This window comes from Glycine soja, chromosome 11, assembly GCF_004193775.1.
Source record: "Glycine soja cultivar W05 chromosome 11, ASM419377v2, whole genome shotgun sequence".
Lineage (NCBI taxonomy): Eukaryota > Viridiplantae > Streptophyta > Magnoliopsida > Fabales > Fabaceae > Glycine > Glycine soja.
This window is the reverse complement of record NC_041012.1, coordinates 1,281,733-1,510,516: the sequence shown is the minus strand read 5'-3', so window position 1 is coordinate 1,510,516 and position 228,784 is coordinate 1,281,733. Positions and strand designations below refer to the sequence as shown.

The following is a 228,784-nucleotide window of genomic DNA, read 5'->3' as shown; positions in this document are numbered from 1 at the left end:
CCAGTGAATTTATCAAACTAAATAACTAAAATTATAATTTAATCCTAAGAAAAAAATATCAAGAGTTGTCACTTTCAAAAATGATTTACCTAATAATCATCCTTGAATGCAAATAAAATTATCATTCGCATCTAATAGTGGTGAAATTAAAATTGTTTTACGATAATAATTAATTTTCAATAAAACATACTCTTCGAGTGGTATTAACTCTCCTTCATTTGCTATCTCAACACCATAATTTAATTCTTCATATAATCTTTCATTTGCATTAATTTTAGTAGAATAATTTTTCATTCTTAAATATAAGATTTTTAAAAATGATTATTGTTCTAGGCATCCAACGCCCAGATGAATCCAAAATATCTCAATCCATGTCATCCTTATAAGCAAACAGATCCAACAATTTACCCTTGATAAAAAAAAAATCTTATATCTGCCTGAAGCCATGAACTATGTCTACAATGCACAATATCAAACACCTAAAAAATATCATAACGACTAGTGAAAATCATGGAAATCAAATAATTACCAGGGTTATGTGGTTACGTGTAAAGAATCAACCAAGCATATATAAGAAAAACTAATCCATCTAAGGTATGCAACACCATCAAGCACATACCTTAGTTGATATGAAATTATTCTAACTTAATTAAAATTTTCAAATTTATGTCCTGAGTATACAATTATATTAAATATTTAAAAAAAAAATTTGTTATTCACAATAATTATATCCAACTCAAACAAGATTATTTTCAATATATCTATGATCTAGACAAGAAATCCAAGATGCATACATCATTATTCAATTTTACTTACATCTTAATTCTTACCCTCACTAACCTGAATATCAATCTTTTGAAGTGTCCCTTTTTTGTAAGAATTCAAGAAACACAACAAAGTGCATGATCTCTACCCTATTGACTAGTGAAGTACATTAATGTTATTGAAAATAATATTCGTAAAATATTATTGAAAATAGAACATAATATTATTGAAAATAATATTCAAAAAATCATATAGCCTTTAAGTATTTTTATATAGTTTTAATAAAAAAATTATCAACAAATGTTTGTTAGTTTTATTAAAAATGTCAACCGAGGGATTCGAATCCGTGATGTCTCTCTCTCATCATTTTCCAATCATTGGGTCAAGCTTAGATTTCCAAGATAAAATTATCTCTAAATATTTCATTTTTCCCTCCCACTACCCTAAACCATTACTATTTATTTTGTAGAACTTCAACCAATCCCACCACTCTCGATGGGGTTTTGTCTGAATAATTTCAAAGAACAAATGAAAACCATGAGACTTCCATAAAAAATAAGAATAAAAAACCTTGGATATGTCCGTCTGGTTATAGTCAAAATATATATTGTGACTAGATAACTGTATTTACAGCCTATGCAGAAATGTGCAAGTGGAGCCATGCAGAAATGTTATCTACTGGAAGAACGATTATGAGCATTTGCATTTCTATTGTTTGCAATAAGCACATCCAGTTGGGTCGTGGCGGGTTGCAAAGAGGAAATACCAGTCCGTCGGACGGGTTGTGGACCTGGTGGCTTTGAATTTTGACCTTGTGTTGGCGTAATTATTCGCTGTGCAATAGACTCATCGTAAAGCTGACTTAAATCTAGACTTCCACGCATTCGTCCAGTGGGAGTCCAATTCTGTTCTGATTGCGGACTGAATAATTCTTCAGGCCTAGAAACTGACTGTGCTGTATTTCCTCTTTGCTCTCCTGTTAACCCCTGGAAAGGTGTGCCTGCTACAGTACTTAGATTTTGAACCGAAACAGATTGCGTCCATCTGGCAGGTTGGTTAGGAACCATACCCCTATGAGTAGTAGCTCCAGCTGTCGGAACATTCCTAGCATGGGAACTACCTTGTCTGGCAGCCAGTGCACCACCCCTGGCTGCTACCTGAAAATTCCCAGATTGTGGAACACTTTGCTGGATGTGGGACCACTGGGTATTAGATGATGTTGATGGGGGTGGCCAGCGATTCAAAGCTTGCTGCAGATGCGAATTTCTAAATTCAGAAAACACATTTGCTCTGTATTGATTCTGCGGTTGAGTTGGCACTGACGTATTTATAAGAGGTACCCGATTCTGATTTCAATGAAAAGTAAAGGGTAAGTACAATACACACAAAGTAACCCATAAAAGTAAGGCTCTTCTAATGATTTTCAACTTCACAGTGAAAGAAATAAATTACAGGCATCAATGACTATTACATTATAAGAAATGAAGATTAACAAACCAATATAATGTATACTAGGACATACTCAAATCTCCAAAGGTTCCCCCTGACCATCTATATAATTTCTTTGAAAACATAAATCAATATCATAGTTTCGTTCTTTCATGAAACCAATTTTCTTACTACCAATTGACCTTTTTCTAAGATAAATTTTAACAGACTTTTCTTGATTTCTCAATGGTATATATATGATTTCAAGATTGGGTACACTTGTTTTAAGATGAAGAACATCTTAATCTTATCACTTATAAGTCTAGAATCTCAAGGTTGCAAATTAATTTTTTTTTTGTAAGGAGTTTTGATAAAAGAGCTTGCAGTTGATCCATGAGAGAATCTGTCTGATTACATAACGGAGTTAACGACATGAGCATGTTAATATAGATATGTGGTCACACAAAAACTGATATGATATGGAATGATCATATTCGAGGAAATATTGGTGTGACACCTATCAAGGAAAAGATGATAGAAATTCAAAAATTTGTTAAGGTGATTTGGATATTACAAAGTATGTCACTGATAGCACCGGTGATCAAATGATTTTTAACCTAGGAAAAGGGGTAAAGGGAGATCAAGAAAAACATTGGAAAAAATTATTAAAATAAATCTCATAATAAATAATATCCCTGAGAATTTGGTTTTTAACCGAATCCAATGGTATCATGTAATTCATGTGATTGACCTTTACCTAATGGGATGATTATTGTTATTTTGGAAACAATTTTTTACACAATGTAAGTTCAGCACATCTCTTTTATGTTAAGGTACCACAAGATATCAACACTGAAAGTTAAGGAACAACATAACATAGAACAGCAGGTTGTCACTACGGTACAGAGTAATAATATAGTACTAACAAACCAAACCTGGGTTGCAGTGTGATGCTGAAATGCAGGTGAATTTACACCTGAGACCTGAGGCGGATTCACTGGAGTTCGAGAAAAATGTTGTTGTCTTTCCGTATCACTTAGTATGGCATTCAAAGTATCTACAGAGGCAGGGTTGGACAAAGAAATATGAGGAGCAGCAGAGGAATTGCTAGGTAGCAAGGAACTATTCAAATTAGTTATTGAATTTTCCTGTGGTCCCAATGCCTGAGATTGAACTGGGAGGGCCTGAACAGCTACCGGAGTCCTATGAATATGTCTTGGCGCTGAGGATGACCTACCATACTCGTTAACTGAATTCATATGATTCATCTGCATCTGCAAGTTGCTTGGTCCCGAAAATTGATTATGCATGGCAGAATTAACAACAGGGTTATTGTCACGACCTGCAGATTCCTGACTAAATGCAGGAGAAACAGTATCGGGCAGAACAGGTAGCTCGGAGTTACCAACTGTTGGGGTATCAGAACTACTACGGCCAATATAAACTCCAGTCCAAAAGTCATCCGTTTGAGCGGCAACATTTTGATTAACACCAGTAGAGTTCATACCCAAGGAAGTTAAATTTGGGGAGACAAAATGACTATGAATAGATGCCGGGGGAGGTTTTCTTTCTACAATATCACAAGAGCCCACTGTATCCAAACCATCATCATCTTTAGTGAGGTCAACAGTACTAGGAGGGCAAGTAGATTCTTGTGGTTGAGTTTGTTCTTTTTCACAATTGGGTGCCTTCTTCTGCATCTTATCCACATCATGATCCTTTTCCAAGACTGCCTTCCATGATCCATTAGCAAAGACAATCACTTCCGTAATGTTCTCACCAACATTTTTCAGGATCTTTATTTAAAAAGAAAAATATAATAAGAGATTTTTATTTTTCACTTCCTTTCCTGTTCAACCTTTCATTAATCCCTAGGGTCAATTTGGTGTAACCTTAAAATTCAGAAGTGTGTGGTGGTTGTATGAAATTAATACAAAAAACTATAAACCAAATTTTTCACTCCCAATCTTAAGGTAATACCAATAACCAAACTGACTCTAGGTGTGAGATGATAAATAACAATACTCAATTGAAGGATTGAAGTAAATCAACTTGCCTCAACCATGTTTCGGTCAAGACGAATATCAGCATAACAGACATTCTGAATGCATCTAGGGCAGCGCCAGGATGGCCTTTTTGAATTTATATTAATGAAGTTGTCAAAGTCAAAACACTACAGTAACGAGAGAAGACAAATGTCAGGCAGAAGGGATGAAACAGATGAGGATTATATAAACATACACATACAACCACACCACAGACAGACTTATAGCAATTAAACACGTCATAAAATTTTCACTTTATCATGAGAAGGTATGATTCTAGATACATTTAAGCAAATTTTACTATTTTAGTACTTTTATCCATACTAAATACCAGAGAGAGAAAGGCATAAGTTGCAGCGACAATTTGCTGCACATTAAGTGATGCTAATGCAGGAATAGTCACCTGGAAATGTTTGCATGAATGCCCTTTAACAGGAGTCTTGATACGTGTAAAGCTGTTTTGCACAGATAAAACACAAGACCATCAACTTTTATCAAAAACAACATTAAGAAAACAGAAGGACAATTATAAAAAAATTGAAAATCCAATGTACTTTATAGATAATTGAACAAATTATCTTAAGCATAATTTCTGCAGAGAAAGCATTCCAGTAAAAAGGAAATAAGCCGCAAAATAAGTGTAACTGAAGAGTGATAGAGAAACCATACTTGCAAAACAAAGAAAACTTCAAAAGATGATAGCTAATGGCTTAATGCTAAAAATCAATGTTAAAATTTTAAATTACAAGAATTGTATGAAACGGTAGTTAACAACTTATATGTACAATTAGATTGTCGCTCACAGAAGGCATATGTGAAAGTACACAAACTAACAATTATCAAGCAATGAAGATTCATATCAGGAAGAACCAATTATCAAGCATCCAACAATATAGTAGACTAGTGGTGGCCAAAAATAAGGTCAGAATTAGAAAGTAATACATTAAAATAAAATATGAGGTAAAAAATATTAAGGTTTTGGGACAAGAAAATATAAATATAATATTCATTATAATGGTTATTTGATAGCAAACATCATTAGGAAAATAGAAATCAGGATAAAAAATTCACAATAAAATATTTTTAATATTTTAGATTTATTAATTAATTTCATAGATATTCTATTAAGTACTTTGTACATGACAGCCACATAATCATTGTTCATTCATATCTAACTGTAGCCCAATAGAGAAAGGTACCGGAAGTGAAAATAAGGCATAAGTTCCATTAAAGGTACCAGAAATGAATAAACTATATAATTAATAATTTAATATTAGAAATCAGCTAATTAAAGAGGACTTGTTACCTCTGACTTTCTACAATGAACACATAAAGTAGTTCTAACTACAATTCCAACACAAACATAGCCAAAGGAAACTCAATTTAACCAAACTCATTATTAGACCATCAACATATTAATTGTGAAAAGACACAAAGGATAACAGCAAAAATGACTAATTCACTCATTCTTCAAATTCAAGGTCAGCCAAGGGCAAAAATTTCTAATGGACTAGATCCAGAGACAGTGAGAGACTAAAATGGATCTCTAATAACAAATACCATCTATGATTACTACTATGCAACCAACAAAGCAAAGGAATCAAAAGAAAGATAAAGTTATCACTGATCAATGTCATGAACAGAGAAAATCACAACACACCTTATTGGACAATTAAGTGAAATCCGTGAAGCCCCCTCAATAATATCTGAATCTATATAAAGGCAAAAAGATAATGAATTATCAACAGTGGATTAATATAAAAAACAAAAAGACGTAGGGTTTTTTTTAGGGTACAGTTCATCCTAAATATCCAAATTATACCTAAATCAACAGATGTAACAGCAGGCTGAAGATAATCTTGAAGAACTGGATCCTCAAGCAAAGGTGTAACACTCATATAGGCAACAAGTACAACATAACGACCTTCACAATGATAATGGTTATAATACAGTAAGATGCATATATTGAAAGCTACTAGGATGACAGGGAAGAACAGTAGTTTTAAATACTTACCATTGAACTGACCCACAGCTTGAAGAAGATTTGTCCCAAATTTAAGCATACCAGTCACATTAGTTGGCACCTGTGCTCCAGGATCCTGATTAACAAAATGACAGATAGAAGTTGATGCCACACCCAAGAAAAAAGTCCAAACCAAATGTTTAAGAATGTATGAGCAAATATACAACAGACCATTTGAACATTAGTCCTATTGAGTACTCCTTTTCCATTGAGGAGAAAACTACAACATATACAATAAAAGTCAGTCAGCATCAATGCAGAACCTGCCCACACATTTAATAAAGCAACCATACTTCACTTGCTGAGGACTTATGAGGCATGCGGGTGTCTCAATGTTATCTGTTTGTGCCACCAATAAAAACTGCAGTTGAAGTATGCAATATGACTTAGAACAAAAACCAAAAAGAGAAAAAAAAAATCCATTATATACTACTATTGATGCGCCAAAGAAAATAGATAGTGATTGGAGGTACAAAAGAACCTAAAATATGCTAAACCTTAGATCAAATAATGAAGCAAGCAACATCTTCAAATATTATTTACAACACTACCCCCCAAGCTAGTGAATGGATGTCAATCATTCTCATATTGCAAGTAAGCTGCTAAAATCACCTAGTAGGCAGGCCCTAAGTTAAAACTAGGAGAAAGTGTCACACAACGGTTTGCAAAAGGGAGAGTTGTGCAAATATACCAAACCCATTGCAAATAATTTCTTCGAATAAGGCAGTACGTTTGGTGAAGAATAGGAAGATCATTAGGGTTCAAAGGTGCTATTGAAGCGGGATGGTCTTGGCCTACCATATGAAGGCTCATAGGTACAGACAAAGGTGCCAATGGTGGCTGATGCTCTGGGGCCTGAGCAGAAGCAAAAAATGGGCATAACGAAGGTGCCAATTGTTTCAATGAAAGCAGCAAATAGAGGGCACAATGAAGGTGCCAAATGATGCAATAAAGACCGTGAATAGAGGACACAATGAAGGTGTCAAATGCTGCAAGAAAGATAGTGAACAGAAGGTACAATATAAGTGTCAAATGCTGCAATTAAGGCAGCGAATAGAGGGCACAACAAAGGCGCCAAATGCAGAAATAAAGGCAACTAAGAGGGCTGCAATGAAGGTGACTAGGGTTTTTTCGCAGAAGCAGAGTCCCTAGATTAGGAACTTTGCTACCAAGTTTAAAACAGAAGATAATAAGCTTTGATACCATCTTGAAATATGACGGGAGAAGAAAATGAGTTTATAAAATATTATTTGATGATTCCCCAAAGATACAAGCTCTAACATGAATATATATGATAATCCTAACAAATAAAAATCAAGTCACACAAACCATGTTTAACAAAACAAGTCAATTCTTACAATTTTGTCTTTAAGAACTTCACTCTTGGTAATATGAAAATCAACCGCAGAAGCTCCATATCCAGGCTGCATTGCAGGTAAAATAATATTAAATATGTTCTCAGCAAGAAATAAGAACCAAATCGACAAATCACAAGGAACCACCTGGGCTTCAATCGATGCAAGTATAGGACCCAATTTAAATTTAGGATAGAATCTGAAAGAAAATCCACATGTAGGCAAATTATTACTATTACAGGTAAAATAAAGTGATAAATTCAAATGCACTATTTCTTATAGGTCCTTTCGTTTTTCCAAGTTGTGATTCTTGTCTATGGTGATAGTTGCAACTACCATGATATAAAAAACACACAAAGCAAAAGAGTGTTGTCTATATTAGAAAAAGAAAAGAAAAGATGTAGTTGAAGTTGAAGATATGTAGAAGAAGTTCATAGGACCCTACTTCTGCATTATTGTTGATATTACAGTACTGCAAGATCTAGGTCTGACATTTATAGTCCCCAAACTGCTGTAGACCTTTCCGATCTACACTAGGAAAAGACGATGGTAAGAAAACAAGACAATTAGAAGCCACCATATAGCAAAGAAGAAAATCTAACATATAAGCAAACCTCATCAGCAATACTAACAAGTTCTTCAGATTCTTTGGTTTGGAACCATCCAATTTCACAAGCATTCTACAATAATGAAAATTGTCAGTAGGAAATCCAAAACTGTATAAATGTCATGGTGCATAACATCTGGATGTTTATAGAGAAACATATTATAGGTACGCACAAAAGAGCTATAAATCCAATGTCACATTTTGCTCATAGTGATATAGATGAGTCGTGATATAAGAACCAAAAATCTTCAAGAACTAAAAAAGCATTCAGATTCAGATATCTGCATAAACTTCACGATTTGATAGTTTCAACACAATCATTATTCTTGCCAAAATAAAAGAGCATAATGTAGTGTGTTACAATTCCTGAAAAAATTTACCAAGTAATAGCTAATGAATGTTTGAAAGTTAATGATAGCGATGAGCAACAACATGGAAAAATGAACTTACCTTTATAGATATCAGCAATACCATCATAGCTGCTTGCGAACATTCATCATTTTTTAGTTGACATATCTACATGGGAAGGGGGGAAAAGTAAAAGCCTCAAACATACATGCACATCATAATTAAAAAAATAAATAAATAAAAATACGATGAAACTTGTTCCACACAGAATGCAATGGGAATCACCTGTTTCACGAGTAGTGGCAGATCATGAGCCTTGGGTGGAGTTTCGCCATTGGCAAGTGCATAATCAATGCCTCTGTAAAATGTAAAAAGTAAACCTAGTAAGTAAAAAGCGCAGCACATTAAATATATAAGATGGTGGGAGAAGATTAATTAGAAAGTACGAACCGAGAGAGCGAGAGGCAGAGGTTGTAAAATTCGTGAGGCTCGCCTCGGTTGCCAGGTTGAGCAATCCAAGCCAAACGGTCAGCAACTTTGTTGATTCTGAACATGTTCACCACTGACGGCGACGTATCCGACGGAAGTGTCAACGCCGGCGAACTGTTGTTCATTTGCACTCTCACTCGAACAAGACTTCCGTCCGTCGTCGTTTTCTTCGCCAACACAAGTGAGGGTTTCAATTTTGCCTCGTTATAAACCTTAGTAAATGCTCAACACTGTTTAGTTTAGTGGTAGGAACTTGGAAGGACGGGTCAATTCGGATCGGGTTTCGGGTACGAAAACAAAAATCACAGATATGTGCCTCTTCTCTTCTACTACAAAATCCATTCGGGTTCTGTAAGTTGAACCCGTACCCGATTTGATTAGTCTCGGATTGCCTACGTCAGAAATACCTTTGATCCGCGAAATCAGTCAAGTAAATCTATTTTTGTCTTGGGTTGGAGTTAGATTGGTTAACATGTGTCAAATTGACGAAATAGGCCAAACTAATTTTACAAACTTTTTTCGAAATGGGATTTATTTTGAAAGTAATTATGAAGCTAAACATGACATTTCGTCAATGGAATTGGCAAAAAAGGACATGGCATTTCGTTGGTGAAATAGGCATTCATCACGTCCACACCACAGTAGCGTTGGTTTCGTTGGTGGTATTAGAGGTTAGGTTGTAGGTGAGAGTTTCATTGTTGACCTGACGCACATGGAGTGGCCAAACAAAAAAATATATATACTAAAATTAAAAAAGATTTTACAAAAAAAAGGAAAAAATATATACTAAAATTAAAAAGAATTTTATAAAGAAAAGAAAAATATATACTAAAATTAAAATATTAACATAATAAATGAGAATTAATTTTCCTGAATATAAATGAAAAGAAAAAATATCAACTCTCATTTTTATTATGTAATTATTTAAAATTAATTTAATTATTATGTAATTAAAAAGAAAAAAAATTAATGGATTATCCCTCATTTATTATGTAATTATTTAAAAAGAAAGAAGAGAAAATAAATGGAAAGAAAAAATATGTAATTATTTAAAATTAATTTGGTTAATGTTTTTTAAGAAAAAATATATTATTTAAGAAAAAAATATGAAGTTCCATTAATCAAATTAATTTTAAATAATTACATAATAAAAATGAGAGTTGTTTATCAAAAGCTAGGTTCTTAGTATAGGCTGCTTTGTATATATTATTATTGTTGCAAAGGTTAATTTTCACAAACTTGTTTCAAATGTTGTAATTTAAATATAGGTGTACAAAACACCATCATTCTTTGCTCACTGTACAGCATCTGAGGCAACAATAGCAAGCAAGTTCTATATTTATATCTCTGTTTTTGCGCGTGCTTATGTAGGACGACTTTATGCCATAGCATGCCGCGTCTGTTATTATTTTTCTTAGGCGTGAACTTCTACTCTGCTTAGTGCGGGAGTGACTTGCAGTAGTGTGGTGCCCCATGTGTGGGTAATTTGGTCCTTACGTATTGATTAGAGATTAAAGATTGGAGATGTGACCTAAACTTTTAGTAGAAAGCACAATGAAATTCATTCTAGATGAAAAGTGTAAATTAGTATAAGCGAGTTAAATTCGAAAGATATGATTTGAGAAATTGAACGTGGCTTAAACTATAAACCTTCATCCTTTATTTAATTATAATCTTTCATGACCACGATTATCAAAACTTGAAAATATATTACTTCATCTGATCAAAATTTTAACAATACACACGAAGTAGAAAGATTATATATATATATACGTAATGAAAAAGTGTCAAGTAAACATTTGATCGAGGAGTAAGACGAGTGCCATGGCAAAGGCAGGATCAAAGCCAGGGTGCACAATCAACTGAAAAATCTCTATCCCAAAAGAGACACTTTTGGCGTTAGCTTCCTTCCTCTTGATTTCAGCCACGACCCTTCCGCACTCATCCAACACCTTACACGTTCGATGTGCGTAGGAACCCTCTATGGTAAACGCCGCACACCGTTTATCTGAATGTGAAGAAGCTCCACGGTACACGTAGGCCTGAACGTTGGTGTTGCCATGTAAAATATTCACATGCTTCCTTACACAACAAATTGGAGTCTTTGATGACTTAGACAAGTTACTACTCCTCCTCCTAGTCCTCGTACGCATGTTATTAATATTGTTCCCCACTTCCCCTTCATACACAAACCAGCTATCTAACAATCCAAGCCTCTGCACATCGTCAACCATAAACTATATATTACTTCTCGTTATGTAGATAGGTGTGTATATATATATTTTTATATAAACAAATTAAAAAGAAAGAAGAAAAAGTAATGGAGTGATAAAAGATAACATAAAGAATATATAATGAAGAGATAGATATACCCTGCGGCGGCACATGGTGAGGATAGATTTTCCTGAGGCATCCATGAGAGTGACTTCGTTGGGTCGACCAATATAATTGTCGACACGATACACCAAATTTCCATAAGAATCAATCACCGTGAATCCATTGCAACTCATTAGCAAGGATTTTCTCCAAACTGTTAGGGATGTGTACAACTTTTCTGCTGCCTTCTTTTTCTCCTCATCATCATGCTCACGCTCTTGTTCCTCGTGCACCGCTCTTGACAGCGATTTGAGCCTTGGAAACACTCTCATCTCTCTTTCTCTCGGTCTGATCTTAATGGAATCCACACTCTCTTATTTTCTAGTTTCTACCTTGCTAGCTAGATTCTCTGTCTTAAGTTTAAACGGGGCCAAGGGACATATTTATATACTATATTATTTACACTGACAACGTACGTCTTGAAAATAGAGATAATAAAAGAATGCTTTAGTTGGTTTCCAATTCTGCTGCTACCAACATGGGTGACAATATGACATGTTGACATACCAACCCTTAATAGCACACACACTCTTTCTTGGATGAGCACGTATTATTGTATAGGGCCAGGACGTTGATGTGTCATTTAAAGGCACATTATTATTATTACTTTCTTTTTTCTTTTTTGGGGTTTTATCCCAACATTTTATTCAATAATAGTATAAACTTAACAGATTTCATTTAATATTAACGTGGTTTGATATATATTTAAAATTATGTAAAGTTCAAACATGTTTACATAGTGCCTAGACTGGAATCCTCTTGAGTTGGAAATTAGCTGCATGTTCATGCAGTTTGTTTATTTGGTAGTGTTAATTTGTTTAGATTATTGCTTCGTAAACTCCTTTTTAACATGTGAGATTTCTTGAAGAATTTTAAAAGCAATCTTCTACGTATCTACTAGCTAGTATCTTTTTTTAGTTTTGCAAGAAAAGGCGAATTGAAAAGATATTTCGAGAGATCCAAGAAGAAAAGTATTGACATTGAAATTCTTCAAGTAACAGAAACAGATGTTGGGGAAAGGCGACGCGTGGCTAATTTGCATTAAAGGTCGATCTAGAAGGATTCCAAAACTCTACTACTATACATTTTTTATTCAAGCAGATCTGGGCTGCTTATTTTCCTATAGTTACGTCTATACACAGACTACTACATGCAGATTAATTCTTGAGAAAGAACAGGAAGCCAACAAGTGAGCGACATTCCAGAGGGAGGACACACTAGTGACTACTAATGGGTAGAGAGAGTCATCAAAAGAAAATTTGATATTGGTAAAGGAAAATATTAACAGATATTTTTGGGATATTATTGTTTAAAAAAATAGAAATGGCCTACCAGCCAGTGGTGTGGCCTTTCAATTGGTCAAGCAGCTGAAACTTGCATCTGGTCTGTGGTCATATGGTGCGTGCTGCCATTAAAAGCATAGGAGACTAATTGGTTTGACCAAAAACAGTGAGGGGACCTCATTGATATAAATTATGTTTAATTATACCTAATTTTTTTCTGTTTCTTTTGTGTATCTTGATTTTACAAAGTTAATTGAGCTTTTTTATTTTTTCTAAAAATAAACAAAATTTGTTTCATTGGTAATTTTCTCTTACCAATTAAAACCATCAAAAACTCATTTTTCCTTTAATTTTTTACAACTCACCTACTAAATATCAAAGTTAATCTAAAATAAAACTAAAAAAAGTGGGATACCAATCTTTTTATTGATTTAATTAATACACCGATCTTCTTCTTTTTTTTAATTCAAGTGGATGAAAATAAGGCTAGATTGTATCTTCCAGTGGGAACCACATAAAAAGATCCAATAAGATAATTTCCTTGAAATTGGATGCCAGTCCCATGCATGGGAAGCTGAGGGTGGTGGCCAACATGAGCATGCATGCTAGCTAAGAAGTAAGAATGATAGCTAGTATTATATTTCTTTTTATCATTAATAATACTAATTAATAGTGCTTTATTTGAAGATTAAGCTTGGTAAGATTAGATATGGAGAGGAGGTGATGTGATGTAGATAGGAAATCTAATGTCCTGTACCACACATCATCATCTGCAGTCACTTGTGTGGACTTGTCCTCAGATTTCAAACATGGTTTTTCTCTCTTTTTGTGGTAGCCAGAGCTTTCCAACCGACCCTTGCCGCATTTGGTTACGCTTTTATGCCTATTGCCTAGTCTCACGCACAAGTCTTTTTCCCAGCCCCGTCATCTCCCCAAAAGGATTAGATATAGTTTCAGATATGTGTTAATTATTAATTACCAATTGTATCAGTAGACATGCATGGGTTCTTAAAATAATCCCCAGAAATTGCTAATTTAATTTACATATTATACAAGATAAATGTTAATAATACGCTCTTTTTATTTATTAAAGTTCATTAAAAATTATAAAAATATAAATAAAATTAATTAAATATAAAGTAAAGCTGATTATTAATAAATTTCAAGTAATATAGAAAGTGTACTGGCAACATTTTTCTATTGTACATTTGTACAAATATGACAATAATCTTGTTTGTTTGCTATGCTGGCAAAAGAGTGTATTTTTCCTTGATTGTTTTTGTGGTCGTTTGGCTTTTAAACTCTGCACTTTAATTTGCTATCCTCCCATAATTAAGGATCCACGGATACCACAAACTGAAACGGTGGTCACCAGTAGGCCAGGTTGGTCAGATGGGAGGTTGAATTCAAGAAAAAGATATTCAACATGGCCCGAAGAAGGTCAAAAAACTCCTAATCTAGTTATTAACTGGAGATTGGTAGGGATATTTGGTGCTCATTTGATAAATACGCATGATTATTATTTTTTAATTACTATATTACACCTTTTAATGTAACACTTATAAATAATATTAATTCAGTACACATAAATTTCAATAATTTGAATTAATTTTATTACTCGATTTTAAATTATTCTATTTAGGGACTGACATGAGCACTATATACCACCATGCAGGAGGACACGTGACCCTATTACTACATGCAAAAGATAGTAATTTTAGTGGGTCCTGCTTAGATAATAGATATCCATCGCTGCCAATAGTTTGTAAACGTCGACCACGTGCCTGAGGACCAACTAGATTTTGGAATTCTGTGATGATAATAACCCTTGTTGATAAGTCCATCATTTTTTTCTTTCATTTTATTTGTCATTTAAAATAATAAATATATTTTAAAAATATTAATAAACTATATCGGTTTTTAGAATAAAATAATTTTATTTCACTGAAATATTTTTTCAAGGTATCCAATTACACTATTTCATTTTTATTGACAAAGCAATTGGCGGTGTTTCCTAGAAAGAATCTCTTAATTTTTGTTGTTGCGTCCATCATCCAAGAACTCCTCCAAAATGTTTGCATTAACATGAATCTATACTTGAGTTCAAAAAATTTTGTTGATTATTTTTAAGTGTTACACCTACATTGGTGATATTTAATTTTTAAATATTATTAAATTTAGCTCTCAAATAACACAATTTTATATATGAATATAATATTTGTGTGGATTATGGGGTTAAAATGTGGCTAGACACTTCAATTTTATAAGGATAGTTAATTTTGGTGATAGTGAATTAGCGATCAAGAAACTGAAGAAGATTTGCTAAAAATAAATGTTTCATTGAATTGAAAATTTTAAATCTTTAAACAAACAGTAAAAAAAAGTTTAAAAATTAAAAATCAAAGGGAAATAAAATGAAAAGTAACTTATATTGGATACAGATTCACAGCATTCCTCTTCCTTTTTATACTGAAAAAAGTGGCCCACACAACATTCCTGTTCCTTTTTCATAATGGGCTTCAGTCATTCCAGAGTAACAGCCCAAAACAATTGAGGGCACATGAACCCCCTACGACTAACCACATACCTTTAGATTTCGGACCCAATTAAATCTTTAGGCTGAAAAAATAGAAAAATGTTATTTAACTCTCCGATTCTACTAGCATACCTCCTTTTGTGCTTTTCTTTTTCCTTCTGAAATTGTCTTTTCCCGGAAACTACGTTCCCAGAACTATTTGGGTAACCACATTCCAGAATTTTTGGAAGTATACGTCCTACAGGAAATAATTTTCTGGAAGCTAATTTTGTGAAATGCAACGATGGTGGTGCATGATTGATGGAGTGTGACGGTGTTGGATGGATATCATTAATGACGTTGGCAATAAACAACACATGTAGGCTAGATCTTAGCTGCTTTTGTTGGTGTAGTTTGGTGGTGGATGTTCATGCAAGCAAATTGCCATGGCTGACTTGATTTGCGGTGATGATGGTCCTAAAATGCACATTGTAAAAGATGGGAGCGAAATCAAGATAAAATAATCATGTGGTTTCTTGTATCAATTTTTTGTTGTTTCATTTGTTTATGTTCATCTTTTACCATCTGGGAGGGTCTCAGTTCTGGTGATCTCATATGCTGATCTGCTTATGCCCACGTCACATAAAGGAAGCTCACAAACGAGTCTTTGCAGCCTAAGCGCATGGTATAATTTTCGACATTCTCTTATGTGGTCTCAAGGCTGTTTCCTCGGCACCGTATGGAGACCGTCAAACTATGTCCATGAGACTCTTATCATGATATTGCTATTTCTATGCATATCCTTGTGGATTATGTATATTACTTTCTGGGAGGAAAAACGTCAAAAAAGGCTGAAGGGAGGTACAGTTAACAAATTTGAGATGTATACATAATAATATCCCAAAAAAAAAACACCACCACTACATTAGACAGCCTCTGCGTCTAGCTTTTACTTTCTGCACCTCCCATTTAGCTTCTTGCAACCTCCAAATTTTGAATATCTCTAAAATATCCTTTTCAGGTTATAACTTTCCTCCTCCTCCCTATTTCTCCTAAAGGACTTCACACCTCCTTGACCTATTCTCTGCAACTTCACACTAAAGGTGTCTTGTCTCCATCTACTCCACGCCGAAGAAGTCATTGCAGTAAAAGTCATCTCCAGTTGGGTTTTATTCCTTATCGTGACAAACATTGGTGTTTTTTTACATATTGGCTGCTTTCATTCATCTCCACAGCTTTGAAGTTGGGTCAAGGTTGGGAGTTTTCAATTTTTCCAAAGTTTTTTTTTGGACTACGCATTCTGGAAGTATAATAGTGCCAAAATGTTCCGAAATGGGTATTCCAGATCTCTATTATAACTAAAATGGAATGAGTGTCCCGTAATTATAATCAGTCTATGGAATAGCCTCTCCGAAAAACAAGGAAATACCATCCAGAAAATGTTATATACCTTCAAATTGGTCATTCCATAATGTAAATAGCAATTCTGGAAGGTATTTTCACATTTTGTGGAACTAATTATAAGTCTATGAAGGCCAATTTTGTCCACTCATATTAACTAGGGGTGCAGGAAGCAAAACGGGTTGTACAGAAAGCAAAAGGAAGAAAAGAAAAAAATAATATTTTTTAAACAATTAAATGTGATGTATAAGGAGTATGAATGTAATATTTTTTAAGGAGTATAAGATGTTAGTGCAGGCATAGAAAAAATAGAAGAAAAAAATTATGTAATTTCCCAAAACCTTTGTATGATACTCAAAGGAATTTTATCCGAAAACTAACCTTACAGTAATGTTATTTGGAGATATCACGTAAAAAAAAAATTAATGTAGGTTGGTTTTGATACAGACTTGCGTTTACAAAGTATGCACACTAAAAAAAAAAAACTAACCAGGATTTTATGCTCCAATTATCCAAATCAGACAAAATTCAACAATGATCAACATAAAATATAAGTATCTCACTGATATGGTTTTGTTACGTATGAAACGTTTGATTTTTGAATAATACCCAAATCCAATCACACCCGGTGTAGTCTATGGCTCTATGCAAAGATGCAGTAACCAATTTTCAAAAAACAATATGAAATAACTAAATGCCCAGTGCTCGTTCGGCCACGAGTCCCACGACAACTTTTGAATGAATAATGAATTTTTCTTTAAACTCCATTACGTCAAAGAAATTTCTATTATTTGATTCTCTTATTTTCAATGAATGGACTTTAATTATTTAAAATTTTCATGATGATCCCTTCTTCATTCATGTGCACCCATTTCTTTTGAGCCAAAAAATTACTTATGATTTGTTATAAAGCTCTTCTTCCAACACTTTAGTGCAATTATATACACAAAATTTGAATTAGACAAGATTGATTGAGTTAGAACAAGTCAAAATCAATTGTTCCACATGCTTGACATTAAATTTAAGTATGTTTAAAAGTTCAAATATGATTAATAAAGTTATATATTATAAATAGTGAATTAGATGTACTAAATTACACAGTTAATCTTTTTATCTTATTCATTTTTTATCCAGTTTGATTCCTTATTTTTCAAAAATTCTATGCTACCTATAAGCAATTCTTATTGAGGATAGGAGTTGGTGAACAATTGACTTGAAACTTGGAAGTTTGTGGAAGTCTGGGCTTTATACGTAATTGTCTTCTAGAAGAAGCCCACTTATTCACGAATCCCACCTTCTCTGATTTTCTTTTATTAAGCAAGTGGCGTGAAGTTAAGACATGATAGTTTTTTTTTTCTCCTCGTAGTGGCTAGAGAATTAATGAATTAAAAGTATTTTTTAGAAGTAATGAATTAAAAGTTAAGAAATAGCGTAAGACATATGATTAATTGTTAATTTAGAAATATGAATAAACTACAAAAGTATGCAATAAATGTTATCCCATTTTAGATTCATCATACAAAAGAAGCTTCTAGAACTAATTATAAGTCTATGCTCTTGTTTTGTTTTGTGGACAGGCTACTCCTATTAGTTGAAATCAATTTCAAACGAAGTTTCCCCTGGTCGGCAGCACAAACATATTCTTGAATTGAAATTCTAAGAAAGCTTGATGGAAGCGAGAGAAGAAAAAAAAGTAACTGCATATTGAAAAAAACATGCCATGAACATGACCTTTCCAAGTTTTATTTTTTAAATTAACAAGATAATCAATGCATTTATTGCATATTGACATCTGATAATCCTTCAACAGTGGTTAATTTCAAAATTGTCTTTTCAATATCAGTGAAGAATCAAGATTGGACACTAACAAACAATACACATACGTATACTACAAGGTGATTGCCTCTATTCAGCTATTCTCCCCTGCTTCGGGTGTGAAAAGGTTTTCTGTTTTGTTTTAATTCTTCGGTTAGCCATTTGTATGTAAAATTTAGAAAATGCCAAAACATGCAGAGTACATTGACAATTCGAAGATTTCGACATACAATTTATCTCCACTGATTAAAAGAATAAAGAAAGAGTGCTACCCTGTTTCTGTTTTTTACTTACATTATGTTCTTTGTTCTCCCATTCGTTATTTGACTTATTTCATCGTATAATTTACTCATATGTAAGTTGACAACTCGTGGTCTATGCGTGTTTCTACAAAGCAACTCGTGGTCTACGTCTACCAATGTTACTTTAGTGTATACAGTTAACTGTTTAATCAGTTAACATGGTAGAAGGTAAATTAGATATTGAATCATTGTATAAAAATATATTTATAAACTGATTATCTTATAAAGAAGTCAAGATATTGATGCAATATTGGTCCCCCCGGGCCTCCCCACTTTCTGTTTACTGAAGTTGATGTTATTATTGCTTTACTATGGTTACATCATATTCAAAGAAAAATCAAATTTAGGTCTATGATTTGAATGCAACATGTTAGATAGGTGATCTCATCCCATTCCATCACAAACAGTTAACAAGGGTTAAGCAAAATGCCGGATTCACAAATGCACCTTCGACACATACCCCACTATAAATTCGCATCGCACCAAACCCCATGCTGACACAGATTGTTGGCCGTGTGGTTTACTCGTTTGTTTTCTATCATTGATATATACACAGGAAAATACGTGAATAGAAATTCAGAAGTTTGGTGAACTTCCTGAAGTCATTATGCTCATTCTCCCAATCAATTGCGCATGGGATCTTCTCACATAAATAAAAATTACCCCCCCAGTGTGATTCATTCTGGTAATGAAAAACTCGTGTATGGCGTCAAACAACTGTAAATGGGGTGGATTTTTTTCTCTCCATATTTTGTTCTAATTTATAGTGAAGTGGTTGGTGAATGATATTTTTCAAACGACTTCATTTTTCTTATACTCTTTTCCTTCTTCTCCTTGCTCCGTGTTGATTTTCTGCCAAAGAGAAATTAAAGAGAAGTCTTATGTTACAAGTTATATACTTAATTTACTTGGACATATTTTCGAAGGTTTCATATTTAATTTCAAAGTCAAAAGGAAACATATCAACAGTAATCACTCGGTTCTTTTGTTTATTAATTTATTTTAGAGTTTAATTTTATGCTTTGTATGACTAATCAGAAATTATAATAAAATATTTTACGGTAACAACTAATCAAAAATTCATTATTCATTAATATAATTTTTTAAAGTAATTATTATAAAAATTAAAAAACTTATCGTGTATAATAATTAGATAATAATATAAAAATCTTTAGTATAATACATTCCCTATCTACTCTTTAATTATTTTAAACTAAACTGACCATATTAATTCAATTTGACCGCATGCTTAGCCATATGTAAGTGGCTTCAATTATCATATATGGCACATTTTTCTTATAGCAGTTGTTAGATATTTGCCACAAATATATTGGCATTATAAGGGATACACATCCACTTCTTTTTTCCGTCACGTGTGTGGTTTCGGTGGCTGTGAAGCGGAAGAATCATAATATCTATTAACTAGTATCAATATATTATATAATTTCAATTATAATGTTCCAAACATTTAATATTCTGTCAAAAACATTAAAGATATCAAATTATTAATAACTAAAAAATATTTCATGAAAATGAATGTGATGCATATGTTTTATTTAAAATTTGCCCCTACGCATATCTCTTTGTTCCGCCTTGAATCTTGATAAATGATTTCGTTCATTTCATTCTAATCGAGTTTGCTGTCATATATTTAACATATTTCTTTATATTATAAATTTAAATATTCACCTTTTAGAGTAATATTAATAATATTCTTCTTCTAACTTTAGTTATGTGTCCTAATTTTCGTTTTAGAATAGACTTTTTCTGAGTGCTGTAAAAAAAAAGACGTTTTCTTAGTTTTTATTTATTACAGATCAGTATTTATTAATCAGTTCATTAATAAAAAATAGTTAATTTCTTTAATTATATTTTTCAATTAATTATTATTAGGCATAACGAGGCCTTTATAAACTATAAATAAAACATATATCTTTTTAGTAACTAATCAAAATTTAAATTTTTAAAGAATTTTAAGCCAAATTTTGTTATACTTTAATTTATTTGTTTATCATTAATATACTACTTTTATTAATTATTATTTTTTTATCCGTGAAAATTAAACATGATATCAAGAATATATAACACTTACACACTCTATTTAAATAATTGAAATAAACCTCTTAGTATTAATTAATTAGTGATTTAAATAATAGTTTAATTACACTTCTCCGAAAAAAAATATAGTTAATTTATACTGCAATTTAAATAAATGGATTGCACATGCATCCATTTCCCATCACTTTTAAAAGTCATTCTTTTCGCATGTCTAAAATATTGACAAATTGTTATTCTTAGGACAAGCTGTCCAATCCATCGTCTCCGTTTTTATTTTTTCTGCTTTACCCTCACATTACGCTAAAGCAACGAACAAGAATGGGAATCATACTATGCGCGGCTCTTACCCAGCCACGTATTCAGTTGCTTGCAAATTAGTTACCGACCCCCACAGTTACGAAAAGTAACTACTGCTATATATTCTACTTTGACTGAAGCCAAGACGGGTATAACACCAGTTGAAGTTTTTCTTTGTGATTTGATAGAGTATACGATCGAGTTGAAGTTTTCTATTTTAATATCCTGTTTCATTTGATTTGATAAGGTAACTAACTACCCACCTCTATAGGTACGTCAGTCAATTATGACGAGATCATGGGTTAAATAACAAACAACTTTATTTGTTATTAGAGTGACTCTAACGTGCTTGTCGTCGTCCAAGTGGAATTTCTTGGTTAGGACTACCCTTTCCAACTATAAACATCCAGTTTTGAAACCACCAAACAAGAGGAGAGATTTTTTTAAATCAGCAAAAGTATATTATTAAAAGAGAAGGGTACCAGAGGTACCAAATAAAAAAAAAAAAAAGAGGGTTATATTATATTTGTATCAACGTAGGATATAAGTATTAGATAACCACTCCATGGCATAGTCATTGGGCCTTAACCATTGCCCCCCATTCTCGTTACCCCAACCCCTACATCAAATTACCCCTGCCTTAATTTATCACACGGCCAATTTATCACTACCCATCCACCAACTACAATTAATTCTCCCCTCACAATGATGGCAGTATTGAATAGCCATGCGCACAAACACGTATTAACACTTGACTCACCCACCAACAGACATACATATGATCAAAACGATAAGAAAGCATGTATGTATATTTGGATTTGTTATATAAGATTTAAGAATATATCTAATTTACCTTCAAAAAAGAATATATCTACTTTTTATTTTAATAGCTCTTACAAGTGATTGTATATCTTTATATTTATTTTTAGAGTAAATTATAATAAACACTTATGTAATTTACTTTTATTACATTGAACATTCCTATTTTTTAATCCTATAAAAAACATCTTAATCGTTGGTTTTTTGTTTCATTGGTCACCCTTTGTTTTCTTTTTAAAAAAAAGTCATCCTTTGATGTTTTAAATGTTAGAAACGTTTAGTTTGAGCTTCTCACATGAGAAATACATAGTTTTTAATGAATTTTATTTGCCTAAAATATTCTTATCCATTCATTTTAACTTAGCATTTGTTCCACATCAAAGTGGTTGTCCATACGTATATGTGCATAAAATAATTTATTAAATTTTAACAAGATCAATCAAGATTTAAAGTTCAATTGATTAAACAAATAAAATTGCATGTAATTGAATATTAAAATGGATATCAACAAAATTTTGCATGTCACTATTTAAACATCATTTTCCTTTTGTCTTTATTTTTTCTTTCATAAATGAATGTCTTTTTTTCTTCTTTTATTAACGAAAGTTTCATAAAATTAATAAATGAGGTTAAAAATAATGTAAAAAAATGATGAATGTAATAAAAGCAAATCACATATAAGTGATCATTGTAATGAACTCTTGTTTTTATTATCAAATTGAAACATCAATGCATATATATATATATATATATATATATATATATATATATATATATATATATATATATATAAATATCTTTATCGCAATAAGCTAAATTATTTATAAATGTAAAAGATAAATTTCGGATCAAAATATTCTCAAATAATATGCTTCACCAAGTCTATAAGAAGTTGTGGATGAATTTGTTTTCCATAATGATATACTTAATCTTCTTTGTATGTAAGTTGCAAATTCGGGATAATTCCTAATAGATACTTGAACTTTTGAGAAGTTATTATTGCCACCTGATCATAATCAAAATTAGTATTATATGTGTATAATTTATATTCAACAATTATGTTACGTAACATTATGCATGTATATATCATATGTTTGGTTGTATTCGTATGCTAAGCACGTGCTAGATTATATAGAATCGTAAATTAAGAGCGGAGCACTTTAAATGCAAGTTCTACATTTTCCCTTATTGATTCTTGACGTTGAGCATATGCTTTATTTGTTTTCCTTGTAGTATTGGAACAATATTGACAAACATAACCCAGTGGGGGATAAATGTCATTGGATTGGTTTAATACATTAATATCACTATTTAAATTTGCATTGCCAAAAAGACATGCCAAATTTTTGTCTTGTTAAGTTACTATTTCGAGCATAATCATGGGTTTAACATGATCACATTGAGAAATTTGCCTTTTCATACAATTGAATAACATTTTAATTCTCAGTGCATACAACCAATAATATAACCAAACATACCATTAACAATTTAACATCATGCGTTATTCTTCATTGTTGTTCATATTTTGTGTTTCTAAGAGTTGCCACTTTGTAGTTGTCTTAATTGTTAGAATCCATTAAATGTTTACCATATTTTTTTTAAGAAGAGAAGATTATGAAAGTAACGAGAATATTTAATAGATTTGCAATCAAAGTCATTCTTAAGAATATTTAGCTTAACTTAGCTGCATTTTCCCCCATCTAGTACACCCTTTGTATGATTTTGAATCTTTGATCCCTTAATTTGTTTTAAGGTATTCAATCCCTTAATTTTTTTTATTACAAATAAGTCCCTTTGTCATTTTTTCCTTCACTTAAAAATCTCAAATTTTCATTTTTAAAATATTCCCAAATTAAATAGATCAAATCATTTTAAATATTCATTCACCTAAAACACCATACTTTTATCGATTTTCATTCAAATTAAAAAAAAAATTATTTTTCTTCAAACCTTAATTTTACACCATACTAAATCTTTTGAAGTTTATCAAATTTATACTAATACTTTAAATTTTAAAATCATTTCATATCTTAAATTTATCATATATCTCCCACTATTTAAGAAAAAGAATATTTTTAGAGTCTTAAGTTGACTACAAAACTATTTTTTAATTTGAGAAATAGATTATTTAATTTATTCAAGAAGCCTTAAAAATAAAGTCACACACAGAACCAAACTTATTATTATTAATTGCCAAACAAATGAATAAAGATATCCTAATAAATAAAGGTCAAGTGAACCCCTTTCTTCTTATCCATTGCGCCCCAAAATATTCAAAGATATAACTAAAGTTTAAAACGTATCGACATACCACCACTAAAATTAAAATAAGGCTAGAATTGAAGGCACAATTAGCACCTGTATTGAAAAAATATTAAACGGTTTGTGTTATGTTTTAACCCATTTTCTGAATCTGAATTTATAGGAGGATAAAAGAAAAAATGTTTTTTACTGCAAAAAAAGAAAAAAAGAAAGAAAAATGTTATGTCTGCTAAATTTGAAATTTATTCGTTCGTGTGTCATGAAATGCTTTAATCGGTCTTTAAAAGCTAAAATTAAAATAACTTTGTTTTCCAGAAAACACAATATCTTTTATGGGAGATAAGATAATTCTATTCAAATTAAATATAATTATTAAAAATATAAACAATTGAATAGTCTTTTTAAACATTAAATTAAAAAGCAACTACATATCCACAATTCAATTTAAATTGAACAGGTCTGTTAACCTGATAATCCAGACTGTCAGTGATAAATAACTATTTACTTAAAACTTAAAAGGAAAACCCAGAAAAACAAAACAATTGATCGCGACAACCGTGAGTGGAGTTTACTCGGCCATCCATGCCGTCGATTTCGGAGACTCTTGAATCGTAGGGGCGGTAGGGCCCACTAGCATTTAAGTATTAATCTTCGCCACACACACACACACACTCTCTCTCCCTCTCAGTTTCTTGACACTCCCGTGCCCCAGCTGCACGCAAAATAAACAAGAAAGAGAGACACCATCGTCTTTTGTTGATCTCAGACTCAGTCTTCATTTCCTCTGTCACTATTCACACCTACAAATTTTGATTTTTCTACCATATAAAACCACACACCCAATTATTGAATAATCCATGTAGCATTGTGAAGTCCTAACTTGTATAACAAACAGCGCCTGACTTCATTTGATTTATGCTGCAAAAGCAATGTGATTGTCCTTTTCTTTGGTCAAATACTTTTGTTTGGTTTCTCTTAAGAGCTCTGTACACCTTGTTGTCTTTTCCTTTATAGATTGATTCTCGCTCTTAGTGCGTTCTACTGCTGCGTCTCACCTTTGCAAATTACAATAATATCACCCGGTCCTAAACTCTACTCTCTTAACTCTTCTCCCCAACCAAACTCGTCCGAATAACTTCCCGCGCACGTTAGCAAAGCGCACCTTATCGCATTATATAACAAACTCATACCACCTTAGATTAAAATATCTGTATATAATATAATTATTATAAAATTAAAACCTATAACTATAACTATACTATACATTCATCTGATTTTTGTTTAATCATGAACGGTGCTCCCAAGCACGAACGCCGCTGGGCGTCCGACACCGTGCCGGAGATGGCATTCGTCAGCGCCGGGACTTCGCCGGGAACTGAGTACAACTCCGTCACCGACGAGTACGTTGAGGTCACTCTCGATGTTCAAGACGATCACACCATCGTTCTCCGCGGCGTTGAGCCGGTGACTGTCGTTAACGTCGACGACGGCGTCGCCACAAGCGGAAACGAAACTCCGGCGTCCTCTGCGTGGTCGCCGTCCATCAGGAGGAGCTCTCCCAACCGGTGGCGGCAGTTCTCGCAGGAGCTGAAGGCCGAGGCGGTTGCGAAGGCGAGGCAGTTCTCGCAGGAGCTCAAGGCGGAGCTGCGGTGGTTCTCGTGGAGCCAAGGCGGATCTGAAGCGGCGTTGGTAGCTCGAGATCTCAGGAAGCAGCGCGCTCAGCTTGAACGCAACCGTTCGGATACGAAGAAAGCGCTCCGTGGACTGAAATTTATTAGCAGTAAATCCAATGGCGTTGACGCCTGGAACGAAGTGCAAAGCAATTTCTATAGTCTAGCCAAGGACGGTTATCTGTATCGCACTGATTTTGCGCAATGCATAGGTACGATTCCTTTTCAAATATCAGTTCACATTCGTGCGTTTTGCATGTGCATTTAATCGGTTTGATTTGTCGTCGTCATTTTTACTCCTTGTTTGAAGAGTTTTGTATGTTTTATTTTTATTTTTTTTAAGGGATGAAGGACTCTAAGGAGTTCGCTCTGGAACTATTCGACGCGCTGAGTCGTAGACGGAGACTGAAGTTTGAAAAGATCAGCAGAGACGAGCTTAACGAATTCTGGTCGCAAATTACCGATCAAAGCTTTGATTCGCGGCTTCAGATATTCTTCGACATGTAAGAGTTGATTGATTAAATATTATTTTAAAGTACAATCCAATTAGTTAAAAAAAATCTCTCACGTCATTTTTTCTTATCTCTAATAAACACTTGTACTTTTCCAGGGCAGAGGATAAACACCACTTTTCCTAAATTTTCGTAATTTGCTTTTGTAATAAGGATTTCACAGATTTAGGAGAAAAGTTAGGAGTTAAAAAAAAAAGATTGTATTAATCTAAATTTAAAATAAAATAAGATAATGAATTATTTTAATTGTTATATATGTATATTACATATTTGTAACCAATAAATATCTCAATCTATCTTTGTTTTTTTTTCTGTGTCTAATTTAAATCATAATCACATTCATAGGGTGGACAAGAATGAAGATGGTAGGATCATCGAAGAAGAAGTAAAAGAGGTACATCATCCGTGAAATTTGAATAGTAAATCATAAGTAACAACTTTATTTTAGAGGAAGGATGATCAGCAACTTAGAGAGAGACTTGGCATAGCTAAAAAAATTGCTTAAAGTTAGAATTAATTAATTCATCTCTTCCCATACACACTTAGTTAACACAAGTAATTGCAAGCATATCTTTAATTCAATTAATTGTATATGTTTTACATGTATCGCGTTTGCTTTTATTTTTAAATTTTTCATTTTATATATCATCTATCTCATCCTTCTTTTCTCCTTTTCTTTTGTTAATTTCCTCAAGAAAAAACACGTGCAATTTGTACTTTTATTATAATTTTAATTAATTATTTTATTTTGTAGTTTGTGCTTGCATAGATGCTATTCTGATTCAAATGACACGTGAGTTATGTCTGTTCTGTAGCCAATGCAAATGCCTAGTGTAGTGTCCACTGTCAAGTTGAGTTTTAATAATTGACCGTAACAATATCCAGGATTAGGTGAACCCTGGTTATTTACGATGAAGGTTATATTTCTCAAACAAATAAAACGTAAATATAATATAAAATTTTCAATGTATAGATATATTTTTAATAAATTAATTACTATTATTATTATTATTCAATATTCCCACTACTACGTTTCTTATTGTTCTAAAGCAATAAAGCATATTTGTTAGTTGATGTTGATTGCTATCAATTGAAAGTCAAGTTATATTATTCATATAATACTTTTTTAAAATTCTTTTTATCACGTCATTTATCATATCACACTTTTTCTTGAATTCTTATTTTTAATAGTTGTAAAAGAAATTTTAATAGTTTATTATACAAAAATAATTTCACTTTTAAGGCCAATGACCAAGCCCAAAATCACACTCTCATTTTCCTTATTAAACCAAATTCTTGGAATTTATGATGTAGACGCTTTCAGTGCGGTTGGTGAGGGCATATTCGTCATTTAGGTTAAACATTTTTTTAGGTGGTCCAAATGTGCATTATGTCTTAGGAAATGCCATCTGTCTAACCATCAAATAATTGTTTCATCCTCATAGTTCCGTGTTTGTTTTGCAAATTACATCGCTTTACGTGAATTTGTTTAATTAATCACCGGTTTATTGGCGCCAGCACATAACACTTACTAGTACTAGTATTTAGCTAAATATTTTAAAATTTTAATATATTGAAAAAATAAAAGTAAGTTAACGTCAATTAAAAATATTGAGAATATAAAATTTATAAATTAGATAACTCTGAAAAATTATTAGATAATTTAAGATTATCACGTTATTCATGATCTTGAACCACCTGATAATTTCTCATAACTCTTATCTTATCAAATTCACATTTTAAGTTAGTATTATTAAATCTGTCATATCTCTTATTATCAAATCACTCATAAATATTTAATTTTACAAACTTCATATTTGAGATGACTAATCTTTGATATAAAGGAGTGTATTAAGAAAGACATAAATCTTACATCAAGTAAAAATAATGTCAAAGATAAAATATACAAGTGATTATCAATTTTATGAGCTAATTTTTAGAGTTAAATTAGATCCAAATTCATAATAACTTAAATTAATATTCTCAAATTTAAATATTAAAAATATAATTACTTTAAATTTAGATTTAAGAAAAATTGTCACTCTTAATTATTTGATATTTTGACCTGAATTCAGTCCAAGACGGATGGATAATAATAATAATAATAATAATAATAATAATAATAATAATAATAATAATAATAATAATAATAATAATAATAATAATAATAATAATAATAATAATAATAATAATAATAATCTTTGCAAAGAAAAATAATACCTTAAGTCCTAAGCATGTGAATTTATAAATTTGTGAAAATTTTATAATTAAATTAAATTATATCACTCTTTAAAATTAAAATTTGTATTAAACAATTAACATATCTCATTTGATTTTCAGATCATTATGCTAAGCGCTTCAGCAAATAAGTTATCCAGATTGAAAGAGCAGGCCGAGGAATACGCAGCTCTGATCATGGAAGAGTTAGACCCTGAAAGACTTGGCTACATTGAGGTGGGAATTCTCTACAAACGATAAACATGTGAATTTAATTATCAAGCATGCATGCATATATTTTAATTTTCTAACACATTTGAGTACGTCACAATAGAAAATCTTTGTAAGTGGTAGACATTAATGTTAATCTAGTCCATGGTTAATTTGGTTTCCATTGTTAATTTTGTTGGGGTTGTTTTTAGTATGTGTTTAAGAATAAATGATAAACAAAATAAAAATATAAAATTTTAAATAAAAATATTTATTATATAAAAAATATTATTTTTTCTTTTAAGCATATTTTAATAAAAATACTTGATACGTTTAATACTAAATTTTTTTTTATGCCATTTGTTCATGAGAAAACGACCACTTAATTTGTTAATTATGTTTATATATATATATATACTGGTTAATTAAGTCAATGCATAACCAGCTCTGCTCCTTTATATAGTCCAAAGTTGGGCGAAATTGGTTAGCAAATTACACGCTAGTTAATTAATAGGTGTACCCTAGAGGCCTAGACTAATATACTTGGTTTTGTCAATGAATGTTATAAATTACACGTCAGTTAGGGCATATATATATATATTTTACGGAACGTAATGTGATTAAGTTGTTACTTCAAATCAATTACTCAAATTAGATTAAAATAAAATATTAAAATTAAAATATTTTAAATTTTATTTAACCATAAAATGTTTTATAATTTTACTAAATATAAAAATTAAATATATTAAATATTTAATTTATGTTATTCTAAAATATCTTAAACATATCATTATTATGACCAACACCACTATCATGACTGATACCATCATAATTATTATGGACGATCACCACTGTAATCAATTGTCACTATCATCATGATTATTATCACGATACTTTCACTACTATTATTATCGTGATTATCATCATGACCATCGTTGTTACCAACAACATGATCTCTGTCGTGGTTGTCGTTACTATCACTGTCGCCACCATGACCATTACCATCGATAGAAATTATGTTAATGGTAGCGATAACGATCATGCTGGCGATTACAATGGTGATGGTTGTTGTGATGACAATCATGATATTGGTGATAAAAACATTCATCACCGTGGTGATAGTCATGACAATAATAAATTTAAAATATTTTTTGATGAAATAAATTAAATCTTTAATATATTTAATTTTTCATTTAATAAATCTTTTAGATATTTTACAATTAAATAAAACTTTAATTTAAATTTAAAATATTTTAATTTTAATATTTCATTTTAATTTAACTATCGAGATTGATCATTCTCACATAACATGCTCTCAGAGACCATATTAATTTATTTAACCTATATAAACTTTTAGAAGATATGAATGATTGATAATAGGTGTTGGGCTCTATTGCTAATAAATAGTATTTATTAGAGTAAATACTTTTTTTTATAATGTTTTCATATTGTTGTCTACCAAATATTTTTATAAATGTGTAATTTAGTGATAAATTAAATCTGTAAAGAAGAAAAAATAAAATACCACATCATATTACACAATACTATTGAGAGTTAAAAAGGCAATATGAAGAATTTATGATAAATTCTTTTAATGAGAAAAAAACTTTAGATAACTAAAGAAGTGATAGAAATATCTTTGAAAGATTAATACGATGATTAAATTTTTTGAAAAAATATTATGATAACTAGTATAACTTTGAAAGACTAAACTGATAATTGTTTTCTTCTTATTTCAAAAGTTGAAATGTTTTTTTAAGAAGAAAGTTGAAATATGTTTTTTTAAAATACAAGAAGTTGAAATATGTTAAAAATTGAATTTTACAGGGTTCATTTAAAATTCTTTTTTTTTTCACACTAAAAGCTGTAAAAAAGAATATGGAACCTTTCTAACATACTTTCATTACTTTTATTTATGGCGCTTTCAATATAGAGTGCTTTAAAATAATTTAATAGATTATTATTTATATTTTCCACTTCTTAATTATAGGCTAGACGAAGTAAAGCTAACAATTAATGTGTGGTGATGAAGATAATTTAACTTAACTGATTAAACAAAATATGTGAATTATTAAAATAAAAAATACATAAGAATATTTCCTTTTTAATAATAATTTATTTTTAGTTTTGTTTTCCTAGTTAAAGCTTTAAGACGCAAATTAACATTAATCTTATAATACAGGTGAGATATACAAAATATAATTAAAAATATTTATGAATATTAGTAATTGGTAAAAGATTAATCATTGGAAATGAAAAAAAAGGGAAAAGCATATTCAATAGGATTTTTTTTTACACAAATCCTTTCTGTGTATAGTGAGTGTGTTTTTAAGAATATTTTTTCAACATCAGCACTTTGAAGAATTATTGTGGAGGGGTGTTTCTTCATGATTGAGTTCCCAAGACGGTCTCCCCTTCTAAGGTCCATCGTACTGTTGACTGTTGAGTGGAGTAGCTTTATTCAACTCGTACTGCGCATGCTGCATTTTGTTGTTCTGTATCTAGGAAATAATCGTCACGTTAATAATGAATAAGGTTGACATGCAGGAAATATCTTTTACATATACGATTCAACCTCTTATAGTTTTGCAACACTTATATGGTCGTTGTGTTGCCGCAGCTATGGCAATTGGAGACGCTTCTGTTACAAAAGGACACGTATCTCAACTACAGCCAAGCACTAAGCTACACCAGTCAAGCTTTGAGCCAGAACCTACAAGGACTAAGGGCGAGAAGTCCGATACGTAGGATGAGCCGCAGAATGCTGTACTACTTGCAAGAAAATTGGCGGAGACTTTGGGTTTTAGCATTGTGGATTTCCGCTATGATTGGACTGTTTACCTGGAAGTTCATCGAGTACAAGAGAAAAAATGCTTATCATATCATGGGTAACTGTCTACTAGCGGCCAAAGGTGCTGCTGAGACTCTGAAGTTCAACATGGCACTTATACTCTTGCCCGTCTGCAGAAATACCATAACTTGGCTCAGGTCCACCAAGTTGGCTTACGTTGCACCTTTCGATGATAATATCAACTTTCATAAGGTACGCCCCCAACAATACCACCACCAGAAAACACGTTGAATATAAAAGTTAGTGGACGCTGTCAAGTGTCAATAACTATCATTCCAAAGTGCTGTTTGCTCTACAGGATAATATAGTGTAAGATCACTTCTAATATGATACTGTTTTCTTAGACTTTTATGGTTATTAGTAATGTATTCTTATCTGATCATTAGGAATTTATTAACGATAAGGGTATTGATCAAATAATAAAAAGTAAAAAATATTAGACGAAAATAAAAGATTTAAGATATTACAAAATTTAATTATCAAATATTATGTATCAAATACTTGATACCAAAATCAAATTTCAAAACATTATGTATCAAGTATCAACATATATATATTTTGATGATACTGTTGCACAAGATTTATAGTTAAAACCAACTCCTATAAACAAGGAACTGCACTCAAAAGACAGAGTTACGATGACAACGATGAGGTTTGAACATAAGAATTCATGCAAACGGTCTAAAGTTAAAATAATTTGTTAAAGCAATCACATCATATCCTTTAATATATTCATAGCCATGTTAGCATATCCTCGGATTTACATGAAATTCAACGACACTAACAAAAGTAAAACAAAAAACACGCAATAAATTTGTGGTTCCTAGTGAAGGATATAATGTTTAGTTATGGATGCTTGCAGACAATTGCGGCGGCAGTAATGATCGGTGTTATACTTCATGCCGGGAATCACCTTGCTTGTGATTTTCCTAGACTTGTAAGTTCGTCTGAAAAAGATTATAAGACGTATTTGGATGGCGTATTTGGTGATCATAGACCCAGTTACGGAGACCTCGTTAAAGGGGTTGAAGGTGTGACAGGAATTCTGATGGTGATTTTGATGGCAATAGCATTTACTCTTGCAACAAAATGGTTCAGGAGAAATCTCATTAAGCTGCCTAAACCGTTTAATAGGCTCACTGGTTTCAATGCGTTCTGGTATTCTCACCATTTGTTTGTGATTGTCTATGTCCTGCTCATTATTCATGGTGTAAGTCTTTACCTCGAGCGCAGATGGCACCGGCAAACGGTATGCAATTTGTAGTATCAGATTCCAATTATTTAGGAGCATTATCAGAGGTTTTTCTTTCCTTGTCGGTTATTGGTTACTTGACACATTGATCTCTGTTTTCAGACATGGATGTATCTTGCAGTTCCAATTTTACTTTATGCGGGAGAAAGAACGCTAAGATTCTTCCGTTCTGGTTTCTATACAGTCCGTCTTATAAAGGTGAGCAGGGCTGCAGGGGAATAAAAAATAGCGTCAGATGCGTCTAAAAGATTAATCAAATTAGTTACAAATTTAGCATTTTACTTGTTTGCTTACATTTGCTCTTGGCTAATCGTGTATAGCCCAATTGAACAATGCTAAAAAAATAAAAATTGTAGGGAGCAGAACTATCACTGCTTTCAATAAGCTAAACGATGCAACTCGAACTTACGGATTTTTTTTCTCTGTGAAAACATTTAGGTTGCCATTTATCCTGGAAATGTTCTGACATTGCAAATATCGAAGCCCTCTCAATTTCGTTACAAGAGCGGACAATACATGTTTGTGCAATGTCCTGCTGTTTCTCCATTTGAGTGGTAAGTTGCAACTTTTGTTTTTCTACATTACTTTTCTCCATTTGAGTGAATTTCTCTTGCTTCATGTAAATTCAAACCACAAAATGGAGAAAATAAATTTAGTACTATACTGGTTTAACCCCTCTTAGTCTCAGATGTCGAAAAAAGAAAGGAATTGAAATGATATCACCTTTTACATGTTACGATTTCTGCTGTCTATCAATACAATGTATGTATGACAGGCATCCGTTTTCGATTACCTCTGCCCCTGATGATGACTACCTGAGTGTTCACATACGGCAACTGGGAGATTGGACACAGGAGCTCAAAAGGGTATTCTCTGCGGCCTGTGAACCTCCCGTAGCTGGGAAGAGCGGGCTTCTCAGGGCTGATGAAACCACCAAGAAGTGGTACGTAATGGGCCTGCCGTATTGGTTTATCTTGTAATTGTAACTTTGCCCTCAGAAAAAATTATTTATGCTCATATTCCTGTCATCTTGGTATCAATAATTGACACAGTTTACCAAAGCTAAGGATAGATGGACCTTACGGTGCGCCAGCACAAGACTACAGAAACTATGATGTCCTGTTACTTGTCGGTCTCGGGATAGGAGCAACACCTTTTATCAGCATTCTGAAAGATCTTCTCAACAATATTATCAAAATGGAGGAGCTGGCGGTAAGTTTTAGCCCAACAAGTAACAATATTTATAGACACTTTTTCATATAAAAATGTAAACACTATGGTGTTTAATATAAGCCTTGTCAAACTGACCATTCTTCGAAGGTCTTTATTTACGACGAAAATAATAATCATGGTTGCTTTCTATCCAGGATTCAGTCTCTGATTCAAGTAGAGGTTCAGACCTTAGCACTGGGAGTGCAGATTCAATATCTTCTAATAAGATTTCTCCTAAACGGAAGAAGACACTGAAGACTACAAACGCTTATTTTTACTGGGTAACAAGAGAACAAGGTTCTTTCGATTGGTTTAAAGGGGTCATGAATGAAGTTGCTGAACTTGATCAAAGGGTATTAACTGCCATAGAATATTTATCCCGTTAAAAGACTTTTCTCTTGAAGAATTCTTGGTATTCCTTTCCATTGCATCCAGATGAGTAAGTCATATTTACATCAGCTAATATTCAATGTCTAATTATGGACTTCAGGGTGTTATTGAGATGCACAACTACTTAACTAGCGTATATGAGGAAGGCGATGCCAGATCCGCCCTTATTACAATGGTACAAGCCCTCAACCATGCAAAAAATGGAGTTGATATTGTTTCTGGGACTAGGGTAAGCCTTTGATTTTTGCCCTTTACTTTACCCTTTATGCGTTTTAGTTTTGGAAAAATAGAAGTATCCTAAAGAGTTTGCTTTTCAGTCTTGAGTAAGTTGATTTTAAACCTTGATTTGCTTCTCTGAATTTACTATCAGGTGAGAACTCATTTTGCCAGGCCTAACTGGAAGAAGGTTTTCTCAAGAATATGCTCTAAGCACTGCAATGGACGAATAGGTCAGTCAATCCCATCAAGCATACGTTTGTAGACATTGCTTTGATCTTGTACTAACATCTTCGATTCGCATCAGGGGTTTTCTATTGTGGCGCACCGGTTTTGGCCAAAGAATTAAGCAAGCTCTGCTTCGAGTTCAACGAAAAAGGTCAAACAAAATTTGAGTTCCACAAGGAGCATTTCTAAGGGAATTTGGAGGGAGCTTCATATCTGTATCTAGAATCAACACAATTAATTTTAGCAACTAGTCGTAGTCAATTATAAGATATGGTTCAATAAGCTAAAACCTTAAGTATAGAATATGAGGCATTGTACATCCCGGCCGGCCGGCAAGATGGCTGGGCATTGATCATACATGTGGCTGCAGCTCAAAGGAGATATTGCCCTTACAAGGCTCCAGCAACTTCAGATACATTCTGCCGAACCGCATAGATTATTGGCCGATACATCCCATAGAAAATATACAACAGTTTTGAAAGTGATAAAAAGGAATTAGTTAGTGTTCTGCCTCAGGAGCAATGCATTGGTTTGTGGATAATTTATTTTTTTAAAAATTATCGTTTTCTAATATTTATTTTAAAAAATATACTTGAAAATGATTTTTTTTTTTTAAGTAAATGTCAACAAACATATACCAAATTTTCGTTTTCTTCGAGTGGATTCCATTATCTTTGTGGAATATTGTGGGTGAAACTATTGTTTCGACCCTGCTGCTTCTGCTTGGATTTCTTCTCCGGGAGAGGAGATCTAATGTCTAAACACTGTACATGAGATGAGACTCTTAATCGTATGTTGACTATGTTCTTTTTCTTTATGCTTTCTTTATTGTCAGTGTGATTATGTTACACAATACATTTTAAGTTATTTTTTAGTTTTTTTATTAGATCAATTATTTTATTGTTCTATAAATAAGTTTTTTTTTAGTAATTTTTTAGTATTTTTTTAAAGTATTAATTTTTAACTTCAAACTTTTTATATTTTTTTATTCTTAATACATTTTTCAAAATTTTTATTTATCTTTTCTAAATAAATTATAATTTTATTATTTTTCCGTATTTTACACTTTTCAGTTTTTTCAATAACTAGTTTTATATCAATAATTTAACAAGTTAACTTCTAGCTTTCAATAATCAATTTTTAACTAATTTTACCTAAGAAAGCCTATGTTTATCCAATAAGGGAAATTGGTGGAAAACAGGAATTACAAATGAGCCGATGTTAAGTAGTTCCCCATCTGGTTATTATCAAAGTATTTGTGCTTATCAAAATAATGTTCATCCAATTGGATGTTGCTTGCAACAAAAAATTAACGTGAATTGGGCTTCATTCATACTGGCTTTCCCGAGCCTGTTTACAACATTCCAACTTCCAACCAGCCTTTAGTATTTATATTGGGCACTGCTTCTCCGAAGTAATTTATTTTAACATTCATAAATTAAAATTTATTGATGAATTTTATTAAATTATAATTATTATATATTTTAAATTAAATAAACGACAAATATTCTTATTTTTGAATTTTTTTTCTACTTTATAAAAGTAACTATAAAAAAAAGTGGCATATGGAATGCCCCATGATAAATAGTCAGAGGCAGACATTAGATAGCATAACATCATATACTCGTCACACGAGAACGTAAGTTTAATTTTTGTTGCTGATGTTATAATTTTGTATTTTGTAAGTATTTTTATAAGTATTATTTTATTCTTGACATTTGTCATGGTATTAATAAGTTTTTGAAATTCAATTCACCTAAAAATTTAATTTAAAAAAACACTTTGAACTCTGAGGTGGCGAATTTCTTTTGAATCCATCTCGTAAAAAAATGGTTCATAAAGGACAGTATTTGCCGGCATTGTCTTCTGGACTATTTATTATTTGAAGGGATTGTCTTCTGGAATTCCGGCAATTGCTGCTTTTGGTCTTTCAAAATAAAAATGCTAACAGTTTTATCATTCAAAAGGAAATATGTTCAAGCGTCTTTTAATATGAAATTTAGAAGACGATTTTACGTTATTATAAAACTAACAATTTTTATCCTTAAAAAAAACTAAATTTTAATTTATTTATAGTTAAAATCACTCAAACTTTAAACTCGTTTTTTTTTTTACTCCGCTTGGATGATTGAAGCCACATTATTTAGTCTTGGTTTTTTTTCTAGAAGCAATGAGACTAACCATTAAAGTATAGAAATTATCAAGATAGGTTTTGTCTTTTCTAACAAAATCTTATATATAATATATAATTGTGTTGGTGAGATGATTAATTAAATGTAAATATACAATTTTAAAAAAATATTGTTACATTAATTACTTGTTATAAATGTTTTAAAATTTACAATTTGCTTTTTGTTTTAAAATTTTCCTACGATAATTTTTTTCTTACAATAATTTTCTCTTATAATAATTGCTTTCCTTTTTAAATTTTTCATGGATTGTTTTAGAATTGTTTTAAATTACTTGAGTATGATTGCTTGATGCGAAAATTCACCCTATCATCCATTTATTATCAATATTTCACATGTATACATAACTATGTTCAGGAGGATTAATTTAATATAATTCAACAATTTAAGTAAAAAAACTAATAAAATAATATTAATTATTATATTATATCTCCCTTAAAAAAGTATTATATTATATCAACACTCCTTAACTATTACTCAATTACTCAACATGAATTTATTACAAAGCATTTTATTTTTAAATAATCATAATTACATTAATTAATTAATATATATTGATCATAACGCGTGCATCAACTGATATCAGATAGTTTTAACACAACTAATAATTTTGTGTTATTGCGTTTAATATTTCAAGAAATAACTTTGTGGTCAAATAATAATCTTATTGAGTTAAGTATGGATGTTTATAATAAAAAAAGAATACAGTCTAGACTAAAAAAAATATATTGGTCATAGTTATTTAATTAATTTAAAATAGAATATATTAAATATAGTTGTCTTAATTTATATAATTATAAAATTAAAAAGCATGCAAAAAAAAGTTTAATAGTTCGAATGAAATTTCTTACTCTAAACACGAATGATGTAGTCTCCTTCACATATTTATTTTGACGTTATTCTTCTTTTTTATTTTGTGTTTTCTCGTTAGTTTCTTCAACTGTCTAATTACAATTCTAAAATAATGTTTTAGGCCCTTAACAAAGCACTGGTGCCTTAGAAATTGATACATTCTAACTTAACACAAATTAAGCATATCTTACATTTTTTTTTTTTTTTGCTGATAATACCTTACGTTTTAATGTCACGGAGCATTTTAAAAAGACTTTCAAAGTAAAAAAATAAAAAATAAAAACTAATGCAAGGGTTTCCAACGGTTGTTCCACCAAACAAAAAAAAAAGATTTAATATAATATAATTGATGATAATGAAGTAATGTAGATTGATTGATATGTATAAGAAGTGAAGGGAGGTTGCATAATAACTGAAAACGAAGGGGCTATTCTATTCCCTAAGATGGCCAAGTCCATAGAGCAAGAAGGAAGAAGCGGCAAGTGTTTCGTATATTTTCTGGGCGCCTTTGTCATCTTATGCGCACTTGTATTGGTTTTTGCCTCCATATTGCGCCTCAAGAATCCATATCTCAAATTAAGATCAGCTACTTTCAACCAAATCCGTTACAGCGCTTCACCATCACCTTCCTTCAACGCCACCCTCATCATCTTTCTTGCCCTCAACAACCCAACTTTCGGTGCCTTCACTTACGAGAATAACAGCCTCAGTGTGCTCTATGCGGGTCTAAAGATCGCTCATAGCCAAATCAACGGTGGCAGGGTGAGTTTCAGACAAACCAAAGAAATTCATGTTACTGTGAAATTCATGTCCGCTATTGACATTACTTCGGGGTCGTTGAATCTCACCACTAATGTCTTTTTTAGTGGCAAAGTTCATCTGTTTAAGATTATTAACATCAGAAAGACCATTGAAATGCCTTGCTCTATGAACCTCAACTTTACCTCTCACGCAACTCAGGCTATTCAATGCCAATAGCTAATTATTTTTTTTTTCTTTCGTTTAATTTGTACTGCTTGTTAGATTCTTGGTGATCTTTTCCTTTTTGTTTCCATTACATTACATTACTGCCGTACTACGTGCATAAATTTTGGTACATGGTTATAGTTCTCCGAATATTCAGTTGCGAATTCATAACGTCAAATTTAATTTTGCCCACGATGATACGTTTTTTATGGGGGCCCATATTGGCTAACATAAGTCATAAGAGACGCGGTTCCGTTCGTTCCCAATCATTTTCTTGTATTTTTTTTTATATTTTGTTATAAAGAATTTAATTTCAACAATGGACGTTCTTTGGAATTTGGAGTATTTAGAATAGATTTTAGGACTTAGTTTTACTATATACGCATTTAAAGATGTGTCTAATTAAGTTTATAAGTGTAATTTTTATGATGTTTTTTTAAGATTTTAATTTTTTTTTAACAAATTCTACGAAAAATTTGATTAAAATAATTTTATATGATTAAGTTTATGCTTTGGTGTTTATCAAAAAAAAATTTATGCTTTGATTTTCTTTACTTTTATAAATTATAAATTAAAACTGAAACTTTGATAAAGAACATTTGTGTTCCTTAATATAGTGCTTGAAAGTGGATAGTGATCGATTTAGAAGATGAACACGGTCAAGCTTAACAAGTAGATAATGTATTTATTCAGATTTCAGACTATCTAGTAAGTATATATCATTATTGGGCGGTTATAGCGTTACTCGATCAACAATTATTTTTAAGAAAAAACAATTATATTTCCTTAAATTCATTTCTAAAATAATCTAATATCTTATAAATTATAGAAATTTTTATCGTTTGAAATAGAAACTTTTCGGTGATAGAAATTTCTCAACTACTTTTTTCAGAAAAAGTTAGCAATTACAACAAAATTATTTAATACATTTATGAGTGGGGCAAAATTATAAACAACTTTTGAGGCAAAAGTAACCTTCATAAAACCTTGTAAATTGTAATAGAAAAAGCTAAAAATAGTAGGGCATGCAATAGATAGAGCTCCAGTCCCTTCCGTTTGAATGGCAAGAAAGCCAACGCATGTATTGGAAGCAGCAAAGATGGATCTTACGCTTTCTGTGTCACCACGCACATATATAAAAAGCTTGCCACAAGACTCTTTGGCTAGGTGGATTAACTCGTAGAATTTAGTGGCGAATCCATATACTGGAAAGTGGAAAATGAAAAGAAAAAAGAGTTATATAATGTGAAAGTTTTAATTTATTTATAACTTCTGTGAGAAGGCTTTCAGGAAATTAAGAAAAAAAAACTTCTGTGAGAAGTAATTGAAAGCGTGTTCCGTAAACAAAAAAAGGTTTAATTATTCAATACGTACATCCAAATTCGTTGCCTCGAGTGCTTTTTATTTTTTGAGAATTGCGAGTGCTAATAAGAGAAAAGAGAGAGAAGCATCGCAGTAAATAATATCTCACTGAACTTTTTGCTTAAATAAATATTATCTCACTGAAGAATTATTATACGTACGTAGGTTTCGTAAGTAAGAATTTGCCTAAAATTTGCCTTCAACTAGCTAGTAATTGTAACCTTAAAAAAAATTGCTTAAAATTAGTTCACCATATAACTCCCAGAAGTATCTCAGAGCCATAAAAAAAATTTGGACTTTGATTTGGAAATTTCTAAATCATGTTTTGAACACGAGATATATTCTATTCTATACAACTTTCATACAAAAATATGATTTAAAAGTTATAATGAGAATCTAAACACGTTTGGTTCAGATTCTGATAGTTATTTCACCAAAAAAAATAGTTTAGACCACAAAATACATTTTTTGAAAAAAAATAAGTATGCCGAAACCTCACAACACACTTTTCGAAACATTTTTTAAATAAAAAAAGATAATAGTAGCAGCTATCTTTGGGACACTCATTAATTAAAAAGTAAAAAGAAAAAAGAAAAAAGAATGGGATGTAAAACTATGAGCTCGAGTTCAGTCTAACACATACTTTCTAGTTTCTAGCTAACAACTTTTCTTCTCAGCTCGTTTATGAAATTAAGTACTGTATATATGGATACTCGATCTGAAATGAATAATATTAGAAGCAGAATGAAAATAAAAGGAGTAAGAGTAAATAATAAAATATCATGATGAGTCTGTGAAAAGAAATTAAGAGATAAAAAAATATAAAGTAATGTGAAAAAGAAAAGAAAAATCCATATATATGAGTAACCCGGCATATGTATTCTCCCCCAAAACAAAAGGACTTAATCTCAGCTTTGTCCTACAAGCCAAAGCAGAAGTTCTCTGGCAAAAATTAAAGTTTCAGTTTCTGAAATTAAGAAGAAAAGAGAAGAAATCATGGCAAAGTCCTTGTCAAGTCCGTCTCCAAACAAATATAACATGACAACAGAGGAAGTGATCACCATGTTCCCATCACGCAAAGAAGAAAAACAAAGCAGCAGCAAGTGTTTGGTGTATGCTTTGGTTGTCCTTGTAGCCATATTGTTCATTTGGCTTGTTTTTGCATCTATCGTGTTGCGCGTGGTTGATCCCCAGATTCAGTTGAAATCAGCTAGATTGATGCACAACACTAAAAATCATAGTTTTTCATCAACTTCTTCCTTGAACGTGACTATGATTGCTCGTGTGTCCCTCACGAATCCAAACTTGTTCGGTCGCTTCTATTACGGGAACAGTAGAGTGAGTGTGCTATATGGGGCTTCTATAGTTGGTGCTTGGGAATTGGAAGGTGCGAGATTGGAGGGTAGAGAAACCAAAGAAATCGATTTCATGGTTCACATGAGGTTCAGCACTAAGCTATTGGTAATAATGAGAAATCTAACCAATGACACTGCCCACTCTGACTCTGCAGGCATGCTTAAACTCAGAAGCTACGCAAAATTAAGTGGTACAGTGCACGTGCTGAACATGGTAAATAAAAAAAAGACCTTAGGAATGGCTTGTATTATGAATCTCAACCTGACCTCATATTCCACACAACATTTCCAATGCTAATACCAACTAGCAAGGTTGTTAATGTTCTTCGTTTTATACTGTATTAATGTCAAATCATTAGAAAGTAAATGTTTCATAATGATCACACTATTCAGGGCTTTAATGAAGAAATCATATTTATCAATAGTAGTAAAATATTTTACATTGACAAATGGCAATTCATTACATTTCAATTTTATAGTCTATGTAGCTGCTCTTGGAAAAAATAAAATAAATAAATTAGAAGAAAATATAAATTTTTAAACTAAACAACAATAACAAAATAACTTTAAAATGTAAATCAATAAAATACTGAGCGCACAAATGCTATATTTAGAGGGAAAACGCCCTCAACACCTCCACCACACTGGTAGAAAAATCTAATTACACTTTTCTCTCAAAATACGACAATTTGTTGGTTCAAATCGTGTTAAAAAAAATAAAAGTAAATTGTTTTTATATTTGTGTCAAAGAGGAGAAAAGAGGTATATAATAACAATAATTTGACTGGTAAAAAACAACTTAAAGATATCAAAATTAAAGTAACAACTCACATATATCGAAGCAAATTTAACAAATCTCATTGACCTATTAGAGTAAAATTTTAAAAAATATAGAAAATTTAATTTTACCTTTAACATATCCTACAACAAATAATTTATTTTATAAAAACAAAATTAATATAAATAATATATTTTTATAAATTTTAAATTATAAAACAAATATTTACTAACTGCTGCTGCCGCGGAAAGAAAGGATGCGAGATAAAAGAAAATTGAATTGAAAGGAAAGTTAAAAAAAAAACGATTTTTTGTTTCTAAAATAAACATTTCTCTCTCTTTTGTTTATGTTTTCTTTTTACTTCTCTTTTCTTTGTTCCAATCCACATATGCCAAAGAAAATAACTAATCATCAGCCTTTTGAGTGGCATCTGATATTGCTGTTAACTGGTGTTTCATAGTTCATTCAAGCAGCAGATTTTTATCTTGTGTGACTTACACTTTTGCCAACTTAATTGCACATATACTACACATATTAATTGTCATAACTTATAAGTAACAATTTCATATTATGGTTGAAAATAATAATAAAATAATTATGTTTTGACCCACACTTATTTTCATATGGTTCATTAACTATTAACTTTGCTTTTTAACTTTTTCGTTATTATATATAACGTTATTATGTTAATAACTATCTTTAAATTATCAAAACTATTATTGCATGTATACCACTAGAATTATTATACGATTTTTCTGTAAATTTTTTCACATGCATTTCATACAATTTTTTTCTACGGACTACTAATTATATGAACATTTTCTTATAGATATAAAACTCACAGGACATTCTCTTAAAAAAAATCACAGGATATTTTCCCACCAAATTGTATTTTTTCTCCTGAAGGATTTTCATGGACATTTCTACATTATTCACATGAATTCACAGGTAGATTTACTAATGGATTAAAGTTCCTACAAAATTTTAGTTCCTGAAAAGGCTTACTTTCAAAATAGCGGTCTTAAATATATTTTTTTGCATCAATTATTTTACAATTAATTTAACAAAAATATAAGACACACTTACCCAAATACTGAAAAGCATGGATTATTGCTTAGTCCACGAGAAAGTTTGTGGGTTCTATTCAATAAACGAGCGTGAAACGATTCAACGCACAAGAATAAGTTAATAAGCTAACTAAATCTTTTAACATAAAGCAAGTTAAAAGCAGAATAAAAAGATGAGTCGTTATGCAAATGTTAAAAGTTATTTTTCAGCCAAGCACGTATAAAAGAAGGCTTCTCTTTTATTTTATTTTTAATTGCTTCAGTTTTTTAATTTTATTTTTCTAGCAAAATGAAAAAAATATCTATTTGATATATAAATACAAAGATATATAGCCTCAGCATAAATAGGAGGGGGACTATCAAACAGAGTTCAATACAAGGAAGTGTGTGAATCAATTTTTGTAAAATTGATTTTCAAGTAAAATAATTATGTTTGGATGCTTTTATTTTGAAAGTAAGTTTGCTATCGAATTTAGTATAAATTTTTCAACTTAATACAAAAGCTACATTTAATCACTTCTAATCAAATTAAAATTTTGAGACAAAATCATCTTTTACATAACAATACCAAATATTTATATTTCTAAATCATAGTGGTATGCAAGTCACAAGTAGATCAATCTAGTTAGACTTAATGGGGAGTGTCGGAGAAGTATAAAAGTCCTACATCGGGCATATAGTTCCCCTATCTTCTTCCAGCTTTGCGATGATATTCAGGAGAGCTTTCGAAACTCTTTTTTTCTTCTTTTCTTATTGTAGATGTAATAAAAAAAAAATCATTGTGTATTTTTGTTCAGTCCCAAGTTTTAATACATAACGAAAACATGTCTCTATTATTTTGTTGTGTTTCAAAACACATTGAAAACATATTTTTATTGTGATTGTGTACCCAAGTTTGATATTAATTATTAGAGTTGACATTATTGTGTGCACACTATTGACATTCTGATTCATATTTATAATAAAATTATATCTCACGATCAAGGTCATTTAAGATTTTGGTCATATGACACATGGGATTCACTATATAGTATAATAGAAACACATTTCATTTGTATATAAATTCACAATACAAAACAGAAGCGTATTTTTTATTTTATGCCGTCACACTTCCGTAACAAAGTAGAAATACATTTTTGTTGTGACAAATATGCAATTAGAAATATATGTTTCTGTTAAGATTTTTTTTTTTTTGTAACAAAGGTGAAAAGGTTCAAATGTAAACTTAACAAAAAGAGGGTAAGTATAACAAAGCCCATACCAAGTACGGAATGGAACGAATTGTCTAAGAAATTACCTGTTTGAATATTATATATAATTTTCATTTTTTTCCCCTTCATTAGTTATTTTCCAATATTCTTAGTTTCACTTTTATGCACTTATATTTATATATATTTGACAAAAAAACTATTTTTTCAAATTTCTTTTAACCTTTTTTGATATATAATGGACTATGATTTTGTTAGCTAATGTTAAGAGTTTTTATCATAAATTGAGATAAATAGTCTGCATAGTAGTTGTTTATAGCAATCTCCAACGTTGTTATGACTTGATTTTGTCATAAAATGGGAAGATGAGTTACTGAAAAATCTTATAATTATATACATTTACAGGAAAAAGGCTGAAAAATTCATTTATTTTCAATAATAAATAAATTTAATATTAGAATAAAATGTCAATTTCATCTCTAAAATGTTACTCTCTCTCTCTTAAATGGTTCTTAAAGTAAGAAAATTATATAAATAATTCCCAGATATAAAAAAATATAACAAGTAGTCCTTCAAGTATAAAAAAATTCTATCAATTGGGTCCTGACATTAGTAAAATAAACCAATTAAGTGACTAAACCGATAATGTAATAATCAGGGGGATTCCCTATATATTTATTTATTTATTTATTATTTTAGGGACCAGATAAGAGAGAAGATAATGCTTGAGTAGTTGAGGCCTTGAGGGATTAATATGATGGTTTATTCTTTATTATTATGTAAGAATGAAGAGTACTTGTATTTGAATGAAAATTCTTTTGATATTAAAATATTAAAATATATACAATCGTTATGATTATAAAATATTAATATTATATTTTAATTTGGCTCCTAATAAAAAAAATGCTGATTATGCTCTCCTCTGTCATTGTAGGTAAAGGGAGACTTCGGAAAAAAAAAAATATAGCTGAAAACATTTTAAACGTTTCGAAGTTCAATAATTCGTCTATAAATATGATTCAAAAATCACCACAAGATATTGAAGAGTCATTTGATTTATGATATCATCTAGTGAAATAAGACTTAATTGTAATTGTCATAAATATTTTTTTTCTAAGAAAAAATTTATTATAAAAAATAGCTTAATTTAATTGATGCAGAATTAATCGACTTTATTCTTTGGCTATCCATATTTCATGAAGAATTAACTGGAGGATGATGAATCCCATCCTCCATACAGTGCATGTAATGTGGAACACGTTCTTGCTCATAATAGGGAAACATTTTGTAGCAGGTTTGAAGCGTAAGCACACAAGATCCAGGAAAATACAAGATGTGTTAAATCAGGAAAAGTTATCAATCCTAGAAGCGGGAGACATAAGCTATTTAACTGTCAAAGCGAAATTATACTTAGATTTGTCCTCATCTTCTCATTCGCCTCATTTTGAGCTTACGAAGTAACGACTCATATTATTAAGTTGTCTACTTCTAAAACGAAATGACGACAAAGTTTAGTATCATGACATATGCAAGCGGTGGGGAAGATTTTAAGGAACATGATGATCAACGTGCGTGGGCCCATTGGGCTGATGATGGTGGATAGATGGGGGTTCCTATCCAACTTTTAGGAGGACGTGGCAAGAACCCTTAGTAGTTAGTAGGGGTATCTTTGAGTTTGGGGTCCAAATGTGACACAAAGAGACAAATTGAATATACGACGCTATATCCCGACACACACGAATCGGTGCACCAAAATTAATAAACAGACAGTTTCGACACATTGTGATTGCAGAGCCAAAGACCCAAACCAGTATGCACATTGCACAGCACAGATTAGAACATGGCTCCTTCTCAATTCTCCCATGTAAAATTCCATTTCCACTCTCCTCACCTCACCACACACCACACCACACCATCTTTTTCTCTCTTTTTCCTCTCTCCCCCCAAAAGAAAATCCAACTTTCACTGCTCATGTCCATCTCTTTCCCACTTCTCTGACCGACCGCATTTTCCCTTCTCTCGAGTAACTATGATGCTTCATATTATTAAAAGTTTCAAACTTCATGAAATCAACAGCAATAATTATTTGTTGTGAGCCAATCTTTCTACCCACCCCTTGACCGCTAGATCAGGTTTAAAATACCCAATTATGTCTACCCGAAAACATTAGATTCGTGAACCAGCTTTTAAAATATCGATTATTTAGATCTCAAAAAATAAAAAATAAAAATAATGAATGAAGTCAATGGTACTAAGTACCAACCAAAGCAAAGCAATTTGTACACAAGGATGCTATCTGATCTTAGCCTGGCTAGTGGCTAGTGGCTAGTAGCTACATCACAATAGAAATAGACACATAGAGACACGTCCAAGAGAAACATATAGGGAAAAGCTCTGATTCTTCTTTCGCTTTATCGGAAAGAGCTTTACAGTTTACACTACCAAGGAAGAAAAAAAAGAGTCACTAAGCTAATGGATGACGAGCTTCATTCATTCATCTGAGTTCAGAACAAATGATGGTGGCCCAAGACTCAAGTTTTACTATTTTTATCTTGTTCTTTTTCAGTTCCTTGTAGTCTAATCTAAGTAAGAATAACATACATTTATCCTTTTTGCACACTGACACCGGCGGAAGGAAGCAATATTTTCTATGCTGAAAGGCGCTTGTCTTTGGCTTCATTGATGGCTCACAGAACGCGGCAGCTGAGAAGACTCGCACTCTGTTTCAACAAGTACACACACAACACTAGTTATTATTAATTAACTATAAGCATTAAATGACGAAAAAATAAAATACAAAATATATTACCAGGTCTGGATGCATTGAAGGATCTCTTGCAGTGTAAGATGGCTCCTTGAATCCCATCCTGTTGCTGCAACAGCGAATCATCGCGTCGTTTCGAAGACACAAACGCCGCCGGAGGAGCCGCCGCCACCGCCGCCGAAGATGCTGAACGGCTTTTCCCCAAATGCTTGCACACAACGCTAAGCCCTGCAGGTAGTTTCTGACTTTGAGTACTAGTCTTCATCACGTTGGTTTCGCCGCCACCAACACTAACACCTTCTGGTGCGGCGGAGTTTAAGCTGAGTTTGTCGCCGTAGCGGCGGGAGACTCTAATGTAGAGAGGCTTGACCATTTTCAAATACTTTTGCATTACTTCCTTGGAGAAACGTTTTTCTTCGGAAGGTTGGTCCTCGGAGGATTGTTTTTTGTTACCTTTGGAGCTGAAGAGAGAGACGATGGGGACCTCTTCGACTTTGAATTTGACGGTGAAGTGCTTCTTGCCTTTGTGGGCCTCTGGAATCGCGGCGGGTGTGGAATCGGAACCGTCGTTGGGATTGGGCTTCTTGAGGCCCAACATGAAGACGCGGAACTTGGTGGCGGATTTTAAGAGGGAGGCGGTGAACTGAGGCTTGGAGTTAGGTTCGGAATTAGGGTCGACGTGCACCAGCTTTCCCTTGAAGAAGATATCCTCTGAAGGAGACAGCAGGGAAAGGTTGGGATCACTACGATCGTTGCTCGAAGGGGACAGAGTGAACTTAAACTCTCTCTCGCCGTCGGATTCTTCTAAGCTAATATCTTCTTCTTCTTGGGTGTGGTTGGCGTTTGGATTTTCATTTGCGTCTTCGTCGGGCACGGTGAACTCTAAGTCGAAGAAGGGGCCGTCGTCGTCGTTCTTGTCGTTGTCATCGTCGCTTTCGGTTGCATTTTCGTTTTCGACGCCGGTGAGGATGGTGGTGGTTGCGGCGTCTGAAGAGGGAGTGTCGGAGGAAGGTGGGTGTCCGAGAGCACCGCCGCCGCCTCTCCAGTATTTGAGCAAGGTGAAAGCTTCCATGGTTGGGAGAGCCAGTATACACAATTGGGCAGAGAGAGAGAGAGAGTGACTTTGCCTTTTAGACAGAGAGAAAGAAGAAAGAGGTTTGGATGGTGGGAGCTTAATGGAGTTTGCAATAGTAATGGGGAGTGGCAGAGGAAACAGGAAGAAAGAGAGGAAGAGAGAGAGAGGGAAGTGGTTTCCTTTGCTTTTATTTATTTATTAAATTTTGTCAGATTCCTTAGTTGCAGGGTAGTCATGTGACCTCAGACAGATAAATACGGAGGGAGGAGAGAGTAAATTTTGTAGGAAAAATAGTGTACTGTACTCTGAACGAATTCTGTACGCGGGGGTGGGGGTGGGGGTATTATTGTATACTAATCATTATTTAATTTTGGAGTATTACTCATGACCAATCTTATATATTGATTAAGGAATTAAAACTTAAAAAAACATCTATTCAAAAAACATGAAAAAAAAATTACAAAAGGAATTCAATCTTTTTCATAAAAATTAAATATGATATTACAAGATTTATAATATCTACCTATGTTATTCAACTAATTGAATTAGAATCTTTAATATAAAAAATCCAATTTTAATATTCCAATATATATATATATATATATATATATATATATATATATATATATAATCAATAACCGAAGGCCTAAAAGTATGATTAGCATTTGCCTTAATTTTGTAGTGTACTACTAGTAGTAAGTACCTTGCCTCCCGTGTCGGTATCATGAAATCAAACTGGGCGTGTTTTGCGGTATTTCATTATTTATTACTTGTCTGGTGGTCCAAATAGAATATAAGTTTAATTACTACAGTACTTTGATTTTTAAATTTTAAAATGTTTTGATTAGTTATTTTAATTATTAAAATTATATCAATTATTTTTTTCTTCCATAAGTTTAATGTTAATGGCGTTAAATTGAGTACGCATGTGTTTTGTAAGACAGTTTTGTCCTTCAAAATAACATACATGAAAAAAGACTTAATTAATCTAATTTTAATACTTAAATAACCTAAATGAAACCTTTTAAAATGTAAGGACCAAATTGACATATTTTAATTAATTTATGAATCAAATTGATAATTAAACTTATAGTATAATAATTTTTATTATAATTGTCCTTTTAAGTTATTTTATATAGATGAAGAAAAATAAATAAATATATAAAATATAAAAAAATTTACAAAATTAATTTTATTATTTTATTTTTTATTTTTTCTTCTTAACCACGGCTATGATGGGACAGAATAAATAGTATAAAAAAATTTAAAAGGAAAGTAAGATTAAAATTAAATTAATATTAGCTATTTATATATAATTGCACAATTAAAATTAATCTTGTATATACTTTCATTCTATGCTGACCCATGTACACGCCGCTCCATGAGGTCCGGACTCGACTCAGATTGTACTGTACGATGCTCTGCCTTTTTTCCTTAACACTGCCTTTTTGTGTGTTTTTTCCTGTTATTTTTGTTTATCATTTTTATCCAAAATGTCAAACACTACTTAATTTCTGCATTCCGGAAAAATGAAAATATTGATTTTCTGTTAAAAAAATTATAATAATAATAAAATATAAACATCCATAACTTAACAAGTTATAAACAATTAAAATAGTCATAAGATAACGATTAAATTTTAAGGTAAAACCATTGCATATAAAAAAATAAGTTTTCTTAACTAAGCTATTTTAGTGATTTCATCTATGCTTAATAAAAAGTAATATTTGAAAATCTCTTGAATATAATAAAATTTATATTTATACAGCCTTAAGAATATTACTAAAAATCTAAACTAATGTTTCAAAAGAACATGAGAATAATTCAAATTGAGATCTCTCCGACGGCTTGACTTGAAGTCCCTTCTGAATATTGTTTATGGTAATAATTTACGAAAGATGCTACGTAGCCGTTGAACCAAGAAAGTGAACTTTAAAATTTGCCGAAAGGTGGGCCACTCGTATTATTAAAAACAAATGGATAAGTGGATAACTTACGTGCCCATTTCACTCATGGGTGCGGGTGGCCTGGCCCAAGCCCTATTAGAGTATTTTAACCCAGCTAGACCACTAAAAAAAAAAAGTTAACTTCTCAATGAGTCCTAGTTATAGAAATTTTCTCTTTTAATCTCTATACTTAGACATCTCCTTAGCTTTTTTTTCTTCTAGTCTCTATATTTAAACATCTCTTTTTATTCCATACACATCATTTTTATCTCTTGTAGTGCTCGCTGCAAGAACTAAAATGATATATGTAGTGACTAAAAATGATTAACAATTATATGTATAGAAAATAAAAGATGTTCTTTTTAAGTATAAAGACTGAAAGAGATTATTTTATAATTATAGGATAACTAAGTAATTAAATCTTAAAAAATATTACCTTTAGAAAAACCTTAAAAAAATAAACAGCAAGAATATATAGTATTGAAGTTTATGTTGGAAAGGACCTTGTTTTTCTTCTTTATTTTTTGTCGTTTTACATAAGGCATAATTTCACACGTACGTAGCCGTGTATATTGGTAGCTGGAGATAGTCTTTATGTAAAATTGCATTTGATTTCACGTGTGACACAATAGAGTCCCAACTCATTACTTTTCTCAGTTTCCTGCATACAGGGAAGAATGTTATAATCGATGCTATAGGATTCCAAGATTTTGGAGTCGGATACAGCGAAAATGAAATTGACTTTGCCTTTTCATGTTTGAGTCGATACGAAGGAGTCTAAGTCTAGGAAATATAAGTGCACAGGGTTAACTGAAAAGAAAAATATCGAGGTTGTTTTCTTGAAAAGAAAAATAGTTATTTTATAGACAGTTATATAGAATTTTTTAATCATAAATTTATTTGCGGCTACTGTATATTTTAAATTAATGTAGTTCTCATTTAATAGGGTTGCTCATTTTTTTGCAAATATCAAGTATTTTATGTTTTTTTTACTTGACATATTCCTTTTACAGTCACGCATCATAAATAAAATTAGTTGTTAACCTAGTAAATTAAGAATATTTATGATTTCTAACCTAAGAAAAAAACACATTTTCTTTCTTATTTTTTTATGAATATTCAATCAAGTATAAATTTACAAGAAAAACAGAATTTTGTGTAATATTTTACATTGATTATGCATATTGTTATATTTAAGGTGATAAGATGACTAAAAACATGTAAAGTACAAAGTCTCTTAGCTTAGCAGCATGTTAAAAGTAACCTTAAAGTAAAAATAAATAAATTAAAAATTACCTTAACTGGACAGGTTATTTTCAAAGCCTCAGTTTAGTGAAAAAAGTACTCCATGAAACCAATGCTTTTCCATAGATGATAACTTATTAAAACTATCGATAAAAAAAAAAAAACGAAAAAAGTAGCTGCCATAGCAGCATCATAATTAATTCATGCTTTGACATTTGATTCTTGTTTCAACGCAAACCAGTGTAATCTAACCCGTCGGTTTAGTTTTGAGCAAAACAAGGAAGAGTCCAAACATGCATATGATGCCCCACAAGAAGAAAAGGATTGATTGGATGCTTTTGGTTTTGGGGAACCAAAGCCATCTAATCTTGAAAGCACTACTTAATGTTAATGATGTGATGGGGTCAGCCAAGGTGGTTTCATGTGAATTTCGGTTTGATTCACTACCAACTACCGTTTGATCTATGGACCATCTACTCTATATTTTCATTTTAGTCTTACCATTTTCTTTATCTTATTTGGCATGCTAATGATATTAATTTGAAGGGAAAAAGGATCCCAAAAGGAGTATAAGGAAAATCAAATCTAAGAAAAGGTTCAATGCAACTTGAGCCTAGCTGAAATAGTTACCAATTATTAATTAGTTATTGCATGGGGATCTGTTTAAAGTCTCGGGATTGCATTAATCTTTTTCTATTGAGTTGAATTTGTAACCAAAGAAATTATGAATGTTAGGAAGATGTTGATGTTAAAATTGCTCATGAAGAATATAGGGCATTGCTGCGTTGATTATTCACACTCGTACGCATTCACACTTGGGTTATTCCATGAATTATTAATTTGTTGGGAGATATTCAATACATTGATATTTCAAAAGGAAAAACTCTCGTGTTATTTAGGGAAGAGTCCTTGAAGAATATATAAATTAACATTTGACTTAAATATATTTCTAATGCATGTCAAATGAGCAAGATTTTATATATATTAGTCTTTATAAAAAAAACTTCTTTTATTTTTATTTTGTAAAAGTTAAAACTATTATTTTTGTCCCAACTATATATTATGTGATAAGTGACCATCCTAATTGATACTTAGGAGTAAGTATAATACCCTGCCAACATGTGATTTTTTTAAAGAAAAAATCTACATTTATAAAATAAATGTTTTTTTTCTCAACATGAATTTGAATTCTAAATCATTAAATGAATACAAATTGTTAATATTTGTGTCAACAGTTACCGTAAAATAAATGTTTTGTTTACTTTAAAATAAGTGTTAGGAGCTAAAAATAATAATTTCATATTTTGATAGAATGAAAATCAAAGTAAAATGTTATATGGGGATTTGCTCATATTAGAGAGACAAAGAACAATGATATGAAAATTTAAAGAGATGGAAAACAAAGAAAGGGATTAAAATTAAAATTTGCCCATTTTAATTATAGAAACAAAAGAAAATCTAGTTTGTTGGCAATTGTTGATTTTAGATCAAAATCTAGAGATGAAAAACAATGAAAAAACTTGAGGGAGATTTTAAGGTCCCAATTGTTGTTTGTTGGCAGATTAATTGACATGCGTACGTCGAAGATCTTGCTGATAAACATAAAAATTCTGCAACTTAATGCACGATCTCTGGACGGGACCAGCACACATGCAACATGCTCAAATGGAGACATATATATATATATATATATCACAATTCACATCCCATCTGATTAGTTGAGAGTTAATTAGTTGTATAGAAGGGTTGAACTTGTTAGCTTTTCCGTGTTGCAGTTTGGTAGTTAAGTTGGTGGACTCAATTACACATGACTTTGTTTATAAATACTACCTCACTATATAAATAAATAAGCTGGAACAACCATGCAAGTGATTCACGTAGTTGGTGTGGCTGATTAGTTTGAGTTTAAATTCAAAGTCTAATTCAATTCATCAGTAGACTATATTTTTTTAGTTTTGATTTTATCAATAGACGTTCAATAAATTAATACTAATTAATGTCTAAAACACACAATAAATAGAACAACAATGAATCAAAGTATTAAATATTCATTCCATTGACGAATATATACATAGCCAATAAACTCTTAGGAATATATTAAATACAAAATTTAATTGTAAAATCTATCCTCTTATTTTACCTATTATATTCAATCAATTCTCTTATTTTTTAAATCATTATTTGAGTTTTATATATTTCAAAATACACTATCTTATAACTATGATGTTTGAAGTAAGAATTTAAAAGTATATATATTTTAATTTATGGGAAAATAGAATTTAATCTTATATATTATATTTTAAAAGATAATATATAAGATTATAAAAATATAATAAATTAAAAAAAATTGAATTTTAAATTATTTTTACATAAAATCTATATTAATAATATATTTACCTCAAATATTCTCAAATAAATAATTGAGTATTGTGATAAAAAAATATGTTTCTTACTTAAAAATCATAATTATAAATAAAAAATACTCATAGGAAAATATATTGCATAACCCACTTCGCATTCCGAGGGCTTTCATGCTCAACTCATAAGAAAATGATGACGGTAATCACAATCTTTGGCAACTTTTTGGTCCACTAAGTTTCTTTTCGTATATAATGTTTTTTGACTCATCATTTTTTTCTCCCATTCCTCAATCTTTCGCTATTGCCTTTTGTTTTCCATCATGGATATGTACACCAATTAATTAACATGATATATATATATATATATATATATATATATATATATATATATATATATATATATATATATATCCAAAAAATATTTTTATTATGAAAAATAGGAAATTATAAATATAAATTGTTAAATATTATATTTAAATAATTAGAATTAAAAAAATATACATAAATTTTTTAATTAATCATATAATTATCAATTATTAATTAATTTTAATCACATAGCCATATAATCTAAATTTATGGATTTTATTTTTTATATTCGACCTATACTGTATTTACAGGGTCAATTAAATTAAGGTTCAGACTTCAGATGGAAGAGATTAGGGTTCAAACCTCTAAACTTATATTTAATTAGTTTTCTTAAATTTTAAGTGGTTGTAATTTTTTTTAAAAAATTCTGTATACAAAACTTAAACACGTACATATCATCAACGGAGTTAATGAAAAAGATCAATCCTTAGCATGCGTATAAAAGCTAAAATGAACAATTTTTTTCCTACATGGAACTAAAACTTAAAATTGCGGCAAATATAGCAACAAAACGAATAATTAAACCTTTTCTGAATTTGTGATAAACAGGTGCCCTATTATGTGTTTTCTCTGTTATGAGATGTAGCCGTAACTTTTTGACATTCTATGTAGGTAATGAACTGTTTGATTAACAAAATTCACAATCATATATATATACACAGGATGGATTAAATTTCATTAATGTAACTTTCATAATTATTATAATATTTTATAATTTTTAATTGAATTATATTTTTTTAAAATTTATCGGTTGAATTGAATTTTTTTTCCTACATAAATTATATATATAAAATTTTATATTAATTTAAATTCATTTCATATCTTATTCATATAAATTAGAATTAACGTAATATAAATATTTTAAAATATATTAAAAATAAATTATTTAATTTTTTTTTGTTGTTCAATTTTGACAAAATTTGATATACATGATCTTGATAATATGTAAATATAATTTAATGGTTAGATTAATAAAAATTATATTTTATATTAAATTATAAAAATAATATAATAATTATTAAAATTCTACCACTGTAATTTGATTATATATATCAAACAACTTTTGTTTTGTTTCACGCTATGCCGGTGCTTTATTGAAAGTAAGAAGATCAGGTGAACTTATTTGAGAAGGCAACTGTGTGCAATGTTTGATGTAAGGTTCTGAGAGGACCTCTGAAAGAAATAACGAAAGACTGAAATGTTTGAATTCTGGTTATTAGTGCTGATAAATATTCGATATCAGTCCGATGCCATCAACGTTGTAACCCATAAACATTGCAACGTATTTTTTAAATTAATGAATTAATTATATAATTAATCCCTTAATTACATTTTAACATTTAATTTAATTTCTTAATTATTTAAAAATTAAATTTGATTCCTTAATTGTTTAAAATAAAAAAATTATAACCTTAAAATATTATATTTTTTATATTGATTACTCGATCGACCATCGATGTAAAAATTTTAATTTAGATAAAAGTTAAATCATTTGACAACATTCTTATATTGGTTACCAAATAATTGATTTAAAAAATATAATATTTTATATAAGTTATATTAACGATGGATGAAAAAACATTAATTTTTATCAAATAACTAATAGATCGGACAAAAATAGTATAATTGTTTCTATTTAAATAATTGAATAATCAAATTAAACCTTTTAATAATTAATAATTAAGAGACTAAATTTAATCTTAAAATATAATTAAGTAACTCATTATATAATTAAATCTTAATTAATTTATAAAATCTTAAAGTTCAGACGGACGTCTTCCCCAGTTATATATGTACTATGATAATTTATTGTCAGCATGTTTGGTTTGGCCTTACCTCACTTAAAATAGACGTTCAATTCCTATATCAGAATAAAAGAAATTCTATATAATTTTTAGTTTCATCCACGTCTTTTCTATTTAAGTTTCCAGTACTTTACTTTCCAAGTTCTTTAATTAAGTTGCACTTCTTTTGCTAGCATTGCACATTTTCTCATTTTAACTGATTTCCTTTTATTTATTGCAATTCAATTTATAATCCTTCTTATATTTTAAGGTTTCTTTAAATTTCAATGCATTTGATCTTTGTTGCCGTTATCTTTTGAAATGTCAAGTTTTTTCACTTACATTTTGAATTCTTTATATTTTGTAATTTGTTTTAACTTTGCAATTTCTTCACACTCTTTCTATTTGTGCTTTCATTGAGATGATTAGATTGATAAATTTACAATTAGATTCCTTTAAAGAACAAATCAAATAGATGTCTTGTTTACAAGTATTTATACTTGTTCAAGATTATAGTCACCATAATAATTAAATTCATCATCGATTGTCTGATGACTAAATCAAAATTAGCTATTCATTTATTCGTAAATCAAGATTTTTTTTTTACAAACATAGATCAAGATCTTAATATCTATGAATGAAAATCTTAATATTTTTCATAGATAAGTCATCAACTGAACTCTTAATAACTTTTTATCCTAATTTACAAATCCCCAAATACTCTTATAAAATATTTTATTGAGACTTTGAAAAGAAATTCAAATCGAATTAATAGAAAATCTCGAGATGAAATTTACTATCAACACGCTATAATATTGAATCACTGACCTGTTTTTTTTTTTGTTTTTTTTTTATCTATTGTACATAAAACTAAAAGCAACTTCAACCATGGTCATGATAATAATACCACTTAACATTGCCTTTTTTCTTTCATTGACCTACAACAAGCTGTGAAAGCACCATTCTATGGGTCTAACATAAGCTGCATAATTAGCTACAACAACAATATTCACAGCCTCACGGGCAAAATACCAAACGTGACTAATACATTTAATCGAGTATTAAATATGAAGCAACTAGATACTACTGGAAATCATACACAAATTTTATATCACTGGCAAACTCCTGATTGCCCCATGGATGTCTCGTATAGAAAAAGAGCAACTAGAAGGATGCAGCTACAAATTCTTTCTTCCCTCGGTAATTTTCATAGGAAATAAGATAACTGTTCTTGCTTCCTTGAACCTCCTTCCCCATACAATTCATTCCACTGCTTTAACTCACTCATTCCAGCCCCCTCAGCTGCGTAGCTTGCAGCAACCTGTGTTCCAAGAAGATGGTCAAATCAAATGAAGCAATCTTATCATCATGTCACTAGATTACTTCAAATAAGCAACAAAACCAGGCACATGCGACCAAACTCAAGGTATATAATGGTAAATCCAAATGTTGATTTAAAAAAACAAGAGAATCCTAGTGGTAATAGAGCAGTCTTACCTGACTCTTAGCCTCTTTGAAGTCCTGCATGTTCAAAGGTCTAAGGGTAATAACTCTTTCTTGTTGAACTTTCTCTTCTGTATCCGGAGCTTCTTGGACATCGTTATTCTGTCCTCCAGCATCCTTCTGCTTTTTCTCCTGCCCCAAACAAATGGAGAAATCGCCATGATAATCATAATCATATATGATTACATTAGATCTTTAAAAAGATTGCAAAGTTACCAGAGTCTTTAGTCTCTCTTGCTGAATTAACTCTCTAACAGGCCTGTAAGCAGCAGTTGTGCACAAGTTCTGCATTTAGCAATTAGCAACAGTGAAAAAATGTGTTAGGCACCTGCGCATCAGAAGCTGTAAAAGCATTTATAGTTTGTGACACGATAATTAGAAAATTGTATATACCTTGAGATCACTTCCGCTATATCCTTCGGTCATGGTTGCGACTTCCTTAAAATCAAGTTTCTCATCCACCTTCTCTTTTGCCAAAAGAGTCCTCAAAATCTTTTCCCTGTTCTCGACAGATGGCATCCCTACCATAATTCTGTAAACAAAAGACGAGCATTGTAGAAATAAGCACAAATGATCAAATATTATTACTGAATTTCAGGGCATTCAGATTGTAACAAACATATCAGCGTCTCCCTCCCTCGATTTAAATTTACATCAAAGAGGAAACATAAACATAGATGAAGAAAGTAGAAATATTGTGGCAACCTCCTTTCAAATCTCCTAATTATTGCTTCATCGAGGTCAAATGGCCTATTGGTTGCAGCAAGAACAAGGATGCGCTCCCCGGAGTTTGTCATAAGTCCATCCCAATGAGTCATAAACTCATTCTTTATCTTGCGCATGGCTTCATGCTCTCCAACTCTGGTCCGCTGTCCCAGCATACTATCAACCTCATCAACAAATATAATAGTTGGGGAGACCTTGGCGGCCAGCGTGAATAAAGCGCGAACATTCTTCTCATCTTCACCAAACCATTTAGAGGTGATGGTAGACATGGATACATTAATGAAACTCGCGCCAGCTTCTCTCGCAATGGCCTTTGCCAGCATTGTCTTCCCGGTGCCAGGAGGCCCAAACAGCAATATTCCTTTACAAGGCTTTAGAAGGCCTCCGCGGAAAAGGTCTGGCCTTCGAAGAGGAAGCATAACTAGTTCTTGTAGCGACTCTTTGGTCTCATCTAAGGCACCAACATCCGAGAATTTTACACCAATCTCGTTTGCTGGTATTACCTCAGGCCTTATTCGCTTCTCAAACTCATTGTCCGGGGGAACTTCCTGTGTCTGAATAGAAAATGTTTGAAATTATACATGTAATTTACAGAAACAATAAAAAAGGGAGAGTCAACGCTTCAAAATAGAAAAAAGGTTGAGATGATGTCCACTTGCAAGCATGATTTCAATACTATTTTAAAAAATGAAGGAGGAGGCTTACAACTTTGGATACAGGAAGTGCATTTTCACCATCAGTTTTTCCCACTGAAGTTGATGTATCTGATTCAGCCTTTATACCGGGAGCAGGATTTTCTGCCTTTTTTTCTGGTTCCCCAACAGCTCCTTCTTCGCTCTGCTTTATGCAAGATGATACAAAAATAGAGAAAAAGAATATACATAATGTTATTAGTACCTGGTAGGTATTATTCACAACTTAATGCACATTCATGTCATGCAGAACAAACCTCAGACGTGACTGCTTGGGCTTCTAATTTTAATGTATCATTTACACTGAATTTCCCCTCCTGGAATATACCCAATGCACGGGACAAACTGTTTCACAAACAATAAGTACAATAAATTTACATAGTACTTGTAATTAAAGTTCCCAGTCTCACCTATTGCATGGAATAACCAATTTGCCATTTCTGTATTCAGGATCTTTGCTATTCATTAAATGATAAGAAATTGCTGACACGACAATCTCTTCTATATAGTTACTGAGAACCATTGTATCTGCCACGCAGATGGAGTCCAGGTCATCACAATCAAGATCATTGGCTGCAAGGACTTCCATGATATGGTTCCTGTTATCCTGAATCTGTATCATCTTCATGTCCTCTTCAAATTGAGACTTCCAGCTGACAAGACAAGATTCATCTTCTGGAGGGCTGATTTCTATGTTGTAGGGGAAGAGGGAAGCAAGTCTCTCATCCACTTCTCTGTAGTCACTACCATAATCTAGAACTCGTGAACCAAGAATCAAAATTGGTCCATGTAGTTTATTCAGCATTGTCTGGAATAAATTATATATCCTTTGTGATCTATACAACAAATTGTCAACATCCCGCAAGTATAGAACAATGGGATAGGTTTTTGACACATAAACTAGAACCTGCCAAAGTGAAAATTTCACTTTTGAAATCATTCTTCATGCAAAGCCTTGACAAGTTAATGTTAAAGCTAAAATCTGTATATATATAATAAAAAAAAAGAGTTATTCTATTCTTACAACATTTTTCTACAATATTTTCTTGCAATTCATTTTGTCTATCTCTCCCTCTCCCTCCATCACATTACTAATCTTATTCCACACTTTCTCTCGGTTCCTTCTTATCTTTCTCCTAATTGTAGAAAAATTTGTAGAAAACATGAGTAGGAATATAATTTATAAATAAAAAATAAAATTACCTTGTAAAGAGTTTGTATGAGAAGCTTCTCATCAAAAGGCCAGCTGGTTATGTGCTTCTGAGGAGCTGGAGGTAGATTGAAGGATATACGGAATCAGAAGAGAACATGACCAAATTAGAATGGCAACGGTGTGATTCAGAACTAATATGAATATGACTTAACTTTACATTGTGCCAGGGCTCAGTTTAAATGAAATTTTTAATAAGCACTTACAGGGAAAAAATAAAATAAAATGAATAAAAAAGGTAAAATGCATCAAACTTCTGTTTTAAGTTAAAATCAATTTATCTACTTTAACATTTTTAGAAGTCCACCCATTAAAATTTTCCATAAATCGAAGTGTATAAGCCAATTTTAACTTATTATAGTAGTTTAATTTATTTTACCTTCCTAATTCATCTTATTTTCTTTTCCTATAAATATTTGTTGAAAAGTTTATCCAAACTGACACTAGTTTTCACTCTAAACAAATAATTTATGTACTAAGCCAATCCTATAAGACATTAGAAAGCATCACTTTGACGTATGTGTTTGAAGTTAATCCAGGAAAACATGATGACATTGTATCCTTTTTTTCTCAAATTCATGCTTCTAGCATTCATAGCATGCCTAAATCAGGTTCTCTGTGCAAAACTAAATCTCCCGCAGACGGTAACAAGTCATCACGGAAAAAAATCAAAAGTTCTAAGTTCTAACTAATCTTTTTAAACGTTTCTTGAATCAACCTGAATTTGTAGGATTGCTTTGTAAAGCAAGGCTACTGATATTTGCAGAAGCAGACGCATTCCTACGCATCTTGGTAGGATTATTAGATCCTTCAGTCTTCCTGCAAAAGAAAAGGTAAAAATTCAGTTATAGGATAAATAAACTAGAAGAGAAATTATATGTCTTCCCATAGTCAATAGATAAACATCAATTCTTCTTACATTGACAGTAGCTCAACGCCACTGCGTTGCCTGGGGAAATTCCCTGCAAGTAAAAGCTTCTGGTTAGAGATATGGTTTTTTGAGTTTTTAACAAATACGCATCAGATGGAAACGCTAATGTCCAAAATTAACCAGTAGCTATTAAAACTTGACAACACGTGAAACCCTGCCTAACTCATCCAAACCCTGAATTCTGAAGCATGCTTTCATCAAGTAGAAACAAGAAAGTATCAGCATTTACTTTTCTCCTGATAAAATGTAAAAAAACTTATTCTTGAAACCAGAACAAGGCTGAAAAATTACGTATCAAAGATTAATAAAGCATTTGGCTATTATGTCGTGTGTGTTTGGAACCTCCACTCTCTCTCTCTAAATCTACTAGAAGCAACAAGAAGTTAGATATGTGTGTCCAAACACACCCGAAGTAAGTTCTCCACCCTAGATCAGAAAATGTTCATCAAGTTGTACCTTTAGGCTCTCCCCTCTGTTGAAAGATAGAAAATGAACCAAATAGCTCAGATAGCCGCTCCAAAGTTGTCTCGGAGATAGACCTTTTGAAAGACTGCAATCAGAAACAAAGGAAAAAGAGTTAAACACCTGTGTTAAGTAAAAAAAGCATGACATCTTCATCTATAATGCTTAGAAGTAAACAAGCAATAAAAGATAAACTAGGAAGAGCTTACAGATTCTTTGTTGGCAAAACCATATTTACTCTGAATCTGCAAAGATGACAAAGACAAACCAACCATTATGGACATAATTTAGTTGAGAAAGTATTAAATGACAGCAAAACTTTTCATAGTCACCTTCAGTGAAAAGTCAGTTAAATCTAACAGAAGTAACTTTGCCTCAAAGTAGTGAGCTAAAGCCTTGGCAAGCACTTGTTGGTAAAGTTCTGTAAGACATGAAGGAGAGAAAACATTAACTGATAGTAGAAAGTAGAAACATTAAGCTCGTCAAATAGCATATTCCAAGTAACCAACCTGCTGGCCCTGAAAGCAGAATAGTCCGGCTTGCAGGAGCAAGATTCCGCGTATGCCTAGAAACCTCCGCATGCTTCAAATGGACATAGCCAGCACTTGTTAGCAAGACCCGTGTCTGCTCTCTGTCATCACGTGTAGAAATGGAATCGTTATATACTTATATCAGAACAGAGATTCCAAATTTAATTAATTAAAATAAGTTGTAGCATTAGATATTTCGTCAAATGAGAAAGGCAATATACTTTTTAACGCCTCTATTATTATTCACTCAAATTTATTAGAAATTATTAAATCTCACGACTCTCACTTCTTATTTACCGAGTTTCTATTAATTTTATAGTTTTGAATCATTTTTAACTAATACTTCCTCTAGTTCTTATCAGAAGACATCTTGGACACCAATCACACAAACCAATAAAAATAATTAATTTAGTTGATTTTATTAAAAAATTTAAAAAATGTTATTAATTTACCAATTATGTTCTTATTAGTAATTACGATGCATCATTAATAATAAAAAAACACATAAATACTTAAAATATTTAATAGGAATTCTAAAATGTCTTATAAAAAACACAATTTTTTTTTCTAAAACTATATAATATAATAAGAACAAGAAGAAATAACAGTGTATATGATACATTTTCTTAACATGCAAGATTAATCCTGAAAATCATCTTACCCTGCCTCTGCACCTGTAATTTTTTGACTGGCGGAATACATCTAACAAAATACTCCCAGTTATAAAGACAAATAGAAAATAAAAAAAAGAATTAACACGAAAATCTTATAAGAAAGACAATAGCCATACAAACTAAAACATGATTTTCCAGAAATTGAAAATTTTGCTATAACATAGTTACTCTAGAACCAGGATAATAGAAATTATACAATTCGTATAAATACAAGAGTTAATATAGTATACAATTCGAGCGTGTAGGAAAAAATATGAATTGACGCATTAAATATGAATACGAGGAAGCATAATAGAAAAGAAGGAAAAAGGTTTGTTATAAGATTGAGAAAATACCTGAGATAATAAGGGAATTGATCAAAAGTGACCTTGCTTTCTCTGCCATCGACAACTAGTCGTAGCATTTCGCGCTCCATGTTCTCCGGAGTAACGCCGTTTGAAGATGAATTTTCATTAGCACCCCATTTCGTAACGCCTTTTCCAGCCAAACCAATTCCCACTCCTACTCCCACCCCAACACTCAACGCCGATAACAATACGTTTTTCTGTTCCATCACTACAAATTATTATTGTATCTTCTATTTCTATTGATTAACACGAGTTCCTCTGTTATATTTTTTCAGAATGCAACCGCAAAACTTAATCTGTGAATCCCCGACATGGGGAAAATAAACGTACTAGGAATGAAGAAAAAAAGGGAAAGTTGTTTTGTTTTTTAAGGAAGCGTGTGTGTGAATGGTGTTTGAGAGCGAAATGAACGGATCAGGAAAGAGAGGGAAATTTTATTTAACGGCGGAAGGCACAGTTCCCGCTATTTGTGGAGCGGCCCTTCCTCTTCCAAAGAGGAAAAAACACTGCTGACTCATATCTCTATTCTGTAACGTGTCATTGTTTTAACAGTTTATTTGTCGGTCTAACAGTTTTCTTTTTCTGCCCTTTCTCTTCTTCAGTTTTAAAATACCGATATTCTACAATATATTTTCTCTTCTGATATTTCTACAATAATGCAATTAAAAATAAAGTACTTATATAATGCATCACAAGTCGTAGTTATTCTGTAGAAAAGAAAGTTGTAGTTATTGGAGTTGTGTTTTTGTACTAGTTGTACTAATGTGTTTTTTATTTGATTTTAATGCTGGAAGAAGATCTGCAATTGGCAAGTGAGGGGACAATGCATCAACCATCATGTAATTCAACAAGTAGTAGCTTGCTACTTGCTAGGTTCTTTCTCGCATTTAGTACTGCTGGCACACTTTCCTATTTGTATAGGAGTTGATTGATTAAATATGAATGGCACAAACTCATACAATTTACCACTGAAAGTCAGAAACGGAGTCTGCTTTGATTGGTACATGCAGATCCACCATGTTTGGGCTCTGTATGGCACGGGATGCAAGTATGGAATGCAGTGGATGAAGGACTTTGACGCATTCACGTATTCAGTTAATTGCATGAAGATATATAACTCATTTTATTTTGCCTTTATTCTCCTTAAAGTATATATTCAAAAATTGAACCATCCGTTCTTTATCCTATGTGTCATACATGAATACGTCAGTGCGTGAATGCATGAAATCCAATTACAAATCCGCAGCTGTATGGAATGCACACTTTTCTATTTGGTGCTATTTTTTTAATTTAAATAAATATAAAATATACATTTAAAAATTATTTTAAATGATATAAAATGCATAAATTCAAATCAAATAAATCAAGTAAAAATATAAATAATTTATATTCAAGAAGTAAAATAATAGCTTTTAAAAGTTAACCAATATAAGTAATATATATATATATATATATATATATATATATATGAGATATCTTATTAGAGAAAATATCTTTTATAATAGTGAGAAGATTAAACTTAGATCTTATAATCATATATAAAGGGTGGTTGACATTTAATGTTAAAAATTCACATAATTCTTTAAGTGCTCACGTGATATTAAATATTGATCGTTCATGTTTAATTATACTATCTAAATTTAATTTTCTCACTCTTATATAAAATGCATTCCTCTCATATGATATGTCACACATATAAAACAATACTTAATTTGAGAATTAAAAGTTAACATGAAAAGATTGAAATCAAACAATATTCTTTTTTAAAAAATTGAAAAATATAAAAATAAATATTAAATAATAGAGTAAGTTACACAAGCAACTTATGAGATTTCATAAAATTATAAAAATTCCTCTTAGTTTTTCTATCCCTATACACTTATTAATTGTTTAAAAATGTTACATCAACATTCCTCCTAAGTTACATTGATCTCCCTTAATTGTTTGAAAAAGTAGGCTAAAATATCATTTTTGCCCCTCTATTTTTTCAAATATTCAATTTTAGTCATTTATTTTTATTTAAGACATTTTTTCATTCACTATTTAAAAATATACGATTTTAGTTTCCATGTTTTTAATTGAGATATTTTTTTCCTCATTTTTAAAAAATTTACGATTTTAACCCCTTATCAATTTTAGACTTGTTGACTATGTATTTTTTAATTCTTTTTTATATAAATTAAGCTTGTTAAAAATTAAATAATTAGTCATGTGCATAATAAACAAAGAATTGTTCGTCAACATTTATGCATGAGAGGTCATAAGAACTTAAATTGCTGATTATTAAAAAATGAGAAACAAAATGTCTCAATTAAAAAAATAAGAGACTAAAATCGATAACTTTTTAAAAGAGGAAATGAAATGTCTCAATTAACAAATGGAAAGACTAAAAATGCATATTTGAAAAAATAGGAGGACGCAAATTACATTTTAACCAAAAAAATATTACATATAAAAGAGATTTTTGTAAATGTAATCAAATAGACACCTTTGCCAAATTTCATGGATGATTAATGTAATTTATTCTAAATAATAAGAAAGTCACTTTAAAAAAAAACAGAACATAATAAAAAAAATTCATATGTAAGAATAAAAAACTTAGGTTTATAATATATGAAGGGATTGATCACATATATATGTTATATATCTTTATCAATATTTTATTCTAGATTCAATTAAATATATAATTTAATGTGTTACATATCAATTCATCATCAGCTCAACGTATTAATTTTCTTTTATAACTAAGAAGATTCTTATTGGAATTTACATGCTATCCATTTTAAGAAATTCAAGTATAGAGAAGGAAAAAGGGAGAGAAAAAGAAAGAAAAAAAATATTTAATACTATAACTTTATTACAAGAGAGAATAAGGAAAGTAACTTATACCTTCCTTTTTCTTATCTAGCTTGTAACTGTAAGGAGAATACAGGCAGATAAAATAATTTATTATTATATTTTATTTTACCAATATAATTATTAAAGACAATTTAGTTAATGTAGCCCCTAAATTTGGAGTCATTATTTCTTTCTTCTAAATTTTCCTAATACTAAAAGAGAAGCACGAAGTAAAGAAAAATAATTTGTTACACATATAACATCAACTCTTAATTATTTTTTCATGACTAGATTACTTTATCTTCTAAAGTGAGTTCCTTACCAAAATCAGATTCTATTCTAATCTTCGGTATTATGTTTGTTCTGAGTAATATTAATATACTTCGATGGTATATGCAAGAGCTGCAACATAAATATCACATGAAAGGAATCAGAACATCTATTATATGAAAGGGAAACAAATCATTTACTAAAGAACCATGTTAAAATTGAATTCCCTATGTTAAAAAATTACAAACTCGAGAATAAACTGTCCCACGAGACCAACGTACTAGCAGGCCAAGAAGCAGAAATACTTTGTTATAGAACAGCTCTCAAAAACAACAGGTGAGAAAAGAGTGTTGAATTGAATGCACAACGTAGTCCGAGTCACAAAATCGTGTAGAGCCTGAGCCTCCTCCTGTCTGTCTACGAACCCAGTAAGACTGGCAATTTATGATCAACTTGATTATTTGCGACGTCTGTTGTTTACTAAATCTGGATTGCCTTTCCTCATCATGGCTACAAACTCGTCATAGTTAATTCTTCCATCCTGCAACAAATTTGGGAATGGATGGTTAAAATAACAATTAAACAGAGAGAATATACAAACATCTAAAATGTCATTCTAGGATAAGCACCAACGAGAACAAGGATATGGAAGAAAGCAGCGTACATTGTCTGCATCAACTTCGGCAATGATTTCCTTTATTGTTTTCTCATCACCCATATTATATTTTTTAAGGGCAGACTCCAACTCTTCCACTGTGATGTACCTATGAAAACAGAAGCAAGTGCATGAAGTCAACATAAGATTCAAGGAAAGGAAATTAACATGATTTGATGTTCATTGAACGAGAGAGACACAAAACTATAGTAAGACCCATCTTTAATTTCGTATGACTCGTTCATTCTAATTTTGTGTCTTTCTCCCTCCCTTAGCATGACCCGTCAAGTTAGTAAATAATGAGATGTTTTTTTACTTCAAAAAAGAGATTACCCGCTTCTATCCTTGTCAAAATATTCAAAAGCTTTATATAGGTGGTCCTCTCTTTCCATTCTATTCATGTGCATGGTAGCTGTTATAAATTCAATGTAATCAATGGTCCCATTTCCGTCCACATCAGCCTGAGAACCAAATAATAATGTAAAATCAAGAGAAATGTTAAACTTATTATTAAACAGCTCAAAAGATATAATCCAACTATTTTCCCAGCATTGTTATACGAATAATATGATCATTAAAATTTCACAGGACAATAAGGGTATTCTGTAAATGCACAGCATATTCAAGGACTAACGGTCACCTTAATCACAATTCACAAGCACAAATCTAGGTTTGGATATATAAAATCATCAAGATAAGAGGTGAAATTGCAGGGAATGAATTCATCCATATATCAGGGGTGTCATCAAGCGACAGCATAAGAGCAGAGAAGAGTTAACATTAGTGTTCCAACTTTTTTTTAAAAAAAAGTTACCAAATGAAGAAAGTTAACTGCAGGGGATTAGGTAATACAAAAGTACCAAAAATGCTAAGGTATAATCAGACAAAATTCTTACCGCTTCCATCAATTGCCTTACTTCAGACTCAGAAACCTTAGTACCCAGTTTTGGCAGACCAGCTTTCAACTCTTCAAAAGTGATTGTTCCACTGTTATCTGTGTCCATGGATTTAAACATTTCCTTCAAACCAATGATTTCTTCTTCAGAAAGGTTTTCAGCAATAACCTGTAAGAAAATAAAAGAACTTTCATATATAATCCTTTGATCTAATTCAGTTATGAATTCCTCTCCCTATTTATTTTCTAATTTGGTATTTTGATTGACATATACCATTTTCAATCCTTGAGGCTTTTGACATAATGGTAACTTTATATATTATACTAAAAGCTTGATTATTAAAATATTGATCAATACAACAAAAATGATGATAAAATATTATTTACCTTCAGAGCAACTTTCTTTAGCTTGTTCATTGCCCTAAATTGTTTCATTCTGGATAAAACAGCAACATCTAGAGGTTTATCAGATGCTCCATCTTCTCTCATCCAAGGATGATCTGGAGTATATATATATAACATTTTATTATGGATAAAACAACAACATCTAGTGGTTTCTTTTTTTCTCACTTCTTATCATCATTCTTAAAAATAAATTAATATCTTCAATATTATAATACTCACTAGAACTTAAAATCTTCTTGAGATTAATATAATTTTTTTTTCAATTCATACTCATCCAAAGTTTTCAATTTGTAGCATTCAAATTGACTTTGAACAGAACTAAATTGATCTAATATGCATACAAAATAATCAATATGAAAATAATCTTTAGTTAAATGTGCAATCTTATGCCTAACATATTCACTAAAATGTCTTTTTTTATAGATTATACATTTATGCATGAATTTAAGCTCTATACAAATTTTAATAGTCTTTTTTGGGTGAGATGAGAAGGTTGAGTCCAAACTAGATGCAAAATCATTTTTCTTAACTTTTTTTAAAAAAATTAATAAAATTGCTCTTAAATGGTTTACATATCTTAAAAATGTGTGATCTTACTAATGAAATAATATATCACATTAAAAAAATTATCACCGAATTATAAAAATATGAAAAATATTTAAGTGAAAGCCTAAGGCAACTGCCTCAACCGCCTCACAGTTGCCACAGCCCTGCTGAGGAGAGTGAGCCTTGTCACAATGGTAAAGTTGTTGCCTAGTGATCAGATCACATCACTATGAAAGATCCTCGTGGACTGGGTCACCCTCTTTTAAAATAAAAACAACCTCTCTCCTAGTTGGGGTGGGGGTTAAGGCTGCATTTGTCCGTATACCACTATGAAAGATCCTCGTGGGCTGGGTCACCCTCTTTTAATGGGATACAGGTTCGCAATCACTCTCAAAAACAAAAAGTTACCACAAAACAAAATCATGCATACTACTTGTAACAGGGTTGTGATGAGAGATAAAAGAGCACATTATACATGAGGCAGAGAAGAAAATAGTTACAGGAAATAGTTACACATCTCCCGTGACTTCTATGATGAAGAAAAAATGGCAGACATACATATGTCCTAACCTACCATTTCTTCTCCTTTTTAGAGGGGATTAAGTGCATGGAGATATTTTAAGATGTGAAAATAAACATCCATTCTCCTCTTTATCCTATCAATGAGACATGGTACTACATTCAATCATTCATATCCTTAACAATATCATTGATCAATCAAATGAGTAGTGACTAGTGACAGCTTTCAAAATAAATATTCTATCTCTTATCTGTTTTCTCAGCCTCACTGTTACTTTGTTATCCATCCCACAGATTAGAACTCTCCAGATACAGTTAATGTTATTAGATATACTATTTCTTATCACTTTTGACACAAAAAATTACAACTACAAGAAGAGTTAAACTTACTAAGAACTTCAACTGCTGAGAGTCTTTGTTTGGGGTCAGCTCGTAACATCTTCTTAACCAGATCTTTGGCACTACTCGATATGGAAGGCCAAGGATCTGATGCGAAATCAATATGGCCACGAAGAATAGCATCAAATATACCCTGTTCCTTTTCTTCATACAAAAGACAAAAACACAGTAAGAGAAGGATAGGAAAGGCATACTATTTGTGTCATAAAGGTAAGGCAGCAAATAAAGGACAAGAAAAAGGAAATTTCCATACTAAAACACATAAGAACTAAATCAAAGCTAAAAAATCTGAACCAAAAAACAAATGTACAACCATTTAACATCCTAAATCTCACGCAGATATACAATAACAGCAAAACTCAGGGTCAAATTGTGATGCAGGATAATCTCAATTACAAAATTAAAATCCTAAACAAAACAGTAAAACCTAATAAATTAAACATGAAATATGAAATTGGTAACAAGAAGAGGAAGTTTACCTGACCAGAAGGGAGGGACACCAGAGAGCAAAATGAACAATATAACGCCAGCACTCCAAATATCAGCTCCGGGTCCATAGCTTCTGCGCAGCACCTCAGGAGCAACATAGTACGCACTCCCGACAAGATCCTTAAACACATCGCCTGTTCTGAAAATGGTTCGTTGAGAACCGAGACAGCACACAGCAGACAGTAACAAGGCGAATTTAACGAAACGGAACTAACCGGGCTTGAAGAAGACAGAGAGACCGAAGTCCGTGGCCTTAAGCGGCGAGTTCTCGTCCTTGCTGAGGAACAGGAAGTTCTCCGGCTTGAGATCTCTGTGCATCACTCCCATGGTGTGGCAATCGTGGACCACCGTCACGATCTGGCGGCAGAGATCTGCGGCGGCGCGCTCGGAGTAGTGGCCCTTGGCGATGATGCGGTCGAAGAGCTCGCCGCCGCCGCAGAGCTCCATGATGAGGTTGACGGAGTGGCGGTCCTCGTAAGCGCCCTTGAGCTCCACGATGTTGCGGTGGCCGGTGAGGTGGTGCATGATCTGCACCTCTCGCCGGACGTCCTCCAAGTCATCGCGGTGGACGAGCTTGCGCGTGGCGATGGATTTGCACGCGAATTGCTGTTTCGTGTGTTTGTGGGTCACTTGGTAGGTCACGCCGAATTGGCCGCGGCCCAGCTCGCGGCCGAAGGTGTAGGTGGAGCGGGCGTCCTCCATGGGCCGGCCCAGAACCCGGCCTACGGAGGGCTTCGAATTGGGAGGAAGGACAGTGATGCCGTTGGAGGGTTGGGGGTGATGATGGTGGTGATCGGAATGTGGCTGGGTTTGGGAAGAGGGTTCGCTGTTACAGTTCCCCATGGAAACGGTGTGTTGATGCTTCTGCAACTGCTGCTTCTTGCTGTTTACTCAATCAGGACTGAAACGTGAAACCATATGGACTTTGATGACTCAGTTGAACGTTCGTTTTTGGTACAACCCATTTTTACGCATTGATGGATAAGGTGTCGTGCAAGATTAATTAATTAACTAACAGTTTAACACTAACCTATGCTCAATATATATAGAATAAAATTAAATAATCGCAAATTCACATATATGGAAGATGTGTTCTGATTTCACAGGGTTAATCACTCGGAAGATTTAGATCAATATATTATGAGTAATTATGCAAATGAATTTAATATTATATTTAATTTAAAATCTTAAAATTTAAATTTATAGATTTTTTTCTATTATTTTATTTTTTTTATTTCTGACAAACGTGAATTTTACTTTTAAAATAGACCAACTTAATGCATTTGGGTCCTTCATCCTGGTTCTTTTGCCACGGTCATTGAGCTTAATTTGAAGAAGCTTCTTGATGCTTGTTTTCATGTTCCAGTTCCACTGCATGTTGGCTACTTGGCAGTGACACGTTCATCCGTTGAAGATGCTCATTCTTCTCAATATGCACATTTTACTGTTTTCTCTTGTGAAAGTTTTTCTGTATTTTAATATTTTGTTTAACAAACAAGGAAAGTAGCAAATTAAACTTATTCTTACTGTTTCTTGTATATTTCTTTGAAATTAACAAATGAAATAAAAAGATGATGTTATTTACATAGTTATTTATTAAAATAGGAAATAGAAAAAACCCCTTCAATGTTTTTCATAAGATTCAATTAACTTTTTTTCATCATCATATTTTGTTTAATAAACGGTAACTAATCTTTATAAAAAAAAAACATAAACGATAAGATTCAGTCAACTACCACCAGCATTACAAAACAGTTAATAACATTAAAATTGTATTAAAATTGTTATTTTTTATAAAAAAAAATAGCAAGCATGCTTTAATTCCTTTTTCAAATATTTTTATTAGTTTTAATTTCTATAATCTCTCTCGTCATTAATATATTTATATTTTAATTTTTCTTGACTATTCATGTGAATAATCAAATTAAAATTTTTAAAATGCTTTTTATACAAGATAAAATTAAACAACAAAAAGATATAATGATAACCTAACCATTAGCTACTTCACTTTAATAAAATAAAAATGCATGTCCTACAAAGATATAATTTATAATTTTTTATACTCTTGTCTAGCATGCAAAAGTTTACTTCTGGGACAAAGGATGATTCATTGAAATCGATATGAGATTGCAATCACATTGTATGGTCAGAACTATGTTATATATTTAAAAGAGATTGAGCTCGTTGCTTGTCTCATATTATTATATCTTACCATTGACACAAAATGTAAGAGTGGTGCAAAAAAATAGCATAACTACAAAACTTTCTAAAACCAAACATAGTTGCCAGAGTCGTGCGTGGCTGCCCCAAGGGCGAATGGAGCGATAGCCTTATGCCTCAAATTTATGTTGTTGATTTTTTAGTTTTTACGTATAATAAGTTTATTATTATTTTTTTTAATTTATTTGATGATAAATTTTACTATATTATATGTACTTATTTTATTAGTGAAATTATACAATTTAAAAATATGTATAAGCATAAATATTGTTATAATTGTCAAAATAAAATTTTCAAAATTATTTTTATATTCAATTTGATATAACAATATTGTAAGATGTTGATTAAATGAATGGCCATAAGATGAGATATTAAAATTACTTTATTATTAAATCTTAATTAAAAATAATAAAATATAATTTTTATCCTCCTATTTTTTAAACAAGTGATTTTAATCTTCTATTTTTTAATTAAGATATTTCATTCTTCACTTTTAAAAAATTCATAATTTTCATTTTCATTTTTTATTTTAAAATTTTTATCTCTCAATTTTTTTAAAAAAAATCAACGATAATCCATGTGACTAATTTCAAAAATTGACTACGTATTTTTTTAAATTATTTTTATATAAATTAAACTTATTAAAAATTAAATAATTAAAAATATCTTCTGTTACATGACTAAAAATTTAAATATAAGAACTAAAAACATGATTTTTTTTTAAATAAAAAGATAAAATATCTCAATTAAGACATAAAAGGACTAAAATCACAAACTTAAAAAAAAATAAAATAAAATAAAATATACTCATAAATTATATTATAATAGACTCAACATAAAATTTGCCTAAAACCAAAGAATAGGTAGACGCAGCCCTGATAATTGCTGATGAAGACCAGAAGAAAACTCCTTTGATTCCTAGCTTACTCCCAACTTCCAATGCCCATCCCATACTCACATCAGCAACTATGCATATGATTTTGTTTGTCATCACCATTCAAATGAATATCTTCTATGAGCTTCTCAAGCATGGCAGAGAAGGCCATAACATAGTAAGAGAAGGCTTCCCTATATCACTTTTTGTTAGAAAAATAAAATAAAATAAATGAGTGAGAAGAAAATGCAAAACCTTAAATAACAAAACAACAACAAGAGTATGACAGAATATGGATCAATAATATAATATAACATACAATAAGTATAAAGGAAAAATAATTTTAAGGGAGAAATTTTAAATAATCTGGATCAAAATATACAAACGTTATCCTTAGAGAGAAAATATTCACACTGTACTAGTAGGATGATTGCGCTATCCTCCTAAGATATAACAATTCGTTGGTTTCGATAGTGTGCAACAAAAAGATTTTCAACCTTCTGAACACGTTCTTGCTCTCAAACAATAATTTTTTCATAAGAAAAAGAAAAGAAGAAATTAAAGAAAAGTGAAAATTGTTTTTCTATTGTGTTTTTTTGGCTAAAAGAGAGTGATATTTATATACATAACCCAAGTGTAGTATCTTAAAAAAAAAACTGCAGCTTAGAGGTTACTCCCAACTTATAATGTGTAGTGTGTAGAAGAAACAAAATCTCAATAAACCAAATATAATTAGAACTAACCATTGAGCCTAAAAAAAATCTTGTTACATTAAAAAATCATAATAAAATAAAACAAATATTTTATTTTATAACAAAAATTTAATATAAATAATATATTTTATAAATTTTAAATTATAAAACAAATATTTAGTAACACTTTTATCGTCCTCAGCCATTAGGCACTGAGACCAACTCGATGGTGTGATTCATGAAGGCTTTCTTGCTCGACCACTGAACTCATCACCCGTTTGTCGGTGAAGTTTTTCACAAAAAATTTATTTGGGGAGAAATGGAACTGAAATAATGAAATTTTAATTTAAAAATTGCATTGCAACATTTACTTAAAAAAGCCATTAAAAAAATGGTGTTGTTAATCTATTTAACCTAAATCTATTAAGCCTTTACTTATATCCAGCCTCAAGACAGAAACTCTAATTCTTTGCACTTCCAGATTATTAATGCCTTCTCTCTTGCACTTTGCTTCGTTGGCCTCATGCCTTCATTTCAATCTATGCATGTGTTGGATTCATTGGTCTTCTTGTTCGCAACCATTCTTTTGCTCTTATTTAGTAGGAAAGAAATAGAAGAGAGAAGATAAAATTAATTTATGTGGTTTGATGGTATGAAAGAAGAAAATTGAAGTATTTTAATGGAACCTATTACGTTACTTCTCACTTATTTTTTTTATTTCTTTTTTATCTTTTTTCTATTCATGGTTTATCTAATTAACGCCTTTAATTTTTATTTTATTTCTCACTTTTTTCATATTTTCTTATTATTTTATCTAATATTTTTGTTTTTAATATACAAAACCTTACATTTGCAGTAGATATGGCAAGAAAATCTGTATCCGTGGGTACCCGTCTGAATTCGTTCCGACTTTGACGGGTAATATCCAAGTTGACCGGATATGGATTCGAGTTCGGATTTTCCCCGATAACCAAAAGTTGGGTACAAGTATGAAATTATTAGATTCATCCCGACCCCAAACCCGTCTTGCCACTTAAAATCTTTAGAATTTTTGCATAGTTTAATCAAAAGGTATAGAATTTTTATTACTAGTTAATTTTATTTTAGAATTTTTACATAATTTAATATTATTTTCTTAACTATTTTTGTAGACACGCGCTATAATAAATTTATTGATATATAAGTAGTTAAAAATAAATGTTTAACGATCAATTTATTTTTTCTAAAATTAAATTTTTAATATTTTTTTTTAAAAATATTTTTCTAATTTGAATCGTGTATGTAACTGGTCAGAGATACTCGATACTCGACGGGTATGAAATAATAACCTTAAACTTGTCGGGTATCATGTACGGATATGAGAATAAGTTGAGAAATCGAGATAAGGGATTAGGAAAATAATACCCGTACCTACCTCGTCCCATTGGGTCTAATTTGCAGTCCCATGAGGTAGTACATTGTTAGCTTTGTTGTCCTTACCCTAATCCTCCTCATAAAAAATTACTTAATAAATAAAGAAAAAGAAAAAGTAATATAAAAAATGACCAAACCCTTAAAGACAAAATTCTCATTTAGCAGGAATATCTTATTCATCAAAACCTGTAACCAAACATGCTCTCTCTCCACATAGACCCTATAAAAAAACACAAACCTAGTCACATTGCCATCCTCTCTTCTCATCCTCTAAAGGCTGCACCCTCTTTTATCCCTCAAAAACCAAAACCCTAATGGCAGAGCGCGGAGGTGGCGACCGTGGCAGCGACCGTGGCGGTTTCGGACGCGGCTTTGGTGGGCGAGGGCGCGGAGGTGACAGGGGCCGAGGCCGGCGCCGAGGTCCCCGCCGCGAGGAAGAGGAGAAATGGGTCCCAGTGACCAAACTGGGCCGCCTGGTGAAGGAGGGAAGAATCCGAAGCCTTGAACAGATCTACCTCCACTCGCTCCCGATCAAGGAGCACCAGATCATCGACACGCTCGTGGGTCCCACCCTCAAGGACGAGGTGATGAAGATCACGCCGGTCCAGAAGCAGACCCGGGCCGGGCAGAGGACCCGGTTCAAGGCCTTCGTCGTCGTCGGAGACAACAACGGCCACGTCGGGCTGGGCGTGAAGTGCAGCAAGGAAGTGGCGACAGCTATTCGTGGCGCGATTATTCTGGCGAAGCTGTCTGTTATCCCCGTGAGGAGGGGGTACTGGGGGAACAAGATCGGGAAGCCCCACACCGTCCCGTGCAAGGTTACGGGGAAGTGCGGCTCCGTTACCGTTAGGATGGTTCCCGCGCCGAGAGGTTCGGGGATCGTGGCGGCTAGGGTTCCCAAGAAGGTGCTGCAGTTCGCGGGGATTGATGATGTTTTCACCTCCTCCAGAGGATCCACCAAGACCCTCGGCAACTTCGTTAAGGTTTGTGTATTTTTTTACCAATTTGTTACTTTTCATATTTTAGATTGCCGACGACATTGTAAAAATTTAGGGCAAATTAGGGTCGTGCTTCAAATGTGACAATTAATTTTTTCTTATTTATGTGGATTTTAATTTTTATTTATTTTAAATTCATTCGAGGTTTTTTGCGATTATTGTCTGCAATGCGTGAGTGTTGAAATTGGGGAAAAAATTGTCACAGTTGCAATTGCGGAGTTCAATTTGAAACCTTTGTGTTTTATATTTTTATGTGAATTTTTATTTATCGTATTTGAGTGTTTCTGATGGGCTTTGTTTTGATTTTGTGTTTTGGATTATCTTTGTTTAATGGAATAATTCGTTTTCTTTTTGTTTGAATGTTTCGTTATTGATTGTTGATGAGGATGTTTTAGACTACGGAATTCATGTATAGTTCTACTGTTCTACCTTTTGCCTGTGTTTCTAACTTAGAAGACAGTCTACTCTTCAAGAGAGGTAGTTCCATTGTATGGCTTTTTGTGTATGAATGTGTTTGAATAAACTACCAATTTTGTCTCTGAAGTATTACTGTTTCTTCTAAGTAGTTTCTAAAGCAATAAAACTATTTGAGTAATTTTCTAAGTATTGATTATTGAATAATCTTCACCCAGTACCTATGTTAATGTATTTTAGTAAAGTTTGGAGCCCCATTTGAAAGATCTTTTAATATTCGAGGCACTATTTAGTATTGATTTTAATGTATTTGAGGCACTATTTCTCAATGTAAGTTAGTCTATGGTGTCTTTGCTGCAATTGAAGGCATTCAAAATGCATCATGGATCACTTGTGTGATTTGTTACTCGTGTGTCTATGTGCATGATCCTTTGTTAGAGAGGCCAGTGTGTATCTATGTGCATGATCCTTTGGTATAGAGGCTAATGTCCATGAAAGAATTGCTCTAATATTGTTTTAGTACCCATAATGATGTTGCTTTGTATTTTTGACAGGCTACTTTTGATTGCTTGATGAAAACCTATGGATTCCTGACACCAGAATTCTGGAAGGAGACTCGCTTCTCCAAATCTCCATTCCAAGAGTACACAGATCTACTGGCAAAACCAACAGGAAAGACTCTAATCTTGGAGGAGGAAAGGGTGGATGCTTGATTTGCTAGTTTTGCTTTATGGATGTTTTAGGAACTTCATTACTTTACATACTTTGTTGGTTCTGTGCTTTACTTTTGGTTTTGATAGACGGTATGTCTCTGTATGCATTTTGATTGTTTCCAAGTTTTAATTGACTGCAGTTGAGTACCATAGATTTCTACCTGTTTAATTTGGTTGTGTCATCCAAATGACAGAACTGCATTACCCCGGCTAGCTTCTCAGTGGAAATATAAAAGTGATTTTTTTTATAAATGAAAATAAAAATGAGGAACGGCTTGAAAACAATGCTTCTGCGTTACTTATACGACGAATAAGGAGATTGTAGTAGTTATTATCTTTCTATCTTGCCAATTGAGTTGCATCTAAAATTTTCTGCTCAAGATTATCTACTCACATAGGAAGTCTCCAAGTTTTTAATTATAGTCTCTAAGAATTATTTTAGCATTTATTTATTTAAAATGTTAACAACTCATTATAACTAATTACAATCACCATTAATTGATAATGAATTGAATTCATTTTAGACTAAATTAATCCGGTTGATCTCTATAATAATGTTAAATTTAAAATTGTAATATTTTTTACAGATTTTTTTTTGTAATATGTTTTATTTGTTAAAAATAATTATATTTTTCATCATAAATCCTTGTCCTTAATATTATAATGTTATATTATATTTAAAATTTTAATATTTTTACAGATTTTATTTTATGATATTTAAACTTGATTAAACACACGGTCAAATTTTATTAAAAACGTTAACAACTCATTATAACTAATTGCAATCACCATTGAATTGAATTCATTTTAGACCAAATTAAATCGCTTGATCTCATAAATCCTTAATATTATAATGTTATATTATATTTTTTTTAAAATTTTATTTTATGATATTTAAACTTGATTAAACACACGGTCAAATTTTATTATAAACGTTAACAACTCATTATAACAAATTGCAATCACCATTGATCCAATAAGGCAAAAGAACACAAATATATATTAAAAAAAACTGCTTGATCCAATAAGAACAATAATTTAAAATTGATATTTTTATTTATAACACTCAGCAGTTAAACAATAAAATTGATTGAAAAAGATATCCAAGTCTCAATAAAATAAGAAAACCAAGACGAAAACCAGTGACTCAATTCTTGGTTCATGTTCCACATTTTAATTTTGAGTATCAGAGGCAGGGCTGTTATTTTAGAGATCAGAAACAGAAGTTTACTTTTGAACAATAACAACATTATTAATTATTCCTTAAAAATTTGAAATGTAATATCTCCCCCTAACAAGCCAATTCAATTGGGGATGGACACTCACTCTCTCAGATGCTGCCACAAGGGAAAGTTACAGGGGCAGTTTTGTAAAATTTCCCCCAAAGTGACAACTCAAAGATTTGATCCGCATTACAAGTAAAACTCACAGGGTCTAGAGTCTAATGCACTAGAAAAATAAATTGGTTAAATTCTTCCCTTTTTTGCACTTCTGAATCTCTAAAATAGAGGTTATTAGTAAAATTAAGTTTCTTATGTATAGATAAACGCACTTATTGTATTTATTTTAGCATTTTGATATAATTTTTCTTGTATTAAGAAGACTTTTGATTTTGTGTAGCTGTGGGATATGTCCCATTTATTGGTGTATCATTTTGAGTTTAATATAATTTACATTTTTTCAAGAAAAAAAAAAAACAGGATTCTTATAACAGATTCAAACCAAAATATAAAATGACTCCTCCAGCATACCATATGATGAGGAAAACAAAAAAATATGCACAAACAGAACAAATAAAATAGAAACAGAGAATTTGAATTAACACAAAATATAGTTTGTCTTTGTGGAAATTATATGGAAAGTGAAAGCCAGGTATCTTCCATAGGTTACCTTGAAATTCAGAATCCTTCACTCAACATAAAATAACCTACCTACAAAGCGTAGAGCAGAGACCGAGAAAAAAATATATCTCAGTTAACGGCTCCAAGTTCATTCAGCAAATGCAAATCAAATAAATAAGATTGAGATGGAAAAGGCACACAAATGATTGACTCGAAAAACATAACAGCATAGTGTCGTAGATGAACAAGATCAACGGCGAATTAAAGAGGAATTAAGATTTAATACCTCGCTGTAATTAATAGTAATTCCTCAATTTGAAGTGATTTAATTATGTTGTTTCCGCAGAGCTTGGGGAACGATTCTAGCTAGGGTTTTGACTTTCGACACATTGGGATTATGAATTTTTTATGGAAAAAAGGGTAGAGAGGAGGGCGACACAAGACATTGATGATCGAACGACAAAGCCATCATCATTTCAGGTAATGGCCGTGTAGTTTTTTTAGCCTTGAAAATTAAGCTAAGTTTTTTTATTCCTTTTTAAGTTATCAACTTTGGTTGACACGAGTAACAGAGCAACTTCTATTTTTTAACAAAGTATTTATTGTTCAGGATCGAAGTCATTTTCTCAGCCCCTCAAAGCTATTAATTTATATAGGTTCACTTCAAATTCTTAGTTTATAATAGTTTATATAGGTTCACAATTTTTTTTTTCACCGTGTCATCTCAAACATACTCTCAGTTATACTACAAATCGCTTCACCCGTACTAACAATATGTGTGTAGTATCTACTTTTAAGCTTAAATCTTTCTCATAATTTTTTTTTATTATTATTAAAAGACACTGGTTTTATTTTAAATTTTCATAAATGGTATTTATTACAAACTTCTATTTAAAAATTTCACTTGTTATATTAAATAAAATGGTTAAATATTGTTATAAAAATCTTGATTTATAGTATTAAATTATTATTGTAAAGATAATCCAAATTTAACAAATTATTCCATTAATTTAATATTTTATTCAACTTCACAGTTAAACAATTTTTATCAAGAAAATGGGTAAGCTAACATTTTGATCCTTAAATTTGGCGGAAATTAGTCACTATTGTAATTATTTATTTTAAGTGTACTATCGTAACTAATTTAATGAAACAAAAGAAAAACATCTTTGAATTTATAATTTGCTGTTATTCATGTTGCTCGATCCATTAAGTGGTCTTCTTTGTTTATTTGATGAAGCATCCTAAGTGATTTTTGTATCTGTGCAGAAACTATTTTAAAGATTTTAAATCCAAATGTGAAAAGTTCTAGCTAGATGCTAAAGTTTATTCCTTGAATTTGATATCAAACTTATATTAATATCCGAAATAGACAAAATTAAAAAATAGTTCCTAAATCTATATTTCCTCCTTCTTATTAGTTTACATATTAACTCATAGTTATTTTCTTTAATAGAGGGTCTTAGTTGACACCCCAATTATGTTCGTAATACACACCTCCGCGTTAGATAAATGACTTACATTGATAAATTATTATTCAAATAATATTCCGTTAACTAAACTAATTTTAATTTTTTCCAAAATTAAATGCTTTTTAAACTAATAAAAATGATAACTTTGATTACTAATAAAAAAGAAACTTTCTTAAAATATATAATACTTTTTACATTTCATGTTCATTTACAAATACTGGTATACTACACGGAATAATTATCAACAATTAAGTCATTTTTCACATAATTTATAATTTATGTATTTAAAATGTTCGTTTAAAATGAAATAACAAAATTTCAATGACTAGCATGACATAATTTATGAGGCTTGCATTAAAAGGTAATAAACTATTCCTAAAACAGATGCTGTATTATACATTTTTTTCCCCTTCTGGGGCCGCCATTAATAATGGGAGTGCAGAATCATACAACTCTAGAGGTCATTACGTTCTTGAGCCCTTTGCACCGAGATTATATTGCATTTCCTTTAACCCTATTGCACAATTTCAAATAAGGTTATTGCCGCAAAGACGAGAAAGAGAACACCTCCGATGTAGGCAATAACCTTCAAAAGGAATGAAAAACGGTGTTTTTAGTTTATGGCTGCATGAAGGTAATATTCCAAAACAGAAACACAAATGTAGGTCCGAGCTTCAATTGTAGTGCACTATCTACAGAATATAAAATGTGTGATTATAAGAGCATCCGCATTTTCGTACGCTTAAAATAAGGTGCTCTTTAGTCTTAAATCTTAATACAAACCAGCATGGAGACTTCAGTTGGCTATATATATTATCCGGGTGAAAGAACATATTCATTCCCAATAAGGCCCACTAGATGAACGTCTAACATTGCACTGTTCGTAGCGATCATATATATTTTATGCAGGAATAGTGGAATTCCATTGCAGAAAATTATGTACAGAAGAGCTCCATGAGCCAGATTCTATAAGTAGCAATGATTTAAGAAAAGCATGTTAAAGATCATAACTCAATTTCAGCTATTTTCCCTAGTATTACGCCCTTTTGGTTAAATTGGTTAGTTATCTGCTTGAGATGATAGCAAATGTCTAGAGAGTTTCATATTTATAAAATCTGGTTGGGTTACTCAACAGGGAGAACCATGAGATTGGAACCAACAAAATACAGCATATCAAGCAAGAAGTTACCTTCTCTGACAAATACGTCCCAAGTAAAGAACCCCCAAGTACAGCTAGCTGCAGCATATATGTAAAAGATACATTGAGAATATAAGAGCCCAAAGATATTGCAAATTGAATGTGTGAAAGGACAGTCGGTCCAGAAAATATGAATCACATGAATTAAACTCTACCAAAATTGTCAAGGTCTTCTTCAGATAGCCTCATTTTCACTATTTATTTATTTTGAGCTTGTTGTGGGTATTAAATATAGCTTCTCACGTATCAGGAAACAACAAAAATATAGCTTGAGACCTGCTTTAGCTATTTTTATATTATCGAGTAAGATATTTTAGAATAAATTATCAAAAGCCATCACGAAAGTGTTTGTTTAAACTTCAAAGAGCACTTAGAAAATGGGTACAACCGTACAAGTAATCAGCAACTCATTTTGCACTGGGCCTGTATTTACGGCCAGTTTATTAATATATTTCCTTTTTTCTTTGTTGCCCTTCAGTTGCAGATTTTGGCAAATCCAATTTTCGTATACTGTTCCAGAAGCTTAAATTAAATATTATCATGCATGTCAATGTTAAACAAAGCATTTACTGTTACTTTGAAAGAGCAGATCCCCACATTTAGAAGTTCTATCAATTTATTACTGAAAAAAGAGTTACCAAAGTTGCAACACCATGACCGGCCAGTGCTCCAGCTATGACTCCAAGGGGAGAAGAAGCTGCTGCTAGGGCTGAAAAGTAGGGGAAAAATAATTCAGGATCTTTGAAGATGAGTTCAGTGCATGACAAGAAGCAAGATAACATGTCTTGGTATTTGAAAAAAAAATGAAAATTCAACAAGAAAATTATATAAACTGGAATTGTACTGATCCAAATCAATTGACACTCAACTCTTTACAGGACAAGCAGATAAGTTATCTTCAAGATTTGTCAATATCAATATTTATTTATTTATACATTGGTTTGTTTAATAGGGATTTCAGAGCAAGATTTCTGTCAATATCATAAAAGAATGATACTAATGAGAAGAAAGGTGTTATAATTATAAGTGGTCCATATATAACAGTTAGTTTTTGTGAACCAAAATTTCTAACTTTAGAACTCACCAATTGTGGAGAAAAATGACTTATCGCCCCATTCAGCAACAAAAACCAAGAGAAAAGTACTGGCAACTGTGCTGGCAGCTGATAGTATCCCAGCCCCATTTCCAGAAAAATCGGAAACTGCTAGCTCTGCCTGGTTAAGAACGGAAACATTAAATTGTAGGAACCATATAAAATATTGTGAACCAGTTCAAAGTGAAGAATAAAAAAACTGAGCTTAAACCAATATTCATGTAGGCACATTGTGCTGCAGTAAATGATGATTAGATACCAAATATTATCTCCTTCTGCTCTTCATCGGATTTTTGGCTATCACTGGATGAGGCATCCAGCAGGGTAGAGACCCCAAAGTACACCTGAAGTCAATTCAGTACAACTTAAGAGAGGGTAAATCTAAAACAGAAAATGTAAATAATGTGTGCCATAGCAAACACTATTAGTCTGTAAGCATTTTACTACACATGAAGGTGATATTTACCAATAGGCCAACAGCAGCAATATCATCAATAGGTAAATCAGTTTCTCAAAACCTGTGCAAAGCAACCTATTAGATGAAGTTTTTGAAAAGTCTTTCATAGTCAGATTAATGACTTCACGTTACATGGTTTTAGACCCGAACCCAAAGGAAGGCACAGAAGTAACGACATTTATAGAAAACAAGGAAGAACGTCAACAAACTAAAGATATGTATGCGTCACAAGCAAATAATTTTTTGCAAATGATTAAATATGTGTTAAGAAGAAATTTGACGTTGTATTATGATAAAACTGTTTCATAGTTGGTCAAAGGTTCGTAAAGGTTGAAAAACAACATTTCGAGTTATTTTCAAACCATATCCTAGACAATGTTAATCATATTATTTAATTGTAAACATGTGAAGAATGATTGGAAGTTTGGAATTATTTTCACTCTCCCAGTATGGCCAAATCATATTTATAAGCACACAGTTCATAAATGAATCAAGGAAATAAGAAAAAACCTGAATGGCAAGATTTCATCAACATAATGAAAAGTTCGTCCAAGGACAACAGATATCAGAGTCATTGCCCTGCCAATAACAAATAAACTCTAATATTAACGATTTAAAGAGAAGTGTATAACTGAAGATACATGCATCTTATAAATAAAAAAAAATTAGCATTTATAAAAGTGGCACTCCGTAAACGTTGATATGGTTCTTTTACTTCTAGACACAACATAAGCCAGAAGAATTCTGTACAAATGCACCACTTTGCCTTTCCAGAAGGTACATAAAAAAAACCATTAAAGTCTATTAATATTGTCCACAAGCCAACTCCCTGCAGGATTTTACCATTCTAGGTTGTGAATATTTTCACCATAGTTGTTTGAATAGACTTATATGCATGGCGAGTAATCATAAACAAATTTAATTAGAATACATTGAATGGGTAAAGGTATTTTTATATTGTCATTTAATCAAATATGATAAATTTATTGACTTTAACAATAACTATTTAAAAATTCATATCTAAGATTATTTCTTATTGACCGTGTCAGTGAATAAAAATTAAATTTGTCACAAAAAAACGCCATCAAGTCAAAAAATAAAGTGCAAGGACATTTAAATCACCGTGAAACAATAAAAAATACGCAAGTGCGCCAAATGTTCCAATAAAAACAACACCAGCTGAATTCCTAGCTGCTAGTAGCGCCTGCATAAAACATCAAACACCCAAATCAATAGGATCGTGTTATTTGCTTAGTGATAATGCGATTAATGTGCACTTACTGCAATGAAAAAGGTCTTGTCTCCCAGTTCAGAGAAAAATATTAGCAGAAACGCCTGTGACGGAGCATAAAAGAAGCAAAAGTATATTGTTTTTGAGTAGCGCAGTAATTTATATCCAAGTGATTCTAGATAAAATGGTAGAGTACACTCTAAATCACATAAGTAATAATAAATGTTTAAGTAATGGTAAAGAAAAGCTGCATTCTCCATTGTCAATTGCAATACATCAAATTACGGTTCATTTGTCCGCTTTTTATTTTTTAACGCATTGTAATTAAAAAAGGTGACAGGGAGATTTTCCTAACTGAAGCAAAACCTGTGCTTAAGTCACCAATATCCCCAAATATAGTGGAAATGTCAGAAGAAGAAGCAAGTGCTGGATAAGAATCTTGAAGTGTGAGGAAGCCGAAGAGCAGCATAAAGTTGAGAAGTTTGGTGGATAAATTAGTAATAGCAGGAGCAGAAGAAGAAACAAGAGGAGGAGGAGGAGGAGGAGGCAAGGAGAATTTCCAATTGGAGATGTGAGCAAGTGATCCAGGCGAATTGTTGGAATTCCTGTAAGCTTGCGTTGGAAATTTGGTTTCATTTCGGGAGGTGGCGAAAGTTGAGGTGCGGAGAGTGGAAGGAGGAAGAGGAAGAAGAAGAAGAGTGGAGTGAATGTGAGTGTAAGTGAGAGTGCATTTCTAATTTCTATGGCACTTCCTTCCTCTGCTCCTGCCTTGGATAAGCCCCGTGCCATGAAAAAGCATCCGTGCTCAGAGTGGCCACTCCCCTTGCCATGAAAAAGTCACCAGTCCCACCAATAACCGAAATGTCTCTGGTATTGTTCATCAAAGGATCAGCACCAGCAAAGTTTATGGTACCCTTGTGCATGGTGGAATTGAACACCAAGGAAAAACCAAGCCAAGCAGTTTGAAAACGTCTTTCTTGTCGTACATGTAAAATCCCTGAGCGCGTCCAACTTGGGGCGAGTCACCAAAATGGTTCTGCCCAGCCAAGATTGTTCTATTGGCCCATGTGGGTGCACCCACAATGGCCGCAGTTGCATTCTCTGAGTTGTGACCATTGTATATAATGTCGTGAAAGTAAAAAACTTACTTCTGGCATGGCTCACGAACCTTTTTTCTCCAACTGGTGGTTGGAGTAGTGGAAGATCCGAACGAGAAGAGGAACAATAGGAAAATAGATGAAAATGAGTCTCGTTGTTGAAATTAATAGTTTGTAACTAGTGTCAATGCAAGATATTGGACTTTGAAGTTGAGATTGATAGGGAGCAAATTAAATAGACGCATAAAGCAATGGGTGATGAGGAGCAAGTGGCAAATAATTAAAGACTTTCCAGCTCAACATATATACGTGAAGTTTGTGCAAGTCTGTTTGTGTTGAAGCAATAAAGAACTTGTTTTGGTTAGCTTAACGTCTACGACTAGCAAGATGGTGCATGTTTGAAAATTGAAATTCCGTTCATTACCTTCCAAACGTCCGTTTAAATCAAAAGATAACTAGGAGTGCCTTTTGCCAACGTCCGTTCAAGCTTGATTCAACGGAATTCCAAGCATGCTCATGATTGGCGAGGCACCAGAGAAATTAGGGACCCTCTCCTATAATATTAGGTCTTGATTAGATTACGTGTGGATTCAAAGAAAATAACTCTAAATTTTAAATATAAATAAAGGAAGATAAATGTTATAGCTAGTCAATTAAGGTGGTCATCAAGATTTTTTTTAGCTGGTCAAGGTTGTTTTTGTAAAACCAGAACTGTGTGGTTGGTGCAGAATTCATCTTCTAAATTCCATGCTACACTTAGAGTAGGTGTCTCAAATACGGATAAAAAAAGTAGGGGTCTCAAATTTAATGCATTGACACTATGAGTCAAATAACATGAATCAGGTAGATTGAGTTGTAAGAATTCAAGCTGAATTTATTTTATGGTGGCTAAGCTCAATTTAACCAAATAGGTTATATTAGGGTAACTTATTTTGCTTGGTGTTTATTTTTGTTTAAATAATAAGTCTAATATTACATGTGTTGTTAATTTCTATTATATGTGTTTTAATTTCTATTTTAAGATTAATTGTTTATATATATATATAGAGAGAGAGAGATTTTAATTTCCAGCATTTGTTTTATTGTTATGATTGATGCACTCTCTTTTATTTATATTATTATGTATTATCTTTTGTTATTTTATAGTACAAATGACAACTATTATATTTTATATTATTATAGAAACACTAAAATAATATAAAATACAAGATATTACTTCCATAATTTTCTGTTTTAATTTATAGAGATTAAAAAAAATTATTGACATGTTATATATATATATATATATATAATAATTTGATTTTAATGTTTATAATTATTTATTTTTTAAATATAAGTGGTTCATGAACCAACTTGTTTAAGCTGCAGCTCACCAAGGACAGAGATATCAAAAATTTATGCCACTATTAGTCCAACTCAACTCAAAAATGTTTTGACTCATGAATCTCTAATAAGTCGTGCTTTATAAACCAAACTAATATTTTAAGAAAATAATTTTATTTTCTTTTAAAAAATTATATTTTTAATTCGATTTTTTCAATCTCAAAATAATTTAGTCTAAATACTTATAATATGTTTTTATTTTGTATTATATTATATTATAGTTATTTTTTAAGATTAAAATAATAAATTCTGCATTGTACCATTAAAGTTTAATCTTACGTGTTTAAAAACTACACTATATTTAATTAATTTTAATGTAAAATCCAAATTGGAAATATAGAAAAAATTATTCACAGCAAAACAAAACTAAACAATTAAGAAGAATTAAATAACTAGAAATGGGGGAAACTATGTACTACAGAACTACAACTCCCACTTGCTAATGTACTAATGTAGCAATCATCAAATTTTAATTCGCAAATAGATTTTAAGCCACTACAACATTGTTAATGTTCCGCTCACTGAATTCATCCCCATTCACCAACTAGAAGTCGGATTAAAATCACGTTATTAGTTTTATTGTCACATCAGCTAATCGTTTGGTAATTCAACAGGTTTGAAATCATAACCAATAAATGATAAGAAAATTGGGTAAATGATGACAAGCTTTTCTATCTGTAGACAAACATGATTTTGTGCCGTGTAAGCTATTGTTTTTATATGAGTATGAATGATTTATGTAATAAAAGAATTTATGTTTGATTTTATCATGTGTAAAATTTTATTGGATGAATAATAGTTATACATCATAAACAAGATTGGTTTCTAATACACAGAATTAAAGAACATTCGTGAACTCTTGATGTAAAACCAAAAAATATTAATTTTGGTTCAATAGAAAATGAGACATAAAGTAAAAATTATAAGAGATTTCTTCTACTACAAAGAAAAAATTGATATGTGAAATCTTTTATTTAACACGTGTATTTTTTTATTTTAAAAAATTAATAACAAACATTAATATATCTAAAAATCAAACTTTAATTATTTAATTATTTTATCCTTGCATCGACCTGCATCATCCGAATCGATTTCATTCAATTTCTTCAAATCTCATATCATCCGATCAGTTACCTCCCTCCTTCTTTAATTTGGCTTACCAAAATAAAACCTCCCTCTTTCTAAGTCTGGCAGAGAATTACCCTACTCCCTAGTTCCAACAAATACCATTCAACCCAACCTTTACTCCACTATAATAATTTGAAAAATAAAAATGAAATTTGGTATGAATTTCAAAAATGAAAAGGGATGAAGTTACACCCATATAACTAATGTGCAATTTTTGTAATCAATGTAACTAATGTGGGAAGTTGAAATAGAATAGTGAAGTGGTATGTAATAACAATTAAAGGGTAAAAGATTCTAAAGAAAAGTGGAAAATACACTGGGATATACCTTTATTACTATTATAGATTTTACAACTACAAAATAGAATTGGAATTGATGCTAGAATCCTAATTTTACACCATAAATCTTTGCACAACTCCTCAGTCCTATAATAAAAATTCCAATTCTAAGGAAAATAAAATTTTGAACTATTAAGTACTACTGTAAAGCAAAGCTGCATGGAGTTCAGAAAAGCCCAAACAAGTTGGTGCGATCCTAGAGAACCGTTAAGCAGATTCTGAATCCCGATCAGGTACGTGTTCCTCCATTTCTGAGTCCGAGATAGTAAAATTTATTGGCGCCCCATTTTCAAATTGTTGCATCACCAAAACGGATGCAGTTGTGGGGTAATCTTGTGATGCCAACAAACCACCAACAGGTCCAAGTTCAGGGCATTCACTTCTTTTCATAGCACTGGCAACTTCACTGGCTGGCCTTGAACCCACAAGAAACAGATTGCAGCTTTTCAACTCACGGATAATAGCAACTGTTTCTGCACCATCTTTTACTACTTTCTCTTCATAGATGATGGAGTCATCATTGGCTATTTTCGTCTTAATTTCATCGAGGAATTCCTCATCCTGTGAGATTAATTTGGTGCTAGTGGAGTCACCCACATCAACTCTTACAATCTCTCCATTCATTGGTTCCCCTACAAAGCGAATAACCAGCAATCTGATGCCAGGGTGCTCAGCCATACGAGCTCCATAAGCAAGGGCTTCATGATCATCACCACCACCAAAGAAAAGCACTGTAACACGATAAGAAACATTACTTGCGGAGACATGGGATGTACCACCAAGCCCACGATCAACAAAAATTCCAACTGAGCATGGTGCATGCTCAAGTACCCTTTTGTTAACCCATCGAAAATCATTTCTGGTGATATTTAGTGAACCATCCAATCTTTGATGCTTATGAAATGGAAGAATAATGACTGCGGCTCCCTTCCTCTCAGCGGTTGCACAAATGTCTTCATGTATGTTGTTCATAGATGAGATTGCAATCATTGGCCGAATAGACACTTGGCTTAGTTGCCTGTAAGCCTCAAATGCCACAATAACATGGTTAGAATCTGCATGATGGCCTTTGTTCCAGAATGGCAACCCATTTCTTCTTGCCTTGTGTACCATTAACATTGATGAGGACCTCTCAGAGAATTCTTTAAGGTGCATTGCATACACACAAAGTGCATCACGCTTCTGTATTCCTCTTGAAGCCTCAATCAAATTTATCATCGATGGAATATTTCTTGCACCATGGAAGCAGGCAAGAATCCTCAGTTGGCTATTTGCATTTTTCCTTCCAATTGTTCTATATTTGTAATTTGTTATTTTTCCCTTTCTTGCAGGCTTATACACAGCAGTCACGAGAGGAGTGGTGATGAAGGTAGTAAAGACAGCCATAAGAACCATAATGGCAAAGGTCTGATCATTCAAAACCTGCAAAATGCATGATATATTAAATATCCATCATGACAATAGATAAGGAAAACGCACCTTGTTAAACAGATTATAGGGAATAGTGAGAGCAAGAATATTGAAATACCTTTCTATCTTTACCGATGTTGAGGACTATTAATTCAACCAAGCCCTTGCAATTCATCAAGAACCCCAACACCAAAGCCTCATTAAAAGGAACTTTACAGAAAAGTGAAACAACAAGAGTCCCAAGAATCTTCCCAAACGAAGCTGTAAATATAACAAAAGCCAGAAGACCCCATGATTGCGCCCCCTTGATGGTGGCTACATTAGTCTTCAATCCACTTGACACAAAATAAAGAGGAAGAAATAGACCAGACACTAGATCCTCTACTTTCTCCACTAGAGCACTGGCAAACGGTCCATCATTTGGAACCAAAATTCCGACAACAAAAGCACCAAACATGGCATGGATTCCTATAGCATCTGTGACAAACCCAGCAGCCAGAACAGCAGCTAATGTAGCACATATGTATACCTCTTCAACTGGTTCACCTTCATGGCATCGTTGGCTCATCCATTTGAAAATTGGAGGGACAATAAGGATTGCGCAAATGACAAAACCACACCCAGCTAAGAAGACCCACAATGACACGAGTGGAGATCGATCATGACCTGACAAGGCAACAGCAAGAGCAAGCAGAATCCAGGCAGCTATATCATTAATTGCTGCAGCTGACATAGCTGTTTTGCCAACATTTGTGGTTAGAAGTTTCAACTCGGCCAAAATACGGGCTAATACGGGAAATGCAGTTATGGACAGAGCAACACCCATAAATACAAGGAATGCGGCATTATCTGAACCTTTGGCAATTGTTTGTTTTAGAACAAATGACGTACCAATTCCTATTACAAAGGGTAGGCTTATTCCAGCCATAGCAATAGCGAGGACTCGATTTCCAGATTGACGCAGAGATTTAAGATCTAACTCCAGGCCTGCTAAGAATAGAAAGAATATAAGGCCAATGTTTGCTAAAGTGTCTAATACTGGAAGACTCCTGGGTGGGAAAACTTTCTGCATATAGCTTTTGTTCCGTCCAAGCACTGATGGCCCGAGAATTATTCCTCCCTGTCAATAGCAGTCTTACACATTTTAAAACCATTGTACATATTTTGGCATGTGTGTTTCTCTAACATCTCTACCCCGACTTATGAATTGTTTTAAATCACATTGCATTATACACGATAACTTTCACATTATATATATAACTCATTTAGACTAGTGAAACACAGTGAAATCTGGAGACTATGAAATTATATAGAAATTGGATACGAAAAACTCTTGTCATATGCCAATTGCCTCGTGAACTAGTAGCAATTCAACTTGATTACGAAGCAAATGATGAATGATTTATTCCCAGTGAGTCATATTGCTCTCTCTTTGCCCTATTTGCTAGGGACTCTCTTGTAAGTTGTAACTATTAAACAGAGAAAAAGAATTGGATCTTACTAATTCAAATAACTAATTTTATTTTTTTCTTGAAAAAAAAAGTTTATTAGGGGAAGGCACACCCCCCATACAAGGTCAGAGAAGACCCCCAATCTTAGCGAGGATTTATAGTAGAATTTAAATATCACTTGCAAACAGGAGAAATCTGAGAATTGAATCCAAATCACAAGTGTGTGAAGAAAACTCGATCAGATGTGTCAATCCTGTTTGCTATTTATTTATATTATGAGCCAGAAAATATAAGCTAAGTTAATTAGATTGATTAAAAATCAAAGAAAAGAAATGAACTTACAATGATCTCTGCAATAACTCTAGGTTGCCTGAAAGGTTTAAGAAGATATGCCAGTCCCCTTGAGACTACAAGAACAAGGCATATCTGCAAAATAGCCAGGGGAAGCGCGAAATCAAGTGGATTGTCACCCTGAAACGCACCGTTTGATGTGGCTTTCATTGGCTGCGGGCAAGCATTTCCAGATGTAGCATTGGAAGCCATTTCAACAGTCCAAAATCCACAACTAACAGCAGATCCAACTAAATTTCTGCAGAAACATTTATCTTAAATTCTTAATCATATGTTATGTAACTCTGATATAGAAAACAGAAAACTAATAAAATCAAATGAAAACCGTAAGTACTCATTGAAAACACACTCCAAATCAGGGTAACAAATCTTTTGAAAGACGGCACCTCTCCCACACAGTCAAAACAAGTCACTCACGCAACGCACAAACATGTCCAGCAAGACGAACGTATTGGAAAATGCATCTCTCTTTTTCTCAACAATTTGTTATGAGTCTTATAACCCCAAACCTTTGAGTGCCTTTGACTAATAATAATAATAATAATAATATAAATTTGTCTTGTGTAAACAATAATAATAAGTATTAAGTATATTGATTAGAGAGTGGCTGAATTTAACAAGAGCAGGTTAAAAAGGAGGCAGGCATTACCAGTCATTTAGTTTGCATGTTGTGCTCATAATCGGCAGGAATATTTGAAAGCAAAGGTAATGATTACCAAAGAAAGAGAGGAAGCAAATAAAAGAAGAGCACCTGTTTAACGTCAATGGTTGGTGAAGGAAGAAGAAGAATCGGATTCACTTAGTGGTTCTGAGATTTGATTCCTAGAAAAAAAGGAGACACATAAGAAGACAGAAAGGGGAAGGGAAAAGAAACTCAGAAAATCGGAAAGCAAAATGGAGAACTTACTTACCTGTGACTACGAAACAGAGGGCACCGAGTTGACCACCAAATAGAACGCCGTATTTTATTCACATACGCGCTTTTTTGTTTCTGGTGTTGTATGAAATTGACCTTCTTTAAAAACTTGAAAATCTTCGTTCACGGGCCCAATCCTTATCTTTCAATCAATTTTTCTGCATTAATTGTTGTTTTATATAAGGTTCAATCTCTCCGTCAAAAAAATTGTTTCTTGCATGATTTATTTTTATATAAAAATATCCCTAATTAAATAGTCAAAAGTTATATTGACACATATTTGTGAGAGAGAAAAAATATTAACAACAATAAATTTTTAAAAATATATATATATATAAATTGAGGATAAATCTATTACTTTTTTTATTGGAACACAAATTTATTATTATTAATTAAATTAATTATTCTTCTCATTTCTTGTTAATTAGGTAATTGGACTTTATAGATAAAGACATATGGAGTAATCTTTTTATACTTTTACTAACATTAGAACTTACTTATAGCAATATATTAAAATTTAACAAAAAAATATACTTCATTATTAATTTTGTCCACTTATTTATAGATAAATATCTATTTTAGTTTTTGAAAGTGTGTAAGACTCACATATTGATATTTTAAATAAAAATGAATTAAAAAATGAATATATAAAAGTACAATAAATTAACACATCTTTTAATGTATATGTTTATTTGACTCATTTTCATGTCATGTCTCATTGATGTAAAATTTTTTACGTGATTCTCATGTTTCTAAAAATAATTAACTTTTTAATTTAGTTTCCAAGCTTAACACTTTATTATTATTTTAATTTTTAAAACTTAATCACTTATTGGTATTTTAATTAAAAACTTAATCATATATTATTATTTTAATTCTAAAAAATACTTTCCAATTTTCAATTAAATCTGATTTTACTTATAAATATTAACATAGACATTACGTTTATATTTAAATTTTAATATAGAAATAAATAAATATTATTTTCAATTAACTTCTTATTACATGTTTCCATAGATATACCAGGTAAACATCTCCTTAAAATATTACCACCATAACAAAATGTTAATAATAATAATAAACTATCCCCATTTAATATACACATTAGACTAATTTACCTATCAACTGCTCTCTTAATCCCTCGTTAGTCATTAATATCGTTCAACCTCGACATCGTGTTAGTTTCCTTCCTTAAAACTTATAACAAAATCATGAAAAAAGATTTTCAACCTAAGATTGAAAGACCAATGAAATTATAAAAATAGAGAAAAAGAAAGTTGAAAAAAGAGATTAAAGAAGTAATTATCATACTTGATCCAATCATAATAAAATTAAATAAGAATGCTTTTCAAAAAATTGTGTATTCACATTGGACAAAATACTTTAAAAAATTAAAATAAAAGACTCATAAAAATACATCTATACTGAAAAACTAATCCCTTAAGTTAAATGTGCATGATCGCATATGTATCAACGCAATAAACTAACGTTAGAAATCACAAAATATTAGATAAAAATAAAAAATGAATAAAAAAAAATAATAATATTATGGTCTACAATTCCAGTTTCATGTGAGGAAAGATGGATAAAAAATGAGAGTTGTGCGAGATGAAGGGTAAGAGTTGTTATGGATGATAAATTATATATAATTTTTTTATGAAAGAAAGAAAAAATAATTAAATTAAAAGTGAGATAAAATAAAAAATAAACACTGTCATATTTCATGTGACAAAAGATGATAAACAAACAATATTATAAATGGAGTCTTATAAAAAATTAAATATCATTTTAAATTTAATTATTATAAATAGTAAAGTAACAATAAGTTAATTAATGAAATATCTAGTTAGTTGTAAACGGTTGTATACTTATACCTCTGTACAATTAAATTTATCACCGACATAAATTTATAATTTAATATCTGACTTTCTATTTTATACATATGTGATTCTCCTCTCCAAAATAGATTTCACTTTTCTCCTCACCAAGATAGATTTCAACCATATAGGAGTAATGTCCATTGCAACTCCGTGTTGGCTATTTTGATGAACTAAATTATCTAAACATCATTTTTCTTTACTTTTCTTTAACAAACTTTTTTAAAATTTAAATCTTTAAAATTTATATAATATGTATATTTTCTTAACAAGATTTAAAGTCATTTACCTATCTATCTATTTTTCAATAAGAATGCTCCCTCCATTTCTATATACTCAAATTACTTAATTCATCAACATTAAAAAAATTGATTATTTAGTTTATACCAATAAATGTATCTTAAATTTATAATTTATTTTTAGAATTATCTTTATCATTATTTTTTCTCTCTTTTCTAATTATTTATCAATACATTGTTTCTCTTCTTTCAATAAAGAATATTTTTAGTATAAAATAATTAATATAAAAAACATTATTAGTTAAGTTTTATAAAAATAAATAAATATATTTTAAATCCAGGCCTTATAAATAGAAACAGATAAAATAATATTTTTGAGATAAATATTGGTTCTTCTATCGTTTTTTTTTCCGATACTTTCTTCCATCGTTTCTCAATGACATTTAAAGTTGATTACATATGAATGTATTTTTTCCCCAAGAAAGTTTGATGTTTTTGGCATACTTATTAAAATTAGCTACTACTACCATTCACAGCAACATGACATCTCACTGGATATACAAAGTTGTCTATGATATAAGTATATTTTTTCAATAATGTCAGTTAAATATATTTTTATAATGTATAATTTTCACTGTTATTCATTTATAAAATAATGATAGGAGAAGGTACACGAAGATACCTATCCCCACACAAGATTAAATCAGTATCCTACATGCATAATCCCACCGAGAATGGTTAGTTATATTTATGTAAGTATTACACATAAATAAATTCATCCTATACGTTAATTTCATTGTAGGCTTGAATAGTTACTTTCAGTAAGATGTATTGTTCCCTCCACACGCGCGTATATATATCTTCAAAATTAAAAGTTTAAAAGCACAATTTTAATCGTATCACCTAACAGTAGTTGTTCTCATTTCTTCTTATACACTTTATAAATAAAATCTCATAAAAAATTATTCAAGTAATTTTATGAATAAGAAGTTCGGTCAGGTCATTAATGTCTTATAACTTTTAGCTTTTGTTGTTGAGGGTCAAACGTAATGGGTGTATCATTCAACTGGAACTTCAATGGTATTATAAGGAAACACAAACCACGTTCTCATAATTTAAGAGAGGATTTAGATTAATAATAAAATTATTATAAAAAAACTTGATTCAAAATTTTAAAAAAGATGAGTATAACGTAAACACGAGGTTTATTTTTATTTCTTACAAAATAAACAAGAGGGTAATTAATCTCAAGAAAATAAGATCGATGAGATTACAATATAGTTATTTGTGAATGAATCAAGCAGTAGTACTAGTAGCAGAGCGCACCGAACAAATTTGGACGCCAGACACAGTGTTAGACGCACCCACGTGTATTAACAATAACAAAAAGGGGAAAGAAAATAATAAATGAAAAGATAACAGGTAAGTCGATGAGAGAGAGAGAGAGCCATAAATAAAGGTGGTAGAGAGAGATGAAAAGCGAGGAAGGTGAAGCGGAAAAGGAGGAAAAATTGGGAGAAAAGTTAAGGCGAGGGGTATTGGTAGGGAAAAGTAGGGGCCCCTTTACTCCAGTGCCCTCTTGGTCTTGGGCTCACAACTACCATAGCAGCAGCGTTCTTTCTCTTTCTGCTAGAAAGCTCGCCGCGGCTCTCTGGGAATTCAACCACTCTTTCCCACTCTTTCAAATGCATCATCATCGTTCTGCTAACAACGCTGCCGCTTGCGGCGGAGTCGGCGCTGATCCCAGACTTCGCCGCCACCACCATTACATCCTTCATAAACACAGGGCTCCGGACATCTCCAACTTTTTGGCTGATGCTTCTCCCAGTTCCCCCGATCAGGTACTCCTTCTTTTGTCTTGGCGATGGATGATCCTTGAAGGATGTTGGGGATTAATGTTTACTACTACTTCTACTAGGTTAATTAATAATATTAGTTTTTTTTCTTCTTTCTTTACCGTATCTTTGTTGACTTGTCGTTTATTATATTAATGACAAATGCAGTTTCAGCATCTGTGATTTATACTTTATATTTGTAAAATTTCCTTCCTTGTCTGTTTTTTAAAGGACACACTGAATCTAAATTTTGATGTACCTGATTCTTTGACCCATTTTATGCTGATGCTGCTTAATTATGAACTGACATTTTCCCCATTACTTTTGTGTAATCTGAAGTTCATTTAAACTGATATTTCTCTGCTCTTTCATCAGCCTGCTAGCGCCAGCAGTTTGAGGAGGCATGTTGCAGCACCCCTGATGCAGCATCATCGGGCAATTGAGAGAAACAATCATGCACTGCAACCTTTATCTCCTGCAAGTTATGGTAGTTCCATGGAGGTGAGTATCAACCTTGCCCCAGACCTTTCTTTTTCTTTTCTACTGGCTAACACCTTTAAAACTTAACTATAATGAGGCACATGATAGTATCCTTCCAAGTAAACATGTTTCTTTTGCGGGATTTACCAATTTGGCATCTTGTATAATGTGGATACATCGTAGTCACAATTTCAATGTACAAGATCGGCTAGGCTTTAGAAGTTATCTGAATAATAATCTATCAGTGTATCATGGGAGAAATATAAATTATTATGAGTAACCAATTTCCCTCGTACTGGGAAATTCAGTCAGTAACTAATTTTATCTAATATAATGAAATACCATGCCAGGAGCAGCTTTGTTGTAGTTTAGCTGGCTGCCAAAATAATTTTTCAGAATGATATCTATAAATGGAGCATATGTAATAAATCGTAAGTTTGTCTAGAGAATGAAACAAAATCCTAGTTTGAGTCACTGTGTTTGTAGGTATACTTTCAGAATAAATTACCACTGAAGTGTAGGTCTTTCTAAACATTGGTTCAAGAACTACCTTCTTGTGCCAGAGTGTTTTCTAAAACATTTACTGCAAATACTAGGTTGATCATTCATCATCTGTTGCGTACAAAGGATAGTTAATATTTATCCAATACTTTATTGAATGCTGTGCTTGTCCTTTCTTGGATTGCAGATGACACCCTATAATCCTGGAGCCACTCCTACTAGTTCCTTGGAATTTAAGGGAAGGATTGGGGAGCCACATTATAGTCTCAAAACATCTACAGAACTTCTAAAAGTGCTAAACAGAATATGGAGCTTGGAAGAACAACATGCTTCTAACATTTCATTGATAAAAGCATTAAAATCAGAGCTAGATCATGCACGTATTCGGATCAAAGAGTTGCTTCGAGACCGACAAGCAGGTCGACATGAGATTGATGACCTGATGAAGCAAATTGCAGAGGATAAATTGGTTCGGAAGAGGAAGGAGCAGGATCAACTCCATGCTGCCATTCAATCTGTGAGGGATGAACTTGAGGATGAGAGGAAATTAAGAAAACGATCAGAGAGCATACACAGGAAACTAGCTCGGGATCTTTCTGAGGTGAAGTCCTCTCTGACTAGTGCCATAAAGGAATTGAATCAAGAGAGAACAAGAAGAAAACTATTGGAGGACCTATGTGATGAATTTGCTAGGGGAATAAATGAATACGAACAAGAGGTGCATACTGTCAAACACAAGTCTGATAAGGAATGGGTTCAAGGGGCTGATCATGATTTGATCCTCCACATATCTGAATTGTGGCTGGATGAACGTATGCAAATGCAGCTGGAAGCAGTTCATAATGGTTTTATGGATAAATCCATAGTCGATAAACTAAGTCTTGAAATAGAGACTTTCCTTAAAGCTAAACAAAATAGTAGGAGTACAGAAAATATTGCAGTAAGGAATTGCCGTAATTCCTTGGAATCTGTACCACTGAATGATGCCGTCAGTGCACCACAAGAGGTTGGTGATGACGATGATTCTGTGGGCAGTGATTCAAATTGTTTTGAGTTGAACAAGCCAAGCAACAAGGGATCTAAGGTACATGAAGAAGAGCCTGTCGGCAAAATTTTTGAGGAGACATCAAAAACCAACCAACCAAAGAAAAAACCAATACCACGAGAAGGGTTAAAACATCGTAGCCCATGTAGCCTGCAAGTGGAGTTTGAAGAACAGATTGCTTGGGCCATGTCATCTGATTCGCATAAGAAGTCCCAGTCAATTGATGCAGATCAGGGGAAGACCACAGATACTAGGCCAGTTGAAGGAATTGTATCTGAAAAGTCTGAACACTTTGAGATTTACGAAAATGATGATTCTGAGAGAAAAAATATCCCCACTGAATTGCACAGCTCCAGTAAAAATCACATTATTGATAATCTCTTAAGAGGTCAACTTTTGGCATCGGAAGGTGGCAATATGCATGCTGAAAATAATTATGGTGAGGCTTCTTGCAGCAATGCTGGATGGAGGAATCAGGCAAGCCCTGTGAAGCAGTGGATGGCAAAACTTGCATCCCAAGACCTTGACATATCAGAGGCTTCCAAAGTGCCTTCAGGATCAAAGGAGAGTAATAATACTTTGAAAGCAAAGCTTCTTGAAGCTAGGTCCAAGGGGCAGAGATCGCGTTTAAAAGCCTTGAAAGGTTCCTTTTAGAGGTGGTTTAGCTTAAACATAACATGTTGGAAAATTCAGGCTAAAGGTAAATAATAAGTTGTGGGGAATTTACATCCTGTTGATGGTGGTCATTACTCTTCCCCCTCGTCTCTTCCTTTCACGTGCAACTTTTGTTCATAATTTTCACTTTGTATCTGTAACAAATTTCTCCTTTGGGTTTTATTCTCTCTCTATATATACTACTGTAGATGTCACGCATGTAGCTAAAAGAATCGGATCGAGTCTTGAGAAGTGAAAAAACAAGTATACAATTTTGGATAGTTTTTTGTTTCTCATTATTATGACATGCTTGCTCCAAAATTTCATACTGTGATGCGTTATTAAGACAAACCATGATTTGATTCATGGATATTATTAATCTATAATTATATATGTTTATTTGGCCTCGCATCACCATTTTTGTTTTTGTAAGTTACAAGATTAGTTTACGTGAATAGTATGAATAACTTACAAAAGAGTTTCTCAAAAAAAAAAAAAAAAACTTACAAAAGCAGTGATAATAGTATAATATGAATGAGGATTTCAATAAGTTTGTGGTTCATTTATTAACTGCTAATTTTTGTTGGGTTGGGTTCAAAATAATCGACTAGCTATCCATTCTTGACTATGGAGCATTTTTTTTTAAATGTGCTCCTAGTTATGTTCAATTTAGATACACTAAAATAATTCTTTTAGACATTTAAACTTTTTTTTGTCTAAATCATGTATATTTTTCATTGGAAATAATCTTGTTTAAATGTACTCATGATTATGATTCAAATTCAAAGCCTTTGATTGAGTTAGAACATGTGGGTTGATCCATGTATTTAGTGGAAAACATTTAAACTTGAAGAGAAATATTATGGAAATATATTTTAAAAGCGATTTTGCATTTATTAATTAACAAAGAATAAGGTAAAAATTAAAATAGAAGCTAATGACAAAGCCTGTTGAGGTTAAGGCAACTATCAAAGAGGTCCTGTGACCTGTGATAACCGGAGAAAAAAAATAATACGGGCCAAATTGGTCGGGCCCAATGGTAGAATCCAATTGAAGAGGCGTGACGTGACTCGGGACCACACGTGTGTCTGAGAAGAAGATCGAAAAGCAGACGGTGTCCCTAATGGCAACGTCCTTCAGGTGGATATTACAACTACACAAGGATGTTCCAAAAGCCGCACGCTTCTACTCCCAAGGCTTGGACTTCAGCATCAATGTCTGCAGCCTTCGTTGGGCCGAACTCCAATCCGGTTCTCTCAAGCTTGCCCTCATGCATTCTCCCAAGTACCCTTCCTTTTTCTCACGCCCTCCATCTGTTCGATATTTTGTTCATTCCAAATTAAGCCTTAATTAACAATGACTAATAACAAGATTACTTTCTTATTCAGTTGTTTTTTTTTTATTCTTTCTTTATGATTTTAATAGAAATGTTTGGCGTGCAATATTGGTCCATGGAGTGGTCAGCTGCTGATTCACTTTCAAATTTCAATTTCACAGTGAGCAGCAAGCCACACAGAAAGGGTACTCATCGCTTCTGTCATTTACTGTGACTGATATGAACAGTACATTAACTAAATTAATGGCGTTAGGAGCTGAACTAGATGGACCCATCAAATATGAGGTCCATGGAAAGGTATTGCAATTCATTCATAGCTTTGAATTTGATATTGCTGAGGACTTATAAGTTATAAGGTCTGATGTGATTTTCTTGTGATCAGGTTGCAGCTATGCGGTGTATTGATGGACATGTCTTAGGCCTCTATGAACCCGTGTAAAGATACATGACATAGGAGATTCAGTATCAACAAAACCCTCTTTAGTCATGGTGGATTCCCTGCAATAATTGATCATGTTCTCGTCAAGACCTGAGAATAAGGCAAAATGATTAGAAGATTGAAAAAAGCTATTCAATTTCAGATATCTCCAAATTATCTGTCTTGTAGATGGGGGTTTTTGGTGCCATCCATATCTGCTAGAAGTGACAGGAATTCACCTTTTGGTTTTATTTTATTTTTCTCTTTAAGGATGACAGCTTCTCCTTCCTCCATGTTGATATTTTTTTATTGAATTTTCGTCTCCCTGTTGAAACATTGTAACTTGACGCTTTTAATTGTAGACTTTGCCCATGCAATTACTCAACGATTGAAATATTTAAGGATTAATGTATTTCTCATGTGCTAATACTTGATTTGGCGTCTGATACAATCTCTGCCATCCGTAGAAAAGATTCATATGTAAATAGTAATTTTTTCATGTGATACATGAAGATGCGGTGTGGTCTTACCCAAGCTGCTGCAAAACATGATGTGTTGTATCACTTGTCACGTTTTCGATTCCAGTTTTGAAAAAGGGGATAGTATCACACATTTTCATAGCTCCCGTTGATGGAAATGAGGAAAAGAAAGAAACAACAGTGGAACATTTTCTCATTAACGGGAGGGATTCAGATCCTCTGCATAGATTTGAACGTTGCTGTAATGTTCTAGAAAAATGCTAAATTTAAAATTATTGAACAAAACAACGTGAATATAACAACTCAAATGTGATTGGTTACTTAATTTTCACTCCAACCAACCCATGTATGGTTATTACTTATTGGTTCTATGATTGGTCAAATCATTAATTTTTGCTTTCCTGTTTTTTCATAAGAAATAGCATTTACTGAATTCTCTATTAACTTTTATCTCCATCATTATTTATCCTTAGCAATTCCACTATTCTTATGGTGTGTTTGGTATGGTGGAAATAGAAGAGAAGAGGAAAGAAATGAATTGTTTAACATGTGAAAATGAAGAGAAAGTTTTTAAAAATTTAGTGGGGCTCATCAAATGTTTTTCTTTTCACGTTATAATTGATTATGACATGTCTCGGCTCTCTTTTTATCTTGTATATGATTTCTTATATAATAATAATAATAATAATAATAATAATAATAATAATAATAATAATAATAAAATTTATTTTTAAAATCAAATAATCTCAAAAAGTTAATTTTCACTTTATTTTTTTGCTGTATTTTTTTCAACCAAATAATATCTATTTCCAATCTATTTCTTACCTATTTATCTTCTTTTCTTTTTTCACCTATTCATTTCCACAATGTTGAGAAAAAGGAAAAGGAGAGAGGAAAAGAAACTAAGAAAGTGTCCGGCATCAATATTATTATTATTATAGATATGTAAAGAATAAATTAAACGAGTGATTTCTTTTCAAAAAAACTTTTTTAAAGTAGATAATAAGAGGAGTTATTATTGTGTGAATATTATAACCCATTTGAAAATTCGGGTTTCACTTGTTGGCTATGTGTAGGTGTAGCTTCACGAACATCCCTGATGTCACACAAGATACAATTTCATCTTACGTGGGAATACAAAATATTAGGAGAGAATAAAGCAAATTTTAGAAAAGTTAGCATTCTTGTACTTAAGATCAACATTTAGCTCGAAAGGTTTTAAGATCAACATTAATTTCTCACAACGTGATACATGATGTACCCTTGTTTAGTAAAGGGGAAATATCATGGAGAAGATTGAAATAAGTGAGAAAAAAATAAGGGAAAAATTATAGAGAAAAATGGAGACAAGAAAAAAATCAAATCTTCTGTAACTTTTATCTAGATCCCATCTTCACTATTAATTAGGAAAAATTATATTTTCTTCCCATCCTCTCTCTCCACTAAACAGTCCATTGGTGATCTGTGGGGTTGAGGTTTGATCACATTTCATACCCTCGTTTAAACTTGCATGGTCCACGAAGGTTTGTTCTCTTTTCTTATTGCTTCCTCTTTATCAAATAAAAACTTGACCAAGAAGGACCGAGCAACCAGATATATCTAACATTTTTAATTGAATCCGAATTGAACAAAATGTTATTTTTCTTTCGAAAAATAAACAAACTAGTAGTTGCATACGGATCATGCCTTAATGGAAGCATCTTGAATATTGATTTGAGAGATAACCAATGCCATTCACTAAAGTTTAGAAATTAAATACCAAATAAGGAGACCATATGTATGATTTCCATGTTCTCCACTAATAAAGAAAAGAGCATAATGATAACGTTATTATTGTCACATCAATTCAAATAAAACTCCCTTGCAGCATTATGATATACGAACATCCAATTTCAGTCACTTCCTCAGTTCTCTGGCTCCTAGAAGGAAAAACAACTAGAGCCACCTATTGTATTGACTAGTTCCTAACATATTGTTTCCGTAGTATTGGATGAGTGCACTCTACACACAGATTCGCAAGTGGACTATGATGATTTATTTATTTCCATATCTTCAGATGATACTGGACGAGACTTTTGTGATAATAACGGACAGATCCACTTCACTAACTCTTGATACTTTTCCAGATGGGTTGGAAACATCTAGGCCCCGGAGAATAAAGGAAATCAAACTTTACCTAAATTAAGTACATTTGCACGCAAAACGCAATGCAAAATTCCATTGTCAAATCTTGAACACTATAGCGTGTGTCTATTAAACGTGGCAACGGTTCACTCACTATAGGTGATTAGCGCGATGAAATGCGGGTATTTTGTTTTTCTTAAATCGCTTATAGTCTGAAATAATAACTAATTGACAATTAATGATAAACAACTTTAGTTAAATCTTGTACGTGTTTAGAGAAATGATCAATATAATCATCAAGTGATGTTAGATTCTGTACAAGGGGAAAGACTACTATTGCCTTGTTCCAGATTTAGACAACCGCATGTAGGGTCGAACCCCCCACTCATTGCACTTAGACACAATGTCTGAATTATTATAATTTTTTATTATTTGTCTTCCACTCTTATTAATAAAAAAACAAAAAAAGAAAACCTTCACTTCTGTTTTCTAAAACTACATGTATCATTACATTAATGTAAAATTTAGTTATTAAATTAATCTTCTTCAAAAATTTAGACTTTAGTATTATATTAATCTTTCAAAAAATCTTATTACCCAATTATTCTTCCAAAGATTTAACCAAGTTACTGAGTTACTCTTTCAAAAATCTAAAATATCATCATATACGTCTTTATTAAAAATAAAAAGATTTTAATAGACTAATTTGGTAACAAATTAAATTTCTGAGAAATTATTTTGCTGACAAAAATCCTTTAGAAAATTAAAGTGATAAAAAGATTTTTTAAAAGACTAATACGGAGATATACGGTGATTAATTTAAAAAAAAAAATTAAGGTAGCATTTTCATAGTTTGAGGTTTTTGTTTGATAAAAAAGTGAAGCTGCGTGCTGCCTGATGTTTTTGTTTGAGCTTGATTTCATACTAATTATCTTTTCCATACTGAATATCATTTGATGTAGTAACAAAGAAAAATACCATTTGAAGTTTTCATACGAAAAAAATTTATTAAAATTTATTAATTTTAAAAACAATAAATCTATCTAATTATGTTATCATTCTACTCTATTGATAATCTATTATTTTTTAATAAAAAAATCAAAACATAATGACGAAATGAAAGATAAGAAAAATGATGAAAAAAACTCAAGTAGCAATAAAAGAAAATTTTAAGAGATTAAATTTATCGAAAAAATTATTACAGAACAAATCTGGTTTATTATCTATAGGTTATATTATATTTGGGGAATGTAATTGATACTTAATATGTTGGTTAAAATTTAATTTAAAAATATTTAATAAATTAATTGTTTAATCAGCTGATAAATGTAGAAAGATATAAAAACATGCATGCTCATATATTTTTTGTATATCTAATATATATTTTATGTAAATATAGTTTTAATGATTTTAATTGGTTTTGAATTCTTATTGTTTATATTTGTACATTAAATATTTTATTAAAAAATATAAATAAATATTATAATATTGAAGAATTGAATAAATGAGGAATTTATTAATAGATTGAAAGCAATAATAAAACAATAGTAATAAATTATACACATTTAATATAAATATCTCAAAGTACAAATTTCTAATTATATGAGATAAACATATTTATCAAAGGCATTTATAATGCGTAAATTAAAATTACAATTAAATATTAATACATTGATAAGTAAAAGTTATTTCCGTTATTCAATATCTAGCGCGCTATCTCCTGTTCCACTGTTGTGTTCCCTGTCTCCCAACGAAAAAATGAAGTGCGATTGAAATCTTTCTTTGACATTCTTTCAGAACAGTGCAGTTGATTTGTGTCGGAGTTATGGGATCCCGGCTATCAAACTTTTCCCGTATGATTTTCAAGAATATATAGGGACAATTCCAAGAACTAGCTCCTTGCAGCCTCATATATATCATATGCATTCCGCTCTTAATTACTTGAGCTTCATGTATATCAAAGGCAAACATCTTCATGTATTGGAAATCAATCTTCACATCAAATAAAGAAACATATGTAAGATCATTGAAAAAATTTAAAGAAACGAAAAATAAAACAGCAGTAGCACATATGTTTCATGGCTGGCAATTATACATCGGAAATGCAATTATTATTGCACCTGCAAGTGTGGAACTACACATGTACACAATCAAGGGTTATATATATGACAGATTTAATCTTAATCATCCGCTTCATAAGAAAAAAAAATTCTGATTAATTCAGAATTTATATATATATATATATATATATATATATATATATATATCATTGCACCACTGTGAACTTCTTCTTCAATGGGGCGAGACTCATTACGGTATGCTCAGCCTGTTGTTACTACTTGGTGACACAATAATCCTTAACCTAACTCTACTTGGAAGAGTAGAAAACCATGAAAACAAGGTATATACTAATATACGTGTGAACCTTTTTTAAGGAATTTAATCTAATGTAATTTATTTGTTTTCATTTTTTTCTTCTAAATTTTTTAACTGTAAAATTATTTACCAAAGTTTGAGGATACAATAATTTTAACATTTAACTCCCTCAATAAAATCCAAAGAATAAAAATAAAAAACAAGTAAATTATATTTCAGATATTATCGGTTATCCCCTGACATTTTTTCTACAAGTAACAATTTGATATTACTAAATCAATTGAAAATTTTATTTGTAATAAATGTAAAAGAGTAAAAATATAAAGACAGAAAACGTAAATTGAATTAAATTTAAACCTAAAGTACAGTACTTCTGGTTAATATGCCCTTTCCGTATCAACTTTTGTGCAAACTCCAAAGTTTAGCAATTACTACCTATTCACCTGAGTGAATAAATGATTAAAAACAAGTATATATAGATAAATGAATATGCAACACCCACCACCAGATGTCCAAATCTAATATCATGTAAATCAGAAGCTAGAAAAATATAGGAGAGACAGAAACGAGCGAGAAAAGGGAGCTCCCTTCAGTCCAAGTACAGAAAACATAAGATTCAATTTGTCTCCCGTATCATTCACTCATTTACTGAGTATTATTCATTAATTCACTCAGCATGTGTATGAATGAGTCGGCAGCTAATTAAATCCTATTATCACCTATGAGTGGGCTGAAGAGAGCTCTCTTACCTGATCAACCATCCCAAATGGTTATCATGACTATCATATACATGTGTCCATTAGATCAGCCAATGATATTTGTAATCTGTTTGATGTTCTCGTTGGAAACAGACAGAGCCATGTCCAAGACAGTGAGCAAGACCATCACATGATGAGATGAGAACCTTAATCTTATTGTCGTGTAAGCTTCTCACAGAGGCACTGAGGGAACCAAAGGCTTTTTATAAGCTGATCACATCAACAGGAACCAGTAGAACCACTGCTGTTAAAGTGCGTCTATTATCATTCGGCTTTATAATTTTTTGATAAAATCTAAAATAAATAAATTATGAGTGTAATTTCAAGGGATGATGCGTAAACATTTTTATACTTTTTATACTGTAAACTAATTAGAAATTATAAATAGATATAACTTTTAATAGTTATTACAAAAATTAGTAAATTTATCGTATATATATATAGTAAATTGTGATCCAAAAATAATGTAAAATATATACATTATTTTTTATTAAATGATAAACTTAACACAAAATATGAATTACTGAGACAACTTTCTTCTTCTCTTTTTTATGAAAAGAAAGTTATTCATATTCTCCTTGTCAGATCATTAGCCCTACCAATTAGTTTTCTGCATCCTGAGTACAGTCGCGACTTGAATATATATAAAACAAAAAAAAACAAAAAAAAGAAGGGAAGTGCTCAGCGAAAAAGGAAAAGAATAGAATACATGACCTGTGAACCGGATGCCATGCTTCTAATTTTATAAACAAGTAAAATTGGATTTAGCTTGCGCTTGATTGTATTAATTAGATCGTGATAAAACATGTCACGCTGTGTGCTTTACAAGCTAGTAGAGGCGGTATTATTTTCTTAATTTTCAGAAAAGAATTATATCGCCTAATTAATGTGTGTCCATGCTACCTTTACGTATTCATTTTTTTCATGCATGCCCAACTTTTTTCATTACGCAGATTAATTTTGCATATACATTCTTCCGTATGTACTCGGGATATATATATATATATATATATTAAAGTTTGTTAGTTAAAAAATGAATGACAAGACAGATGAAACGCTGGAGATTCCAATGAAAAACCTAATCTTTCTAGGGTTTACCCTGTGAATTAAAGACAATACTTTAGCTGGGTATAAACCTAGTTTGACAAGACCAATTATAGCCTTTCTATGTCTGCCATGTAGCTATATATATGAAAACCGAAAAGTTAAGGGGAATATTCAATTCTTGTAGGAGAATATATTTTAGAATAATTTTAAAGTTTTTTATAACATCATTTTGTAAATTCTCCCATTTATTAAATAAAAATAATGAAATGTATTTTATTTTTCTAAAATATTAAATATATTTATTATTTATTTCATATTTACAATATAATTTTTTTATATATAATAGGAATATATAATATTACTCGATATTTTAAGAATGAATTTGGCAGACAAAAAATCTCATATGCTCCATACCCATATTTAAAGTAAAATTGGATGAAAAGAAAAATAATAATTAGATTAAGAAAAAAATGAGTTTTATAAAAAGTTTTTTCTCCCTCAATATTATGTGTAGAAAATAGATGAAATAAGAGGCAAAGAAAACAAAGCATTATTAACAAAGAGATATGAGTAATAGGTGAATTCTTAAATTTCTGATTAATGGGTAATGAGGAGATACAAGGTTATATACAAGGTGTTTTAACCAGCTTAATAGTAACTAACTTTCTATGCCAGTTATTCTAACTCATTGACAGCTATTCTAACTAACTTTCATCCTGTTATACAATTGTAATAACTAACTTCCTATATCAGCTATTCTAACTAACTTTCATCCCTTTATACAATTGTAATACCCCCCCCCCTCTCAAGTTGGAAAGTAAATGTTAATGAGTCCCAACTTGCAAATAAAGGAAGAGAAAGTTAGAAGTACTAAAGGCTTTGTGAAGACATCTGCAACTTGGTGTTGAGATTTCACATGAACAAGCTTGAGGATGTTGGATTGCACTAACTCACGAATGAAGTGATAATCAATATCAATGTGTTTTGATCGTTCATGGTGAGATGGATTGGATGCTAGATCTATGGCAGATTTGCTATCACAGAAAAGCATGACAGAAGGAATAGTAATCTCAAAGTGCAGTAAAAGTCTTCTTAGCCAAATGACTTCACTGGATACTGAGGAGAGTGCCCGATATTCTGCCTCAGCAGAAGACTTAGACACAATGGGTTGTTTTTTTTATTCCCATGATATTAGAGTATCTCCTAGAAACACACAGGAACCAGATGTTGATCTGCATGTGTCCAATCATCCTCCTCAATTAGCATCTGCATAGGCAGACAAATTGAAGTAATTATTCGGCTGAAAATGAAGACCCTGACCTAGAGTACCTTTGATGTATTGGAGGAGATGATGCACAACATCTAGATGAGGTGTCCTTGGATTCTGAATGTACTGACTCAGTTTGTTAACAACAAATGTAATATCTGGCCTTGAAATAGTTAGATACATTAGGCGACCAAGTAAACGCCTGTACATTGAGGGATCAGTTAGTAACTCACCATTGAGCATGTTGAGCTTTAAATTTGGATCCATTGGAAGAGAAGATGGTTTGCAGCCAAGGAAGCCAGTATCTTCTAATAGGGAAAAAGCATATTTTTGTTGTGTCAGTACAATGCCCTTGCTGGAATTTGCAATTTCTAGTCCCAAAAAGTACTTTAAGGGACCATGGATCTTTAGTTTGAACAGAGCTTGAAGTTTGGCCTGAATAGAATGAACACATGCAACACTTAGGCCAACAAGTAGAATATCGTCTACATATACTAACAAGATAACCAAGGAAGCACCTTTGTCAATGGTAAAGAGATAATAGTCATTCTTTAACTGAGAGAAACCATTACCAATTAATGTTGTTGAGAATTTACAAAACCATTGTCTAAAAGCTTGTCTAAGGCCATAAAGGGATTTTTTGAGTCTGCAAACAAGAGTTTTGTCAACGGAATTGTACCCTTTTGGAAGTTCCATATATACTTCCTCAAATAGATCGCCATTAAGGAAAGCATTATCCAAATCAAGTTGTAAGATGGACCAATTTTTAGTAGCTACAACAGCCAAAAGAACTCTAATTGATGTAAGTTTAGCAACTGGAGAGAAAGTATCAGAAAAATTGATGCTAGCCTATTATGTGTAGCCCTTAGCTACCAATCTGGCTTTGTGGTGATCCACAGTGCCATTAGGTTTGAATTTCACCTTATACACCCATCTACAGCCAATGCATTGTTTTTCAGCTGGAAGGGGAACCAAGGTCCATGTGTTATTAGATTCTAAAGCTTTGATCTCAACTGTCATGGCTTGGCGCCATTCTGGAAAAGGGACAACTTGATGATAAAATTGTGGCTCATAAGTAATGGAAACTTGAGCAATAAAATCCTTATAAAGAGGGTTGAGATGAACTAGAGAGCAATGGTCTAGGATAGGATGAGATCTTTGTCTAGGTTGTTGTCAGTATTAGAAGAAGAAGGCTTATTCTTCTTGTAATTTGGGGGAAAACCATGTAACTTGAAGCACTTATCCTGAGTATGGCTAAGACGACCACAATGTGCACAGAGGGGTCGATTCTTGGAATTAGCATTAAACTTGTGATCAGACTGATATTTGGAGTCCTTGACAACAAAGGTATGAGATTGTGAAGCATCATTTGTGGAGTTGAAAGCAAAAACAAAAGCACCAATTTCTCTTTGTTTTTCTTCTTGAACCACTAAAGAAAAAATGCGATTAATAGAAGGGAAAAGGTCTATAGAAAGAATCTGACCTCGAATTGAACCGTAGGATTCATTGAGGCCCATCAAGAAATGCATGACATACTCCATCTGTGCATAGTTGTGCCAAGGACAGATGTCGTTGCAGGTGCTTGAATGTGCAGGCTTTAATTCAGAAATCGATTCCCAAATTGATCGCAACTTGGAATAATAGGACGAGATGGACATAGAACCTTGTTGCAAGGTTGCTAGTTCATGTTTCAACTAGAAAATCAAGGGACCATTTCCCTATTTAAATCTTTCTTTAAGATCATTCCAAATGGCTTGAGCAGTGGAACAATGAAGAATGCTTATCTGTATCTTTTTTGTAAGAGAATTGAGAAGCCAAGATGCAACGATGCTATCATTTCGTTGCCATAAAGCATGACTGGACTGCTCCAATGGAGGTTCAAGAATGGAACCATCCACAAAACCAAACTTATTCTTGCCAAGAAGTGTCATCTTGACAGCTTTCTTCCAAGAATTATAATTCTCGCCAGATAAAGGATGAGTCACAAGACTCAATCCAGGACTATCACTGGGTTGTATGAGAAAATGATTGGAATCATCCATGGCACCCATGGGGGAACTTCAAAGAATTGAAGAAAATGAGAAGAAAAGTTATTCTAACTCTGATCCCTTTCTAGCTCTGATAAACCTTTTTTGCTTTCTTTGATCCCTTTCTAGCTCTGATACCATATTAACAAGAGATATGAGTAATAGGTGAATTCTCAAATTCTGATTAATAGGTAATGGGGAGATACAAGGTTATATACAAAGTGTTTTAACCAACTTAACAATAACTAACTTTCTATGCCAGCTATTCTAACTAATTGTCATCTATTCTAACTAACTTTCATCCCTTTATACAACTGTAATAACTAACTTTCATCCCTTTATACAACTATAATAAACGTTAAATAAAAAGCAGAACAGTTATTTTCAATCATCTATTGGGGTGTGCGAATCGAATTGATTTTGTTCTATTTGCATATACTACTAATATTTTTACTTGATTTCAGTTAACTGTGATTGAGTTTTTTGAGTTTTGAATGTATTCTTGTATAGATTTTATGATTTTTAATTTTTAAATGTTATTATAATCATTTTTAATTAATTTAATAATCTAAAAAATATTTTTTTATTAAAAAAATTGATTGATTTAAACCTAAAATATGGTTTAAATTTGAAATTAAAATAAGTACTTTGATTATAATTTAAAATTTAATATATTTTTACTTTAAAATATATTTATTTTTCTATATTTTAAGACAAAGACAGAAAAACCCGCGAGAGCATCATGCTTCAAAACCTCGATTCGAAACTGACTCAAGACTCAAAAAAATAACAGCATATAAGATCGAGTAAGCAATGTCCCGAATAAGACACTAGCATGCATGCATATGAAACTGTAATTAAAATTATAGTGCTGTTTTAAAATTTCTCACAACACTTTTTATAACAAATATATAAAAAGAAATATACATGATAAAATAAGAGATTTAATTAAATAAAATTAAAAAGTAAACTATAAAAATTATAAAAAAAAATTGTATGAATTTTTAGTGAAAATAACATTAATAACAAGCAATGCGCTGATTCTCAAAAAAAAAAAAGAGAGAGAGAGAGAAAGAAAGAAGCAATTAGCTGTCTGAGATGTGATGATCACCCTCAAATAGAAATAAAACCAGTGAAGGTTTATCTTGTGCGCATATTATCATGTAATGCTGCCTAATAAAATATGGATGAATTTGGCGATCACTTCTGTCAAAGGGAATACCGGCCAGCTGTCTTGCACTTCCATAAATTAATAAGACATTTTAATTTATACAAAAAGTTTGCACATATTCTTATAATTAAGAGAAAAATAAAATAAAAGATAATATATATATATAATAGGAAAAAATAAGTTATAAAAAATCATTCCATCTATCTCGTTTTATTTATCAGTTTTAAAATATTTTTCTGTTTCAAACTATTTATCATTTTAAATCATTAAGAAAATGTTAATTATTTTTTATAATAATACTATAAGACATAAATTAATTTAACCTTATACCTTTATAATTTTTTATTTCAAAACACAGGGTTATTTAATTTAGTCATTACACTCTCCTTCTCTCCAAATCTTCCAATATTGAAGAGCATGAACAATTGAATGAGGAAAGATGGCTCTCCTTCATTCATTATTGTTCTCCTTCACTTGCCTTCCTTACCTCCTAAAATTTAAGAAAGATTTAGAAAACTGCAGATATATACTCCGTCTAGGACACTATAATTTTAATGAATAATGAAAAGTCAAAGACCATTAAAGTTCTTAAATTCTGTGACTGCGTCGTGTGTGTGTATATATATATATATATATATAAAATGTATATGCATGTATAAATTAAATAGGGACATGATATTATATTTTTAATTAAGAATAGTGGAATAATATCTTATAGTTAAGGAATATGAAAGGGAATATATGACATCATATATAGGAGAAAGAGTCGGCAACTTGGACCATTGTTAATGTCGGAGATGATCGTATAAATTAAATTAAAGCAGAGAACCCAGCAGATAACTGAACATGAGGTGGGTAAAAAAATTCGTGCGTTATTATGTTAACAACTTTGGTATCTCCATTCCCTCGGGACAGAACAAAGAACAAATTTGAGACATGGAACTATGGAAGTCTTTGTCAAGGGGAAGACGAAATTCCTAATAAACCCGGGTTTTTTACATGAATAAATCATTGTTCAATATATATATTCCTTTTGGCGCGTCTCTCTTTTATATATATATATATATATATATATATATATATATATATAATTGAAGGGACTCCTTTAAAGTATATATATATATATATATATATATATATATATATATATGATGTAATAATAATAAAAAAATTACTTTTTTATACAAAATTTACACAGTTAATTTCCCTTGTTCAGTTATAGCATTGTTCAGGTTATAACATGAAGACTTTATATATAATTTCATTATATTCAAACGAATGCGTAGATAACCTGTGCTTACAAACCACATGTATATTTAATTAAGGGAAGACAATTTGTTGAAATCAAATAATCATCCATATAACATTTTTTTCTTTAAATATTTAATGTAACTGCATTTCTAAAACTCAATTTTTTTAAATATTTGAAGCAGCTGCATAATCCACTAATCATGTCTATACTCTACAGTCATTAGTCATAACGATGGGCCTTCGATAGAAGTTGACATGCAGTAATCGGTTTTCGCTCTGTACTTCCATGGACCCCAACGTATGTGAATTTGTGTGCACATATATACAGTTTTAATTATTATTTTTTTCCTTTTCCCTGTTATTGTCTGTGTCAGTTTGGAAACAGCTTGGTTGAAACTTTCCGATTCTAATTCTTCATATCCATGCATGCATGGAGTATTGTTGAGCCTAATAAGCATCTTCTTTATATAAAGGTTGTTTTCAGCTTTATTTTCGCTAAAATTATTATCGTATCAAATCTTGTATTCGATATATCCTGTAGCTAGACGCCTTTAGTACTGCTAGTTAAAATCATTCTCTTAATTTTTTTCATCGCTTCATCATAATACATAATATCTATATATATACCCAACTCAAGCTGATTCCTCCATTATTAATTTTTGTTATTTGTTTACTAGTTTAGTCATCATTAGATTTACATGTAAAGGGCCTCTTGATAGGCAAGAGAGCCTTGTACCTATTGGGAGGAATGAACACAAAAATGGAGAGCATTTAAATTAGTATTCCTATCTATGAAACACGGACACTCCAGTCCCTTATCGTGTTCGGTGTCCGACACGCGTCCGTGTCAATGTTTGACACCGACACGACACCAATATTATGTTCTATATTTTGAATATTACAGGTGTTCGATGTTCATGTGTTCATGTCGTGTCTGGTGTTAGTGTCGGTGCTTCATATATTCCTACTAAACCTGAGTTGCACGAGAGTGGCACGAAATCTGGAGCCAACAAGGCTTGGTTTCAGTTTCAGAGTGTGTGGGAATTTTGCAAGGAAGACACTGGTAGAGAAATATTTGCACTCAAAGCTGGTCTAGCTGTTCTTCTTGTGTCTTTGCTTATATTATTTGAAGCCCCATACCAAATCTTTGGGCCCAATATTGTATGGGCCATTCTCACTGCTCTCCTTGTATTCGAGGACACGTACTGTTGGTATGTTGCTATTATCGTGCCATTGCGAATTACTAATTTGTTGCTATACATCTAAGTATAATATGCATTATATATATATCAATGTGTACAATACACGTATTTTGTATATTGGATTTTGATGGTTACATGGTTGTGAATTTTAAAGGAGCAACATTTAATCGAGGGTTTAATCGAGCACTTGGAACCTTGGCGGCGGGAATCTTGGCCATTGTTGTTGCTGAGACAGCACTTTCAGTGTGAATCACAATTAATCATATACAAAATAAATATACACGGTGTGAATTTACACTGTCTAAACCTGTACAGTGTAATTTTATACAATGTAGAAGTCAATTCTAATAAAATTCTAATTCCTACTAAACTTAGCACATAAAATAATATACATATAATTGAAATTTTAAATTAATTACTTTAATTAAATTCTCATGAAAATTAATTTTCAATGTCAATTATATTTCTTGAGATTAAAGATAAATTACAATTAATCATACACAAAGTAAATCTACACATTTACATGGTTTAAACTTGTACAATGTAAGAATCAATTCTAATAAAATTTTAATTCCTACTAGATTTAGCACATAAAATAATATACATATAATTGAAATTTTAAATTAATTACTTTAATTAAATTCTCATGGAAATTAATTTTTAATGTCGATTATATTTTTACATATCACACAACATAGAACTTTCTATAATGAGTTATAATATAAAAAATAAAAAGGAGTGTGTATTTTTTAAATTTTAAAATCAAATTCACAAATCATTTTCTTTGGTTTTGAAAATGAATATAAAATATTAAAATATTTTAAAAATCATTCTAGCTTTATTTTTGTCAAACACATTTCTTGAAAATTGTATTTAAAAATAAAAAATAAAAAACTTGCAATCACCTCAAATTACCTCAAATGAGCTCAAAACTATTCATTTATAATTTGTAACAAATTTTACCCACGAGTATTTGTATGTATTAGTTTCTTTTTTATTTTTACATATCTATATATTTCTTTTGCCCCTGTTTAGTAGGAAAGAAGTAGAAGAGAGAAGATAAAATTAATTTATGTTGTCTAGTATAAAAGTGAAAATATTTTAATGGAATCTACTATAATAATTTTCATTTATTTTTATTCATTTCTCTATTTATCACTTTATATTTTCTCTATTCATATAGTTTTCTTAAAAATGCACTCTCAATAAATATTTTCTATGCAATATAATTTTTTATATAACTTTTAGTTTATGCAAATTAGTTCAAATATCCCCTAACATTCTCACATGCATCATATGAGTACAATTTCTAGTACTTTATATAAAATTAAAGATATTTAAGTAATTTTAAATTATGTGAACTCACTTACATGAATACCTTAGGCCCCTTGTAAGCTTTTTTTTTTTAAAAAAAAAAAACAACAACGAACTTTTAGATTTTAAATTTTGGTTTTGGTTTTTTTCTAATTTTTAGTTTTAAACTTCAAAATTTTTAAAAACAACAGCCAGCGTTTAGATTTTAAAATTTGGTTTTGCTTTTTTTTTTTAAAAAATAGTTTCAAAATAAACTTATTTTGAAAATTTATTGTCCAATTAAAATGGAATCATGGGTGTTATTATGTGGTGTGATGATGACGAAGACAATGACAACAATTGCGGTGACAATGTCATCAGTGGTGATGGTAGTGTCTGTGATGACTATAATGGTGTTGCCAATGCGAGTGCTGAAGGTGGTGGTGACAACAACAATGACAGTGATGATAACAGCAACAATGACGGTGGTGATTGCTATAGTGGTGGGAATAGAAAGATCATTGTAAAATATAATGAAAGCAAATTTTTTTAACGTTGAAAATCAAGTTAAAAATCATTAATCCTTTTATCTTGGTTTTCAAATGAGAAAGTGTTTTAAAATTGAGTTAAAAATCATTTCAACTCCCTTTTTTGCCAAATGTGTTTTGGTTTAAAAATAAAAAATAAAAAACTCACCATCGCTCCAAACGAGCCCTTAATCATTAAGGCCCAGTTTGGGGGTGATTTTTAACTAAGTTTCAAAATTTTTAAAAAAGAGCCAAATTTTAGTTTTTAAATTTAGTTTTTTTTTCTTCCAAATTTCTAGTTTCAAAATAAACTCACTATAAAAGTTTCTTATCCTACTAAAATTAGTCTTAGAACGCTTTTGATATTGTGGTGGTGACGATAATGACAATGATGGTTATAATAGTGCTGATGTTAGTGGTGATAGTGACAACGACAACCATGACCATAACATTGGTGATAGTGGTAATAACGATGATGTGAATAAGTGGTAGTAATAATAAGAGTAATGATGATGACGACAACAAAAGGTTCATTGTCAAATGTATGAAGTGTGTATTTTTTAATACTAAAAATTAAATACACAAATCCTTTTTTATTGGTTTTGAAAATGAATAATTATAATGGTCACAACAGAAAAGACTATTGTTAAATGAGTGAGAGTACCTGTTTTCTCAAAACTAAAAATTAAATTCATAATTTTTTTCTTGGTTTTAAAAAACAAATGTAAATATATTTTAAAATGAGTTAAAAATCATTTTAACTTTATTTTTGTTAAACATTTTTTATTTTAAAAATTGCTTTTGAAAACAAAAATTTCCAACCACCCTAAATGAGTCCTAAACTACTCATTTCTAATTTGTAACAAATTTTACTCACAGATATTTGAATGTACTGGTTTCTTTTGTATTATAAAATTTCTTTTGCTCTTGTTTAGTAGGAAAGAAGTAAAAGAGAAGATAAAATTAATTTATGTTGTGTGGTATGAAAAAAGAAAGTTGAAATATTTTAATGGAACCTATTATATTACTTCTCATTTATTTATTTATTTTTATCTTTTCTCTATTTATTCTCTATCTAATTAACGCCTTTAATTTTTATTTTATTTCTCACTTTTTTTTCATATTTTCTTATTATTATTATCCAGCATTTTTGTTTTTAATATACCAAACCCTTACCTTTGCAGTAGTTTGTCCCCAGCAGGAATATCTTATCCCATCAAAACATATACCCAAACACACCCTCTCTCTCTCCACATAAACCCTACAAAAACACATACAAACCTAATCCACGTATCTTCTAAACGCCGCACTCTCTTTTCTTCCTCAGAAACACATCCTAATGGCAGAGCGCGGAGGTGGCGATCGTGGCGGCGACCGTGGCGGTTTCGGACGTGGATTCGGCGGGCGAGGACGCGGAGGTGACAGGGGCCGAGGCCGGCGCCGAGGCCCCCGCCGCGAGGAAGAGGAGAAGTGGGTCCCAGTGACCAAACTGGGCCGCCTGGTGAAGGAGGGAAGAATCCGAAGCCTTGAACAGATCTACCTCCACTCGCTCCCGATCAAGGAGCACCAGATCATCGACACGCTCGTGGGTCCCACCCTCAAGGACGAGGTGATGAAGATCACGCCGGTCCAGAAGCAGACCCGGGCCGGGCAGAGGACCCGGTTCAAGGCCTTCGTCGTCGTCGGAGACAACAACGGCCACGTCGGGCTGGGCGTGAAGTGCAGCAAGGAAGTGGCGACAGCTATTCGTGGCGCGATTATTCTGGCGAAGCTGTCTGTTATCCCCGTGAGGAGGGGGTACTGGGGGAACAAGATCGGGAAGCCCCACACCGTCCCGTGCAAGGTCACGGGGAAGTGCGGCTCCGTTACCGTTAGGATGGTTCCCGCGCCGAGAGGTTCGGGGATCGTGGCGGCTAGGGTTCCCAAGAAGGTGCTGCAGTTCGCGGGGATTGATGATGTTTTCACCTCCTCCAGAGGATCCACCAAGACCCTCGGCAACTTCGTTAAGGTTTGTGTTTTTTTTTACCAATTTGTTACTTTTCATATTTTAGATTGCCGACGACATTGTAAAAATTTAGGGCAAATTAGGCTCGTGCTTCAAATGTGAATTAATTTTTTCTTATTTATGTGGATTTTAATTTTTATTTATTTTAAATTCATTCGAGGTTTTTTGCGATTATTGTCTGCAATGCGTGAGTGTTGAAATTGGGGAAAAAATTGTCACAGTTGCAATTGCGGAGTTCAATTTGAAACCTTTGTGTTTTATATTTTTTATTTGAATTTTTATTTATCGTATTTGAGTGTTTCTGATGGGCTTTGTTTTGATTTTGTGTTTTGGATTATCTTTGTTTAATGGAATAATTCGTTTTCTTTTTGTTTGAATGTTTCGTTATTGATTGTTGATGAGGATGTTTTAGACTACGGAATTCATGTATAGTTCTACTGTTCTACCTTTTGCCTGTGTTTCTAACTTAGAAGACAGTCTACTCTTCAAGGGGGGTAGTTCCATTGTATGGCTCTTTGTGTATGAATGTGTTTGAATAAACTACCAATTTTGTCTCTGAAGTATTACTGTTTCTTCTAAGTAGTTTCTAAAGCAATAAAACTATTTGAGTAATTTTCTAAGTATTGATTATTGAATAATCTTCACTCAGTACCTATGTTAATGTATTTTAGTAAAGTTTGGAGCCCAATTTGAAAGATCTTTTAATATTCGAGGCACTATTTAGTATTGATTTTAATGTATTTGAGGCACTATTTCTCAATGTAAGTTAGTCTATGGTGTCTTTGCTGCAATTGAAGGCATTCAAAATGCGTCATGGATCACTTGTGTGATTTGTTACTTGTGTGTCTATGTGCATGATCCTTTGTTAGAGAGGCTAGTGTGTATCTATGTGCATGATCCTTAGGTATAGAGGCTACTCTAATATTGTTTTAGTACCCATAATGATGTTGCTTTGTATTTTTGACAGGCTACTTTTGATTGCTTGATGAAAACCTATGGATTCCTGACACCAGAATTCTGGAAGGAGACTCGCTTCTCCAAATCTCCATTCCAAGAGTACACAGATCTACTGGCAAAACCAACAGGAAAGACTCTAATCTTGGAGGAGGAAAGGGTGGATGCTTGATTTGCTAGTTTTGCTTTATGGATGTTTTAGGAACTTTATTACTTTACATACTTTGTTGGTTCTGTGCTTTACTTTTGGTTTTGATAGACGGTATGTCTCTGTATGCATTTTGATTGTTTCCAAGTTTTAATTGACTGCAGTTGAGTACCATAGATTTCTACCTGTTTAATTTGGTTGTTGCATCCAAATAACAGAACTGCATTGCCCCGTCTAGCTTCTCAGTTGAAATATAAAAGTGATTTTTTTTATAAATAAAAATAAAAATGAGGAACGGCTTGAAAACAATGCTTCTGCGATGCTTATACGACGGATAATGAGATTGTAGTTGTTATTATTGAAATTAAAACAACAAAGTTTAGCTGGGCAATATCTTGTGATTTTGTAATGAAGAGGATCGAATTCGGTGGATGATTTTCTCGCATTTTCTAATGAAATTAGGGGAGAGATGAAGTAAACATTAGATACGGTTGTCGCTGAGCCTATCATCATTGGCCTTAGTATTTTCATGATAGGTAATTATAATTACATGTTCTCCAATTTTGTCAATATACATAAATATAAGACCGAGGTGGGTTAATTATGAATGTGATAGTGTGACATCGTTCAGTATTTACACCAGTTCGAGTAAGCAATGTCATGACAGTCAATGTCTACACCAGTTCGGAACTATTCTACAATCAAATTATTAGTATGTATAATTACACCAAATCCTATTCTTTCATCTCCTTAATGCAGTTAGAGACAGAAAAATATAGGACATTAGTCATCAAAAGCTAGAAAGTAGAGAGCACCAATCCTACAAAGGAGTCATTGTCTAATAGTAAGTTCAGCCCTTAGATGAAGTAATCCCTTGATGAAAAAATGGCTATCGTCTGCTATGAATGCAGTCCATGGAATACCAAACAGGTTCCTATACCCTACAGCCTTGCCCGCCGTGAAAGTATAATCTCCCTTGCACCTGCTTATATACTCCTCAGTCGATTTTGATCTAGCAGCAAATTCATAGTCAACATGAAGAGATACTGATCCCTTGAATTGCACTGCTAAGAAAAGCCCAAAGCAATGAGATGCATTTTGCTGGTCCATATTGCAGCGAGCTGACAAGAAAAACCATTGCTCCCCTAGGGGGAATGCTTGAGAGTAAATTCGAGCATTAGGAAAAAATTGTGCACATTCTTCTTTCTTTAGGTCCAGGTATACCACACACCGTGGACGGGGCAATGCAAATTCAACCACCTTCACATGGCGGAGCTTGTAAGCTCGCTCCACCAATCGAGAGTAGGTGGTGCCAGCATCTTGTGCAGCAAGAGACCGTTGTCGATATGGTGTCTCTGCCTTGTAGAAGAGAGCTTCAAGAACAACATTTGATGCAAAGTCAGGATGGAAGTCATTGCATGTTAAGACCTTCTTAAGCTTTCGGGAGCTCATGTATGGAAAACGGATGAGTCGACCAAGGCGTGCTTCAAGGACATCTTTCCGGTCCTCAATTTTTGGATAATGTATCCTAGCCCACTTGAGCACAAACTCAAAGACAACATCCTCTGAAGGCATCTGGAGGTCATCACTAGATAGCACTGCTTCAATGCCAGCCAAGGGTAAATTCAGCAGTTCATCTGCAAACCTAGATTATTCAATGAAGAAGAACTTCTTATAAGTCCATGAGTTTGCAAAGCAAAATAAAGTAGGAGCCAAGAAAAAAAGAGAGGAAACTAAGAATGGAAATAAGAACAAAAATTGCAATAACTAATGGTTGAAGAAAAAACAAATCACCCAGATAAAAGGAAACATTTAGAAGTAAGAAACTTACTTTGTTATGTCTCTGTAGTGTGTGGCAAGAAACAACTTTGCTGTGTCTACCAGTGGTTGAATTGCATCTAATGTCAAAATGTTTGAAGGAAGATCCAAATAAAGTAAGGCAGACTCACAGGTCATAGGCATTAACCCCAACATCCTACTGCAATACCTTATGCATGACATAACCTCAAATTTATCTGCAGCCATCAGCACGTCCAATACAGCAGCAGATGTCGTTCTTGATAAAGTATTACTATACATAAAATTAAGTAGGTCCATAACGGCAGCCTCTTCTGCTCCAATGATAATTTAAAAAGGAGAAATGCGTTAGCTGACATTTGTACATTAAAAAACTAACGTAAGCATTATAAAGTCTACAAACTAAAGGAGAGGGTGGGCAAAGAGAAGGACAAAAACCTTCAGCTCATACAATCAATTCTTGGAGAAGGGAAAAAAAAAACCACAATATTATTCTCATTGAAATATTACATATCCTGCAATTACCAGAATCATGGATTTGAAGAGTCACATTTTGTTGCTTAGACTCTCGCGTCACATTTGAAAACAACTACAAGAAGCATAAAACAAGGAGTCATCTAATGTAGGAGTACTTGGAAACAACCTCAATAATTAAAAAGCAAATTAACAACAAAGGAATTTGAGTTGAAAAGGAACACAGGGCATAGTACAGCACCATACCTTGTAAAAGAAGGGGCTTTTTTCTGCAAGAATTGGAGAACTTATCTGTATGGTCCTAACTCTAAGAACTTTTGACCAACTCATGCCCAATGATGAATCATTGCCATGAGAAACTTCATCACCTACAAAAGTAATACTGTAATCATAAGAACCATATCACAAACTGTGACAGTTAAATTAATACATAAATATTTAACATTTTTACTGCACAGAAGATGCAGTTTACAGATGGACATATTCATTTTCAACCAGCAACGTGTAAGATTCTTGTGTCATGATTACCACTGAAAGCATCCATAAATTATCAGATCATAATCAATGAAGGTAATCAGAAAGTGTTTCCAAATCACACAATGGACTCATCAGTTGAACTTGTTTTGATGTGTTAGATTTGATTTGCTTGTACTAATAGTCACACAATGACCACAGCACAAACTCACGAGTAAGTTCCAATCATTACGACAGTAAGGCCAAATCTCTTTAGCCACATATCCTTGTCACTAAATTTATCATTCCTATATTGCCTGGACAAAATCCATTCAATATTAGTTTCTACTATCACAAAACTGAATGATCAATTTCCTCCTAAAATTAAAAAATCTAGACATGGTAGTTAAAATCGGGATTCAAATTGTAAATTCCCACAATTTTATGATTTTATCCCTTTCAACAATTCAAATTATAGCTAAAATCGAACATGAGGTAAAATCCTTCTAAAATCGCAATTTAAATCCCAAAATTGCAAAAATCATAAGAATTTATGATTTCTCTGGCTATTCATTTTGGCATTTGACCAAATTCATTTTTTGCTGGCCCACTTTTTGGTTTTCCTTCTCAACTCAACCTTGACACTGTGGGAAGCATTATCTTCTTTGATTTGTCAGGTGAACCCTAATTGCTTTTCTTCTTCCTCTGTTCAACTTCACAGTGCTTCCATTATTCTCCAAGCATTCTTCTTCCTCCGTCTGAGGCTCCAACTCCAAGCCATTCCATTCTTCCTCTGTTCGAACCTTTGTTTGCTATACAGGTTTGCGTTTTTTCACTTTTCGGCTTTTGCTGTTGCTTGTTCAAACCAACAAAGACACATCCAGTCATCTAGATTGTAGGATTAGAGTATTACTATTTGCATTTGGTGTTTAAGTCATATACCATGTAATTGTCAGGTTTTTTACTACTTTATAGGTTATGACTTATGATACATGACATTTTATGGAATACGGATTGAGAATATGTGATAGAGATCCAACATGCCATCCCAAAGACACTTTGTGACATGACATTGGTGGTCCAATGACTAGGTCCAAGACTAAGAGGGTGAAGCAAACTTTGCAAGGACTAATGATGGAGATCAAGTCAGCTCAAGCTGGATTGGAGGCTACACAGAATGGGTCACTTTTGGGATGGTGTGCTGGATCTCTATCAAATATACAATTTGCATTTTTTACCTCTCTTCTGAATTTAAGGTAAAATGCAGATTTTAACTACCTTGGTCACTCAAGATTCATATACATAGCAGACAAATACGTGCAAATATTTATATATTTAATTATATTCAGTATTTAAGACACAAGAAGAAACCAACTACACCAAGTGGGGTCATGAAGCATTAGCCTGAGATTTGATAATAATAATAACAATCCAAGCTATTGAAAAAAAAGGAATAGATCCACATGTTATGAGTTATCACAAAACCTGAAAGTGATGCCTCAGTGATTGCCACAACTTCCTCTGCATCTGGTAAATTACAATTTAATTTTTCCTCAGGTTGCAAGAGGACATCATTGGCTGAAAAACAAAAGCATTTGAATTTGTCAGGGACAAGAATACTGCACTTATCAAACCAAATTAATAAGTTGTAACTTGTAACCTAGTAAAGACTTTGCTTCCCAATTCCCAAGAATCACACCCGAATTTGAATATTCAATAAACCAATTGGAGAGCGTCTAGGGTTGGGATACCACAAAGACAACAGAATATAGTAATACATGTGGTAAATTTGAGTATATTATTAGACCTAGCAAATTTAATTTAAGAAGCAGAATTGAAGTGTTTGTGTGTGTGTGTGAAAGACTCAAAGTTACCTTTCATAAGAGAGAGTCTGCGTCTCTTACGATTTGGAGCGAGGGTAGAGAGAGAATGGGATTGGGCGCGGATGAAATGAGGGTCGGGTATAACCTCAATGTTGAGAATTCGGTCTGAGAAATTGATGTTGTTGAATGCGAACGAGAAGTTACACTTCGTACCAACATCATCTGTGTCGGCCTCTGTCATTTTAAATCCTTTGAGTATTTTGATTTGTTATTTGTTGTTTGTAATAATAAGCATCTCGTAATATAGCAAGGACAGACACGGCCCAGAGGGGGTTTCGAACACTTGTATGAGAAATAGGAGTAACCAACAAGCCAGACGCACAGTTTTGTTTTATTTTATTTTATTATTTATTGCGGAAAACACAGTTTACTTACACGTGTCATATGTCATATAACAATGATAGACGAACACGCATTTTAAGTGCGTTTTTCTAATAAATGCGTGTTTTGTTTTCACTGAGTTACAATTGATTATAAGTTAATCCAACTTAAGATAGCTTAAGTCATGAATCAAAAAATTTATATTAAACTTTACTTAAAGATCAATTCTAATCAAAATCATTTAAAATTACATTACAACCAAAATCAATTAATTTTACTGTCGTTCATGGAAACACTTTAGTATTGGAGCTAGCCAAAATATCATTTCCACCGGCCTTATGGGTCCAATCTACAACAGAAAATAACACCAACAGAAATGCTTTTTATTACAAATTTCGCCTAAATTGCACGAATGACGTGACAACGAGTCCCCTTTTAATGTTGTGTTTCAATTGTAATTTTGCGTTTCTGTTTCAACTTTCGATTGCAACAGAGGACCCGTTAAATAAACTTCTTCAAGATCTGCAATTCCCTTCCTCGCTCGATTCCTTTCAATTCATAGATTGGAAAGGAGTAAAATGCGATGGTTATCAGGTCTTGACAGCTAATAGAGTCATTATTGTGGCATTTCACCGAACGTCTCATGGACGGTTAATAAGGGTCTGTGTTTGTGTAAATTGGGGGAGTGCGGTTAGCCAATGCCCAATTATTTCAGATCGAATAAACAACCATAGTCTCAATTATATGTGTTGTTGAGGAACAAGTCTAACCTACATGCAGTAACGAGTTATCAATTTGGGAGAAAGCAATAGCGGCAGAGATGATAAAATTGATGAGCTGCTGTCGCAACGTAGTAAGGAGAACCAGAGAATACAAGCGCGTGGGAGTTCTAATTTTGTTGTCACTTTTTTTTAAAATTAAATTAAAATAAATAAAAAATACAAACCCATGCGTGGAAAATAATGGTTAACCTCTTGTGCATTTCGTGCCAAAAAATTTCGTAAGAAATAGCCGTGCCGATTTTTTTATTATGAATATTAATTGGGTAAAATATATTTGAGTTACAATAAAATTTAAAAAGTATCAATTTCCTCCTCATAAAAATTTTCATACTAATTTGGTTTCCTCTAAAACTAAAATATAATTTTTGTTAGTTCTTAATTGTAATCTCATTAGGGAATAATACAACGTGATTAATAAACTTAACACTTATAATTTGATTATAATTAAATTAAATAATTCTGTAAAAATTAAACCCCAATTAAACAATTTATAACGATTAAAAATTTAAAAAAGTTGTAATTTTGTACAGGTAATTAAGCAATTCTGAGGTTTTTTAAATATGCTTTTGATGGTAAAAAGAAAAAAATAATTAAGTCTTTGTCAATTTAGAAAATCATCTAACAGATTATCAACAAAAATATTTTTTTATTTTATTAATATGAAAAAAATTATGAGTACAAAATTAATATTTTTAAATTTTAAGAGAATTCAAACATATTTTACTCATATTAATTATTAAAAATTATTAATTATAATGTTAATTAAGCTTATTGTTTAAATTAGAATAGTATATTTTAAAAATGAAATATTATAAATTATTTTAAGAAAGACTAAACTACTTGTACAGTCTATCAAACATTTGTTTTATTTTTATATCAATTTTTTTTTTCAAAGAGTTATAACAATATATTTCTTCTTCTTGGATAAGTACTTATGAAAAAAAATTATTTAAATGCTTTTGTAAAAGTTCAACAAGACAAAACGCAATCTAAATGTACATGGGGTGAGGCTTGGTTTAGTTTCCAATTTTTGTAAAATAGAATCAATTTGTTTACATGAAGTTTGATTTTTTTTATCTTGATTATAAAATAGAAAATTAGGAATTAATACACTAAATTGGATTCATATATTTTTACAATAGAAAACAGGACTGGAGAGTGGAGGGAGTGTATTTCATTTTATTGAAGAAAAAATGAAAAGACAAAAACTTAAAAGAAAATATTAATTTTCTTTCTTTACAATTTTTTTTTTAATAGAACACTAGTGCAGTGCTTGTTGGGTTTGGTGTTGGACGCATATAGAAGAACCCAGTTGAAAACAAGAAAGCAGTTTCTTAATCAAATGAGGTTGCAATTGACATTGAATTCCTTTACATGTAACCAAAAGTGATTATTAATCTCAGCTTTCAGATTCCTCCATTGAAATGAAAACGGTTCTAACGTCATTTTCACAGTCCAAACTGAAAACATCAAGCCCCAACCAAACACTCATCTTCGTTTCATAAACATCGATATACTCTTTTTTTTTCTCCCCAGATCTGACACTTAGATGATCATTTCTTCGACAAGAAGAAATGCGTAGCCGGGGATCACAGAACCGGCTATCTGGTGACTCGTTTGGATCACGAGTTTCTGCTCTCATGCTCGCCATGATTGCTACCATGGCTACCGTTTATGTTGCTGGCAGGTTAGTTAATTAGTTAGTTATTCATCATCTGTCTTTATAACCTCAATTTTGGATTGCGTTTCGAGTTTTTCATGTATTGTGTGATGCGCAGGCTATGGCAGGATGCGGAAAGTAGGGCATATTTTATTGAAGAGCTTGAAAAAAGAACTGGTCAGGTATGCTGTTAGTTTTCTTCATCAAAGTTAGTATGGTAATGTTCTACATTGCATAAATCATGCAGTGGAATGTATTATGTTCTGTTATTGTGAAGTGTGAACTGTACCTCTCCTTGTTTGTGTGTGAGTGCGATTGCTGGTGTGTTTATTTTTAAAATTTTAGCTGTCCTCTTAGGATATCAATGAGGCAGTATAGTTCATCCGATTTCAGGGTCAATCTGCTGTTTCTGTTGATGATACACTGAAAGTTACAGCCTGCAGGTAACTTTCTTATGGTTGTTGTCATTTTGGTTGCTGAATTAGAATTTGGCTGTGAATATTTTTTTACCTTAGGCTGTTGTTCGCTTATTTTCAGGGAACAACAGAAGAAGTTGTCTGTCCTTGAGATGGAACTAGCTGCAGCTAGACAGGAAGGTTTTGTTCCAAAGCGTTTGCCAGGAAATCATGGGAAGCATCCTACAAAGAAGGAACTTTTAGTTGTAGGAGTCATGACAACCTTTGGTCGGAAAAAGAACCAAGAGGCAATCCGCAAGGCGTGGATGCCAACAGGTACCTTTTTCGTTGTTTTGGTTTACTTTAGCAAGATTACTGCATATTGGCAGTCTCAGCTTTATTCAGTAGAACACCTGCTGCTATCTGCAAAAGCATTTCAGGGTAGAATTAAATTTTGTTGTTTAGTTTCTTCTTTCTGTGATCATTAGCTGCTACTGAATAATCATGATTATCAGGTGTTCCATTATTGTTTTTGGTGTTTCTTCAGTTTTATCATTTCTAATATTGTATCTGAATGAAATATTGCCAATAATTGGGCTTAGGATGCATTCCTTGTGAATTCAGAACTCAAGTTTTGACAATTAGGTGTTGATCACTTCTCAATTTCAAGCAATCCTCTATTCCCTAACAGCCTCTTTTTTTTTTTTACCTATTTATGTGGTTTAATAGTTTATTTTGGTTTATAAATGTCAACGTGATTACTTATATGTTCAAGCAGTCACATTAATAATTTGTTTTTTGAAATTCTCTACTATAAATATAGCTTCTCTTTTTTTAGTCTTCTAACTTTTTTTCATCTAGTCTGCAGAAACCTTGTCAGAACTCATTGATACCCTATTTGTAGGTACACCTATGAGAAAACTGGTTGATAAGAAAGGCATCATTGTGCGATTTGTTATCGGAAGAAGGTACAATTTTGGTAGTTCAAATTCAATTTTACCACATGATTGGCTTTTTACATTTTGATGCAGTGCAAACCGTGGAGACAGTTTGGACAAAGAAATTGAAACAGAAAGCAGTCTCACCAATGATTTCATCATTCTTGTATGTTGACTTTTATAATGATAATTTCATGCAGGCTATTTGATGTGAAGTACAGATATTATAACTTTCCACATGTGACTATATGGTCTCTGATTGAATGTGTAGAGCTGACACATGCATTTTAGATATACTCTGCTTTGTAAAAAATGCCTTGGTAGTTGGTTTATAACTATGGCTTCAAACTTCTTTTTTTAAACTCAGAACTTTGGAGTGCAGTTAATAAAGGTTTTGGTCAACATATAAACTTTGGTCATACCCCTTGTTTGTAGATTATTGAGCTTGATGTGTTGATAAGACTCTTGGTTGATATTTAGATGTTTAGCATGAAGTTATATAACATATAATTTAATGCATGCAACTAGCAAATATGATGATGTCATTTAGCTTTATTTACTTTGCAGGATAATCAAGTGGAGGCACCTGAAGAAAAAGCAAATAAGATAAAATCTTTCTTCATTTATGCAGTGAGCAACTGGGACGCTGAATTTTATGCCAAGGTCAATGATGATGTCTATGTTAATCTTGGTATGTGGCCCTTAATTCTGTCTGGCACAATAAAATATAATGCATCATTGCATCTCTATCTCTAGTGTATATATATACACATAAGGTTTTCAGCAAGCAAAAGGCTGTTTTTAAGAATTAGAAAAATCATGCATAAAATTCCATAGTTTGCACTGTAGCTCCAGAGGGACTGGAGAGCATACCATTCATGAAAAATAAACAAGGGAAACTATTGGTACCGATAATTTGTTGATGAGCTGAAACCCACCCCCAAAGTTAGATAAATTTCTTGAATTCCTAGAAAATTGTGAAGATTCAGAATTGATGGCTTTTATTAAATCAAATTGGATTTAGCATTATTAGCTGTTGTAGCCTTGTAAGTTCTTTGCTGTGTCATTGATTGTGTGAAATAATTTCTTCTATAGATGCTCTTGGAGGAGTGCTAACTTCTCATTTGGACAAGCCCCGTGTTTATATTGGTTGTATGAAATCAGGCCAAGTTTTCTCTGAGCCGTGAGTATTTTCAAAATGCTTCAATGGGAAATAATAATAGTTTATTATGGTATTAGAATTTCTTCCCTTTTCTTACTCTGAATCTTATTTTATAGGACACATAAATGGCATGAGCCGGACTGGTGGAAATTTGGCGATGGAAAATCGTGAGTAATACAGTCTTAACTGTTCTTTTTATTTATTTTCTTTTATGATGAGTTATTGATAATAAAGCTAAACTTGTTCTTTCTAGGATATCACCATGTTTGGAAGAAATTGCCAGTTGTTTTTTACTTATCACCAGTCTGTATGAGGCTATAACTTTTATTTATTTGTTTCTGAAAAATTTACCCAATCTACTGATACCTTATTAAAAGATGTTTCATTCCCATGATTAGAATTCCTTGGTGAGATTATGCAGCAGTAAAATTTTGATCAATAATGATAAATAAACTGGATTTTTATTTATAAAAATTAAGCATTGACAATTTCCACTGAGAATGATGCATCCATGACTATCAAACAACACTTGATTGTCAAATGCCTCAGATGAATGATACTTTTTTAATGGTTTTCCTCGACAGGATTGTGTATTTAAAATAAAAAAATAAAATAAAATAAAATAATTAGAAAATCTTTTTTGAAAAAATGAAAACCATAAAAAACTGTTCTTTAAAGATTGAAAAAAAAAATGCACATAAAAGTGTTCTTTAAAAACTTATCCAAGGACACCTATAAAAATACTTTGTCTAAATCATGGTATTAGATCCAGAAATTGTTTTTCTCCCTCCATCTTCTTGGACTTTCTTTATTGACATTCATGTTCATGCTTGTTTGATTCAGATACTTTCGACATGCTTCAGGTGAGGTCTATGTCATTTCAAAAGCATTGGTTCAGTTTATTTCAATAAACAGGTATACCTTTCCTTTTTGTGTGTATGTATGGTTGTAATAATTTCCTTAGAATGTGGTATCAATATGAAATGCTTACTTTTCAGATTTATTCTTCGTACATATGCACACGATGATGTAAGCATTGGATCATGGTTTATTGGGCTTGATGTGGAACACCTTGATGAAACAAAGTTTTGCTGCTCCTCCCGGTGGTCCCCAGGTTAATTTCTTTCTACCCTATTCTCTCTCACATATACTAGACAATTGTGTTCACTGTTCAACCCAGACTACCATGTAATCAGATTCACTAACAAAGTTGACATACTGGATGAACAATAACATGTTAAAATTATAAAGGGACTGAAATGGGACGAAAAACTTTGAAGGAACCAATTCCAGATTTCACATATTTTAGAGGGATCAAAAGCATACTTTACCCTTAAACAAATCACATTGGATGTGTACTTAAGTTTACTATTACGAAGTAGTACTAATCTTGATTCTAGGTTATCTTAGGTAACAGGGCTTTTAGGCTGGAAATGGGTAAGTATTAAAAAACTAATGTATCCTTGTTTTTTTTTTAGCAAAAGAGATTTATCATGTACTCGCACACCAAAGGTGATGTATTTTCACTTTTATATATTGTTTTCTTCCAATCTTTCAGGGGCAATTTGCGCAGCAGTATGACGACTTTCCACTAACAATTAAAGTGACAGAAGGATCTATAGCATACAGAAACCCGTTACTTCCTCCATCATCATTTTTATCTCAGGTGATTTTCCGTTATGATAATTTCAACCAGCAGTTGATTCTGCCACTTGAATGCAGGGAGCTGTTGGTTAGGAGCTATGCCTCCTTGACAATAGATACTTACATGCTCCTCAGAATGTTCAAAGGTGTTGAGAAATTTGCATCATGGTTGTCTGATTTTGAGAAACTGTTCCTTCCCCATTTAAACCATCATTTTTACCACATGGAATAAATCAAAGAGAATTTTGTAGCAACTTAATTATAGGCAATATTTTTTAAGTTAGACTTGAGAACGGCCATGTTGAATCCACACTTGATTTTAGGTTGTCATTCCTGGATTAGACAAATCTAAGCTGTATATAGCCTGTTGCATTCATGCCACTTGCGCAGTTCATTTTTCTCTCTCTTAATACATGAAAAATTTAAGCCACTGTCACTTTTTGTACAACTATTTTTATAACTAAAAGAAATAAAATGGATAATATGATAGAAAGGGAGATAAAATGTGTTGTAAAATGCGCATTAGAATAACATTTAACTCTTTTTCATGGCTTGACTTCGGTGTTTTAAAATTAACTTTAGGATGACTTAAAAAGTTCTTTTTTTAGTCCAAGGTTTATTACAAAGACTATTTTGTGTTAGAATACTTTTTTGCTGTTGGCTTTAAAAGACTACTTTATAATAGTCTTTTAAATAGGTTAACAAGTCCATTTCTAAATAGTCTAATTAAATCTTTAATTATATTATCTCAAAATAAAAATGATATAGTAAAAATTATCATATTGTATGAATACTTTTATTTAAATAAGTTGATCTGTTTAACTAACAAATTTCATATAATTGATAAATAATTGACTTTTTTAAGCATGTTAATCAAGGTCTTATTCTTGATTATATACTAGTATAAGAAAGGTTTTGTGAGAAATTACTCATTTCGATTATCTATTCGCTTAAAAAAAAGAATTAGTCCATTGTTGTCAAAGGGAGACAAAAAATTGAACAAACTGCTAGGTTTAAAAGATTTTTTAAATAACTTCAAAACTTGATAGTTAAGTAAGCTTTTAAAAACATCAATAATAAATAAATCGAATTAGATTATTAGAAGTATTTTCATCCCTATTTATACTCAGTTGCTTTGGCACGAGAGGTGAAAAGAAAAGGGTTATTTTCCTCGTAAATTCTCAAGTGGAAGTTGGACATCTTCCCCCGTACATCAATTGGGAACTTTTCTGGTTAACGGCAGTTGTTGGAACTTGAAGCAACTTCCGGGAAGTTCCTCAAAAAATTATTTTAGAGGACACTTTCATTTGCGAATCTGACCGGGTGTTTTTCTTACGTTTCTGTCTAAGAAATACGAAACATTGAAGTTACGATGTTCTAGCTCTAACTGAAACCAACCTCGCTTAATTTTATTATATAGTCTGATCTTCAATTTTGCTTCTAATTGTTCGTTCGAAGTAGGGGGAATTATTAATTGGTTGTAAAGAATGATAATATATTTAATGCTTTAAAATTTATTATCAAGTATCAGTATACAATTTAAAAAAACATTTTATTTCAAAACATACTATATCTTTGTTATAAAAGAAAAAAAAAACACTATATTTTAATTAGATGAATAAGCAACTTTAATCATACGATATTTTCCCTAAAATGGCCGGCGCTGTTGGACTATCCTTCACGCGTGAGACAAGTTTTCGGTTTATGATTTGTTAACTAATCGTATTCGTTAGTTCCTTTTAGATCCAACAAAGCCAATGGTCTAGTCAGTAGCCACTATCTCATGTTTTGCCCTTTTTGCTGTATGACTGAGTGCGGACTATATATTCTCCTTTATAGCACTAGCTATGCATGTTGACCTAGACTTGAGGTCTTATTTACATGTTTCACAATTCACACAATCCATTAACTTTACTCGAACTAACCATTAAAAAAGAAGAATTCATGTTTGAGATATAACTAAATTAAGTTATATTAAATTTGTGTTTGAAATGTGAAAACTCACGTCCAAGACGTAGAATCAAACATGCAATTAGGTGCATGTCTAATCTCTTGGGGGTTTGAAAGGACATATTCTGATTTGTCACGTAACTGGGTCGTTAATTCTGGTACTGCAGAGTCCATGCCAGGCGTTGAAGCTTGAAACCCTTCAACGCGTCTATATAGACCATATAGATCCCTTGCTTGTTGCTTTTCTGACTTTTAAACCAATAACCTTATGGCCTATAAAATGTTTATTAGCCTAATTTGAAACTAGTCATACCCATAACATTATTTCGTTTGAAGATTATGTTTATGACCCCTTCAGCATATCACTTTTTTCATTTAACTAACCCATTTCATTATTCTTCAAGATCCGCCCTTTATTATTGAGTACTAGTTTGTAAAAACATACTTATTTTAAAATTAATGCTACATTATATATCCTAATAGCTAATTTTCTAAAAAATAATTCTAAAATGTTATTATCAAATACAAATTATTTTTAGATAAATAACACTTTATTTTAACATTACTTAACTCTCTTGAAATTTGGATTAAAAGTAAATATATGAGATGAGGTAAGGTTAGTTCAATCCAATTTTTTTATCAGCAAATATAAAATTTTATTAGATTGGTACCAGTGGTACCATGCCCATGTACAGGATATATATGGCAGTTACAAAGATCCCCATAAAAGAGGAGAATCCCACCAAAGGCAAAGACCCACTCGGGGAACAGCATCATCTACAAATTTAAAATCAAATCCCAACTAGAACAGTCAGTGTTCCATGTGTAAAAAAATAATCAAATCCCAGTGAAACCCGTATCCCATTAGTATTCCAGTGTAGAGACAATAATACAGAACAAAACCTTTAATTCTTTTTTCCCATAGCCTTCATGCAAATCTACATCCGTATACTCAATATTCGATCCAATTCACTAGTATATAATTAAATGTATAGCTAATTATATATATTTCAAGATAAATAACACTAATGTAAATATAATAGTACCATTTTATACAAAATATAACTTATTTAAAATACATCAAATTTAATTTCTAAAAGACATGCCCGTCAAGATAGGATGATCCGTGATAGATAACTGAAAATTGATTACTCTTTTTATCTGTTGTTTTGGATAGGAAATTGCTCCAATTAGATTTAGTCGCACAACATCTGTTCTCTTGATAAACCCTATTCTTTCTGGGTCAGCGCTCAAGGTAGTTGCTTGTTAGTTGGGCTTTTGTTTTCAAGCTTCACGAAAATACTCGTCTGTCACAGGAGTCATGGCAACCCCATGACTGCTCAACCTTTTCCCTCACGTCAAACTTGCTTTCACTAACCTCTTTCAATTCATTTCTTATTTCCATAGCTTACAGACAAGTCACACACTGAGACGACACCGTTTCTTGAATTAAAGATGAAGACAACTTCTGGAGGAGGAGGAGGAGTAGGAGCAGCAGAAAGTGATAACAGAACTGCCACCGTGGGAATTGAATTTACCAAAGACAAGAATGGAATATCCCTACTCGTTCTTCGAAACCACCGTGGAGCTTCAGCAACTGTTAGTTTGCACGGAGGCCAGGTTCTTTCCTGGAAAACAGAACTTGGTGAGGAGTTACTCTTCATAAGTAACAAGGTAATCATCATTCATTCATAATATCAATATCCTCACAACCTTTTTAATCATTGAATGAAGACATTTTAATATTACAATAAATATTTCAAGAAGATATGACATTGAGTCACTTCTTTCTTAATCTTGAATCAATTTTATGAATTTTTTGTTAATGATATTTCTCTCTTTTCAATTATTAGTCAATCTTTTAGTCCTCCCAAAGCAGTGCGTGGAGGAATTCCAATTTGTTTTCCACAGGTATAACTTTTTTTAAAAATTAATTAATATTGCATATAACTGAATTACATAAAATAGAGCAAAATCCTCCACTGCTTCCGGGGGATTTCAATGGAAAAGTTTATATTAACTTGCTGCTCAAACCATCAAAAGATGATATAAAAATATAGCCACATAGGTATGACTTATTTACCATTTGATCATCCTCTTTACCTTACTAAACATAATATTTTGCATTTGAATTTAGAGGTCTTGGATCAATTGGAAAGATTTATTGAAAACTCTTCTGTTTTAGTCCCAATGGCTGCATAAGAATCAAAAGACTAGTGGATTTTGTCAAAGACTGACCTACAATAGCAAAAATCAACATTTTGCATTTGAATTTAGAGGTCTTACATAAAGTTGCAGAATATATGTTTGGAGTTTCAAATTCTGAATGAGAATATTTTATGCACCATTTTAACTTCTTATTTTATGCACCATTTTAACTTCTTATTTTATTCAGCTTTGAGTTTCGCCTAAGGGTCTCTTTGGCAACAGATGGCAATCTAACTTGACATCTCGCATCAGGAATGTCAATGGCAAGAATTTCAGTTTTTCCATGGCCTATCATACATATTTCTCCATTTCAGATATAATATATAAATATATTGTATGTAGGTTTGGTCTATTTACTAAAGGACTACTGTGAAAGAAAAAGAATCAATGAATATGTAATGAATTGCAGCCATCAATAAGAGACAACCTTTTACTTACTCTTGATAGTGAAGTGAGGGTAGAAGGGTTGGAAACTCTTGACTACCTGGACAACCTGTACCAGAGAGAACGCTTCACAGAACAAGGAGATTCTCTGACATTTGAATCAGAGGTGAGACAACTCATTCAAGACAATTCCTATTCATGGTCGTGTAAATAACAAGATCACCAAGATGTTTGTCTTATAAATGTACTAAACACTAAAATAGTTGCCTAATGTTTTAATATTGTAATAATTAATTGGTTAGAGAAATAAATAATTGAAAATTAATTAAAAGTAGGACTATGAATTGCGACAAATGCACATGTACACACATATGCACGCATTTGCACATATTATAACAACTTATTATAAAACATGAATTAATAATTTTGAAAAAATTTAGAAAATTAATAATGAATTACTTTAATTTTCTTTAAAAAAAATTTCTTTACAATTACTTAGGCACAACCTTATTCCTAATTTTATCAAATTAAGGTTACTCTGATGTGACTTAAGATTTAATATGTTTTTTTCATCTTTAGGTAGACCGGGTCTATTTTGATTCTAGCAATATTGTAATTGTTCTAGACCATGAAAAGAAGAGAACATTTGTGATACGAAAGGAAGGACTTCCGGATGTTGGTAAGTTTATTTGTAAACAATACTTACAACTCAAAATCAAATACTGTTCTTAGATTGTTTCTCTCTTACACAAACTAAAAATTCATTTCTGATTTGACATTGCATAGTTGTTTGGAATCCTTGGGAAAGAAAATCCAAGTCCATATTAGATTTAGGGGATGAAGAGTACAAACAGATGCTATGTGTTGATGGTGCAGCAGTTGAAAAACCAAATCACCTTGTGGCCAGGTGAAGAATGGACAGACCGCTTGAGCTCTCAGTTCTTCCATCTTCTTAATTTGCAATGAATTTTATATGATGACTGAAAACAAATCCTAACAAAAATAAAACCACTAGGCATTGTTTTTTTAGCAAGTGATACTTTTTTTGTAAATCTTGTAACCTAGTATAAGTCATAAGCAAGTCTATAAATAAAAGGGGTACTCATATCAAAATTGATGAGTGTAGACTAAACACATGATATATAGTTGAAGTAGAGATGTGTATGTTCAAAATAAAACTCATTTCCAATTTTTCACATGTAAGTGATGTACATGAAATTGTTGTAGTTAACTTTTGAAAAGTTTATGGTTATGGAAATTTTTTATTAGTATATTTTATGATTGTTTATGAAAGTTAGTGGGTACATAAAATAATTTTTTTTACAAAAAAAGTGAATTAGTATATTTAGAATTTTTCTAAAACAATTCAAGACAAAGTTTAAGATATATAACAAGGGCATGTATTATTTACCTTACATACTAACATAAGAGTTATATAATATGAATTGTGTCACACACTTAATGATCATTTTATAGAAATAATATATGTAAACTCATTCTTTATTTCTTTCAAAAAAAAAAATTGTTGTAGATGGTGTTTTTTAGATTAAAACACGACAGTACATGTTTATAAGCAATTTTTTTTGCACATTTTCATGAAAAATAATTATATAAAAACTTATGTTTGTAATTTTTCATAAAAAAAAGTTTAAAGAAAAAATCTCTATTTGTTTGGTTCAGCAGCTTAAAAAGTCATAAAAATCTGAAAAGTGTTGTTAATAAATTAAGAAAAATATTTTTATTTGATTATTTTAAAATGGATTTTGAAAAAATATTTTAAATTAATAATTTTAATTATATAATGCAATTTAGCACAGTTCATAATTTTTTTAAATAATAATTAAAATTAAAATATAAATTGTTATATATATAATAAAAAGTAAAAAAAAAATTATAAATTTATATCTTTTTTTCAAAACTTTTATTATAAGTAATATCTTATCTCTCTTTCATTTTTTTAATGGACTTTTCTATTTCAGAATTCAAGTGACAATCAAACTTTCAAACACCCAATTAATAATTTACCTTACATATTGACATAAGAGTTATATAATATGAAATGTGTCTTACACTTTTTTTAACAACTTTCAAGACAAATCTTAAGATAGAGAGATATATAATATCATGAAAATGATATACACTACTTATAATAATATTCTGACAATATAACAGATGATTTGTGTTATGCAAATCAAGATGATGTCCTTCAAATAAAGTCTAACTATAAGGTAGACATGTCATACAAATAATATATACCTAGCTAATCATAAATTTATATACTTCATAATCTCAATCTCCATAATTTTGTAAGCAAAAAAAATATATATATATATATATATATATATATTTCATAATCCTAAATCTTTATGTATATACCAGAGATTGTTCGGGAGATGAAGATGATGTAAGATGATAATCCACTAAGGTATTTATTATCACAAAGACATAAATACTTTATTGTTATATTCTCTATAGTTTCATCCGATTACATGCACAGAAGGAATTTATTTGTAGGGAGTTCCAAGCACCAACTTTGTCAACAAAGTTATTTTTGCCTTCCTAAAATCCATCATAATATGAAAATCAAGAGACATAGCAGTTCAAATGATTTTATCAAACATAGGCATGATGTTGTTTATTGTTAATCCCTAGAAGACACTTTTGTCTTTGTTACTCTCCACAAGAATGGAGGAGTAATTTCTCATTGACACAGTATGGTTATGAGAATTCAATGGTGAGGCGGGCATGACTCCAAAATTTTATCATGTTATACATATAATATATGTAAATTTTTCTTGCGTGCAATCTTTTCTTGTTGGTTTTTCTTGCAAATTGTTTTTATGATTTTTTTTACTTTCTTCCAAATTTTATTTGAAAAATTTACTATGATTTGGGGAAAAAATATGATTATTTTTTTAATTGGTTGAAAAAATCCATAGAAATTTTAATGGTTTTTTTTTGCACATTTTCATGAAAAATAATTATATAAAAACTTGTTTTTAAATTTTTCATAAAAATAACTTAAAGAAAAATTCTCTGTTTTTTTTGTTCCACAGCTTAAAAGTCATAAAAATCTGAAAATGTTGTTAATAAAGTAAGGAAAATATTTTAATTTAATTTTAATTATATATATATATATATATATATATATATATATATTGAGAAAATCAATTAGATACCACCTCAATTCTTATGTTTAATTTTATTTTTGTTACATATATATCATTTTTAATTTGATTATTTTACAATATTTTTAAAATAATAATTTTAATTATATAACCAAATTTAGTATAATGCATAATATTTTTAAAAAATAGTAACTAAAATTAAAATGAAAATATAAATTTCTATATATATAATAAAAATAATACTTTTTTCTAAATTTATATCTTTTTCCAAAACTTTCGTGGTCAGTTATATCTTCTCTCAGTTAGAGACAATATTAATTGAAATGATTATATTTATCAATCATAATTTCAAACACCAAATCATAAAGTGCTAAGAAAGTTCAATTGATCTTAAAAAAGAAAGAATCTCAAGCTAGATAATGCAACAAAATTAATACTTTCAAGGAAAAGAATGTTTTGTAAAAGACATTTTCAGACAATTTAAATATTTTTGTTTGTCTATATTAATATAAATCATCTTTAATCCATACACATTTTAATATTATGTTTTTTTTTCTTATTTTCTTTTAATATATTTTGTGTTTTAACGAATTGAATTCAATATGATTTTATTTATCAATTATTTTTGGATTTGTACATTAGTTATACGAAGTTTTATAAGTTTCTTTTTTTAGTTAATATTTTACTAGATTTTAAAATAATTAATTGATCAAAGATGTTTTTAAGCAAATTTTTAAATAGGCCTAAGTCAGAGAGTCTTTGGTTTAGATATTCAATTCATACCTAATAAAGTTTGGTTCGACTCGACTCATTTTCATCTCAGACAAAAGTGATGACGATAAATTAAAGGAATCCAATTTTTTTTTTGAAGTAATTAAAGGAATCCCGTGCCTACACCTGATGCAATAAATAGTATTTATAGTTTCAACTTAAAAGTACTAGTATATTATCTCGCACTCAGATGACACTGACATTAACTTATAAGCTCAGTGTAATGAACTAGTAGCAGTAGTAAACTACATCAATCCCCTCACATTCAGTTACAGCAAGGTTCGGTTTGGGAACAGTTAAAAACTGGCATTCACCTCCGTTCTCTTCAACCTCTTCAACGCCGTTAGCATTTGCATTGGATGCTATACCTTTTTTACCAATGGCCATTATTTCTATCGAATCATAATAACTCGTACGTTTTTTTTTCTCTCTCTCACTCATTTTCGATTCACCTCATTTTGGTAATCGCAATGCCGCTAAAGGATGACTTTTGAGGAACAGAAGGCAGATCTGGAAAGTAGGAAAAAAAAAACAAAAAGTAAACGACATGTGTCGATAATAGGGCCAAGTGCAGAGCTTCAGCCTCGAATTTCGTTTTCCTTCTAATAAATTTTACTAATTTCTTTTTCTTTTTCTTTTTTCACCATGTTATTTTTGTCAGATTATTAATCTATCTTGAAAGTTGAAAAATCTTGTAAGAACTTTTAATGAAATCTTTTCTTTTATTCGAGACTACCAGTGTGTTTAAAGAATTCAAATTTAACTAACTTTGTGTTACTAGAACATAAAGTGAGAAACAAAGGTGGCTTTACAGCTGAAAAAGTGAGTCCCCTCATTTGACTTAAGCAAAGACAAGTTGGCACAATCTTCTATGCAAGTTTCTGAGTGTTCGCCTCTGCATTGATTTATTTTTGTATTGGCTTTTTGGAGGTAAGTTATCCGTGTCGTGGCTGGTTTGAGTGTGTGCAGCAGAAGCAGCTAGTTGTCTGCTGGAAGATGGAACTTATTTTGTGCTTCGTCTACTTGGTTTCTCTCATGCTCTTCCAAGCACAAGCAAATGCAATCTCTGACAAGCAAGCATTGCTTGATTTCGTGGAAAAGTTGGCTCCTTCAAGATCCCTGAATTGGAACGCAAGCTCTTCCCCATGTACCTCCTGGACCGGTGTAACCTGTAACGGAGACAAGTCACGAGTTATAGCCATTCACTTGCCAGCATTCGGGTTTCACGGAACCATCCCTCCCAACACAATAAGCCGCGTCACGGGGTTGCGAACACTCAGCCTCAGATCCAACTTCATAAATGGTCACTTCCCTTGTGATTTTTCCAATCTCAAAAACCTTTCCTTTCTCTATCTTCAGTTCAACAACTTCACGGGTCCCTTACCTGACTTCTCTGCTTGGAGGAACCTCTCTGTTGTCAACTTGTCCAATAATTTCTTCACCGGCACCATTCCTCTCTCTCTCTCCAATTTGACTCAGCTAACTTCCATGAATCTCTCCAACAACTCCCTCTCCGGGGAAATACCTCTCTCTCTTCAGAGGTTTCCCAAGTCAGCATTCGTTGGAAACAATGTCTCCCTTCAAACCTCCTCTCCTGTAGCTCCATTTTCTAAATCTGCAAAACACAGCGAAACGACCGTGTTTTGTGTTATTGTTGCTGCTTCTCTTATTGGTCTCGCAGCATTTGTTGCATTTATCTTTCTATGCTGGTCGAGAAAGAAGAAGAATGGGGATTCCTTTGCTCGGAAGTTGCAGAAGGGAGATATGTCTCCGGAAAAAGTAGTGTCGAGGGACCTGGATGCAAATAATAAAATTGTTTTCTTTGAGGGGTGTAGTTATGCTTTTGACTTGGAGGATTTGTTGAGGGCTTCTGCTGAGGTACTAGGGAAGGGGACGTTTGGTGCTGCGTATAAGGCTGCGCTGGAGGATGCTACCACTGTTGTTGTGAAGAGGTTGAAGGAGGTGGCTGTTGGAAAGAAGGATTTTGAGCAGCTTATGGAGGTTGTTGGGAATCTTAAACATGAGAATGTGGTTGAGCTGAAGGGGTATTACTATTCCAAAGATGAGAAACTCATGGTCTATGATTACTACACTCAGGGGAGTCTCTCGGCTTTCTTGCATGGTATGTAGCAGAATTTTGTTTTCCTACATTTTCAAATTAATATCCATGCTCAATTGTTTAGAGTCTTTCATTTTATTTTATTTTTGGTGCTTTGTATGTGGTTTTTGCTTCTTGGTTTTGATTCAAAGGAAAGGCTGCTTGCATGTTTGGTAGGTTAAACAAGTTAAAATTTTGTCTCTGGATAAGCTTCATCTCATTCAACTCAACTCAGCTATGGAAAAATTTAATGGAAAGCATAAGATTTGAAATTTGAAATATAGTTTCTGATTGTAAGTATGTCCTAAAGCCAAAAAGATCTCTGCTTCGTCTACAGAGCCAGAGGGATACATTAATCTATGGTCCAGAACCATGGTGGTCCTAATCAACTTCTATATGACATGTAGTTAAGTATTATAATATTTTCTTATAAATTGAAAATCTTGGCAATACTTCACATAGAGATTGATGAAGACCACGTAATAATTTCTCAGAGGGAGGGCTTATTGTCTGACTGCTGCAATTGTATATTTAAGTCTAAGTGTTGTTGTGTGAACAAGCTCAATGCTTTCATGATACAAGTCTGAAGCTCTTGCCTTGTTTTCATGCCAAAGAAGACAATGTATCAAATTAATAAAGAGATTAAAAAAATCTGTCTTGAAAATTTTTGTATTAGTAATGCTACATATAAGTACATACCGCACAACTACAGAGATTAATAGTGTTTTTTTTTAGTATTTTCAGGTAAAAGAGGAGAGGATAGGGTGCCTCTAGATTGGGATACTCGGATGAAAATTGCTTTGGGTGCTGCACGAGGCCTTGCTTGTATACATTGTGAGAATGGTGGGAAACTTGTGCATGGCAATATCAGATCCTCAAATATCTTTCTCAATAGTAAACAGTATGGTTGTGTATCTGATCTTGGCCTGGCAACCATAATGAGTTCAGTTGCCATACCAATCTCGCGAGCCGCTGGTTACAGAGCACCTGAAGTCACAGACACGAGGAAAGCGACACAACCATCTGATGTTTACAGCTTTGGTGTGGTGTTATTAGAGCTTCTCACTGGGAAATCCCCTGTCTACACAACTGGTGCCGATGAGATTGTGCACTTGGTGAGATAGGTTCATTCGGTTGTGAGAGAGGAGTGGACAGCTGAAGTGTTTGACTTGGAGCTGATAAGATATCCCAATATAGAGGAAGAGATGGTGGAAATGTTGCAGATAGCCATGTCATGTGTGGTGAGGCTTCCTGATCAGAGGCCTAAGATGTTAGAACTTGTAAAAATGATAGAAAGTGTCAGGCAGATTGAGATAGTAGTGAATCAGCCATCAATATCATCTGAGAACCAAGTGGAAAGTTCAACACAGATCCCTTTAACCACTTAAGATGAATGATGAATCCCCTCAGTGTGATATTCACGACTCACTCCCTTCACAAAAAAGAGAGCTATCTGAAAACGTTTTGTTCCAAATTGTGAACAAGACCATGCTTCTTTTCACCAATTTTCCCTTTGTAATTCTTGTTCAGCACATTTGCTTTTACCACAAAAAAAGCCAAACTAATTTAATTGATTTTCTATCATTATAATTTTACTGAGTGGAGGGAAGGAAGCACCAGATGATCATTGTGCAATCATGTGGTTATATGTCTTGCTAGCTGTTAACCTGATATGAAACATTTCGATCTTTTTCTTGAGCTTGGGCGCAACTGGGACATGGATGGAAACAACAGTGCTTTTGTTTGTTTCCTTCACTTTGCCATCTGTGGATGCATGACCCGTTTTCGTTAATCAACTACGTAACCCCAGCGAGTTGTTAAAAATGTATTTGTGATTTTCCATTTTGACACTCTATCACTTGATGAATTTTTTTTCCATTTTTGGAGGATTCCGGAATGTCCTTTTGGCATTTGGTGGAGGCTTAAGAAATGTCCATTTGCTTGCGATTCTTGAGCTTCTCGATACCGTAGGTTACAAGCAACTTTAAGTAAAATCCTCTATCTGATTAGACTACAAGATTCATGGAAGCAATGAAAAGAAAAGAAATTAGAATACATATAATAGATTTTCATCAATTATAAATAAATTTCAACCAGCTCAATTAAATTTCTTTCTTTTTATATAGAGTTGAACTTCATATTTGAAGGGTTAACATTGTGATAGTTAAGTCTTAAATGATTAATACGGTGATAAAAATATTAAAATTATTAGTAAAGTAAATGCTTTACTCATCAAAATAAAAAATTTGAAAAATATATTTATACCAAACACAAAATTGCCGAAGGCACATATACATTAAGGATCTATATTAATGACTTCTGAGTTATGCCTGAGTAGCAAGAAAGGGATACAATTAGAACAGACCATAATTAAGTAAAATTAATTGTAATTGTTTGAATTAGTTAGAATAAATATAATATGATTTTGAGAGTTATTATTTATTTTGTAATTGTGTTTTTGTCTAATTGTCTCTCCTAGGGAGATATTAGTCTAGTACTTGCTAATAACAAGAGAGAAGATTCAAATCCATTAGTATTATGGTGATGGTTATGGTATTTGCAATTGTTCTGAGTGTGATCACCTTCCGTGGAGCTCAGGTCTCTTTAATTTGACCCATCTCTGCCTACAATCAAGTGATTTATGATTCCATTTTTGTCATTCTCCTCATAAAATGTTGGTGACCATGTATTTCCCTCATTCCCTTTAAATTATCAATTCAAGCTGGTCACCTAAGTTATATCCTTAAATTGCTATTGTGTGTTTTCTGTTTCCTATTTTCAGAACCTCTAAAAATTTGTGATCGTAGTTACCTGTTAAATGAATAATTTAACATTTAATGTTACATTGCATCCTCTTGTGTGTGTTACGGACAAAACACAATGGGCTGAGATAGTTCACCATTCTAAGTTCGTAAGTGAACAATTGCTGGAGTTACGCTTTTCTCTCAAATGAAACAACGAGCTAATGCACCATGCTTAGAACAGTCCGTTGCCCTTTGAATATGACAACAGAGTCAATACTTGATAAAAATTCTTGTGTTCATTTTTAAAACGTCTTTTTTTTTTTTGGTAAGTGGTGTAGAAGTTCTAAACTTAAGTGTTACCCATAATTTCTTACCTGCTTAAAAGTGTAAAATCTATTATGCTTGTACGTGTAGATTATATGATTGGGGATATTTTCCTATCTTGATGTGAATTGACTTACTTGTATGAATTAATTTGCAGATTAATTAACTCAGAGTGGAGCATTTGCCTGACGTATAGAAGGAGACTATAAACTAATTTGAATATGATGTGGAGAAGTTCTTGGTAGGTTGAATAGTTTGAAGTCTCTTTATTGAGGATTAATTAACTCACAGTAAGTGTCAATTTTAAGAGATTGATACACAATCACTTAATTCTTTAAAATAATAACATGCGTGTCATCTAGATGAATAAAGGTTCACCATGTCATTGTATATATATTCAATTCCTCAATTTTATGTATTCATACATATTTATTTTAATGTATATTTATAAATTCTTGATATTTTTCAATTTTTTTTTTAATTTTACTTTTTCAATCCATATTATTTATTATTATCGAAATTATTTACAAATTAATTATTGAATCGAAAACACTTTTATCAAAAGTTATCTTATTATCTTGTGAAGTACAATCTTATTATAATTTAAATTGACATATTTATTGAAATTATAATCGTGATTTACATTAAATATTAAGACAATTATGTTTGATTAAAAAAAATCATAATCAAAAATAGATTTTATGTCTCACTTTTAAATATTTATTTATTATTACAACCATTTAATAAAAATTCTTTTTTGTCTTAAACATATTTTCCTTTCGAGTGATAAATATAACATGTAAAAATATTAGAATCTCTAACGAGATAAATGACGTTTAACCAATTCTGGCAAGAGATCTCAACCACTTGTGCTTGTCATAAAGCTAATTGTATGCAAATTCGGAAAAAATCGTGTATGGAATTGCTCTTCGAACTTTGGTTTACTTTTTGGTCGAGACTTTAATGTTATTATAATTTCTATATTTTATTGACAGAAAATTTTACAAAGCTAGGCTCTAACGTTTAGCTAGGCTCGGTTTTTTAATGGGATTTGGAATACCAAGGATTGATACGCTTGGTTTGTAAAGTTTAGACTTTAGACTTGATTCTACTATCAGTTATTTTCTTCCGTAAACAAGTATTAAGCTCAATAAATATAACTATATGATAATACTTGTCTTTGATGAATATGTATTTGTATGTACTTTTTTATTATAAATAACTATCGATGCTTTTATGTATTTAAACCATCATAATTATATCTTGGGAAACATTTTCATTAATTTATCTATCATTTATAAGGATTAAATATAGTTATTGAATAAAATGTGAGAAATTCTACAAATTTTTATTCCTTTTTATATCAATACAAATAATGGTAATTAATAAAATTTTATTATATTTTCTATTTTATTAAACCAAATATAACTTTGAAGTATTTTGAAATTAAAAAAGAACAAATTGCTTAAGCTGGGTTTGTTTGTTAGTGATGGCTCGGGGACTGTAGGAGAATAGCACCAAATAGATGTTTCTTAATTTTCAGTTTGAATGTTTTTTAACATAAAAAATTAATATCAATGCAACATGGTGTATAATTGTGTTTATTTAAAAAAAAAAACCATTTTTATATATATGCGCATAGTACCACTTGGTCCTTTATTGTTCTACCCCTATCTCTTTCTGGTGAGGATCTTAACCATATTCCGATACTGTTGTTGCGGCGAGTGACAACATCGTGCACATCGGAAGCCCATATCTAGTTTTTTTTTTTCGTGGGATCTGAGTTTTTCGTCGAAGATATCACAATGCCGGCCACCATTTCATTCCGTGACGCCCCTTTTCGTCCTTCAATGGCAAATGCTAATGGTGGTTTAGGCGTGAAAAGGAAGCTCTGTCAAAAACGTTACTGCAATAGTCAATGCGTGCTTGCAAAAATTCTCGCTATTCTTAGATCTGCGAGATGAGCGCATTTTGAGGTTTTCATGAATTTCTTCAGATCTGTTAACAATTGTTGATTCTATTGGTTAGGTTTTTTCGTGAAATTTTTCAGATCCGTTCTTGAAAATTAATTGATTCAATTGGAAATTGTTTAATTGGATCATGATTTTCAGATTCTGCAATTGTTGCTTATGATTTCTGGTTAAGATCCTCACCAGAAAGAGATAGGGGTAGAAAGGAGAAAAAGAGGAGGAAAAAAGCAAAAAATAATAATAAAATAATTAATTTTATGAATAGGAAGTGATATCCTACGGTTGAGATCAGGAAATTTTGCTAATGCATTGAGTAACAGATACATCCAAAGGCCAAAAAAAAATTACACACGGTACAAGACCTATCTAACTAACCACGCTAGAAGCCGTCATGTTTGGAAAGCATTGAATCCAAAGTCAATTTCTTTATTGAACGTTATTTTAAGGCTAATCTAAACACACTCAATGTCCTGTAGAATAAACAATTAACCCATCCCCACCCACCTGAAAGACGTTTAATTATGTTTTTGTAAAGGCAAGTTATTTAATAATAATATATTATTATTATTTTATGTAAAGATTTTGATATATAAATGGCAATTCAGTTCTGATTTATATTATCACTCTTGTTGAAGGGGGGTAAGTGTAAAGTCCATGCCCATGATAGTTTATTTGTTCAACTCGTTGAATTATTTGTGAAGGCTTTTAATGTTTCCACAGTAAAACATTTAGGTGTAGTAGAAGTAGTATAATTTAAACAGCAGATCTTAACTATTTAATTTTTATCATGTGATAAAATAGAGCATTAAAACGAAATTAATTTGATGAGTTGAGCGGTTCGATCAACGCGGGGAGCATGCAGTTCGCTTTAGATTACTGCCTACAGGGGTATCCGGTTCGCCAATTGGCCTGCCACTTTCCATTAAACCAAAATAATGCCCGTTATAATTGTGAATAGCGAAAATAAATTGAGTTTACATCAATTAATGAGACAAAAAAAAATTAAAATCCATAAAATATTTTACTACTATTTACTTTTGATAATTGTTTATACCATGCGAGTTAAGATGATATATTAATATTGGTAGGGGAAAAAACTTTTTTTTGCACTAACTATATATGAGTCACTGATCTCTGTTTGGTGGTGGGATTAATCATAGTTAACCATGCATATTTATTGTGATCAATCTTAGTGTCACTAAAAAAATTATAATGTTTGGTTGCCAAAATAAAATTACTTTCAATTAAGAAAAAATAAGTTAGAGCTGAAATAATAAGAAACTGTTTTTGCTTCATTTAAAAAATAATTTTGAACTTAGCAAAATCAATTTTATATTTTTAGTTGTTGTTGCATTTTTTTCTAATTTATCCACCAATCACACTCAACATATATGAGATTACCAGCAACACGTTGGTCTCAAGGAGAAAAAAATCATCACAAAAATCAATCAAATTTTTTTTGAGAAAGATTAATCATTAATATATTTAATGGATATTTCATACAAATAAAATGATTATCAAAATATATGCGCACACTAGAATTAGTTCTTTAAATCAAGGAGAGTATACTTAACAAGATTATAAAGACATTAGTAATCGTTAAAAAATAAACAACTGATCATGAGATTTATATTGTAATCTTAGCGGTTGATTTGTTAATCAACAGTTAGAAATTTGATGATCTGAGAGTTAAAAAAACACACGTAAACACGTGATACATTTTCTCTGGCATTTATTTGAAGTAGTACTGGTGGCAATCCGCGACTGATGCTGTGCATGTTAAACAGTCGAAGAAGAGATCTGAGCGCGTAGAAGGGGATTTAAATTTGAGTTGGATTATAGAAAGAAATGATGGTTTATGTTTAATTCGATGCAGAGGCGAGTAGTTATTATCAGATGGCGCAATTTGCAGCTCCAACTAATAATAAGGCTGGTTACGTACGATCGAGTAGCAGATGGAGCACATGGTCTCTCAGAGATTTATTAACTTGCCTAATGGACACCTTATGCCGCCCCACTGCTCTTTTCTGCATCACGTGCCCCTACTCTTACCCCAAGACCACACTTGGACACTAACTCCAAACTTCATTTATAACACTGGTTATAATTCATTCTAAATTATAAAATCAAAGAGAGACTCATTACAAAAATTTGTAATTTAAATTATATTACCACTAATAAGAGAATATGTATTCAAAAGAGTATCTTATGGAATGTGTTTTTAGTATTTTTCTTATTTAATTGGACAAATCTCACAATAATGGCTTAAGGTCGAGTGTTTAAATGGACTGTATTTTTTATTTTTTTGCTGTATTTGGAAGTGTTTAAATGGACTGTCAATTACTAGTAATTGATGTTTTTAATATGATTATATTTACACTATTGGGTAACAAATGCAAGTTTATGTATTCTTTAGGGGCATTTAGTACGGTACAATTTTGCCCCCAACTTCCAACACATGTAAAGACCTCGATTGTGACATTGGATTTAACTTGTGGCCGGATTTAGTGGTAAGTTTCCCTGAAAATCTCTTTTTCTTTCTTGGTGATATTCTCAACAATTTTTTATGAAGCATATATGTCATTTTTCTTTACAGAAATTGAATCATGATATTTCATTGAAAATAATTTGAAAGATACAGGCAGAAATATGCCGAAAAATCTTGAGTCTACCAGAAGTTGTCACTCTTGTTAGAGAATGAACAACAACATTTAATTTATGTCTCCTAATAAACTTAACACTATAAGTAAGCTTTCACATTGAAGAATAGTTACACATATTTCTGACTTATGAACAAAATCATAATCAACCTCATCAACAACTACCTTGCAGTTAGATTTAAAAATCATAAATTAATCTCGTTTGTAAAAAGTGGTTTCACTGGCTCAATGAAATTTTATATATAATGTGAATTGAATACAAATTCTTTTAATAAATAAATCATTATCATTTATGTAAAGACAATAAAAATTTTACATTATTATATTAATCCTTTAAGTTATATATATGTATGTTTGAGATTCATCTATGAAATAAATTCACATCAATTTATTCTCAAAAGGCAAAAGTTAGTGTGGGAGCATTAGCCATGACTCGTGTATACGATCTTATCTCATACGATTACAAACATAATGAAGATTACACTATTAAAAATGAGATTGTCGTAGTTCTTGCGTAGTTCATAATTTTAAATTTCTATTACATGCACTATTACCCCTACGTTTTTTTTGGGATTTGGTGACATACACCAGATGGTAGTTAAAAGTTATTAAGATAATTGAATTATAAGTGTATGCCAAAATTCATATATAAATAAAAATAATTAATTTTACATTAATTAGGAAAATTAATTAATATCATTTAATTTTATTAATTCCAAATAGAAAATAAAATTATTTATAAAATATCATTCATTAAATTATTTTATCATAAATAAAAAAGTTATTAAAAAAATAAAATTAAATAAAAAATGTTTTCAAAATAATAATATTAAATAATATAAAATTAATTATGTTTGTTTATATTTAAGTCCATCACTACAAATGACTAAGTTAAATCCTGATGGTTAAAATGATATACCAAGTAACTGAAAAAATTAAATGATAAAAACAATATATGTTTCTAAGATACTTGATGTAGATTTGAATTAATCTAATTTAACATAAACATTTGAATAATTGGCCTCAAATTGAGACAAAGTGAGAAGCGGTGAAAATGACAGCAAAGGCTGACTCTTGTCCAAAAAATCTGCCCGATTCGCCACATGTTCCTGAAATTGCCATATGCTGACGTGGACTGGTGTAACTTAGATATTGATATTTGTACTTTTTAATACAAGGGATTTTTTTATTAAGGTAAGTGACTGAGTGTTAAATGTAAATATGAGTTTATGATACTTCTTCGTATAGTAATAATTCAATTGCTTCCAGACATTGATTTCTTTGCTAGCAACTTTTTCCTTTTTTTATATTATTTGAGGTCAAAAGTCGTATTTAATATTTTATACAATCACTTTCATCTATTTACTTTTTAAAATTAAAAAGAAATTACTTTTGTCATTCTATTTATGACGTAAAATTTATTTATAAGTATTTCCCCGTGTGCAATTTTATAGTAGTATCATTTTATTATATCTTTTACTAAGCATTTAAATAATTTTTATAGTGTAAGTATTAAATAAAAATGAATGTATTTAATATTTTGAAAAGGTAATATACATAAATTTTTATTTAATAAATAAAATAATTTGTAAAAGAAATTATTAAATTATTAAAATCATCGTTTTCCCTGATAAAGATATGTGGTCCTCGATCATACGCGTACGGTAGCTGGCATGGAATGTCACGGGAGATAAGACTATTTTGAAATATGTGTGCGACAGGGAAACACAATTAAAATGTGATTCGTCCAAAATAAAAGGTTAAATTGGGTCATAATTTTAATTTATTAAAATTTGATATTATATATATATATATATGTTTTTTAAAAAAACAGTTCTACATGAATTTGTGTATGGCCTTTGTTGTAATAGCTGCTTGTACCACCTTATAATAAAATAAAGTTATAAAATTAATATAATAATAAAGTAAGAAAGAAAAAGGCGAGGAATCATAAGTTAGACTATTTTCACTAATAAAATAATAATAATTAAATACTAATATTTTTAATTAAAAATAAAATTATTCTTTGCCAATAAAAAAGAATAGTTATACTCTTGTTAACTTATATATTATAAATTTATTGATTTTTAAATATTTACATACAAATTTATATTAAAGATAATGTGTCAGTTTGTTATATATAGTCTACAAATTTAACATAAACTCTCTAAAAATGCTGTACTTATAGAAATATATTAAAAGTCAGTTCTACTATTTGGCAAAAGAAGATACGTTACGAATCTATTCGAATTATCATCTATATATTTTAGATTTAAATATTTTTTTAATTTTTTAAAATTTAACCTTTTTTATTTTTTATTCTTGCAAAATTATTTTTTTTTTCTTTTAGACTTTGTAAATTATTCTTATTTTATTTTTACTCCTTAAAACACTTTAAATAACACTTTGAAAAATATAAAAAATATTATCTAAAATATTATTAACACTAAAACATAATTTACAAAACCTAAAAATAAAAAAAATAGAAAGATAAAAAAAATTAAATTATAAGAAATAAAAAAATATTTAACTCTATATATTTACAACTACTTGTATCAGCTGTTAATCAGGGGTTAAAGAAAATTTGTAAGTTGTCAGAAAAATATTTACATGTATATGACCTTGATATATAACTTCGTTCAATTGTTTTTCTTAACAATGGATTCTTAAAAAATAACAAAATATGCACAAATGTACTGTTGCAAGCATTTTATACATATACATTTATTTCCGTATTAGCGCCAAGTTGACTAACCGTAAAACCAAAACGTCGTTTGAGCCTACCTACTCCCATAAGATAAATGCTAGAAATTTAAAATTTTAAAATTTATAAGTTATTTGATTTAATTCAATATATTTGCTAAAATTAATTGGTAAAATAATTAATATATAATGTATAATGACATATTTAATATTTTAATTTATTGTTGATAACTTGTCATCTTAAAAAATAGGACAATAATTTTTAAATTTTATATTATGAAAGAATAGTAAAGTTTTGGTATTTTACTCATGGTTTAAAATCAATTTTTTAATAAAATAATAATATTATTTTAAATTAAAAAAATGAATTAAATTAGTAAACTTATATGGTTTAAATTAAATTTTTATATTTAATTTTTTTTATTAATATTCGGATGCAAATCAAGCAAATAATTATAAAATTGTCACTTTGACATGATTTAAATATTTTTAACCTTAACCAACAATATGGTAATATCAATTTATTTAATGAGTTAATTGTCATATCCGTGTAAAAATGTTAAAATAGATAAAATAATTTTGTTTAAGTTATGTAAAAGAATAAAACAAAATTTCAAATAACTTAGCAAGAAAAAAATTGTAAAAAAATGAAAGAAGAATCTAGCAACTTACTCGTATAAGTTAGCTTATTGTCATAAAATACTTTAAATGAAAATAGGTTATTATGAGTTATTAAAATAAAATCGTATATCAAACAAATATACTTTTTTTCAAAATAATACTTCAAATAATCTATGAAGATAAGTTATAAGTTATTAAAATAAAATTATATATCAAACACATATATATTTTTGTGTAAAAATAGCATATATACCGACCAAATAAACTTATAAAACTCTTCAAAGTCTTATCAGACACACTCGTACTCCTCCTCCTCTAATTACAAGATGTTTATATAATAAACTTAGGTTCTTGTTAATTAGTTAATTAGTGTTTTTATGATATTAATTAAGAAAGTAAAAAATATATTTGTTGTAAAGATTAAAAACATAATAAAAATTATGAATAATATAATTTTATGTCTTTTAATATAACAATTTTTTGTTTCAATTCTTACTTGTTAGCATTTGGCCATAAACTTACTACGTACTTTAATTGTGAATTTGTTGTTGCACCCGCGCGTCGTCTGAAACATGATGATAGGGTAATGATAATAAGTAAAAACAAAGCACATATTGGCCACAGAGCCCATTGATTTCCATATTAAAGATACATATGAGTGCGGTTAAACTCCAAAATGACAAGTACCGGAGCTTCTCTGTATTTTGTGGCTCAATGCATGCATAAAAGTATGAACATCCCTAGGACTACGAGACCATGGCTATCTCTAACGGCATTGTTTCTCCAGCACCATTTCTTAAAAAACAAAACTAGCAAGCACAAACACATTTTCTTTATGTGATCATAAGTTCATAACACTTTACACTTTATATTATTTTTTTTTTTAAATCAAACATGTTCCTATTTTAAATTTTTACTCTAGGATCTAATTTAATTGATTAAACATGATATGATATGTGAATATTGTAAATTTTTTATTACATGTTGAATTCTTAAGGATTGAAAATAAATTTAAATGTTTAACAACTTAAACAAATAAGTATTAAACTATAAATATAATAACTTGCATTAATATACCATAACAGAGGAACTAGTAGTTGTTTCCTTTTTAAAGCATATATATTTTTTATTTTATAATTTATTCCCTATGTGAGAAAATTGTAAGTTTTAATCCTTACACATATATAGTCACATACGTGTATCAAAGTTAAGTTTTGATTTGTATTACTAATATCAAATAACACTTTGGAGTGGTGTAATACTGTTACATTTTTTTTAGTGATAAATGTCTACAAAAATTATTCAGAAACTAAAGCTTACTACAAGTTTTTCATATAAAAATTTAAACTTAAATTGAGAATAGTTATGCAAACTCCCTTAAATATATATATATATATATTTTGTAAGTAGTAAAAGAACACCCAAAAAAATAACTGCAAAGGTCTAAACCATGTTAGTTATTAAACTTGAAGTCTCTTACATCGAAGAGGTCACCTTGATTAATAATGTATACTAATCAGCGCGGCACATTGCTCCTTATTTATTTTCAGTCAAAGGGGGACTGAGACGGTTCCAAGTGTCTCGTCTGACGTGATTGGACTGGCTTTTGTCCTATCCAACGTCCCCACGTGTCGTCTTTTTTGCCTGATAAGGAGAGATGTATCTTCAACAGTTGCAGCCTTGCAGCTACACCGAACCACTAATTAGTAATTACTTCTCCAATTTACGTTAATGAAAATATTGATGGAGTAATAACTACCAGAACAAGTTTGTACGGAAAATTACAAATAAGAAGGTTGAATATTCTTTTAAAATAACGAGAGAAATAAAAAAATGAGATAAAATGTGTGATCAATAAAGAGAAATTAAAAAATCAATTATAAAAATGTAAAAAATTATCATACAAACCATATAATTCTTAAAATAAAAAATATATCATGCATTTGAAATAAATTTAAAACAAGTGTTAATAAGTGTAATTTTATGAAAAAGTGTTATTAACATATTTTTGTTGTAATTTTAATGTAATGTTATTGTGATTTTTAATTGAAAGTTATTAAACCACTTTTAAAAAGATCATAATTTTAAGATAAGTGACTAGATTATGTTCTTTTATCCAACAATATTTGATTGTATTTTTGTAAGTTATAACTAATTATTTTTATTATGTAATACTTCCTATGGTCTTAAGTATATAAAAAAACATGTGACGTTAATTAAGAAAATTAGTTAATCATACTTAAGTATATCAATTTTAATTAAAAAGTTTTTTTTAACTTATCTTTCATTGAAATTTAAAATCTAAGAAAAAAATAATCATTAAAACTAAATTATCAATTAAATGAAAGATATTATAAAGATAATAACATTAAATAAGATAAAATTAATAGAAAAATATATTTGAAACAACAAATGTTTTTTTCTTTTTATGTTTAAGATCAGAGCAAGTACTATTTAAAGAAAAAACATATTTTTTATAGTGAAAAGTAAACATACTTAAATTATATAAACATGACTATTATAGATGGTAAAACTTTCCGTCTCTTTGCATATTTAATATAATTACATATTTAAGTTTCAAATTTAAAATTAGTGATTAACTTAAAATAATCCCGTTTTGTTCAATTCATGTGTTGAGAATTTTTTGCACCTAATGATTTGTATTATGTAATTGCATTGTCAATGGATCAAGATTTTTATTTTTGCATTAAGTTTGTTTTTATTGGTTGGTTTTAGATTGAAACATGTGCTGCAAAATTAATAACTGCAAAATAAACAACCACTATTTTTTTTCCACCTGTTATTACATTTGTATCAGTATTTTCTATTTTGTAATCTTGTATTAGTTTGATTTGTGAAAAGAAAGTTTGTATTGTATTATCTTTTTACTTCATTATTGTTTTAATCCTTGAATTTGGGATTGAATTTTTGTTAGTTCCTAAATTTTTTTAAAAAATTAGTCCATAAATTTTGAAAAACTACTTTTTTAATCTATAACATGATAAATTGATCCTTCGTGGTAAATTTTAAGTATTTTATAACAGAATTTTTTAGTATTTTATGGTAATTTTTAAATATAAATTAAAGTGACTAAAAAATAAAAATCTTCATAAAACATTAATTTATTATGTTAGAAATTTAGAATGAAAATTATTATTTATTTAAAATATAACTTAATTTTAATGATTCTTCCTTTTTAACTGTTACAATCATAACATTATAACAAATACTTAAAAAAATAAAAAAATAAACACAAATTAAAACAAATATAATAATAAACATATAATTAATTAATAAATGTAATTTTTTATGTGATTGTAAAATTTCTAATGTGTCAACACTAAAATATAACATCAAATAAAAATACATTATTATTAAATTAATCTTTAAAAAAAAATCCAAGTTATTTTTATCAGTTATTGAGAGACTAAAAAGTTAAGTATGTTAGCTGGTTTTTATTTAAAGTTGAATACGTAATAAATACTATATTGAATAGGTGTTGGATACTAGTATAAAATAGGTTTGGGTAAGCAAATAAAGAGTACTTTATTCAGTTATTCTTCTTCTACCGGTTGAGAGTGAGAGCAATAGTCTCTCTCTTTACCTTTGCCGACCCATATAGTTCTTCCTTTGGTTTCCGCCCTTTCATTTTTGTAGTAGTACAGTACTCGCTGCAACCATCAGGGTTCCGTTAGTTTACCATGTCAAAGCCATACAGATAAAGTACGCCAAGCACAGGCACTTGCAGAGGTCGTAATTTCTCGGCAACGCAACGCTGCCTTTTTCTTTTCCGGTGAAGAAACTGTTAACTTTTTGAAAATTTATCTTTATTTTGGATGCTTTTGTTTAGGCCCACATAGTTCACAGGCTGAGCTGAGGCTACAGCTCTCGGGTCTGGCTCATATGCCTCCACTTTTTTCGTACCTTGTGTCCCCTCCTTCACTCATCAACTTGTTCTGCACCTAGCCTCTCTCTATTTTTGTTTAAATTACTACTCCATTAATAACTTTCTCAACCATATCTATTCAATCCATAAATTCACCTTATATTTCTCTCTCTCTCTCTCTCTCTCTTTCCTTTATTTATTATTCTCTTCTCCCTCCCCGTGTCCCAAAGGAATATATATCTCTCTCTTCCTTTTTCCCTTTTCCCTCTTTACTCCCTCTCAGTACTCCACCGTTTCCCCTACTACTCCTACTCCTTTCAACGTCAATGCTACCCCCCAAGAATCTAATAACATGACTGCGCCACCGACGAAGTACACTCACCACACCAAACTACTCATACCCCCCGAAGAAGACCCACCCAAACACCATTATCCCAGACTCGTCAGAATAACCGTCACTGACACCGACGCCACCGACTCCTCCAGCGACGAAGAAGAAGAACAAACATACCACTGCAACTCTTCCACGCGCCACCGACATAGGAAGTTCGTCAATGAGATTTCTATCGAGTCGTGCTCCAGCGAGAACGACGGCGTCGTTTCGAGGAAGCGAATTCGAAGAAGAAGCACCACTACGCCCAAAGCGACAAGAGCTTCAGACACTCGGCGCGTGTCCGACGGTAAGAAATTCCGCGGAGTGAGACAGAGGCCGTGGGGAAAATGGGCCGCGGAGATACGAGACCCAGCGCGACGCGTTCGGTTATGGTTGGGTACCTACGACACTGCTGAGGAAGCCGCTTTGGTGTACGACAACGCCGCCATTAAGCTGCGTGGACCCCACGCGCTCACCAATTTCATAACGCCACCTTCCGGGGAGGAAACTCATTGCAATAGCAAGAATATCTTTTCTCCCACTTCCGTGCTTCACTGTTGCTCCTTGTCCGAGGAAGCTGAGTCCGTTACGGCCAAAGACGATGACTACTCCTCGGTGTCGGAGAATAAGGTCAAAGCTGAGTCAGCGTTTCCGCCCGAAATAGATTTTGAGTTTCGAGCTTGTTCGACTGTGCCGGAGAGTCTGTTGTTCTGCGATGATGATTGGTCTAGTGAGTTTCTCAATTCTTATGAAGATTTCGGTTTCAAAAGTTGGCATACGGACAGAAATCGTGACTTTTTCCAAGATATCGACGATTTGTTTGTCTCGGATCCCCTCCTTGCTCTCTGAGTTCTTCACTTCTTTTCTATAACAGACTATTCTCGTCGTTGTGTTGCCTCCACTATCGGCAAATTTTGTGTCGTCGGGAAATAATAGCCATTGTAATCACTAATCTTTTTTTCTCTGTGTGGTTTTTAAATTTATTTTCGTTCTGGCCATTTTTGTAAGTTGTAACAGTCATGTAGTAGTCGTGTTCAATCCTTGAACGTTGAAGCTTTGCATTTTATTATATTAATTATTTTTAACTATATGATGATATTTTTTTTTAAAAAAAAAAACAGATTAATTGCTTTTTAGTACGTAGTAGTACGTTTGAGATTAATACTTTTACTTTATGGAGTTGTACTGTTTTAGCATTTAATTTGAATAATCTTTTAAAGCGTTTCTATTGGGGGACTAATCCCCACGTGAGTCCCGACCATGAGATGCATTCGTTTTATTTTTAAATCCCTTCGTTTCAAAAATAAAAGTCTATACTATAAAGCAATTAAACCCAAATGATGTTATATGCTTATATTTAGTAATTTAAATTTTCAGTTTTCTTTTACGGGAATTCCGTCTAATGTTAAACATGCCATAAAAAGTAAAATTCTATTTTTTCCTTTTTTTTTCAGTTGTAACCATCAAATAAAATTATTTTTAGTACGTGGAAGTGCGGTCCGTCCAATTTTGTAATTGGTTCAAGTCCTAAAGTTTAAGTGATTTCAAACTGGCATTTGAGAATTGAGACTAGTTTAAGTTTGACCATTTTGGTTTGAGTAATGCTATTTAGTGCGAGAAAATTCTTATGAAATTAAGTACGAAGGAGTAGGAATTGAATTAATTAATAATCATAAAGGGTGGGTTCCTATAAAAAATAATTTTGTATATCCGTGTACCCCAATTTAGCATTTTGAACCAATCATAAACGAACGAGTATTTTGCTACCAAGCATGGGTATGCATGTTGTACGTATTTAATCAGAACTATCGGGTAAATGCGCGTATAACGACAATCCAGTATAAAGTTTTAGAGTATAAATGAATTTTTGAGAAAAGGTTTAGAATTAAACTGTTTGTCGTACGATCAATAATGTAGTCGAGATATTTTAACTGTATTGATTTAAGCGGAGTTTGTTCGGGTAAATTTATACCTGCCAGCTACATACTTCACCAGATATTCAAACCTTGTGAACAACTTTAATAATAAAAAGGAAAAAAAAACCATGGTAGGGAACGATTTAGTTTGTGGTACGTGCAATGACAATCCCCGTTGTTAATTTGTGCTGATATTGGCCATCGCACTCAACATGTTCTTATTAGGATCTTAAAAGTTCATCTCAAGTTATCGATACGGAGGTTTTTTTTTTTTTTTTTAAGAAACAAATTCGGTCAATTTGGCTGTTAACAGAAAAAGAAAGTTGTGTTCGCTACAAATAACGCGAAATTAGTCAACTTATATCAAATTCTAACATGAAAAGTCAACTATATGAATTGTTTCTACTACGTTTTTTTTTTTTTTTTTATGTGGAAAGCAATTAAGAGAGAAAAAACAAGACTTTTGGCCCCCCTCAAAAGCCGAAACGTAAGTTCATTTTGTGTTTGGGCCAAATTGAGGCATGTTCCCAACTTCCCAATAAAAGCAAAAGAAAAATTAAGACAGGATCTCTAATATGCCAAGTGGCACATAAAATCACAATTGTGATATTGAAGGCAACATGAAAATGCGTTTTGGCCTTTGGATTGAACCCAATATCTGACAGAAGCAGAGGGGAGCAAGTGGCACAATACTTTTCCTGGCATGGCACTAGCTCGCTCAAGGGAAAAGCAGATATTCGTAGCCACTGAATTTGGACCACGTTAGACCGGTAGTTTGAGAGCGTTTTCATGCTTTTACCCTTTTTCTTTTCCAGCATATTATCGAGTATTGATTAGCTTTTTTTATATAAGAAAATTGTATTAAACACAATTTTTAGAAGTTCTTAAGAACTTCAGCAACTTAATTTTATTAAAATAAAATAAATAAGTTAAAAATAACATGCATGAACTAATTTTTAATTTATTTGTTACTCAACTCTCCTTGCTATCTCTTTTCTCTTTGTCTCTTTCTTCTTTTTTTTCTATCTTTCATTTCATTTTTTTAAAAGTAAAAAACATCAAACAATTTTTACTTATTTTTAACACTATTATTTTTAACTATGTTTAAAGTATTTTTTTAAGCCAAATAAAATTAGATCAAATAAAACCTTATATATACAACAAATTCTCTCTCTCTATATATATATGAGTAAAAACATCTTATATGAGAGTTAGATGATTAAATCTAGATCGTATAATCATATATGAAGAGTTAAAATTTAATATTAAAAAATCACATAATTTTTTAAATAATTACATAACATTAAATCTTAATCATTCATATTTAGTTATACAATGTAAATTTAATTATTTCACTCTCGTACAAAATACCTTTCTCTCTATATAAACATTAATAACACTATAAATTAATTAACATCAACTTATTTTAACTTAATCATTTGTTTCAAATTTAAGTATTAAATATATAATTAGATTAAATACTCAAATTTTTTACCACTCACAATCATCTTTATTTTACCAGGCTCAAGCAAGAGGATACATGTGATCTATATTAAAAAAAAAATCAAATAATTTTTACTATAGTATGTTTCGGGTTGAAACAGCTAGCATTTATGAAGCAACATCACGTTACCGGTCTTTTTGTTATTCCATTAAACTACCCAATATGACACTTTATATTAACAATTTGTTTTACTTTTATAGTAACTCTAATGTTTCATCTTGGAACAACATTTATGATGAAACACATTTCGCATTAAATTCTTTGTCGTATTATGTTGCTTTATTAGTTACTATTAGGATAAGTTACATATTATCGTCCAATTCCATATTAGCCGTTTTAAATGTAAGCATCATCCAATTAATTTCAAAATAAGATCTTGATCGAGTTTGATTTTTTTTTTCTTACAAAAAAGGAAGAAGAGAGGGCAAAGTCGTTATTTAGCGGGGAAAAAACATTTTATATAGAGAGGAGAAAGTTTATATTTCCTTTTCCTAGTATAAATATTGTATACGCTGTCGTGGTGCTGCCACACACACACATATATATATATATATGGAAATTGCTTATAGGTAGTTGATACTCTATATATATAAATTAGTTTGTTGACTGGGCCTCACGAAAATATCTCTGTCTTATTTGTTGTAACCTAATCCCCATATGCAGCCATACCATGAACCCAGAAAAGCTATACCTCACCCATGGACCATGATGAACAAGTTGAAATTTATGGAATATGGATCTTATCGTATAAAAATCAAAGTAACAAACATGCTCTTCAAACTCCACGAAGAAACGTCTCTTTCCCTGTTTATAAATGAGACACATTAATTTATTTAAGCTTTGATCAATGACGGTCTATATATCTAGCTTCACAAAGATGGTCATGTACAGCAAGGTGATGATATTTAATGAGCTAGCCTCAACCTTGAAATATGTGTATGTGTGAAGAAGGGTTGGGAAAAACACGTTAAGCCGCAGCAGATATGTCATTGTCTAGTATATATATGAAGGATGGCACGGGTAATTTTTAATTTTGATGGCCTGCATAATTTGTCTTATCTAGAATACAACTGGGATTTTTGAAACTCAGCATGAGCAACTTGGTGCTTACTTACTGTATGATATATTCACATTCTCGATCAATCAGATTTGTTGGTCCCCCACCCTGGCGTTATACTATAACAAGATTTTCGCCTATATATATGCACTTTCCCTGTCTAGCATTTTGCATCATTATCATTATCATATCATTCATTATACGTATAAAAATACTGGCCGGGGACAACGCTGATGGGTTTAATAGTGATGAGTTTATTAATTTGCTCTTTCAAGAAGCCGCAGAAGATAACGGGTTAAGATATACAAACACAAGAACCGTAAAATGCCAAATATGGATTCACAATCTAGAATCACAAAAATACAGAGATATTCCATGTTATTCTGCGTCACTCTACAGGCTCAATCGCAGCCTTACACGTAATCAATCCAACGGTTTTGGGCCTCGTTCGTTTTGTGCAAGTGTGTGCAACAGCCAACAGAATCATTTGGTCCCCGCGTCACACGTCTCGTCCAGCTCAATCAATATTCACTATTGCCACGCCAGTCCCACCTTTGTAGTACCGTATAATATTTTTATGGAACTTGTAATTAGTTCAATTAAATTAATAAATAAATTTATTAAAAACTAGGTTGAGGTATATTAATGAATTATAGTAAAAATATTTTTTTAAAATAGATAATTAAAATATATGACTAATATTTTAATTTCTTAAAGAATATTTTTAATTTTACTCATTTATTAAGATATTAATTTGCATTTGCCTTTATTTTATTTCTTATATATTTATAAAATATATTATCAATTTTATATACCACATTACCATATGTTATCCGGTTAATTTCATATACATTTATATTTACAGAAATAAATAATTTCATTTTATTTTTTTTAATTATGTTCTTTTATATTCTAACAAATAGTGTTACCAAAAAATATTCTAACAAATGGGATTGTAGTTTTTTATTAAGCATATGAGATGCTTATTTTTTAAAAAAATTAAGAGTTTAAAGTCTAGATAGAAATATTCCAACATTGTTGTTGTTAATATTTTTTTTTACTACGAGTTTTGTTATTTTACACGCATTTCTTAATATATATTTTGATGACATTACTCATCATATTTCGACACTTCATCTTTTATCTACCTATTTTTCTCTTGATTATATAAAGTTATAGAGAGAAAAACATTATAGGCAGAGATTTTCGTTTACTACACTGCAGTTTTTAGCATTATTGAGTTAAATTAAAGAATTCTAATTATTTTTCATAAATACCACTCATATAATCACATTTATGTGATTCGTGGATAAATGTTTATGGTTGTTAAATTAAAAGTGTTTAATAAAATTAACTGTTGAAATAACTTAAAAGTGTAAAATAATAAAACCATAATTTATTTAAAAAGGATAAAAAAAAAATTAGATAAATATATTAAGAATAAAAGGGAAGTAAAATATAAAAATTTATAAGCTAGTATTTTAAAAAATATTATTTAAAGTAGCGTTTCAAATAAAATTTTAGAAGCTACTGTAAACATACTAAAAAATAATCAAATGAACTTTTTACTAGTAAAAAAAAGTTAACAACTAATTAAAATATCTTAGTCAACCTTGCACTAATGTAATTTCTCAATTCTCGTTTGTTCATCTCCCAACATTAATGGCATATTTTAAAACCTATTCTATTATTTATGAACAAATAGTATCTGATGTATATGTTTATACAGGCAAATACTACTAGCATTCTAATACTATTAGTTAAGAAAATAAACCGAGAAGTCTTTATAAGTGTAGTATATAAAATTACCAGTACACATTTTTTATTTATTAATTAATATCTTTAAAATATTTGTTTTTAATACTCATAAAAATTGAAAAATCACATAATTCAATTAAAAAATAAGAAGAAAAAATACAAATGAAACAGACTTTCATATCTGATTTATTACAGAGATCGAAACTAAATGAAAATATTATATTATACTTATACACTGTCATTTAACAACATATAATGGAATTGTTTTTTTTTTTTCGAGGGGGGGGGGGGGGGGGGGGGTTACAAATAATAATTATTATTATTGTTTTGTGAGAAACTACTGGCCTACCACGTTAAGAAGATTGAATGGGACAACGCAAATAAGTTAAAAACGAGTTTCAAGTCAAGTTTTTAGCCAAGTGTTCATCTTATTATTCATACGAGTGTACCAAGTAATTTTAAAATTTTCCGAAAGCCACATCAACTTCCGGGCCGAAAGTGTTGGGTTTATATCCTTGGTGTTGTTTTCTTCCCTGATCTGGGCCCTATTAAATATTTGATGCGTCGTTTCCCCATCAACTAGAAAAGTCACGTAACGATGGATCTTATAAGCAGAGGTTGGGTTTATTTATATCAGGCTTAATTGTATTTTTAACGACTTTGATTTTTTTATATTATCTCTAAAAAAAATTACATAATAAACTAACTAAAAATAATTTAAAGATTGTGGAGCAGTTGCTGTGAGTCAAAATGAAATTCGTTGGCACCATTTTCATAGCTAGTTAGTTATTCATCTTGTCTATAAATAGTTATTCTGGAATTTCCTTCTCTTTCTCTGTGGTATGGTATCATGGTATGTGAATTAGTATGTATGAGTATATAATGTCCCACTGAGACAACATTATAGCCAGAAGAGGACATTTTGGTCCTTTTCAAATAGTTGTTAAATTTGTGTTGAGAGAGCAGGGGAGATTTTTTTTTTTTTTGGTGAATGAGCATGGGAGAATTATAATAATGATTAATGAGTTTTTCGTCCATTGATTTTCATTTGTCTTCTGCCTTTGATTATATTTCATGTTGAGAACATTGGTTGTTGATGGCTAATTAAGGATTTGTTTGGTTATGAGTTAGAATAAATGCTTTGTTGGTCATATTTGACCTTTCCCTGATGTTAAATGGTAATCAAGATTGATGGCCAAAACATGGACAACACAAAAAAGCAGCACAGATGTGACATTATGTGAGTTGCATTCGTCATTATGTTGTATGCACCGTAAAGTCAGCGTAAGAAGATAATTTTTTGTGTTGAGAGCCAAATGATTCATTAGGCTTTATCCCACTAAAAAACCAAACATGCTAAATCACGGTTCATATATGGAGTTGTCTTCTCTGGATTCGATGCACATGGGTTTGCCTTCACCTATCAACTTACATTGGGATATATTGGATTATTGTAAGCTGATGTTAAAATTAAAGTTGGCTTTTAGTGCCTTCCTTAACTCTATTCCTTTGCTACCATTGCTTTGTTTTGCCACAGAAAGTTAACTTGTTACCCAATAAATTTTTTTGGTAGTAAAAAATGCAATATATATTAAAGAGGAACTAATTGGGTCATAAGAAGTAACCCAAGTAGTTAAGAGAATAACACTAATACAAAAAATTATCCAAGACAAGGAACTTCAACTCTAGCACACCGAGAGCCCCTCACGCAGTCCTTTAGACTAAAACCGTGAATCCCTCTATAACAGAAGCATGAATCTTAAATTGTCCAACCACCTCCCGTAAAAGCCAAGGACAGCAACTATACAACACTACTATGGAGGCCGCAAACCCAACTTGATACCCAATATTGTTGTACATGTTTGGTTATTAGAGGCTACAAAACTACTTTTATTTTCAAAGCAATGTTTTTCTTCTTTATTTTGTGTCTTAAAATTCGATAAAATTCATTAAAAAAACACATTTTTTTTCTTTTTATCCAAATATATCCCATATATCTACTGTTTTTAAATTTATTTATTTAAACTCTTTACATTTGTGTCGCTTGGTTTATTGCAAAATTGAATAAATGACCAAAAAATAATGACAGCTTTCACCATTCGATGTTATGCTAGTTGTTTGCAGTTTCCTACCCAGCTTGATGGTAATTGGTAGAGGGGACTTATATAGCATACTATTTCCAATTTACAGTGTTATACACTTATGGAACAGGTATTAGATCTTCAACAAGGTGGAAATTCTAGTATTATGTCTGTACATGTTCCTGCGGCTCGGATGAGTATTTTGGTAAACAATGAATCTAAAAGTTGCAGCTTATGAATTTTTATAAATAGCTAGACATGTATCTTATGCGTGCTGTATATATATTTTTAGAATTATGACATCACTATGTTGGATACTATCCTATCAATGCATCATATAGGTTGTGGCTAATTTTTATGGGTTTTGCATACTCAATGATAAATTGCACATAGTTAATCCCTTTTTGGAATTTCACAAGGTTAAAAAGAAGTATTGGAATGGCTTTTAAAAAAAATGATTTTCATCCCAATTGTTATTTGTTAATCGATTTTAACGAAAGGCCCGTGAAGCAAATTAGCTATTATTCCCAAAAAGAAATTAAACAATGACAAGAATGTACAAATTAGAATGGCATCAGCAAATAGAAAATGACATTAAGAAGCCAGTAAAAAACAAATACCCTTACATCACTGGGAAAATGAATCCGAAAAAACAAGGTCGAATTCCTATGGGAAATTTTTTCCCAGTCATTAGTATTTCGGGAATAACGTTGTCTATTATATCTATGATTCCTAACGCTAATAGTTGTATCAATAATAATAAACATAAGACCTTCTTTCAAGTGAAAGAGCGTCCTTTTCAGAAGGTGGAGGAGTGGATGAGATAAGTGAGTGCCAAAGCCAACATCATCAAAACATACGCAATCCCTTGATCTATGGACGTTCCTGAACCAAACATAACATAAGGAAAATCATGAATGTGAAAATTAGAGCAATGCAAGCACATGTTCAGATCCAGCGAAGAAATTAGATCTAGAAAGAGAGGAATGAATAATTAATTAATTAATAACCGTCGCTGGTAGGAGCAGGTGCTGGAGCTAGGGATTGGGCATGAACAGCGACAGGCATGTAAAGAGTGAAGATGAGAGAGAGAACAACGGCGGCCACCACTCCGAAACCGAATGAAAATCTGAAACTAGCCATCTTTTTGCTCTCTCTCTCTCAAATGCAGTAATTGGAGGAGTGGGAACACTGGTGTGAGACGGCGCACGGGTTTAATAGGCCGTTACGAAGGGGAAGCAAAAGTGGATATAGGCAACCGATCAAGCCGGTAATACGAAGTGGGGTCCACTGCATGTTACGCTTGCTGAAGCTGTTGTAACTTGTATGCCCCTTTGCTTTGGATTCCAAACCAGCCACAGCGCTGACACTCTGTCACCTTTTGGCCCCATATGCTTTGTCTAACTTTTTTGGTTTTTTATCCATCTTTATCAAAAATTCACAAATATTCACACCTGTTGTTAAACTAATTTAGTTTTTTTTTAAATGAATAAATATCTCATTTTCATTTTTAGATAAAAATAAAGTATTAATTTAGTGTTTTCTAATTTAAAGATATTAAATCAATTTATTTTTTTATTTAATACTTTAGCTTGTGCATTATAGATGATAAATATTTATTTTATACAACTAAAGTTTTAGAACGAAAGATGTTAAAAATAAGATAAAATATTAAGTTAAATAACTAATTTAATCTTTGTAATTATAAAAATGTTTGTCTTTTTTTCTTCTTCTTAAATTACTAAATAATGATATCTCAAATAACACTCAAGTCATGAAATACAATTTTGTTCAAGCTGAAGAAAATTAATATAAGCAATAGAATGGGAAGTTATATTCCCTGTTGTAAACTAGAGATAATATTAAAGATCAAATTTTTTTAGGGAATCCTTTTCCATAAATAAGATCAGAGAGAAATTTATAGGGGAATTGGCGTAGGCGTTAAAGATTGGGGAAGCTGGCGTTGAATGAAAAATAGTAACATTTATTTGATTGATTCTAAAAACGTAGGCTGGTGAATGAGGAGCATCTTGGGTCTGTTAATAGTATATATATATAGCTAGAAGACAGAATAGAATGGGATCACTGGAAGACGAAATTCGCGGGAAGATCGGAGACATGCAACGGCCATTTGCATCCTCCGAAGAAGACCGCATCCAAACTCTGAGGTAAGAATTAGTTCAATCCTTGACTTCCATGCCAGTAACAACCTGCCTCAAACTTTCCGTTTTCCTTTGTCTTCATCATTACCTTACCACCCTTCTCGTCTTGGTTTCTCACCTCCCAGATCGTAAGAGTTTTTCGTATTGTCGTTACAATAATAAGTTTTAGACAAATATGATCTGCAATAAGTAATTATTAAGACCTTATTAGGTCTTTTTCCTTGATATTTGGATTACGTTGTTGTTTTGTAGATTTTGAATTAAAGGTGCCGCCGGGATGGAACAGTTCCGGCATATAGGAGAGGTGGTTGGGAGTCTGAAAGCGCTTATGGTTTTGCGCGATGAAATCCAAATAAACCAACGACAATGCTGTTTGATCCTGGACATCTTCGGTTTGGCGATGGAGACGATCGCGGAGGAGATAAGGCAGAACCTGAAGCTGGAGGAGCGTAACACGAAATGGAAGGCTCTGGAATTTCCGCTGCGTGAGCTATGCAGGGTTTTGAAGGAGGGAGAGCTTTACATAAGGCAGTGTTTGGATTCCAAGGACTGGTTGGGGAAAGCCCTCACCCTTTCTCACAACAGAGAATGCGTCGAATTCCACATCCACAATCTTCTCTGTTATTTCCCCGCCGTCATCGAGGCCATTGAGAACGCTGGACTGGTGTCAGGCTCGGATCCGGACGAGAAGGAGAAGAAGAAAGTGATGCTGGCTCGGAAATACGACTTGGAATGGAACGACCCCAAGCTGTTCCAGTGGAGGTTCGGGAAACAGTATTTGGTCCCCCGCGATATTTGCAAGCAATTGGAACACGCGTGGAGGGAGGACAGGTGGAGTCTCGTGGAAGCAATCAAGGACAAGAAGAAGAAGAAGAAGAAGAAGAGCGAGCAGCGCCTAGCGGATATGTTGTTGAAGAAACTTCTTAATGGGTCAGAGATTGTCCCAATTGAGGTTCTTATTGGGTCGAATGATTACCAAGTTAGACGCAGGTTGGGTCGCGGTGGTAAGGAGTTTAAGGAAATCCAATGGCTCGGACAGTGCTTCGCGTTGAGACACTTTCAGGGTGAGAGACAAGCGCACGAGGCCGAGGTTTCCACTCTGCTCTCATTATCTCACCCCAACATATTGCAATACCTCTGCGGGTTTTACGACGAGGAGAAAAAGGAGTATTCCCTTGTGATGGAGTTGATGAACAAGGATTTGTGGACTTACATGAAGGATAATTGTGGTCCCAGGAGACAGATTCTCTTCTCTGTCCCCGTTGTGGTGGACCTCATGCTTCAGATGGCCAGAGGCATGGAGTACTTACATTCCAAAAAGATTTTTCACGGACACCTTAACCCTTGTAATATTTTGCTCAAGCCAAGGAACTCCCAAGAGGGTTATTTTCAAGCAAAGGTTTCAGGGTTTGGCTTGTCTTCTGTGAACAATATTAACATTAACAGTGATGCTCATGAGGACCACGACCCTTTAACTTGGTTTGCTCCCGAAGTTCTGACGGAGTTAGAACAAACGCCAGATGCTTATGCTAATTCTACTTGTACCTCGGAGAAAGCTGATGCTTATAGCTTTGGGATGATATGCTTTGAGTTGTTGACAGGGAAAGTGCCTTTTGAAGATAACCATCTTCGAGGAGCCAGAACCAGCCAAAACATTAAAGCGGGTGAAAGGCCTTTGTTTCCTTACCGTTCCCCAAAATACCTTGTGAGTTTGATCAAAAAGTGTTGGCAAACAGACCCTGCTCAGCGTCCTACATTCTCCTCCATTTGTAGGATTTTGCGTTACACGAAAAAGTTCCTTGCCATGAACACGGAGTCCCATATCATGAACCCAGAACTCAACAACCAGATTGAGCTTCAGGCCCCTCCTGTGGACTGCTGCGACATAGAAACGACGTTCCTAAAGGGCTTTTCAATGGAGAGGACGACATCTGGTGTGTTCGCTGTGTCGCAGATACCCTACGAAATGTTTGCTTATAAAGTTGCCGAGAAATTGAAAATCAATCCCAACAACAGCAGTAAGTGCTGCGAGCACCAAAAGGAGGAGCCCTCTTCGTGTAGGAGTGAAAGTGATGAGCAAAGTGATAACGCATCCACTGTGGAAGATCCGTTCCCACTACTAACCTCTCCGACATCAGTTTGCGGTGACGCACGGTCTGTTTGCTCGGAAGCCCCGTTCAGGAAAACTGTTAGAATGAAGAAACCAACACCCGTAAAGGCCAACAAAGAACAAGGTTAGTTCACTTCTTTGCACTATATATGTATGTGTACATATGCTTTCCAAAGGCTTCTATTTTATGTCTCAATTATGGTTTTTAGGACTCTAGGTTAAGGATTGAGAGAATGAACTTTTTCTATCAAGTCACTAAAATTTCACTTAATAATTTAAGTTTCTTCAGATAGTTCACAGTGTGATTGAGTAATTGAGATTAGATGATTTAAGCTTTGGCAGTAATTTTCTAAATACGCCTTTTCTGATAGTTTTGATATGTCGTTGATGTCTTGTATGATAATATTGAGTGTTTTCTCATTCTCTCATTTTTTATTCACGTAAAAAAAGATAAAATATTTTTTAATTCCTCTACAATTGATTTCTGATGACAATAGGAGTATGTTTGTGTTTTGAAGTATGGTTTTTTTTATATCAAAAGATATTCATGAATAACCAGTGCTAATATACATCCAAAGAGAGAAATATAAATGTGACAGGCAATTTGATAAGATAAGATTTCAATAGAATGTTTGCATGACAAGGAGATATATTTTGCTAAACTTGACTGCAAGAAACTAAATGTATAATATATTTGATTGAAACAGGAACTCCAAAATTGTTAGTGACAAAGTCATTACCATCATCTTTATCTAATCGAGTTTTAAGGACTACAAAGGTGAATCAGTCGTCATTGGCACCAAGCACTTTGAGCCCTGCAGCTGCAGATAGAAGACGACCTCCCGTAGTCTCTGACAAAGGGAATCAATCACCACTAGTTTCGAGCTCAGTCAGGAGAAAAAAATATGACGGAAGCTTGTCGGATTCTAAGGGCAGTTTAAGGCTGGAAAAAAGGGATCAGCCACCATTAGCATTACAAGGTAGTTCAAAGATGAAAAAGTCACAACTGAAGTTGAACCCTTCTTTGAGCCCAAGAAGACTACGACGTTCCAACACTGAGACCAATTTGAAGGGGCTCACGCCGACCCATACGTTATGCTCTCAGAGAATATGCACAAACAGAAGTCGTAGTTATCATGTCTCAGATTTGGATAACGGTTTAAAGATGACAAAAGGTAGGTTGTCATCGTTGGCATTAAGCCCCTATATGAGAAGAAAGAAAACAAGCGGCCATGTCTCTGACTCCGAGAGCAGTTTTGTGAAGAAAAGAGGAAGTCTTTCACCATTCGCATTGAGCCCTTTGAGTCCTTATGTGAGGACAACCTGTGGCCATGTCTCGGATTAATTAATTAAGGCCCTTTTGACTTTCAGTGCCTATGGAAGATTTTCAGATTATTTAATCAGTCGTCACCTTTGCCTCTTAGCACAGTTATAGTCCTTAGACTATTTTGCACCATGCAGATTTTCCCAACATTTGTTTACTCTTTTGCTTAACACAGACATGTCTTAAGATAAGTGGAAAACACAAAGATGTAGCTTTTTAACGGAAGGTTAGAAGCATAGTTTCATGCTTGGTTGTATTATTTGCAGTCTCTCGGAGATTTCCTTGTGTTTTTAGGAGTATGGTTTTTAGGAACTGATGAATTTCAGTGAATATATTCATGTCATAAATTATTGGAGTTGCCTCCCCAACTTTCTATCCTTTTTGTTTCCTTCGTTATTATTATTATTATTTTTTTTTTTTGCTGAATTTTATTTCCTTCGTTATACTCTTTCTTAAATTCAATTATGTGCAATTCGGATTAGGATTCTTTACGTAAACTGCGAACAATTAATTTGTTCGGTGTGTGCTGAGAGAAGGAAATATATTCATGTCATAAATTTTGAGCACAATTAAAATATTTTACTTCTTTTTTGTTGTGCCCTCACATCAAATCCTCTCATCACAACCTCGTGAAGGGTCTATTATTTTAGTGGATTTTTTAAAGAAAAATTATAAAACTAACAAGTTTTTAAAACTGGAAAAAAAAAATTAAACTGAAAACTGTTTTTTTAATTATAATTAAAAACTAAAAATCACCCCAAACATTAAACTAAGTTTTTAATGATAAATAGCCTCTATTAATGTGTTGCAACATTTTAAATAAACATATAGATATTATTAGATGGAAAACTTAATAAACACATACAAGAAATTTAATTAAATATTTTCTAAAATTAATATACACATTGACCGTAGAAAGCTTTTATTACAAGTATAGAATTATACTTGAGATAAATAGAGAGATATCCATAGCCAAAAGACACCAACCTAGAATCAATATGGTCAAGGTAATTTTACTACGGTGATTCATACAACCATTGGAGATGAAGCGTGGCCCCAGAGACAAAAAAATAAAGGGATGGTATACACATGAAGTTTATATGCTTTCGATTCATGGTAATGGAGTTGCTTTATCTTTTGATAAAAAAAAAAATCATTTTTCCTATAATCGTACAATTGCTAGTCCTTCATAAAATTTAAAAAATCTGAAAAGGACAGCAATACAATTTACACTGGCACGGGCAAGCTTTGCATAGATACAGGGCGTCTGAGCCAAGAAGCAACTTAGCACCAGCCATCCCAATTCTAAAATATTAAGCCCAATTTAGATAATTTTAACAATAAAAAAGAGAAGAAATAGAGATATTGAATCAAATTTCTACTAAAAGTTAAAATTAAATTACGCACATCAGTTTCCGAAAAAATTAAATGAAAGAACTTAAAAGACTGATGTACATAAATTAATTTTAATTCGGAAGAGAAATTTGATTTATTTTCTTCTCCAATAAAACTATCGTTGAGAAGTTTATCTAAGGTGGAGCTTAATCTGTTTCATATTGAATCTGCTTCTCGGATTGATCCCAGTGATATTTAAGTATAACAAGCCTTTTCTACATATGACAATGTGAAATTCTGGTTTGAAATCCGAGTTGCACATCAGGATTTAAAAAGACCAGGATTTAGATTGCAGATCTATTTCTCCATCCAATTATGGCCGAAATTGAAGAAGCCCTTCTACTTCAAATTATAAGCCAGAGCTCAAGATGTCAAAATATTTTTTTATATGCTCCCAGCAGGTTGATGGGATTTAGCCTGAGTGCAAGGGCGACAAGTGCAAAACTCCAGGAACTCGCAAAACTGCAAGAAAGTTGCCGCCACAGGGAACCTTTCCTTTAAACCATCTGTAACACTTTTACACACCCACTTGAATTGGCCGCAATAAGCATGTCTGATTTCCCTCTCCAGCATACACTTGAAACAAACTGACCATTGTCATCATCAGTGTCTTTACCAGAAATGGGATCAATGGACCCAAATTTGTGTGAAGTGATTGGCATGGGAAGCGATCTATAGTAGGTGTAAATCTGCAAGAGAAAATAAATTGTGATTCAAGCCAGCACACACTCACGTAACTTTCTGCTCAATATTCAAAACTCCCACCTATTCGTTTCTCCATCTTGGTTATTATCCTTAAATAAATTTTGAATGTTGCAAATTGTAAGGCTGCTAGTCACGGTTATCAAGACAAATTGGAAGCATATACAAGTTGCTTAATAGAATTAGCATACTGACATTTTCGAGGTTTGTGACTAGTCATAATTTCACTTTAGTGCAATTAAATGAAATAACTAATTGAATGAACGAGTTTGATTTTAGAAAGTTAAAACCAAGTAAATAATTGTTCTACTGAAACTAATATATACCTCATTTGTTTCTGAACCGCATGCAATATATCCATCAGCCACCGATAGACCCACAAAATTCTGTCAAGAAACAGGCGGAGGATTTCAGATTACCAATTTAAGTAATCATAAACATTTGTCAGTTTAATAACAAAAACAGATCAAATTTCTGACATGAAGGCATAGTAGTTTGTTTATCACAGCTGTGAACAAATCATTTAGGTCAAAAACAATCTGGATTTCGTAAAATTGATTTTTCTATTCAGATCATCAACCACAATCTGATGCTCCATTTAACACCAAATAAGTAAAATTCTCCAAAGGATATTTGAAAGATGGTGACAAAGAAAACCTTACATACTTTACAAACATAAATTCCATCCAGTGCTATAAAATTTAAAACCAAACCTTCTCATTAGTATGTCCTGACAGAGTTAGGCTGCAAGCATTAATGGATGCACCCACAGGAGAGGTTTTATTGAGATCCCAGATCTTCAATGTATTATCAGTAGAAGCAGAAACAAGTGTTTCAGAGTCCAAGAATTTGACATAGCTCACAGCTTTACGATGGCCAGCCAGTACACACCAGGGACTTCTGAGATTGCGAAGATCATAACAATATGTTGAGTAATCCGCAGATCCAAAGGCCAGCAAATGGGAGGAATGAGCAGAGAACTGAACACAGCAGACATTAGCAACGTTCCTGATTGTGCCTAAACAGTTTCTCTGGAAGAAAAAAAATTGTACTGCGTTAGCTCTTGATTAGTTATTGGAAATAATTTATCTTGTATTTTTTGCAGCATCTTGAGCTTATGAAGAGACGATGTGATGCAAAATCTATCCATTCAATTAAGAAAATCTTGGTCGTTCATATTCGTCCCCCTGCTCATGGACTAATGGTCTCCACTGCCACATTATTTATTTTGAAAAATAAAAATAAAAGGGTTAAATGTGTTTTTAGTCCCTACAAATAGGGTAATTTTCAATTTTAGTCCGTATAAGAAATTGTCTCTTTTTGGTCCCTAGTTTAAGAAAATAAGGACCACACACGAGTGACACGACACATTTCCATAAATGAGGACCAAAAAGAAACAATTTTATTTTAGGCACTAAAAGCTAACATTGTCCTTTTTGTAGGGACTAAAAATATATTTAACTCAAGATAAAAACAATTCAACCAGGAACCTTTCTCCATAGTATTGGTTAAGCAAAAACTGTTTTTTTTTCTTAGATTCAATATCTTCCTGATATGAATACAGAAGGTTCATTTGGTGATCAAGGACTATTATTTAAGGGGGAAATTTGCAAATCACAATGCACAGTAAGGGTGAACACAGGTCAGGTTTGAGGGCATCTTGGACCCAAAGCAAGGTTATCAAATCAAGATTCCAATCACAAATTCTCAAGCTAATTTTTGAATTGTGAATCATAGCTTTAAAGAAATGAAAAGTAACTTCAAATATATCATATAGATCATATATAGTGTTCAATGTAATAATTTTAAACTAGAAACAAATAAAACAACTTAGCCATAAGTCTCAAAACAAAATTATTAGTTATATCTAAGTTTGTGAAGTCTCTATGCAGAATGAAAACAAAGCAATGAAACAGCCAAATAGAGTGCATGCATTAAATGAGTCAAACAAAAAATAGCGGAACAACAAAATATATGATAAGTTCACTAGTGCTCTTTCAATTCCTTTTCATTTAACTATTTAAGCATGTATGACTTCTCAATTTCTTTCAAGAGAATTTGGTAATATAAAAGTAAAAATGAATTGTTGCATTGTGTGATTCATATCATATATCAATGATAAGAAATTGGACCAACTCATTCATGTACTATAAGATTCAAAGTCATTTGAAATTTATCTTATGATACGAATAGATAGCCAGCCGAATCGCATTGAATCGCAAGATTCTAATAACATTGACCCAAACTGATTGAAAAGGTTCAGATCAGGTATGAAATTTCCAAACCTAGTACCCAACCCGATTGCTTCGAGTTCATCTATTTTCAAACCAATCCAACTCGTCAACCCAACCCAATCCGATATTTTTAACTCAGGTTGACCCAATCCATGATCCCCAACCCTAATCAACAGTAAATATCAAAAGGTCTGATATACATATTACGTTTTAGGTCATAAATACAATTAAAGCTCAGAAAGAAGCAACATTCAATTACATTGTAACTCTAGTTTCTTTTTTTGGTTACCAACTTTCAGTCAAGCAAAATCTGCAAATCCACATGCTTACATGCATATGTACAGCGTAACGTGTATTGTACATGAAAAAGGGGGTTTACCTCACTGATGCTCCACAGCTTGACAGTACAATCATCACTTCCACTGGCAAATTTTGTAGGGCATACTGCAGAGAAGTCAACAGACCAAGCCCTCTTCTCATGTTCAGTGAATTGAGAAAATTCTTGGCCTGTACTAGCATCCCATAACTGAAAATGCATCAAATTATACAATGTCATGACTAATGCAGGAAGTCAAAGCATGGCAGCTATCAAAAAATCATTTGTCAATGATATTGGGCCCAGCGGTTTACAGTCAAGTGAATGGATGCCATGCTAAATTTAAGTAAATGATGATCACCAGTCTCTATTCTGATGCTAAATAATCATATCCTATGTACAAACCACATGTACTTCTACAAGGTGCATACAATCTGAGTAATGAGCATGATTCAGGCAGTGCCGCCACAGTAACACAAAGTGACAGCAAAAAATGACATTCAAGAACATCTTAGAAAAAAAAGAACAAGGATAGCCACCAAGACAGTTATTTTATTCTCTTTTTTTTTAAACGAACAAGTGTAAAATCACTTAGTATCTACGGTTTTTACCGGCACATTAATGAGAAGTTTATAAGGATAAGTGTATCTGCATGTCCACAACCACACATGCTTTTACCTCTAAATTATAACTTATGAATGCATTGTAATCTAATAATATAACAAAAGTATCCCAAATTTTCTGAATTCATAGAAAACTGCTCTATCCATGTATATGTATTATAAATATCTGTGTCCAATACCAGCTTCAATGTTTCTCAAAGTACTATTTTATAGGAGTCAACCAGTTCAGTTGGAAATAGACATCCCTTGAAACTTCAGATTTAAAATATAATCTTATATGCAACTTAGAAAATCATGGAAACAGATATGATACAGTCAAGGTACTAACAATTCACTAATCAAATTGTTAGAGATATAATATAAAACTGTTCATATGTCTTCACCTAACAGCTTATGCTTTAGGGACAATTAGTTCTTGACATAGTATTAGAGTCATTATGACAAAGTGGTCTAGAGTTTGATCGTTGTCTCCCCATTTTTCTAATAAAAAATAAATTTCAGCACAAGGTAGGTGGGCTTGTGCATTATCTATGCTTTAAGCCCAAAGAATTCTTGCATAAGTGGGTGTGTTAGAGATATCAATAAATATAAATATAAAATCTTTCATTAGTCTTCCGCAGTTTCACTAATAGCTAAACTTTTGGGATAATTGGTGAGTCATGACACGAATAACGGAGACTAGATGTTACATTCCAAACAAGACCCACCAATCTTGAGAAAATAAGCACTATTTTCTCTATTTAGCAGCAGAGTTTTAGCCAAAAATCCAAGTAAACAGGTGAGTAAACCCTCTAAGGTAAACCATTTCAGTTTGAATCAGAAAAACATCAATTCCATATAAGTAATGGATGGAGACTGCAAAGGTAATGGACGAACGCTGCAAAGAATGTCTTCCAATGATTAAACAATGGTTCAATGTGCAAAACATACCTTCACTATACCGTCATAATCTGTAGAAGCAAGATAGTTCTTAATATAGTTATTCCAGCAAACACAGCTGAGTTTTGATCTGTTTGACATCTCAACTGCAGGATAATGGATATCAACAGAGTCATTGCAAAGTGCACTAAACTCGAAAATTTTTATTTTCTTAGATATCCCAGCAGAAGCAAAGTAATCTGCATCCCGATCAAAGCTTAGAGAGCAAATTACATTTGCAGGATTGTTAAAATCAGCATTTCTTAGTACACCCCGCACTTCAAACTTGCAATAGCGTGCATACTTGCACAAACCATCAAAGAATGCCCCTAAAGTATCTTTCTTAGGTTGTTCCTCGCTTTTTTCAGCCACATTCCAGTTCTCACGATTTCTTAGTATATCTTTATCAGGGTGAGTTGAAGCATCTGTTTCAGAAAGCTGAAGTTTGGATCTCATGGAAAAATAAGCACTTTCAAGATGGCATATATTTCTCATCAATCTCACTTCATTTGAATTAGAGATTGGGGATATCGAGGGCAGCATTTCCAAACTCAAAGATTCCTTTTTAAGAGGCATAATCTCTTTCTGACAAGAGTAATCATTCTGCAAGCCAGAGGAAACCAAGGATTTTCTTGAGTCATGCCTCCTATCCACCTCTTCAATATCTGATTCCAAGCACTTGATATCTTCTACCAGTTTGAAGGCATTGTTCTGCTTCTGCTCTTTTAACAAAACGAGGAAATGCAATAACAATTCTGATTCTGCATCTTCTTGGTCAATACTTGATGACAATTCCTCACTAAACAACTCTTGCAATCCATTAATCAATTCAGATTGAAGGATTTCCCTGTTATGCAACAGAAGTTGTAACTTTAGGGAATCATATCAATAGAGTATAACTCAGGTTTGAAGACCATATTTTAAGGACTACCAGCATATTTAACTAAAACACTACTAAAAATATGTACTAAAGACCAGAAAGAGAAGAAAATCAAATTTAAAAAATTCTCTGAATCATTTTGATGAGACTTCAAAACTAGCCACTCAGAAATATGATCTTTATTGAATATCGCAGATAAAGGTTACAAATTAATAGTGGAACACTGGAATATATCTAAAACCCAGAAAAAAGATGACACTTTAAAAAAGATAATTATCCCATAGCTCATAGAGCTTAGGGCACAAACCAGATGCCAAAAATTCCTTCCAAATTCTCCCCAGATGATTCCCTTCCTCCAGTTCCCCTCCTAATAAGTCAGAAGTCCCTCTCTCCCTCCTTGACCTCATGCATAACTACCAGCCCTATACCTTCTCAACACATGCCCCTCTTCCTCCTGGAATAAATTTTCCAAATGCATTGCCTGTGACTAAACTGATCCAGCGATTAGCCCATTTACTCCCCTTGACTCTGACATTATATAACATCCAAGCAACCTCCTATTTTTCAATGCACTATGTTTAAAATTTTCAATGCAGATGCAATTTAAAAAAAGCAACAAGATTATTAACTTTGTAGTTAGTAATATCGAAGGGACAGAGAAGACATCTCACAGAACAAATATTTCAACTCTACCTATAATAGCTTCATAGACACTTTTTTTTATAAATAATAGCTATGGAAAAAAATGTGGGTGTCATTGTCTAGTTGAATGGGAATTATATTTTTATTCTTGATTTATAGAGTAAGTGCCTTCAATGCTTTCATCTTGTTAGTTTGCTCAAACACTTAGTTAACAATGCCTACAGCACTAACACAATGTTAGAGAACATAATACAATATCCAAATTAGCCCCCTGGCGTGGAAAGGGGGGTGGGGGGAGGAGATCCTTGTATAAAGTTCCTATGAGTGATAACACACATAATCACATATAAGAGATAATTCATCAGCATAACAATGACAGATGTTATGCGTATGCTTATACCTCTTTGAAAAACAACATAAACAGCATGCCATGATTTCATTATTCAATATACATTCTTCCATATTACAGCATATATCCAAAATGAAAAACAAGTGAAATATGTATATCAGATGTTTGTGAAACACTTTTTTCATATAATGTTGATTGAATTAAATCTGATATTAACTATGATAAATAATATTTCAATACTACCTTGTTGATGGACGTGATGATGGTTCAGGATGCAACAGCCAAAGACAAAAGCCAGCTTCCTTAGGATTTTCTGATAGGAAAATTGGAGGAAGAATCCTATGACGAAGATCAGACATGGCTGCAATATGTGTTCTTTCAGAGTCAAAATGACCAAGTAACTGAAAAATTGACCCAAATAAAATCAGCTGCTGAACTTGCTATGCATCAAATTGCTTCCAATTATACCAATCATTTAATTTTAGTGACTGGAAAGAATTTCACTAAACTCCCACACTAGTTTTTTTATTCAACCTGAAATGAGGCAACCACTTTGCTAAGAAATGTACTTTATGTCTGGGTTTGAGCCTTGCTAGGAAGATATCAGTATAGTGAAAAACCAAAGGAAAAACTTATAAGTTTTCAAACCAACACTAATGCTAGAAAGCCATATTGAGCTCCAATGTATACAGACAAAAGCATATTTTCATTTGTACTTTTCATATGTAGAAACACATTTCAATTTGAGGAATAAATGTTACAAAATAATGCATGAAAATTGCATTAAAAAAATGGAGAGGCATCATGAACTTGTATACACACCTCAAAAAGGAGAACACCAAGACAGTAGATATTTGATGATGTTGTGTAGCCTCCCTCAGGACTTGTGTACCATTTATTTTCAAATTTTTCGCATGAAGTCAATGGCCTTTGACCTGCATTAGATACACGAGGGATGCTAGACATTCTTCCAATGTTATATTTAGAGAATTGGGTACCTTCCTCATATTCATTGTAATAATCTTGTGATCCAACTGTATGACTATGAAGTTTCCTATCACTTGCAGTTTCAAGACACAAGTCACCACCAGTAACTCTTACATTCTCATTAAATTTTTGTTTCTTTGACCCCATATCAAGAGAGGGAAGTGTTACTTGCTCTGACAACCTTTTTCTAATAAAAGAATTATCTAAGTGGACAACTTCAGAATTTACAACACTATCCACCATCTGTTTTTGAACAGGTAAACCAAGGTACATGACCTGGTTTGATGGCGTCAATTTAATATAAGATGGACACAGGTTATGCAGTGCAACTCCCTGAGAGTGAGAATTGCCCACCAAATCCACAATCTTCCTAAATATATTCAAACTTTCCACCTTGTTTGCTTTGTGGTTCCCGTGTTTCAACCATTCTCTCAAAGTCACACCGTCACATTCAGACCTGCCAGATCTAGGCATAGCACCACAATAAGAAGGAAACTTTGCAGTTTTGGAACCATAACCAACTGATTGATTAGAGTTCAAGTGAGTACCAATGCTGGTCTTCATCTGTTTCTGATCAGTACCAATGCCAGTTTTCATCTGATTCTGATCTGTATCAATGCCGGTCTTCATCCGACTCTGATCAATGCCAGTCTTCATCGGATTCTGATCTGCATCAATGCCAGTCTTCAGCCGATTCTGAATCACATCAATGACAGTCTTCATCCGATTCTGATCTGCACCAATGCCAGTCTTCATCCTATTCTGATCTGCATCAATCCCAATCTTCATCCGGTTTTGCTCTCTAGACTGAACACAGAAGCCATCAGATGATGGACCTCTATATACAATACCCTTACCCCTCAGTGTATTTTTGATGAAAAACTCCGCAAATCCTGATTGGGATATAATTTTTGTCCGTGTTCCTTGATGAACATCACCTGCACCCCCTTTATTTTCAGCAGATGCCAAGTGTTCCATGGCATTGCTCTGGCCATCACTGAGAGATTTTCTAGCTAGCATCTCTGGGAAAGATGAGGAACCAATATCCTCCCGAGCACTAGATGTAGCTTGGACACTGTTTCTGGTTCCAATATCACTTAGTGAATTTCCAATTCCTGAATTACTTGCTAGCTGATAGAGATTTTGCCAATGATTCTGCTGATTATACATCTGCTCTCGGTTGTTTGATGTACCAATATCCAAGCTTGAGCCATTGTAACTTTTTACTGTTAACTCTTCAATCATAGCATCAGCATCATCCATAAAAAGGCTTACACGAGGATGCTGTGATGTATCTGCATGGTCAATACCTTCAACTACATTTTTACCATCATATTCCCGAGGTGGTATCTGGGAGTAGTCCTGCTTAACAGGGATGAAGGCTTCTTGGGATTTTAAGATTTTTTGGCATTCCGGGTTGGATGAATCTTTGTTTTGGCGCTGCGTTTCCTCGGCAACCTCTAATTGGGTTGCCTCATCAACCAATTCTTCATCCATGCTATAGTTTTAGCTTCAACAATCACATATCCTTAGCAGCAAATTTATCAATCAAAACATAAACTACAACTGCTCATACACAACATCCACCAATCTGTCAATTTTTTTTTTAAAAAAAAAAACACGTTAATTAAATATTTATTAATTACCATTTAGAGTTACAATCGCTGAATCACAATAGAAAAAGAAAAAATATATATATACGCTATGCAATTTGCAGATTCGAAAGGTGAAATTCCAGTAAATAAAGAGACCAATGGACGTATTTATAACCTCACAGGTGAATCTCATTTGGACAAAAGAAAATATGAAGTATAATAGATAAATTAAAAATACGAATAATCATCAGGGACATGAAAGAGATTGGCATGTAACAAATGGAATTAAGTTAAGGAGCAGAAAAAGGCGCGAGAGAAGAAGAGTTAGGTGGAAGCGAAGAGGACTTACATAAAATAATAATAAAGGAGATTGATTCTGTGGTGTAAGGTAAAGTCGGTGGCACCAAACTATACAGAGAGGAAGATGAAGAAGAAGAAAGGTAGCAGTTCTGACAATAGAAACCCAGCAGTAGTATTGGCTAATGGCAAATTAGAATCATGAAGAATGAATTCAAGATAACGGTGTCAGGGTCGGGCTTCATTGTTGGATCCGACCCGAATAAATTTCCGTCTTTCAAATACACCTCTTTTCACCAAAAACAAAACTAAGCAATACCCAAAAATATTAATAGTTAAATTACCGGTACGATTTATGAGTTTTTTTTTTATTTAATATTTATTAGATAAATTTTAAAAATATTTTTTAAGTCATAATTTGAAGAATTTTTTATGATTAAAATATTTTAAAAATAATTTATTTGATATGTTATTTTTATCAAATACAATATAGATCATTGAATTTTATTATTATAGGATAGTATTTTCATTGATTAATTTTTATTATAATAATATTTTCTTTAATCTTTGGTAAAAAATCAAAAATATCTCTCAATTCATTGGATCAACTACTAATTTCAATCCAAGAGAATTTTTCACAAATTAAAAATCAAACATAAACTCTCTTATTAAATAAATTAACTTTCACTTAAGTAAACACAGTTAAATTTTACATCAATATACTAATCATTAAGTTTTATTAATTAATTATTACAATAGTATAGTATGAATTACTTCTTATATTTGATCTAATGATTTTAAGTTCAAATTATATACTACTGAACCCACGTCAATTTTGGATTTGAATCCTTTAAGCAACAATTTGATTTGTCTATCGTGACACTAAATTCAAATAATTCATGTTAATATCATGGTGAAAAAAAAAGTAAAAATTATATTGATTATATAGTGATTTTAATTTGAAATTCAAAATTTTCATTTAATAAATATAAATTAAAAAGGTTTGTAGTTTATTAATTAGTTGTTTTTTTAAAAGTATTTACACGATGTTTAAATTTAATGAGTAAAGTTTGGACTAAACATCATACAAAAGGAGCGATTGTATCATTTAATGTAAATTATTATTAATATTTGATATGATACATTAATTAAACTATTAAAATTAAAGTTTAATTGTCAATGAAAAATTTAAGAAAGAAGTAAATGCATGTGGTTTCCTAATTATAAGAATTAAAATTTGAACACTATTATTGATTTCATAATTAAAAATAGTGAAACACAAATTGGCTATTTTTCGTCACAACGTTGTGAACTTTTAAATACATTTTAATTATTTTATTATTTTATTTATTAATGATATATCTGTCCTTCATTTATCAATTGGAAGGTTTATTTTTTTTTATATTATTTATGGAAAATACGTTCCTAAATTGAGAAAAATTCTATGGGTTAACTGTATTTTTAATATAATATTATTTCATAAGATTTAATAATTAATTCGTTTGAGAAAAATATTTTCTATTTTTATTTAAATTGCAAAAACGTTGTCTTATATTTATTTCGTTTCTCATTTTAAAATTTTGCATAAAAATTACAACGTTTTCAAATGAACTTTTAAAAAATAAAAAATAAGATAACATTTTATAATTAAACGTAAAAAACATCTCGAGTCAAAGACCCTTAACTATAATTTTTTTCCTTCATTCTCTTTTCGTCATTACATTACATGTGATTAATAATATTTTGGATGAATTTAACCTTTTACTTTTTTTATATCAGCTGAGTTAAGAGTGTTTCTCACAGAGAATGACAGGCGTTACTTTTTCTATGTTCAATATTCCTTCTTTCTTTTGTATGTTATTTATTCTCATGCCACGTTTTTTAAAGAAAATTCGCAATTTATTGAAATAAACATTTCTACTTTTTAATCAATTAGAATTCACTTTAAATATTATTTAAAGTGTTATTATAAGTGTACATTCTAACTAATTCTTGATGTAGTATAAAATACGTTTGTAATATTATTTGTTAGTATCCCTTACTTTGGTTAAAAATAAATATAATAATACACAAATGTTGAATTTATTGTAAATTATTTTATTGATTTGATCAAATAAGTTTTCCCATAAATAAAATTAGCATAAAGATATTGAATAGTAAAAAAATATCAAATCGAATTCACGTCTTGCTTACCTTTTAGGGGGGGAAAGGACCAATGGTAATGGAGGTTCCACGTACATTCACTTTGGTGTGCTACAGACGCAAAACAGAAGGCGATGATCGTCGTCCACTAGTTCGTGATATTTTCTGTATTCGGGTTCCAAATGTTCTGTCTTTGTAAAGAACATGTTTGCAAGGGTTTTTATAAACAGTCATATGCTATAGTACGAAAAGCACTGACAAGATCTCAGTACCAAAATACATGTTGAAAAACTAAAAAATTGTAAGGTTATAAAGAAAGAAAAGAAAACAAGAGTGATCTAATTAAGATCCTTGAGATAATTATTATAAAATTAATAAGCTTTATATATATATATATATATATATATATATATATATATATATATATATGATTAAATGATAAGTTGAAATTATTTTATATTTTCAATAATCAATACTTTTAATCTCTATATAATCTGTGGTGAGTGTAACAATTCAGGAAAACCACTAAGACCAGTCTAATCAATTAATCATAAGTCCAGCTCTAAATCTAATGGTGTTTATATAACTTTGAATAATGATATTTAGATATTATATATATATATATATATATATATATATATATATATATAATACATAGAGAGAGGGAAGATGTTTAGATTTTTTAAAATTATAAACACTTTATTAATATTTATTGTTTTTTTCATGTCTTTCTTTTTATTATGCACTGTATAAAGTATTGACGAATTATTTTTGTATACTAATATGTTGTTGGTTTTAGTATATTGGATTTGATTTTTTTAAATAAATCACAACTTTTGTGAATAAAAAATATTATTAAAAAAATATTATTAAAGATAATTAAGTAATATATATTATTTATCTTACTTTTTTTATTAAAAAATATCTTATCTTACTTCTTTTTTATTATTTATCTCTTTTTTTTCATTGTATTACTTGTCAATTATCATATTTGTCATTTTCCTTTTTAACCTCGTATACCCCCAATGAAATGGCATATATCTATATTCTTGTTTACAAACCAGTATTTAAAAGGAAACTTGAAAAAACATGAAATAAATTGTTTTAAAATGTATTGTTTTTAAATAAGAAATATATACTCCAGAAAAAAAAAGATTAAGTAATATAGAGAGAGAAAGAGACAGATTGTTTAAATATTTTGACATTGCCACATAATCACATATTGTGATGCACGTTGGTTAATTTTTATAATAATAATAATAATAAATCATAAAAAGATAATTTATAATTTGATTGTATATAAGTTTGAGGGTGTCACTAATATATTCTTAGACACTCTTATTCCATCGCTCTCTATTTTTAGTTAAAACTTGTTTAAAAAAATACAAAACAAATAATAAAACTTATTAGGTGAGTATGACTTAATTGAGTAAGATAAATGAATTTATTGTAAATTTTCTTATACTAATTTTAATTTTTACGGATAGAAAAATATGTGGATCCCACAGAATTTCATGATTGTCATTAAATTTTAGACAATAATTTAAAATATTAGAAATGAAATATTATTATCGGAAAAAAGACTAATAGAATCTTATTAAAATATATTGATAATAGAAAGTTTATTTTATATTACCATTCGGTAAAAAAAAATCGTATAAATAAAAAATTAGTAACCTTTTATAATATTTTAAAAAAAAATCACATTTAGAGTAATTTTTATTCAGTCAAGAACATAAAAAAATTACACCAATATTACATTAAAATAAAAATCTCAGAAATATATAATATAGAAAAATAATAATTGACTGTTATATTTTTTTTAGATTTTAGAATTGATTTCCTTAAATTTAGGAGGTGTTTGATAGAGTGATTCTTTTAAGTTTTCCAACAATCTTAGGCTGCTATGCATATTTTAAAGATCATTCATATAAATCTAGTATTCTTATAAATTATTTTTAATTAAGTTTTCATCCAGATTTTCACTAAGATATTCTCATGAGAAGGATAAAAATTCAACTTTTCTGAATTAAAAAATAGTTTTATTATAATAAAAAATGATGAAAAATTTTATGTTAATGCTATTAGGTCATTTAATTCGATAAAAATTTTAATTTTTTAATAAAAATATCATGTTAATATTTTATTCTAAAAAAGTATTTAGAAAAATATTTATGATCAATCAAATAAGTTTTAATCATTAGTAAAAATTATGATTCCTAAAAAAACTTTATCTATAAAAAATGCCCTCTTAAAGTAACACTTATTTTAGAGTACTGAGGATTAAATTTTTTCAATAGAAAACTATGTATTAATGTATATGTAATTCGTTGTTGATCATGTTTTCTTAAGGTTCATAACTTCGAAAGGGTTTCTATGATTGCTAATTGCTTTAAATATGATGATTTTTAGTTTTTAGTATTTGTATTTTCTTTTTTGATTTTTATAAATTTTGAAAATGATTCCTTATTTTATTATTAAATGATAAGCAAACATGTATTATTAGGTATACATATAAACATATCAAGTAATAAAAATAAAATATAGACATATCATATCACATGTCAGTCATGTGATGATTGATGTGAATGATAATAAAAATACATTTATGAAAAATTATCGCATTATGAAAACAGGAAACTAATAGTATATTTAAATCTTTTAGAAAGATATATTAACGTAAAATTAACGTTAATATTTAAAGTACTGACACAAACAAAGTTAATCTTTAGAAAATTTAAAGTTAATTTAAATATTTAGGTTATGTTGGACAGATATTTTAGTTTGTTTATAATTTTTTTTATTTGAAAAGTTTATTTTACTGCTTAATAAATAAGTTTTTAAAAATGTTAACTTTTTGTTTTTAATTTTTTATATTTTATATTTTGATTGTTGATATATTTATCATGATTATTTTTTTAAAAATAAATTATAATTTTATTATTTTTATATTATTTTTTATTTTTTAACTACTTTATAATTTACATGTGTTTTTTTAATTAGTAATTATAATTTGTATTGAATTTATTTTTTTAATCCAAATTTTATAATTTATTTTATCATCTTTCTTGTTGAGTATGATAATTTTGATTTTTTTAATTCATAAAATCATTTCATAAATTCATATTTTAAATATATTAAGATTCAAACTACCAAATCTTTATCATAAAAGCTTTCTAAAAAAAATCTTAAAATTAATTATATTTCTATAAAATCTTGTGAAGCATCCTGTAAAGTTGGTTTAATGAAGTATTGTAAATTAGATTTCATCTTCCAACTAATTTTTTATTTCTAAATGAAAATGAAAATATGATTACGACTTATTGTAATTTTCTTTTATTCCAAAGTTGTAAAAGAGACCACAACTTCTCATGTCTTCTTTTATTTTACTTTAATTAATTAATTAATAGGTTTGGTTTTTAAATTTCTAAAATATATTTTTATCTTTAATCTTTAATTTAACAATATGATATATGTTAGTATCTGGAGTAAAGCTTAAAATCGTGTAAATACAGGTCAAAGCAATAGTTACTATACCGGAAAAACACTCTTCCCCAATCTCGTTAGCCGTTAGGGTTTACGGAGAGAGAGAGAGAGAATAGCAATGTCTTCGTCGAAAGATGCAGACCCAAGCCTGGGTTACCTGACTCGCAAGGACACGGAGGTTAAGCTTCCTCGTCCAACCAGGGTCAAGAACAAAACCCCCGCTCCGATTCAAATCACCGCCGAGCAGATTCTCCGCGAGGCACGTGAGCGCCAAGAGGCCGAGATCCGCCCTCCCAAGCAGAAGATCACCGACCCCACCGAGCTCGGCGAGTACCGTCTCCGCAAGCGCAAGGAGTTCGAAGACCTAATCCGCCGCGTTCGATGGAACATCGGCGTCTGGATCAAGTACGCGCAGTGGGAGGAATCTCAGAAGGACTTCAAGCGCGCGCGTTCCGTCTGGGAGAGAGCCTTGGAGGTGGATTACAAGAACCACACACTATGGCTCAAATACGCAGAGGTGGAGATGAAGAACAAGTTCATAAACCACGCGAGGAACGTTTGGGACCGCGCCGTGACGCTTCTGCCCCGGGTGGATCAGTTATGGTACAAGTACATTCACATGGAGGAGATGCTCGGCAATGTCGCCGGTGCCAGGCAGGTTTTCGAGCGGTGGATGAAGTGGACCCCTGACCAGCAGGGATGGCTCTCTTACATCAAGTTTGAATTGAGGTACAATGAAATTGAGCGCGCCAGAGGGATTTTCGAGCGGTTTGTTGAGTGCCACCCTAGGGTTGGGGCTTGGATTCGCTATGCCAAGTTTGAGATGAAGAATGGCGAGGTTGCGAGGTCGAGGAACGTGTACGAGAGAGCCGTGGATAAGCTCTCCGATGACGAGGAAGCAGAGCAGTTGTTTGTTGCTTTTGCCGAGTTTGAGGAAAGGTGTAAGGAGACTGAGCGTGCAAGGGCTATATATAAGTTTGCTCTTGATCATATTCCCAAGGGAAGGGCAGAAGATTTGTATCGTAAGTTTGTCGCATTTGAGAAGCAGTATGGTGACAGGGAAGGGATTGAGGATGCTATTGTTGGGAAGAGAAGGTTTCAGTATGAGGACGAAGTGAAAAAGAATCCTTTAAATTATGATTCCTGGTTCGATTACATAAGGTTGGAAGAAAGTGTGGGGGATAAGGAGAGAATCAGGGAGGTCTATGAGAGGGCTATAGCCAATGTTCCTCCGGCTGAGGAGAAGCGCTACTGGCAGCGCTATATCTATTTGTGGTATGCTTGATTTGGATTTCATTTTTCCCGTCTTCTTGTTTAGTCACTGTTTTGATATTTTGTCCTAATGTTTATTATTCGATAATTTAGGATTAATTATGCACTCTATGAAGAGCTTGATGCTGGAGACATGGAGCGAACAAGGGATGTGTACAAGTATGTAGCGTTTTATGAACTTGAAGTTTGGGAATTTATAACTGCATTATGCTTGATTTGAATGTTGCTAATCACTGTTATGTTTAAGTCTCTGTTTTGTTCATCAACTAGCACTTAACCCTTTGCAATGGACAAGGAATAATCAAACTAATTAATTATGACTTTATATCAAATACAATAAGTTTTCCATATTTTCAGTAATCTTTATCAGCCGTTAATTATGAAATAATTACTTCAACAATTCAAGCTATTTGAGTCATTATCTTTAGTGTTGTATTGTCAAAGCATAAGTACTCAATACATAGCTATACATACTTGAAAAGTTCCGTGTATCATATATTAATTGGTGTCACCAATGCCCACCGTGTTAACTTACTGGATGAGACTGTGTGATCTCATCTAACAACAGTGGCTTAATTTGGAAGATTGTTGTTAGAATGGAACTACTAAAAAATGTTGAATGAATATCATATCCCCCCTTCCTCTTTCACAGCTAAATATAGAGCAGATAAAAAGAATAGATGCCCTTAGTAACTGCTGAAATAAAAAGGGACAGTAATTCAGTAATCATAGATTGCAGGTGTTTCCTTTGCATGCTCGTGCACCAAGCATATATAAGCACTCCGATAATGAATGTTTGTCTGTTTTTTAATTTAGTCTTGTATGGAATGTCTCTTTCAGAGTTGCATCTAGTAGATATTTCACTGAACAAAACTTAGAACAGTTCCTTAAGTGCTTTTTGTGCTTTTTGCCAAGTAGAATTTGAGTTTCACCTTGATTATTCATGTAATAAATGTTTACATTAAAGCTCAACAAAGTGAAACTTCAATTCTAATGGGAAAGCAGCACCAAAAACACCTAAGAATATAATTTTTGTCATACTTGTCATGAGTATCAGCAATTAGTTAGTTAGAAAAGTCTCTGTTACAATTGTTTTGATAATTGTATCAACAGTAAATTGGTTAAACCAGCGGACATCACATATCACATATAAAATAAAGGAAGAGTGGAGACTCTAGAATTTTCTGGGATTAACTGAGTTGTTGTTTATACCAGATTCTTCAATCACAGTTGTATTGACCTTACTGATGTTCTCTGTGACTTCCATTTCTTTAGGGAGTGTCTCAATCAGATACCTCACCTAAAGTTCTCGTTTGCAAAGATATGGCTTCTAGCAGCCCAGTTTGAAATACGTCAGCTGAATCTCAAGGCCGCTCGTCAAATATTAGGAAATGCCATTGGAAAGGCTCCTAAAGATAAGGTAATTCTCTGAAGATGCAAATATTATAACTTCTTTTCATTGCAGCTTAATTAACTTTTTCACACATCTTTACTCTTTGACAACAGATTTTTAAGAAGTATATAGAGATAGAACTGCAGCTTGGTAATATAGATCGATGCAGAAAGCTGTATGAAAAATATCTGGAGTGGTCGCCTGAAAATTGTTATGCTTGGAGCAAGTATGCAGAACTGGAGAGATCTTTATCTGAGACTGATCGAGCTCGAGCAATTTTTGAGCTTGCAATCGCTCAACCAGCTTTGGACATGCCTGAGCTGTTGTGGAAGGTACACAAATTTATTTCTTGTGCAAGAAAATGACTGCACACACTTGCATTTAAATTTTTGGCTTATTCTTGATGTAGCACAGAATTTACTTAAATTTTGGGGTTGTATGGAAAGGGAAGTTATAGAAATATGTTGGGTAGCTTTTTATTTAAATATAAATCTCAGTAGCTCACTTTAGGGAGAGCCATTATACTAAAAACATTGGAAAAGTAGGCGATAAGAAAAAATATTCAAGCCTTGACTTTACAAAATTACGAATGATTAAGGCATTCAATGAATATAAGTTTGGGTTTTAACATTTTCATTGCTTTTGGGTTCAGTTCAGTTAAAATTTGAGCCCGAAAAACATTGAATATCATCTTTCACTATGTGTATGCACATTATTTTTCTGTTTTTATAATTGTATGATCTGTTGAACCCTCATCTTTCACTATGCATAGACAACAAATGGACTTAAACTCCCCTTTATCATTCCTTTTAACTTTTATTGTTGTCTTCTACTGCATAACTTGATAACATTTACATATTGGTCATAATGTAACTATAAATTTGTGAATTTAAAACAGGCATACATTAACTTTGAGACTGCTGAGGGTGAATTTGAGAGAGCAAGAGCACTTTATGAAAGGCTTCTTGATCGAACAAAGCACTTGAAGGTATGGTTAAGTTATGCAGAATTTGAGGCAACAGCTATGGATATGGACAGTTTAGACTTACCAGAAGATGAACAAAAGAAGCAATGCATTCAGTGTGCTAGAAGTATGTGAATCCAGTGCTGTGCTCTTGTGCTGTTAATTTTTTATTGTTTGTTTTCAGTTTGAATATAAGTGGACTAATTTTCTGATTCTCTTTATATCTTGTTTTGTGCCTGCATCAGGGGTGTTTGAGCAAGCTCTTAACTACTTCAGATCATCAGCTCCAGATTTGAAAGAAGAAAGGGCAATGCTATTGGAGAAATGGCTCAACATGGAGGCTACGTCTGGAGAGTTGGGTGATGTTAGCTTAGTCCAGTCTAAACTGCCCAAGAAGCTCAAGAAGAGAAGGCATGTTGCCACTGAAGATGGTTCTACTAGGTATGTAACTAACTCTGTTTATCTTTCGACTAGTTCCCAAGGGTTAGTTGATATGGTTTCATATGCAATATGGTGACAGCTATTCTGTGGATTTATTTCCCAAGGTACAATATTTGAAGGTTCACTTGAGCCTTCAGCTTCTTGCATGTTGGCAAGACCATTTGTTGTCTACGCATTGTTAATTTTATAACTATCGACATTTTTCTTTCTATCTTAACTTTTGTAAGACTTCTTTTTTTCAAACTTCATTTCCTGTTAATTTGATTTTGCAGAATTGAAGAATTCATCGACTATTTATTCCCCGAGGAAAGCCAGACAACCAATCTCAAGATCTTGGAAGCTGCTTACAAATGGAAGAAGCAAAAATTGTCTTCTGATGATTAACAATATCTTGTAGCTGCTATACTTCTAGCGTGTATATATGGGCTAGATTTTGTTCTTATACAAACGGCAAAAACCGTAGCTTCTGCATTTGAGGAATGTGTGTCGCAACCAGGATTGTAACGTCGATGGACCCAAAAAAAACTTAAAATATGTTTGAAAAAAAATGTAAAACTTATTTAAAACAATTTTTTTTATTGCAACTGAATTTTGAATTTAGGAATCAAATCAATCAATTGTGCGTAAAGAATGTATTGCTATTCTACATGTAAAAATATTTTACTTCTAATTAATTAAGAAAATTATTAAAATTTGTCCTACCTTGATTTTTTTTTTCTAATTGGCCTTCATTATATTTTTTTTAATTGAGTCCTTGGGATTAGTACTGTTAATATGTTGTTAGTTTTATTTTTATTTATGGGGTGTTTGTGTCACATTTTTGGAAATGTTATTCTTATAATATGTGAATATCATTTTTGGGTATTTATAAAAAAATGTTTGGTTAAATTATTAATATTTTGAAAATATTTTTAAATGGGAATATAAATGTAAGAAAATATTGTAAGAAAATTATAACATTACGAGGAATCAATAATATTGAATACTTTTAAAAAACTTATAATAAACAAAGAAATGTGTATTTCTTTTTTTACACTAGAATCCTAGGGATTAGTTTTAATGTGTTGTTAGTTTCATTTTTATTCAGGCGCGTTTGTTTTTCAGAATTTTTTTTATATTTTCAGAAATGTTATTCTTATAATATGGGAATATCATTTTTGGATATCTTAAACAAAATATGTCTGGTTAAATTTTTAATATCTTGGGAATAATTTTTAAAATATGTGCATCATGCCCGATAAAGTGCCTACAGTGTGGCTTCTCACATGCTCACACAAAACTTATTGCTAATTTACTACTGAATGAAAATAGTATGCAGAGTAAAGATAACCCGTGGATATCGTTAGGATTTACTGCTAGTATTTTACAATTGAATCTTGAAATTTCATTTATAGAAAATGAAATAATAAATTACCACCTCTGGCAACTTCCTCTAAAATCCCAAAACGAATTGCTAAATTCTTCAGTCAGATATTCTCATTTCTACACCAAGAATGTCCTTGACCATCTCGTATGTCACGAAAGCAATAGCTATAGAAGGGACAACCTGAAAAGAATGGAGTTTGCAATCAAAATGTTTCTCGGCCTGCCGTATTATTATTATAACATGATGACAAGGAAGTTAAGCAAATGGATCAACTGACCTTCACTGAATTGGGAACTAGGCCCTTGTATAATGCTCCAAATCCTTCATGCTGCACAGTTTTCCTGAATGCATCAACCATGCCAGTATACTCAATTTTGCTCTTCCCTTCACCAGCAACTACTGAAGCAGCAGCATCTTTCCATCCCACCATTTGCATTCTTCGGCGAATGACATCAAGTGGGTAAGCCACAGTCTGGCCAACAGTTCCAGCAGCAGCTCCACATGCAAGCCTTGTCGTCACACTTAGCTCAGAGTCTTGAGCTATCCCAAATGGTTTAGATCGAATCAACCAGTCTTTCAGAGATTCATATACGGAAAAATTAAGACCCACATACGGTATCTGCAGACAAGAATCAGATGTTACTACCAAATACACATCTTTTCAGGACAAGAATCTAAATTTATTTTTCACTTACAACTCCTATGACTGATGGTAGCCAGCCTTTATACAAAGCTCGAGGGCCTTCTTCCCGGAAGACTGTTGAAAGAGCATGAAAAATTCCTCTGTACTGACAAGGAGATGCTTCTGTCTACAGAATCATTGAAAATCAAATTGAAGTTACAGCCAACAGCCAAGCAAATGATTCAATGAAGCATCTTTATCTTCCACAAACAACACTTGTAGAAGCAAATCCAAATGAACCAAAATTCCAAAACAACTTACCTGAACGGTTAGCCTTCCTCGCACCATGTCCATTGGATAAGTGGCAGACATGGCAATGATTCCCGCGCATGCGCCAGCTCCTAGACGCAGAATAGGAGTGAGCTGTGCTTCTTCTGCAAAATTATATATATAAGTTGGTTTGGGGAATGAAAATCAAGTAATCAAGCCTTAAAAGGGTAGGAAAGCACATTAATTATGAATCACATGTCCGAGACAAAAAGTACATAAATCAAATGCATGATACTATGATAGAGTTATTTAATCGAGAGGTGATTTTATTGTACCATTTCCAGGTTGCCGCTGATAGAGCCATAAAATACCCCTGCATTAGTATTAAGCATATTTAGAGGGAGACTGATTAAATTAACAAATTTAAAACAGAGCAATGAAAAAAATATCAGAATAGAAATGTGGAGAAGCATACATGGAAGCTTGCTCATAGCTAAAGAACTTCACTGCTGAATTTGGGACTATACGAGCACAATTTGTTCCGTTTCCTTTAAACATTCCTCTAAAACCCTCAGTTTTCCATATATATTTTAAGCCTTGAATTGTTCCATTGTATTTTATATCTTGACGATTTTGAACCTGCATTTTCAAAAAAGCAATTTGTTTTATTCACCGAACAACAGAGTATATAAACATATTCCTCCCCCTTGAAAACATATTTTTCTACATCAATTCAAGCAACCAACCATCCAAGATAACAGTAGTTGTTATAACTTAACGGGAACTACCTGCAGCAGAATCTTCAATCGCTCCAGAGGAGCTACAGCAGTTCGTGACCTATAATAGAAGTTAGATATATAATGCTTGACTATATCATAGTGCAAGATCAAAAGTCAAAACCAGTATGATACATGTAAAATATAAGGCAAAATAATCTGATATTGAAAAATAAACGCCGCACATAACATTCCATATACTTGTCTTTTTTTTTCTTCATATATACGCATTTTAAAAATTCATCAGAAATGAAAAGATTTTTTTTTATTCTCTCATTTTTAATGTCTGTAAAACATTGTCTGAGGTAAACACTGCGTCATCGATCCAAGAAAAAGCTATATCTATGTAGCTTGTTTTGTATTCTTAATGACAAATAGTCAAATACCAATAATTTTAGTAATATTTTAAACAAACATGTTTAGGACACCAGAAAAAAAGTATTAACATGTCCCGAAACAGACTTCAACCCATTAGATTTGACTATCATCCTATTCCTATGGATCCTAACCAATTTTTATATTTGACTTTAATGGAATAAAAATAATATACACAGCCTTTTTTTGAGTTACATTATTTATATAATATTTTTTACATTTTAAAATATTATTATTTCTTATTTCCCTCCATCACGTACATTAATTATTTTATTCAACATTTTCCTTTCTTTTATCTCTATCTTTGTTGCATTATTTTTTTTTTATATAACAATTCACATAAATTTAATTTCTCTTTTTTATTATAATTGGAAAAAAGATTTAACAATTTTTGAACAAACTAATATTTGTCTTTTGTTTTTCCTAACGTATTGAAAGGGGGAGAGTAAGATATTAAACAAGCCCATTGAACCCGAATAATTATTAGTCCAGCAAATATAATGAATGACATACAAGAAAATTATATGAATGGTATAAGAGAAAATTCAGATTTCACGATCACAGCGTAGAAATATAATGACCTCGAGCATGCAACATAGTGAAAACACCTCAAGAGAACAAGAGAGGCAATAATCGCAAGAAGAAAGAAAAAAAAAAGGGAAAAACAACAACAGTATATAGAAAAGGTGTGCGCAACCACTACGAAAAGAAAAAATTAACGCAGAGAGAAACTCACACTCCTCCGGCAACTCCGCCGGCGAGGAGAGACTTGCAGATGCTGAGAAACTCGAGAGTTGGAGGTTTCACACCATCATCTGCAGCCATTGCTGAGGCAGTGAGAGATCGATTTTGCACTTGAAAGAAAGAAGGATGAGAGAAATTAAGAAAAGTAGAGGGTGTAACAGAATACAAAGCGAAACGAAAAATTTTCTTGTTGGCGGATTTCCCTTTCGAAAAGTTAGAATTATATATGCGCGCGTCTCCACATAACGTGTGAAGCTGAAGTGAGATTATTTTTGTTTTTGGTGACAGTTTCGTCAAGCAAAGAACAACCGCATGGTCGCGACTTAGAGATGAGAGCATATCACATCTAGTCAGGATCTCCTACTATAGCCTACGTCATGTTTTGTTTTTAAAAAGTCTTCGTAATCTCACATGTTCATTTAATTATTTAAATCAAAAGTTATTCTTTACCCTTAAAGCGGATAAACACATTCACCAAGTAAGAATGCATTATAAATGGTTTATGAGTTTATTCCATGTCACATGTAAACAATGTTTGTTTTCATGTTTTGACTTTGAAACGGTCCTGTATATATAGATATATATATTAAATGATTTAATTCTCTTTCGGTGTGTATAATCTTGTTATTTACCCATCCTGAGAAGAGATTAGGGTCTAGAATCTGACATTGCCATTTGATATATATGTTTCTAATTTGATAATGCATTTATAAAAAATAAATGATGAATTAATCAATCAATGATTGAGACATTGATAAGTGTTAGGATAGATTTATCTTTATTCTTGTTTGCATCATAATTTTGATATGGTAGTTTATTTGGACTTGAATGGGAATGAAATAATATCATATGAATTATATATAAACCTGATTTGTTAACCTAATATATCAATTTTAATATTATATATAACTAATTTATAAAACTATAGAAGCGTAAAACTAAAATTAAATATATTTAATAGTATATATTTCAAAATAAAATAAATGTAATACTATGTTGTGTAAAATGTTAACCATTAAGTTAAGAAATCTTATTATTAGTACATAATTGTTAAAAAAAAAGATATACATTTTTAACATAACATAAAACTTCACACAAACTTATACTTAAAATCTATAAATTTAATAATTGATGTAAAAAAATATCAATTTAATTTTTACAATTTGAATTTATCAATTTTTTTAAAACAATGATAACATCATTTCATACACGTATGTTGTTATAAATTATGAAATATGAAGCTATGGGCAAATCATTTTAGTTAGTTTTTATTATTTTTTATTAGCTAAAAAGTTTGTTTGACTTTTTAATAGACAAGTTTTTAAAAATAATTTTTAAATTTTTAATAGTTTCTAATATTTAGTTTTTTATATTTTATTTTCATCTTATCTTTAAAATATTTATGTTATTTTATATTTTTCAAATTTTTCAACAATAAATTTTACCAAACACTTATAATTTAATAAACTATCTTAAAAAAATTTAGTTAGTTTTCTAGTTAATTATATCCAACATAATTTTTTTTAAGAATGAAATATGAAGTTATTAAAATATTAGTTATTTGATTAATTCCATTAACAAGTATAAACAATACTTGATCGAAAGAAATTGGACAAGTTAGAAATGTTTGGTGGAGTGATTTGTGATAATTTTTGGGCCATCTCCCTTGGAAGTTAAAGTGGGCCTGGGCCAGATGAATATAGGAAGCAGCAACAACAACTTGCGGTGGTGTCCGTGTTTGTTGGATATTCAAATCCACCCGCAGCCTGAGACGTACAAATCGGCTACATTCGTAAATTGTGGCATGCATGCTTTGGCGACAGATTATTCCATCCTTAATTTGTTGCAACTAAAGCAAAAATGCTTCCCTTGTTTTATTGGGAATAACAAAAAAGAACTATGCATTCGCTGAAAAACAAGAAACTAATTAAAGTCATATACTGGTTGAATTTTTTTATTTTTAAGAAAACTAATTGTGCGGACGTATGGGTAGACATTTGAAATTAAATATATCGTATAATTGTATATATTTAGATTACCTAAAACTTAATAAATGAGAATCAAAATTAATAAGATTGATTGAAAGAAACTAACACTTCAATTAAATAAAAAAAAATATTTTAAAAATAATAATATTAAATGAAGTAAAATTAGTTGAAATCTTCTTATATTTATATTTAAGAAAAAAATTATATTTTTTCTCTGGTTATATGATCTTTTCTATACTTCATAGGAGTGCTCATAAGCTCATTTTGTTGTTGTTGTTTTGGTTCATTCACTTTATTGGCATGCAAAAATCATGTAACCTTTCAAGATTTTTTAGTGAAGGACGATAATAATCATTCCTTGGTCGGGCGGGGGAATGATTGTTCCTTGTAAATGGAATGAATTAATGCTGTTCTGTTTACCAACATACTCGTTAGTTTGCTTGGCACTAATTTCAGAATTTAACGAAAATACACAGATAATGTAAAAAAAAGTCTCATTTAATTACAAATTATAGATAATAGTAGTACTAATTTATAAAAATTATTTTAAAAATCGTATTTAAAATATTTTTATTAATTGAAAGTATAAAAATCTTTACATTAACTCTTAATTTTATGTCATCAATTTATTAAAACAGTTTTTAAGTTATAATGGAATCATGGGTTATTGAAACGCTGCCCCCATGCTTTCACTCCATTGGGCCGAGCCCATCTGTTCCTTTTTCTCTTCATGCTAGATCCAGTTTTTAGACAGTTTCCTACCATTTTCAACACTGAATAGAGCGCTTTAAAGTAATAAAAAAAAATTTAAAACAACAATTTTCATTTTATTTTAGCTTGGATCAAAAACATCTAAAATATAACATCAATATTCAGAATTTTTAAACTCCAAACATAACATACAGTTAAGAAAGGCAAAGTTATGCTATAAGAGTAACACCAAATGTAAAACTAGAATAAGATTGAATGGATAAGAGAAAAAAATGAAAAAAATATATCACGGATTTGATTTTTTTATTAACAAAATTAAACATTTTAATAACTAATATTTATCGATAAAAAAATAAAAAAAAATTAAATATGCTATGAATTCAAACAACACATTCAAATCAAAATAAGTGGAAGCATAATCAGATATCGACACTTGCCTCCAGCCATGGCAAAACAAATACTTGTCACTCTACCTGTTTAGTTACAACTTGCTTAACCTTCATTTGCTCAAACTCAACCATGTTTTGTTTCTAAAGAGAGGAGTAGGTTTAGTGATCCAAAGCAAAGAATACGTTCAGATTCAATATAGAACTGTAACTATCAGAGCGAGTGGGTACAAATCAAATGTCCGGAACATTTTTTTGCTAAAATAATGGGTTGCATATGACTGCAAAGATATAGATTTCCTTTTCCACATATTCAATTCCATGCAATGCTTGACTGTAGCAGAATTTCTATTATTTGCTCTGGAGTTGAATGTGAAACAATAACAAAAGATTCTTTCAATAATTTGCATAAGGAAAAATTCTAACATTTCATACAATAGAGTACGAGAATCTTCAAACTGCATATATGCTGTCGAATTCTTCCTAGAAATCACCGATCAGGTAATGAGTTTTTATTTATTTATTATTTTGCAGTTATATGAAGTTAACTAATTCACTGATAAAAAACTAATTAGTCCAACCAATTAGACTTCAACGGTTAGGCTTATTCGATCCTGCTAATTTGCATGTATGACCTCACATTCCCAAATAATTGTTCTTTTTGCCTCTTGCGTAGTTGTGTCTATAGGCAAAAAGAAACACTTACTAGCATGCCATGCATCTCACATGAGTCACATCGGATGATATTTAAAGACAACTCATGCATATAACATCATCCATGAAAATCGCCATAACAAGTAATTAACAAGCAGTCTATTGCATTAATGATCTTATTTAATTTATATAGTTCGTGTTGGAAGAAAGGAAGGAAAAGAAAAGGTTATGAATTCAAATTCTTTTATTAACAAAAAAAACCATTAACCACTAATATTTAAAAATAAATAAAACCAATTCGTTCTCTTCCTATTTCACTTTTTTATTATATAGTATAATATAACTTTGTATACAAATTTTTTGTACCAGTCTAATTTCTCTTATTATATTGCACCCACAATGCAAAGGTAACTTTTAGGATTACATGCACAATCCCGTTTCCCCACTTGTTTTCGTTTGTTTTATTTCTATTAAACCATCATATGAATCATACACGATTGAAGAATGCAATAAAGATTTAAAAAAAATTAAAGCTGATCTGTAACTGAAATATCTCCATTTGACCAATACTTAGCTAGCTAGCATGTAACAACAATATGAACAGCTACCATTTAGAAAATGCATGGAAAGTTAACATATATATATATGGTCCTCATATGGCAGAACGTGAAGAGGCTAGCTTATATGGCGACGGTAATCGTTTTCTTGGTCACTAGTCATGACTAACGCGTTTGATCCTTCACCAACCATTACAAAAGGAAAAATGAAAGCGATTAAACGAAAGGTCACTCTCTTTAATCTTCTTGAATTCATCCTATTCCTATTTAATATAGTTTTGGCACATACAAAAAAGACAGGACAGTCTCACAGGATTCTTGGCAGCGCTGAATGCATTATGGAGAAACTTGATTTGGCGACAAAATCATCATCGTATCCTCCTAGTAATAATGTTTGGGACTGTGGCAGCACGCTGTATGACTCGTTCGAGCTCAACTCCTTCAAACGCCAACTCGACTCAGCTATAGCTAATTCCCCTATAAGTAGAACCCTCTCCATGCCTCATTTACCGGAACGTTCACTTCACGCGCTGTCAGAGCAACCTGCGACGGTCATGTCCCGAAAGTCCTTCAAAATTTCTCGCTCCTTTCAGAAACTCCTTCGCTCCGTTTTCAAGTCCAACAATAAATCCACCACTACATCCACTAGTTTGAGTTTCCAAGTGCCAGAGAAATACTCCAGAGAACGTTTCTACGTTGTTTATGATAAGTCTGGACCGGTTCTCTCCACCATCCCAGAAGTTCCGGAATTTGAGATCGGTGCACTTTCGCCGGAGATCTCTTCCTTCGTCAGAAGGTCAGCGTCGGAGCGCTTCACTCCCACCGCAATCGGTGTTTCCTGCGCTTAAATAGTTAGCACAAATCTCTCTGGTCTTATTTGTTTTTACTCAACTTGAGTAGGAGATGTAATTCAGTTTCAATTTCAGGATTTGAAGTCAATGTTAGTGGTTAAGATATTTTTGTTAATCAACCTTATTGCCCTCGTATTGTATTTGTAATCAACTATACTAGCATATGTGAATTAGCGCGTGAATGATTTCTGTTTGAAATACTACTATTTCAGATGGTTCGCGAGGCAACTTTTGTTCTTATTTACTAATGTTTGATGACATAGGAATCTGCAACTTGGATGAATATGTGCTATTCTATATAAAAGGATAGTTAAACTCCAACAACATTTTTTATCTCAATTTTTATTATTGGGATTTAGGAGAGAGAGCACAGGACCACAAAGTTAGACAGGAAAGGACCACTAGCTAGTGGCGATGGAGTTTGAAATTTAACATAAACGTACCAGTACTATAGTTGAGTCAATATATGTCATAGGAATAATTTCATACTAAAAACATTGCACAAACATTTTACTTCTTCCGTCTCAAAATAATATTTGTTTTAAATTGTTTTATACATATAAAAAATACCTGCGTGGCATGTTTTGGCAACGTACATGGCCATGGCGCTAGCTTCTAATTGATGATGAGTATAGTCTAATTCCATTTGTGGTCTTCAAACATGACCTAATTGATGATGAGTATACTGCCAGTGACTTATTGTAACGTTGCTCCTCCTTTCATTCCAAAATCAATGATGTTTAATATTCTTTTAGACAGACTGAGAACATAAATATTCCAATAGAATTACTATTTAACTGGGAATAATTTTACCAAAATATCTTTATTTTTTTTCTTAATTTCAATAAATATATTATTAAGTCTTCTAAGAGAACATTATTTATCATATGATAAAATTAGAATAAATGTTTTAATATTTTATTGAAAAGTGAGAACATCAAAGAGGCAATCTGGGATGAGATAATTTTTAATCAAGCTAACTGTGATTCAGAGGCAATCTGGGATTTATGATGTTACAGGGCGTGGAGCAGGAGTAAAGCTTTCATCAAAGAGTTTGATCCATCTTTATATGTATCGCGTATAGACATCCTCAATTGTTTACTCCATCTAAGGTAGAGATGCCAATGGAAAAACTGCAATTATGTAGCAGTAGTTAATCGGGAATATAGATTACAGAGGGTGAGTCTTTGTTTTGTATGCTGCAAGGGCAGCATGGCTACATCGAGACCTTTTATGAGTTTGGTTGTTTCATCACCAAACTTGTGCTTTTATTGTGTAATTTTGTGAAGGGTTTTGACACTTCTTGTGGCAGAACCTTTTCACTTGCTAATATATATCTTTCATTTGCTGTGCAAAAAAAATAAAATGAAAAGAGGCTGGAGGAGTTAAAAATGTAACAATACTTTCAACATCGATCTCTGCCTCCAAAATGTAAATATCTAGCAATGTTCACCATATGCAATTTTGAGTCTGACAATGCCATGCATGATCAATCTTGGAGTTTCAGTAAATGTTACATATGCCTATGTCTATTTTCTATTCTCTGAACCTTGGGCCGCTACAAGCAACAGGAGTGACCATTCAACTAGCCAACACTGAAGCATCCAAGTAGGAATTGTAGAAGATATTATACTGAGTGAATGACTTAGTCTTCCCTGTAGAATATTTCTACATATTAGAAATGCAAGGAGACAATTCCACAAGAATATATTAACACCCCTTAGGAAACTGATTCTCATGACAGCCAAAACAAAGATTGGCGTACAACATGAAAAGTTGTCAATGGAGATTGACAAGGATATGGAGACCTTTAATATTTTACAAGCAATGATCCACAAGGAAAAAAAACATTATGTTTTTTCACATTAAAATGCTAGATGAGTTGGTAGAAGAATTCCTAAAGGAAGTTGATCAAAACAATTCCTCTTCCTCAATTGCTTCCGATACTAAACCCTTTTGGTATGTCCTCGTTCTAAAGAGAAGAAAAATGTGATCCATGTCAGAAGTTCTTGACATGTATAACGGGAACATGGTTTTGAATGTTGTTGCTATGAAATAAAAAAAAAAAAAAAAAGGTTGCAGAATCAGCAACCGATATAAAAATTAAAAAAAGGACAACTATCTAACCTAAATCCTCTATTAATAATAAATAAAAAGATAAACAACTTGGTTGTGGATGAAATCTCTGTACTTTCGTCTAGGAAACACCCCCTTGTATTGGAACTAAATCAGCAATTACCAAAACATCTCAAGTATGCCTATCTCAAAGAAAACGAAAGATTTTCAACGATTGTGGCAAAGAATCTTGATACAAAGTAGGAGGAGAAATTGTTGCAAGATTTGAAAAACAACTTGAAAGCAATTGAATGGATTAGCATACATTCACGCAGTATGCTTGCATCGCATAATGTTGAAAGATAATATAATTTACAAAAGAAAAAATGGTATTTAATGAATATTGTTTTAAGGTATTTTTCTTCTTCTTTCAGTTACAATTTATCAATACATAAAATTATATATTAATTTTTCAAATTTATTAAAAATTAATGTATTTTTATTTATTCTAAAGATGTAAAGAAATAACTATAAAAATATCAAACCAAATTCACTAAAAAAAAAAATTAAAACCCTACTATTAGAAATTAAAAATATAAATGACGAAAAATATGCAAATGAAAAGTTAATAAAAAAACTAAATAAATTAAATATTTTAAAAGATAAAAACAATGTCAGGTAGTTTTATATTTTAATTTTTCATTTAAAATAAACTTGTCGGAATGAATTGGATTGGTGGGCGTGTTAGTCCCGGAAACAAGTTTTTAGGTTTGGGCAGTTTGAGTGCTCAGTGAAGGAGAAAATGGCGAAGGAGTTGTTGACTCTTGATAATGGCACAACCTGCACATCATGGAACTATTCTGGCACCAGGCTCGCTGCGGGTTCCGCCGATGGCACTCTTTCAATCTTCGATTCCCGCGAGCCGCCTTCTTCTTCCTCCCTCCGTTCTACTTTCAAATCTAGGGTTCGTCTTTCGATTCTTTTCCACTTTCATTTGCTTTTATTCAATAATCTAATGTAATTCGGACTAGATCACTTTTATTAAAACACCAATAAATAAATTCTAAGTTCATTTTCTGTAATTCGGACTAAGATTCAGTTATCGACGATACCTACATTGTGTGTGCTTACTCTCCCCTGAAATTGTTAAGGTTCTAGAAGGAAACATCGTGAAGATTGTTTGGATTCCGCCAGAATATGGTGATGCAGTTGCGTGCATTTCTGCCGATGGAATTGTGTCATTGTGGGAGGAGGTCGCAGAAGGTATCATTAACTCTCTTTTTTCAGCTAAAATTGAAAAATACGCTTCTTATAATAAACACTCTATCGCTTGAGCTTAGGAGCAGAGTTGTACGATGGCTGTTAAAATGTTGGAAATAAACCCTGGTTTGGTGATACAATGTTGATGGCATGCTATGTTTATTGTTTTACATTTTCTGTACTTATTTTTACATCCACTAGTTTAATTTTCATACGTTTTCTGTTAACAGCTCAGAGCTTTTCATTCAATAAGTTACTACATCTTTTAAGGAGCTTTATCCAGTTAATGCTGAAAGTCTGAAAATTAAGGTTGCCTTTGTGCAGATTCCCAGTCTCTTCAGTGGAAGATGTGTAAAAGCTTTGGAAACAGTTCAAGCAAAGTCCTTGATGTTCAATTTGGAATCTCTCTTGCTAGTTTGAAAATGGTTAGATTATATAGCCTGAACAATTTAATTGATATTTATTTTGGAAATTGTGTTTTTTATATCTAAATTTCAAATAGTCATCTCATCTGTAATTTTATTTGTCAGTTTATTGGATGCAGTTTCACATTTTTATTTTATCTATTTCTCCCTGGTTACATTGTGGCTGCATTCTTTTATGTGAAATTCTGTAAGCATGCTTATATCTAGTGCACTAATTATTTACTCTTATTTATTAATTTTATGAACATTATAGGTTGCTGCATATTCAGATGGTAATGTAAGAGTTTTTGAGCTCTCGGATCCCTTGGAACTGAGAAACTGGCAGCTTCAGGTGATACTAACTTGTTTTACCTATTGCTCGAATTATACCTTCCCTTTGAGTCATGAAATGTCATACTAAATATTCTTACTGCTAGAATATCAACTTATTATTCTTTTATTTCTGTTCTCTCTTTTTAGGCTGAATTTCAAAATGTTATTGAGTCAGTGTCTTCATTTGGAAAGGCTTCATGCCTCTCAGCATCCATATCTTGGAATCCACAAAAAGGTGGAAGCCAGGAATCCAGCTTCCTTGTAGGCTTTAATTCAAATACACCAGAGCTTAATTCTTCTAAGGTAACTCAATGCTACAATTTTGCCCTGTTATTTTATTGATTTCAGCCGTAATATCTATACTTTTCTATGGTTGCATTTTGGAATTGTCTCTCCATCTCTGAACTGTGCATAACCTTGCAAATGATACAAGCTGTGACAATGTGAAAGATTTCAGTATTTCAACAGAAGAAATTTTTTCCACATCTTCCTTCTATTGGGTTTGGAGAGGGGGATTTTACATCTCTGGCATGTGATACTTTTCCCCCACAGGTTTGGGAATTTGATCAGGCTCATCAAAGATGGCTTCCTGTGGCAGAACTGGCACTGCCTGAGGACAAGGGTGATCAGGTTTATGCTGTTGCATGGGCACCAAATATTGGCAGGTAAATACTTGTAAAATTTTATAAAAATGACAATCACATTTATTGGCCTGGACTTCCTCATATAGCTTGGCTGGCATCAAAATGAGGTTGGATTGGCGTGATAGCCATGATTCCATATAAGTCAACTAATGTGAGGAACTTTGTTATACTAGGCTCAGACTGTGGTTATGTCTACCATCAGTCTTTACATTGTCAATGAAATGTGAAAGAACCTGTTCTGTTACAATCATATATTATGGTATGATTTTCTTGTAGACCATATGAGATCATTGCGGTTGCAACCCACAAGGGACTTGCAATATGGCATCTTGGATTGAACCCTGATCATGATGGAAGACTCCCAGTGGAGAGAGTTGCACTACTGTCAGGTCATGAGGGCATGGTATATGATTTTAGATTTGCCTCTTTATATGTTCAGGCCTACTTTTCAATTTGTTTTTCAGAGATCATACGTACGGATCTTGGAACTTAGCTTTTGATGGATTATATGACAAGGTGTTGCTTACTTACTGGATGTCCACCGTTAAATGTTTTTTAGGTGTGGCAAATGGAGTGGGATATGAGTGGAATGACTTTGGCTACTACAGGTCATGATGGAATGGTCCGATTGTGGCAGTCCAATCTCAATGGTGTTTGGCATCAGCAAGCTGCATTTGAACCCACTTCTTAGTCACTCGTCACCAAGTTATACCCAGCCGTTTTATGTGGAAAACGAATCTCGAATGATAACCGATATTTAAACCTCATTCAATTTGTCGTAAGCAGTAAGCTGGCCTGGGTTCTCTCTCTCCTTTTGTTTTTGCCCCCCCCCCCCCCCCCCCCCGAAGAATAGGATGAAGTGTATTCTGTTGTAATTTAGGTGGACAATATTCTCGTGCTACATGAAAGCTGTGATGCTAGATGCCTTTCATTTGCTCTCGTCACCGATGTACGTTGCTGTTTGTACAAATCATGCATTCGCTTTCTAGTATGTTTAACGATAAGATTTTCCTTGATGCTATATTGGAAATACACGTTTTACTTTGTCCAGATGAGCTTATTAGTTTTAGAGAAAAGTTAAAAATATACTATCTAACACGATTACATTTTTTGTGGGGTTCCGTAGAAATCAAAAACAAACATTAGGAGATTTATAATAATTCATGTATCATATTTAATCATATTAGACCCTCTCAGTTTTTCATTTTATTTGATTATTAGTTAAAATTTATTAAAAATTATAATTTTAACAGACTATTGGTGGAATTGTGGGTGCATCATAGCTACCGTGTAGCATGGGCTTCGGCCTAACAATGAAATAGAACCCTTAGCGCTTTACAGTGTTTGCAGGTTGTGGAGAAAACGAAATATAACTAAATAGCATAGGATGAAAATACAACAGCATGGCAATTTTTTATTTTATTTTTAAATTAAGAAAAAAGTTAAAGGGCTATGGAATATAAGCACCAGTTGTAGCTAATGAAAATTTTAAATTTCGTCACTCGATGTTCAATCAGCTTAGAGCTGGAGAGATGTTACTCCCAATAGTTTGGATGACACCATATTATGGGCCTGGCAGTCCCACCTCCCACTATCCCAACACTCCTGGTCTATTGGCTATGGGCCACTATGTCGATTTCGGGCCCTAATACAAAAGTAATTTTTATGAGAAAGCGAGATGAGAACATTTTGACATTTGAAAAGTGGCATTTATTATTTATTACCTTTGCTGCTTCCTCTGATTCTGTGAATCACACTACTTTCTTAACCCTTAAGAAGTCAGCCTTAAACTTTCTGGATTCTTACCCTATTTTGCAGCGTGGTCACACACCGTTCCATCCATAATTAAGCGGGGGAAAGCTTTGATTGTCTGTAGGTGCAGGGTGCTTCTGCTGATGTTAGCTACAGTCAATTCTAAATAAAATGAGTTTTGTTTAAAGAGAATTAGTTATTTAAAATGTTATCATCATTTTTTATTATTATTTCTAGTTAAGTTAAATTTGAAAGTAATAAATAAATAATTTGATAGAGTATTGTCTAAAAATGAACGTGGTTATTTTAGAACCAACAAACTACACCGGCATATTTATTAGTGCTGTCTGGAGTGTTATACATCATCCCATAGTATGAAATTCATTCTCAAGTGGAGACAGAAAATAATTTGATTCAGTTGTGTTTGGAGTTTGGGAAAGGGATCATTCTCACCTGGGATATTGATATTTGAAGGTCAGAGCACAGACCAGAGAATTTTGAATCCCCCATTAATCATTGCGCTTTCTCTCTTTGTATCGTCTACTAGAACAGAAAAACCGCAAATGAAAAACAAAAGGGATCATTTCACATCCTTTTGCTGTATACTTGAGGCGTAAGAGAATTTCTAAAATATACTAAAAATACTATTATTTCATTTCTAGAAGAATAATGAAAGTATTTTCTTTCTAGGATTATTTTGTTTTTATTCATTTTTCCTTTTCAATTAAGTTATATTATTTATTATCTTTTTTCATTATACTTTTATTCAGCTCTATTTGATTTTTAAACCAACCCATCGCGCCAACGTCAGCACCCGATGGGAACTACGAATTCAAGTGGTGGTCTTAATATTCTTTCCAGATCCAATTACGTTTGCGGTAAATGTAATGTGTATTTGGATAAACCTTCACAAAATCAATTTTAAATGAAATTACTTTTGATTAAAATTAATTATAAAGAGATGTGATTTATATGTAAATATTTTATTATAAAATTAGTATAAAAAAAATTTATTTGACACAAAAGCTTCCTAAAATTATTTAATCTCGAAATGAATTGTTGACCCAAAATTAATTTCTCATGAATGTAAAACTAAATATGCAAAAATAACCTTAATTGATATTTCAACGTGGTTCTTAATAATCTAATATGAAATCAAACACTATAATTAAGACTCCATCTGTATTGTTGTCAAATGAAGTTTATTCAACTGGAGAGAAAAAAAATTGTTTCCATTCATCATGTCAAGTTATTCGTATGCCTTAGTTTATCTCAATCGTTACCCCTTCATGCGAAGGCCTAAGACAGTTTATTGGTATCAAGTAGTTTGTCATTTGCTTTTGGAAAATGTTCCGTTCACATCTCAATAGGTATACATGTTCGTAAAGAGACAGAGATACAAGAGATAGAAACTATAGATATTAGAATAAATAACTGAAAATGCTTTTTGAGATGTATTTACACTGTATTATTGTTGAATTTTTTGGATGATGATAATAATGATAATAATAATTCATGTTTGTCAATAGCTAAATTTCCTGACATAATTCATGTTTGTCACATCATCTCATTTTGTTAGTTGATCTCTGTAATATCAATTCTATTAATGTGATATTGTCTAATAACTTACTTATGATATTTTCTGTCATGGTTCAATTCCCATATTGTTTGTAACACTTTAATATCTTAAACATAGCGAAACTTAATTTTGACTCCATTTTTGTTAGTCAATTGATATCTGACCTAAATTGCCAACTAACCATTACAACTTATAGGACTCCAACATTTTGAAGATGATTGGGCTTATGAGTTACGAAAAGGATACTATCTCAAGAAACCATGAATATTATTAATTGACTTTTATCATTTATTTTGATTATTAGGAAATTTACAAAAATTCAATAATACTTCTACCTATATTTGATAAGGTTTTTGAGAAACTTATAAGTTTATTGATTAGCTTATAAACTACTTTGACCATTTAAGCTTGTTTGATATATGAGGTTATTTAGCAATTAATTCATTTTTCATAAGCTACTCCAAATCACGATTTAGTAAAATGTTCTAAAATTTCTTTGTTTAAAAATTCTTATATTCTTTTTGACAATATTCTAACGTTTCTTAATTTATTTATTTCTGTAAGTCAAGGTATAGTAAGTTAGAAGTTTACTTCCAGGAATATCATCTACGTATGGCAAGGTAACTGTATAGTTTTTTCTGTACCAAAAATGTATGAAATTTCCACACATATTTTTTATTTAATTTGTATTAAGATATATAAGTTGTTATGATGTTGATCACTGAAATGTTAAGAGTATGATGGAGAGAGATTTTTGAGTGAGAGAGAGAATGTGTTGTTATTAATGAGTCGAAGTTGTTTTTTATAATTCACTTGGAGTCTTTTCGCGGGAAAATCAGTTATATATGTCACGTGTTATTGTTATTATTTGTGATACGTATATAGCCTATGTCGGTAATTAAGCATATGTCGATCTCTTTTATATGCCGGCATAGCTTCGTAGAACTCGACCTATTAGTATCGTCGGGTAATCCCCAAAACATAAATGAAAAAAATCATAAATTCAAATAAATCACTCAAATTAGAGCAAACTAATACACACTTTTTTCTTTTATACAAACCAAAATGCAAACTTTTCCATAGCTTCTACATGAGATACTCATGACCGATTAATGGAAGTGTACATTGTCAACGAAAAGGAATACAATCGACGATAATTCTGTAAAATTGAGAATAAATTTTTTAATTCAGGGTTAAATATATTTTTAGCTCTAATGAAATTTCATTTTTTTTTTATTTTTAGTCTTTTATTATTTATTTCTTGTCATAAATATCAGTCCATCAAAGAGATTAAATTAAAAATGGCAGAAAAAAAAGTATAAAAAGTTTAACTCTTAGAAGCTGATATTGATAACAAAAAATAAACAAGAGATTAAAAATATGCAAAATAATTTATTGAGAAAAAAAATGAAATTTTATAGACACCAAAAATATATTTAATCCAAATTTATATATTTAGCCGAATTATGCCCGGAAATTAAAGATACATGACCAAAGAAAATCATGAGTCTTGGGCTTTACTTCTGTGTCTTTTAACAGAGAAAGCATCACCGTGTCTCATAATCCAGAATCTCTCTATTTCTTCTGCTTTACGACTGGGAATGCGACCGGCTATCAAATTCCACCTGTTAAATAGCGAAGTCATACAAATATAAATTACTATACGAAAAGAAGTTTTTCTTTTATATCTACACATACATATACTAGATGTTAGTTAGAAGTGTGATTCAACTAATAATCCACAAAATAGATGCTGATGGGTCAAACAAAAGATGTTAGAAGTGTGATCAATTAGAACACATGAAGAAAATATCAAAGTCTCACAAACAACAAGGAGAGGCCAATGTTGTTGAGGATAAACTAAATAAGTAATAACCATTTGCAATGTCATGCTTTACTACAAAAAAAAAAAACCCACAAATAAAAATTAATAACCATTTGCAATCGAGTTAATTTGAACTTAATCTTTGATTTTTATTTGTTCTTAAAATTAATAAAAATTAAGTGTTACTTAGTTGTTGGATAAATGTTATAAAATGTTGTTTGAATATAAAATTTGTGTTATTAAAGATAAAAACGAAAGGTGAGCTTTGCCTTATATTTGCTAAGGGCCGGAGGAGTGGACTACAAATAAAGAAGACAAAAGATGAGGAATAGAAGCAAAAGAAGAAAACAAAGATAATGAAGAAACTCAATGTTCAAAGTAAATGAAAATGTGGATGAAGGACCTATAAGTGGAACTAGACCACCTTCAAACATGTATCAAAGGTAAAATGTTGCCACCAAAGCTACAATTGACAAAAAAAAGGAGATCGAAATTCAAGATGATTGGAAAAAAAAAACATGGAAGTCGTAGGAAAAACTGAAATTGAATGTAGATGTGATCTCACCCTATAAATATAATGATAAGATTGTAGGTAAATCAAAAGAAAGAAAATCAAATTTGAAACTTTAAATTTAAATTGGATGTCCATATATATTAAGCTAAAGAGGAGTGTTGAAGCCTTTTTTAAAAAAAGAGGAGCGTTTAAAATGCATCTAAATATTTGTAATTTGAAAATGGATGATTTAATTTGATTGTTTTTAAGATTAAAATATCGTTAGTATTCAAATTTTCTATTACACTTTAAGTCTTTAACTTTATATGCATGGAATTCAAAAAGAAAAGTTTAAGTAACCCTATGTTAATACATGTTTTTTCTCTTAAAATTATTTTTAAAAGAATAAATAACAAATTAAACTAAGGCTTGATTCTAACGCATTAATTGTTTGTTTCGATAGAAAAAGGAGAGGAAGGATTCTGCAAGGAAAGAAAACAGGCAGCTACACATGAGTCCTACTATTAATAGTGTTTCTTTCGGATTTAAGCTAAAAGGAACAAAACTGTCACTTGTATAAATTAAAAGAAATAAAGACACTAAATTATCTCTCATAGTTTTTTACTTAAGGTATTTATGTTATTTTACATATATATTTTTTCTTTTCTTTTCTTTTCTTATTAAATAATCTAAAAATCATTTCATTCTTTTACTTTGACTCCTGACCTAAACCAAACATACCATAATCCATACTGATCAAAATATAGAACTCGGCTAGGACACAAGAGTAGAAATATGTTTTGGTACGATAGGTTTGTGAGGTAATTAACTATTTACTTTCTGTCTGACTTTTGTCTGTATGTAATAATCATGCCCAATCTAACCATTTGGTACAAGAACAACTTATTACTATCAAATAGTCAAAGTGTTCAGGTCCCAAAACTTGTTGCATGGTGAATTCTACTATGCGCCCCATAGGTTAAGCTGAATGAATAATCTAGTACTATATATAACCATTGATTCGTTCAACTTTTAAATCAATAAATAGATTAATGCATGCATGACTTCTTGATCCATGGTTAAAACTACTTTTTGGACTCATGCTAGCTAGCTAGAAGCAGACTGTCACAGCACCCAGACTAGTTTCTGGAATTGTAGCTAAAATAAATCGAAAAGATAAAGAAAAGGTGCAAGTATATATCTCCTATAGCATATAACAAGCAAAGACATTGATTCATCATGTTAAAGTGTAGGTGCAATAGGGATTAAGAAACAAAATGCAGGGATTATAAAATATCCTTACTTGTCCCCGACTAGCTTGTACATCCTGCGAATGAGATCCTCCTCTTGCTCGCTCATGTGTATGACTTTCCACTCATTGCTGCTAACTTCTGCATCCGTATGTTAACATTTATCAATATATATATATATATATATATATATATATATCCTACTTATGAATGCATCTCGCTGATCAATCTCTTAATTGGTGCATGTACAAATAAAAGGCCCAGTTCAGATATAATTAAAGAGATCGAAAGATATAAACAATTCAATGGTGGCACGGGATCGATGAGATTAATTAAATAAATAAAAACCTTCAGAGGTTGTAGTTGCGGTGGTGGACATCTTTGCATTCTCTTCTGCTGATGAAATGATACAAACAAGGAATTCAAGATAATTTGTTCTCAAAGCTAGTGCGGAAACATGGGAGAACTTATAGGTACCATATAATTGCACACAGTACTTTTATATTATTTTTAATAAATAAGAAAAAAAATATAAAGTAACATGACTGATTATATAAAGAAAGATTAATAATTTTATGTATTAATAAAAAAATGAACAATATAACTATGTATAGCTCTGGCTCTGGCCTGGGTCAGTCAAACTAATGCTAATATATATAACCTTCTAGAAGAGATGCATGTTCAAATCACCTATAGTTGTTCATTTTGTTTAATATTTCACGATTTCCAGCATCAGTATTTAAAGATTTCCATTTTAAACAAACGAAAATGTCAGATCCACGTCAAGTAAAAAAATACAGATTCTTCACAAAATACTACTGCACGTGTACACATCGATCAAGCAGTTAGGAGAACAAATCTTTGGGTGGATCATTTTTTGTTTTTTTTTTATTATCGAAAATACCTGTTATAATCTATGAGATTTATTTTCTTAAAATTTATTTTGTGGCACCGACGTACATGACTGTGTACGCTATATAGCACTATACCACTACTTAATATGTATCTAGATAAACGAAAAAATGATTGTAATGAATTTCCCAAGGTTCCCACCTCCTGTCAAATCTTCGAGAAGTAGATTAGATGATTTGTTGATTTTTTTTTTATTCTTATGGCAGAGGGTTGAAAGGCCAAAGTACCTTTAAAAAATGACTGCTTGGTGGATACATCACATGGTGGGAACGGCTGGTACAAAACTATCGATCTCACTTTATAAAATTATGAGTTTGACTAGTAGATATCTCCTTTTTTGTTCAATAAATTAGTGGATAAAATTATTGAATTCTCAATTCATAACGAATTGAATTATTAAATTTAGAGAATTCGACAACCAATGTTATTATAACTGAGTCGCGCTATTGCTAACGTTATAAACAAAGAGATGCATCCAATTAGGTTGTATGGTTGGATTAACTAATTCTAGAAACTTGTTTTAATATGGAATCTGATAAAAATAATGTGAAAGGGCATCAGCATCGAAAGAGAGCTCTCCTCGCTTGTTGATGCTGATGGTCCTTTCTCAAGTTCAGCCATGGCTTAGACTAGACTATTCAGCCATAAAGATTTTGTTACCGAAAATTATATTGAGCATATTACGTAAGATATGCACAAAATTCAAATTTAAAATATATCACAGCACAAGTAAAATTTTACTACCTCTCACGTACACCACATGAATTAAAAAGTATTTAATGGATATAATTAAATTTGTACAAAAAATCCTTATTTAAGATACTATTAGTACTAATAAATTATATTACAAATTTTTAATTATCTCAACTATTTCCATAACAATAGGGGTACAATGGAGAGAAAAATAGTTAGACTTTGAAATTTTAAAACATCAGTTTAAGATAAAAAGAAGAAAGCTAAAACATCTAAAAATGACAAATTCTCTTTCCTCTAAAAAAAAGTCTTACTTAGAAATATATTGCAAGTATAAATTGATTATAATCTTGTTCTTTCTTTTACACAAAAGCCTTTGCATTCCATTTCTTAAAATTATTTGTGATAAAAACATTTTTTAATAAGATGTACAGTTTAATTTTAAACATAAAATAAAAGCCAATTTTCTGTAACACAGACAGAGACTTTTTTACCGTGGAATGTGGATATATCTTTCCGACTTTGACCAACCTGGCGACTAGTTGTCTCCGTGGTAGATTCTACATTTGACCAATTATTTACCTGTACGTGGAACAAATCTGGGCTAACTTTTATCACGGTGGAATGTTGAAACTTGAAATGCATGATCGAATGAAGCTTCAACGTGGAAAGTGGATTGCCTAGATGGGTAAAAAGCTTTTACTTTCCAGTGAATAAAGGAAATGTGTTTACTGTTTATTTGTTCGAAACAGTTGAACCAAATGAAGTCCTGAGAGGGAAAACCGTAAGTAATCCAAATACATGCTTAATTTTCGTGAAATTCTCTATTTTCTTATAATGTTTTATAAAAAAAATGTCTATAAATTGACAATATAAAACACTTTTAAATTGACAAATAAAGAAAAGGTTATAACTGTGTTTTTTATATATATAAAAATATGGTTTAAAATTTCGTAAGAAATCAATGAATTTAAACATATTTACAATACAACATAAATACTCATTTTTAAATTTTGGTGATTATATGTCTTTCTTTTATTTGTTTGCAATAAAAAATTGGATGTATTTTTTATACGAGTCAATATATTTAGTTTTAAAATGCTAAAATATTTTTTTAGGATATAAAAAGGTTTTACAATTTTTATTATTTATCTTTTTTAAAATAAAATTTTGCCTCATCTTAATTAATTATATTTTGATAACTTCCCTTAAAACTATATTAAAATTATTAATTGACAAAAAAAAAATATAAATTGTTCACTAAAGTAGCTAACAGGTACAAGAGAATATAGTGGAGGAGCGCGTGTTCACATTCAATCCTCAATCCGCGCGCTGTCTCCATTACAACAGTGCTCTTCCAGAGTTCCAGGATTTATATATGTAAACGGGTTGGTGATGACTGATGATGGTTGCCACTTGTCAAATTAAAGGACATTGTATGTATATATGGGTGGTTAGGACTTAGGATTATTACTTGTCTAGTTGTTACATCTATACAGAATTCCTATTGCATCTAACCTATATTTTCTTCTTCAGTCAACTTTTCATTTTATCCTAAACTAGTAATTGATTAATCTCTTAAGTTATTAAAATAAGATAATTTATTTCAGAGGATGAAAGCAAAACTTATAGCTAATCATTTTCATTTCATATTAATGGTTTCTTATTTTTACTTTTTTTAATATAAGATAATGTGCAACTAGTTTAATAATTAACAAAGTGAAGGACCAAATTAAAGATTTATTTGTAATCTTTTTTATAATTTATCCCTTTTAAGATGTAACAAGGAAGTTACACGTGAAATAGAAGGGATTTTGATACTCGTTTGATATTATAAACTATAAAGTGAAAAACAGGAAAACAGGGACAAGACAAGAAGGGAATGTCAAACAGGAAATATATAAATATTTGCATTAACGCTCATGTGATTAAAGATAAGGTATAGATGCCATTGAGGACTTAAAGTTGCTGTATTGTTTGTTATCGCCCTTCAAGGCTGCTATATAAAGGCTAACCTCTCTTGTTAATTATTCCAGCCAAACGATGTTCGATCCCACGTGAAATGTCGTTATTAACAGGATGAAATAAGGCTTAATCGATGTTTTTTTAGGTCGGACATTGTTAACTTTGGATATAAGGGTAGTTTTTCAGGTTTTTTTTTTCTTGCAGGTTTTTTTATTACTTCTTTACAGGTTTTCCGTTTCCAATATATTTTAGTTAAAAATAATAAAAGTTAAACCATATTGGATTCGAACTCATCATGTATATAATGAACTGTTATAAACACCCTACGAAACATGTAGTGGTTGACGTTATATCTGATTAATTATTTAAGCATAAAATTAAAATCATAAAGTATGACACAGAAAATTTGTTATTTAATAATAATAATAAAAAAACTGTTAGTGTAAACTTTGAACCTTTACACTAACTTTGATTTACTAAGTTATTTATTGAATAAGGCTTTATAATTATTTTCTTGATGAAGAAATTAGAGAGAATGACACATGCATAAGACAGAAATGAGTTAAATCCAGTCACGTGGTCATCCTTCCCTTGTTTCTCTGTACTGTGACTCTATTAATTAGAATTCCATGCAGTTAACAATGACAATGGAGAAAGGGCTTGGTTCCTCCACTAGCATTCTCCTATTCTTATGCTTCCTTTCGTTTTTGTTGACCTTCTCATGGGCTCGTACTCCCTTCCTGCACAACAAGACATCCTTTAACCTATGGATAGGGTTTATTATCACCATCAACAAGCAGATCACACTACTACTGGATTTGGCTTCTTTAAAAGGATCCGCAAGTTTTTGAGTCACTTCTAGTTATTTCTAGACCATGCACGCCTACCTACCTATATATATTCATCTTGTCTCATAGCAAATTAATCATTTCTATTATTCAATGGATTTTATACGTATCAGATTAATGGGTTGGACTCCCGATTACGTTTTTCATGCCTTCTACACATACGGCTTTTTCGATCGTTTTAAAATCCTTCTTCCTCGGGTTCAATTATCTGAATATTAAAATGATTGAATAAAACACCAATTTTGCGTCAAACTACTAACCTCTTTTATTGGAAATATAGAACAGGAATGGGTATATAAACCCAAGACTCTCGCATGAAATAGTCGATTTTTACTCATTTTATTTTTCTCTCTTTTTCCTCTCTATGTCATGAAATCTAACATCTTTACTAAAATTATAATAGTTTCTCAAGTAATAAAATACTCGTCAGTTTGATTTCTTAATTGATGTATTTCAGTAAAACCGAAAGGACTAAAATTTTAAAAGATTTTTAAATATTTAAGAAACTACTTAATATAATTTTTAATGTTTCCCAGACTTCCTAGTATTTTTTGTTAGTTTAAAAACCATTTAAGAGAGAATAATATTTATGGTTTAGTCTTAAAATGTTGATATGTAATATATATATATATATATATATATATATATATATATATATATATATATATGAAAAGAAGTTATAAATATTTAATAAAATTAGCTGTTGAAGTAATTAAAAATATAAAATGACTAAAAAACTATTATTTATTTAAAAAAATATAAGTAGAAAATTTGATAAATATATTAAAGACAAAAATAAAAGAAAATATAAAAATTAGAAGTTAGTGTTTTAAAAAATACTAAAAATTACTAAAAAAAACTTATTTACTAAACAATTATTCAAAACAGTAAGTAAAACAATATAAAAACTAGTTGAAATCTTTTGTGAAATATAGGCATAAATGTTTTAATTTCATATTTATTTTTTATATATACACATCTTAAAAATATTTTTTAAAATTAAAGAAAAGCACATGTTTATTTTTCTCGTTTTAATGTTAATAAAATATTTTAGTTTTTTTATTATCTCATCCGATAAAAAGTCAACTGGTTGGTTGCTTGTTGGTGGATACAACACTTTAGCTATCTCTGAGGAAATAAATATTAGACTCCTTCCATTCCATTGGAAAGACAAGGAGGCAGTCAACGATAAAAAGACGGTTTTCTTAGTTGAAATTCAGATCCCCTTCGCATGATAATAAGAAACCAGTTAGAGTTATGAGGTAAAGGATTAAATAACGCGTGTAGCAATCTCAAGTTAACTAGTTAAAGCCGTGAGGGCTGATTCTCGAATATTGCCAACAGTGGTAATGGGACACTCAATGCACACTCAGTTGAACCCATTACACCAAATATTGGGATATGCTAGGTGCACCCAGCAATATTGCTGGTGCACCCAGCAATTTATTGAAACTACCATTTTACCCTTCATTAAAAAAGTTTAAAATATTGAAATAGTTTTCTTCTCCTCTCCCGGAATCACTAAGCCTTCTTCTTGCTTCTGCTTTTCTTCCTTCCGCGAGCCTTCTTCCGCGAGCCTTCTCGTTCTTCCTTTGCATACCTCTTCCGCGAGCCTTCTCCTTCACCGCGAGCCCAGCTGCTGCTTCGGTTGGACGCCATTTCCGTTCGAGGTAGGTGTCCCTAATCTTCCCTTTGCTTTTATTATGCACTGTAGTTGTAGCATTTAGGGTAGGTTAGAAGAACCTTAGGTTAGCGGAACCGTAGGGTAGAAGACGAGAGCAGGAGACGCCGGAAAAAATGGGGAAATGGCTGACGACGGAGTCTTCCGGAAGACCCGTTAGGGGTTCTTCCGGAAGTTCCGGAAGAACGTTTTCCGGAAAGTTTCCGGAAGAAGTGTTCTTCCGGAAGTAACCAAACGTCTTCCGGAAGAACACTTCTTCCGAAAGACTTCCGGAAAACGTCTTCCGGGAACTTTCCGGAAGAAGTGGTTCATCCGGAAGAATTCCGGAAGACGCCCACTTCCGGAAGAAGTTTCAAACTTCCGGAAGACCTTTTCGGAAGAACCCTTCTTCCGGAGTGTTTCCGGAAGAACCACTTCTTCCGGAAGTGGGTTTTTTTTTTGTGTTTTTTTTTTAAATTTTTTTTAAACAGAAATTGTTTTGTTTTTTTTTAAATGAATTATTTTATTTATTTTGGTTATTTTGTTTTTTAGATTTTATGAAAAATGAAGTTTGGGTTTTTGATGTCATATTTTTTTTATAATTTAAATTGTGTATTTTTACTAAATATTAATTTGTAAATTAATTTTTTTTATAAAAGTAGTTGTGTTTGTTTTTGTTTATTGTTTTTTTTTAAATTAGTGTTTTTTCTTTAAAAATGAAGTTGGCTATTTTTATAATTAAAGTTGTGTGTTTTGGAAGTTTTATAAAAATACTAATTTTTTATAATTAATTAGTTTATTTTATTATAAATGAAGTATTTTATTTACTAAAAAAATTGTGGATGTTTACTAAATAATTTTTTTTTTACATTAGTTGTTTAATTTTTTTTAAAAATTAAGTTGTGGATGTTTAGTAATGAATTATTTTTATATTAGTTGTGTTTTGTTTTTATAAATGAAGTTGTTTATTTTTTTTAAAAAAAAATTAACTTGTTGATGTTTACTAAGTAATTTAGTTGTGTTTTTTTTTATAAATGAAGTTGTTTATTTTTTTAAAAAAATTAAGTTGTGGATGTTTACTAATTAATTTTTTTTATATTAGTTGTGTTTTTTTTTTTTATAAATGAAGTTGTTTAATTTTTTTTAAAAAAAATTAAGTTGTGCATGTTTATTAATAATTTTATTTTACATTAGTTGTTTTTTTTTATATAAATGAAGTTGTTTAATTTTTTTTAAAAAAAAATTAAGTTGTGCATGTTTATTAATAATTTTATTTTACATTAGTTGTTTTTTTTATATAAATGAAGTTGTTTAATTTTTTTTTTAAAATTAGGTCGTGTATGTGTGAAAATGATTTGATTTAAGTTAGTGTTATTTGTTTATAAATAAAGTTGATTTTTTATAAAGAAAATTGTGTATATTTTGACCGAAAAAAAAAACGTGTTCGACATGATTTACAGATCATGGCCAGAACACGAGGTTTAGGTCGTGCCATAGGTAGATTTGTAGGCAGAGATAGAGCTGCTGACGAGGATGCTGGCGATGTTCTCGAGAGGCGTAGGCCTACTGCCTCAGCCCGTAGGCTACGCGTTCATCAGATGACTACGGAGGGACGTGATATGGCTGAGGACGTCGCTGACATGACTGATGATGTCCCTGAGCAGCCTACGGAGGCACCTGAGATGCGTGCGGACGCACAGGGTGCTGATAGTGGTGAGGGGTCAGATGGTGATGATGCTGCAGAGGGATTTCCTGGTGGTCCACGTGACCCGTCAGTGCTCACATCATTTGCCGAGCATGTTGCACATGCCGTGTGGAGTGGACAGGTATTTTAATTTGTTAATTATTTGTCATTGTTTATTTATTTGTTTATGATTAATTTTTTTTTAATAATTGTATAATTTGTACTTCAAATCAGGAACGTCCTGATTTGAAGTTAGTGTCACATGGGAGGAAGCTGACACTGATTGGGAGGCCAGTGCCTGAGATTGAAGGCCTGGTGGCTGCCACAGGATTAAGTCCACTGATAGATTGTTCAGTTATTACTGGCGATCCTGGACTTATATCCGCATTTGTGGAGAGGTGGCACAGTGAGACTAGCACCTTCCACCTTCCAGTAGGAGAGCTGACGATCACATTGGATGATGTGTCGTCCATTCTACATTTGCCCATCACTGGCGCCTTGCACAGTTTCCACGCTCTTTCTACGGAGGAGGCCAGATTCTTGCTCACGGAGTTGCTGGAAGTGTCTGCGGAGGAGGCCAGAGCCGAGACAGCGCTCACACGTGGAGCATATGTACGATTAGGATGGGTTCGTGACATTTATGAGACCAGATGTCAGGCCCGGCGGTGGATTGTCGCAGCTCGCGCTTATTTGCTGCACCTTGTCGGTTGCACTCTTTTTGCTAATAAGAGTGCAACATACGTGCATGTGGTCCACCTTGACGCTTTCCGGGACCTCGCTCATAGTGGTGGTTACGCTTGGGGGGTTGCCGCGCTGGTTCATATGTACGACCAGTTAGATGAGGCTTGTAGGACCACCACCAGACAGCTTGCGGGGTACTTGACGCTATTTCAGGTAAATTTTGTGTTTATTAATATGTTAGGTTCGATTATGATTTAAACATGTTTTTATGTTATGTTAACCTCAATTATTGTGTAGTGCTGGATCTATGAGCACTTCCCTAGTGTGCATCAGTGCGTGACTGACGACACATACCAGGAGACGTCCCCACGTGCTTCCCGGTGGTTGACGTCGAAGGCGCACATGAAGGGCATCACAGGAGCACCCTACAGGGCACGTTGTGATGGTTTGACCGTCACAGATGTGTCCTGGTTGCCGTACACGGAGCATCGGGGTGTTAGGGCGTTTCAGGAGATTTCATCGTTCCAGGGTCAGCTCAGATGGGGTCCTATGATCGTCGCAGTTCGACCGGAGAGGGTGGTACGCCAGTTCGGTTACATCCAGAGCATCCCTCCGCCGCCTGTTAGTGCACGATTGTCACAGGAACAGATAGATGACAGGTGGATGGAGTTTGCGGATCACTTACTACCTGCGGGTCAGCCTTGTTTAGTGCATGGGCAGGTATCTGCGGATTACATTGAGTGGTTTTTCCGCATATCTCACCCTTTCATGACACCGACCCAGGCAGCTGACCAGCAGAGGGATGCACCACCTGCAGACCCTGAGGACTACATACAGCCGCCCAGCCCCCAGGTTCCAGTGGCATTTGACCCCCCTCCATATGTGGTAAGATTATTTGCGCGTTTAATGTTTTATGAGTTGTTGTTTATTTTGAATTTCATAATAAATGTTTTTACTGACTTTGACAGGATGATTACGAGGGATATGAGGCGATTGCACAGAGGTTGGAGCGTGTGCTCAACCTTAGGATAGTCACTGCAGGCACAGAGTTATATGACATTATGCAGGACTGCCTGACGATCGCGAGAGGGGGACCCAGTGCTGATGGGACGGTCAGGGCTCGTCAGAGACGCCGCACGGACCATTGATCATTGTATTTATATTGTTGTGTTGTAGTTGACATGAATATTTGTAATTATTACAGTTTTTGTTTAATATAGTTGGCGTGTTTTGCACAGTTTATTATTTTATAATATAGTTTGTTATTCCGATTGTTTGTGGTCCTTAAGCGAAGTTTACGGTTGTTTTAAATTTATTTTTAAAAAAAGGGAACCTAGAATCATGAGTTTTGTTTGTAAGAATTACATAAAAAATAAAAGTTTTTAAAATAATTAATAAATCAGGAAATAGTCCCGTTCCCCAGTTCTCATGTTTGGACGTCAAAGAATCCAAAAAAAATAGTCCCGTTCCCCAGTTCCGTCAACTAACACGTCAAAACAAAGCCTCAAAATCAAAAAAAATAGGAAATGAACCCTTTTTCCATGTTCAAGTAAATAATTACTGTAATAACCGAATTCATGATTGGCCTAAAGCAAGCAGAGCTAGCATGCACAGTTCCATTATAGGCTACATAACAGCATATTAGACCTAATCATCTTGCTTGTTTACAATGTGATAAACGGATTAATTAAAGGATCCTAAAAAAGATCAAATCTTCCAAATGCACAGAAGCTCCACGATCACAATCTTCAAAACCTATTCATTAAAGAAGCAAGAGAGTTCATTAAAGTTCAAACTTGGAATATTCTTATTCCCCTTGTATTCTTGTAACTCTCGCAAGCATACTCATCGTCACCATTAAAACGCATTCACGCATAGAAGGCGGCGCGCACATTCTCCAAGCAATTAATAGCCACCTTAAGTTACATATGATTCACTCTCATCATCGTATATTCCTATTTCGTATTCATATAAATTGCCAACTTCCTTTCATATTCCCCACGTTCTACTACTGTTTCAGCAAGGAAGGGACTTATAATCCTTCTTCAATACTTCAACGTCTTTATATATCTTCGTGTCTGGAGCATGATCATGGAGTCTCAGCCACTTATGGGTTGGAGCTCTTTCTACGAAATAGATGAAGAACCATTTCCATTTACGTGCCAATTTTCTTACAGGTAAACTATGAATGTCATTATGTGTTGTCAATTATGACAATGATGTATGCTGTACGCGTAAATGATTTTTGTTGGACCAACAATTTCCTTGCTTAACCAAACGAGTAGTTGATAATATTAATTGGTTAGTGACGGGTTACAACGAATTATATCGCATAATGAATACAAATAAATAAACAATGAATGTTTAGTCTTCATTTAGGTCTACATAGTGTGTTTTGAATGACCTTCTTCCGGAAGTTAAGAAGCCCAATTCCGGAAGAAGGTCTTCCGGAAATAGTTTCCGGAAGCACTTCTTCCGGAATTGGCTTTCGTAACTTCCGGAAGACCTTCATCCGGAAGTGGTCATTCCGGACCTTCCTCCTTCTGTGCCTAAAATTTCTTCCGGATACATTTTTTACTGTTTTTCTTCTCTAAAAGCTAACCGGAAAACGAAATAAACGCGTACCTCTGACAAAATAGGAACAACAGCCACTAATAAAACTTCAAATACGGAACACGGGACCACCAAATCTTCAAATACTTCACTTCACTGGACCACCAACAGACTGCTAAAGGGACCACCACCGAAACAACAGCAAACGGAAGAAGAAACAAAGCAAACGGAAGAAGAAACAAAGCAAACGGAAGAAGAAAGAAAGAAAGCGCAGTAAAACACAGCCTGAAGACGTTAATTTAAAGAAATTTACACAAGGGCAAAATCGTCATTACATACGCATTAAAAAAAAAAATAACTTCCGGAAGAAGTTTCTTCCGGAAGTCTTCCGGAAGAAGCTTCTTCCGGAAGACACTGGAATTCTTCCGGAAGAAGCTTCTTCCGGAAACATTCCGGATGACGTTCTTCCGGAAATTGTCTGTGAGTTTTTCCGGAAGACACAAATTATTCTTCCGGAAGAAGGTTCTTCCGGAAACTTTCCGGAAAAATTATTTCCGGAAACTTTCCGGAAGAACCTTCTTCCGGAAGAATAATTGCTGAAGGGCAGTTTCGCCACTTCACTGTTTGCTGGGTGCCCCAGCAATAATGCTGGGTGCACATAGCAACTCCCCCAAATATTTCCAAGATGGCCCAAACATGAGAACAAGCCCTAAAAACCCAAACTTTTTTAACTTAAATAAAATAATGCAAGCTTCATCCATTCTCTCATTTGGTCCACCTCATTCAATAATCAAACGATCCGTTTTGAGTTTTCTTGAGAGACGTTCTTATATAAGTTCAATTAAAATATCATATCTCTTGTTAATATTATTTAAGAGAAAATATTATTATTAAGGATTAGTTGTGAAAAAATTATTTCAATAATTAATTATCTTTATAAATACAAAACCTTCAACTTGTAGTAGTTTTATATTTTAAGTAATTAATTATTTTAAATAAAATTTAATCTAGTAACTTTTTAATTATAAACCTTGATATTCTGTCTATTTGAGAAACTTTTTTTATATAAAAATAATCTCAGACTTTTTTTTTACAAAAAAAATCTTCCTAATTCCTCAACATATTTGAATTCAGCGCAAAAGGCATTTTCCAAAGGAAAAAGAAAACATTTCCAAACACAATCTCTATCAGCAAAGTCCTTAACAAAAAAAATTTTGTAAAAAAATATTAATTCTCAAGTCACAAATACAAGCCCTTAGCCTTTGTTCAAGTTTTAACGTTTGTAATTTTAGGCTACAAACATTCTTGTTTCTGCTGTCTCAAAATAAATCTCCCTTCATAATTTGATAACCAATTTTGTAGGTGTGATTTCTCAGCATCATCAGAGCCTTCTTCTCTTCTCTTGGATCTCAACTAGAGACAGCTTTAATTGATTTTTTTTTCCTTTCAAATTGCACATGTTCACCAAATTTTTGTTTAGTATTTAGTATACAATCCATTGAAATGATATGAAGATTCAGAATGAAATGGATGATGTGCTTATTGACGGCAACGACATTGTCCCTTTTCTTATTGCTATTTAAAATATACTGTGATTATTAAAATTTAAAAGTATATAATTACTTTCTCTTCCATCTTTATTTTCTTCGTATTTCCCTCTCTCTCTTTTTATCAACATGTCACTCATAACATAAATCATTTTCTCCCTCTCCCTCTATCTTATGGTTTTTTTCTTTCTTTCTATTTTTCTTTTTCTTCCACTCAAATCACCCAAAAATGAGATAGACGTTTAGTATTTTTTCCTATTTACTAGATTAGCGTTCTTTCTCCTCCCTTTCTAGAATCTCATAGTAATTTTTGGTTTGGTTAGTCAACTATAGTAGTGTTTTGCGCTAGTTTAGTGGAGTAGAATATTTGCCAAAGTAACTAGAATTTTCTAGGTATCATATAAGCCAAGTTTATGGTCATGATTGGCAAAGATCTTGATGTTCAAGTCAACAATTGTAAAGTAACAAGCAACAAGAGTTCTTTCTTCTTGTCTTGTATTCTCACTCCTTTATTTTAGAGTGGTTTCAACCGTGTGAGTGCATATGAAATATGTCCATGCAAACCTCCACTGATTTTTTAGTATTCGTTTTAAGAATTTTCTGATTATTATCAAATTAAATTGGTTACACAGCTTGTATATGGGAACCATATATACTGGTCAAGGATAGGTCCAATATGTTGGTGAAAACATATAGAAATTCAATTTAATTTGTTTTGCTGTCAAGTGCCAAATCAGCTAGCATTTTGACATTTCATATATGATTATTCGTTCTCCTTTAGAAAGGGTATTTCCTCATGCTAATAGATTAAAATTGATGTCTAATTACGACATAAACTTTATGTTGTATATAATAAGTGTTGTCAAATTGAGTCATTCTATAGATGTCTCTTAAATTTGTATGTATTTGTAGATGGTAAGCCAACCCTCCATGCCCCAGGTCTTGAGTTGAGCCTTACATGCTTCTATTGTTAGTACATAATTCTCACATAAATCATACCGAAATATGAAAACAATTGCATGATGGTTTAGCCAGTACGATCAGCTTGTCTGTTCTTCTCCGCAAAATCACAAGGGCTACGTAGTTGTGTTGAAGAGAAACAAGAGATTGAGTTCTCCTTTGCTTTTTCCAAGTTTGATATAGAGATTCCTCTATCATCAAGCCCATTTTTCCTGTATTCTGTTGTCAACTTATTCAAGTAAAGCACTAACGTATGAGTTATGACTTCTAGAAAAAGTCCTTCTACACAATTAAACTCTGGATAATAGTTACCATGCGCCTCACGCAGCCGATTAAAAAAGAACATGTGCCTCACACAAACTCGCTACAGTGTATAGCAAGTAGCAACTTGGCTTGGTTCACTTCCTTGGAAAATGAAAATATGGAGTAATTCTATCATGTACCTTTTAAGTCAAGATGCATCCATGCACCTTGCATTTGCTATCTCAATATAATAAATAAATAGATATTATTTTTTTATCTGATCCAATAGTTACACCACACACATGACACATAGATGCACCTAACTTAAGGGATGTGTATTATAAACTCCTCGTCCCAAAACATGTTTCACACCCCTCCCCCCTTCCACCATGCATGAAAAACAAATTCCTCCCCCCCTAAACACGTTTCTCAATCCCCCCCAACCCAATTACGAAAAACATGTTTGCTGTGCTGGTGATCGACGGTCTTTGTTCGTTGCGTCGTTGGTTTAATTAGAATTTATAAATTTATTTTACATAAATTGTTTTTATCGGCAAAAACAGATTTTATTTACTTAGGTACAAGGGGTACCATATCCCAAATACAATGAAATATAACCTTTACCTCCCAAGCTGTAATAACAAATTAAAGTCACAAAACACCTCCTATATCAAATTAAAATCGCCAAATACGTACTCATGTTATCTGTTGTGAGTCCTGCCAACAATCCTACAGCCCTATATAAATTTCATTTTGTAAAATTAAATTTTGTTAAAATTTAAATTTTCAGTAAATCAATTTATGAGTAAAATATTTATTAAAATTTAATTCTGACATAATATTACTTTAGTCATGTTAATAAGAAAAATATACTTCTGGGACATGTTATTAATTTTTCTTTAAAAATAAAAGGTGTTCTAAAGAAGAAACTTAAAGTACACAAATAAATATATAATTATTAAAAAATAAAAAATTTCTTAAAGCATGTCCTGTACTAAGGATCTTAAATGATTTCTTAACTCATCATTTTTTTAAATCCTAATTAATATATATATCACAACAGATTTAAAAACTAACAAAATTTCACTTCAATATAATTTTTTTTAACAAAGTTTATAACATACTTTCTAAGGTAGAAAAATACTTTTTTATTATTAAGACACAGTTGCTTATATCGCAAATTGTTAATACAAGCAACCAGTTATTGTATGAGTACCCAACCTCATCTATTTCAATAATTAAAAACTCGTGAAATTTTTTAAGAATTCATAGGAACTTAGTCAACCAAATGAATTAGAGAACCTCTTATTTAAATGTTAACAAAATATTAGGTTAAAAGACATTTTTTATCAATATAAATACTAAATCAATTTGTATTCACAGTTAAAGTGATGGAGTGTTAGCAATAAAAGTTTGGTACTATTAAGCGTGAAACCCAACATATTAGACACTATTTTGGAGACAATTCTCGTGTAGCAGGCAGGGGTTTTAATTTGTCGAACAACCAGCAACGCAACCAAACAGAATATTTACAAGCGGAGTTCCAATTAATTAATGTTAGGAAATGAAATGAGTAAAATATCTTATCCGGAGACAAAATTAGTACTAGAAATCAGAACTAAAGTGCAATTGGTGAAGTTGCAGACAGAAGAAGTGGTGTGAATAAGAAAAATTAAAATGGAGGAGGGAGAAGTCTATCACAACAAGAGCAATAGGAAGCAACTGCCTTGAGCAAAAAACCCACAGCCATACCAATCCTACTCAAAACGCTAAAGGACCTCTCATCATTCCGACAAACAAAAACAAGACCACACTAATAATAATATATATACACATGACATCAGCGGTGGTCGCTGTAAGTAACCTAATTAATTAAAGACAGAAAGACAGTATTAATGAATTAAACGGCCAGAACCTCCCAAATCAACTCGGGATCGAAGGAAGGCAATCTAGCCAGAGAACAACCTTCGAACAACTCCTCTGTTTCCATTGATTGACACTCCGTCGAAACCGAGGCCGGCGAGAACAAATCGTTCGCCCAATTATCGTAAAAAATCGAAGGTGGCGACAACGGCTGCGACAGCGATGACGAAGAGCAAGAAGAGGAGTTGATCTTCTGCCCGCCATTAGGGTCAGTGCTGCCCGAACTATCATGAAGCTTCTTCTTGGTGGCATTCTTTTTGGCTCTCTCCTTTTTGACCTTCTGGC

General features: G+C 31.9%; 26 protein-coding genes, 1 long non-coding RNA gene and 2 pseudogenes across 35 annotated transcripts in view; 15 read left to right on the top strand and 14 right to left on the bottom strand.

The window, feature by feature from the left end:
* Positions 1-1,280: 1,280 nt before the first annotated feature.
* LOC114376591 (E4 SUMO-protein ligase PIAL2-like) lies at positions 1,281-9,450 on the bottom strand. 2 transcript variants are annotated; one of them, XM_028334768.1, is made up of 16 exons: positions 9,022-9,450; positions 8,857-8,929; positions 8,674-8,739; positions 8,249-8,296; positions 8,062-8,144; positions 7,764-7,815; positions 7,620-7,685; positions 6,555-6,622; positions 6,433-6,481; positions 6,253-6,337; positions 6,061-6,162; positions 5,899-5,950; positions 4,642-4,693; positions 4,250-4,366; positions 3,129-3,989; positions 1,281-2,111 (listed from the first exon to the last, which is right to left on the bottom strand). In XM_028334768.1, exons 1-16 carry the CDS (start codon positions 9,183-9,185, stop codon positions 1,437-1,439), a joined length of 2,613 nt encoding a protein of 870 aa, XP_028190569.1. In that variant the 5' UTR covers positions 9,186-9,450; the 3' UTR covers positions 1,281-1,436. The 2 variants fall into 2 exon arrangements, with proteins under 2 accessions (XP_028190569.1, XP_028190568.1); XM_028334767.1 differs by having other exon boundaries at positions 8,231-8,296; positions 9,022-9,449.
* Positions 9,451-10,749: 1,299 nt separating this feature from the next.
* Positions 10,750-11,872, bottom strand: LOC114375469 (protein LURP-one-related 17-like). Its single transcript, XM_028333247.1, has 2 exons — positions 11,433-11,872; positions 10,750-11,276 (listed from the first exon to the last, which is right to left on the bottom strand). Exons 1-2 carry the CDS (start codon positions 11,706-11,708, stop codon positions 10,848-10,850), a joined length of 705 nt encoding a protein of 234 aa, XP_028189048.1. The 5' UTR covers positions 11,709-11,872; the 3' UTR covers positions 10,750-10,847.
* Positions 11,873-25,130: 13,258 nt separating this feature from the next.
* On the top strand, positions 25,131-35,761 carry LOC114374614 (respiratory burst oxidase homolog protein A-like). The gene is made up of 14 exons (XM_028332280.1): positions 25,131-26,070; positions 26,202-26,361; positions 26,716-26,764; positions 28,711-28,824; positions 31,418-31,840; positions 32,511-32,897; positions 33,003-33,098; positions 33,339-33,454; positions 33,676-33,843; positions 33,953-34,112; positions 34,268-34,465; positions 34,603-34,731; positions 34,873-34,951; positions 35,026-35,761. Exons 1-14 carry the CDS (start codon positions 25,476-25,478, stop codon positions 35,133-35,135), a joined length of 2,784 nt encoding a protein of 927 aa, XP_028188081.1. The 5' UTR covers positions 25,131-25,475; the 3' UTR covers positions 35,136-35,761.
* Positions 35,762-38,431: 2,670 nt separating this feature from the next.
* On the top strand, positions 38,432-38,965 carry LOC114376419 (late embryogenesis abundant protein At1g64065-like). Its single transcript, XM_028334526.1, has one exon. The coding sequence runs from the start codon at positions 38,432-38,434 to the stop codon at positions 38,963-38,965; it is 534 nt and encodes a 177-aa protein (XP_028190327.1).
* Positions 38,966-41,168: 2,203 nt separating this feature from the next.
* LOC114375729 (late embryogenesis abundant protein At1g64065-like) lies at positions 41,169-42,100 on the top strand. Its single transcript, XM_028333580.1, has one exon. It carries the CDS (start codon positions 41,312-41,314, stop codon positions 41,966-41,968), a length of 657 nt encoding a protein of 218 aa, XP_028189381.1. The 5' UTR covers positions 41,169-41,311; the 3' UTR covers positions 41,969-42,100.
* A 4,848-nt stretch (positions 42,101-46,948) lies between these two features.
* Positions 46,949-48,827, bottom strand: LOC114374551 (probable membrane-associated kinase regulator 2). Its single transcript, XM_028332211.1, has 2 exons — positions 47,533-48,827; positions 46,949-47,443 (listed from the first exon to the last, which is right to left on the bottom strand). Exons 1-2 carry the CDS (start codon positions 48,557-48,559, stop codon positions 47,400-47,402), a joined length of 1,071 nt encoding a protein of 356 aa, XP_028188012.1. The 5' UTR covers positions 48,560-48,827; the 3' UTR covers positions 46,949-47,399.
* An 8,325-nt stretch (positions 48,828-57,152) lies between these two features.
* On the bottom strand, positions 57,153-63,739 carry LOC114374606. The gene is made up of 16 exons (XM_028332271.1): positions 63,327-63,739; positions 62,297-62,418; positions 62,120-62,208; positions 61,997-62,032; positions 61,782-61,875; positions 61,314-61,356; positions 61,113-61,213; positions 60,388-60,452; positions 59,595-60,091; positions 59,442-59,529; positions 59,198-59,329; positions 58,472-59,046; positions 58,160-58,298; positions 57,983-58,051; positions 57,761-57,898; positions 57,153-57,584 (listed from the first exon to the last, which is right to left on the bottom strand). Exons 1-16 carry the CDS (start codon positions 63,542-63,544, stop codon positions 57,471-57,473), a joined length of 2,520 nt encoding a protein of 839 aa, XP_028188072.1. The 5' UTR covers positions 63,545-63,739; the 3' UTR covers positions 57,153-57,470.
* Positions 63,740-66,592: 2,853 nt separating this feature from the next.
* Positions 66,593-71,293, bottom strand: LOC114376790 (calcium-dependent protein kinase 1-like). Its single transcript, XM_028335066.1, has 8 exons — positions 70,570-71,293; positions 70,345-70,488; positions 69,857-70,009; positions 68,384-68,496; positions 67,998-68,165; positions 67,435-67,562; positions 67,111-67,210; positions 66,593-66,987 (listed from the first exon to the last, which is right to left on the bottom strand). The coding sequence occupies exons 1-8, from the start codon at positions 71,195-71,197 to the stop codon at positions 66,904-66,906; spliced, it is 1,518 nt and encodes a 505-aa protein (XP_028190867.1). The 5' UTR covers positions 71,198-71,293; the 3' UTR covers positions 66,593-66,903.
* Positions 71,294-75,783: 4,490 nt separating this feature from the next.
* Positions 75,784-77,847, top strand: LOC114376144 (40S ribosomal protein S2-4-like). The gene is made up of 2 exons (XM_028334092.1): positions 75,784-76,536; positions 77,520-77,847. Exons 1-2 carry the CDS (start codon positions 75,868-75,870, stop codon positions 77,676-77,678), a joined length of 828 nt encoding a protein of 275 aa, XP_028189893.1. The 5' UTR covers positions 75,784-75,867; the 3' UTR covers positions 77,679-77,847.
* A 3,527-nt stretch (positions 77,848-81,374) lies between these two features.
* LOC114376407 lies at positions 81,375-85,893 on the bottom strand (annotated as a pseudogene).
* A 2,970-nt stretch (positions 85,894-88,863) lies between these two features.
* On the bottom strand, positions 88,864-93,156 carry LOC114376668 (cation/H(+) antiporter 18-like). Of its 6 annotated transcripts, none has more exons than XM_028334883.1 (5): positions 93,040-93,156; positions 92,778-92,950; positions 92,120-92,366; positions 90,445-91,446; positions 88,864-90,338 (listed from the first exon to the last, which is right to left on the bottom strand). In XM_028334883.1, exons 3-5 carry the CDS (start codon positions 92,318-92,320, stop codon positions 89,124-89,126), a joined length of 2,418 nt encoding a protein of 805 aa, XP_028190684.1. In that variant the 5' UTR covers positions 92,321-92,366; positions 92,778-92,950; positions 93,040-93,156; the 3' UTR covers positions 88,864-89,123. The 6 variants fall into 6 exon arrangements, with proteins under 6 accessions (XP_028190684.1, XP_028190681.1, XP_028190685.1 ...); XM_028334880.1 differs by having other exon boundaries at positions 92,880-92,950; XM_028334884.1 differs by having other exon boundaries at positions 93,036-93,127.
* Positions 93,157-96,572: 3,416 nt separating this feature from the next.
* LOC114377333 (uncharacterized protein At5g41620-like) lies at positions 96,573-99,980 on the top strand. The gene is made up of 3 exons (XM_028335796.1): positions 96,573-97,001; positions 97,371-97,496; positions 98,164-99,980. The coding sequence occupies exons 1-3, from the start codon at positions 96,633-96,635 to the stop codon at positions 99,673-99,675; spliced, it is 2,007 nt and encodes a 668-aa protein (XP_028191597.1). The 5' UTR covers positions 96,573-96,632; the 3' UTR covers positions 99,676-99,980.
* A 705-nt stretch (positions 99,981-100,685) lies between these two features.
* Positions 100,686-101,860, top strand: LOC114375677. The gene is made up of 3 exons (XM_028333526.1): positions 100,686-100,959; positions 101,173-101,308; positions 101,394-101,860. The coding sequence occupies exons 1-3, from the start codon at positions 100,799-100,801 to the stop codon at positions 101,448-101,450; spliced, it is 354 nt and encodes a 117-aa protein (XP_028189327.1). The 5' UTR covers positions 100,686-100,798; the 3' UTR covers positions 101,451-101,860.
* Positions 101,861-109,468: 7,608 nt separating this feature from the next.
* Positions 109,469-110,500, bottom strand: LOC114376402 (uncharacterized mitochondrial protein AtMg00810-like). The gene is made up of 2 exons (XM_028334501.1): positions 110,354-110,500; positions 109,469-110,035 (listed from the first exon to the last, which is right to left on the bottom strand). The coding sequence occupies exons 1-2, from the start codon at positions 110,498-110,500 to the stop codon at positions 109,469-109,471; spliced, it is 714 nt and encodes a 237-aa protein (XP_028190302.1).
* Positions 110,501-118,230: 7,730 nt separating this feature from the next.
* On the top strand, positions 118,231-120,293 carry LOC114377232 (40S ribosomal protein S2-4-like). The gene is made up of 2 exons (XM_028335662.1): positions 118,231-118,959; positions 119,924-120,293. The coding sequence occupies exons 1-2, from the start codon at positions 118,291-118,293 to the stop codon at positions 120,080-120,082; spliced, it is 828 nt and encodes a 275-aa protein (XP_028191463.1). The 5' UTR covers positions 118,231-118,290; the 3' UTR covers positions 120,083-120,293.
* A 337-nt stretch (positions 120,294-120,630) lies between these two features.
* Positions 120,631-124,972, bottom strand: LOC114377231 (BTB/POZ domain-containing protein POB1-like). Its single transcript, XM_028335661.1, has 6 exons — positions 124,657-124,972; positions 124,268-124,360; positions 122,576-122,697; positions 122,381-122,444; positions 121,890-122,169; positions 120,631-121,703 (listed from the first exon to the last, which is right to left on the bottom strand). Exons 1-6 carry the CDS (start codon positions 124,844-124,846, stop codon positions 120,890-120,892), a joined length of 1,563 nt encoding a protein of 520 aa, XP_028191462.1. The 5' UTR covers positions 124,847-124,972; the 3' UTR covers positions 120,631-120,889.
* Positions 124,973-127,041: 2,069 nt separating this feature from the next.
* On the top strand, positions 127,042-131,997 carry LOC114376265 (hydroxyproline O-galactosyltransferase HPGT1-like). Of its 2 annotated transcripts, none has more exons than XM_028334289.1 (12): positions 127,042-127,455; positions 127,547-127,610; positions 127,822-127,871; positions 127,966-128,159; positions 128,728-128,791; positions 128,855-128,927; positions 129,329-129,452; positions 129,857-129,944; positions 130,040-130,090; positions 130,767-130,838; positions 130,922-131,037; positions 131,482-131,997. In XM_028334289.1, the coding sequence occupies exons 1-12, from the start codon at positions 127,343-127,345 to the stop codon at positions 131,502-131,504; spliced, it is 1,032 nt and encodes a 343-aa protein (XP_028190090.1). In that variant the 5' UTR covers positions 127,042-127,342; the 3' UTR covers positions 131,505-131,997. The 2 variants fall into 2 exon arrangements, 1 of the variants encoding a protein (XP_028190090.1); XR_003658930.1 differs by having other exon boundaries at positions 127,060-127,455; positions 130,767-130,786.
* Positions 131,998-134,972: 2,975 nt separating this feature from the next.
* Positions 134,973-137,382, top strand: LOC114376392 (annotated as a pseudogene).
* A 2,650-nt stretch (positions 137,383-140,032) lies between these two features.
* On the top strand, positions 140,033-143,804 carry LOC114376267 (probable inactive receptor kinase At4g23740). Its single transcript, XM_028334290.1, has 2 exons — positions 140,033-142,130; positions 142,851-143,804. Exons 1-2 carry the CDS (start codon positions 141,005-141,007, stop codon positions 143,228-143,230), a joined length of 1,506 nt encoding a protein of 501 aa, XP_028190091.1. The 5' UTR covers positions 140,033-141,004; the 3' UTR covers positions 143,231-143,804.
* Positions 143,805-156,680: 12,876 nt separating this feature from the next.
* Positions 156,681-158,477, top strand: LOC114375067 (ethylene-responsive transcription factor CRF1-like). The gene has a single exon (XM_028332817.1). The coding sequence runs from the start codon at positions 157,367-157,369 to the stop codon at positions 158,234-158,236; it is 870 nt and encodes a 289-aa protein (XP_028188618.1). The 5' UTR covers positions 156,681-157,366; the 3' UTR covers positions 158,237-158,477.
* Positions 158,478-166,264: 7,787 nt separating this feature from the next.
* On the bottom strand, positions 166,265-166,902 carry LOC114375071. Its single transcript, XR_003658695.1, has 2 exons — positions 166,714-166,902; positions 166,265-166,588 (listed from the first exon to the last, which is right to left on the bottom strand). It is a non-coding gene; the product is annotated as an uncharacterized LOC114375071 (long non-coding RNA).
* A 663-nt stretch (positions 166,903-167,565) lies between these two features.
* LOC114375031 lies at positions 167,566-171,654 on the top strand. Its single transcript, XM_028332769.1, has 3 exons — positions 167,566-167,871; positions 168,118-170,099; positions 170,683-171,654. The coding sequence occupies exons 2-3, from the start codon at positions 168,143-168,145 to the stop codon at positions 171,318-171,320; spliced, it is 2,595 nt and encodes an 864-aa protein (XP_028188570.1). The 5' UTR covers positions 167,566-167,871; positions 168,118-168,142; the 3' UTR covers positions 171,321-171,654.
* A 729-nt stretch (positions 171,655-172,383) lies between these two features.
* On the bottom strand, positions 172,384-182,433 carry LOC114374867 (protein SPA1-RELATED 2-like). The gene is made up of 8 exons (XM_028332585.1): positions 182,290-182,433; positions 180,181-181,936; positions 179,602-179,759; positions 177,500-178,334; positions 176,010-176,156; positions 174,110-174,427; positions 173,723-173,782; positions 172,384-173,383 (listed from the first exon to the last, which is right to left on the bottom strand). The coding sequence occupies exons 2-8, from the start codon at positions 181,840-181,842 to the stop codon at positions 173,192-173,194; spliced, it is 3,372 nt and encodes a 1,123-aa protein (XP_028188386.1). The 5' UTR covers positions 181,843-181,936; positions 182,290-182,433; the 3' UTR covers positions 172,384-173,191.
* A 5,448-nt stretch (positions 182,434-187,881) lies between these two features.
* Positions 187,882-192,519, top strand: LOC114376375 (crooked neck-like protein 1). Its single transcript, XM_028334471.1, has 7 exons — positions 187,882-189,140; positions 189,231-189,296; positions 190,413-190,557; positions 190,644-190,862; positions 191,429-191,621; positions 191,740-191,935; positions 192,208-192,519. The coding sequence occupies exons 1-7, from the start codon at positions 187,984-187,986 to the stop codon at positions 192,317-192,319; spliced, it is 2,088 nt and encodes a 695-aa protein (XP_028190272.1). The 5' UTR covers positions 187,882-187,983; the 3' UTR covers positions 192,320-192,519.
* Positions 192,520-193,201: 682 nt separating this feature from the next.
* LOC114375249 (mitochondrial adenine nucleotide transporter ADNT1-like) lies at positions 193,202-196,340 on the bottom strand. Its single transcript, XM_028333020.1, has 8 exons — positions 196,081-196,340; positions 194,982-195,030; positions 194,669-194,832; positions 194,529-194,566; positions 194,245-194,357; positions 193,997-194,110; positions 193,579-193,920; positions 193,202-193,481 (listed from the first exon to the last, which is right to left on the bottom strand). The coding sequence occupies exons 1-8, from the start codon at positions 196,167-196,169 to the stop codon at positions 193,398-193,400; spliced, it is 993 nt and encodes a 330-aa protein (XP_028188821.1). The 5' UTR covers positions 196,170-196,340; the 3' UTR covers positions 193,202-193,397.
* A 4,182-nt stretch (positions 196,341-200,522) lies between these two features.
* Positions 200,523-201,463, top strand: LOC114375625. Its single transcript, XM_028333455.1, has one exon. It carries the CDS (start codon positions 200,546-200,548, stop codon positions 201,230-201,232), a length of 687 nt encoding a protein of 228 aa, XP_028189256.1. The 5' UTR covers positions 200,523-200,545; the 3' UTR covers positions 201,233-201,463.
* Positions 201,464-204,008: 2,545 nt separating this feature from the next.
* LOC114374077 (protein SEH1-like) lies at positions 204,009-206,981 on the top strand. The gene is made up of 8 exons (XM_028331674.1): positions 204,009-204,254; positions 204,442-204,553; positions 204,875-204,975; positions 205,229-205,306; positions 205,435-205,590; positions 205,840-205,952; positions 206,208-206,334; positions 206,491-206,981. Exons 1-8 carry the CDS (start codon positions 204,093-204,095, stop codon positions 206,620-206,622), a joined length of 981 nt encoding a protein of 326 aa, XP_028187475.1. The 5' UTR covers positions 204,009-204,092; the 3' UTR covers positions 206,623-206,981.
* A 3,676-nt stretch (positions 206,982-210,657) lies between these two features.
* Positions 210,658-213,316, bottom strand: LOC114373662 (transcription factor CPC-like). Of its 2 annotated transcripts, none has more exons than XM_028331171.1 (3): positions 213,179-213,316; positions 212,884-212,971; positions 210,658-210,887 (listed from the first exon to the last, which is right to left on the bottom strand). In XM_028331171.1, the coding sequence occupies exons 1-3, from the start codon at positions 213,207-213,209 to the stop codon at positions 210,764-210,766; spliced, it is 243 nt and encodes an 80-aa protein (XP_028186972.1). In that variant the 5' UTR covers positions 213,210-213,316; the 3' UTR covers positions 210,658-210,763. The 2 variants fall into 2 exon arrangements, with proteins under 2 accessions (XP_028186972.1, XP_028186973.1); XM_028331172.1 differs by having other exon boundaries at positions 212,884-212,968; positions 213,179-213,306.
* Positions 213,317-228,214: 14,898 nt separating this feature from the next.
* Positions 228,215-228,784, bottom strand: part of LOC114375056 (ethylene-responsive transcription factor ERF061-like) — a 1,512-nt gene continuing 942 nt past the window's right edge. Inside the window, exon 1 of the mRNA XM_028332801.1 lies at positions 228,215-228,784. This exon is cut by the window's right edge and continues 942 nt beyond it. Coding sequence (XP_028188602.1) covers positions 228,477-228,784 — 308 coding nt within the window. The 3' untranslated portion in view covers positions 228,215-228,476.

Coding starts and splice junctions, on each gene's coding strand:
- LOC114376668 (XM_028334883.1), bottom strand. CDS start 92,320: ATGGCTTCCAATGCTACATCTGGAAATGCTTGCCCGCAGCCAATGAAA. Junction 91,447..92,119: donor GAGTTATTGCAGAGATCATT/GTAAGTTCATTT, acceptor TGCTATTGACAG/GGAGGAATAATTCTCGGGCC. Junction 90,339..90,444: donor ACATCGGTAAAGATAGAAAG/GTATTTCAATAT, acceptor TGCATTTTGCAG/GTTTTGAATGATCAGACCTT.
- LOC114376265 (XM_028334289.1), top strand. CDS start 127,343: ATGCGTAGCCGGGGATCACAGAACCGGCTATCTGGTGACTCGTTTGGA. Junction 128,160..128,727: donor CAAGGCGTGGATGCCAACAG/GTACCTTTTTCG, acceptor CCCTATTTGTAG/GTACACCTATGAGAAAACTG. Junction 129,453..129,856: donor TGATGTCTATGTTAATCTTG/GTATGTGGCCCT, acceptor TTTCTTCTATAG/ATGCTCTTGGAGGAGTGCTA.
- LOC114373662 (XM_028331171.1), bottom strand. CDS start 213,209: ATGTCCACCACCGCAACTACAACCTCTGAAG. Junction 212,972..213,178: donor CGCAACTACAACCTCTGAAG/GTTTTTATTTAT, acceptor ATACGGATGCAG/AAGTTAGCAGCAATGAGTGG. Junction 210,888..212,883: donor TACAAGCTAGTCGGGGACAA/GTAAGGATATTT, acceptor GCTATTTAACAG/GTGGAATTTGATAGCCGGTC.
- LOC114374606 (XM_028332271.1), bottom strand. CDS start 63,544: ATGGAACAGAAAAACGTATTGTTATCGGCGTTGAGTGTTGGGGTGGGA. Junction 62,419..63,326: donor CAATTCCCTTATTATCTCAG/GTATTTTCTCAA, acceptor ACGTGATGACAG/AGAGCAGACACGGGTCTTGC. Junction 57,585..57,760: donor TCAAAGAGGCTAAGAGTCAG/GTAAGACTGCTC, acceptor CTTGGAACACAG/GTTGCTGCAAGCTACGCAGC.
- LOC114377232 (XM_028335662.1), top strand. CDS start 118,291: ATGGCAGAGCGCGGAGGTGGCGATCGTGGCGGCGACCGTGGCGGTTTC. Junction 118,960..119,923: donor CCCTCGGCAACTTCGTTAAG/GTTTGTGTTTTT, acceptor TATTTTTGACAG/GCTACTTTTGATTGCTTGAT.
- LOC114376419 (XM_028334526.1), top strand. CDS start 38,432: ATGGCCAAGTCCATAGAGCAAGAAGGAAGAAGCGGCAAGTGTTTCGTA.
- LOC114376375 (XM_028334471.1), top strand. CDS start 187,984: ATGTCTTCGTCGAAAGATGCAGACCCAAGCCTGGGTTACCTGACTCGC. Junction 189,141..189,230: donor CAGCGCTATATCTATTTGTG/GTATGCTTGATT, acceptor TCGATAATTTAG/GATTAATTATGCACTCTATG. Junction 190,558..190,643: donor GAAAGGCTCCTAAAGATAAG/GTAATTCTCTGA, acceptor CTTTGACAACAG/ATTTTTAAGAAGTATATAGA.
- LOC114376591 (XM_028334767.1), bottom strand. CDS start 9,185: ATGAACAACAGTTCGCCGGCGTTGACACTTCCGTCGGATACGTCGCCG. Junction 8,930..9,021: donor CTCTGCCTCTCGCTCTCTCG/GTTCGTACTTTC, acceptor TACATTTTACAG/AGGCATTGATTATGCACTTG. Junction 3,990..4,249: donor TTGACCGAAACATGGTTGAG/GCAAGTTGATTT, acceptor TTTTAAATAAAG/ATCCTGAAAAATGTTGGTGA.
- LOC114377333 (XM_028335796.1), top strand. CDS start 96,633: ATGAAAAGCGAGGAAGGTGAAGCGGAAAAGGAGGAAAAATTGGGAGAA. Junction 97,002..97,370: donor CTCCCAGTTCCCCCGATCAG/GTACTCCTTCTT, acceptor CTCTTTCATCAG/CCTGCTAGCGCCAGCAGTTT. Junction 97,497..98,163: donor GTTATGGTAGTTCCATGGAG/GTGAGTATCAAC, acceptor CTTGGATTGCAG/ATGACACCCTATAATCCTGG.
- LOC114376402 (XM_028334501.1), bottom strand. CDS start 110,500: ATGACAGTTGAGATCAAAGCTTTAGAATCTAATAACACATGGACCTTG. Junction 110,036..110,353: donor ATCACCACAAAGCCAGATTG/GTAGCTAAGGGC, acceptor GGTTTCTCTCAG/TTAAAGAATGACTATTATCT.
- LOC114375677 (XM_028333526.1), top strand. CDS start 100,799: ATGGCAACGTCCTTCAGGTGGATATTACAACTACACAAGGATGTTCCA. Junction 100,960..101,172: donor GCCCTCATGCATTCTCCCAA/GTACCCTTCCTT, acceptor TCAATTTCACAG/TGAGCAGCAAGCCACACAGA. Junction 101,309..101,393: donor AATATGAGGTCCATGGAAAG/GTATTGCAATTC, acceptor TCTTGTGATCAG/GTTGCAGCTATGCGGTGTAT.
- LOC114374614 (XM_028332280.1), top strand. CDS start 25,476: ATGAACGGTGCTCCCAAGCACGAACGCCGCTGGGCGTCCGACACCGTG. Junction 31,841..32,510: donor ATAATATCAACTTTCATAAG/GTACGCCCCCAA, acceptor GGATGCTTGCAG/ACAATTGCGGCGGCAGTAAT. Junction 34,113..34,267: donor TCAAAATGGAGGAGCTGGCG/GTAAGTTTTAGC, acceptor CTTTCTATCCAG/GATTCAGTCTCTGATTCAAG.
- LOC114375625 (XM_028333455.1), top strand. CDS start 200,546: ATGACTAACGCGTTTGATCCTTCACCAACCATTACAAAAGGAAAAATG.
- LOC114374551 (XM_028332211.1), bottom strand. CDS start 48,559: ATGGAAGCTTTCACCTTGCTCAAATACTGGAGAGGCGGCGGCGGTGCT. Junction 47,444..47,532: donor CTTCAATGCATCCAGACCTG/GTAATATATTTT, acceptor TTGTTGAAACAG/AGTGCGAGTCTTCTCAGCTG.
- LOC114375729 (XM_028333580.1), top strand. CDS start 41,312: ATGGCAAAGTCCTTGTCAAGTCCGTCTCCAAACAAATATAACATGACA.
- LOC114375469 (XM_028333247.1), bottom strand. CDS start 11,708: ATGAGAGTGTTTCCAAGGCTCAAATCGCTGTCAAGAGCGGTGCACGAG. Junction 11,277..11,432: donor TCACCATGTGCCGCCGCAGG/GTATATCTATCT, acceptor GACGATGTGCAG/AGGCTTGGATTGTTAGATAG.
- LOC114375031 (XM_028332769.1), top strand. CDS start 168,143: ATGGAACAGTTCCGGCATATAGGAGAGGTGGTTGGGAGTCTGAAAGCG. Junction 170,100..170,682: donor AAAGGCCAACAAAGAACAAG/GTTAGTTCACTT, acceptor TGATTGAAACAG/GAACTCCAAAATTGTTAGTG.
- LOC114377231 (XM_028335661.1), bottom strand. CDS start 124,846: ATGACAGAGGCCGACACAGATGATGTTGGTACGAAGTGTAACTTCTCG. Junction 122,445..122,575: donor AAAGCCCCTTCTTTTACAAG/GTATGGTGCTGT, acceptor TGCTTCTTGTAG/TTGTTTTCAAATGTGACGCG. Junction 121,704..121,889: donor CACTACAGAGACATAACAAA/GTAAGTTTCTTA, acceptor TGAATAATCTAG/GTTTGCAGATGAACTGCTGA.
- LOC114376267 (XM_028334290.1), top strand. CDS start 141,005: ATGGAACTTATTTTGTGCTTCGTCTACTTGGTTTCTCTCATGCTCTTC. Junction 142,131..142,850: donor TCTCTCGGCTTTCTTGCATG/GTATGTAGCAGA, acceptor TAGTATTTTCAG/GTAAAAGAGGAGAGGATAGG.
- LOC114376144 (XM_028334092.1), top strand. CDS start 75,868: ATGGCAGAGCGCGGAGGTGGCGACCGTGGCAGCGACCGTGGCGGTTTC. Junction 76,537..77,519: donor CCCTCGGCAACTTCGTTAAG/GTTTGTGTATTT, acceptor TATTTTTGACAG/GCTACTTTTGATTGCTTGAT.
- LOC114374867 (XM_028332585.1), bottom strand. CDS start 181,842: ATGGATGAAGAATTGGTTGATGAGGCAACCCAATTAGAGGTTGCCGAG. Junction 176,157..177,499: donor ATTATGACGGTATAGTGAAG/GTATGTTTTGCA, acceptor ATGCATTTTCAG/TTATGGGATGCTAGTACAGG. Junction 173,384..173,722: donor GCGGTTCAGAAACAAATGAG/GTATATATTAGT, acceptor TTTCTCTTGCAG/ATTTACACCTACTATAGATC.
- LOC114376790 (XM_028335066.1), bottom strand. CDS start 71,197: ATGGGGAACTGTAACAGCGAACCCTCTTCCCAAACCCAGCCACATTCC. Junction 70,010..70,344: donor TGTCCCTCCCTTCTGGTCAG/GTAAACTTCCTC, acceptor TTTTGTATGAAG/AAAAGGAACAGGGTATATTT. Junction 68,497..69,856: donor CTCAGCAGTTGAAGTTCTTA/GTAAGTTTAACT, acceptor TATATACTCCAG/ATCATCCTTGGATGAGAGAA.
- LOC114375067 (XM_028332817.1), top strand. CDS start 157,367: ATGACTGCGCCACCGACGAAGTACACTCACCACACCAAACTACTCATA.
- LOC114375249 (XM_028333020.1), bottom strand. CDS start 196,169: ATGGCTGCAGATGATGGTGTGAAACCTCCAACTCTCGAGTTTCTCAGC. Junction 195,031..196,080: donor GGCGGAGTTGCCGGAGGAGT/GTGAGTTTCTCT, acceptor CTTCTATTATAG/GTCACGAACTGCTGTAGCTC. Junction 193,921..193,996: donor TACCATCAGTCATAGGAGTT/GTAAGTGAAAAA, acceptor TCTTGTCTGCAG/ATACCGTATGTGGGTCTTAA.
- LOC114374077 (XM_028331674.1), top strand. CDS start 204,093: ATGGCGAAGGAGTTGTTGACTCTTGATAATGGCACAACCTGCACATCA. Junction 204,976..205,228: donor CTCTTGCTAGTTTGAAAATG/GTTAGATTATAT, acceptor TGAACATTATAG/GTTGCTGCATATTCAGATGG. Junction 206,335..206,490: donor TGTCAGGTCATGAGGGCATG/GTATATGATTTT, acceptor AATGTTTTTTAG/GTGTGGCAAATGGAGTGGGA.